The sequence below is a fragment of the Zeugodacus cucurbitae genome, chromosome 3 (assembly GCF_028554725.1).
Source record: "Zeugodacus cucurbitae isolate PBARC_wt_2022May chromosome 3, idZeuCucr1.2, whole genome shotgun sequence".
Classification (NCBI taxonomy): Eukaryota; Metazoa; Arthropoda; class Insecta; order Diptera; family Tephritidae; genus Zeugodacus; species Zeugodacus cucurbitae.
In genome coordinates this window covers 57607048-57853522 of record NC_071668.1, presented here as the reverse complement: position 1 = coordinate 57853522, position 246475 = coordinate 57607048, and the positions used below count along the sequence as shown (strand labels likewise).

The window sequence follows — 246475 nt, the reverse complement described above, 5'->3', positions numbered from 1 at the left end:
GAGGGCTTGCTCCTTAAGAGATGCCAAAACTCGAATGCATATTTGCAAGGAAACTTTATTTGGCCATTCTCAATTTTTAAACCTTTTCAGTGTCATTTAAAAGGATCTAGAGATTTCAACAATCAAAAGTTTCTCTATCTGAAATGTAAAAGTCTACTGATTTCATTTTGTACGGGAAGGCCTTAAGATAATCAAGCCATAAAATCAGTTTGAAAACTTTTCTTTGATATTTTTGAAACTACATATCTACTTAACTATAATATCTCTGCTGTAAATTAAAGGCATGGTGTTCGGTGCCAGCTTTTTAATACCATTCTTAATAGTTTCCCCACAATCTGCGCCAACTACCGTGGTATAAGTCTCCTCAATATCGCATATAAGGTTTTGTCGAGCGTATTGTGTGAAAGACTAAAGCCCACCATCAACGAACTGATTGGACCTTATCAGTGTGGCTTTAGATTTGGAAAATGTACAATGGACCAGATATTCACCATGCGCCAAATCTTGGAAAAGACCCGAGAGAGAAGAATCGATACTCACCATCTTTTTATCGATTTTAAAGCTGCCTTCGATAGCACGAAAAGGAGCTGCTTTTATGCCGCGATGTCTGAATTTGGTATCCCTGCAAAACTAATACGGCTATGTAAGCTTAAGTTGAGCAACACCAAAAACTCCGTCAGAATCGGGAAGGACCTCTCCGAGCCGTTCGATACCAAACGAGGCTTCAGACAGGGTGACTCACTATCGTGCGACTTCTTCAATCTATTGCTGGAAAAAATAATACGAGCTGCAGAGCTAAATAGAAAGGGTACAATCTTCTACAAGAGTGTACAGCTCTTGGCGTATGCCGATGATATTGATATCATCGGAAGCAACAACCGCGCAGTTTGTTCTGCGTTTTCCAGACTAGATAAAGAAGCGAAGCGTATGGGTCTGGTGGTGAATGAGGACAAGTCGAAATATCTCCTGTCATCAAACAAACAGTCAGCGCACTCGCGTCTTGGCTCCCACGTCACTGTTGACAGTCATAACTCTGAAGTTGTAGATAATTTCGTTTATCTGGGAACCAGCATTAACAACACCAACAATGTCAGCCTGGAAATCCAACGCAGAATCACTCTTGCCAACAGGTGCTACTATGGACTAAGTAGGCAATTGAAAAGTAAAGTCCTCTCTCGACGAACAAAAACCAAACTCTACAAGTCCCTCATCATTCCCGTCCTATTTTACGGTGCAGAAGCTTGGACGATGTCAACATCAGATGAGGCGACACTAGAAGTTTTCGAGAGGAAAATTTTGCGCAAGATTTATGGTCCTCAGAACATTGGCAACGGCGAATATTGCAGACGATGGAACGATGAGCTGTACGATTTATACGACGACATTGACATAGTTCAGCGAATAAAAAGACAGCGACTACGCTGGCTAGGTCATGTTGTACAGATGGAAGAAAACACTCCAGCTCTGAAAGTATTCGATGCAGTACCCGCCGGAGGAAGCCGCGGTTCGGTTGAAAGACCAAGTGCAAAGTGACCTGGCTTCACTTGGTGTTTCCAGTTGGCGCCAAAAAGCAAAAAGGAGGAACGAGTGGCGCGCTCTGGTGGATTCGGCTATAATCGCTTAAATACCATAATATTAAAGATGCAGCTAAACGGATCTACAATCATAAAAACAAAGTAGTAGATAATTTCTTTTGGTTCTATAATCTAAATTAGAGTATATAAATGATGTGGTGAAAGAAATTGTTTTTCCCTTGCAGCATTAAAAAGATGGGCGCTATGCGCTTTAAAATGACGTCATACTATACGTTAGAGTTCGATGTTGAAGTTAATATTTCAGCCTTGATTCCACTATGAATGCGCTTAGTATAGCAACGCCGACTTGGCTAATAATGCGTCAATGAAACTTTTTCAGATTTACATAGAAATTGCTGCGAATCATCATAAGCCTTTGAGTTGAAGAAACTGGTCTAAAAATATCTTTATGATTTATTTACGAGTAAGAAGCTTTAACACAATTTTACTTCGGTAAAAATAACCTAAATCTTTTCAAACCAGAATATTTAATAAATTTTAACTGCCATAATGGCGATTAAAATAGAAATGAAGTAGCAACAACCCCGTAAAGTATGCAAAAAATCGCAGGGCAAATCACATGTTATGCGGTCCACTAAATGAATTTAGGAGGAATGGGGTTGATACGATATATACTATATAAAAATTAATAGGTTTACGCGTGGGGACCATACACGAAGTGCTAAAACAGCGCCAACGAGCAATATAAAGGTGAACCTAAGCGCCGCCTCCTGCGAGATGCTACAAGACAAGTACAGCGAAGGTGTTGTTGTATGTGAATGTTTTGTTGGCAGCATGTGCGTAGGTGTGCAAAAGCAACAAGCAGCGCAGGAATAATAACAACATCAAAAATCCTGCATATCAACAAACACATTTCAAGCAACATAAACACACACACACATAAATATATATGTATATACCGGTGCTATCGACGAATGGGATTCAAGTGTTGTGGAGCCGAGTCAATGACGTCATTAACAAGACGAAGCGAAAGTGACCACCAAGCTGCAAAGACGGCACAACCTTGTGGGCGAACATCATAGAACGCTGTAACTAGAGGAATGTTAAGGAAAATTCATATATATTTCATGGTGAGTCCAAATATTGATGAACACGAAAATATTAAGGTCCATGTACATATGTAAATACTCGTTTGCAATGTGCATCGTCGTGCGACCGCAAAAGTTTTAGCAATTCGCGTTAAAATTATGCGTAGGCGTTTGTGGAACGAACTCCCTATACTACATCCCTAGTGCAGCGATTTTATGTGCTGTCGCACACAGGTGGCAGTTTGCCTACAACAATAACAATAACAATGTTGTTGGAATTTCACAGCAATGTTGAGGGAGTGGGTAACATGTAGCTGCTTTCGCCACCTGTACGAACGTACACGATGTAATAGCACGACCGAAGTGTTAATTCTGAATCGTGATATGTTTTATTAAAAAAAAAATCGCATGCGATAAAATTTATTATAAAAGCAAAATTTCGTCACAATCAGTCAGTCTAAGCGGTAAATTACATCTCTTCTCATTTATCTATTATTATCAAAGAAGAGCTGTACCAGATTTTTGTAAAAAATGGAAAATGGTCGCACACGTTTTTTAGTTCTGGCATCACACATTTAAAAATTGTTGAAATCGAAGTAGAGTGGAACTTCTCTAACTCGAATCACCATAATCCACAAAAAAACTTCGAGTTAGAGAGTTTGTCTCTTGACGTCTGTATCTCATGCCGTTATTACACGTTTTTTGAAATCTATAAGTGTAATATCATATTTTTTGTTCGCCTCTATACGAATATAGGTACTCCTTTAAATTTTTGCCTCGATAGTAAAATTTTAGTATTGTATTATGCCCTGGTCGAAAAGTTGGACTTATGGAAGGAAATTTGTATGAAATTTGACTTCTATTGCCAATTCAAAAGTTCGAGTTATGGAGATCTTCGACTTATAGAAGTTCGAGTTATGGAAGTTCCACTGTATATATTATTAAGGCCCCAGATGTCGAACATGAACAACTCAGTGCCAATAGATAATTTTCTTTTTACCGAAATACCGCAAATCTTTCAGATATTTTAAAGAAATTCAGAGGTAATAATTTTCTTCTTTTTTGTCTCTATGTCTCTGCTTCCCATAGCTCCCATAATAGCTAATATTAGGATTTTCATACATCTGGTTGACTTTTTACCGAAGATATGTTAATATGTGAGATATCTTAAAAAAATAAGATATTGTTTTGAGAATGTGTGAAATCGGGTTAGGAATTATCTCAGCCCTCATTTACTATATATGTATGTCAAATGATTTTCGTTATTCTAGTGGGCTTTATGCCGAATATGTGGGTCAAATTGTATGTTCTGATAATAAAATGACACAAATAAATTACGATACTATAAAATTGTTGATTTCACCCGAACTTAGCCTTTCTTTCTTGCTATATTCCTTTATAGCCCCATGACCGAAAATCGAGAGCAAACTTAGGTTAGTTAATTCTTAGTAAGTATCGCGAACAGATCTGATATCAATTTCCAGAAGATATTAGAAGACTTCGAAAATTACCCCTTTAGACTTTTACCTTAGACCTTAGTAAAATACGTCCTGGCATTAAATGGCCTCCCATACAGAGCTCAAAACTTTCTTGTGTGTATATATTTTATCAGATTTATTCGCTTTAGACTCTGATATACCTATACATAATGTGCTTACAAAGAGTCACTACATGACATCAAACATTTGTTTGCATGTCCAGTGAAACATTTAACAAGAAATCTTCCTCACATAACAACCTTTCATAAAGACTGTTGATGCAGCTTCTTACCTGGAGCTATTGTTAGATGACTGCGACCACAACTGACATAGGCTTTCCCTAAATAAATGGGTTTTCAATAAGAGCGCTACAAAAAAATATAATAAAAACAAGTAAGGAAGGGCTAAGTTCGGGTGTAACTGAACATTTTATACAATTTATTTATTTTACTTTATTTATATTAATAATATACAATTTGACCCACATATTTGTCATATATAGTGCATAAAGTCCATTGAAAGTTGGAAACCATAATATTAGGTTAGAAGCACCGAGGCCCTCGTGTTCGATATATGGGGCCTTAAAAACCTATGGTCCGATTTCGCCGATTTTTAGAATGGGGCTGCCATACTATAAACATAATATTTGTGCAAAGCTCTGCACCGATATCTTCACTAGTGCTTACTTTATATATTGTAAAGTAAACTATTCAGATCGCCTTCAAAGTTATGGTATATAGGAAGTGGGCGTGGTGGTGAAGCGATTTGGCCTATTTTCACAACAGATCATTGGGATGTAAGAAAACTATTACAAACCAAGTTTTATTGAAATCGATCTAGTAGTTCCTGAGATATGGTTTTTGACCCATGAGTGGGCGATGCCACGCCCATTTTCCAATTTGTAAAAAAATCTGAGTGTAGCTTCCATCTGCCATTTCTTATGTGAAATTTAGTGTTTCTGACGTTTTTCGTTAATGAGTTAACCCATTTTTAGTAATTTTCAACCTAACCTTTGTAGTGGAGGTGAGCGTGGCTATAATCCGATTTCTGTCATTTTTGGACTGTATAAGGAAATGGCTAAACAAAATGACTGCAGAAAGTTTGGTTTATATAGCTCTATTGGTTTGCGAGATATATACAAAAAAATTACATCCACAAAGGCCCCTTCCTAGTGCGATCCTTCATACCAAATTTTATTTCCATAGCTTAATTTATGGCTTAGTTATAGCTTTTTATGTGTTTTCGGTTTTGCCATTTTGTGGGCGTGGCAGTGGTCCGATTTTGCTCATTTTCGAAAGCAACCTTCCTATGGTGCCAAGAAATAAGTGTGCCAAGTTTCATCAAGATATCTTAATTTTTACTCAAGTTACAGCCTGCACAGACGGACGAACGGACGGATGGACAGACAGACATTCGGATTTGAACTCCACTCTTCACCCTGATCACTTTGGTATACATAACCCTATATCTAACTCGTTTAGTTTTGGGTGTTACAAACAACCGTTATGTGAACAAAACTATAATACTCTCTTTAGCAACTTTTGTTGCGAGAGTATAAAAACGGTTTGGATCTCAATGAAATTCTTTATTCCTGTGCAAGTACATTCGATGTCATTATATATGGAACTCGATTTCTTTTGCTTCGCCACCACGGGCATGTTTCCAGAAGTCCAGACGCAGAAGCCAATTTTCGACGGTTACCAAGCATAAATCGATATTCGTACGAAATGCATCAATCGTCGCTGGATTATACCATAGACTTGACGTAGCCCCACAAGAAATAGTTTAATGGCGCCAAATCGCACGACCGAGGCGGCCAATTGACTGGGCCATTTCGTGAGATACACAATAACGTGCCGGTCTTGATCATCACGGAAGAATGACTCCGTCGGCCCATAAACCGCACCAGATCGCAATTTTTTCGGGATGGAATGGTGACTCATGGAGTACGTGTGGATTGTTGCCTGGCCAATAACGCATAGTTTGCTTATTGACGAAGCCATTCTCCCAGAAATTAGCCTCATCGCTAAAGATGATATTTCGATGAAAATCTGGATCATTTTCAAGTTGTTGGAACATACGACGATTCTGGTGGTCAAGCGGCTTCAGTTCTTGCGTCAATCTGTATTTTCTCGGGTGTAGGCCAAGATATTTTCGCAAAATTTACCACAACGACGTCACAGAGATCTCTAACGCTTGAGAACGACGTAGCCACGTCGTTCTCATTTGGGTCAGCAATATTCTCGACACTACGGGCACTTCTTTGTCTCATAGGCACGGAAACATTTTGAACTGTGCATGTGGATTGAAATTTTCCACTAAATTTTAATAGTTTTGACTCGTTGTTGGTTCGTATATTTTTCCATGATAAAATGGCAACACTTACTGAAGAGAAATGTCAAAAAATATGGCGTCATTTGCTATCCCTATCGATCTACTTTTGTAGCGTCCCTTTTGAAAAACCTAAAGGTCGAAAGGGATGTTGCGCAAAATATTCAAGGGAGTTATAAATAATTTCTGGATCAACAAACGTGAGATTTCGTATGCTTTGGGTTACTTGGGGTCTACTTTTCTCAAGCAATTATTGAATAAAAGTTCACCTTCTGATAACAAGACTGGATTATTAGTGAAAACCGGCTAATCCATTTAGGAAGGTTTTGTCTTAAATTTTTGTTAGAAATGGTCTTTCGGACCATCGAGTTCTAGTTAAAGCAACTCTTCAATAAATGAATTTTTGGATTCTAAACCATTCCTCTTAGTATAAGTATAATAAAATGTCTAACCGCTTCAAAAATTTTAATTTTTTTGTTAATGGAAATGGTTATCGCTCGAGAAAGTTATATCAGCCTTCGACACATATTTAATAACTCGAGTATACTCTCTAGTAACGCAATTCGTCGTTAGATAAGTTTTCTGGATGCTTTGATTTTTGTTTGTAATCCAATTTGTTTGGAGAACTTTGCTCTCTATTCATGTTTGTAGTTCGATGTAATTTTTTTCAAATAGTAAAGTCACTATGCGGTCGATAGAAATGAAATGGCTTCAAATTCAAATTCTTCTTCTTGACTGGCGTAGACACCGCTTACGCGCTTATAGCCGAGTCCACAACAGCGCGTCACGTATCCCTCCTTCTGGCAGTTTGGCGCCAATTGGTTATACCAAGCGAAGCCAGGTCCCTCTCCACCTGGTCCTTACATCGGAGTGGAGGTCTCCCTCTTCCTCGGCTTCCACCAGCGGGTACTGCATCGAATACTTTCAGAGCTGGAGCACTTTCATCCATTCGAACAACATGACCTAGCCAGCGTAGCCCCAGTCTTTTTATTCGCTGGACTATGTCTATGTCGTCGAATAACATATATAGCTCATCGTTCCATCGTCTGCGGTATTCGCCGTTGCCAATGTTTAAGGGACCATAAATCTTCCGCAAAACCTTTCTCTCGAAAACTCCTAGTGCCGTCTCATCGGATGTTGACATCGTCCACGCTTCTGCACCGTAAAGTAGGACGGGAATGATGGGAGACTTGTAGAGTTTGGTTTTTGTTCGTCGAGAGAGGACTTTACTTTTCAATTGCCTACTTAGTCCATAGTAGCACCTGTTGGGAAGAGTGATTCTGCGCTGGATTTCAAGGCTGACATTGTTCGTGTTGTTTATGCTGGTTCCCAGGTAGACGAAATTATCTACAACTTCAAAGTTATGACTGTCAACACTGACGTGGGAGCCAAGTCGCGAATGCGCTGACTGTTTGTTTGATGACAGGAGATATTTCGTCTTGTCCTCGTTCACCACCAGACCCATACGCTTCGCTTCCTTATCCAGTCTGGAAAAAGCAGAACAACTACTGATCCAAAAAGTGGATAAAATATTCTTTGGAAGACAACTATGTATATAGAAGTAGTTATTGAGCAAAAGTAAAGAGATGCTCAACTAAGGTGGAGACTAAAAGGACAGTTCACAAATGGATGTTTTGCATTATAGCTAAGTATCATGAATATATTCGATATCACCTTTGCTGGACGAAGAAGCTACAGTTTAAGCCAATTTGTGGTTGTTTTGTGGTTGTTGGTGTGTTTTGATATTTTCTAACAAAGATTTGGTCAAAGGTCACTTCAGGTATTAGCCATTAATCATGACGGAAGCATTAAATTATCGAGGACAAAAATAAAAAAATGTTCAAAATAAAAACTAAAGACTCAAATCACGGCAATAATATCAAATATAATATTGCTTACAAAAATAAGCAATAAATAATATATGTATTTGATTTAATAACCTGACTTTAAAAAAATCTTACAATTAAGTTATAACTTCTCCATTTCTAACACAAACATATAAATCACATGCAATAAAAATGTTAATATCATGCAATAAAATTCTTGCATGCAATTTCTAGCCGTTCATACATTATTGAAGAACGGAAAGCTTTCCACCCACGACCACTAACATACGCATATCGTACGCTGTTAACTTCGTGGTGCACGAAGTACGTGCCTTCGTTGCGCTACGACTGCTGTTAACGACAACGTAACAATATAAATGCTCAAACGCCGCCAAGTCGGCACACATTCGTTTCTAACGCGTGCCGCTGAAAGCAACTCGCTAAACGACAGCCCGATAGTAGACTACAGCAGTTATATTCAAACTACCAAGTTTTGTTGTTAACAAAGTTGTTACCAAAAGTCTCATTTAGATCCAATAGCAGAATTTTTGTGAAATAACAGTAAATTTGAAAATTCGTTAAAATTTTTGAAAATTTTATTCGCAGCTTTTATGCATTGTCGTGTGCTTGTGCAGCGTAAAAAAGTAACTTCATTTTCGAGTGCATACAATTAGGCGCCAAACAATAAGCGTGTGAAATATTGCAATTAGTAATCGGTGTAAGCTGTGTAATTGACTGTGGTCGTGTGACATTTAATTTGAAAAAAACACTTCCAATTGCTCTCACTCGCTAATAGCTACTGCATTTGCATACATATACAGATATATATCTGTATAGCTTTGTGTATAGCCCACTAAAAACTAAAACATTCTAACGCTTTCACTAAGCTAACTCAGTTAGTTTTTTTGCACCAGCTGTCGCGTGTGGTATTAGTGTCTTTGTGCGCTGAAATATTTACTTTTCATCAAAAAACGCTGTGTTTGCTGCAAAAGGAGTGCGCGCGCTAATAAAGCTAAAAAACTGAACATAATAAAGAAAAGAAATTTTTAATTGGAAAAATTTGTATAAGTGCGAAAAAGCGGTGGCTGACAAAGTATTAACAGGTAAGTTTATGAAGACACTTATTTTTGAAATTTTTTTGTTAAAAATAAAAATGATTTTTAAAAATGTTTAAATGTTCAGTTAAGGAATTTCTGTGTGAGTCCTTATGATATGTGTTGGAATTTAGAATTATTGTTAGCTCTTAAAAATATAAAATATTTGTTATTTTCAGTTTATTAAAAATATTAAAATTTATAGATTTATTTAGTGAATCTTGCCTAGAGAGCAATGCCAGTAGTAGTTGTGACTAATTTAAATTTTACTGTTTTCGTATATAGTTTGGGCTCTTACAATAAATTTTGTGGAGTTCAGTGGAGTTCAAATCCGAATGTCTGTCTGTCCGTCCGTCCGTCCGTCTGTGCAAGCTGTAACTTGAGTAAAAATTAAGAGCAGAATCGGACCACTGCCACGCCCACAAAATGGCGAAAACAGAAAACACATAAATTGCCATAACTAAGCCATAAATAAAGCTATGGAAATAAAATTTGGTATGAAGGATCGCACTATGAAGGGGCATATTTGGATGTAATTTTTTGGGGAAATGGGCGTGGCCCCACCCCCTACTAAGTTTTTTGTACATATCTCGCAAACCAATAGAGCTATATAAACCAAACTTTTTGCAGTCGTTTTTTTTTAGCCACTTCCTAATACAGTCCAAAAATGAAAGAAATCGGATCATAACCACGCCCACCTCCCATACAAAGTTTAGGTTGAAAATTACTAAAAGTGGGTTAACTCAGTAACTAAAAACGCCAGAAACAGTAAAATAGATTAAATGGGCGTGGCGTCGCCCAGTTATGGGTCAAAAACCATATCTCAGGAACTACTCGACCGATTTCAATGAAACTTGGTTTGTAATAGTTTCCTTACATCCCAATGATATGTTGTGGCCAAAATAGGCCAAATCGCTTCACAACCACGCCTACTTCCTGTATACCAGAACTTCTAACCTAATATTATGGTTTCTAACTTTCAAAGGACTTTATACAATATATATGACGAATATGTGGGTCAACTTGTGTATTACATAATATAAATAAAGTTAAATAAATAAATTGCCAGAGTATAAAATGTTCGGTTACACCCGAACTTAGCCCTTCCTTACTTGTTTGTATACATGATTTTACGAAATATGTCTGCATACGATTTGTTAAGGTCAAAGGGGTTCTTTATTACCACCGCTAGTGTCAGTGACAGCTATTCCGTTTGCTACTCCTCTTGTAATCCAGAGAAATATAACTTTCGTTTTAAGAAAAAACCAGAATAACTGTTCTCAAAATTTTAAAGATATCATTTAAATAATAGTATTAAAATATTAGAAGTTGTAGAACATTTCATTCAAACATAAAAAATTTTATATTTTCAAATACCACGTGTTTATCAGAGTAAATGTTACCGTTTTCAACTGAGAGCTGTACGGTCTTCGATTTGTTAACTGAACCGATGACAGCTATTTCATTAGCTACTCCTTTCGTGATACAGAGAAATTATCCTAAAGTCTATAGGTTAGGTTAGGTTACTCTGGCAGGCTACAACGCCACACATAGACCAGTTTTGGTCCTTTGTGAAACCAGATGGAGTGTCGTCACTTGGTTAATGAGGAGTAGTCATCCTTTAGGATGCCAGCGCTTGTTGCGAATTTCAAAAGGCTTTGTGGCTTTACCAACGAAATCTCCTCCAGATTATCGTACTGTGCAGCCCCCAAATGTTGAAGCCGTTGTCTTGATAATGCAGGACATTCATAGGTGTAGAAAATTTCTATAACAACTTTTATTCAAAAATCATACATTTTATAGACTCGTATTTCTAACTTTGGAAACTATAAGTTTTGCTTAGATTTAGGAAATCAGTTCTCAACTCCTACTCAGTCTAAAATAACACTGTTTAAAATTCGCGATTCCACCTGAGTTTTTTTATTTAACGTATTGTGCTCAGGGTTTATACTGATTCAAAAATCGAGCGATAAGGATCCCGTGCGATATCTGTGATTGATATATTTGATTGAAGATATTTTGCCTTATCTTCTTTAGGTGTCTTATTGTACTCTCGCAAAATAGTTGCTAAAAATCGGACCATTGCCACGCCCACAAAACAGCGAAAACCAAAAACACATAAAGTGTCATAACTAAGCCATAAATAAAGTTATAACAGTAAAATATATATATTTTTTAATTTTAAATAAAGTATCGCACTAGGAAGGGGCATATTTGGATGTAATTTTTTTGGGGAAGTGGGCGTGGCCCCGCACCCAAATCGGTTATTTGTATATATCTCGCAAACCAATGAAGCTATATAAACCAAACTTTCTGCAGTCGATTCTCTTATGTACTCCACCACACACCATGAAAATAGTTGAAATCGGATAATAACCACGCCCACCTCTCATACAAAGGTTAGGTTGAAAATTACTAAAAGTGGGTTAACTTACTAACGAAAAATGTCAGAAACATTAAATTTTACAGAAGAAATAGCAGAAGGAAGCTGCACTCAGATTTTTTACGAAATGGAAAATGGGCGTGGCATCGCCTACTTATGGGTCAAAAACCATATCTCAGGAACTACTCGAAAGATTTCAATGAAATATTTTCTTGACACCCTGATAACACGGACAACAAATGGGCTTGGGTCGGTTCACAACCACGACTACTTTCCTTATAACTCAATTTTGAATTCCATCTTATTCCTTCACTTTGTATACATAAGGAACCAATGAAGATAGCGGAATAAAACTTTACACAAATAGTGTATATCATCTCTGGCTTCATTTGTGAAACAATTGTCGAAAACGGACTATAACTTTTCAAGGCCCCAGATATCGAACATGTTGAACTCAGCGCCTAGGGTTAAATTTAAACCGAATATATGGGTAAATCTCTCACCTAATTTAATGTAATTCAGAGGAAATTGCTTTCTTCCAATAGTGTGTCTCTGTTCCAAAAATTATTAAAATCGGGTCATAACATCTCCTAGCTCCCATATACCTAATTATAGGTTTTTCAAAAATACGGTGGGCCTTATTCTGCATATAAGTATTGGTTAATATGTGAGATACCTTAGCAAAATTAAGTGAGCGTATTAGTATTGGATATAGTGTCCCTTGCTGGTGAAATTGAATGAAATCGGTTCAGGAATTACCTCAGCCCTCATACACTATATAGGACGATTTTCGTTATTCTATTAAACTTTGTGCCGAATTTATGGGTTAATTTGTATGTTATCTTCATAAAACTTAGCCTTTCCTTACTTGTTTTTTTTTTTGGAAATTTTTCACAAATAACGACATAATTCAAAGTGGGTCACATTTATGCCCAAGAAAAAGCATTAGTACACTCTATTTGGTCCATTTATGCTCAATATATTACAGGCCACTAGAGTTGTCAATAAACTGATGAAAAATCCTGAAATAATCGAATTTTTGAGTTGTTTTTAATAATTGAATTCTCAAAATCCGTGAAATTTTAAATTTTACAATTCCCTTTAATTTTCGATTTTTTTAGCACATCACGTTTATCATGAAAGTGATCTACTTCCTTACTTCTATAAATATACAAATTTTATGATGTCGCTTTACAAATTAATCAGGTATCATTAGGGACTAAGATTTTTCATAATTTATGCTATTAACCCGGCAGTGATATCACTGGGTCATATCGATCCGAATGGTATAAGTCTATGCATTTGGTTGAGAGTGCTACCGAAAATCAATTGAATTTAAAATAATTTGAAATATAGTAAATCGGAACAGATCATAAAGATTTGGTATAATCGGTCGAGTTAAAGTATAAAAATAGTGCTGGTTTTTTCTTGAACCAATCTTCTTTATATTCTCAATTGAAGCAAAAACGAAATTTTACCATGCTCACTTTGTTTACAATTTTCTTTTGCCGTTCCTTAAGTATTTCTTAGAACAAAAAACTTCATGCCGTCAATTTTCAAAAATGTTTCAAATATATTTACGATCTATTGTGATATGATTTATGTATAATATATGTACATAATTTCAATTCTAAAAAGAATTAAAAATCCATGCTCCGTTCGTATATGGCACTGCCTTACTAACAGCATCCATTTTAGTCATCTTAGTGAGCTTCATAACGCTTTCAAAGTCCGGCATTGGTTCACTGCATGCAACATATCTGGCATGAATTTTAAAACCGTTAAGATTTATATAAAAATTTAAAAATAGTCAACATCTAGCGCTACGTGACCGGTGGCAGCGGATATTTATTTATGATTTTATAAAAATAACTTTATCATATTGATTTTCATTTCATAGTTGAGTGAATGAATGCCAGTTAATTGTATGTGTGTGGCGAGTGTGTGTGAGCGCTCGTGTAAATGAGTGAGTTAATGATGCGTTGAAGGGCAAATGGAAATATGCATATGTGTGTATGTATATACACATTTACATAGATCAGACAGTAGCTTATCGAAGTTGCGCTGCCGTCTGCTCGTGACGCGCTCTCGCTACTAAGGATATCATTAATAAATTGCATAAACAGCAAAAGTAAATGCAAAAAGCGAGGAGTATCCAAGCATATAAATTATTTATTTTAAACAATAAAATCACTTGCGTAACATTAATTAAATAACTGTCGGCATTTGTATTGAGCCTCATTGTTATACCTGTTGCAGGTGGTAGTATGAGCACAAAGCTATCATTAGCCGACACTCGCCAAAGTCCTTTGTGTCCAATTATTTTGCGCACCCTTCTTGTGTCTCGCATTATCTGTGTGCTTGAGTGATTTATTGTCACGTATAATTACTGTATGCACATCTGTACGCATTGTTTAAAGTGAAACACTTTGAAATTTTAATGTGTTAATAAAATGAAATTTCATTTATTACTTATTTAAGTGAGTTTGCAGAATGCGCATTGTTTGTTGTTTTTGTTTTTCATTTACACTTAATTAAGCAATTGGCTCGCTTATGACTAATTATGATATCCATATAGCAAATATAATGGGTGTTTTAATTGATTTTGTTGGTGGTGTTGTTAGTTGGAAAATTAATTGCGGTGAAAATTCTGAGAAATATATTATGTGAGAAAGTATAGTCATTCCAGTAAAAACTGTTTACATTTCCCGAATCATTAAGTAAATTAGAGCTAGAGTATTTAAGTATTACGAGATATTAAAACTAATGTTAATACCAGACTATATTTACTCCTATTCCTACTTCTTCCTCTATGGTACGAAAACCGTTTGGTCTGGGCCGAGAACACAAAACTTTGCTAGTTGGCCTTTGCAAAGACACGTCAGTTGTACATTCCAAGTACAGAGAGGTCCATATGCACTTGACCCTTTCATTGGAAGTGCGAGAGCCCTTCAGAGCGTTTCACTGTAGCATCGTCTTCCATACGTACGACATGGACCAACCAGCGCACCAGGTTTTTAGGCGTTTAACTATATCTATGTCGCCGTAGAGCTCCAAAGATCTTGCGGGCACATTTTTCTCGAATACTTTAAGAATCTTTTCATCTCCTTTTGATATCGTCCGCCATATTCGCCGACTATATTTACTTAGTACCATTAATATCCATAATTTTTTAATTAAATTAGTATAATCAAATATTCTTCGATTTTTTCAATAACTTATTGCCATTAGTCGTTTCTCAAAAGATTCTCTTGAGGCAAAGTTTTCACAAGCAGCGTCATTCGCCATAGACACGACCAGGTACGAGGGCTGCTATATATATTTCTGGCCTAATAATGAAAATAGGAATATTTATCAACGAAAATGGTTTTATTGATTTTCAAAATATTCTCCATCAAGATTTATACACTTTTGCATGCGCTCAAACCAATTTTCGAAGCACTTTTTTTGAGCGATTGTCAAATTGCGCGGGATCCAACGAGAACAAACCTTTTTTACGGCCAAGTGTTCATGCAATATCGAATGTATGCTGGTGGGAGAAATGCATAGGCATGCCTCTATCTGAAGGTATGTTACATGACGGTCTTGCATTATCAGTTCACGTACGGCATCGATGTTTTCTGGCACAACGGCTGTTTTTGGACGACCTTCACGGAATTCGGCTTTGAGCAAGCGTCGGCCACGATTAAATTCCTTGTACCAGTTTTTCACAGTGCTATAAGATGGTGCTTTATAGCCATACAAAGATTTTAGTTCATCGCTGCACTCTTGTCGCTATAATCCACGTCGAAAGTTGTGAAAAATGATCGCACGAAAATGTTCACGAGTTAATTCCATTTTTTGGCCGAGATGAATTTTTTAATTCCCTGGAAATAAAACAATTCACGATTAAATCACAAAACGTTCTGAGTGATGTTATGCTAAACAAGTAAGGAAAGGCTAAGTTCGGGTGCAACCGAACATTTTACACTCTCGCAATTTATTGATATATTTTTATTAAGATAACACACAATTTGACCCAATTTGAAAATCGTATAATTAGGTATATGAGAGGTAGGGGAAGTTACACTATTAGAAGAAAAATATTTACCCTAAATTAAATTAAGATACCTGAGAGATTTACCGAAATTTTCGATGAAAAATTACCATGGGACACTGAATTCTTCATATTCGGTATTCGGGGCTTTGAAAAGTTATAGTCCGATTTCGACAATTTTTTCACAAGTGATGCCACAGATCATATACAGTATTTGTGTAAAGATTAATTTCGCTATCTTCATTGGTTCCCAATGTATATATTATAAAGTGAAGGAATAAGATGGAGTTCAAAATTGAGTTACATGGGAAGTTGTCGTGGTTGTGAACCGATTTCATCCATTTTTCACACGTGTCATCAGGGTGCCAAGAAAATAATATATGCCGAATCATTCGAATCGGTCGAGTAGTTCCTGAGATATGGTTTTTGACCCATAAGTGGGCGATGCCACGCCCATTTTCCATTTTGTAAAAAAAAATATGAGTACAGTTCCCTTCTGCTATTTCTTCTGCAAAATTTAGTGTCTCTGACGTTTTTCGTTAGTGATTTAACCCACTTTTAGTAATTTTCCACCTAACCTTTGTATGGGAGGTGGGCGTGGTTATTATCCGATTTCAACTATTTTCATGGTGTGTGGTGGGGTACGTAAGAGAACCGACTGCAGAAAGTTTGGTTTATATAGCTTAATTGGTTTGCGAGTTAAATACAAATAACCGATTATTGGGCGGGTCCACGCCCACTTCCCCAAAAAAATTACATCCAATTATGCCTCCTCCTAGTGCGATCCTTTATTCCAAATTTTACTTTTATAACTTCATTTATGGCTTAGTTATGACACTTTATGTGTTTTGGTTTCCGTCATTTTGTGGGCGTGACAATGGTCCGATTCCGCCCATTTTCGAACTTAACCTTCTTATGGTGCCAAGAAATATTTGTGCCAAGTTTCGTCAAAATATCTTAATTTTTACTCAAGTTACAGCTTGCACAGACGGACAGACGGACAGACGGACGGACGGACAGACATCCGGATTTCAATTCTACTCGTCACCCTGATCACTTTGGTATATATGGCTCTATCACTAACTCTTTGAGTTTTAGGTGTTACAAACAACCGTTATGTGAACAAAACTATAATACTCTCGTAGCAACATTTGTTGCGAGAGTATAAAAATGTCAAACTTTCCAATGGAAATGTCAGATTGCACCTGGCAACACTTAGTGTTGCCTAGGCCAGAAATATATATAGCAGCCCTCGTAATAATCACCTTTCAATCAAACACCCGGAGCTTCTTACTATCCGAGTCACAATTGATGTGTGTGGCCTGTAGTTGTCCTGATGGAACACAACTATTCTCTTAATGGCCAATGCTGGTCGCTTCTGAGCGATTGACTCCCTCGAACAGTATAAGTCCAATTACATATCTAATTGTGGACATTACATGTCCAAATTAAAAATTTCGTCGTAAGAGGGAAGTTCATATTCAATTATTCCCTGCGGCTGCGCTGGCTATGTCATGTTGTACGAATGGATTAAAACACTCCAGATCTGAAAGTGTTCGATCCAGTACCCGCTCGAGGAAGCCGCGGAAGAGGACGACCTTCACTCCATAGGAAAGACCAAGTGGAAAGTGACCTGGCTTCACTTGGAGTTTCCAGTTGACGCCAAAAAGCAAAAGGGAGGAATGAGTGGCGCGCTCTGGTAGATTCGGCTATAATCGCTTAAAGCGGGTCCTACGCCAAATATATAATACATATATTTATAACCATCTGCTTCAGAAATCTTTCGCTTCTGATACGATTCAGTAGCATTTGAAGACTTGGAGCAGATGTTCCATTGCCCGACCGTGAAGAAATTCGAATAGCAATTACCCGTTTGAAGAACAATAAGGCGGCGGGGGCCGATGGATTACCGGCCGAGCTATTGAAATACGGCGGCGAAGAGCTGATAAGGTGCATGCATCAGCTTCTTTGCAGAATATGGTCGGAAGAAAGCATGCCTGACGGTTGGAATCTCAGTGTACTCTGCCCAATACACAAAAAGGGAGACCCCACAATTTGCGCCAATTACCGTGGGATAAGCCTCCTCAACATCGCGTTTAAGGTTCTGTCGAGCGTACTGTGTGAAAGACTAAAGCCCACCGTCAACAAACTGATTGGTCCTTATCAGTGTGGCTTTAGACCTGAAAAATCAACAACAGGCCAGATATTCACCATGCGCAAAATTTAGGAGAAGACTCGTGAAAATAGCTTTCGACAGCACAAAAAGGAGCTGCCTTTATGCAGCGATGTCTAAATTTGGTATCCCCGCAAAACTAATACGGCTGTGTAAGCTGACGTTGAGCAATACCAAAAGCTCCGTCAGGATCGGGAAGGAAGACGAGGTTTCAGACAAGGTGACTCACTCTCGTGTGATTTCTTTAACCTGATGCTGGAGAAAATAATACGAGCTGCAGAACTAAATAGAGAAGGTACAATCTTCTATAAGAGTGTACAGCTACTGGCGTACGCCGATGATATCAATATCATTGGAAACAACACCCGCGCTGTTAGTTTTGCTTTTTCCAGACTGGATAAGGAAGCGAAGCGTATGGGTGAACGAGGGCCAGACGAAATATCTCCTGTCAAACAAACAGTCAGCACATTCGCGTCTTGGCTCCCACGTCACTGTTGACAGTCATACCTTTGAAGTAGTAGATAATTTCGTCTAACTGGAAACCAGCATTAACAGCAATAACAATGTCAGCCTGGAAATCCAACGCAGAATCACTCTTGCCAACAGGTGCTACTATGGACTAAGTAGGCAATTGAAAAGTAAAGTCCTCTCTCGACGAACAAAAGCCAAACTCTACAAGTCTCTCATCATTCCCGTCCTACTTTACGGTGCAGAAGCGTGGACGATGTCAACATCCGATGAGACGGCACTAGGAGTTTTCGAGAGAAAGGTTTTGCGGAAGATTTATGGTCCCTTAAACATTGGCAACGGCGAATACCGCAGACGATGGAACGATGAGCTGTATGTGTTATTCGACGACAAAGACATAGTCCAGCGAATAAAAAGACAGCGGCTACGCTGGCTAGGACATGTTGTTCGAATGGATGAAAGTGCTCCAGCTCTGAAAGTATTCGATGCAGTACCCGCTGGTGGAAGCCGAGGAAGAGGAAGACCTCCACTCCGATGGAAGGACCAGGTGGAGAGGGACCTGGCTTCGCTTGGTATAACCAATTGGCGCCAAACTGCCAGAAGGAGGGATACGTGGCGCGCTGTTTTGGACTCGGCTATAATCGCGTAAGCGGTGTCTACGCCAGTCAAGAAGAAGAAGAAGTTCGGGAATTACGATAGATTGAAGTTATATTGTCTTTGCCTTTAATGTTTTCAATGAAGAGGTCTCATTCATTCTATATTAATACCACATTTTTGCGATGGAAATTCTTTATATATGAGTACATCTTTCGAAGTCCATAACAGAAAGTCCAAAGTAATTTTAAGGCTTCTGATTTAAAGATAGAAAAAGGTATTTTCAACTTCAAAGTTTTAGACACGTGAGAGCCAAGATTGTTCGTAGCATATTATATTCCATGGCCGGGCACATTTTGTTTTGTTCTCTTTCAGCATTACCACTATTATCTTTCTCATTTTTTTAATCGAAATCCTTATATTGAACGTTTTGAATAATCTTAGTATTAATATATGTACGTATTATTATTATACTGTCTGTGTTAAAGAGTAGTATTAAAGAGATAAATTGCAAGAGTATAAAATGTTCGGTTACATCCAAACTTAGCTCTTCCTTACTTGTTTCAGAAAAAAGCTTGTCTAATATTTTACAGAAAATGGAAATATAAAATTTAACACTATACAACCAATTAAGGATTCTTCCACCTATAAATGTCATATTCGCATTCTTACACTAGTTAATTGCCATCAGCGTAATATCAAAGAAATTCTTAATGTCAAACATTTTCAACTGCGCTGGCTCAAGCAAGTAATTTTAATTAATTTGCCATTGCAATGTTATCATGAGTAAAAGTTAAAGCGTGCGATGGAATATTTAATAATGAGGTGGCGAGCAAATATTAAGCGTAAAGAGAAATGTATGTAAAAGAGTAAGTTAACACGAAACATCTTAGCTGACAAAAATATTTTTTAATTGCAAAATGGGAGAATTAACGAGGGAGAGCAGAAATAATGTAAGATGTGTCAGGGTTTCAACGAAGATGACAAAAATAAAAGGAAAAAAATAGTGTAACAGGAAGCAATTTTTCGGGATTGTAAGCTAGCCAATGAAGCCATACATATAATCGTATGTTATAGAATATCTGATCATAAAAAAATATTAAAGTATTAAAAAAAAAAGAAGTAAGGCAAGCTAAGTTCGGGTGTAAGTAAACATTTTATGCTCTTGCAGATCATTATAATTTCACTTAATTTTCTCACAAATCTAATTTATATACCAGACTATATACTCATTTTGTTTTGTTCAGGTATGTATCTCACATATTAACAATAAGGAAAGTTTGAAAATCCTAATAATATGTATATGGGAGCTAACGGAAGTAATCACCCGATTTTATATATTTTTGGCACAGAAGCACATGAAGAATGAATTTCAATAGAATGTATGAGGTCGTCTTAGTTCATATCTGGGGTCTTGAATAGTTATAGTCCCATTTCGACAATTTTTAGACTAGTGATGCCCCATTTTTACGGCATATGACGAGGTGAACGGAAATAGTTCCAATCGGATAATACAGCCGTACTGATTTTTGAGATATGTACAAAAAATCTGTTTTGGAGACGGGACCACGCCCACTTTTCGAAAATTTTGGAACCACAGATACCTTTCCTTGTGAGGTATCTAAAATAACTAACATAAACCGCATCAAACCGTAATTGCAATGGTGACTCATGGAGTACGTGTGGATACCTGACCAATAACGCATATTTGGTTTATTGACGAAGCCATTCGACTCCTCGCTGAAGATGCTTCTTCCATGAAAATCCGCATCATTTTCAAGTTGTTGCTCAGCCCACTTCACGAACCTATGACGATCCTAGGAGTCAAGCGGCCTCAGTTCTTGCGTCAATTTGTTCTTATAAGGATCAACCCAAGATACTTTCGCAAAATTCGACACAACGATGTCACAGAGATTTCCAACGCTTGAGAGCGACATGTGAGAGACTGATTTGGGTATTCGTTAATTGATACGCTAACGGCAGCATATTCTCAACATTACGGGCACTCCTTTGTCTCATTGGCACGGTAACATTTTGTACTCTGCCTGTGGATTCAAATATTTCCACTAGACGATCAATTGTTGATCTGACAGGACGATTATGACGGCCATAAATTTTAATAATTACGACTCTTTATTGGATCGTATGTATTTCCATGATGAAATGGCAAATCTTATTGAAGATAAATGTAAAAAGAGCGGGAAAATATGTCGTCGTTTGGTGTCCCTGTCGGTCTACTTTTGTAGCGTCCCTGTGGATAAATCCTTTATTAAACTCTAGGGCCTGACATTGAGAATTTATTATAAGTAAGAATTTATAACCAATTTGACATTGCCATTTTGATAGAAAATCGCAGCTATTGGACTAATGTTTGAAATAAACTTTCCCAATAGGGCCTTTACGTTGTTCTAGAAACACACTATAAATAATATATATAATATTAATGATCAAAATAAGATTTTCTGATAAATTAAGGTGAGTTTTCAGTCCTTCAATTTTTTTTGGAAAACAGGCGCTAAAAGGTTTACGAGCTGTACATAATTGATCTGAACACTTCGTCACCACAGCATCATTTCTTCATTATTTTACTATCTCTTAATATAATAAGGTATCAAAAGAACCTTTAATCTTTCTTCTGCAGTATATTCGATTATATTTATTCCTTGGATTACTATTCATACTCACACACATGCAGACATTCATATGAGTATTATGACATATCATGACGTGTATACATTTACAATGTAAATGACAATAATATATTTGTGGTTCGCATGGCAGTTAATATGTGTGAAAGAAACATGTGGTTTGCCACAATTATGTTTGTTTATAAACGCAATTGATTACATACTCGATCATACCAGAGTACATACATACGAGTATGTACATATGTTTGAATACATTTTCCCTTGCATACTTAAAATTGCATTCATTGTTTTTGTGCTTGCTACTGTGGCGCCATAACAGTTCAACGAATCGTATGAATGATTTACATTTAAATAACACTCATTAATAATATTGTTTGGTTTAATATCGGTTTTTATAATATTTCTGTGCTTTTATGCGTGGCGGAAAGTGAATATTTAAAGCATTTACGATTCATTAATAATTAAGTTGTCACATAGGTCACGTGTTTGTTTGTGGTGAATGATGGTATTAACTGATATTTTTAATATAAATATATGTGTGCGTGTGTGAAGACAAAGGGTGTAGGAAAGGTATGATGTATGGAACTCTGATAACGACCTCAGCATTAAATGTTTCTATATTTTATTTATTTAAAATCAAATAGAACAATTCAGAACATCAGATAAAGATAAGCTTCTCATCACTTGGTGTTCCAGAAACCCAGAACGGCGGAGTGAGCCTCGCTTTCTGAAAAAAAACTTTCGAGAATCTAGAATCTTTGTCTGTCTGTCTTTGCTTTCTTGAAGATTGGTTCATATTGTGGAGCTTTAAAGATGAAGATCATTAGGGCTTCTAAGCTTAAAACATGTACTTATTTCTAAGATTTCATTAAACATAATTGTGGTACGTATCTTCAGTATTACACAGCTACTTACTAATATATTCCAATATTTCGTAGTAAAGAGCTTATAAAAAGATTACTCCCTTCAAAGATGACACCTTTCGTACTAATTCAACATGGTTTCATATAATTTGATACTAAAGTGATATCCTAAGGGGGCATCTCCTACATTTATGCTATGCTTGTGTATGAGACGTGTCGAGATAGCTGAAAGCAGTGGCCAAAGACTATCCATTATATTACCCTATTTTAGTTGGTCATGAACTTGGAACAGAGTCGTTTTGGTTAGGATAAATGATTTATCAAATTACACTACTCGACAAATTCGAAGGAAAAATTTGTGACTGATATGCTAATAGGTCTGTGGGGGCTTATTGAAGTATTACGAATTTGAGTTCAAAAAACAAGAATAGTTCATGGATTCTAAAAATGTTTACTTTCGTTCCTGATGCCAGCAATTTCTAGAGTTGTAGTCTTGAATCCAATAACTCAGCATGATCCTTGGACAATTGAAAGTCTCTTACGAGGTCGTTTAATTCGCCTTGCTCGGTTAAAAGTGGTCTTTTTTTCGTCGATTTCGGGAGAATAGGTCTCCTTCATCATCATATCCCAAATCTACTTCCCAATTTGCTGAGGGAGCTGGAGTTGGAACGCCTTCTCCGTGAGGAGCAGGTCGTGTTGCTGAAGAGATCTCTGGATCTTCATTATTATGCTTGTTTTTCCTTGAAAAACGTGCATGTTAGGAAATTTTTACTATAATTTATATATATTTATTAGGTTTTAGCAACCCAAAATTAGCAAGAAACAGCCTCTAACATTACAATTGCAAACTAGTATTATTGATCCCTTGATTAAACTGTGTAAAACTTTTTGGTCAACCTTATTTTCGATACATAAAATTTTATTTTTTCGAAGATCAAACTTTAACTCTTCATAGTCCTTTTTTAGAACTTCAAATCAAAATATTTCAAACGATTTTCCGTATAGCGTAATGATTGCGTTTATAGTAGGTATCAATCGATATTTAGAGCTCAAGCTATCCACAGGCTGCTGCTGTTGACTAAATGTATGGAACGGCATCCAGCTAAAAAATAATTCAAGGGCTGCAAGAATTTTATTATCTGATGTAAAAATCTTATGAAAACCTTAAAATTCGAATTCATTTGATGAGCGCGCCACCTATCGCATGTATTTTGAGGAAAATCTTTGGTCATACGATACGAGTGAATACCTAAAAATAGCTTAAGCTCCTCGTCTCTGTGTGAACAGTATTGATAGTACTCCAAACCACAATCTCTTTCATCTATCACAATATCGCTGACTTTGACCGTCGTTCGAAAGTAGCTGAAATCATAATAAACCGCATAAGGCAAAGTTAATTATTCGAAAGAGACGTGGTTGCTTAAGGGAGCTATTAACAATAGTTAACTGAAAGAGATTATGAAGTGATAGACATTGAGCTCATTGAGCTTCCCCAAAAAGTGACAATGACCTGTTGATATTAATCTACAGTCATTCTAAAAAACAATACTGCTTCCCATTGAAATGAAGAAGAAGTAATATGAAAGTGTAAAGAGAAGTTAAAAATATTTTCGAGTACATTTAATGAACGCAAGCACGCAACGCCATTCCGTCTTTGAAGTGGTTCTGCGTATGCTACCATACAAACGTACATTTCCACTGACTTCGCTGCATTCCAGCGCACACCGGCAGGTTTTCCTATCTACTTATGGCCTACTTTAACCATACTCAACGTAAAATTTAATTGTTATACCTTCAATGTGCTGTCCGTGGTAGGATGGCAGGATGAGCGGCATAAAGCGTAAGATTAAATTAAATTACAAGGAATTAATTTAAACTTATGCTCATTAAAATTACGACGGTTGCACAATGTGCGCGCATGCCAGCAAACCCTTTTACACACACTCACAAACACTCGCATTAATTCATTTTCGCTATTTTATTTGTTTTTCGGCTTTTATTACGTTTCACTTGCATTGCAAATCATTTATTTTAACTGTATAATAAACGTAATCCAACAGTTTGGTGGCAGCTCCTTATAGTATTGTCGCTGTAATTTATCAGTTGTATAAATTCTCCAATCGGATTTCAATGGATCTCATTTATTACGATTGCAAATCCGTTGCGCTTGAAATTCCTGCAATTGCAACAATTCATAAGTAATTACATATTTACATATATGCATATATAAATATTGTATTAAATCACTGCACTTGTTGATAATTAAAAAGTGCATTTGCATGTTGCATGCCACATGCGTTGGAAAATAATTACATACACTTAGGCACAACACTTTGAAGGACATTCAATTGTCAGCTTTTATAGTAGTTTGCGTTAAAAATTCAGTTAAAAATTCTGTAGAACTTTTAACAACATTGTTCCACGTGATTTTAATTAATGCTCATTTATTTAATAGTCAATGTAATAAATATCAATTAATGGAGAAGTGGAGGAAGTAGTTCGCACAAAGGTTGATTTCGTTAACAGCTTGTGGAACATAAAACGGAAATTCTGAGACAAAAATAAACAGAGCTCATTCATGGATTAAGATAGTTTACAACATGATCGAGACAGACAGTGTAATGGGAACAAGTACTAACACCACTATCCTGTTGTAATTTACTTCAAGATGGATGTTTCTCACCTGAACTGACCAAGAGCTGAGCATTCACTAGCACTCGTTCTGTCGTGAGATCCTTCCAGAGTAAATCAAAAGAAGTCTAGGGAACTCTTCTCCCTCAGTAAGGTTAACCTTTCCCTAGTCATACAGGTTCACCGGGAATCACGTGGTCAAACTAAAAATTTTATCTGATGTTAGCTACAGAGCTCTCTTTTTTCTCCAAGTGGCGGATGAGGTAGAATATTCCCAATATTTCCTTTTAGAATGCCTCGCCTTTGCGAGATCTAGCCAAAAGTTTCTTGGATATCACTTTTTTGTACATCCTCGCGAATTAGCGGGTATAGAAGTAAAAACTTCTGCAGATTTGTGGTAGGTTCTAGGCGCTTTGTCGATTCTTAAATTTAAGTGAGGGATACATTTTTGGCCATCACAAAGGACTGCCCTTATAGTCTAGGTGTGTCCTTCTGGTGGGGAATAGTCATTGAACCTAGCCTAGCACCTTGGATCCCTTTTTGATGTATCACGACAATTTAATATATTAGGGGGCTCTTCCATATAACCGAAAACTATTCGGAAATATTGACTCATTTATTCTCTGGGAATAAAGTAAAATGTAAATGAAACTGTGAGTGACAGTAATGTTGAGAATAAAATAGTGGTCTTCAATCTGGGGTCATATAATCAGAAAGTATATGACAGCATAAGAAACCTTCGGAGCTATATACAGTTTTATTTCAATTGTCTGTTATTCACTTATGTTCCAAAGTACTAGCAAGTCCAGTCCTTTATGCAAAGAACGATGTCTTTCTATTTTCTTCTGCAGAAGTACGCTTCCTGGGTGAGTATTCATATCGCAGAAGCCGCTCGGTCAATTTCAGTAAAATTTTTCGTATATGCTGTATCTGTTCCACCTTTATGGAGATATCACAACTTATGCGAATGGGATGGGACGGTCACACATCTAACAACATTGTCACTAGCATGTTTAAATCTAAGATTTGGGTGGTCCATAGAGTACCGCTGATTTCAGTAAAGGGTTTCTAGAAGCAAGAAATGATGGATATTAATAGAGTCCGACCGGTTAATCGTCAACAGAAAGGACATAATTTTTGGACGATTCTTAGCAGAATCTTTATACGTCTTACGAATGTCACTTAAATCACGTTTTTGGTTTTTACCTTTAAAATGGGAATTCTTTCGTTCATCTTGTTGATTGAACCAAGCATTTTTGGCGATAATAATATAATATCTAGTAAAAAGCACAGATATAATTAGGTCAATTATGCACCGTTTTGTTCTACAACTTGTTGATATTTTGACAGTACAAGTTCGAATTAAGTGGGGGAGAGTCATACTTCGAGCTTTATCATCAAAAATATCGATCGCATTTATACAAAACAAGTAAGGAAAGGCTAAGTTCGGGTGCAACCGAACATTTTATACTCTCGCAATTTATTTAGAGATTTACCTATATTTTAGGTGAAAAATTACCCTTTGGCACTGAGTTCTTCATGTTTGATATCAGGGGCCTTGAAAAGTCATGCTTCGATTTTGACAATTTTTCCACAAGTGACGTCACAGCTCAAATACAGTATTTGTGTAAAGTTTTATTTCGCTATCTTTATCGGTTCCTTATGTATACATTATAAGGTGAACGAATCAGAAGGATTCCTAATTGAGTTATATTGGAAGTAGGTGTAGTTTTGAACCGATTTCGCCCATGTTCCACCAGTGTCATCAGGGTGTTAAGAAAATATTATATACCGAATTTCATTGAAATCTGTCGAGTAGTTCTTGAGATATGGGTTTTGACCCATAAGTGGGCGACGCCACGCCCATTTTCTATTTTGTAAAAATATTAGTGCAGCTTCCTTCTGCCATTTCTTATGTAAAATTTGGTGTTTCTGACGTTTCTCGTTAGTGAGTTAACCAACTTTTTGTAATTTTCAACCTAACTTTCGTATGGGAGATGGGCGTGGTTATTATCCTATTTCATTTCATTTTTGGACTGTATAAGGAAATTTCTAAAAGAAAAGACTGCAGAAAGTTTGGTTTATATAGCTTTATTGGTTTGCGAGTTATATACAAAAAACCTATTTAAGGGCGGGGTCACGCCCACTTTTACAAAAAAATTACATTCAAATGTACCCCTCCCTAATGCGATCCTATGTTCCAATCGACCGTTAATGTTTTATACTAATTTTGTTTCAAAAGTGTGTGAACTCGGTCGAAAACCAAATATAGCAACGAATTTGTTCAATACTTTCCATTCAGATAAATATAAAATGACTTACTGGAAAAGAGGTCTCACTGAAGCAAATTCATATTCATTAATTACCGCTTTAATATTACTTAAAGAGTCTTGAACAAGCGTCCTTGAAATAAAAAAAAACCTTCATCGTACCATAATTAGGTCACCTAATTTCTATACTCCCCAACCTGACTCCACAAAACTATAATCACATTGCACAAGCAACAACTACAAATGTCTGCTGACTGAGAGTCTGCGAAAAAACAAGATAAATTACTTGTGTGTTGACAAACCAGTCCCAACATATCACATTCACTTCTAAACCCAGTCGCGCACATTCTTCTTTTAAGCGCCTCAACGAAATCACACGCCTGAGAAAAATAATTTGCAGACAACAAGCATTAATGGACACCGCTTCATAACAGACATTTTAAATTATGAGTTTCAGTTCAGTTGAGCTGATTTCTAGTTGATGCTGTGCGCTTATGTTGTCTGCGACTGCCTGTTATATAACCAATACGCTTGGCGCCTAATAATTATGTGTTGAAAAGAATGAAATACAAAGAGACAAACTGATATGCAATGTGTTTTAAAAAGAAAAATACCTATGTACTTGAAAAGACTACTTAACACACACTTATAATGACTTGTGCGTCAAGTTGTGAGAATTCGTATGAAGAAATGTGAGCGTGAAAAACCGTCTAATTTATGGCTATTGTCTGCGGTGAAAAAATAATTGAAAACACAAAAACAGAATGAGAAAAGTAGAGCAGAATTGAAAAATTATTGTTTTCGTAGAAATTTGAGTTAAAAATAATTTGTTCATAAGTATAGTAGGCAAAATATGAAAATGACAAATCTAAGACGGTCGGAATTATTATTCTGGCCTTCAAGGCTCGGTTTAAACAAAGATATCAATCGAAAATTCATCTCAGTTTTACATGTATTGAATGTTGAATCTTTGAAACATTATGGAGTACTGCCAAGGCCTTTTGACATATTAGAAAAAGGTCGGCTTCCAAATCTATTTAAAAATTATCCTCACGCATGATGATTGCTTAAAAAGTAAATCAAGATCGCATGTGACACTATTAAAAGAGTGAGATTTTAAGGAAAAAACAAATGTTTAAGGAGCAGTAGTAGCAAATATCTATCTATTTCATCTGTTCAGCTCATCTATAAGATGTACCAATAAGGGTGACGTGATTTTGACAGCTCGTAGCGGCCTGATTTATTTACGGATTTCTGTCAAATTTTGTTAGTGTGTACAAAAAAATCATATTGTCCGAAGAGGCCCACTTCTGGTCCTAATAGTTTCGTAAGCAAACAAAATTGTCGCTATTGGGGTGAATCAGATTATCATGCAGTTCAGGAAACGCAAATGCATACCGAAAACCCTTGGCCGATTGTTGTATGTATGCATCATCGAGCCTTATTTCTTTCGGTATGAGGCAGAAAATGTTACCATCAATAGCGAGTGTTATAAGACGGTGTCGACCGACTTTTTTCTCCGGAATTTGATGAAATCAACCCGAGCGATCTCTATCCCCGACAAGACGGTGCTCGGCCTCATGTTTCCGTCTAAACAGGGAAGACTTCGTGCAATGTTTGGCGACTCGTTAATTTCGAGAAATGGCTCTGTCAAATGGCAGCCAAGATCATGCGATTTAATGTCTCTAGATTATTTCTCCGGAAATATGTTAAATAAAAGGTTTACACCAATTAACCAGCAATGCGGGAGGAGCTCTAAACCAGCATTCTGCCCACTAACTAGCTTAAATTCCAGCCGAAATGCTGCATCGGATTCGTAGTGACCATTTGGTCGTTATTTTCTTCAAACCATAACCATAAAGGGCATAAAATGATATGTATAACAAAAAAAACAGACCAATTTTGACCAAATTTGACAGTTTTATTTCATTTTAACATCAAGTTATTCTTGTTGATGGACCCTGTATAATGGGCTGGAATAAATAATACTATCCATTACAACCTAAATTATTTTCCAGGTATCCTATAGAGAACTAATGCATTTTTCTGGGAGTTCATCCACAGATCTTCAGATCCACAGCCAACGAGATTTTCATGGATGAAGCCCATACACCATAGAAAAAATTCCTTATCCAATATCTCATAATCTAACTTCATCGAACATTTTAATAATCGTTAAACTAAACTAAGTAGGCCCTAACTTCGGAGTCGTAGATAATTTCGTATACCTGGAAACCAGCGTCAACAACACCAACAATGTCAGCCTCGAAATCCAGCGCAGTATCACTCTTACCAACAGGTGCTACTTTGGACTGAGTAGGCAGTTGAAAAGTAAAGTCCTCTCTCGACGGAAAAAAAACTAAACTCTTCAAGTCTCTCATCATTAATGTCCTACTTTATGGTGCAGAGAGGGAGTTGTCGAGAGGAAAATTTTGCGCAAGATTTATGGTCCTCAGAACGTTGGCAATGGCGAATACCGCAGACGATGGAACGATGAGCTGTACGAGTTATACGACGTCATTGACATAGTTCAGCGAATAAAAAGACAGCGGCTTCGCTGGCTAGGTCATGTTGTCCGAATGGACGAAAACACTCCAGCTCTGAAAGTGTTCGATGCAGTACCTGCCGGAGGAAGTCGAGGAAGCGGAAGGCCTCCACTCCGTTGGAGGGACCAGGTGGTGGTTGTCACTGTCGTACGAAGGAGGTTATATCGAGGCACATATGCATATAACAGTTTTTTTGTGCCACATATACTTAGTTGCAAAGTAATTAGCACAACAATTACAGTGTGAATAGAGAAGTGCTGCGAAAACAAGTTGAAAGAAATGCTTCAGAAAGCAAATTTTTTGAATAAGCGTTAGTGAAGGGGTGTGTAGGCTTTTGTTTCTGAGGCGAAAAAATATTTTTTGGGCGAATGTATATATGTGTCAAGTTATATGAAAGGCGGTAATATAAAGCCGTTGGATGCTGACAAAGCGTGTCATTTGGCAAATTTTCAGATTTTAATTAATTTGTCTGCGGTTCTAATGAGAACTGAAAAATATTTTTGGATAGAAAAAAAAAATATAATATAATAATATAATATGAAATGTATAATATAATATTAAATTACTAATTAAAAATGAATTTAAGGTTGAGATGGTAGCTATTCATGCATGAACACTAGGTACATATATATATTTTTAAAGCTAATGTGTATATATGTATTTGATTGAATGTAATATGCATTACAAAACCACATTTTCGTGCATCTAAAAACATCAACTTTCCCTCCATCTATTCAAAATAAATTTTTTTCTACTATGTAAATTTTCACACATTCATAACTCCCACTTAGAGTGTCACACATTCCCATTAATGAAGTCATAATTAACTCCTACCCGTTGCTTTGTTACATTTCTGCTTTATTGCGCACATTATCTACGCTAAACACATACAACAACAGCAACTGACATGGAAATTCAATTAGCAACAACAAAAGTCGTGGGAATTTTATGTAAAAAAAATTTGTATTTTAAAGCAAATTAATGTAAAGGCTTAGCATGCCATTAAGGTATTTGTAAGAAGGTATAAGCTAAGTAGCTACACTGCGTATACGCAACATTTCATAAATAAAAAACAATACAAATGTTGCGTATACGCCATGTATACTGCTTGGATTATAAGTGGGTGGCGGCATTCCTTAGCATATAAATACCGATATATTGCGTTATTTACTTGTGTAGGTGTAGCATCTTAATGCACTTTTTATAGCTTGCTAAGTGATTATGTGCGTATTAAGGATTAGTGTACGCACTGCATTATCGGATTTATTTGTATTGCGTGGTCGCACTAAAAATGCTACCAAGAATATGCATATTTTTTAATTATTTCAATTAAAATTATATTATTGTTCACCTCATTGAGCACTACGCCAGTACATTTCTAATTAAGACCGTCTTTAATTGGATACATTAAAGGATTTTGGTGATATTTATAATATTTTTGCTGAAAATAGATTTGCTTATTTTTTCTACATAGGAGTATATTTATAGCTATCATGTTTTAAAGTTATACGATTTTATTTATATTATTAGAATTTGAGTTTCGGTGACTTATTTATAACATTGCTATTTCTGCCTAATATATTTATGTACATAATATGTTACATAACCTTTTGAAACTGTCGTTGTTGTAGATCGAAATAAATTTGATGACATTATCAATTCCTTTTATATTTTTAATTTTTTTTTTTTATTTTGGTTAACTGTGATTTTCCGTTCATCTCATCGAGCATATAAATTTTTAAGTCTTAGTCCCTGAAGTTGGAAAAGTTAAAAACCTGCTGTTAGTCACATTGTAGGGGAACATTTTTCTTAAATAGACTGTTTTTTGTAGAACTCATGTTATATAAGATCAACGCCTTAACAAATACTGACCAAGTCCAGAAATACCGGCTGAAATCATGAACTAAGTCCATGTATCATGTTGTTTCAGGCATTCATTAACGATGAGAATATTAATTTATTCGAATATTAAAGATGAAAATAATATACGGAATTTCGTGTTTTGAATTTATCTAATTTTGGTATTAATTTTTCGACAATGCTTTCCAATTTGGCCACTTTTTCTCGAATAAATTTCGATTAGGTTAGGTTATAAGGCATTTCTGCATTTGCAGAAGATCCCACTTTGAGAGTTATGAACATTGCCCTTTGTTGTACCAAAAACAAACTCCTAATGGATCAGGAGAACCCTCATGATTCGACAAAGCATTTGGAAACCATTACATTTATCTTGAGTCAAGTAATGCCAATTCTAGCCAATTCGTTAGCTTCACCGAATGTGTGCCAAGGTGCTTCAACCTTAGTCTGCCAAATTTTGGCCATTGGAGGAGAAAATGCTAAGATTATTACACTTCGTCTTCCTCCAAAAGTGGACCGTGGACTGTCAACTCGGGTTAATGTGTCAGTTTCCAACGATTCCGCAGTGACCGGGTGCCAAACACAAGTAGCTAGAAGCTATTGATAAGGAAGTTAAACACTCCATAACAAGTCTGGAGCACACTCTCATCGATTTTAATGCTAGTATTGGTGCTCTGTTGTTGGAACGAATACATATCTCTCTGAAGTAAGGAAAACAAAACAACTTTTAATAAAAGATGACTAAGAAATTGAATAACAACCGTTTCGAACTCAAACTCCAACTCTATTAAAAGTTGCATCAAAGAGTGAGTGGGAGCTTGTTTCTGTATCCGTACATAATTGGTATTTCATTTGTACCGTGACCTTGCATATATTCTACTCTCACTTAATTTCAATGATTAAACACAAATGACAATTTATAATTGTGTTGGCGAAATATTTCGCTGCTTAAGAATATTAAATTATCTTGACCAATTATGCCATCAAAAGTTTGTTATCAATGTGAAAGAGTGTGAAAGGATTGTGTTGTGTTTTGGTGTAGTATAGTATAATATGAATATATATGAAAAAGAAAGTCGTTAATTAAGAAATCGATTTGACACTTTTTCTTATTGATTCTTGATTGAACGAAAATTTATTTCCCTATAATTCGGCTTATTACACGATTTTTATACTCTCGTAACAAAAGTTGCTAAGAGCGTATTATAGTTTTGTTCACATAACGGTTGTTTGTAAGTCATAAAACTAAACGAGTTAGATATAGGGTTATATATATCAAAATGATCAGGGAGACGAGCCAAAATTCGAATGTCTGTAAAAATTGAGATATCTTGATGAAACTTGAAACACATGTTCCTTCGGACCGTCAGAGGGCTAAATCGGACCACTGCCACGCCCACAAAATGGCGAAAACCGAAAACACATAAAGTGTCATAACTAAGCTATAAATAAATAAAGTTATAAAAGTAAAATTTGGAACAAAGGATCGCAATAGGAAGGGGCATATTTGGATGTAATTTTTTTGGAGAAGTGCGCGTGGCCCCGCCCCCGAATCGGTTATTTATATATATCTCGCAAACCAATGAATCTATATAAACCAAACTTTCTGCAGTCGGTTCTCTTACGTACCCCACCACACACCATGAAATTTGATGAAATCGGATAATAACCACGCCCACCTCCCATACAAAGGTTAGATTGAAAATTACTTGAAGTGGGTTATCTCACTAACGAAAAACGCTAGCAATACTAAATTTTACAGAAGAAATTGCAGAAGGATGCTGCATTCAGATTTTTTTACAAAATGGAAAATGGGCGTGGCATAGCCCACTTATGAGTAAAAACCATATCTCAGGAACTACGCGACCGATTGAAATTCGGTATATAATATTTTCTTGACACCCTGATGACATGTGTGGAAAATGGATGAAATCGGTTCACAACCACGACTACTTCCCATGTAACTACATTTTGAACTCCATCTTATTCCTTCACTTTATAATATATACATAAGGCACCAATGAAGATAGCGAGTTTACTTTCATATTCTTTTTGAAAAATACTTTTTCAATTGTTCTTAAAGTTCTGAGAAAGATATCATTACTGTCATGCTTTGTATTTCGATAAATATTTTGTTATCGGAATGATTTGATTAACACTTCAGGATTTTTTTGTATTCCATTTTAAAGAGTATAATAGGTTAGTGGGTAGATCTGTGCAAATGCAGAGTTTATTCAGTTTTGAGCGTTGAGTTCTAAAGAAAGTTTTTCCCACAACGATAATTTTAATCGATTTATAAATAATATTTCTATTTTAATCGATTAATTTTATTGATAAAATACTATTTTCGCCAATGTTTTCGAGACATTTTTCATTTTTGAAATTAATCCATTATTTGCGCTTGACATTAATTGACAGTTAACTGGAGCAGAATTTCATTTAATACTGTTAAGCTCGATATTCAAAAAATGGTCGATATAAGTGCAATACTTAAATATATACATACCATACATGCTTTTGCTTTTGCGGTTAATGCTTGATTAAGTTTAACACATCAGAGCATTCGGAAAAAGGCGCTGATATACATAAGTATCTACTGAAATATATTAATTGATATGTATTTGAGCAATGCATTGCGCAGCAAAAGAAAAATACATAGCTTTGTGGTTCTTATATTCCATGAAATAAACACCTCATGGAACGGGAAAGTGTGTGAGTTCAACTGAAATGTTATGTATACGAGTATAGGAGTTCAAATATCTATTTGTATAAGTACTTCAATACAAATACCTACTTATATGTATGTATATATATACTTTTATAATTGCATATTGTAGCAGTAAAGTAAATAAGTTAATTGTATAATCACCTGCGCACAGACATGCTTAGTAAAATATTGCCATTGAGCGCACCTGTTGCCACTTGTGGCTTTTCACACAACGCTCTGACTTTGGTACACTTTCACACATGCCTTTGTGTGCTTTCACACTGAATTCCATGTGTGATTTTATTGCGACTCCTTTTGAAACCACTTGTTTTACATATACATATGTATGTATATTATAAAGTTTCTTTTTCCTCTGTAGCTTTCCGTGCTGCCTTTCTTATATGTATTTTTTATTTATTTTTTTCCTTTTAATGTTCTTCATATACTTTGAAAATACAAACATCAGCTGTTTATTCAGCGGGGTTTGCAATTTCCTTGTGCTGTTTTCTTCATTTTCAATGTGTGTTTGTGTTATGTTAACCATCTCTTAATGTTCTTGTGGTTTGTGAAACAACGTTTTGAGTTTCTGTTTTACTTTTCTACATGTGAGGCAAAATTCTAAATTAGATAATTTTATTTTATTTATTTATGTATTATCAAAGAACGCCTTACTGTGTGCACATTTGGCGACATTAGTATTGTCCACTAGTGGCTGAAAAAATTTTTTAGATCCAGATATATACGTAAGATACTTGGAGAACAAACCCTGCTGTTTTTATGACCATCCTAAGAAATGTCTCTCAGAGTTATAACTGGTATGTAGCTCTCTTGATCTTAAGCTCGTTTTATTAGAATATTGGATAGAGCTAGTTTCTGGTTAATTTTGCATAATATAATTGATTTAACTATGTACATATATGTATATCCTTGATTTCTGGAAGCTTTAGACCGATAGATGAATTAGAATTCATTAAGAGAGGATAAGAGCATTTGTATTTTATTTCGACTGTCGGGAAGTTGTGATTTTTTCCTTTAATGAAGAAGCATACGAACCTAACTTGTAACACATCTATCGAATGGTATGGTTGTGGAGAGTTAAGGGGTTATATGTAGGGGTGTAAGAATAAAAAACACTTGCTTCAAAGTTTAACTATTTAAGAAGAGATGTTTTTTCAAAATTTACATTATTTACAGAGATACAGTCGCGGTATCCATACTGATTTGGCTTGACGCGAAACTTGAGAAGCATTTTTTTCCAATCTGTCTTTTTCTAAACGATCCCTTCGATTTCTCAAGTTTTATCGGACCGATTAACATGTAATTCGCAGATTTTTTTGTTTTATTATAAATTTTTTTCCGTTTTGCTAGGAGGGTTGGAATGGTAGGTATGGTCACTTGCCAATTTTTTTAGACTTCCCATTCGTCTGCTGCTAATTTTTGAAATTTTCTTGTAACCTTGTATTGATAATAAATTAGTGATTTCTTTTTACGAAGTACTTGAAATACAAGCCTCTACACCAGAACCCAAAACCTAACATCAGAACCAGATACATTAATTTACTTAATGATAATTCTTACTAAGTCAGGGTAATTTCGGAAACTACAATAATCGATCGAACTCCTTAATAAAGTACTCTAGTGTTCTAATGTTATAGTCAGTGAGGTCACGGTATTTCTTTGGGTCCAAACTATGAACTACTTCACATTTTCTACACTCTATATTTTGTCACTATACTGTGTTATGTGAATGAATTTGCAATTGAATACGAGTTTACGGTTTTACGACTTTGTTGAATTTAAAGAATTATTTGTTGTGATCTTATCCAAGGGCTGTTTCTAGACTAGATTATGATATAGACCTGAATTCAAATGAGTCAAGAGAGTTATAAATGAAACTTTGTGTTTGAATCTATACCTGAATTGAGTGCTTGGTCAGAGTCGGCTGCTAGGTAGCGAGCTCCAGCCGATTGTGTGTTCAATGATCTTTCATATATGTATATTCAAGGCCGATCGCTGTAACGGTGGTCATTGATTGCGATAGTCTTGGAACCTGACAGTAGGGTATACGTAACCGAAACGCACTTTTAACTGCCAACACGTCAGCATTCCTATAACTATTTATGGAATATTTCCTGCGGCTAAAATAATTTCAAAAAAAATATTTAGTAGAAAAAAATGTAACATAAAATTAAAAAAAAAAATGCTTTGTTTATTTATATTTACCTCCAGTAGTTTTACAAAACTCCTTGTCCCTAATCAGACATTTTAGTGCATTTTTATCTACTTATTTCACCTTAGATTACATAACATGAAAATACCTTATTAACTATAAATATTAAAAGTTGAATATTTTATACATAGAATTTTTAATCAGCTGTGAGAGAGCTTTAAAATGAATCGTAAGTGCAAAAGCCAAAGGCGCACGATACATTACCAAACACAAAAAAAAACACAGAAACAACTAAAAACAGGACAAAAATTAACCAGAGCGAATGTAAATAAGCCAAAAACAGGGCTAATAACCACACAGCGGCGCATAATTCGCATAAAAACTCGCCAAAACAACAAAAGCGCAAAACTATACAAGTACATACATATGTATCAGATACACACATACATATATAGCCAGCGCGCTTGTGTCGCCACGAAGTTTTTACGCCCACCAAATTGCTGACAATTCTCCCTTGCGTCCGTTTAACCGCAAATTTCTGACCAAATGACCGACTTTGCCAATGAGCAGGTCAGCAAAAACACCGAAACAAAAAAAAAAAAATACAGAAAATCAAGCGAACGCGGTTGGGATGTTAGCGCAGCTGGAATAGATGGCAGCGCCAAGCAAATGTACGAGTTGCAAGCGTGCGAGGGAGTCAAGGACATACTGTCGTGGATGTAAGTGACTTTTGCATGGCTTCCGGCCAATGTCAATGTCATAAAAATTCTCGAAAGGAATGAGCTACAAATGAATAGTTGGTAGCGAATTTTGTTGTTGCTGAGAGTAAACATTACAGGCGCAGGCAGGCTGTGTCACAGCGCGAGGCTTGGGCATACCGCAGTTGGATGATGCTCATATTGAGTGTGGTTAGAAGACAACTTAAAGATGAAACGAAGTTGAAAATAAGGAAGGTAACAACTCAACAAAAATAAGCATATAATTTATATGCGACTTTTGAGCTATAATGATACAACTAGTAAATTAGTTATTTAATTGGTTGCAGAGACAAAGGCTATGTTTTTAGTTCCTTTGTATTAAAGAATTTGTTAAAAGAAGCATAAAGAAGAAGAATTCACAAAATTGCTAATATTTCACTTCCCTAGTGTTATAATAAAAATGCAGAAATCCTGGTGAACTATCCATGTGGTAAGATTTAAAATATTTCCAAATACAATCTAAAGTCTTAGTACTTTCTTCTTGACCGTTTCTCTTTCGCAATGTTTTCCACGATACTTGTCATAGCGGATTCATCATATTTTTAAGCAATTTATGGGAATTCACAGGAGTTTTCGAGATTCTTACGAATCCGTAATTTCCAAAAGTATTCATATCAAAAGAGAGTTCTTTTAATCGAACGTAGAATAGAAAAGTATTATACTTTAATATACCTATACTTAAAATGGAGTTCTTCTTTCTTGAAATAAGCCGAATATAACTGTTTAATATTCGTAATTATCGTCAGCAGCCAGTTTGGGTGAGGTTTGGTTAATGTGCTGATCCAATGAATCTCACTTAAACAGATAAAATCGTCACTCCTTTGTGATGCCGTGAGCTCAATAATATGGATACCACAGATTTTGAATAGTCCACAAAGCGCTTTGTGCCTGTTACAAATTTGTTAAGGCGTTTCATATCTAAACAAGCCAGTTCGTCTGGTTCGCCGAAACAAGTTGTAACGAGATATGTCAACCCTGTGTCTGGCAAAAGTTGTAGTCTTATGAAGGAGTAAGCTGCTATATTACAAGCTCTTAATAAAAATCACCATAAAGCCATAGAAGGTATAAAATTTAATAATCCCTTTTTAATTAATAAACTTCGACTCCCCAACCGTTCATATGTAATGCAACATCGACAAATTGCATCCTGAAGTATGTTTAGCCTCACTGCATGTGAGCCCATTGAACAGTGTCCAGTAAAAACTCCTATCATTGCGGCGAGTTGCACTTTGTTAAGAGAAGGAGGAGGTTAGTGGGTCTCCTTTAATACATTCTGGGTCAAAAGGACTTCGTAGTCATTCAGGTCCTTAAACAACGGGTGCCGAGCTCGTACGAGGTCGACTAATCTAGTGCCAGAACGCAGGAAGACAATGAAAAATCAGCTCGTTCCCAATTTGATGAGATTTCGGCTGAAGTGACCTTATTTGCGAGTCCATCAGCTTTGTAAAGTAGCCTAATGATAGCAGCTACTTGTTTAACGGCCTAGTCGGTCGTAGTTAGTCTAATCAGATTACAAAATAATACTAATTGAGTAATTAAGAGTTTTTCAATAATTTAATCATTAATTTTTCTCAATTCATCATATATTGTATGATTGCAATTTACTAAATAGCAAAATACTATTTAATGAATAATAAATTAAGGTGAAACTCCTTTTGAAGTGTATACGAAAAGATATGATGTATGCTTAAATAGATATAGAACAGAATTATAGAATTTCATATTATTAACATCAAATTAATATTTTAATTATCTCAGATAGTGATGCAATGTGAACAATTTTTTTTATTTTATTTTATTTTATTTATTTTATTCAATTTTTTTTATTTTATTTTATTTTATTTAATTTATTTATTTTATTTTATTTTATTTTATTTTATTTTATTTTATTTTATTTTATTTTATTTATTTATTTTATTTTATTTTATTTTATTTTATTTAATTTAATTTAATTTAATTTAATTTAATTCAATTTAATTTAATTTAATTTAATTTTATTTAATTTATTTATTTTATTTTATTTTATTTTATTTTATTTATTTTATTTATTTTATTTATTTTATTTTATTTTATTTTTTTATTTTATTTTATTTAATTTAATTTATTTATTTTTTTTATTTTATTTAATTTAATTTATTTTTTTTTATTTTATTTTATTTAATTTTATTTAATTTAATTTAATTTAATTTAATTTAATTTTATTTTATTTATTTTTTTTTTTATTTTATTTTATTTTATTTTATTTTATTTATTTTATTTTTATTTTTTTATCGTCCGTCAAACAGGTCGGTGTAGCGTACGTGTAGCCGACGAGAGCCGACGACACCAACACACTTAAAGTGTTTGACGCAATTATTTGATCGTCTCCAAGGCACTTAAGGTGGATCAGGTTAAAGTTTTAGTCTGATGAAGTTCCATTTTCGACATCCTCACTGTATAATTTCTGGCTGGCAGTACAATTGGGGGTACTTTTAGAGCGTATTTAGATCATTCTTTGGTTGTCAATTTACCCTTATTACCCTTTATTACAGCTTGTAGCTTTTACTTAAGGCACTGCCATAAACTTTGTATTTCTCCAAATATTTATTTGACCAGCTATTGCTACCGATTTCTCTCTAAGCCAGAAAAAGCGAACTAATTCTGAGCTTTGCATTTCAATAGAAAAAAACTAGATCTAATTTAAATTGTTTGAACTTTTTTTTGAATATGGCACTTCAACGGCAGCAGGATAAAAGCGCCACCAACACAATTGTCAAAAACAAAAAAATACTTGTGTGGCGCACATGTGCGGACTAACGCTTGGTTAAACCAGAAAAGCGCGAAACCAAAATTATATGAGCGCCTATGCATAAACGAACAACGCATGTATGTATGTATGTATATGTATCCGAGTAGCTGTTAGTGTATAGTGCCTACAAAGCAACAGGCATTTGCGGCGAATTGGCAAGTATGACTGCCTGTCTGCTTGTCCATTGCCCGTCGATGCAATGCAATTACTCCAGCAAACGGCCTATTAAAGCGCACAGTGGCACACCAACATGAGAGCACATTTACAGCTACAAACATATACATATGAACACATGTATATATATATATGCACATGTGTTTGTAATGTGGCGAAAAACTGGTAATGTGTGTACGAGTATGTGTGCGCTGCCATGAACTGAGATTTTAATTAAACCGCAAATCGACTGTCAACACTATGGCAAATGGCATTGCCTTTTTCTCGCCTACTTGTCTGCTTTTCTCCTCTGCTCTACTCCTCTGCTCTCCGTCTTCTCCTTTATTGCTTTATTTTGAGCAAACATATGTCGAAAGAGTTGGCCAAATGTGGCTGTTCTTGGAATCTTGCTTTACACACATACTCATGCCACTATTACTGTCTGTCGTATTGTTATTGCACTTGTTGGTAAATATTTATATAATTTTTGGTTAGTATGTCGGAAATTGCACCATTTGGTTGTGCTAACCTTTAAATGGCAGTTAGCTAAAACTCATACTACATCAATGCTGTTAATTATCTAAGTCGGTAGGCCGTATGAAGCCCATAAGTTGCCACATAAAAGTTAATAGGTTTGCTAAATGTTACACATGTTGTGTTTTGCTACCTATAGGGTTGCCAATTAATGTGACGTCAGCTTAGTTAAACCTCAAGAATTCATTTCCTTTTTCCGTTGGTTAACTTATATCCTTTACTTAATTTGTTTTGTCTTCATTGACAGTTGTACAGTTACGCAAATGTTGTTGTGGTTTTTACCTTTGCTGTTCGTTTTATTAGTTGCGACAAATGTCGTTCTTCCCCCACTATGACAGTGCCATAGCAGTCAAGGTAACTATTGTGATTTATGACCTCAATTAGTTCTGATGGAAATTGTAAATATTTAATCCCCATTTGTGTTTGCCTTGAATCTCTACAGTAGCTAAAATATAGTAAATAGAAGCTTCAGTTATCTCACGTGATTGTTGATGTAGTAATAAAAAAAGAATGCCGATATAAAGTGAAATTGTTCTGCTCTTCAAACTTACAGGACAGCTCTGTCCTTCCTTGCGAACCCTAGTAGAGACCTCAAAATGTTTTTCATATAACGTTCCTTATTCAGTATAGTCGATGACATTCAATCTTTGAACTGAGCTTTTTTGAAACCTAAAACTCCTACTTAAACTACCTCATGGTTGATTGGCTGAGGAAAATTCGTCTTGATTGTGGCTAGTCTGACAGCGGGGACAGAGTTATACTTGAAGCTTCTTGTTATACAGATGACCTTCCCTAACTCGAATCTCCATAAGTCATGTAAAACTTCGAGGTAGAGAGACTTCCGAGTTACGGAAGGCAATTTGTATGAAATTTGATATCTATTGCCAATTCAAGAGTTCGAGTTATGGAAGTTCGAATAATGGAAGTTCAACTGTATCAATGATCTCCGCCAGAGAGGGAGACTTTGGGTCACTGAGCGGGCAAAGATTTTCAAGTGACATTCCTGGTTGATTGGCTGAAAACAGAAGGTTCGTCTTGATTGTGGATGATCTGTATTTTAGAGAGCTTAGGGAAGGCCTTGAAGATCTTGTTATATCAATGATCTCTGTCAGAGAGTTTGGGTCATTGAGCTTGAAGCTTCCGCGATTCTATGATCGGTATGAAACTATTGTATTCTCGTAATTTTACATGGAAAAATTTCCCCGGTATTTATGTAATATTTCCACTTCCTAAAATGGCGAGCATTTTTTAACTCTATTAATCAAACTTATTAAGACCTCAGTGAAAGATGATGAAGTTTGATGATACTGGAATAGTTTATTGATTTATTTGGATTTTGTTAAGACAAACCACTTGGTATTTTTATACTCTCGCAACCTGTTGCACAGAGTATTATAGTTTTGTCCACATAATGGTTGTGTGTAAGTCCTAAAACTAAACGAGTAAGATATAAGGTTATATATACCAAAGTGATCAGGATGACGAGTAAAGTACAAATCCGAATGTCTGTCTGTCCGTCCGTAAGTCTGTCCGTCCATGCAAGCTGTAACTTGAGTAAAAATTGAGACATCATAATGAAACTTGGAACATGTGTTCCTTGGCACCATAAGAAGTTTAAGTTCGAAGATGGGCGGAATCGGACCACTGCCACGCCCACAAAATGGCGATAACCAAAAACACATAAAGAGCTATAACTAAGCCATAAATAAAGTTATGGAAATAAAATTTGGAACATAGGATCGCAATAGGGAGGGGCACAATTGAATGTATTTTTTTGGGAAAGTGGGCGTGACCACGCCCCCAAATAGGTTTTTTGCATATATCTTGCAAACCAATAAAGCTATATAAACCAAACTTTCTGCAATCGTTTCTTTTAGCCGCTTCCTTATACAGTCCAAAAATGAAAGAAATGGGATAATAACCACGCCCACCTCCCATAGAAAGGTTAGGTTGAAAATGACTAAAAGTGCGTTAACTCACTAACGAGAAACGTCAGAAACACCAAATTTTACATAAGAAATGGCAGAAAGAAGCCGTACTGAGATTTTTTTACAAAATGGAAAATGGGCGTGGCGTCGCCCACTTTTGGGTCAAAAACCATATCTCAAGAACTACTCGACCGATTTCAATGAAATTCGGTATATAACACGTTCTTGACACCCTGATGACACTGGTGGAATATGGGCGAAATCGGTTCACAACTACGCCTACTTCCCATATAACTCAATTTAGAATTTCATCTTTTTCCTTCACTTCATAATGTATACATAAGGAACCAATGAAGATAGCGGAATAAAACTTTACACAAATACTGTATTTGAGCTGTGACATCAATGTGGAAAAATTGTCAAAATCGGACCATGACTTTTCAAGGCCCCTGATATCAAACATGAAGAACTCAATGCCTAAGGGTAATTTTTCACCGAAAATATAGGTAAATCTCTAAATAAATTGCGAGAGTATAAAATGTTCGGTTGCACCCGAACTTAGCCTTTCCTTACTTGTTTATATGGTGAGTCGTCACATTCAAAAGTCAAGGTTCGCTCACGTTTCATTTTTTGACATCTATTTTTTTGGTTCTTTTGTTCTATAATCTCAGGTTTCTTTAACTTTCATTAATTCTTCTTTGCCTTTAGCGGATTTGCGCATGACTAAAGGAGTATTAGTTTCGACATATAGGACTCAAATTTAATGACTTCAATTCATTTAAGTTTATATATAGTAAGTCATTTGTTATGCTCTCCCCACACCGGCTTAGTTAAGACGTCTTTTCTTATCTGATACGACAAAGACGTTTTTGACTAATCCGGTGTGGGTTGAGCCTTAAAGATTAATTGTAACTACGTGATTATGCTTTAGCTTTCAGTTTCATAAGAGTGTTCTCTGGTGTTTTATTTAAAACAATGTAACTTAATTTTATTTAACCTATATGCATCGTCCTAAAGAGTTTATCCTACTTTAAACTAGTAATATGTGTTTTAGTTGTTATTCTGATAAATTTTTTCTATATTTAGCCTAAAGTGAAAATAATAGCATTAAATGGCATTATGTCAAATAAATGAATATACAATTTTACACTCAAGTTGCTAATGAAAACTGGAATGAAACGAGTAGTTTGAGAATAAACTACAAAGTGAACAAAGACTCATGCCGAACAAAGTGCTCTATCCTTTAACTGTCACTAAAGTTAAGTTAAGTGAAATTCGCGCTCAATTAAATATATTCATACATACGGGAGGGTACTAGGGTGGTTTGCTAAGTTAGTAAGACTTATCACATAGAAAATGTAAATAAACAAAATTGCTCTTGTTTTTAATTTTCAATAGATAATCCTTAATATTTTTAACGATTGACAACCGAAGTATTTTCTTAACTTGATCTTTCGATTGGAGAGGAGAATGCGCCATTTCTGATATGTTCAACAGGGATTACATTAAATACTTTTAGAACTGGTGGATGCTCTCTCCTGTATCCGTGCCTATTTTGGAGCTACAATTTAATCTCTGAACTAAACCTCGAATATATGAATGGTGTATTTTATTGGAATAATTCTCTTTGGAAAATTTTATATGCCGTAAATAATTATAAGATATGTTATAAGAAAGAAAGGAATTCCGGACTGAACTGCCAGGTCACTTTCCACTTGGTTTTTCCAGCGGAGTGGAGCTTTTCCTCTTTCGTGACTTCCACCAGCGGGTACTGCATCGAACAATTGCAAAGCTGACTTTTTATTCGCTGAACTATGTATGTCTATGTCGTCCTATAACACGTACAGCTCATAGTTCTATCGTCTTCGGTATACGTCGTTTGTTTAGGGGACCATAAATCTTGCGCAAAACCTTTCGAAAACCCCTAGAGTCATCTCATCGGATGTTGTCATCGTTCACGCTTCTGCACTATACTTTAGGACGGGAATAATGACTTGTAGAGTTTGGTTTTGGTCCAAAGTAGCACCTGTTGGCAAGAGTGATTCTGCGTTCGTTTTTGAGGCTTACATTGTTGGTGTTGTTAATGCTGGTTCCCAAGAAGACGAAATTATCTACGACTTCAAAGTTATGACTGTCAACAGTGACGGTGGAGCCAAGACGCGAGTGCGCTGACTGTTTGTTTGATGACAGAAGATATTTCGTCTTGTCCTCATTCACCACCAGACCCATTCGCTTCGCTTCCTTAGCCAGTATGGAAAAAGCAGATCTAGCGGCGCGGTTGTTGCTTCCGATGATATCAATATCATAATTAAGATCAATGTCATAATTAGGTCCTCTAAAAATCATAAAATATATTGTAAATCCTCAATTTTGAGGATAAGGCTAAAGCGCACTTTTTAAAGAAAGGAAAGTGGGAAGTCTATAGCTTAAGTTCCTCAGAAATTCGAGTGCCGGTCTTATATTATAGGTAATGACTTTATACAGCCAATATCGTATTAATGTTCTACGAGAAACCTTCTACTCACAAATATCTTGACGCCTAAAGATTCCTAAGAGAGTATTCGAAAACCTATATACCCGTCCTATAACTAAACGCTTTTTTGTCTGTAAAAATTGTCAACGAACTGCCCTCGTAAACACACCTGTATAAAAGTGTTTTTATTTTGCTTTTTTCTATTTTCCACACCATTTACTCCTTGTGTTATTACAACTGTGTCAAGTCAAGCCAAAGTACGAAGTTCAAAAGGTTGCGTGCCGTGTCAATTGTTTTCGCACCTTGAAAGATATAAAAAAGGAAAAATAAAAATAAAAACAAAAAACAAAACAAAGACATTTCCAAACTTAAAGTCAACAATGGCGGTGATGCGTCAAATAAAACAATTACAATAGCAACAGCCTTGATGTCTGCACGTGGACACCTGATCGCTCATTCATTATTAGACAATATACATACATACATATATAGTAGAGCATGCTTGGCGCCCGCTGTTAAGCGTTATGACATACTTACTTTTCGCATTTTCCGTTAAACCCGCCCGACTGTTGTGAACCCCTGACAGCTGCTCAGCTACTACTACCACATTCATGACACTGACAGTTAGCAAGCGCCAAGTGGCTTACTTATGAGTGGCTGCGAGCACAAAGACATGACACCGAAATTTTTGAAATTATGAAAGCTAATGCTTTTTTGTTGTTTCTGCTGTTGTTATTGTTTTATGATGTATTTGCTGGTAATTGCGTGCGCATATACTCTATTGCATTATGCAATGGTGTGCATAATTAAATAATAACTACAAATATAATTACAATTAGGTGTTTGAAACGGTGTAGATTTTAATTAATTATGTTGACTTATGAAACATGTCAACGAAATTGAACCAAGCAGCGAGAGGGTTTGAGTTTGTTGGTAGAATATATGTAATGGATATTTGAAAAATTAATTTGCTGCTGGGGAATTGTAACATTGAGTGTGTAGCATTTCCACGAAATCTGACAATAACACGTGGTGTTGTATCCATATTTCTAGCATTGCTAATGCCTGGAAGCTATTTGAATTATCTGTGAATATTCTTATTAATTGAAGACACTGATAATATATATTTCTAAGTACCTTATTCAAAGTATGACTTGAAAAAATATTTGTCGATATTTGGTATATGTAAGCTTGATATCTTCACTCGACATTTCTTAATCGGATTTGGTTATTTAATTAATTGTCTCAAAAATGTAAACAAATCGTTGGCGACCTCACACTATATTTATGATTTAAAATTCGAGTTAGTGCTACCTGAGCTTGTTAAAATCCATCGCACAGACTTTAGACTACTCTTCAACTTGCGTCACTAAACATCGAAATATTTTAAGAACCCTTTTAGTTTACTGGATGGGGTATATAACTCAAGCATTATATAAGTAGATTTTAAATATTTTGTTTCGTTTAGAGTAATCATCATTAAGGGGTTACATGGGTTTCGTGGAAACAAAATTTAGATTTTTTGATTTTTGGCTTATTAACTTCTACAACATCTCAAGGATATATTCCTAAGTTTTCAAGTCGATCCGAATAATAGTTTCGGAGATACAGCTTTTGGAAGGTGGGCGCTGCAAGCCAAGTACTATTGTTACTCAAAACTTTAAACGCGTTTTTCTCGGAACCGTGTTTTCAAAGTCGGTTGTCAAATGTTCTCGAAAACTACTCAACCGATCTTAATGAAATTTTGAACATGTGTTCGAGATACAATTTATTCGTGCTTAAAAGAAGGATTTTATTTTTTTTTTCAATTACAACTATTTAAAAAAAAAAACAAAATGTCAAGCAAATTTGACCGAAATTTTTAATTTTTTTGGAAAAATGTCTGCCAAAATTCCACTCTTCACTTTTTTTGTCTTTCCTTCGTTCAAGCAGTTCTTACCTAAAACCCATTTTTATTTTTTTTCATTTTGGTTGATCCTGTCAGGAGTTAGCTGACAACGCGGACGCACCTTTTTTCCGAGGGGTCACCGGAAATGACGTCGCAATTAGGGATGGCAACGATTAATCATTTGATTAAATTAATCGATTATTTTCATTCAATTTACGATTTAATTGCATCGAAACACCTTTTCTAATTACTCGACTATTACTCGAGTAATTGCAAAATAATCGCAAACAGCATTTTGAAATTTAATACATTTTATGTTCATCTAAGTTAGCGTACAAGGGTCGAAATTGGTCGCATCAGTCATTAATGACTGGAAACGGTGTAAACATAGTTAAATTCTAATATGTCAACGTAGTTTAATATCAACAAATGAATGTCTGGTAACACTGCATTTACAGTTAAGTCAAACGCATTTTACGTTCAGTTGTTTGAAGAGCAATGGCGCCAGTTAAAAGCGAAGTGTGGACATTTTTTTAATAAAATAGCAATAACTACGTTAAATGTCAACTTTGCTGCAAAAATTTAAAATTTTCTAATAACACATCAAATATGTTGCAGCATTTAAAATTAAAGCATGCAACAGTAGCCTGCAAATTGTGGTAAGTTAGAGCAATCGGTATTACATTTTAAATATCTTCTAGTTATATATATATAAATGTATGTGTACAAATTAGACTCTGAAATCTAGGAGTAACGACAATGTTCCCCTAAGTGATGATGACACTGACACCATGATTGAAATGCGGAGTTGCAGCAGCAAACCAATTAATGAAAGCCCTTCAGCTTCGAAACACTATTGATGCTTGGGAAGAAATGAAAACCGTACGGACTTTCAAAAAAGTATTGTCATCTACTTGGTACCTCAGTACCAGCTGAGCGGCTTTTCTCAAAATCGGGTGCAACTGCGACCGAAAAACGCAATCGTTTGACAACAAAACGTTTATCGAAATTGCTTTTTCTTCAAACTTGGTTGAAAAGACTTCTAAATTTTCTTGACTTCAATAAATATATTTTCCTTTATACTAAGACAAATGAATTTTTAATACGATATTTTAATTTTATTTTCGTTTTTGTTTTTGTGTATATACCAACATAATTTGAATGTCTGAAATAAGAATATAGTCTCCTATATTTTATTGGTTTATTTTTACGCAAAGTTGCAAAACATAGTCTTTCAAGTAAGAGGCAATTCTTTTACTTTAAGATTGCTGTACAAATTTTGAAAAATTTAATACCATTGTGCTACTTAACTTCAAATATAGACCATTTTCTCTTTTAGGATATGTCTCGGACTCTGTGATAGAGCATTATAAGACAAAATTCGGCCCTGAAACTTGGTGGTGGTCTTTAAGCAATTTAGTATTATTTGAAAACATTGGAATTAATCGATTACTCGATTTTTTTACATTAATTGCAATTAATTGCAATTATTTTTTTATATCTTGCAATTAATCATTTGATTATTTAATCGAATAAAAAAAAATTTTTGCCATCCCTAGTCGCAATGGAGGAGTTTTACTTTTTTTTCTGAAAATTTCAGAAATTATTCTTTAAATATGTATTTATAAGACAGAAAAAATTTTGAATTAAGTAAGTAATTTTTTACATGGAAATTTCTTTTTTTAAATAGCCTTTTTTACGCGACAAAACCCATGTAACCCCTTAAGCTCATAGTTGTAGTTCTCATGTGTTGCGAATTTTAAAGTTCCAAGTTTTGGGTTGTAAGAAGTTGGATTTCTTCTTCCTTAATCATCTGACCCAATTGTTTTCTTCCCTTATTCAGATTCGCTGTACTTTAGAATACAAAATATTTAGCTGAAACTGAGACCCAAAGTAACAAAAATTATCTATAAAATGTTATAAATGTAGTTAGTACTTAAGTGTTATGAAGAACTGATAGGCCAGTTTTTTGAAGGCCGAAGTTTTTGAAGCTAACATATGTATACTGAGTTTTCTAAAAACCCTAACGATCGTAAATGCTTAAGTTATTACAACTTACTAACAGTCTTATTGATGATGGATTACTTTAAACCATTACTGGCGGTGAACGGAGAGTGTAAGATAATTTTATACCAACCATCTTAAGAAGAGTTTGTATGGTTTCCAATAATTTTGAACTATTATTATATTGGTAAATGTTTATTATTATGCTACCTAGAATATAAAGTGCCGTCGAGAACGCTAACAAAATATAAGTTACAGTAATATTTTTTGTCCAGTTTTACTCAAGATCTCTTAAATATATATATATATATATATATGTAAATTACGTTCAGATAAAAGAACAGTCGTCGTGACAAAAATAACTAATCCTGTGGTAAGTTTCGTAATATTCATAAAATTTCATGAAAGGGCTCAAGGTGTTCTTAATAAATTAAAACGTGTATTATTTAGAGACAAATTATATTATTAAGTTTGAAAAAGGTTTCATTTACTAATGCTGAATATTTTTCTTTCATTTCAGGTGAGTCAATGGAAATAATATTAAAAATCAATTGCCGTTTTTGAGGTGGTAAATATATAACTAATTAAAAACTAAGAAAAATATTAAAGTTTACGTTAATAAGACTTGCAGTAACGGGTTCAAACAAATTGCCCTTTCATAATTGAGATATTAAAGGGAAGGTTGTGGTTTGAAAGTTAGTATATCCAATTTATTACATATATAGAGAGGCGTAACTCATTTCTACAAAATGTATCTCAACTCCCTATCGATTATAACTCGAGATGGTTGAAGTTTTAATTGATATCCTAATTAGTTATATTGGAATTGTTAATCTTACGTCACGTATAATCTCGATATTTGCCGTTAGATGAAAAATATATAAGAAATTGTATTTCATAGATGGTGTTGTGATCAACCACAGTCAAACTCACATTTCATACATTATATTCCTATTTCGTTTTTATATTACATGATTACTTGAGTTACATGTAAATATGGTTCGATAAATCATTTATTGCTTGAGGACTATTTATCCAAATATAATTTAATCCATAGATGGCGCTGATGTCGAAATAGTTCTGAGATATGTATTTATACGCATATAGTAATTCGTGGGTCTAATCAGATAATTTTTTTGGTCTAATGAGAAAGATAAATTGGTGATGCACAGAATAGATAACCTTCAAAAAGAAGATTAATAAAGCCTACTTAAGTATGTTCTATATTCTGATAAAAATAATTATTTTTTTGTATCAAGATAATGTATCCAAAGCTTTCGAGGATATTACCGATATTAGGGACTTTGAACTGGCCAAGGCTCTCAGGTTAAGGCGCCGCACTTCGAACCCAAAAAAGAAAAATGAATAATGCAATCTTTTCACGAATAAATTATATATATTGATATATAAAAACTGCAAAACTAATACGGCTATGTAAGCTGACGTTGAGCAACACCAAAAGCTCCGTCAGGATCGGGAAGGACCTCTCCGAGCCGTTCGATACCAAACGAGGCTTCAGACAGGGTGACTCACTATCGTGCGACTTCTTCAATCTATTGCTGGAAAAAATAATACGAGCTGCAGAACTAAATAGAGAGGATACAATCTTCTACAAGAGTGTACAGCTCCTGGCGTATGCCGATGATATTGATATCATCGGAAGCAACAACCGCGCCGTTTGTTCTGCGTTTTCCAGACTAGATAAAGAAGCGAAGCGTATGGGTCTGGTGGTGAATGAGGACAAGACGAAATATCTCCTGTCATCAAACAAACAGTCGGCGCACTCGCGTCTTGGCTCCCACGTCACTGTTGACAGTCATAACTTTGAAGTTGTAGATAATTTCGTTTATCTGGGAACCAGCATTAACAACACCAACAATGTCAGCCTTGAAATCCAACGCAGAATCACTCTTGCCAACAGGTGCTACTTTGGACTGAGTAGGCAATTGAAAAGTAAAGTCCTCTCTCGACGAACCAAAATCAAACTCTATAAGTCGCTCATTATTCCCGTCCTGATGTATGGCGCTGAAGCGTGGACGATGACAACATCCGATGAGACAACTCTTGGGGTTTTCGAGAGAAAGGTTTTGCGCAAGATTTTTGGTCCTCTAAACATTGGCAACGGCGAATACCGCAGGCGATGGAACGATGAGCTGTACGATTTATACGACGACATTGACATAGTTCAGCGAATAAAAAGACAGCGGCTACGCTGGCTAGGTCATGTTGTACGGATGGAAGAAAACACTCCAGCTCTGAAAGTATTCGATGCAGTACCCGCTGGAGGAAGCCGCGGAAGAGGACGACCTCCACTCCGGTGGAAAGACCAAGTGCAAAGTGACCTGGCTTCACTTGGTGTTTCCAGTTGGCGCCAAAAAGCAAAAAGGAGGAATGAGTGGCGCGCTCTGGTGGATTCGGCTATAATCGCTTAAAGCGGTTCCTACGCCAAATATATATATATTGATATATAATAAACTATGAAAATATCAGACAAGTAATACTCATTGAGCTTAAAAACGCGCGTAACTCTGCAAAAATCATGCCGGCTTGTTTTATGAAGACTTAAAACAAATTTGTTGTACTTTTCATGCATGTTGACAAAAAAATACCCGGTGGATAATGAAATAACAGATAAATACCCAGTAGTCATATGATGTACTATATGGATAGGAACATTTATTCAATTACGTATATGCACAGATATATGTAAATAAATATAAAGAAATAATATTTAAGGTTGTATTTGTGTGTGAGTATATTCCATAGCTTGACAACAACCAGTCCAGTGGAGAAAAATAAAAAAAAGTATTCTTGCTGCACCACACATTTGTAGGCTCACACACGTGCTGGTAAAAACAAAAAAAGTATTGCATATGCCCAGGCGTAAACATTGTTACGGCTCACAAATATTTCTTTTCAATTTATTGCAAATGAACTCGACTGGTAATTGAAAACGTGCACTGTATGCAATTTTATCTTATGAAAATAAAGATCTGCAACTGAGTTTTTTTTATTTTCGTTATATATATTTTTGTCTGGCAATCAAACAGTTTAAATACGATTTCCTTTTTGTGCCAAGCATTATTGTATCAGCGCCTTCAACTGTTGTGTGCTTAGCGTGATTCTCTGGCTGTTCCTCTGAGCCACTGTTTATTTAGCGTATGTAAAAAGGGTTCAAGTATGCAAACATACATATAGGTATGTGTGTTTACCTTCGCAGGTCAGCTATTTGTATATATTGACATTTTTCATAGCGACACAGTGACCCTCAAACAATGCTTGTTGATCTTTGTTAATTTTTCGTTGGATGAAGTAATATCTACATACAATATTTGTGAAGAAATAATTGCTTTTATTTTCTACAAGACAATTTATATATGGTGTTGTAAATAATTTTTCGTAGCTTATCTTTAAATATGTACATACAGTTGAACTTCCATAACTCGAACTTCTATAATTCGAAGTTCTCTATAACTCGAACTCTTTAATTGGCAATAGAACTCAATTTCATACAAATTACCTTCCTTAACTCAGAAGTCTCTCTAACTTGAAGTTTTTTGATGGAGTATGGTGATTCGAGTTAAAGAATTTCAACTGTATATCTAAAGGAAAGTCCCGCCAAAGTTTACGCCGCCTTTGAATATCTTGTGGATTTTTACAGTAGTTCATAGACTCTTTGTTGTCATGACAAAGGTTCATCTTATAATAAAATATTATATATTTTTAGTTTTTTCTCGGCTGAACTTCGAGATGAAGGTCTCCGTCAAATGGTCACACTGATGTGACCACATTACAGGGACCGCTCAGATGGATTTTTTATCGCTTTTTTCAACTAGATCTCTTACCTCATACTATAAATTCATAATATAATAGCATTAAATTCTTATTCAATATGCTTCATTAGATTTAGTGACGTCTAAGAATCAAGAATTCTTATACGAGTTTTTATTCAAAAAGTCGGTTTTTAAATTTTATGTTTTTCTATTTTTGATCGCAAGCACAATTAATTTGAAGGGGTTCCGTGACAAATACTAATTTGATTTTCATTATCTGTTCGGCTGGCATTACCTGATGCATTTTGTAAAGAAGTATTGAAGTCTAATGCTTACCAAGGAAAATAAAATAAACCCATCAGTGGACGCAAGCCGACCCAAAATAAGTTAAGCCACCACTCTAAAGAACGCCATTAGAATATGAAGAGTTTATGAGTACAGTCCTAAAAACAGACAAGTTCTTATAGCTGCTCGAAGAGATACCATTAGTTTTCATGACTTTTAAGCATAGCTGGTTTATATCCTTAAAGTTAAAAATTTTTTAACTTTATGTATTTATTTTTATTAAGATTCACAATTCATTCCGTATATTCGACATAGAGTCCATTAAAATAACGGAAATTATCATATATAGTATATGGAAGCTGGGGTAATTCGTGAACCGATTATAACTATTTTTGCTACAAAGCTACATTATATTACTCCGACAGCAGAGCGGCAATACTAGCATTGGAATCGATGACAATACGCTCTAGGCCAGTAAAGGAGTATCTTATATCATTATCGATAGCTTCTAGCTATTTTGTGGGTACGCGGTCACCGCGGAATCGTTGGTAATTGTAAAGCGGACAAGCTTGCAAGAGAGGGTACCCTAGTAACATTGACATCGGAATGGGAGCGGGTTGGTAGTCCATGGGCCACCTGCGCAAGGGCGCGGGACATGCATACTACGAATGAGCTCGCCAAACGCTGGTCAACAACCAGCACCTGTGCCGTGGCGAGGTCCTTTTGGTCCTCTGTGGAGGTCTGAACTACATTCTCTGGGCAAGGTACACATCAGCGCAATCATTGGTGTGCTTACTGGACATTGTCTAATGGGTTCCCATGTGTTGAGATTTAGGATCGTGGTACATGCAAGTTGCCAAAGCTGTTTGGAGGAAGGCGAGGTGGAATCATCTAAGCATTTCCTTCTCCACTGTCCAGCTTTTGTCAGACTGAGGTTGAAACATATAGGAAGGACTTTTTCGGCGATCATAGCGAATTGGCTAGAATCGACATTCGCCGACTAAAGAAATTCGTAACAGATTCCAAGCGTTTTGCTGAATTAAGGGTCTTTGATCCACCGGGAGTTTACTGGTATCACAATGGACAGTGCCCTATGTTGACTAAGTGAGATCTTCTATTTACAGAGATCTGCCTACAAATCTGACCTAACATACATTATATCGAAAGCTTTACGTTAATTTTGCCAATAAATCTCTCATTTTAACCTATATATACGGTATGAAGTCCACCGGACGTTTGAAAACTCATATATGAAGGTACATGGTGGCTTAAGGAAATATTGGCCAGATAATAAGGAACACATCTCTTTTTAATTTTTTTAGAATATCTGAGAGATTTTTTTCAATATATTCCATAAAAATTAGGCACATGTTCTAAGGTCCCCATGTTCGATATTTGGGGCCTTGATAAGTTATAGTCCGATTTTGACGATTTTTATTCGGCCAATGCCAACTAGGAATACAGTATTTGTGGAATTTGGTCCGATATCTTATTTAGTGCCTAATTTGTAAATTGTAAAATGAATCCATCAGATCGACCTTAAAATTGTGGTATAAGGAAAGTAGGTATGGCTGTGAACCGACTACGCCCATTTTCAAACTATGCCAAATAAATGTTATGAACTGCATTTCGTTGAAAGTGGTCGAGTAGTTTCTGGGAACCACTGCTGGACGTCTCGCCCTTTTCAAATTTTGACCATCTTTACCTTGATATTTTTGGTTACTGGTGTAGAAGTTAAGGATTAGAACCAGCCAGTTTTACAACATCATTGTAGTATTTCTTATATCCTGCTTAGGAACTGGGACTGGTATTAAAAACATTTGTTTTTTGTAATTTTAGACTTCACCATAACTTGTTTATATATTCCACATTCTTTTGCTTATGAAATACATATTTTTATTTATTAAAAATGAAAAATATTGAACATTGGCCTAATGTGGCAGGATACGCTATCATATAGCCTTCGATATCCAACTATTTGTCCTTCAATTTCCGTTCTTAATCTTGCCACTCTGAGTTACAGCCAATTTCATGTCTCTCTTTTCCGTAGCGCAAAAGGACATTAAATTATAGTTCGTAATATTTGCAATAGAAGCTTTAAAAAATATGAAAGAATCCGCTTGGAAAAAACCGAATTTTTCATCGAAGCAACAACATCGTATGCTCAACTGCCATACAACCCACCTAATCCTAAGCAATTCACACAGCTGAACGTTCGTGCGATTGCATCTGTCCAGCATTTACTAGTTTACATTGAAGGATATGCGGAAAGGATGCGATGAAATGTTGCAGCGATAATTTAATGCTCCAATAAAATCAATGAAGCGGCAAAATGTGAGTGAGCAAAAAACAAAAACAAACAGAAGGAGAAAGTAAAAAATATGGAAATGGCAACTAAAGTGAGCAGAAAGCTGTGGATAGAGAGTAGAATAAGGAAAACTTGGCGTAGCGCTGCTGTAGCAGTATGCAAAAACTAAAATAGAGTTATCACATAAACGAGCTGCCGAACGACGCGCAAAAAGAAGGGCAAACCAATACGTAAATAAAGCAAGCGTGTGGTCGATTGAGTGCAGTAGGGATTTGTTGTGGTGAAGAAATATGAAGATGTGCTATTTTGAGGCAAATCCATCGTTGATACGAGTGCAGCGGGAGCTTTCAAGTGTGGGCTAAAAGGTTTTGCTCTAAATTTGTATTGAGTGGCAAGGGATTATTCGATAGGGAATATAGTATGTTTGAGTCATTACACTTAATGATGAGTAAATGTGGGTTTATATGAAGGATCATGAAAACAAGAAATGAGGCGGAAGTATGTTTACACATTTGTTTTGATGAGACTTCATAATATAGTGGTTTCTATGAAAATATTTTAAGGTCAAGTTGAAACTTAAGCGATCTCCTGGACCCTAGTACGGCTCTAAAGTTTGAAAATGTAGAATGCGGTCTACATTGTGGTTTATATTTAAATAATAGAAATTATAAAGTAATTTAACTTTTAAATGCTTGAAGCTCTTTAATTAAGCTTGAAGCTTAAAAAATCGTAAGAGTCAAAATTAGACATGACTCTTTCTTAAATATTTCCTCTCTATCGGATATTAAATAAGTTATTAAGGTTCGAACCTACTTCTTGATGTTCCTTCTCTGTTCACATTTCTACGAGAAATTTGTGGGCGGGGCGAAGCCAGCTTAGGCTACCGGATCACTGACGTCTTTCATGGGTAGCTATCATTAGCAGACATAGATATACTGCTCTGAAGTGATGCCTCCTTCAAGGAGTTATACATCCATTTTGATAGCACAGCGGATATACTGGCCTTGAGCTCGCTGACTGTGCGCTTAAAGCTACCTAATTGATGACTGACCTCGTTATCACAATCATCAGACTACTTTAATATAAGACTTGTTTGAGAGCCGGGACAGCTGGGAAGCGGAGCTGATGAGATCGCACTTAAGGGGGCTTTGACAGAAATCCTCGTTTGTTTTGGCACTGGATCTGTGGAGCTCGTCATTCTGTCGTTAATAACTAGCACCTGTGTGTCTGCGAGATCCTTTTGACATAGTGTGGAGCAGCCTCTAACTTAACTTGGAGGGGAAGGCGGATGGATCTCTTAAAAGATGGTTCTGGAATTTAGGTGAAATCTATATTAATATACTATTATCTATATACGAATTGATGCTTCGAATGAAAGATGTTTCAATTAAAGGTTTCGACCTTAAAGTTAGAATTATTAAATTTAGATGTTATAAATGAAACCCCAAATCAAAAGCTGATTTAAAAGTTCGGTGATAAAATCCACAAAAATTATAAAGACAAGAACTTAATCATTCCAGAAACGAAGAGACATTAACCTAGCTAATTTAGGACTATCGAATGACTCATAGAAATGATTGTGAGACCACTCGAATAACTCAAATCTAGGTTAGTCAATCGAATTTTAACCCTTTTTTACCGTTTAATTTCCGGAAATCCTTGTTTCACATTTTCTGGTACTTCGGGGATCCTGTGCTGTAAGTATAGACGTAAAGTTAAATCCTCCAGAAAGAATTTAAACCTAAAGAGACGTTTCGAAAGTTTTTCGTCTATGATTCAATTATTAGAATCCGTCTGCTTCACGTCCCAATAGTTCTTTTATGGTTTGTTCAAATGTAAAACAAAGTACTACTTTTTCAGACTCATTTGAGGAAGTTCCAGTTTTGCTAGGCTAAAATATCTACTCTCAGATATTTTGTTTTGTATTTCGGTGAAATATGAAACGAAAACTTCGATGAAATAAATAAAAATCAAAAGCTACTAACAAAATATCAACCAACCACTCACATATCAATCACAGCTTCGCAAAAAAATAAAAAATATAGAAACAGTGTACAACAAAAAAGTGTATCATAAAAAGCTGAAATCAATTGACAGTCAAATGGCAAATAGTGAAATCCGTCTGATTTATCAAGTGTTTGCCGATTGCTGTCAGACACTCAATCATCGCTGACGCTCAATACTGATATTGACCGCTTTTTTCTGCCATAAGAATATTGTGGTCTTCGCAAAAATGTACAACTATATATGTACATAAATGAATATGTATGCGTAATAAAGTGTGAAAATGAAGCTGCTATGCAAATAGCAATCGTCTGTAGTGTTTGCATGGAATTAATGATTGAAGTGTGGTGCGCAAAAAAGTGTAATGGCAAAAAAACGGCGACAAAAATCAGCAAATAAATAAATATTTGTAAATGTGATTTAAAGTTTTTTGTGTGTAAATAATGAAATTTATGGATTTTGTATGAAATAATAATTTTATTATGGTTCAATTGGTAAAAAAGACCTCAAAAAAAGAAGTGGGAGGATATATTGCGATGAGTTCTCGATTTGTTGCTACTTTAATGTGTTTATTCTCACGTAGCAGGCTTTAGTGATACTGTAGGAAACAGTGCTTTTGGTTTTCAGAACACTTTGACATTATTAGGTCCTTAGTGAATGGGGGATAATTGTATAGCTTCGAAGCTTTCTTTACGGTCACAGAAATATCTATGAAGAGTGAAAATACAGTACGGATCGTTCATGTTGAGGAATATGCTCTTCTTGGTCCGATATGCCTTTTTAAGTGTTAACAGTTTGTTTGGCCACAGGATATTTATAAACAATCATTTTATTAATTGGCATAGGAATCGCTTACGCGGTTATAGTTTATAGCCGAGTTTACAGCGCGCCATTCGCTCCTCCTTTTGCCAGTTTGGCGACAATTGAAAGTCCCAAGTGCTGCCAAGTCTTTCTCTACCTGGTTTTTCCGACGGAGTGGAGGTCTTCCTCTTCCTCGGCTACCACCAGCGGATACTGCATCGAACACTTTGCAAGCTGGAGTGCTTTCTTTCGGCTGGAGTCATTTGTAGAAGTTCACGTAAGTGAGGAAAGTTCCGGAATGCCATTCACATGGGAATGGCCAGGAAGGATTATTGTGCATGTTTCTCAAGCAGCTCACGATTTCCGGTCTCAGACCAAGTATCCTCTCGGCAGCCAAGAGATGCATGGAGGCGAGCTAAAGTGAGAAAGCCACTTATGCGACTGTGTGTAGGGTTTGGGACCCACCACAAAGAAAAAACCTCCCCAATGAAAAAGAAACAACAGTCTCGGATGAGAGACCCCAGTTATATGAGATCTAGGAACTTTAATTTCAGATGTTATTAAGAAGTTTGTCTCTATTAAAGAAGTTTAGACAATGAGTTGCAAAATGTGTGAAGCCAATCTCGATAAAAACTATAGACTCAATCTAACTAACGTCCAAATAGCTGTTGAACAAAAAAATCATCTTTCCAACGCAGTGGGGGTCTTCCTCTTTCTGTCTTTCCATGAGAGGATACTGCATCGAACACTTTCAAATCTGGTGTACTGTCGTCCATTCGGACAACATGAAGTAACCAGAGTAGCCGCTATTTTGTTATTCGCTGAGCTATGTCAATGTGTCGTATAACTTGTAATTGTGATAAAAGTGTCAGCCTTTCTGCTGTCTTTCTATTGAACTGCTATAGAGGAAAAGTCTTGTCAAAATCATTTTCTTATTCTACAATTCTTATTTTTCGCTTGATTTCTAACTATTCAAAGACTTGATGATTTTGTTAATGCCACTGACCTCAAATGCAAATGAAAAATATTGACCCATGTGTCAATTAAAACATGTGACCAATTCGTAATTATTCACCTTAATTGGCACTTTTGAAAAGTCCATATAGTGACTACACGGCGTATGCGGATTTCTCACGTTAAAGTGACCTAGTAAAGAGTGGAGGAAAAATAGAATTTCAATTTCAAACATACATATACATACATATATACATGATATACATGTATGTTCAAGAGTATACAGTTTAACGCTCACAACTTACTAAGTGTGAGTAGTGTTTCAATTTAACCCCGTCTGTAATTTGTCGTAAGAAAATTTATTGACTTGTATGCCACCAACTGGCTAAGCGCGTCAGTAAGAATAAAATCAATATGTCAATTTGCAATCATATATCTAGATATCTGCTGCAATATATGTACGTAAGTGAGCCAACCAATGAACTGCATATGGCGGTGCACTGTACTTACTTTGATGCATACATATATGTGTGTATGTGTGTGTGCTGATTGCATAGATAACGTCATGCCTCTTCTTACATACTGTCACACTACTAGTTGAATATACTTAAGTTCAAAACGTCACTAGTACTGCGTTCGTTCTAAGGTTGAGTTCAGCGACAGTGGCTGAGTCACCAAGTTACCAAGTCCTACGTAGTAAGTGTTGTAGGTTATGCCATCAAAGGACACTGACACAAATATCAAGTGCAAAATAAATGAAGTCTGTTTGTGTATATGTGTGTTGGTGGAAAATTAAATTATACTTGTATGCGTCACCACAGCCATTTTGGCTTCGTGTGCATCGCTGTGTTGTTTATGTCCGTGGTATTCCCAATTGTCTTTATCGACTTTTGCATTTATTCACAATTTTGCTGGCTGTGGCATGTGTTGTTGCATAATTTATTGCATTTAAATTGAGTAAACCCTTTTCCATTGATTAAAGTAGCGCAAAGGCAGCACTAACAATGCAAATTACTGAGGTACTTATATGTTACAAAGTTGAGTTCTGTATAAAATTGTTTAAGTCGAATTCTGTTCATTATAATATAACGGGTGATTTTTTTGAGGTTAGGATTTTCATGCATTAGTATTTGACAGATCACGTGGGATTTCAGACATGGTGTCAAAGAGAAAGATGCTCAGTATGCTTTGACATTTCATCATGAATAGACTTACTAACGAGCAACGCTTGCAAATCATTGAATTTTATTACCAAAATCAGTGTTCGGTTCGAAATGTGTTTCGCGCTTTACGTCCGATTTATGGTCTACATAATCGACCAAGTGAGCAAACAATTAATGCGATTGTGACCAAGTTTCGCACTCAGTTTACTTTATTGGACATTAAACCAACCACACGAATGCGTACAGTGCGTACAGAAGAGAATATTGCGTCTGTTTCTGAGAGTGTGGCTGAAGACCGTGAAATGTCGATTCGTCGCCGTTCGCAGCAATTGGGTTTGTGTTATTCGACCACATGGAAGATTTTACGCAAAGATCTTGGTGTAAAACCGTATAAAATACAGCTCGTGCAAGAACTGAAGCCGAACGATCTGCCACAACGTCGAATTTTCAGTGAATGGGCCCTAGAAAAGTTGGCAGAAAATCCGCTTTTTTATCGACAAATTTTGTTCAGCGATGAGGCTCATTTCTGGTTGAATGGCTACGTAAATAAGCAAAATTGCCGCATTTGGGGTGAAGAGCAACCAGAAGCCGTTCAAGAACTGCCCATGCATCCCGAAAAATGCACTGTTTGGTGTGGTTTGTACGCTGGTGGAATCATTGGACCGTATTTTTTCAAAGATGCTGTTGGACGCAACGTTACGGTGAATGGCGATCGCTATCGTTCGATGCTAACAAACTTTTTGTTGCCAAAAATGGAAGAACTGAACTTGGTTGACATGTGGTTTCAACAAGATGGCGCTACATGCCACACAGCTCGCGATTCTATGGCCATTTTGAGGGAAAACTTCGGAGAACAATTCATCTCAAGAAATGGACCCGTAAGTTGGCCACCAAGATCATGCGATTTAACGCCTTTAGACTATTTTTTGTGGGGCTACGTCAAGTCTAAAGTCTACAGAAATAAGCCAGCAACTATTCCAGCTTTGGAAGACAACATTTCCGAAGAAATTCGGGCTATTCCGGCCGAAATGCTCGAAAAAGTTGCCCAAAATTGGACTTTCCGAATGGACCACCTAAGACGCAGCCGCGGTCAACATTTAAATGAAATTATCTTCAAAAAGTAAATGTCATGAACCAATCTAACGTTTCAAATAAAGAACCGATGAAATTTTATGCGTTTTTTTTTTTAAAAAAGTTATCAAGCTCTTAAAAAATCACCCTTTACTTGCATATTTTTTTTATTTATATGTACGAGGTGTGTTCAAAAAATTACAGGAATTTTCATATTTTGAAATTTATTTATTTTTATACTCTTGCAACAAAGTTGCTAAAGAGAGTATTACAGTTTTGTTCACATAACGGTTGTTTGTGTCACCAATAAATAAAAGAGTTAGATATATTTTTAGATATATATATATAAATCATCCGGATAAAAAGGCTCAAAATTAGCTCACATCTACGACTACTTCCCATATAACTCAATTTTGAATTCCATCTCATTTCTTTATAATATATATATAACGAACCAATGAAGATAGTGTAATAAAACTTTGCACAACTACTATATGTGATCTGTGGTACTACTTGTGAAAAAATTGCCGAAATCGGGCTATAACTTTTCAAGGCCCCGGATATTGAATATATGTCGTTGTTCCAAAAATTATTCAAATCGGGTTATAGCTTCCCCTAGTTCCCATATACCTAATTATAGGTTTTTCTAAAATACTGTGGGCCTTACTCCGCATATATCGGTTAATATATGAAATATCTGAGCCATATTATGTGAGTATAATGTATGTTGGTGGAGAAAAAGAGTGAAATTGGTTCTGGAATTACCTCAGCCCTCATTAACCTTGTATGATGATTTTATTAATTTTTTGTACTTTATGCCGAATATATGGGCCAAATTGTGTAATATCTTAATGAAACTATAGCAATAAATTGCGAGAGCATAAAATGTTCGGTTGCACCCGAACTTAGCCTTTCCTTACTTGTTATTTATTTATTTATTCTTAACTAAAAAAAGTTTAAAATTGACACGGACGTGACCTGATGGAACTTCCACTATAATATAAACATATTGTACTATTTAATAAGGCATTTAAAAAACATTTTTTTTTTTAATTTTCAACCCACTTAACCTCTTAATTTAATTACATACTGAATCATACAATAACAAATAATAAGTGCCTACTCTATTCAAAAAATATTGAATAATTAAATTGAAGCTCTCTCAACTAATTTTCTTCGAGCATTTTAGAGTCTTAATTTTTGGAGATCATTTGTAATATTTGGTTCAGGTTTAATTATATGAAACAGTGGAAACTCTATTCAACAAGAAGGGAAAGTTTAAGTTCGGGTGCAACCGAACATTTTATACTCTCGCAATTTATTCGTATTTTTGAAAATCCTATAATTAGCTATATGAGAGCTAGGGGAAGTTATGACCCGATTTTAACCATTTCTGGGCTTAGCTTAGCTTGTTTGGTTGAATAATTTGAATACTAGACGTACATAGTACATATTAAAAAAATAATTAAATTTAAGAATATAATTCACTCAAAACTTATTTCATTTATTAATTAACGCATCATAAATGAAAACCAAACATTTCATTGCACTTAAATATTTTGATTTTTTTAAATCATAAATTTCAACACTCTATTAAAACAAGCATATATGCTTGTGGTTAGAGTGTCGCGAAAGGCTCGTTCGTTTTGAACATGTCTCCTAGCGGTCAATACAAATATTCATACTGAAAAGTTTGATCAAACAAAATAAGACTGGACATTCGAGTGTGCACGAAAATGATATACCCGTTGCAGCTCTCTGGTACAGAGACACACTATTAGAAGAAAATGGTTTCCTCTGAATTAAATTGAGATATCTGAGACATTTGAAAAATGCGGTGAAAAATTACCATAAGACATTGAGTTTTTCAGATTCGATATCCGGGGCACTGAAAAGTTATAGTCCGATATGGACAACTTTTCACAAATGAAGCCAGAGACACTATACACTATTTGTGTAAAGCAGCTTCTTTCCGCTATTTCTTCTGTAAAATTTAGTGTTTCTGACGTTTTTGTTAGTGAGTTAACGCACTTTTAGTAATTTTCAACCTAACCTTTGTGTGGGACGTGGGCGTGGTTATTATCCGATTTATTTCATTTTTGGACTGTATTAAGAAGTGGCTAAAAGAAACGACTGCAGTTTGGTTTATATAGCTTTATTGGTTTGCGAGATATAATACAAAAAGCCTATTTGGGGGCGGGGCCACGCCCACTTCCCCAGGGAAATTACCTCCAAATATAGCCCTTACTTAGACGATCCTTTGTACCGAATTTTACTTTTATAATTTATTTATGGCTTAGTAATGACACTTTGACTGTTTTCGGTTTCAGCCATTTTGTGTGTCCGATTTAGCCCATTTTTACTCAAGTTATCCGTTGCACGGACGGACGGACGGACGGACATACAGACATTCGGATTTTGACTCGCCTCGTAGCCCTGATCATTTTGATATATATAACACTATATCTGACTCGTTTAGTTTTATGACTTACAAACAACTGTTATGTGAACAAAACTATAATACTGTCTTAGCAACTTTTGCTGCGAGAGTATAAAAATTTACCAAAGGGCTTTATTAAACGCTTTGTGTTGAATAAATCCAAATTATGTAAAGTGATTTTCGTATTTATTTTTTTAAATTAAAAAATTTATTTTAAAATTTAATTTAATAAATTAAATATCTAAATATATAATTACCAACTCCATAGAAACAAAACACCACAAATTATAATTTCATTAAATGCACAGTATAATTACAATAACATTCCAAATGCTAACAAACTTTTGTAAACTTCATTAAAATTTCAATTTGCACTACCCATTTGTGGTCTTTAAGGTCGCTGTCGTAAACTTTGCGCCAATTAAATCATAGATTTTGACTCAATCGAAAAGGCAATTATGACCCGATGGCACGACAGTGACACATAGCCACAGACTGTATGGAACTGTGAGTAGTGAGAAAGAGAGGCAGTATTAGAGAGTGAGAGCAGTATAAAAACACTTGTCTGCCCACAGAATTAAGTCGCACTTACAGCGACTTAAGTATAAATCACGCACACTTAAAACATATTGGCACAAAACGACATTGCCGCATTGGCGCGTTGGTGGCGATAACTGTTTGGGCGGGCGCATAAGCATTTTTAGCATCAGTAGAAGAAGACTTGAAACTTGACGCTGTTGGTGGAGCAATGGAATCAAACCACTTAGTAAAAGCTTAATGGCCAATAAAGAGATTTACCAGACGCAAAGCACGCAGAAATGCAAATAGTAAGCAAGAGGATTAGAAGGGAAGCACATGAAGAGCTGTTGCTAACTTGGCAAACAAGTGATGTAGAGGGGATTGCAGTGGAGTGGGAAATGTGTGGTTATCAATATGGACGTTATATATTCAAGCTTATAGCCTTAAGGCTGTGAGTTAACATTCAGTGTATGTGTTGTTGTGCGTTGGCTTGCTGTGTGTTGAAAATTAATGTCAAGTATACGCCATGGCGTATGCTTAGCGAAAAGTGCGAGCATATTTTTTGGCGCGCAGGTTTTATAAATATGTATATATACATATGTGTGTGTGTGTATGTAAGTATGTAAGCCACACTATTTAGCCAATATTAATCATGAAGGTTATGCGCTTATAAAACAGTTATGTGTGTGGGGTGTTTGCAAGTTCACAGACGGAAAAGATTATGACAGACATTAATTGAGCTTAATTTATGATAAGAAGACAGCAAAGCAAGTCAGTCGGAACTGCCAACATATTGTTGTTAGTGTATTGGTGCGTTATACATAAATTAATTTTATTGAAAGTTTTGTGAAGTTTTTGATTTAGAGCAAAACTTTGCGGCAGCAAAAGTGTAGAAGTTGACGTCTTTCGCTTATATTGTTGCTTAAAGCTTTCCATAACAGCACGCTTCTGGTAGCAAATCGATTAATTAAATCACTTCTTATATAATTACTTTGTTAATTGACCGTTAAATTTACCATAACTAGCTTCTAATGATATTTAGTGTCTTAATTTATTGCATTACTTTAACTTATTGAATCAGTAATATTCAATTAACTCGATGCATGCAGAATGATTAATGACATTAATAAAGCTGTGAGCCTCGAAGTATATTAAAAACATATGCACATACCTACAAAAAGGTTGGTTGAAGATTTATTATTTGTGGCTGATTGCGTATTAAATCTATTTTTAGTTGTTTATCTGTGAAATTTTGTGAGTTTCCAATATTGTTTTCTTATTAAAATTATCATCGTTTATTAACTTTTTTCGTTTTTTTACCATAATGAGGATAATAATTTTGCGCTTAAATATACGCTATCATTCGGCACATTGCTAAGAAAATCTCAACAAATGGAAAGTCGTAAGAATGTATATATATATATATATATATATATATATATATATACATTTATAGGAAACGATTTAAAGCCAGGTTTTTATAGAGTGGCTTTAGCACTTAGCAGTTACAGCTAGAAGTTTGAGAATGGAAATCGATTATGCCCTGCTTTGAACACCGATGTATACATCTGTACTAGCGGTTTATCAACAAAATAAAGAATCCTTTCGAAGCTTTTTGAACATATTAAAATATAAAAAAAATTACAATTTTATTCTACAAAGTTACATAAATTAAAATTAAAATAAATAATGATGCACAGAATCGGGCGCAATTAATATAAAACTAATTTATTACTAAAGGTCAAGAAATTGTGTATATATATTATTTATAATTTTATGTAATGAATTATGTTCGGTACCAGCTTTTCAGAAATATTAATGAATTGAATTATGATTTTCATTCTTGAATGAGATTATAAACTTTCTCCAACATGAGTTTTGTGTGGAGGAGAAACAAATTTGACAATCATCTTTTATTCTGAAATCGTTTCGATTAGGCTAGGTTGTATGGCTGTTTCTCACAAGAGGAACATACGAGGGTCATTTCAGGCAACTTCTGCCGCTATTGTGATACAATTTTTAATGAGACAATGATGCTTACAACTAAGAAACTAATATTGACGGCCAAGAGTTATCTAGACATGTTACGATTTTCTTGGGGTCAGAAGCATCTGGCGTCTGAGCAACGCTTGCCCAGCTCAGCTGAAGTCTAACTGTCCAGTACAAAATCACAAGAGGATAGATAGTGCTTCTATTTGTTCCCATTCTATTGTCGGTAAGACGGATCTGTCTAGTCTTGCCAGCTCATCAGCTTTACAATTTCCCAGTATTCCGCTGTGGCCACGCATCCTAATAAGATATAACTGGTATTGACTGAAAGTGAGGGTAGAAATTTGTTTACCAGTCTCGAGCGCGTAAGCAAACAGCGAGCACATTGCTAGTATCGCCGCTTTGCTACTAGAGTAGATTGTCACATCTCTGAAGGATGCTGCGCTTCGAAGCAATAGATGCGCTGCTATCTTTATAGCAGCCACTTATGCTTTAAAAACGCTACCATAGACTTGAAGACTTTTGAAGCGCCCTCCAATACATAGGATCCCATCGAATATTAATTTAATTTTGGTTTGATATAGCCAAAGAACAACTTGATATACATAGACCTTTGTTCACATTAAAAAAGTTGTGGAAATTGTTGTGATTATTATCAATCGCACTACAATAACGACATTGTTGCCTATACGAGCATAAAAGATTAGAAACAGAGTTTTTGAGATATTTACGATTTTTAAGCTATTCTTTTCTGAAATCGTGCTGTCTGCTCTGTTACATAATCGATTTTAGATATATATTTAAACAAATCTTATCTCAAGCGTACATCCATTTGCAAAAGTAATAATTTAAGAAAAACAAACAGTTTATATAAACACAAAAGCAATAAAGCCGAAACCAACAAAATTCAAATATGTGCTAAAAATCAAGCGTGTGTGAGTGAACAACAACAAAAAAAAAACACAAACACGAAAAGAAAGCAACATTAATAACAATAGCAATAATAATATAAACATGTAACCAGCACAGCTACATGCGTATATGAGCTCTCAACAAGTGTCTAGCGCCCTTAAATATACTGCATTTTATTGCTTTTTTGCCTCGATGCGGTACAATCGAAGTGCGAGCGCGTGCCAAAACAAACTCTCAGCATATGGCTTCACTGCCGAAAGTTCAATAAATGTGTTCAATATGTTTTCTTATCATGTATGTGAATATTTATTCATATGCACATACAAACATTTAAAGCGGCGTGTGGCTTATCTGCCTGTGTAGGTGTTTATTTACATGCTCTTGCATGTTCTTATGAAGGTACAATCAGCTAACTGCTACATGCATACATACATATATATATATATATATATATATATATATTTATAAGAGTTCGTAGATTAACAGTTGCTTTCACATTTGCTTTTATTTTATTTTACTTGCTTATGGAAATTTTGTGGCGTTAACATATACATTTACTTTCATTTTATTGTTATTATTTGTAGGTTTTAGGTGTTAAAGAATTTAAACCCTTTTAGTCGATCAATGTTCCATTTTAACCGTAAAGGAATATGGCAATTGAATCATATTCTGTTTATAAAATGCTCGTGAAATTTTGAAAACCCTAATATTAGGTACATATATGGGAGCTAGGTGAAGTTATGGCCCGATTTCACTTATTTTTGGCACGTAGACATATTATTGGAAAAAAATATGTCATCTGAATTTTTTCAAAATATCTGAGAGACTTACCTATATATTCGATCAAATAAAGAGATGCGAACCACTCAGGTCCTCATGTTTGATATATGCCCTTGAAAACTTATGGTCCGATTTCGGCAATTTTTAGAAGGTCGATGCCACACTATAAATGCAGTAGTTCTGTTCCGATATATTCACTAGTGCTTTCTTTATATATTGTAAAGTAAACGATTCAGATGGACTTCAAAGTTCTGGTATATAGGAAGTAGGCGTGGTTGTAAACCGAATTGGCATATTTTCACAACATGCAAGTCCCTTCTTGGTGCGATCATTTGTACAACATTTTACTTTCATAGCTTTATAGTTATAGTTTTCGACATTTTATGGGCGTGGCAGTGGTCCGATTTCGCCCATCTGCCCATGGTGCCAAGAAACAAGTTACAGCTTGTACAGACGGACGGACAGACAGACATACGGATTTGAACTCCACTCTTCCCCTGATCACTTTGGTAAATATAACCCTATATCTATCTCGTTTAGTTTTGGGTGTTACAAACAACCGTTATGTGAACAAAACTACAGAGGTATGTATGTGATTGGCGTTGCAACCGTTTAGCCGGTTATAGCCGAATCGACGATAGTGCGCCACCTGTCTCTCTCCTTCGCAGTTCGGCGCCAGTTGGAGATCCCAAGTGTAACCAGGTCGCTCTCCACCTGGTCCCTCCAACGGAGTGGAGGCCTTCCCCTTCCTCGGCTTCCTCCGGTGGGTACTGCATCGAACACTTTCAGGGCTGGAGTGTTTTCGTCCATTCGGACAACATGACCTAGCCAGCGTAGCCGCTGTCTTTTTATTCGCTGAACTATGTCAATGTCGTCGTATAACTCGTACAGCTCATCGTTCCATCGTCTGCGGTATTCGCCGTTGCCAATGTTCTGAGGACCATAAATCTTGCGCAAAATTTTCCTCTCGAAAACTCCTAGTGTCGTCTCATCTGATGTTGACATCGTCCAAGCTTCTGCACCGTAAAGCAGGACGGGAATGATAAGTGTTTCGTAGATTTTTCATTGGGGGGTGTTTTTATGTGGTGGGTCCCAAACCCTACGCACAACCGCATAAGCGGGCTTCGCCTTCTCACTTTAGCTCGCCTTCAAACGGATGTCTGTTGGCTACCCAGAGGATACTTGGTCTAAAAACTACAGAGGTAGTCAAAATTATTTACACATCGGACGTTTTTTTACATGTTTCACAGAAAAAGCTTTCGCTTGTTGTTGTTGTTGTCGCAGGGTAACAAAATGCTATGTTGTTGTAAACCTTGATCTATTCCCGAGCGAATGAAGTCGGTTTGGCAAGAATAGTTAGAAATATGGCGGATAAAAAAGCAAATGAACTGAAAACTCGCAGTAGTCAAAAGTATTTACACACGGCGATTTAGCCTTTATCCTTGGATTTGGTTTGAGCAAAAGTAGTAATTTGATTATATTGCATTCTAAACAACCTAACTCAGCCTTAAAATATAAAAATTAGTAAATAAAATGTCGAAAACAAAGGAATTATCGATTATAACTAGATTGGAGACTGTTACTAAGTTTAAGACTCGGGTTTAGGCTTCGGAGTTAGTTAAAATTTATAGAATTTGATGGAATACTGTTTATAATGTTATTAAAAAGAAGGAAACGAAGTATTGCAAGGACAATTTAAAGATAATTGGGCGGAAACCTGTGATAATTCAAACAGAATGCAGAAGATTAGTAGGAACTGTCATACAAAATCGCACAATTAGTCCTCTTAATATTGCAGCATCATCGAATCAGCGTATTGCATGAACAGCCAATGATGCTACACTGATAAGGAGATTAAAAATAGTAACATAAGTACATACGTTGTGTATAAAGTTGACCACTTCCGAAACCAAAAAAGCGATATGCCTCTCATTTGCCTTAAAATGCATCCTACAGCCTCTCGTGGACAGATAAGGCTGATTTTTTGTTCCAGGGCTTTTTTAGTAAACGCTTTATGCATTTACCACGTGAGAAGAAGAATAATGCAGCTTAGACGCTAAATAGAGTCTTCTGTTTTGGAAATTTGGTACTAATTTAGCGACCCTAAATCATCCGGATATATCAGAATTCACATGACCATGCCATTGTAGTGGTCCGTCGGCCTTTTCCAACTATTGACTACATTTTACAACAGGATAATGCTCCTTTTCATGAAGGATCTTTACCTTCAAAAGTTTTAAATGAAGCAAATCAAGTTGACCTCCGCACAGCTCTGACCAAAACATTAGTCAAAATGTTTGGTCTTTCGTTAAATATCAGAGGACAATTGATATAATAACCGAAAACGCCGAAATTACCGACATTTGGTCTAAATTAACTGTTAACTTAGTGCACAATTGTGTTGAATCAATTCGGACCATAAAGCAGGCTGGTATTGACGCCAATGGTAATGTAACCCATTATGAATTTATCGCCTTAGAATAGGAATTTATACTGAACATTAAAATGTTATAGTTATCATTAAATAAGAACAGGATAATAGAGTTCATGTTGTGTGTAAATACTTTTGACTACTCCGAGTCTTCAGTTCATTTGCTTATTTCTCCGCCATATTTCTAGCTATTCTAGCCAAACCGACTTCATTCTCTCGGGAATAGATCAAGGTTTACAACAGCATAGCATTTTGTTACCCTGCGACAACAACAACAACAATCGAAAGCTTTTTCTGTGAAACATGTAAAAAAACGTCCGATGTGTAAATAATTTTGACTACCTCTGTATAATACTCTCTTAGCAACTTTGAAAAATGTTTCATTACTAGTAAAATAAAAGATAGCGAGTAGAGAAGTGACCAATCGAATGCGGCTGGCGAGATATTTAGTACGTAGAATCACAGTAAGGGAATCCCTGGAACCCACATTTGCGTAAAGTAAGCGTTGCGTCACCCCCAAATGTTTTTTGTACATATCTTGCAAATCAGTAAGGCTGGCTAAATTTTGCTGGAACTATTTCCGTTCGCTCCAATAGTGATATAAAGGATGTGGCACCGCCCATTCATAGATCAAAACCCATATCTCAAGAATCATTCGACCAATTACAACCGAATTTAGATGGAAAATGGGTTCACTGCCTCACCTATTTGTCATATTAGACAATTTTGGATTCCACCTGACTCGTTCACTTCAATCAAGCACCAGTGTAGAAATTTGAATAAATCTTTACACAAACACAGCATTGGAGGAATGGTATCGCTCATCTAACATTTGTATATAAGTTTTCAAAGTCTCAGATACCGAACTAGAGGTGCTCAATGAAATACTGTTAAATCTCTAAGATATTCTATAGAAATACACAGGGAACCTTTTCCTTCTAATAATGCACCTATTAGTCTAAAATTGGTAAAATCTTATACCTAATATTAAGATGTTCAAACTTCCGATGGGCTTTATATCATATACTCGTATATCAGTTAATATGGAGGATAATGTAGCTTGGTAGCGACATAAGTGAAATCAGTGGACTTTATAATAAATATATGGGTCAAATTGTGTGTCATTTTAATAAAATTAAATAAATAAATAGCGATTATATAAAATTAGCGATTATAACCGAACTTAGCCCCTCCTTACGTGCTACATTTAATGCTATAAATTTTGCAAATCGCGCTCAAATGTATGCTATATTTAAGGAACGTTTTGTAATTAAACATATTTTGCGATGAAATTAGTCAAAGTGTGGGTGTATATATGTGTTTAAACACTGAGTTACCATTTTATATACATAGCAAGCACATGTGTGCATGTGGGTGTAGGTATTTGTTGAATAGCTTTCAACAAGTTAAATATGTGTACTTAACAAATAAGCAAGTGTCTCTGAGGACTCTTCAATGCAATCAAACCTACTTAACAGACTGCCAGCTGGTATAAGCTATAATTTAAGACATTTTCCTTGAATTTTACTGTCACATATGCATTGTAAAATATTTGCCAACCGCGCCGCCTATATACATTTCCTTATGTTAGTTATTCCCACATGTACTTGCTTGAATATGTACTAATTTTCCACTTAGTCTGCGCTCTAGTTGCCGCATATACATTTAGTCATTATTTATTTTGCCGCCCAACGAACAGCCTACTAATCAAACACACAATAAAATTAGCTAATAGAGACATACATATATACATAGTGGAGGCACATATACTGTTCGGTTGTGTCTTTATGACATTGTCCCGCTGCGTTTACATACATATATATTTGTAGGTGCGTGAGTTCAAAAGCCTTAAAGTAGGCTATGCAACAAGTGTATTTAATTATAATAACAGCAATACTACAGCAGTGGTGGCTGAAAGGAGTGTGGTATATACACAAACAAGTAATTAAATTTTGTAACTTGTGATTTATGTTTTTGTGTTTGGCAAATAATTTCGCATTCTACAATTTAAGACTTAATGAGGAAGCTGTAAATGTAGACTCTTATGTTATTTTTGGATATAATTATTTTGAATTAAAAAATCTCTCTAATTTTCAACTTCTCAGTTGAGACCAGTTTCTCTTGATAAGGCATAGACTACGAACTTAACATACTCCGTCAAAAGTTAGTCCGACGCAGTCAAAACACATAACCTATAAGATCACTGACAGGTCGATTTATAACATGTTCATTCGAATTCCGAAATGAATTGTAATTTCAATCATCGAACTGAAATTACGTTTGTCTTATTCTACAAGTTATATTTGAAAGATTACAAGCAATATAAGAGCAATATACTTTCTTTAAACAAGTAAGGAAAGGCTAAGTTCGGATGTAACGGAACATTTTGTACTCTAGCAATTTATTTATGTAATTTTAATAAGATAACACACAATTTGACTCACATGTATATTCACCATAAACTCCACTAGAAAACGGAAATCATTGTATATAGTATATGGAGGCTGCGGTAATTCCCATAACAATTTCAACTATATACTTATACATCCCCTTAATTTTGCTAAGCTATTTCACATATTAACCGGTATATACGGTGAAAAGTCCACCGGTCGAAATCCAGCGCAGAATAACTCTTGCCAACAGGTGCTACTTTGGACTGAGTAGGCAATTGAACAGTAAAGTCCTCTCTCGACGAACCAAAATCAAGCTCTACAAGTCGCTTATCATTCCCGTCCTGTTTTACGGTGCAGAAGCTTGGACGATGTCAACATCTGATGAGACGACGCTAGGAGTTTTCGAGAGGAAAATTTTGCGCAAGATTTATGGTCCTCAGAACATTGGCAACGGCGAATACCGCAGACGATGGAACGATGAGCTGTACGAGTTATACGACGACATTGACATAGTTCAGCAAATAAAAAGACAGCGGCTACGCTGGCTAGGTCATGTTGTCCGAATGGACGAAAACACTCCAGCCCTGAAAGTGTTCGATACAGTACCCGCCGGAGGAAGTCGAGGAAGGGGAAGGCCTCCACTCCGTTGGAGGGACCAGGTGGAGAGCGACCTGGTTACACTTAGGATCTCCAACTGGCGCCGAACTGCGAAGGAGAGAGAGAGGTGGCGCACTATCGTCGATTTGGCTATAACCGGCTAAACGGTTGCAACGCCAATCACATACATTATAAGAAAAAAAAACTCCTCTGAATTTCTTTGGTATATCTGAAAGATTTACCGATATTTCTTGAAAAAAAAAATATCCTTAGGCACTGAGTTCTTCTTGTTCGATATCTGGGGCCTTGAAAAAATATTTTTGGATTTCAAAATTATCAAAATTTTTCAAAAAGGGATACCATAGCTCTAATGCAGTGTTTGGACAAACTTTTATTCCGATATCTTCATTGGTTCTTGTGAAAACTATTCATACATACACTAGGCATCAAATGAAAGTATATTTATATTACTTGCTGGCAAACTCAACGAATTTTATTTACTTCCATTTTCGCTTATAGTTAGTTAATATAGCTGTCGTGAAGATGCACCGTTATGTAAATAAGCAGTTGGAATAAAATGCGTACTTAGTTTTTATATCGAAAAATATCCGAAAAATATTCTATTTCGATCGGAGGGGCAAGAAAATTTTTTGAAAACTTTAAGAAGAGGAACACATGCAAAACTCAATACGGTGGCGGTCCAAAATCCAAAATTTCCATACACGTTGAACGACTAATACGAAGAAAAGTTGCCGAAACCCCTGAAATTTCATCGAGAGAGTTGATCGAAAGTTTTGATTTAGATGTTTCAGTTAGTACAATGTAAGGAAAACTGCGAACATTGGGCTTGAAAAATTATGTCGCAAAAAAACGACTTATTATTTCCATAGCGAATAGGAAAAAAAAGACTGGCATTTGCAAAACAGTATATAAATATGCCAACCACTTTCTGGGATAAAATAATTTGGTCCGATGAATCGAAATTCGAGCTAAGGAGTTCAAAAAAACGTAAACGAGTGTGGTGTAAGCCTTCTGATCGCTTAAAACCACAGTGCATACAATCAACTATAAAGCATGGAGGCGGTTTTCTCATGGTTTGGGGTATTTCTCTAAATTTGGAGTAGGCAGTTTAGTAAAAATCGATGGGCGAATGGCCGGTGCTACATATGTTGACATTCTCAGCGAAAATTTGACAATAAGTGCGGAAAAAATGAATTTGGGGTTGTTTATCTTCCAACAAGATAACGACCCCAAACACACATCTCGCCTGGCTACTCGATTTTTTGAAGAAAACTTTATTGAACAAGTAAGGAAGGGCTAAGTTCGGGTGTAATCGAACATTTTATACTCTCGCAATTTATTTATTTAATTATATAATATACAATTTGACGTCATATATATGGCATAAAGCCCATTGAAGCAACAATAATATTAGGTTAGAAGCACCGAGGTCTCCATGTTCGATATATGGGGCCTTGAAAACACATGGTCCGATTTTGGCGATTTTTAGAATGGGGCTGCCACACTATAAACGTAGTATTTGTGCAAAGTTCTGCACCGATATCTACCCTAGTGCTTACTTTATATATTGTAAAGTAAACGATTCAGATTGTCTTCAAAGTTCTGGTATATTGGAAGTAGGCGTAGTTGTGAAGCGATTTGGCCTATTTTCACAACATATCATTGGGATGTAAGGAAACTATTACAAACCAAGTTTCATAGAAATCGGTCGAGTAGTTCCTGAGATATGGTTTTTGACCCATAAGTAGGCGACGCCACGCCCATTTTCCATTTTGTTTGAGTGCAGCTTTCATCTGCCATTTATTATGTGAAATTTAGTATTTCTGACGTTTTTCGTTAGTGAGTTAACCCACTTTTAGTAATTTTCAACCTAACTTTTGTATGGGTGGTGGGCGTGGTTATGACCCGATTTCTTTCATTTTTGGACTGTATTAGGAAGTGGCTAAAAAACGACTGCAGAAAGTTTGGCTTATATAGCTCTATTGGTTTGCGAGATATGTACAAAAAACTTAGTAGGGGGTGGGGCCACGCCCACTTCCCCAAAAAAATTACATCCAAAGATGTCCCTTCATAGTGCGATCCTTCATACCAAATTTTATTTCCATAGCTTTATTTATGGCTTAGTTATGGCACTTTATGTGTTTTAGGTTTTCGCCATTTTGTGGGCGTGGCAGTGGTCCGATTTTGCTCATTTTCGAAAGCAACCTTCCAATGGTGCCAAGAAATAAGTGTGCCAAGTTTCATCAAGATATCTTAATTTTTACTCAAGTTATAGCTTGCACAGACGGACGGACAGACAGATATTCGGATTTGAACTCCACTCTTCACCCTGATCACTTTGGTATATATAACCCTATATCTAACTCGTTTAGTTTTGGGTGTTACAAACAACCGTTATGTGAACAAAACTATAATACTCTCTTTAGCAACATTTGTTGCGAGATTCTAAAAATCGCCGAAATCGGACCATAGGTTTTTAAGGCCCCATATATCGAAAACGAGGACCTCGGTGCTTCTAACCTAATATTAAGGTTTCCAACTTTCAGTGGATTTTATACGAATATGTGGGTCAAATTGTGTATTATATAATATAAATAAAGTTAAATATATAAATTGCGAGAGTATAAAATGTTCGGTTGCACCCGAACTTAGCCCTTCCTTACTTGTTTATTTTAATAAATCTGCACTGAAATTACTTCTGTGAAATTTATACTTTCATTTGATGCCTAGTGTATGTAATTCACATTTTTTTTGGAAAATTACATGTAAAGTAGGCGTGATTGTGAACCGATTTCGCCTATTTCTTATATGTAACATTAGGACGTCAAAAATTATTATGTACCCAATTTTGTTCGAAAAGTTTTCGATCCATAAGTGGGCAGAACCACGCCCATTTTATATTTTTCTTAGTACTGCTTGTTTGTAGCATTTTACTACTTACTTTAGGTTTCTGTTGTTTATCCTTACAAAATGTAATCACTTATAGTAGTTTCAGCATAACCTTTGTATGGAAAGTGGAAGTGTACTGTACAAAATGGTCGAAAATATGTGTTAATTTAAACAGCTGGTTTGACAACAGTCTCCTTAAGAAATTATTGACATCTTCTTAGCCAGTTAACCCTCTAGGAAACTCTATACTGTTACATACATACACACTCCCGAGAGTTATCTTTACTTCATTAAATTAAGGATAAGGACATACACAGTTTTGAGTTGTAACTAACATCAAAAAAATCCTTCGCAGATTTTTAAGCTCAAACAACTGTATTAAGATATTCAATCAGAACATTTATAACTCTCAATCTGCGTTTATGCGCCTGTAAGCATGCTAAAGCTTTAAACATTACAACCAAAGCGATAATTTCCGACATAAATTTATGACTTCATCAACCTACACACTTCTACCTACAACAACAAGTACAAGTGCATAAAAATTTGCTCCACAGCGTTGCAAGCGTTTCAAAACTTCGTCAATGTGAAACTTTGGTGTGGTAGAAGAATGAGGAAATTTCGTGCTGTAAAACCACTGTCAGGTTAACCACGCCTGGTAGATTGCATGCCGTTATGGCTTACAATTGACATGGTATGCCATTTCATGGTTGTTATGCCATCAAATGTGGCAACATAAAATTAAGTGTTAAGTATTCATTAAAATTGGCAACATCGCGCAATTTATTACACAAACATACACTCTTATATATGAATATGGGTGTATATATATGTATTTACGGCGTAAAATGCAAATGTTATGAGGGAGGGTAGAAAGTTTGAGTATATGTAACTGTGTATGATTGCTTATATGTTGTTGCAATGATGATTTTTTATATCACATGCATATTTTTTCATATCCTTTAGGAGGATTAGTGTAATAAATTTGTGTGCATAGGTATTTGTAGCGTATGTAACATTGTAATGCACATCATATGTCGTTAGCCATTAATTCTCAATTCCCCTGTTTTTAAGTGTTCAGCCATTTGGCATTTTATTTAAATGTATTTTTCCTATATTTTAAGCTGCTATATTCTCAAATACATACATATATGTTCATAAAATACCAACCACAATTTTTTATGCAACCTATACAGATCACAAACAGAAATTTCGCGTGAAAATATAGCCAATGTAGGTATATGCATACTTCAATTGAAAAAAATTGTAAATATTACATTTGTAATTTATATAAAAATTTTATTGAACATATTTCATGGTGTTAACACATTTCTTTATGAAATTCCTACTAATATTTTAGCAAATAGAAAAACGTGTGAAAGTACTAAAAAAATTCAGCTGTTGTATTGCCACGGGTGTCATAAAGTGGAAATACATATGTACAGTCAAACGAAAAAAAAAAATTTAAGCCAATTTAAGTAATTTAAACACAATCGCATTAAATTTTTATAGTACAGATTCCAGATTAAAGCTAATTTACTTTGTTGCTTTAATCTTTTTTGCAACAAAAAGCTCTTATTAGTTATGCATTAAATTGTTTAATGGCAATTTAAGCAAAAAAAACATTTAAACTGTCTAACATAATGTATAAAGTCATTAACAGATACTTTGTAATATTCCAATATGTCACTTGTCTTTATTTTATTTTTTTTTTGTGATTATTTATTTAATTCCTTTAATTATTTATTGGCATACGATTATTTACCATATACAGTGGAACTTCCATAACTCGAACTTCTATAACTCGAAGATCTTCATAACTGGAACTCTTGAAGTGGCAATATACAAATTTCCATCCATAAATCGAACTTTTCGACAAGGGCATAATAGACAATTTAAAATTTTACTATCATGGCAGAAAAAAATATAATATTTCACTTATGTATTGCATAAAGCATCTAACAAAAGGCATGAGATACAGACGTCAAGAGCCAAACAATAGCAAAATACAACCAACAAAATTATAGAAAACATTTTTTATCGTATGTCCGTAAACATTTTTGTGAAGTAACTAAATAAAACAGTGCATAAATCTATATTTTACAGCTTTTTGAAAATTTATATGCTTTAATGAAAATTCTATAACTCGAAGACTCTCTAATTCGAAGTTTTTTTGTGGATTATGGTGATTCGAGTTAGAGTTCTAAGTTCCACTGTATTTATATATAAAGATTTTCATTACAAATTTGTATACTCTTGTAGCATGTTGCACACAGTATAATAGTTTTCAGAAGCTTGTTTTTGTAACACTTAAAACTAATCGAGATAGATATACATTTATATATATATATATATAAATGATCAGGATGATGAAACGAGTTGAATTTCGTGCCAGCAAAAAATTGAGTAAAATTTGCCACTTAGACCTAACCCACACCGGATTAGTCAAGACGTCTTTTCTTGTCTGATATGACAACAGCCCATAGCACACTTGCACACTAGACCTGTCTATACCTATAACTGGACTATAACCTTTCAATACCTCTGTGTTTGTGGCTTATTTTTTATTTAAAAAATTAGGTAAATTCCTCAGATATTTTAAAGAAATTTAATGCATATGTGCTCCCTCTATGCCAAAAATGGGTAAATTCAGGTAGATACTTTCTCTAGCCCCCATATACCATTTTTTCACGGATGTGAGATATGTTAGCAAAATTAAGTGAAGATAATCTAGGATATTATGTAACTTGGTGGCAACAATAGTTAAAATCGGTGCAGGAATTATCTCAGCCCCCATATACAATATACAGTAAAACTTGTCTAAACTGGACTCCTGAGGTTCAGCACTTTCTGTCAAAGTTACGCGAGTATAAATGTTATAAAGAAAATATTTTTTTCTCAATTTTTTGCCTTTATTTTAAAAACTGGGTATAAAACGTACATTGAATTCAAATAAAAAAAATCATAAAAATTAACACAAATCAAATACGCGTATTTGTGTCATAGTTAATCCATGAAATTTGATAAATACAAAATTTCGCAAAAATATCGGTATTGCAACATTTGAAAAATTCCTTTCATGCCGAAATACAAATACATTTATGTGTAATATAAGTAGTAAATAGCATACACATTAAATGTATTGTCCAAGATAGAAAGGGATTTTAATGCTTGCTGTTTAAAAATTTAGACAAATTTTGTCCAAACTACTACTAGACAGGGTCCAAATTAAGCAGTGAATATATTGATATTTTGTACTATATTCTGTTGATACAGAACATTTTGTCCAAATTGGGCGAGTGTCCATATTATAAGGGTGTCCAACTTTACAGGTTTTACTGTAATTTGACAATTAGAGACATGAAACAATCATAAATAAATTAATACCCAGAGTATATAGTGTTACAATTTTTGGTTACACCCGAACTTAGCACTTCCTTACTTGTTATAATCTGCATTTATATAAAATTGTTTTAAAGTTAACCATTCTTTTGAAGCTTAAAATTAAGCGTGGCAACTCTTTGTGTAATTACTTCTTAATTTCTGTAGTTTACTTTCTTTAACCCAATAAAACTGTTTGGTGACTATTTCCAGAAATGTATTTTTCTCGAATTGCCATAGTTTTAAATACAAATTTTACTGATAGATTTATTGATAATAGATTGGGAACTCAGAATATACTGGTAAAGATTAACAAATGAGCTACAATTCAGGTTAGGTTAGGTTCATTATTATAGGACAGCTATCTTGTGTATGTATGTATGTGATTAGCGTTCAACCGTTGAGCCGGTAATAGCCGAATCGATGAGAGCGCGCCACTCCTCTCTTTCCTTCGCAGTTCGGCGCCAGTTGGAGATTCCAAGTGTAACCAGGTCGCTCTCCACCTGGTCCATCCAGCGGAGTGGAGGCCTTCCCCTTCCTCGGCTTCCTCCGGCGGGTACTGTATCAAACACTTTCAGAGCTGGAGTGTTTTCGTCCATTCGGACAACATGACCTAGCCAGCGTAGCCGCTGTCTTTTTATTCGCTGAACTATGTCAATGTCGTCGTATAACTCGTACAGCTCATCGTTCCATCGTCTGCGGTATTCGCCGTTGCCAATGTTCTGAGGTCCATAAATCTTGCGCAAAATTTTCCTCTCGAAAACTCCTAGTGTCGTCTCATCTGATGTTGACATCGTCCAAGCTTCTGCACCATAAAGCAGGACGGGAATGATAAGCGACTTGTAGAGTTTGATTTTGGTTCGTCGAGAGAGGACAGCTATCTTAATAACTTGAAATTCACGAGCTAAATATATTCGAAACGTGGATATCAGATTCCTTTATAAATATACATATATTTAAATTAAGTTTGTGTTTGATTTGATGCACTCAAATATATAAAATGTTAGGGAAGAACTTATAATTTTGACTTAAGCTGTTTTAGATGACCAATTTTAAATGTTATGTTTTATTAATTATTTCCTAATAGTCTCATACTATTTGTTAGTGGTTAGTATTACTTTGTATATGCAAATTTTATGAAATAGCAAAACCATTAAATATGCTCATAGAGAATTCGTAAATTAATGTGCAAAATACAAAGTAATTATTTTATTTTATTTTGTTTTCCACTTCAATATTTGTGAATTATGCAGTTATAATTTAATTGAATCTGTTCAGTTTTACTTGTTTATTCTAATTATTGTCAATATCGACTAAGCCGTTATAAATAATTAGGTAGCTTCATTGCTACAAAGTGCATAAAGTAATGAAGTTGTAATGCAATGTTAATCTCATTCAGTGAGCTTTAACCAAATGCGATTAATATGCAAATGCAATACTCGTATATAGTAAAAGAAATGTATTGGTTTCACATAAATTAAAAAATAAAAATAAATTTTAATAAAGTATATATATATTTAATTTCTAATGTGTGCTAATCCTTAAATAAAAAGTCGAATTCGGATTACTATATCTTTTTCAAGATATATATATCGAATGTGAACTCTTTAGCGCCTATGGCCGGTGGCTGTGGGCAGCAGGATCCTTATGCCGGTATTCTGCGAGCAGTCTCAATTCTCTAATAGAGACTAATCTGTGGTGAAATCTATTTAGTGACTCTTTGGAATACTAGTGAGTTTATCTCATCTCAAATTGAGCAATATCAGTCTCTAATTTGTGACTAGCTTTAAACCAGGTTTGATCGTGTTATTGCACTTGTCACTAATCAGTGAATATTTTTGAGACTGTATCTGCCAGAATACCAAAATGATACATCTTGACTAACAGAGTAACTAATTGATAATTGTGACAATTATACACATGAGGCAATCGTGACAAGCCGAATACCGGCATTAGTTGACTACCAAAAGTGTATAAAATCGAACACGACCTGGCTGCTGCTCATCAATATCTTATTTAAGGATTTTCGCTTATATTCAATATAAAGATTTGTGGCCTTCTATTTATTTGTAAGAACCTCTTAATTACTTCCAACACTGATTGCTGAATTATAATACTCAGACTACTGCGCACTGCCAATGTGATTTATTATTCCTGCAAATACTTTAGACCAACTACTTTATTGATTTCAATAATCCTATAAATGCATGACGTACGCTAGTAAATCTGGTTTTAATGCACAAATCTAATACAAATCCAAGCAAAGCTAGTTAATCTCGTATTTATGTACGTATATATAATAAATAAAACGCTCAAATCTGGATATAAAAGAACAATGATTGACAGCAGAAGCAAAGCGATTAGTTGTGACGTACGACTTACGACTTTCTAGTTGTTGATTAGCAGTGCAAACAACAAATTTATATATAAACTTATTGGACAAACATACAAACACAACTAACCACCACAGCTCAGCGATAAGCAGCAACAGGCCATATCATATCGCTCATACGTCATGGCAAACCACATTGAGTGTAGAAAAAATTGTGAAATTGATGACACTGCTGTTGAGCACTTATCGATAAACAATAATTATTAGATTATAACCTATGAACAATGCGATAAAGTGTCGATAGAAGCAAAGACACAAAAAAAAAGTAAAAACAGAAAAACTACTCTACACATATGGCGGAGCAAAACTTAATTATTTGCTTAACACAACTCCCGAAAATAGGTGCAACTAGTTGTAATTTCCTTAAATTACTATTTGTTGAAATATATATTGCTATGGCTGTGCATATATTTTCCCGCGTCAAATCTAATCAGCATTAAACCTAAATATTCACCAAAATTATAGTTCATGCCTGTCTGCGTTATTTACTGCCTGCCTTCACAGTTTTTGATTTTTATTACCCTTGTTTCGGGGTGAGAGTTGTAAATGTGTATTTACTAGCAGACACGGCAGCACTTAGCTTAGCCAAACCTAATTAGCTACCAAAACACGAGGTGAAAAATTATTGCGTTTATTTTTGGTTGACAGCAAAATTAAAGCAATATGATAATACTTTTGGAATGTAAACTGTTTAAAGGAGAATATTCCAAAATATTTCGTCGAGAAGTATTTCTACTGAAAAGCCTTCCGTTTGCAGGTTGTAATGACAACCCCAACCCAAATGGCCTCTTCCCTTTGTTTATGTTTGAGTTAAACCCAAAACACTTCATTTTAAACTCACTAAATTTGGCTCACACAGTGTAAGATTTGTGAGTGTCACTGTTTATCAGTTTCACTGGTAACTCTGTTTCAAAACATATTTTTATTAATGCAGTCCTTTATACATTCACCTATATAATTGACGTCATTTTACTCTGTTTTATCTGATAAATGTTATCCCTATTTCATTACAGGCTTTCTGAAAATTTTGGATAGGACTCACTTCAACGCCTTATTTCAATACGAAACTTTCTTATTACATTTTTTTTCTCAATTTTTGCTTCTTCAGAATGGTGGCAACTATTTTTCAAAATCTGTCGGAATTGATTCACAATTTCATAGCCAAGGCTACAAATTTTTAAAATTATTAATTCCATTAAACTGTCTTTTTTAATATTTAATTTAATATTTTAATAATCTATTATTCTATATAAATTTTTTTATCTTTTCAGGTAAGCATTTACACAATTACACAAATCAATAATCTAATCTAGTTTGCTTGGTGAGTAGTAAATTAATTTTCATTATCTGATAAAGTGTTCTATTCCAAAGAAGAATAGCTCAAGTCGAGTTAAGCGGTTACATACTACAGGATAAAATATCTAATATATAGTTCGTCTGAAAACTTTATTTTTTCTCCATTGGATTCTAATATTTTTAAATATCATCAAATCTAAAATAAAATCTTTATTTTTTCCTAGTGAATCCTATATATATTATAACACAATAGAGGCGTCATCTGTGTTTCAAAAATGTGATAAGTGAGCGTACCATAAATAGATTAATATATGAAAAACTAACCAAAATTTCTGCATACATTATAAAGAGTTAAATCGGATAATAATCAGTCTATATAAAGTTCGGTAAAGGTATAACGAAAAAACTAAGAATTATTAAATATTTTTGTAAAGATAATAAGCAGGTTTTTATTAGAAACGGTTTAATGATTTGACAATGGGCATGGCACCATCGAAACTAGGCGACCAAAATAAAACAAATCTAGTACATAACATTTTCCTGACACCTTCGTATTATAGTTTAAAAATCGGATGAAAAATAAGCCTACTTCCAATTTGAAATCATTTAGAATTTCTTTAGATTTATTTACTTTATATATTTATTTTTACAATGGAGAAATAAAACGTGAAAAGAAATATCGGATTAAACTTTAGCTCAAATTATGCATTATGTGTGTTGACACTCACTTCAAAATTGTCGAAATAGGACTAACAAGCTTTCATGTACCAAAATTATGGATTTCAAAAATCAATGTATGGAGACGTTATACCGAAATTAACGTTCTATCTGTAAGATATCTTAATCAAATTAAATCTTTTTTCTGACAAAAATGGTCTAGTGCTAAACATAGTTCGAATTCTCCTAGATATGTATATGTGCTTAATATAATGAATTTCGAACTTCCATATGACTTTATTCAGTATTCTATATGAGCAAATATGCACATATCTTCATGAAATCAAGTGATTCTATTAAAAGATGTTTTTTAAGAGATGTGGTTTTCCAGAAGAAATGAAATGCCAGTAATTTAATGTTAAGTCCAATAATTTAGCCTTTTTATAAAGATAAGGCTTTGCCATCATGTTTTAAAAAAGATTTCAGGAAAGTGACAGCCTCATTCGGTTGGCTCGAATAAAATCCAGCCCAGAAGCTCAATTTTCTACAATTTTTTCCAGAAATGGGGGCCATACTTTAGCAATAAAAATTTTTCCGGAGTAAGTCTGTTCATTACACTATACAACAAAGTATACTTTTTTTCTTGGTATTGGACCAAACTATTTCTTCCGGGTGATTGAGTAATTAGTAAAAAATGTGTATTCACCGATTTTCGAATTTAGCCTCAAATATAGAAATTTCTGGTTTCGAAGTTCAAAAAGGCGGTCAAACTTATATGACAAAATTATAAAAAAGAGTCCAGTATTTTTCGATATATAACTTTTTTCGAAGGTCAAACTTTGACCCTTCATATCATCTGTTATATAAACTTGATCCAAAAATTTTATACACTATTAAATTAAGATAAGATCCGTATTCTGGTTGCTTAGTAACTATATCTTGTAGTTAATGGGCCTAATCATTGAATCCGTTTCGATCGAAAAATGGTTCGATTCGATCGAAAAATTTTACATGGGAATCATTGAATCCGTATCGATAGTCACATTTTCGATCGAATTGAACTTAGTTACCGACGCGATAAAATGCTTTCCGCGACACATAGATGTCACTAATTTCGGAATCATTGATACCGCAATATCGAAAATTTGCATCGAAATCAATCCGTTGGTGAGTGTGTTGCGGAAATTTTAAAGAAATGGAAAATTTGTAAGTATTTATATAAAAAATTGTTAATGACGCATTTAATTATGTTTTACATTGAAATTTTAGAGATAAGAGACAAAAACACACTAATAAAACACAATTTGAAGTGTTAGTAAATTAAATGAAGTTACACCCCGACATAGCGAAAGGATTTTCGCAGAGAGCACCAGGCGATTTGAATAGTTTTTGGGAAGAAATATCAAATAAACTGAACGCTTTAGGTCCTCCAATCAAGGACAGAACTGGATGGAAGAAGGTATGAAAAATCATAATTTGTAAATTATCGGCTATTAAACTTCTTTCTTAACCTATAACTAGGTTTGGACAGATTTTAAGTTTGCAACAAAGAAAAAAATGCAAAACACATTTCTGGAACAGGTGGTGGGCCCTTCAGTCAAGTTTCTTTAAGTTCACTTGAAGAGGAGGTGAGTGTTATACTGTCACTCAATACATCAGTGAAGGGCTTAAAAGGCATTAACAGTTTTGGATGCTTACCACTCACTTCAATAGAAAATATCCCTGATGAGATTCCTACAACAAGTAGTGCTAGCAAGAGACCAGTTGAGTCAATTTTTTCCCAGCCTGACATTGAATTGGTTGAACCTACATCACATATGACTCTTGGTCAGGCAATAGAATCTAATGTGGATGCCGATATTTTCTGTACTTCACATAAAAAGAACAAAACAAACAAGATGGATGAAGACAAATATTTCAAAACTGCAGGACACGCTTGTGAAACATCAAAAAGAATATATTAAAGAACAGTCCGACACAAATAGGTGGCTTAGAAAACTTAATGAAACTGAAAAGGATAAATTAAAGGAAATGAAGCGACATAATTCCGTCATGGAAAAAATAGCAATAGATAAATTAGAAACCAAAAAGAAAATTTTAGAACTAGAACTTGAACATTTAAATAAGCCATAAGTTTTTTTGAACTAACAAAACATTTCGTTTTAATGAATTTTTATGTTTTTTCACTTAGTCTAATAAAAATGAATTCAACATGTATATTAAAAAATATCTAAAAAACTATCTCTTATTCTACTTGCTTCGTCGGTGGGCATATCATCTAAATCATTGTCATCATCGATGGAATATTCATTTTCAGTTGTATCCAGGTATGGCTCATTAAAAGTTTCGTTAGAATTAAAATTCAAACGAATATTATGCAATGCACAGCAGCGGCCTTTAGCATGATGCGTATTAAATCTTCTTTTTCTAAGGCATGTGATTGGTTCTCTAAATGGAGTTATAAGCCACGGTTGAAGAGGGTATCCTTTGTCACCTTTAATGAGTATATTTTTATTAGTTGATGGTATTTTTATCAATGGATTCTCACCTAATATTAAATTTGCATTTCCTCTCCGATAATTGGTAGCGCTGATAGATTTCATGTCACTCAAATCCCATATATGAGAATCGTGACTACTGCCTGGATATTTAGCACATACGTAACGTATTTGCATTTTGTGGTCGCACACCTACATATATATGTACATTCAAAAAAGCGAATATAAACACTTAGTTAAAAGATAATTATAAAAGCCTCACAATCATAACGTTCAGACTTGAGAATCCTTTGCGGTTATAATAGAGATGTTTATCTCTTTTTGGAGCCATTATCTTTATGTGAGTTCCATCAACTGCCATTGTCACGCCTGGAATTTTTGATTTGACAAAAAAAAAAAGGTTTTTGATTCCAATTCTTCGCTGTGAGTCATGTAAATAGAAATCCACCTCGAACATAGCCTGTACTCAAGACAGTTAAGAACTTCTTCCAATATTCCACAGAATGTCGATTGGGCCACATTTAAATTGAAGTCCTTTCCAATGCAATGTTGATAGTTGCCTGTGGCAAAGAAACGTAGACATGCAGCAAGCTTTAATTTCGGGGAAAGAGAACCTTGTCTCTTATCATTTCCACATACATTTTCGTATTCCCTTAAAATATATGTAAATGCTCTTTTGTTGACGCGAAAATTTTTGATGAAACTGTAAATACGTATACATATAAATGAAGTTATGTATTCCTTTTTTAGCTTAAATCCTTACTTAAAATCATCCATTTCCAATGTGTCTTTTGAACTATTTCTTAAATTTCTGCGCTCACGACGAATTTTTACACAATTTTCATTTTCACTATCACTATCACTTAAATTTAACGCGATTGTATCCATTTCAAATATTTATATAAACGAAATAAAAATTCCAGACAATTTAATTTTTCAAACCTGTCAAACTTACAGTCGACAATGAAGTTTGACATTTTTATTTTGTGGTAAAGCAGTTTATCGACGAAATGAATGATTGCATCAAAATTTTCGATCGAAAATACTTATCGAATCGAAATCGAATTCGCTGCGGATTCAATGATTAGGCCCAATAATAATTATTAAAAAAAAGGATTTTTTCGGGCTTCGAAAACATATATTGCGATTTTTGAGGCTAACTTCGAAAATCGGAGAATATAAATTATCAGCCGAGTGTTGCGCAGTGTTATGACTATTCCGAAACCACACCTCTGGAAAAAACCCGGTTACCTTAGACATAGTGTAGTCTGATACCGAAAGGAGCTCATACCGACAGGAGCTAAAATGCATACAAAAATCTTTTTTTGTCATCTGCTGAATCCCCATTGTATATATATACATGATTATTATATTTGATATTGTCTAACGAAATGTTTAATATTAAACTACAACATTTGTGTGGGAGCCTTTACATAACCGTTATTTTGTTATTAGACTATGTCACAAAAAATTAGATATGATTAAGAAAGGATTTTCCCGCTAAAAAGCCAACAAACTAAATAAGCTCAATAAAATTGTGCACCTAGCTAGTCAGCTTGCGCATTAAAGCAGATTTTACTAAGACACGACATACTTATATATGCTTACATGTAAATATGTATGTACATAGATGCATAGTGTGTGCGAACATTTAACGGTCCAGCCGCGCCGGAAAAACCTTGTGTGAAGGCTCGACGTATAGATAGATAAATGCAAGTGTATATGTATAACTATATTTATATACATATTTACATTTTAATACTACTTGTTGTACACACCATCATACAAACTCATAATTGTGTCATTTCGCTTTTGTATCTTGTATAAATGTTTAACATGTGACTCTAGTACGAGTACATGCTCTAAACATGAGTAATTAAATTGTACTTAGAGTGTACTGACGTGTAAAGGCACGCACACACAGCTATTCACAACGGCCAGTATTTAAATAAATGTTCACACATAGGCAACATTTCGCGGCATTCGTTTCATGTCTAATTATAGTCGCACACATTGGAGTATAATAATCGCATAACCACCTGCACATACACACATATATATATACATATACATATATCTATATATGTATGTATTTATCTATGTATGTGTAACGGCGCACCATATAAACTACGCATTTATCAGCCAGCTTTGTTCAGTATAAAAAGTGTTGCTCAAAGGGTTATATGCCTCGCTCAGGTTGCTCAGTATTTATAATTACGTAAAAGTGAAAGTGTCCTTCCAGTATTCTTTTTTTCATAGGCGAGTAGTTTCGAAACGTGCAAGTGAAAGTCTATAATGCTATCTTGTGTAGTGCGCTTTAATGCTTGAAATTGTGTATAAGTGAATATGAATCAAATCAATAACATTTAATTTTATAAAATCTGAAAAATTATTTTAAGTTAATAAATACTCGTAAGTGTTGAAATATTTTTGATGAATTCTTTAATAAATTAAAATTTTGCTGTTTAATTAGAAATTTACACTTTTTTGTGACAAACCGACAACTTTAGAACATAACCTCAAATAAGGTTTCTAGTCTTGATATCGAAGATGTGTTCACAGAATGATTATTATATTATTTGGAATGCTAGTAATATCACGATTTGTTTGAAAGAAGGCGATAAAAAATAATTTCAACATCTCTTACCTCCGCAGGGACTCCTTTGCGAGATCTAGTCTGTAAAGTCTTGGATCTCACAGCTTCAAACATCCAAGTGAATTAGTGGGAATAGTTCCATATACATATAAAGTATAGATTTGTGAGAGTTTTAAAGCGGTTGGTCGATACCTAACCTTCAACTATTGGAATTTCTTTTCTCATCAGGCATAGATATTAAACGAATCTAACAAGCAATATGAAGTTTAAAATTTATGTGAGTGCCTCTATAAATAAGCATGGCTGAAAGATTTCACTTGGATAGTTATGAATACTGTCCTTTGTGGTACCAAAAAAGTCCTAATGGTAGTCTTATTACAATTATTACAATTTATTGAGTTGGCTAATCTCAATTATAGCCAATTCGTTAGATTCGCCGAATGTGTACCTACCAAGATGTTTCAACTTCAGCCTCCAAACAGTTTTGGCAACTTGTATCTGCCAAGGTCCCTAGTCTGACCGTATGTCCTACCTATTGGAAAGTGTCTAGTAAGAACACCTATGATAGAGTCGACATGAATCTTTCTGACAGAAAGAAATTCGAAGGACCTTTTACACTCCACAGCGGGCCAAAAGTTGCTGGTTATTGTTCAGTGCTTGACGAGTTCATTCTATGTATGTTCAGCGGTTGTTGGACTGTCAACTCACTCCCATTCCGGTGTTAATGTTGCTAGGGTAATCTCTTGCAACTGTATCCGCTTTGAAGTTTCCAATGATTCCGCAGTGACAGCGTGCCCACGCAAGTCGGATAGCAAAGTAGCTAGAAGCTATTGATAAGTAAGTTAGACACTACTTAACTATCTTAGAGCGCACTGTCATCAACTTCAATGCTAGTATTGCAGCACTGCTGTCGGAGAGAATACATACCTCTCTGAATGAGGTCACACTACGGAGCATTATATCTACTGTTACCTTGATTGCAGTCACTTATGTCTGGAAGACACTGCAGTGGTCTCCTAGTTTAAAGCAGTTGTTGATTGAGTGCTTCGAACAGAAGACTGCTCCTCCCACCTTCGCACTGAGCTTTGATCAAGCAGCGACTTTTGCCGCAATGTACCCTCCGGCATTTAGTGACTGCCCTACCTGACGCTCCATTATATCATATAGACATTATTGCTCCATTATATCAGACTGGAAATGGTCAGATTAACAATGGATCCTTCAGCCAAGCCTCGTGTGCTTTTGTTGAACACTTAGCTGAAGATAGTTCTTGCATGGTCTCAAGCCCCTTATGGTTCACAAGAGCTCTAGTGCGTTTATTGGTTTCAGAAATGTTAATTTTTTACTACATATTTTAAGTCTTTCTGCCAGACCAGCCAAGCGTTAAGGCTTCCTACTACTCATATGTGGCTATCATTCGAATGCTTTGGGTGATGAGATCATGTCACTTCTAAACTCTGGTTTCATTTGAATAATATAATATCTCTCGATCTCTTATTGTGGATAATATCACTACGATGTCTAATGTATGTATGTGATTGGCGTTGCAACCGTTTAGCCGGTTATAGCCGAATCGACGATAGTGCGCCACCTCTCTCTCTCCTTCGCAGTTCGGCGCCAGTTGGAGATCCCAAGTGTAACCAGGTCGCTCTCCACCTGGTCCCTCCAACGGAGTGGAGGCCTTCCCCTTCCTCGGCTTCCTCCGGCGGGTACTGCATCGAACACTTTCAGGGCTAGAGTCTAGAGCTTGATTTTGGTTCGTCGAGAGAGGACTTTACTGTTCAATTGCCTACTCAGTCCAAAGTAGCACCTGTTGGCAAGAGTTATTCTGCGCCGGATTTCGAGGCTGACATTGTTCGTGTTGTTGATGCTGGTTCCCAGGTATACGAAATTATCTACGACCTCGAAGTTATGACTGTCAACAGTGACGTGGGAGCCAAGACGCGAATGCGCCGACTGTTTGTTTGATGACAGGAGATATTTCGTCTTGTCCTCATTCACCTCCAGACCCATTCGCTTCGCCTCCTTATCCATGCGGGAAAAAGCAGAACAAACGGCGCGGTTGTTGCTTCCGATGATATCAATATCATCGGCGTACGCCAGGAGCTGTACACTCTTGTAGAAGATTGTACCTTCTCGGTTTAGTTCTGCAGCTCTTATAATTTTATCCAGCATCAGGTTAAAGAAGTCGCACGATAGTGAGTCACCTTGTCTGAAACCTCGTTTGGTATCGAACGGCTCGGAGAGGTCCTTCCCAATCATGACGGAGCTTTTGGTGTTGCTCAGCGTCAACTTACACAGCCGTATTAGCTTTGCGGGGATACCAAATTCAGACATCGCGGCATAAAGGCAGCTCCTTTTCGTGCTGTCGAAAGCAGCTTTAAAATCGACAAAAAGGTGGTGTGTGTCGATCCTCTTTTCACGGGTCTTCTCCAAGATTTGGCGCATGGTGAATATCTGGTCAGTTGTCGATTTTCCAGGTCTAAAGCCACACTGATAAGGTCCAATCAGTTTGTTGACGATGGGCTTTAGTCTTTCACACAGTACGCTCGATAGAACCTTGTATGCGATATTTAGAAGGCTGATCCCACGGTAATTGGCGCAGATTGTGGGATCTCCCTTTTTATGGATTGGGCAGAGCACACTGAGATTCCAATCGTCAGGCATGCTTTCTTCCGACCATATTCTGCAAAGAAGCTGATGCATGCACCTTATCAGTTCTTCGCCGCCGTATTTGAATAGTTCTGCCGGTAATCTATCGGCCCCCGCTGCTTTGTTGTTCTTCAAGCGGGTAATTGCTATTCGAATTTCTTCATGGTCGGGTAATGGAACATCTGTTCCATCGTCATCGATTTGGGGATCGGGTTCGCCATCTCCTGGTGTTGTACTCTCACTGCCATTCAGTGTACCAGCTTGTTTTTTGTCGTTGCCGAAAACCAATTGTTTCGGCTGCAGCGGTACGCAGTGAGTTTGAGATGCCGTTCCACAGTTCCCTTATACCGAGATGCTGATGAGTGCTCTCAGAGAGCAGGAGTGCAAGTCGAGTAGAGTATTTCGTGGCTGTCTGTTGCGATTGCAGCTTTTCGACGTCGAACCTTCCTTGTGTTTGTAGACGGGCGTTCTTTGCTGCACAGAGGCGGGTGCGTATCTTCGCTGCGACCAGATAATGGTCCGAGTCTATATTTGGTCCTCGGAGCGTACGCACGTCTAAAATACAGGAGACATGTCTTCCGTCTATCACAACGTGATCGATTTGGTTCCGCGTGTTTCGATCAGGAGACAGCCAAGTAGCTTGATGTATTTTCTTATGCTGGAATCTGGTACTACAGATTCTAATTCAGTATATTTTAATTATGACATAACAAATGGAACTCCATTTGAGATGTTCACGAAAACGAATCTATGGTGACATATGTTTCCTTTTTGTATTGTGCGGATATATAATATTCATATCTGAAATGAAATTACCTGTTTAAAATTTATAAGTAGAAAATGTTTCACAAGGGTCTGAAACTCAATCAACTTCGTAATATCAAGGTCATTAATCAAAGTTAAATTAAAGACTTCTAAAAAGAAAAATACTTTTCTTTTGAAATTTTGCGTATTTCCTGCAACTAGTAGACTATAAGGACTTCTGCTGAGGTCGAGGCCGGTACAATCAGTTTAGTGTTTTGTAGCTACCACTTCCTCACAAATGACAGTTACTCGAAGCCATCATCAATATAATATAGTCAATCTAAATTATCTAAACTGCCCTGCCAGCCAGGCCTAACCACTTTCCCCTCATGTTTCTTCAATTACTAACACCAACGCACACGTTTGGGTTGTTTTGTTTTTGTATTCGTACGTGTGAGGGGAATAGTGGTTAAAAAACTCACAAGCAGCTATGCTGGCCTATGGCAAACTCACCACTTTTTTTTACCACTTTTGTGGGTTTAAAAAACTTCGGTTTAACCAGCTTTTTCACCACCTTTGGCTGGCAGGGTGAGTATTCTTATTTGCTCATGCAAAGTACAGGAAGTCTTCTTATAGACAAGTATCCTGTCAACTTCCGCTTTAACTTACATTATAACCCATTAATTTGAAATGTAAACGCGCTCTGTTGGTTTGTGTTTATAACGTCAAATATTTACGCAAAGTTATTTATCTTAATTACTATTCGGCAGTACACTTGTTACACGCCACCGCAACACGTTTAATCTACAAAATTTTCGCATGGAAATTATTTGTAGTGCTTAACTTGAGTTTGTAAAGCAACAATGACGCACTCAACAAGTTAAACTATTCAAGTCGTTAGACATTGCAAGTGTTAGTGGGTATGTATGTGTGAGATATTTAGGCAATACAATGTGGAAGTTAAGAAAAGTTGGTCTTTGCTAGGGAAATTAAAAGCAAATGTTTGTTATGAAAGGAATACAGTGGCAGTAAAGGGGAATTTAAAGAAATTTGTATGAATATATAAATCATCGATGGAATTTATATGTGTTCAGGTTTAAAAAAAAAAATAAATTAAAATCCTTTAAAATTCAAATTCAAATTCATTCAACACATTAAAGCAGCCACAGCTGAATTCATTTCTACTCATATAATTCATATATAATCCACCATATGACCGTATCTCTAAAAAGTTGCATAAAATTCACTTCATATCTCTTCATTACTCGCTTTCAAATAAAATAATTTTCCACCGCAAATATTTATCTGCGCAAATAAACTCATTAAAAAGCGCACACAAATAATGACAAAGTGAAAGTTATTTAGAAATTTCCGCGCTTTTATACTAATCTGTAGGCATTAAATACGGCTTAACAAACAAATAAATTGAATATATGAGGGTAATTAACCTAGCACACAACCTTTTGCTATTTGATTTGGGCAAAGAGTTGTAAGCAGAGTTATGTTGTAACAATTAAGCAGGGGTTAAAATCGCGTGGAAACAAAATAATATAATGACATGAATTATGGGAATATAAAGAGTCTTAAAAATTATTGAGTTGCTGCTGAAAATGTATGGAATAATTTAATGTTTTAATTTTGGTACTCCCATTAATATTGATGTGAAGTTGTGTGAACTTTTTAACTAATAAGTTGTCGTTGAAATTATTTTCATAAATGAAATTCAATTTTATAAAAATAAAGTAAATATAATACTATCAAAATACATTCACGTATGTATATATTACGCTGTACAACATTCGGCTGTGTATTGCACTAAACTACTTTTTTTCGAGAGATCAAGCAATAAGTAAAAAAAGTACATTCTCCGTTTTCGAAGTTATCCCCTAAACATTTGTTTCCAAACTTCGAAAATAAGCACATTGAAAAACATTGTTGTTAATTATAGACAAGAGAAATCAAAAGATATAATCTACAAAAATCAATGTTGAATCTTCGAAAATATTATGAATATATTTCTTAATATTTTTTTCAAAGAGCCAACTTTGAAAATTATATCATCTGTCATATAAGCTTGATCGAAAAATTTTATGTACTATTGAAATAAGAAGAAAAGCTTGGTAACTTGCATAGTGCAATTTATAATGGCATTTCCATTCAGATCAATTTCGAAATTCGAAGACGAATACTACAATATTTTAATATTTTTTACTTGTAATTAATGTCATCATACCTCCTCTCAAAAGAGCGGAATTAATTTATTTTTGGTTCTTCATAATCGTCCCCAAGTTTTTTTATTGGGATTAAATCGGGATTGTTCTCATGCCATGCCAACGGCTTTGTTTCTATTTCAGTCACAAAATCGCAAACTTTGTCAAATAAAATAAGGAAGAAAAATAAGGAAAAGTCGTCTGACTTTCTCCATACATATCGGATACCATCTGATCCAAAGATATTTATTCTAGAAAATTAGGGTCTGCCACTGATCAACCGATCAATATCTAAACTATTTCGCCCATACAATTTCTACGTTCGTTCGCTCGAAAACGTACTTTTCGGAGGACGTCGGCCTTTAAATCCTGCCTCTCTGAGTCTCCGGAGAATCGTTGATGCATCCACTACCACTCCTATCGCATCATTAAGATCCTTTTAAATATTTGACGATGATTTAAAGTGATTCAGTAGGCAAGACCGTCGGATGAGCTTGTATTGGCCCACTGTCGTCTTTCCAGACTCTTCCAGACCTTTTCTACCGGGAGAAAGAACCGTTTTCCGAAATTGTTTATGTAATTTGCTACAGTATTCTTTCTGAATCCCACAAAGCCAGAAATTTGCCAGGAGCATTGATTCTGCTAATATTTGTCCTTTAGTGACATAAGTAATTTGTCGTCGTTTTGACATCTTTTTTTATATAACTGCATTTTCACAAACTTTTTACAAACACAATTGATATTTTACTGATGCAAATCAACTCTTTATAGCAATCTACACAAAAAGATTGCCAATACAATTTGGAATAGCGAACTTTCTCAAACTTAAAGTTACTTGTACATACATTATTAAACGGTAGATCTTCCAATGACTGCTGAAGTTTTGTCTTCGTACCATTGATTGATTTTTCAGATGATCACATATTCTTTTTTGAGTATTTGCTAACTATTTATTATATCCTCCCCTACATCCTGAACCTCCCCCGTTCACAGACTAAAGCGATTTTTTCAATATGTCAAATTTACTGACGCTAAACTGACATTTTTCTATATTTAACGGAGGAAAAGTATTCAAATGACTGAAGAAATGAATGATTGTTTTCATAAAATTATTTATTTAAGAATGAATAATTATATAAAAAATAAAACAAATGAAAATTTATTATTTTCAGTATTTGAAAAAAATCGATATTTGACAAACAGTTTAAATCGAAGTTTTAATTTGGGAAAGCAGTGTCGATGCAAAATTTAAAAATCATAAAACAATTGCTATTAAATAAAAAGAAATAAATTTGAAAAAAGTGTTAAAGCTGAACACTGTGTGATTTTCAAACTTGCCTTCTACAACAAAAATTGGTTAAAAAGTCACCTAAAATATTCCTAACCAACCAGTGTAATAAATTAAATGGCAAATCAGAGCTTTACAAGATTAAAAATACACAAAAACGCAAATAAACAAATAAACAAAAGCCATAATTATTTAAATAAACCGTGGAAGTCTGCAAATAATTATGCTTATATGCAAATTACAATTAAGTCAAACACTCACACGTGCGGCAAAGTTTACACAAAGCTTAGTTGAGCGCAAAAATGCGTTGGTGTTTGTGGGCAAAAGCGTAATTAAAAGAAAGCCGCACAGTTGCAAATCGCAAGTATAAAAGCGAAGAGCAAAAAACAAAAATGCGAAGTAAATAATAAATCCGAATAAGCTGTCAAAGTTCGCGCTTATCAGCCCACAACTTTGCATAACGCGTACGCTTTCAATTCGCCTTAAAGTAGGCTTCAGCTGTTCATAATTGATGCAAATGCAAAACAATGAGTAAAGCTGAGAGATTGGTATGCTTCTAAAAATAAAACTGTTTCTCTTAGTCTGCGTGGAGCCGCGAAAATTCATTGTAAGCAGCAAAAGATTTATGTAAAAATTTACAAGCTACTTAACAGTACTTTAAGCATATTAATGAAAGTTATTTCTTGAAGATTTATATGCAAAAGGCTGCTGAAAAAATTACTAGACAAGTATATAAAAAGAAATAATAAAAAAGAAAAGAAGAGAGAACAGCAAGGGCATTTGGGGGCAATGTTGGGCACCGAAGCCAAAGTTAGAGATAATAAAACGGATTACACAATTGCGTAGGCAACTTAATTAAATAAGCGCTCAGCTGAGAAGTCACGTTTTTCACACAGTTTTCATCGCTTAATTTTCTTAAGCGAGTCTAAGCCAATATTAAGTTGAAGTGTTGATCTCTGGCTATGCAGTTACTTACATTATTTATTAGAGTAAAAAATTTACATTAAATTATTGCGTTATACTATTAGCTGCCAATTAATTATGCGAGTTAAAAGAAAGTTTTTGGTATCTTTTTTTGCTTGTCACTAAGTAATTGTATTAGAAAGCTAGAATAAATAGTAGAGCTGATTGTGATATAAATATATATTTAACAAAAAGCTGTTGAACTTTATTATTGAATATCTTTTAAAGACTTTAAAGCTGACTTCATCACAATTTTGTATTACTCACCCCTCAATTTATCCATCAATTTCGGTCTGTTTAAAAAAATGACTTTAGATCATTCATTTAGTACAACGCTAACTAAAATACCATATTTAACAACTGAACAGCAGATTTAAGTAATCATCATAAAGCTATCAGTTTTCGGATCCATAGTTCTCGCTTAAGAGTTTGGATAATGACAATGAGAGTTCATTTGATGTTTGTGATTTTCACTTTTCTTTCCCCCAGAAGGAGTCAAATAGCACTGACCCATTTTCATTGGCCTCAAGATCTGGTAAAAATGAATTTATTTATGACTATATAAATGACATATAAAGCTGCCAACCACTGCCTCAAAAACCATAATTTTGTCGTTGAAGTTTTCAAAGAAAATCAGATTCTTATAAAAAAAATTAAACCTTCAGTTTGCTGAAGATGGCACTTTTAGTTTTAAAAGCATTTAATCGTCAACTTCCACTTACTACTTTTGGTCTCTCTCTTTCAATTATCTTTAAAAAATAATATAAGTAGTCGGATATCATGGACTCGTGGACTTTACACGCAATAACATAGACCAAAGACTAACGAAATTTTAATCACTCAGTTAACATTCTCGTAGTTCAAAAAATAATATGGTATGAACATGAATTGAAACGCTAAGCACCAGCTGTTCTCTATTAAACAGTTAGGTTGGTTTGAAAATTAAATAAAAATCGATTTTTTGTTTTTTGTCTTAATAGTACAATAGGTTTAAATTATTATCCCAAAATTGCAAATCGCTTCTTGTAAAATTGTAGTACTCTTTTCGCACAGGAAGTAATTAATTAATTAACCGGTATTTGCTCAATTAAAGCGCTAATTTAGATCGTTTTACTATAAAAAAGAAAGATCGTATTTTACAATTAATTTTTAATCGAATACAAATCGAGTAGAAACTGGAACACAACTCTGTGGGTTGTGGGACACGCTGTAAATTATGTTGAGGTTTTTGATAAAATAGCAATAAACTGATGAAACATAACAACTTCTTATGAAAAGCAAAAATAACAGCTCATCGTTAATCGAGTACCCGGTTGTGCGAAAGGCAAAAACTAGTTTCTCAATTATAATCTTAATTTATTAAATTAATTGGTCTGTGCGAAAAAGGCTGTACGCCTTTAAAACAAATTTTTTTAAGACGGTGGACACGATTTCTCGAAAAGTTATGAAACGATTTTGTTCAAATTTTGCATATAACTTTGAAATAACATTATCTAGTAATTGATCGAAGGATTTTTTATCATAACTAATTTTTTTCAAGCCAATACATTTTTTTGCTCAATGTCTGTTAAATTCGAATTTTTTTACTCTCGCAACATGTTGCACAGAGTAATATAGTTTTGTTCACATAACGGTTGTTTGTGTCACCCAGAAATAAAAGAGTTAGATATGGGGTTATATATATATAAATGATGAGTATAACGAGTGGAATTGAAATTCGGATGTCTGTCCGTCCGTCTGTTCGTGCAAGCGATAACTTGAGTAGAAATTGAGATATCTTAATGAAACTTGGAACACATGTACCTTGGGACCGTGAGAGAGTTGCTTTCGAAAATGGGCAAAATCGGACCAAAATGGCTAAAACACATAAAGTGTCATAACTAAGCCATAAATAAAGTTGTAACAGTAAAATTTGGAATAAAGGATCGCACTAAGAAGGGGCATATTTGGATGTAATTTTTTTGGGGAAATGAACGTGGTCCCGCCCCCAAATCGGTATGTCAGTATGTATCTCGCAAACCAATAAAGCTATATAAACCAAACTTTCTGCAGTCGATTCTTTTACGTTCCCCACCACACACCATGAAATTTGATGAAATCGGATAATAACCACGCCCACCTCCCATACAAAGATTAGATTGAAAATTACTTGAAGTGGGTTAACTCACTAACGAAAAACCACAGAAACACTAAATTTCACAGAAATAATAGTAGAAGGAAGCTGCAGTCAGATTTTTTTACAAAATGGAAAAAGGGCGTGGCATCGCCCACTTATGGGTCAAAAACTATATCTCAGGAACTACTCGACAGATTTCAATGAAATTCGGTACCTAATATTTTTGACACCCTGATAACACGGACAAAATGGGCGAAATCGGTTCACAACCACGACAACTTTCCTTATAACTCAATTTTAAATTCCATCTTATTCCTTCATTTTATAATATATACCAATGAAGATAGCGGAATAAAACTTTACACAAATAGTGTATAGTGTCTCTGGCTTCATTTGTGAAAAAATTGTTGAAAACGGACTATAACTTTCCAAGGCCCCAGATATCGAACATGTTGAACTCGGCGCCTAAGGGTAAATTTTAACCGCAAATATGGGTAAATCTCTTAGATAATTTAATGTAATTCAGAGGAAATTGTTTTCTTCTAATAGTGTTCTGTTCCAAAAATTATTAAAATCGGGTCATAACATCTCCTAGCTCCCATATACCTAATTATAGGTTTTTCAAAAATACGGTGGGCTTTATTCCGCATATATGTATTGGTTAATATGTGAGATATCTTAGCAAAATTAAGTGAGCGTATCGTCTTGGATATAGTGTACCTTGCTGATGAAAATTAATGAAATCGGTTCAGGAATTACCGCAGCCCTCATATACTATATATGACGATTTTCGTTATTCTATTAAACTTTATGCCGAATTTATGGGTTAATTTGTATGTTATCTTAATAAAATTTCTTCAATAAATTGCGAGAGTATAAAACGTTCGGTTGCACCCGAACTAAGCCTTTCCTTACTTGTTTTAATTAGATTTTTATGTAATTTTATAAATCTGATTGTTTAATAAAAACAGTTTACTGCTGACTTTACATTATCAGAGGACTCTCCGGCCCTTTACCTTTGAGCTAATATAATAAAACTCTCTGATTAAATACCTTTAGGTTAGTTAGTCGCATTTCAATGTGAATATATACTATATAAATAGATAATTAAATATATACGCATACAGGCATTCGTGTATAATTGATTTCTATTTAGTTACACTGTGCCTGTGGCTTCATTTCCCACGAACTGTCAACCTAATTCTCATTTAATTACACTCAATCCGGTCTACCACGATAATTATATTTTATCAATTACAATTAAATAAACATTTGTTTACTAAACACATAGATTATGTAAATAAAGCGGCTAAAAAGCTATGGGCCAATGCAAATAAACTGTTAATGATAAACATTTAATTGCTATATAGGTAGACGATAGTAATTGATTGAATAAACTCAAATATTTAATTAGTAAATATTAAGATAAATAAGCCAAAATGGATTTTATTAAACCTTTCTAAGTAAGCAACTTATCAAATTAAAATTTGTATGAATTTAATGATTAATGACAGAAGCGTAAATGGTTGCAATTTAAAGTAATTTCCGGCGCAAATGCCATAAGTAATTTATGAAAACACTTTAATATACAGCATACTTCAAGGCGCGCTTTACAGTTAAAACCACTTTGTATAGTTGTAGTTGTAGTTATCATGTAACGGCACATTACGTTATCGCATGTAACTGTAACTGCCGCTGACATTTGTCAAGCGAATGCAAGAAACAAAGAGAAAATCGTGCTGTAGCTGACTAAATGGTGGAAACGCAAACAATATGCATTCTATGCAGAACATGAAAGCCGTTTATCTGCGCACGAAAGTATGCAACACATTAGAAGCTGAAGCTGTTTTTTGTGTATTTTCCCGTTTTTTGTTTCTATTTCTTTTTGTTTGTTTTTTCGCCTTTCTCGATGCATATGAGTAATGAAAAACTTGAAATCGCAACGCAAAAAGGCATAACTGTGAAGGTTATACTAGTATGTATGTGTGACGCGGTCGCGCATGTCGGCGTGGCATTAGCAGTGTTTATGTTTGTTTGGTAGAAAGTGAAAAGCAGCTTGCAGCTTATTGTGCTGACTTTCACAAAATGCATGCACATTTTCCATAGAATATTTTTTGCACCTTTTTTCCTTGTTTGCGTTGTAGCACAGTTTTCTGCGCAATTTAACGGTAAAAAACGAGATGCCGGCATATTAACACCCGCTCATACTCGTATATGCATCCATTATGTTTGTGAATGCAACTCTGACATGCGCTTGCATGTAGGCAGACAGTGAAAGGTGAATAACTGCAGTGTGAATAAATGAAGGCGGATGTTAGGGTGGACGACGCTGTTTGAGGAATTTGTAGTATTTCCAGAAGACAAAATTGAATAATATACTCTTGAAACCATGCATTGTTGTCCGATTTATTTCATTTCCTTCTCCAGAAATGGTGTAATAATATGCATAAATGTGGTCGAAATTGTTCGAGTAGTTTATGTTCTATAAAATTTCGAAAGTAGGCTTGGTCCAATTTGTAGTCCCCAACGCATGTATCCTTTAAATATGAATGCTCTTCATTAAATTGGACCACCCTAATAACATGTCATGTGAGCCAACATTTTTTAGTTCATATATTTTGCATAACCATTCATATTTCCATACATACATGTGTGAGTGCATGTTGTAATTAATAAACCATTGGCTCACTTTTAGGCGCCCACGCAATTCATAATAAAAGTGAATTCCTGAAAGGCATATTTTCACACACAAGAAAAAATGAAACAACATATAGTCTGTCCAACTAGCCGGCAGTTAAGGTAACGAGTTCAACAGTTCATGCTCTTGTCCGTGACCGGTTGAGTGCATTTCTGCACACAAATACTCACACTTTTAATATTGGAGTCTGTAGGATTTCTATTAGAGGAGCATTTCAAACTCTTGCGGTATTTTTATAAAATATTTGAGTATATATAATTATACCTACATTTTTTGAGAGTGAAACTTTAGTATTGGAGGGGGTACCATGTTGATGAAAATTTTATTAAACCAACTTGATTTGAATTTTCTTATAAATGTTTTTGGTAAAAGAAAATAATTTAAACTAAATTTTACATCAATATTGAGATGAAGAAATACAACAAATCTAAACTTAAAAAAGTACAGTTAAAAGTAGTGCTTAACAAACAAGAGAAGGCTAAGTTAGGTGTAACTGAATTTTTTATACTCTCAAAATTTATTTTTGTATTTTTATATGTAGGGAACTAGGGGAAATAATGGCCCGATTTTACACATTTTTGGCTCAGAAGCACATTATTAGAAAAGGATTTCCTCTAAATTTCAAACGAATGATGCCACACACAATGCATAAGATATCTTTAGTAGCTTGTGAGATATGTCGAAAACCATATAAGAGAATAGGGCCCCGTCCACTTTTCGAAAAAATTACATCCAAATAAGATCTCTGTATAAAATTCCAGTTTTATATTCATTTTAGTTATAGCACTAGATAGCTTTTCGTCATTTTGTGGTAGTTTCATGAAGTGTTGTCATCTCTTTAAATTTTTATATTCAAATCAATTAAATTAATAAATAATAATTAAAGTTTAATGTCAATATAAGAATAAATTTTTATAGAAAGACCCACAGACCCGGGTTGTTGGCCACGTTGTAAATTTGGCTACAAAATTAAAAAAAAATAGCAAGCAGCTGATGAAACTTACCAATTTCTTATAAACAGCAAAAATAACAATGAATGTATAACAACTGATCGTTAATCGAGTAGGCGGCTGTGTGAAAGGCAAACATTGGATTTTCAATTATAACCTTAATGTACTAAATTTATTTGGCTGTGCGAAAAGGTTTACAGTTAAAAATACAATTGATTATCCACAAAAGAACTTCGAGTTATAGAATTTCCATTAAAACATAAATTTTTTCAAAGACTGTAAAATGTTGATTTATACTTTACTTCGCATAATGTTTTATAAACATTCGTTAAAACATTCGTATTCTGTGATTTTATTTGTTGAACTTTTCTATTGTTGGGCTCTTGACATCTGTATCCCTTGCCTTTGTTACATGATTTATGAAATTCATAAGTGTAATACCATATTTTTTGTTTGCCTCTATATGATATTGAGGGACTCTTTTAAAATTCTCCTCGATAGTAAAATTTAAAATTTCGTTGCCCTGGTCGAAAAGTTCGATGTATGGAAGGTAATTTGTATGAAATTTGATTTCTATTGCCAATTCAAGAGTTCGAGTTATTATATTGTTATCAAAAGAATTTTAAAACTTGGTTTTCACTAAAATTGCTGTTGTTTTAGAAACTATTTAAGTAATAAGTGAAGCCAACAACCACGATTAACCATATATATTTAAAAAGTAAAAGCTTGTTGGAATATACAATAATTATTCTTTATTCGTTTTTCATTTCAGCTAACAAAAAAACTACTTTTGAATAAAGAAAAAGTTATACAGTGGTAAGTGAAAATCATAAATCTTTTAAGCTACTTGAAACAAATCGTTAAATGATACATCAATTTATATTATAAAATTTTAAGATATTTATAAGTGTACTAATATTTATACAAACAAAGAATAATCGAATATTGAACTCGATAAAAAATAACAAAACTTTGGCATACATCTATTCTATGCACTTGAAAAATTAACAATATGTTGATAATTTATCAAGATATTTTCAATTTAAATTTTTTTGGTATTTTATGACAATAAACTAACTAGTAAACTAAATACCTTCAGAGATATTTTAAAATAGTTTAGTGTTTTTAATAGAAGATGTTTTAATCTTGAATAGTCTCCTGCCAACAAATTTGGCTAATACTTTCTACTTTCGATTAAGGTATTGTATTTTGAATCAAATTATAGAGTATCAAAATTGACTTAAACAATTATCTATTCGAAGATATGTATGTATATCTCAGAGAGAACTTACTTTTGAATAAGCTTGTTAATTGACTATGCCTGAGTCTTCACGAAACTTCTTTGAAACTACTTTGACATTGAATTGAAACGTAAATTCTTATAGTACATATCATAAAACGCATAACTCTTGCAAATAACGCTGCCATTTTAAAGAAAAAGTTGTCAATCAATTGTCTAATGGCCGACACTATGCTGTCCCATCACTTAATTATCTTGAAGTACAAACTTTTTGACAGCCTATTCATCAAATTGATTTTCGATGGTCACCAGTGCTCTACGCATATTAGTTTGCTCAAGGCTCTCAAGTAAAGTTTCGAATGACAATGAATTTCAGCCTTCAAAGTCAAAAGTTACAAACACAAATACAAATAATTTACAGAGAGTACCCAGTATGCAACAAGTGTGGTAAAATAATAGTGTTTACAATGAATAAAGAGTTATAACCAATTATTATTTTTGATATATTAGATTCTAACAAAATATAGTTTTAAAATACATTTATTAATATGAAAAATTCTTCACGATGAAATTTTGTTTTATTAAATAAGAAAATTAATATTAGGAGTATTTGGATGCCACAAAGGACAGTTTGAGCTGTATAAGTGAGATTCTCTGCATTTGTGGGGATTTGATCTACTCCTTCACCTAACCTAACCTAAGAAAATATTGATAATAGTGGTGCCACCTAGGACGAAAATAAAGCTATTAAAATTTATATATTTTTCACAAAATATTCTGAGATAGCCTTAAATCTAACATTCTTACTCATTATATTTCTACCCTTCTTATGAATCTACATTTCATAAATGGATCGATGTTCGACCTAACCTAGATTCGATTGTCGAAAAGTTCTGTTTTTTTGGTTTACGTGGTAAGCACAAAACTGCGCTTGTTGCGCGCCAAAAGTTTCACGTGATAAGCACCTGTTCGTAACTTTGACAAGCGAAAGTGTGCAAATATTTATTGAAATTTAATCAAGTGTGAATTGTGTGATAGAAAAGGCGCTTAGTAACAGGTGCCACGAGAGTATAAGTTTTTGGCTTATTCAAATTTAACAATTTATGTGGATTCAATTAGAGTGTGCTTGACAACAGTTGCACCAAATTTGGTGGGCTCTTAAGGGAATTGGTACCACAAATGAGTTTATTGTCTGGGGGATATTCGATTTTACATATTTTTGAGCACATAAAAATTATTGAGGGCAATAATCAAATATTATGTTATAAGCTAAAGTGTTCGTTTTAGGTAATCCCGAAAATATTGTTAATAAAGCACTCTTTCAAAAGTTCGTAGTCCTTTCCAGCAGCAGAAATTGGGAAAACAATATTTTTGATTATGAGAATCGACTTTTCATTTTTCTTGCTTTGATGGCTTCTAAGTTGGGGCAGGTAGTGGAGACAGAACTTTTTATTCTCCCAACTTACTCTATTGAATTGGTTGTGAGAAATCTCATAAAGCGTAAAAAAATTAAAGAATTTCGCATCAAGATACAGTGTCATCTTGATTAATGTGAGGTATTTGTTGAATATATAGAAACTCACCTAGCTCCTTGTATTATCCCAGTAGTCCCGAAAGGGTTAAACTTTTAGTCCAGCTGCCTCAGTTGCGAAGTTAGAGTAATGAAAAAGAGAGAAAGAAGTCTTTCTCTTAATAACTTATCACTAATAAATCGTTTCATTTGATACCGAGGTAAGATCGTTATCTTGAAATAACCTCAAAGCATCAAACATACATACATACTATTATAAATATGTTTCCTCGTTTCCCTTCTACTTTCACTACATTCCAAATACTCTCGCTGTTTTGTCAGCACTTGATATATAAACACTTTAGTAAAGAATCTGTACAAGCACAGCAAACCTAAAGGTAACTAGTTCTAAGATTTCCCAGCACTTTGTTGTAACGCTGTGGCATGTTGACAAGTGATAGACATGACAGTAAACTAAAGAAGACAGGAAAACCAGTAGGGAGCGTCAAAAACTTTGAAAGGAAGTATCCAAAGGCGAAACACTTCATAAACGGCACATTTTTTGTATATTTTTTTTTTTTGTTATTAAAGTCTTTAGTATATTTTGCTCAACACTTTATTTACTCTTTGCGTTTACAGTTAGGCTGCTTTTGTCACTAAATAACTGTTAAACAAAACTTCGTATTTTCGGTAATTCTACTTGTATTTGTTTACCACTTCTGGCCGCTAGAATGTTGTACCCTTTGCTGATGCTTTGTGTTGCAACAACAAGTTTTTAAGTTTGCGGTTGTTGGTTTGACTGTTTTTCCGCGAATCTGTATTAAGCTGTGAGATAGTAAAATGTACACAATGCATGCAACATGAGAATAAAACAAATAAAATTAAATGTATAAAACAACAATGGCGTAAAACAATAATTGCATTTGTGTAATACTCTACAAGTCTCAGCGCTATACAAATCAAGTGCAGATAACCAGAAGTGCAATGTATGGGATACACATACATATATCAGCAAAGAAATGGAAGAACCCACTAGCATATTGGACTAACGTCGTTCTAGTAGGCAATGGGCTATTACTAGTTCGTACTAAAATAAAACAATGAAAACAATAATAGCCGCATTCGTAGTTCGTATTTGTTCCTGATCCGAAAGCCGGTAGAAATGTAGCGGGATTCAATCTGAAATATTCGTGTAATATATAGGAACATTAAAGACTGTTAGCTGGAAAAAGGATCTAAAAATTCGTTGTCATACTACTTCCAGCACAATTATTCTATAAGACTCATGATTCATGGATCTCAAATTTTTTCTTGTTTTTAGTATTAATGGATTTCAGCTTTAATTAGAGAAGGATTTGATATGGACTTTGATTAAGATAATTAGTTATGAATTAAGAGACAAATCTTAATTTTGTAAAGCTAATATTGGCAAAGAAAATAAAAGAAAAGAAGGTTCTCCATTCGGCTTTATATTTCCAACTGAATCTAGTGAAGTCATAAGTCCTGCAACATTCGCCACTGACAATTTCCACCATTCGACCTCATACATGATCGGATTTAGTTCAAATATGCGCCGATTCGTTCGATAATCTGTTTCCATATCGACGGATATTTCATAATACCCCCCTCGTTGCGAAGAATTCGGTCAGCCACTTTTCACAAGCCTCTTTTAAGTTCAACTTTACACCACAAAGGGAGTTCGCCATGGACAGCGCCAGGTGGTAATCACTTGGCGCTTTGTCCGGCTATATGGTGGATGCGATGAAACCTCCCATCCGAGCTCCCGTAGCTTCTTACGAGTCATCAACGAAGTGTGAATTCGGGCGTTGTCCTGGTGGAACACTACATGCTTCCTGTTGGACGCTTCAAGCGGACCAGTTATTCGCAGTAGATGGTATAATTAAGCGTCTGACCATATGGCAGAAGCTCATAGTGGATGATTGATGATTCCCTTCCAATCCAAAAAAAAACACACAGCAAACCCTTCCTGGACGTCAATACCGGCTTGTCTTGTGTTTGGGACCACGACGAAATATCCAAACTAATCATGCATAGCGTCGTTTTGTAGGTTATGTCAAGACCTTACGAGCTCTGTAGCGCTTACATAGCCGCGAAGTTCAAAAGACAAAAAGGCGGAGGGGAGCTATTTGCCGACCTAATATTAGAATTTGTTGATAATGGATGATTCTGCTTTGGACTTAAGCCTGACATTGGTTTTTGGTTAGTATAGACTTGGCAGCCTGAATTTTTTTAAAATATGACTGTCAAAATTGACGTATGAGTAGATATTTGAAGACACTGAGGGTTAATTGAAGAGAGAGAGAAGATAGGAATTCTTCTAAACTCCTCTCAATCCGTAAGATTCCCAACAAATAAAACCAAATTCGCAATTTGGCAAATGCAACTCATCTCCACTGTTAATCAATTGTTTAGAAACGAACTCATTTCAACCAACTGATTTCATTCATAAATAGTGATTTAAATTTAGTCCACTGCACTAAATCGTAATACCACCAACTCTTGGTAGTAATTGTAATTAAATACAGAAAAAAAAACAATAATTTACTATACTCGTATGTTCTCGTTAACGTGACCTTATAATTATGCCCACTGCCGCAACTGTCATATGCAAAACTCGCGGGAGCTTCGTTGTTCTATAGAAAAGTTTATTCGTTTGTGCAAAAACTGCACTTCCACACATTTACAGTTACGCGCGTCATGTGCAACCACGATTTATATGCACCCAGTCTGTCGCCGCTTTTATATTGCCAACCAACTGCACCAGCCAACAGCTACTCCGACTGCGTAATCAAACTCTATTGTGGCATGCCACACAATTTCTCTGGTCGCATTAACTCATCCACTCACCCACTTTGTGTGGCATTATTATGTTAACATTTGCACCGGATGTTGTGTGTAGTTCCTTATATAAATATTGGTTAGTTACATATTGGCACTGTGGCGAAATTGTTCAGTGGTGTTGTTAGACTGGTTAACTGGATACAAAGCAATCGGTGTATTTCTTTACTAGCTAATCTAGTTTAGTCACTTTGGAAATACTTGAAAGAAGGAAGTCTCTTTATATTTTATATTAGCAACACAAGCCTCTTACTTCCTCAATACATATTGTTTTCTGTATTTTACACCCGGTTCAGAAATAGTTTTTGTTAACCTGTGATATATTTCTATATTTACAATTCTATCATTATATAAGTGATGCGAAGCACACAAAGTTCATAACCTAGAAATTATAACGAGGTTTCGAACTGTCTTTGTTTATGTGGATAATAGCCATGACATTTGAAGAACAGAATACGTGAACCTTATGAAATTATGTATGATATTACTTCTTGCTCATATTTTCTTTCTTCTGGTTATTTATAATACCGAATATTCGATCAAAGACTTTTTTCTTATTATCAATGGGATCAATACACTACATGATCGGAACCATCGTATTATTGGATGTCAGCATAATGGAGAGAGAGATTTTCTCATAACTGTGGGTAGATCTTAGGTTAGGTTTATTGGTTGTCTGTCGACGCACGCTGGCCTTTTGGGAGGCCCATTGTGAAACCACCGAAACTGGAATTCCCTCACACTATTACGTCCTCTCTGAATCACAATTTGATCTTGATAAAAGGAAATAATGCCCAGAGTTTGATATGTGCAACATACGCCATATAGTCGAGGAAACTGCGATCCGCATATAAGATGTGTTATAGTCTCTTCTACTTCTACTTCTTGGTAGCTTCTACAGTAAACATTGTAAGATATTCTCAGCCAGCTGTCGTTTCTCCCAATCTGATGGTGACCTGACACCCCTACAATGTTCTTATGTAATTTCTTTTAAAATTTCAATAGTCGACATGTACGGCTCCTATTCAACTCAAGCTACGTTTATCTTATCAAGTTCATCTGCTTCGCAGTTTCCAGGAATATCACTATGTCCTGAAACCCACCGCTGGTTTATCGCGATATATGATATTAATGTCCCTAGCTATTGCTCCAGGCGTTCTTTCACTGTTTTCGATGGGATCCTAAAATACTTTAGTGATTTTAAAGCCGCTAGGCTATCTAGGAATATATATATATACTTATATATATATCTTGCTGTTAACACTATTTTTACAGAACGAGAAAGCTTCCTTTTTTTCAGTAATCTCCGCTTGGAAAACACTGCAAGGATCCGGTAGCCGGAAAGCGATACTTTTTTTGAAAAGTCTCCAACTCGTTTGTGGGGGTATATCTTAGACGGCTGGAAGTTCAAGTACCATCTAATCATATAAATGGTTTTCAGGAAGAGGTAAGATCATAGGAGTGTTGTGGGCATTATATTACCAAATTTGATGTATGACTATATAGTATGTATATCCACTCAAAGCTTATCTTCTCATCAAGATAAATATAGGTCTTCTTATATGTATTTCCATGTCTATTTCATTACTTCCCAATTAAAAGGGATTCTCACTTAGTCTTCATCACTCTTTTAGAAAATATTGTGTTGTTTTTCTTGTATTTGAGCTGCACCGGATAGCTCTTCGTGGATCTTTCAAATCTTCCCTAATTATAACCACTTGTTGTGTTTTTATTATAAATAATTTATAAAGAAAATCATTCTTGCCAGAGCACGTGATAGATGCGCTTGTATTATTCTTCCACATGATGCTTATTATCCTGTTACCATACACTCGTATGTTGGCACAATAATTTTACGAGCTAATGAGACAGACGCTGCAATGTGGTGGCACAGATTTATTTCCACTTGTTGCAATAGTCCACATGAATTGCTTGTATATACTTAAATTTGTCTGTGTGTGTTTGGTGTGCGATTACATGAATTTGTCGTCGCATTCATATAACCACAGATATTTTATGAGCACCATATACATATATGTGACACGCTATATGAGTTTTTTAAAGAGAAGTCAAAAAATGAAGGCAATACTTTTTGCTGAAGTGAGATTGCGTCATTAAAAACTGAGCTGAGTTACACTATATTTTTCCTCCATTACCATCACGCTGCGCATTTCAATATAATTGTATTCATTATTGCAGTTCACAAAAGTCTTTGGCATTAAAGCGAATACCTTTACAAATGTTAAGTGACTGTGAAGAGAAATAAAGCATTCATTGCCAATGCTAAGACCCAAGTAATAATAAGGTAAATGCGATCAATGAAACTATTTGTTGCACAATTCTATTGCAACGCTGTCATTTTGTTAATTTTCCTCTCTCTTTGGTATGGAATTGCTTTGCTGGCTGCTTTCAGCGGTTACCCTCACGAACTGTCAGGATGGACACATTTGCATACACTGCTTTCAGCTACTTTAATGATTTGCATAGAAAAATAGTACCTACATGCAACCAAATTTCAATGGCACTGCTGATTTTCAAAGAAATAACTGTAGATAACAGTAAAAGTGAGTTGAAGAAGTTCGTTACAAAAGTATACGTGCATTTAGGTATTTTTAAATGGTATGCAATTGTAATATAATATCAAAGTAATTGAAAAAGGATACAGCAATTTTAATATCAACATTATATGAGTTTGTTGGCTTTTAGACTACGCGGGTTGACCGGTAGTTGTCAGAAACTAAAGCAGTCACAGACTCTGTAACACATTTCTCATAGCAGTACTGGTCACTGTCAAAATTTTTATAATTACGGCCTTAGTCACCTCGCTTTCTTTCGTTCAGGACATTCAGTGGAAATTCAAAAATTTCTGATTTCATAATCTTTTCTTTCTCGATCGAGCACACACTCGAGTTAATATTATTAAGCATATATTTTTAAGTGGACCAAAAGCTGTAGACTAGTTGGAAAATATAATAGCGATTGAATGAAATGAGCTAAATATATAGAATATACTATAGGAATAGTCTTGAGAAGTAGAATATAAAGTTACCTAATGTATTGTATATAAACCAGATCGATTTGGGTTTTTACTTTATACTGCTCCATTATATGAAATTCTCGATCTACGGTTTTGAGTAAGATACTAGCTGAAAACAACATAAACAAGTTGGGGGCAATGAGCACTGAGCTGAAATTGAGGCAGAAGTTCTCGCTATCACAATATTGCCTTCCCCACTAGAGTGAAGTGGTATAAGAGCGAGGTAGACGACAAAACAGATATAAAAATCTATACGGACGGATCAAAACTAGATAAACGAATGGGTGGTGATGTCTCTTCAGAATAATTAGATACCACATTCGCCTTCCGCTTACCTGATCACTGCAGTGTTTTTCAAGCAGAGATTACTGCAATTAAATAAATTCGGGTGTTATATATTTACATACAGCCAGGTGACTTTAAAATCACTTATGTTCCTAAGAATTCCCTTTGTAATAGTAGAAGAATGCCTTGAGGTCTTAGTGGTACCTTGAGCTCCTATTTCACCCAAAACCTGCAATGGTTTCCTGGACACAGTGATTTTCCAGGTAACTGCAAAGCAGATGAACTAGCCAGATTAGGCACAACCTTAGATTGGGTTCCAATAAAGAGAGTATATACATACCGTTGTCCACTTGTAGACACTTAATTGATTAACATATCATAATATATTAACTGAGTCCTTGTAGAAGCAATCCATGACTTGCTCAACAAGCATACAAATGTGGCCTCAATGGTATAAAGGCCGCACATGCCGGATATTGAAATTTGAATGGAAAGACATAAGATCTCTAGTAGGAGTGCTAACAGGTCACAATCTAATTGAAAGACCCGCCTATAGATTGGGGATACCATTCCATGACTACTGTAGAAACTGCCAAGAAGTAGCAAAAAAAGACACTGTTGTACATTTTCCACGCGAATACAAAGCATTATAAAATAATCGGACACGGTTTTCTCGACGATATCTCGAAGCTTGCATACATCAAAATTTTTGAATTGTTCAATTTCATAAAGGCCACAGAGTGGTTCAGAGGGGATATATCCACTTTACCTACCCTACTCTACCGCAACCATAGAAATTGTAAATTGTTTAGTAAGCATCCTCGAGCATCTAGGAAATTATTAAGATATCTTCAACTGTGATGTTTTGAGTTATTCGAAAACCATTATAGCCTCATTCTATCTGAACCTCTTTCTCTCATTCTCCATCATTCTGTCTCTATCTATATCTCTTTCTTCAGTTCTCTCTCTCTACGTCATCCGTTTACTTCAGAAGTGTTTTCGACTCAAAGTAAAAATATTTTTATCGGCGACTCCTTAATTGTATACCCATCTCTCCTTTCTTATTAAGCGATATTTTAGATCACCCTTTATGTGAATATATCTATTAGGTGCTATTCCAAAATTAAATTTCTGATGACCACAACCTGAAACATTTTTTCGAGGCTCTACTTTTCCATTTTTGTTTTTCAACTGTGAAAGTATTCTACCTTAGGTTTATTCAGAACATTTCATTGATAAAATTATATAGAAATTTTGAGTCCTTACCAATTTGGTCCTTACAATCACCGCTTTGATAACTTAAAGATTTATCGGTACCCTTATTTTATTTAATTTTATGAAATAATATTTTTCCAACAATAATCTAGTTACCTATCAAATATTCCTCGTAAGAGTCCTTAACTTTTCCTCTCTCTAACAGCTCTTCCCCACACTGTCCCACATTTGTCACGTCAAAACATTGCGTTTCAGTTGACTACGCAAAGGGTGCACGTGCAACAACTATTTCTATGTGCATATCTGATATGGAATTGCTATTTCTCAGTTTCTACGCGCTTTCAATGAGCACACACTTTTACTAGCTACTACTTTTAAACGCATACAACGATTGTCCATTTGTTTATATTTACCTGCACGAGTGCGTCTTAGGTGCATAAAAACACACGGGCGCATACCTCTAGAATATATGTTGTTCCAAGTTGTTGTATGTGCAAGCAGCGTTAAATGGAATCGTTAGTGCGACGCGTCGAAACTACTTAAGTGCCTCATTAGAGGTGTAACAAATGGACAGTAATGCTAGTTGCAACAACAAACAAAGAACTTGTTGAATAGTTGCAAGTATAATGCGCACAAGAAAGAAATTTTGCATTTTTTTTTTCAATTCTATTTTTCATTCATTTTATTATGCTTTTCTAGCACTGCATGTCAGTTGAAAATTGGCTTTGTGTTCTTGTGAACATGCGTCCCCTAAGGACACGCTTCTTTACTTTTTCTACGCATTTTACTTCGCACACACATTTATCTGTATTTTGTTTACGATCTACGTGAAAGCAGCAGCAGTTATCAATTTCCCATCAGATAATAAATAAATGAATTTAAGTAAATTGCTTGTAATCTGTTGCCATTTTAATTGCCTGGTTGCCACGTGCCTTCACTCACTTGTTTTGTACAACTTGCATTACTCAAATTTCATTTTAAAATAGCAAAGTAAATTTTCATCACACTCCACCTCCTCCTCGTCCACTGTCAACTGTTGTACCGTTATGTGCGTTAGTTAGTGTGTGTATTAAATTTCAGTTGCAAAAATCATTTATCATATTTTGTTACGCCTAAACGCAACACTGCTTCCGGCTAGTTTGTAATGCCTATTTACACCTTAAAGCCTTTTGGTTGCTGTTGAAATATTGTTTTTGGCATTAAGCCTGTGCTGCTTTAAGGGATTTGCATTTAAATTGATAGTAATGATCATATCTCTTGGATGAGACATATAAACTTGCGGGCGAAATAATTTATTTTGTAGAAATAATTATTATTAGATCTGGATTTGGAATTTCAAAACAGTTAATTAATCATGTTGATATTATAGTATAATATTAAAACATTTTGAATATGCTTTTATTTTGCCACCACCACCAAGTAATATGTTACCTACATTAAAGACTGATGCCCGATATTTCGTATGAATGACATGACGTTCACCAAAACCCCTCAGTGATGTTAGCAAAACTCTTTACATCCCACATTCCTTCAATTTAACCTTATCCTACATTCTTCACTTATAGCATTGGGGATTCTACAACACTCTTAATTTTACTATTCAAGAAACCTCTTAAAGATTTTTATCTGAATGCCACAAGCGGAATATTTTCTCATAAACTTGACAAACGTTTAAAAAGTTCTTTGGGTTAACAGGAAGAAGGTTTTGATATTAATTTTTTTGGTTTTGATGAGCTAGTTACAAACCTCATCTGAGGTGTTGTGAGCGAAGTTGCCTGATGTTGTTTATATTTATGAGATTCCTCCATTTATGCCGATCTGGAGCTAGCCTCTTGATTTGTCTCCAACTTTCGATATTTCGATGTCCAAATTTTTTCTCCAGGTTAGAGCTAATCGGCATTACCTTCGGTTGCCTTGTGGATTCTAGCCGTTAGCGAGCCTCCTAGTGATTGTATCATTTATATTGATTATTTCGGCAACCAGGAGTATTTGTGCGTGGCCATAAGTCCGTGTTAAAGACAATGAGTGACCAGAAAATGCGATTTTTGAGTTGACCGAAGTATCGGTTTGTGAAAACTTGCAGTTTTTGGATGTTGTAGTCTGCGAGATTCCATATTTCGCAACCGTATAAAAGGGTCTGGTTACCATTGGAATTGAATATTTACTATATATTTTGGTACGTCGCGTAAAGATGGAGGAGCTCTAGACCAAATAGAGGTCGCCGAAAACTTGCTTTTTTATATGGTTTATATGGTACAATACAAATTGATTCTCTTGACAAAATAATTGGTCGCCTTAAGACTTTAGTCTGATATTACGAAGATGAATTCCCTAAGTATTGGAATTACTCATAACCATTGGGGCAAGATGTATTCCAGTTTTTTACAATGCAATTATTGGAAAATCCTTTTAAAGATCGTTAAAGATTAAGTGTTTAGCGGTATAGTTAAGCTCCAAGGTGTTTTTAAGGATGAATTAATAAAATACCCAACAATCCATTATCTCTCCTTGAAGGTTTTAAAAATACTAATGCATACTACATCGATTACCGAGACACCGAAAAATGATCGACTCCAGCGTGACTACCTTTGACTGCCTTGAAGCAGACTCACAAACAACAATTTCCGACGAGTCATACTTTAAAAGCTCCCTGAGATTTCCTCAATTATTAAACATCTTAAAAGTAGAAAATCGCCAGGTCTAGATCCACCAGTACAGTTCGGTTTTCGACGTGAACATAATACTATGCACCCATTGCTTAGAATTAAAAGAATCGTATAAACAAAATTTTACCAATTCAAAGTCCACAGGTATGATTCTTTTAGATATCAAAGCTGCATTCGACTCTGTTTGTCACAACGGACTCCTTTATAAAATGAAGCTCCTGAATTTTCCCCTTGTTCTTATTAAAATTATACAGAGTTTTCTTACGAACCGATCATTTATAGTCCACCTAGGTAAGACACAGTCTCACAAAATTGACATACATATATTCCTGTTCCTGTTCCTGTCTCCACTATTGTATAACATTTTTACTTCCGATTTCCCGTCGCTAAAAAATTGCCCAGGTTCCATTTTCGCGGATGACACTGCAATTCTCTGCTCGGGTTATCTTGCTGCTGATATCACTATTTCACTTCAAGAGGACTTTAGCACCCTCGCTTCTTATTTCAACAAATGGAAAATTCTTGTTAATACTGAGAAAACTCAAGCCATTTTCTTTACAAGGAAGCGCAAAAGCATTTTTCTCCCAGCAAGCCACAAGTTTTGTGAATTAACATTGGGTAGATGTTGGATTGTTAACTGACCCAGAGCTTTTCTGCAAACCTTATGTTTTTACTTCAACATTTTATTGAGTTCAATGATGCCAGTAAGTCGTTGAGATCCTCTTTTATATTGAGTTTCTTAATCTTCCCCAATAAAAATATGTAAAACAAGTAACGAAGGGCTAAGTTCGGGTGTAACCGAACATTTTATACTCTCGCAATTTATTTATTTAACTTTATTTATATTATATTATACACAATTTGACCCACATATTCGTCATATATAATGTATAAAGTCCATTGAAAGTTGGAAACCATAATATTAGGTTAGAAGCACCGAGGTCCTCATGTGCGATATATGGGGCCTTGAAAACCTATGGTCCGATTTCGGCGATTTTTAGAAATGGGCTGCCACACTATAAATACAGTATTTGTGCAAAGTTTTGCACCGATATCTTCACTAGTGCTTACTATATATATTGTAAAGTAAACGATTCAGATCATCTTCTAAGTTCTGGTATATAGGAAGTAGGCGTGATTGTGAAGCGATTTGCCCAATTTTCACAACATATTATTGGGAGGTAAGGAAACTATTACAAACCAAGTTTCATTGAAATCGGTAGAGTAGTTCCTGAGATATGGTTTTTGACCCATAAGTGGGCGACGCCATGCCCATGACGTTTTTCGTTAGTGATTTAACCCACTTTTAGTAATTTTCAACCTAACTTTTGTATGGGAGGTGGGAGTGGTTATGATCCGATTTCTTTCATTTTTGGACTGTATTAGGAAGTGGCTAAAAAAACGACTGCAGAAAGTTTGGTTTATATAGCTCTATTGTTTTGCGAGATATGTACAAAAAACCCACTTCCCTAAAAAAATACATCCAAATATGCCCCTTCGTAGTGCGATCCTTCATACCAAATTTTATTTCCATAGCTTTATTTATGGCTTAGTTATGGCACTTTATGTGTTTTCGGTTTTCGCCATTTTGTGGGCGTGGCAGTGGTCCGATTTTGCTCATTTTCGAAAGCAACCTTCCTATGGTGCCAAGAAATAAGTGTGCCAAGTTTCATCAAGATATCTTCATTTTTACTCAAGTTACAGCTTGCACAGACGAACGGACGGACGGACGGACGGACAGACAGACATTCGGATTTGAACTCCACTCTTCACCCTGATCACTTTGGTATATATAACCCTATATCTAACTCGTTTAGTTTTGGGTGAACAGAACTATAATACTCTCTTCAGCAACATTTGTTGCGAGAGTATAAATATGGAAGTGTTGACCACTTTATGAAGATGTCTTGTCCTAATTTAATCGATCTAAATTGGATAATAACTTACAACTACCGTACATGTTTCGTTAATTTTATTTATGGCAGCCATTATTATATGCTATTATTAGTTAAATTTCTCAGTGTTTTTACAATTAAATATTTGTTTAGTAATTATGAAATAATTAACATATAATTACTTGTAAACCTACATACAACAAATTTCAATACATACAAACAAGCTAATTCGAATATTCACAAGCGTACCATTATTTTAGGCATTCGACATATGCAGATATACTATAGTTTATCCAATTAATTGAAATTATTTCTTACTAAACCTTACATATTACACTAATACTTATGCAGTATATGTGGGCTTGCTCGTCATTTGTGTAGTGCGCCTATAAGTATGCCATTATGTACAACTCTAAATGAAGCATAACTGGCCAACAGTTTGCCTAATTACACAATCATTTCCGCATTGCTAAGGCATACTAGTCATTATTCTTACATGTTGCCAACCTTCAATAACCAAGAAATGCCAATATATTACAGTAATTTAGTATTACATAGTATTCCATTGTATAGTTGTAGGCGTAAAGTAGTTTAAGATGAGTTATAACGTAGTGAAAATGGTTGAGGTATTTAAAAAAATATGAAGTAATTATGGAATGTCCTCAAAATTACGATTTCTTCAATATTTATTGTACACTTTTAGGATTTTAGTTGAAAGGTCCGATATTTAATTTCGAATATTTTTATCATTGTCTACATTGAGGCGCTCTTAAATTTATACCACCGGTTCATACACAAATCTATGTAAGTTGTCTGCACCGATAGGTATTTTAACCTACTTGTAAATTAAAATCGCTACCTCATGTGTTACGTGGTTGCTGCTTAATTGCATGGTTTTAGGCGTTTTAACCCCTTCACCAAACGCCCACAAGCGTTTATAGGTGATTACAGCACAACAGGTGACAAGAAATTACTTTGCTTGTGTTTGGAAATAATTTTCCACGTACGATAGCTTTTTCGAGTTCAAAATCGAACACAATATTGACGATAACATGTAGGAGCCTAAAAGTATGCTTGCATATTTTTAACTCTGCAAGCATAGCTAGAACTTTTTAATGGATATTTTTGGCACAATTTTAATTTGATGATATGAGTCATACTCTTATCTGTAAGCGCTTAAACCCTGCTAAAGTTACGTTAAGGCAACGGTTTATGTGTATTAAATAAAATGAAAATTGTCAGTAACTGGGTTGCCAAGTTTTTTTATTTGAATGTAATCGTTAAAGGTAGTTAATGGGACAGTTAGTAAATGTACTGAGACTCGTCTTCTCGGTCGAATACCATGAAAATAAATTAAGAAGATGATTGATGATAAAGTAGGATTCAAGGAAAGGAAGGATTTTGATAGCCTTTCAGATATATGTATACAGTTATACAAAATCCGTTGTTGACAGCCGTTCTGTAGTCCGAGGTTTCCCATAAGTTGCTTAAATTCACCTGTTATTACAGAAAGTAGTTCTTTTACGAGAGAAGGCTTGAGATTCGTTAGGTTAAACTCACTTAAGTACCAACTATAAGTTCTGAGGTGAAGAAAATGGAAACTAATAAAGGAGATGATTGATGATTAAGTAGGGACTCGAATCCAACTAAAGATGATCGGTTATGTCGATAGCCTTGCAATTCGTAGTTGGTATCCGAGTAATTGTGTTGTAAAATATTCAATTTAGATTGCCGTCGAGGTTCCATAAACTGCAAACTATTGGTTTTCTCAATATCAGAGATACACCTCTATACTAAACGAAATAGTGATAGAAGCATTTAATTCAAAGAATTTCGCAGCTTACTGACTGCCATTTTCAAGAAGACAGATCATTCAGTTAAAATTTATTATTATTATTCAATTAAAAAAGGTTCGAGCTTCGTTAAATAAAACCTGCTTCTTCACTGCAACTGCACATTCTTAGTCGAAGGAAATTATAATTTGTTCGAACTAAAAACAGGCGACAAAAAGCTTTTGGATCTTGAATTGCTTGAAGACTCACAAGGTTCTTGAGACATTGCATTTGGCTGATAATATCGAGGGTCTGTAGCACAATTGACACGAAAACCTTTGTCATAGCTTTTGGAAAGCTTAAAGCTCCTATTGTACGTGTAATATATAAACGAGTAGTCATTCCAAGTTTGATCTTCTGCGATATTCGCCGGCTAGGTCATGTTGTTCGAATGGACGAAAGTGCTCCAGCTCTGAAAGTGTTCGATGCAGTACCCGTTGGTGGAAGCCGAGGAAGAGCGGGGCCTCCACTCCGCTGGAGCCAGGTGGAGAAGGACCTGTCCTTACTTGGTATTAGCAATTGGCGCCAAACTGCCAAAACGAGAGATGTGTGGCGCGCTGTTGTGGACTCGGCTATAACCGCGTAAGCGCTTTCTATGCCAGTCAAGAAGAAGAAGAGTCATGCCAAGTTACTTGAAACGTATAGTTATTCCAAATGGATCAAATTCAATTCAATCAAATCCCAGAGCCCAGTTCAACATCATATCCAAACCTTAAACCATTTTATATGGTCGTGAGGTCAGCTTATCATTAAACTATATTATTCTGGTCAGCCAAGCGCGACACAATTTCCCCAATTTTTTAACTCAATTAATTCGGGTCCAACTCTTTTTAGTATGTGTCAAAAAATTGCTTTTACACCGTTCAAGGTTACCCTGGCAATGGGCGCACCTCATCCATAGATGACTCTCGCGATCATAACGACTTTGCACCTACGACGCATAAATGCCTTTGGTTACGTGTGTATAATGCAATTATTGAGCAAACGTACAAATTTTCACATAACCACACTCATTTATGCGTAACGATGGGCGCTCCAGAGGCATATGCGTACGCGCCACTGCAGCAACGAGATACATGGCAACCATATGGGAAAATCACATTTTTATTTTTATTACACTTTTTAAATAACTAACCGACACACCTCCAGACAAACCTATATGTTGGTTGGTGGGTGGCAGCAATGCAGCAGACACACATACACCCATATAATATGATATTTCCTTTTTTTTGCGTATTTTACCGGTGGCTGCTTAAGGGCTCACCTTGCCCGCTCGAAGTCATTAAAATATATTGGCTTTACACCATGGCTTAACGAGGAAGATATACTTACATACGCAGTTAAATAAATATATATGCAAATGTGTGTTTGTTGTAGCTCTACATGTGTGAACGTGGAGCATTACCGTCGAGAGTTTTTACTGTGTTGAGTTAACTTACTGACTGAGCTGACTGTTCTACGAAAAAATACATATAAGCACATATGTATATGTCTCTATATATACAGCTAGACGTCACTGACTATCACTTGCCGTTATTGCTTCTCCTTTCATGCCAGAAAAAAAATCTCACTCGTCTTCCACTTAATTGCGTTATCGATTCATTAAACCCTTGAAGCGCAGCTATTTGCAAATACAAACACATACATGCATATTACAAGCGCACATATGTGTGTAAGGCATACATGTCAGCTGTGACAGCAACACTTTCCATCAGCAAACAACAGTAGCCATCAGCTTATGTGACATACATGTCCTGTATATCCTGCAGATCCTATTAAATATACAAGCAATGCCATTTAAGCGTGTAAAAGTGTGTAAATATTTACAGGCACAATACCCAGAAGGTATTTGTGTTATGTTCTGCACCTTAATTGTGAAAACATACATACACACTAACAAACAAGTGTCTCCATATATAAACGAACACACTACTCAGCCGAACACAAAACCAGCAAGCTTCACAGCTTGTCATTAATTAGTTGATTACTCCCATAGCTCAATTGGTATTGGTGTTAAGGTCTTATAGTTTTGGGATTTCGTATGCGTTTAAAGTTCATTAAATATGGCAACAAGTTTGCCCTCATTTTACATACGTACATACATATATGTACATGCATAACATTTGTCTATCCATGTATGTGTGCTCGTTACTTATGCTATTCCGATAAGCTCTGCGGCTTAAATGCGGGTATTTAGATTTTTAATCACTTAAGACGCAAAGTCTACAAACTATTTGCGTGTAATTGTGTGCTGTGAAGAAATGCATGTCAGCTTTTAATCGATTACATTTAAAACTAATGTGATATCTAGAAGATGGCAACGGATTATCATACTAATATATGAGTAGCTATGTGTGGTATTAGTATAATCGTTTTATATTTTACAATTTAAAATAATACTAATATAACATTTTAAGTGGTGTAGATATGGTTTGGAAGTAAGTCAATAATACAGAAATGCGAGAGCGGTTCCGATATAAGTATATGAAGCCTCAATATTATGTAAATTTTGGTAGACAGCTACTCTAGGTAAGCTGAATCGGTCTTTTAGTTTTGCTATGACAGTGTGTGGATGAGGGCATAGTCGTGAATTTTGTAAAATGGAGAAAGTAATATCGGACGGTGATTAAATTATCTTCCGATTAAAGATGCTAAGGCAGTAGGCATCTGATCGCATGGGTTATATCTCGCATGAAATATTGAGATACCTGTGAACTGGTGCGAACTAGAAACCTCTTTCCTTAGATGATAAGTGCACACATTTTTATGTATTTAGAGTTGAAGATTATATTCATATTAGAGGTCATTAGTATAGTGTGTTCGGGAATGTAAAATTTAATTTTTCAAGGGTTTGGAGAATCCAATTGTAATTATACTCTCGCAACCTGTTGCACAGAGTATAATAGTTTTGTTCACATAACGGTTGTTTGTGTCACCAAGAAATATAAGAGTTAGATATGGGGTTATATATACATAAATGATCAGGATGACGAGTAAATTTGAAATCCGGATGTCTGTCCGTCCGTCTGTCCGTCTGTCCGTCTGTCCGTCTGTCCGTGCAAGCGATAACTTGAGTAAAAATTAAGATATCTTAATGAAACTTGGAACACATGTTCCTTGGTACCCTGAGGAGGTTGCTTTCGAAAATGGGCAAAATCGGTCCACTGCCACGCCCACAAAATGGCGGAAACCGAAAACCTATACAGTGTCATAACTAAGCCATATATAAAGTTATGAAATGAAATTTGGAACAAAGGATCCCATTAGGGAGGGGCACATTTGGATTTAATTTTTTTGGGGAGGTGGGCGTGGTACCGCCCTCAAATTGGTTTCATATCTCGGAAACCAATAGAACTATATAAACCAAACTTTCTGCAGTCGTTTTCTTTAGCCACTTCTTAGTACAGTCTAAAAATTAAAGAAATCGGATAATAACCACGCCCACCTCCCATACAAAGGTTATGTTGGAAATTACTAAAAGTGGGTTAACTGACTAACGAAAAACGGCAGAAACACTAAATTTCACATAAGAAATGGCAGATGGAAGCTGCACTCAGATTTTTTTACAAACTGGAAAATGGGCGTGGCGTCGCCCACTTATGGGTCAAAAACCATATTTCAGGAACTACTCGACCGATTTCAATGAAACTTGGTTTGTAATAGTTTCCTTACATTCCAATGATATGTTGTCAAAATAGGCCAAATCGCTTCACAACCACGCCTACTTCCTATATACCAGAACTTTAAAGACGATCTGAAACGTTTACTTTACAATATATAAAGTAAGCACTAGTGAAGACATCGGTGCAGAACTTTGCACAAATACTATGTTTATAGTGTGGCAGCCCCATTCTAAAAATCGTCGAAATCGGTCCATAGGTTTTCAAAGTCCCATATATCGGACACGAAGACCTCGGTGCTTCTAACCTAATATTATGGTTTCCAACTTTCAATGGACTTTATACAATATATATGACGAATATGTGGGTCAAACTATGTATTATATAATATAAATAAAGTTAAATAAATAAATTGCGGGAGTATAAAATGTTCGGTTACACCCGAACTTAGCCATTCCTTACTTGTTTTTTTTTTTTAATTTTGTCCATATACATTTTGTCCATATCGACTTGCCCCCGAAGCACGATCAAATCTTCAGCTGTGTTCATTGCTTGCTTCGTCTGTAGCAGCCGATAATGTTAGACGTGTGATGAGCTTGGCGATTTTAGTTTGTTAAAAGCTCATATTTCGTTGCTTGTTCGTCTTTGTATGGTAATCTCACCCAAAGGCAATACTGTAACGATGCCTCAGGCTCCATGTTCGCCAGATACGACTCCATGTGACTTTTCCCTATTTTCAAAAATAATCTGAATATTAAAGGGCCATCGTTTTACAAGCATACGAGAAATAGCTAAAAGGGACAAATTTAGGACAATTAGAAGAAGGGCTGACATATGTGCATAATATCGAATGAAGATTATTTTAAAGGCAACAATTTTAATGTCGACGAATGATTCAAATTTTTTTTTTTTTTCAAAATCAAAAGTTATCTTTATTTTTTTAACACTCTTTAATGCTAAGTCTCATAAGACTCCTAATTCCTTTGCAATTTTGAAATATCTGTTTAAAACCCCATTTTGCATCATGGGGTCAACATCAAAAAAGGCGGTTATAAATTAAAAAAACCACTCATAGTTCGACTTCTGACTTCTCTCAAAGATAAATAAATAATTCTGTTTCAAAACTTCAATAAAGAGTTTTTAATGCAGTGATTAGACTTCTTCCTCGTAAATAAATATTCCCTGAGTTAAAGTTGATGGTTTTCATTTTTACTAGTACTCGAAATTAGTGAACGTTGCTTATAATATACTTATACATCCTTTATTTAATCGCTTCAAATTCAAATTCCTGTCTTGCCTGATTTCGCTTGCCTAATCAATTAAGCTCATTAGAAATACATTAGTATGCCTACACTAATTTGTCATTACGTAATTACAACTGAGGTTAAATTAATCACTTCATGCATCCATGCACTAAACTGTAAATTAAAATGCATTCAATATGATGCCGATGAAGCAGCAGTGGAGATATGCATAAATGCACTGCCGCGTATTGTAGAAACGCTTGTTATTACTAGGTTATAACTAGAGACTGTGTGTAAGCAATTATCTGAGAACAAATCGTAGGAAGCTGAATACTGATTATTTTATACAATTGCAGGGCCAAAAACGAGCTTCTGAACTAGTCAAATTTCCAATTTAAAAAGATAAGTGAAATCCATTTAAAGAAAGAGTTGAAAACGAGAATTTATGGTATTAAGTTTTCCAAATTAACTTCCACAACTTATATCCAAGTATTGTTAAAATTTGATATCTCTCAAAAGTATGCTTCATATTATTTTATTGTATTCAGATAGAGTTTTACAAATCTCAGAGATAACGGGTGATTTTTTTGAGGTTAGGATTTTCATGCATTAGTATTTGACAGATCACGTGGGATTTCAGACATGGTGTCAAAGAGAAAGATGCTCAGTATGCTTTGACATTTCATCATGAATAGACTTACTAACGAGCAACGCTTGCAAATCATTGAATTTTATTACCAAAATCAGTGTTCGGTTCGAAATGTGAAATCCGCTTTTTTATCGACAAATTTTGTTCAGCGATGAGGCTCATTTCTGGTTGAATGGCTACGTAAATAAGCAAAATTGCCGCATTTGGGGTGAAGAGCAACCAGAAGCCGTTCAAGAACTGCCCATGCATCCCGAAAAATGCACTGTTTGGTGTGGTTTGTACGCTGGTGGAATCATTGGACCGTATTTTTTCAAAGATGCTGTTGGACGCAACGTTACGGTGAATGGCGATCGCTATCGTTCGATGCTAACAAACTTTTTGTTGCCAAAAATGGAAGAACTGAACTTGGTTGACATGTGGTTTCAACAAGATGGCGCTACATGCCACACAGCTCGCGATTCTATGGCCATTTTGAGGGAAAACTTCGGAGAACAATTCATCTCAAGAAATGGACCCGTAAGTTGGCCACCAAGATCATGCGATTTAACGCCTTTAGACTATTTTTTGTGGGGCTACGTCAAGTCTAAAGTCTACAGAAATAAGCCAGCAACTATTCCAGCTTTGGAAGACAACATTTCCGAAGAAATTCGGGCTATTCCGGCCGAAATGCTCGAAAAAGTTGCCCAAAATTGGACTTTCCGAATGGACCACCTAAGACGCAGCCGCGGTCAACATTTAAATGAAATTATCTTCAAAAAGTAAATGTCATGAACCAATCTAACGTTTCAAATAAAGAACCGATGAGATTTTGCAAATTTTATGCGTTTTTTTTTTTTAAAAAAGTTATCAAGCTCTTAAAAAATCACCCTTTATAAGAGACATGGAGCTAATTATTTTCTTTGTCTTTAGTAACAACTAGCAGACCCGGCCACACGTTTTTGTGGCTAAGGTATACATTAAATTAGTAAATCTTTCAATCCAGAGAAAAAATGCTTACGCATAAAGACGAAAACGTTATAGCCGATAAATTTTAAAATGATTGATAGACATTATTGTACATCTGTGTTAAGCGTAAATTATCAGATATTGTAAAACTTTGATTTTTTTAATCGTATATTGGAGAAAGTAAGAAATGACCAAATTTCATAGTTGGCTTTATCTTGACTTTGGTAACGATATTGATTACTTTCTTCACAGCCAATCTTGTTCTTTTGCAAAGTTTGATGTTAATTTATGTTACGTAGCATGATGACAACTCACACTACTTTTAATTGCAAGTGAGTGGGGATAGTCCAGCAATTTAAAATTGTCTGTGGAATAATTGAATACGTCATCCTGGTTTGTAGCTGTGTCAACTCTCCTTTAACGAAATTCTAAATTGTCGCATTAAGATCAAAGAGATCCTTGTTTTTTTTTTACCACCAATATAGGTCATTCAATCAGCCATTTATGTTTATTATATTATGGTTTCATGTCAGGAAAAACACGATGAATAAGCTCCTCTTTCGAGGCCATGAAGTGACAGAAACCCGTTAAAAATGTTATTGATCCATCGAGGTGACAACTGCGTCTCTACCATTTTCAACTATTTCTCAAAACACTCGTATGTTATTTGTTATTTGGCGATTATTTATGTGTCGCCACAAATTATATGATTTTAGGAATGTGATTAGGTCGTCAGCAACAGTTGATCCAGGAATAGTCTGGTGAAAATCACCTGCCAACAGAATAATGGCTTCACCAAAAATATTTTCGTTGTCGCGTAAATCTTTTAAAGTCCTGTGAAGTACCTCCAGCGACTTGAATATCTGGAAAATCTTCTTTATAGCTCTTTTTTTTTTGGCGATTTTGCAGACTGGTGTTTCGTTGATTTGTAATTTAGGAATAATTTTAAGGCCGAATTGCCGTTTGTCTGCCTACTAACAGGTGCCAAGTTGCCCCTATGCCCATTATTACTGGGCGTTAAAAATGAGTGAAATCGGTTTAGGAATTACCTCAACCCTCATGTACTATATATGCTGATTTTAGTTGTACTATTGGACTTTATTTCAAATTGTGTTTAATAAAATTACATCAATAAATTGCGAGAGTATAAAATGTTCGGTTGCCTTTACCTACTTGTTACAAATTGTTTTGGGCTATCGACACAGCCTTATACAAATGAACAATGATAAAAATATTTTAACAAAGCAACAATGACAACTTTAAAAATATTAATATTTTTTGTTTTGATTTTTTTTTATAATTTTGTTGTCAATTCAAATAAAATCATCTTCTTGTTATCTTCCTCACTATTTTTCGATATATGTATGTATACTTGCTTTCTAATTCTTCCCTGACCTTCCATTAATATTTCAAAACTAAAATTAGCCAGATCGGTTTGGCCCTTCTCGACTTTTTTCGAGACTAACGACACAAATTGTTTTTAGTGATAGGGGTGATTAGAAAATTGTGGATTTAAGATTTTTCCAGGCAATTTTTCTAATTTTTCTCTCCGTAAGAACCATCCCGGTACCTCTAAAAACATTCTAAACAAAGAATTTGCGTAATCGTTCCAGCGGTTCTCGAGTTATGCGCTTAGCAACACATTTTGCGATTCATTTTTATATTATAGAGATATAAATGATTAAATTTTATTTCAAAGTAAACACTGCTTAGGCTACTTAGGTATACTTCTATTAAATTAATTCACCGCTACAATCAACTTAATGCAAATCTTTTACTCAGCTTGTATTATATTCATCTTTTATCCATTTCCATTATGCCATTGGTTCAAATTTATACCATGCAAGTTTAAATTTAATATCATAATAATTTATTGCAAACAGTGTCTACTGCTGCGGAGTAAATATTTATTTGTTTATATCAACGCCAAAAGTCAACAATAAATCACCTTCAATATTTATATGAAAAACAGCGTTACAAAGAAGATGCGAAAAATGTGGAAAAGGCATATTATAAAGAGCAAAAAAAAAATGCTTATAATGAGAGTGCTTGAGTAGCCTTGTCCGCTGTCACTGACCAGCGCTTGTTATCTACATCATTTTTTACCTCTTTTGTACTCGCTTTCGCTTTACATATTCATTTTCAATTCTCTCGTTAGCCACTACAGTCGCACACAACTCGTCTGCTGTCCTACTGTGCCAAAAATATGCCTTATTCACTGAATGAACATTACAAGAACACGCCTTTACTTATGCTTCGCCGGCAATACGCTGCTTACTTACATCTGTATTTATATAAATTATATGTATGTATATGTGTAGGTGGAGAGCAACAAACTGGCCGACAAATTAAGAGCAAACGTTATCAACACGCTGACATTGACAGCTGAACAGCGAAATTCGGTTGCCAGAACAAGTGAACAATGCAAAAGAAAAAAAATTGCAACAACAAACAACAACAAAAATGTACGAGCCTTGACCGGAAGCCAGGCAAAAGTGTAATTTATACTTTAATTGAATTTATTCGGTGTCTCAATGAGCGCATGCATGCAGGCGAAATGTTCACATGGCAATGGCACCTAAAAGTAGGCAACAGTAAGCATCTGTTTTTTGTTGTTTTTCCTCTTCGATTTCTCCTTAAGCTGCCCACTTACGTTATTGTGCGCTGGTCAATTTAGGTTTGAGGATTTGCCATTAAGCTAGCCAAAGACAATGGCTTTAATTTACACACACGCACACATTCATATGTGTAACTGTGTAAGGAGGTCAATTTCCAGTTATACAAACAATCAATAAGAATGCGTAGTATGTTTACAAGTATTGATGTAAGGATTTTCCTGGATAAATCTCAGCCGCATATCCTACATAAACACTCAGCTCCATCAAATGCTTTGCGGCCGTAGTTAGTTCAGTACTTTCTCTCAAATTCTTGTTGAAATAAATCTCAAATCCTTGCTATTACTGCTTGAGCAGCATAATACTGGTTTTGCTTTGCAGAAATCTAAAGCATTTCACCTAACCTCATACATGTGTGGCTCTTACTACATAGAATATGTCAAGAATGTAGTTAAGGTGTTTGTGGTTAAGCTGAACTGTTGTTCTTTCGTGCAATTAATAAGGATTCACTATAGGTTTGCCGTATTTTAACAGGAAAAAGTCTTCGATTGTGTGCAGTGTGAGTAAAAATTAAATAAATAAAAGAAAAAATGGCAGAAGAAAGCTACACTCAGTTTAAAAATGAATGGAAAATGAGCGTCGCCCACTTATGGGTCCAAAACTATATCTCAAATATTAATCGACCGATCACGAAGAAATTTGGTAGCATGGCATGGATGGAATATGGTTCACAATCGGTTCACAACCACGCCTACTTCCCATGCAACTCAATTTTGAATTCCAACTGATTACTTCACTGTATAATACATTAGGAGCCAATGAAGATAGCGGAATAAAACTCTACACAAATACTGTATTTGAGCTGTGACATCACTTGTGGAAAAATTGTCGAAATCTGACTTTTCAATGCCGAAATCGAAGATGAAGAATTTAGCGATTTTAGTCTTCACCGAAAATATCGGTAAATCTTTCAGATATTTTAATTTAATTTAAAGGGAATCTTTTCAGCCCTCATATAATGCCAAGAAGACGTGTCTCCTCAATAAACTTCTTCTTTTTGACTGGCGTAGACACCGCTTACGCGGTTATAGCCGAGTCCAAGACAGCGCGCCACGTATTCCTCCTTCTGGCAGTTTGGCGCCAATTGGTTATACCAAGCGAAGCCAGGTCCCTCTCCACATGGTCCTTCCATCGGAGTGGAGGTCTCCCTCTTCCTCGGCTTCCACCAGCGGGTACTGCATCGAATACTTTCAGAGCTGGAGCACTTTCATCCATTCGAACAACATGGCGTAGCCAGCGTAGTCGCTGTTTTTTTATTCGCTGGACTATGTCTATATCGTCGAATAACACATACAGCTCATCGTTCCATCGTCTGCGGTATTCGCCGTTGCCAATGTTTAAGGGGCCATAAATCTTCCGCAAAACCTTTCTCTCGAAAACTCCTAGTGCCTAGTCATCAGATGTTGACATCGTCCACGCTTCTGCACCGTAAAGTAGGACGGGAATGATAAGAGACTTGTAGAGTTTGGTTTTTGTTCGTCGAGAGAGGACTTTACTTTTCAATTGCCTACTTAGTCCATAGTAGCACCTGTTGGCAAGAGTGATTCTGCGTTGGATTTCCAGGCTGACATTGTTATTGCTGTTAATGATGGTTCCCAGGTAGATGAAATTATCTACAACTTCAAAGTTATGACTGTCAACAGTGACGTGAGAGCCAAGACGCGAATACGCTGACTGTTTGTTTGACGACAGGAGATATTTCGTCTTGTCCTCGTTCACTACCAGACCCATACGCTTCGCTTCCTTATCCAGTCGGAACTCTTACGAGGACATCAACCAGCTGGGCAGAGGCACCTTCCCAATTAAGGGTCCGGACATTCCAGGTGCATGCCCTTAATTCGTAGTCCTTTAAAGGTTTGCAGTGGTCGTCATCAAAATTGGGGTCTCTCATCCGAGGCTGTTTTCTTCTTTTCATTGGGGGGTGTTTTTATGTAGTGGGTCCCAAACCCTACGCACAACCGCATAAGCGGGTTTCGCCTTCTCACTTTAGCTCGCCCCCAAACGGATGTCTGTTGGCTACCCAGAGGATACTTGGTCTAAGACCGGAAGTCATGAGCTGCTTGAGCCACATGTAAAAGAATCGTTCCTGGCCACTCCCAAGTGAATGACAGTCAGAAACTTTCCTCACTTACGTGAACTTCTACATATGACTCCATCCTCCTCAATAATATGCTGAAAATTAGCATAGGTATTGTTGAGTCATTCTTCCTTACCTAGCTTATGTACACATCAGTTTTTTTCAATTATTTAGTTTTATCAAGACCACAGGGTGATTCAGAGAGAGATTCCAATCCCGATGGTATCTCAATGGGCCTCCCAAAAAAAGAGAGGTGTCGAAAGACAACCTCTAACCTTACCTATTCTAAAATATCACCTGTATGTATGGTCTGTAGATCGTGGTTATATCGCTTTTTGTAACTTATATTCTTCAGCTTTGCCCAACGTCTATCCCTTCCCCATAGTAATTTTGTATTGCACCCTGTATTATTGATATTCCAAGATCTAAAATATTACTCCGATAACAACTGCCTTAAACCACATTTGAAGTATCTGAACCATCTGGGAAGGTTTACCGTCACTAAGTTCAATTGTAGGAGGTTAATGTGATTGATTTTTCGTCTCATTTATACTTAAGTGTCCAAGAACCAGATTGATTTTCATTGAGCTCCTTCAGTCGAAGTCTATTTTCATATTTTTAGCAATGAGACATCAAGCAATAGATCGGCTAATTTACAGCTAAGCTACCTTCTATGTTGGTTTCTAATTCTCATATAGAGATGGTCATTGAAGAATACTGATCTCATAACTTCTTCACTTTTGGATCATTCGGTAAATATCTTGATTTCATAGTTATGGCTATCGATGTTCGTATCTTCGGTACATTATTCCTTCCTATGGAGATGATATGATGATTCAGAATGTTCCAAGCTCTTATAATATCTATCATAACTTCTTCACTTTTGGATCATTCGGTAAATATCTTGATTTCATAGTTATGACTATCGATGTTCGTATCTTCGGTACATTATTCCTTCCTATGGAGATGATATAATGATTCAGAAGCTCTTATAATATCTATCATAAAAACTAACCCATTAAAAATTGTGTCATAAATTTTTTTAAGATATCGAATCTGTAACGCTTGCCTAATATTTCAAGAGGAAGTTACTTTTTTAGAAATTCATATAAGTTTTGATGATATGGTTCTGCTGAAGTTTTCTGTCAAATATTGTGTTGGCGATAATAAAAATATTGGTAATACTATACATTTATGTGACACATTTTTGTTTTGATGCCCTTCAATCAGCGAATAAAATATATCTAAAAGGAATCGATAAATCAAACATCACTATACTTTAAGTCTCATACATTTGAACCCAACCAAAAGGGAAGTGTTCAGCCGCCTACATTTATAAACATTTGGCCCATATGCCTAAGTACATAGCATTAAATAAAAAGAAAAACGAAAAACACGCGACCAAAAACCACTCAAATTTAGAGGTTACATACAGAAATAAAAAAAAACGGACAATCAGTGGGGATGCTCCAAACTCACCACGGAGAGCGAAAGAAGAGGCAGCAACCGCAAAAAGCGCTAAAAAGTATAAGTGCTGTAGTAGAGTATTAAATAGCCAGATAGACAAGCAATAAAAGGTAGTCAGAAGCGAAAAGGCTGTAAAAGAGAAACCGCAAAAAAAGCTTGTGGCAGATTTAAATTGTTTCCGCAAATTGTGGCAACATACGTCTTAAGTGTTTATTAGAAAATCGAAAAAAGTGTGTTTGTCTTTTTTTTGGTGGTCGAAATGGCAAACATCATTTAGCATATAAACCGGAAACACTAAATGGGTGGGAGATTTGCTGAGAAGCGGAAAGGACGTCCTCCCTAAATACATATGTGCATAGAATTTGCATAAGCTATTTATGTGACTTATTTTATTAGCAGCTGTCTGTATGTGCGTGTGCGTTTCTATGTTAATTTTTTAGTAACTCTTAGAAAATCGAAAGTGTATATTTTAGGCAAAAAATTTCATATGCACAAAATTGATAAGATACTTTCACACAAATGTTTGGAATTTGATAAATTGGTGAGCACTTTTTTAGTATAATCATATATTCTATATAGTATTGTATATAAACTAGTAAGGATACGCACAACAAAAGCAAATGTGTTTCCGTATTTTTTCGTGTGACATTTAAAGTACTTTTATTGAAGGCGAGGTTTGAGGTATTAACTACATAAATATATACAAATATGTCTCTACAAGTCTACTTTGAACTGAGTAGGCAATTGAACAGTAAAGTCCTCTCTCGACGAACCAAAATCAAGCTCTACAAGTCGCTTATCATTCCCGTCCTTCTTTACGGTGCAAAAGCTTGGACGATGTCAACATCAGATGAGACGACACTAGGAGTTTTCGAAAGGAAAATTTTGCGAAAGATTTATGGTCCTCAGTACATTGACAACGGCGAATACCGCAGACGATGGAACGATGAGCTGTACGAGTTATACGACGACATTGACATAGTTCAACGAATAAAAAGACAGCAGCTACGCTGGCTAGGTCATGTTGTCCGAATGGACGAAAACACTCCAGCCCTGAAAGTGTTCGATACAGTACCCGCCGGAGGAAGCCGAGGAAGGGGAAGGCCTCCACTCCGTTGGAGGGACCAGGTGGAGAGCGACCTGGTTACACTTGGGATCTCTAACTGGCGCCGAACTGCGAAGGAGAGAGAGAGGCGGCGCATTATCGTCGATTCGGCTATAACCGGCTAAACGGTTGCAACGCCAATCACATACATACATGTGTCTACAAGTAACGTAAGAGTTCGATATCGATTGACGAAGCTCACTTTGTCTGTCCTCAAATGGTCTAAAAGGATCTTTATGTTTACTACTTCCAAGTAGTGGAGGAAGAGATGACATTACAGACCAGCCCGATCTCTCGACTTCTTTTTTGGAGTTTTTCGAAAAGCAAAGTATATCGCCATAATCCTTGGTTTTCAAATTTATTTAAAAAATAAAGCTCCGATTGAGAAATAAAATAGCGAAGTGTCGATGTTGTGAAATTTCAAAATTAGATTCCAGAACTTTTCAAACGGATAGTTTGGTAAAAGTATATAACACAAAAGAAGTATATATATATATTATGGACCGAATGTCTCAGGTATGAGTTTAAAGAGAAGTTGGACTAGGTTGTCATTATAATTGAATACCTTATCTTTAGTGGTATTAATTATGATTTCTTTAAAATGGAAACAAGGAAATATTATATATAAGTATAAATTATAAAAATAATTAATTTTAAAAAAGTTGATTAGATATGGTAACACATATTACTTACAGAGTTGACTTTTTGAACCATGCTCTTTGACTTATCTGAAAAATTCTATTTTGTTCGACTACTTTGAAGGAAAAACGCCTAAAAGAGCGTTAAGTACAACAAACTTTCATAAATTCTTCTCACTAAGCAAAAAATTAACTTTAGTAAATCTTGTATGCACTTACGACAACTCAACACAATCTTGCAACCTGAGGTCAAACTTAAACCAATTGATTGTACAGCTTGCTTACTTAGGATTAAACAACTTAATTTTAAGACAACACTCGCCGCCGCCGCCACGCAATTTGAATAATAAATCAGTAGCTTCAAAAATTCAAAAAGTACACAAATATTATATATTTCCGTTCAAATTCGAAACACGACTCCGTCCATTCATCTCAACCTAACTACAATAAGCCATGAAATTAACAAATTCGAAGCCTATGTCACTGTCGTAACATACCTAAAAGCGCATTTAAAATTCAAATTGCCCATTAAATCCAACCGACAACCAGTTGCTTAAATTCCCTTAATTTACTACGCTGTTCTTACATCCGCATTGTAACCGCATCGCTCAGCGTTGCGTGTAATTATTTCATCAATGCTTGAAATTGTTGTAAATAAATTTACTGCACATTGTAGCATAGTTTCAGGCGGCCGCCCGTCTGGGCATGCACTAGCCGTACATAATTACCGGAAATGAGGTTAGTTTTGTGAGTTACGACTGTGCGCGTGCTACAATGCTAACGGTGGTTTGCTGTCGTAACAACAATTTACAAATATAATGAGATTTTTACGGTAATTTAAAGTCAAGTAATGTCATATATTGTATTTTAATTTTATTTAAGTAGATTTGTTCAATTTAAATAACTCTTATGGGTACAAAGTGTAATAATGATTTATCTATGAGCAGCCAACATATCTAAGGAATAATTAATTTTAGACGGAATTAAAAGTATATTTTCCTCGAACTGTAATTCCAATTTCAACAAATATTTTGTCCCTTCCATTCTGTCTAATATTTAGAGCCCTTTATGTTCCTAGTAAAAGTTGAATAGTAGCTTTAATAAAAGATGCCTACATTTCGGAGCAAAGAAAGTAAAAATTTTACCGCTACAGTTGAAGGGCTGACAATTATATTTCAATAAGTTTGTCATGCTATAATAATAATTATTATTAATATTTTATTTTCTTTGTTTAAAGATTTTATTTTAATTCATTTTATGAAAATTATTAATAATATTTTATTTTATTTATTTAAATATTTTTATTTAAATTCTTCATCATCACCTTTTAATGTTCACAGTTTAAGTGTCAAAACCCACTCAATACAAGCAATTCATTTGAGAACTATGTTTAGAAATATTGCCAAAATTTTCAACGCCAATAAATGTCATGCATACTTTTAAGCGTCGATTATTTGCGATGAAAAATTGAAGCACAAAAATTGTACTCTTATTTATTTGACAGTTGACTATTTGGCGATTGAAATATTTGTGCGCAAAAAAATTGTTTCGGGTCATAATGCCCAACTTTAAATGGTATGTTACACAACGAATAAATGTCAAAAGTTGATTGCGCCAAAATGTATAGGCAACTCAGGCGAAATTGATGGAGCTCCAATAAATTTATTTGACGCTTGTTTCTAAAAAGGCAAATAAAGACCTAAAGTTTTGTGCTTTTAAAGACAGAGAAATAATAAAATGTAATGGTGAAAAGCAGTTTAAAATATTTAGTTTCGTAGTTTTTGATTAATGCGCCTAGAAGCTTTAACAAACTAAAATTAAAATCTAGGCAATTTAATAGTTACAGTCGAGTTAATTTGCGCTTGTCTCTTATTTAGTATAGGTTTTGTACCGACATAAATTACTTTTCTCCCTAAAAGTATGCAAGAAGTAATTTAGAGATTAGAGAAGATAATTCATTCTGAAGTAAGGAAGGTATACGTTTCAAGTACTTTGACGGCAGTTGGGTTAATACTAGATTTGCAGATAGCATTAACCAGTAATCTAGATATAATAAGAGAAGTATGTATATAATTTTTAACATACATTTTATATACATATGTATGTAGTGCCAGTGGAGAATAAGCTACACTACATTCCCTACTATAAAATATAAATTAATTCTTGTTAAATTTAGTCAACCAACTGTCACAAAAAAATCTGAAATTTTCAATTTGCCCTCAAGCATAAAATCAGCTTTTACTTTCAAAGTTTTAAAACAAAATCAAAGTAAACCCTTAAGTAACCCTGAAAAGCGCTTAATAAACCTACATTGTTAGTTTCCAAAATTAAATTGTTTTTCATGATTTTTTCTTTTACTTTATTAAAGTTCTTCAGTTCTCAATAGACTGCTTTTACTGCTCAGTGTCCATTTTTTTGGCTACTAAACTTTCACGCATCTGCTGCTTGTAAACGCATTTGAAAACTTTGTAAAACTATTTTACACTTTCTTTACACTTCTTAATCAGTTTTCGTTTTGACTTTCATTGCGGCGTTTATTGAGTGTATTATGTTGGTTATTTGTGTGGTGTGGTATGGGAATGAAGTATAAAATTAGGTGCGTGGTTGATGTAACCAACTCAATATAAGTTGGTGTTCATTTTCAATTTATTTAAGGTGATACAATATAAGGGTGGCAATAAGGATGTTAGTTGGAAAAACTCATTTCATTAAAATCGACAGTCACATAATTTCGAACTTTGTGGTTGCTTGAATATTAAAATTTAATTAAAGTGAGGAAGTGGTAAATATTAAACTTTCTTCGTATTATTTTCTTTCTATAACACCCTGGCACTCTGCCTTGTTGTGACTTCAATTCACTTCGTAGTTAATTACTTAACTGTTCTTGAATTTGCAAGAACTCGTCATTAAACTTTCCTTCGTTATCTTGAATGTCAAATGGAAATCCAACCGAATATAATAGATGGAACTTTGATTTTCTGCATTTTACTTTTATAACTGGGTGGACAAAATGTTGCAACTCTTATGAAAATATTTTATAAATTTAAATATATTTCTCAAATTCCTTCCACAATACGAAAATATTGTATTTTCCATATTTAAGAATATGGCTACTCTGAGTAAAATAATTTAAATATATGTGACATTCTAAACTGAATTTTCAGACAGATGATTCCACATATAACAGCCCTATTCTCATGCCCTCACAAAAATCACCACACTCACTATTGTGAGGTTTTTGGATTTTGTGATGATTACCTTATGCTGGAGAAAATTCAAAAGCTCAAATGCTCACAATTTTCTCAAATATCTGTGACGTGTGAAAGCAGCCATCACAATACAAAAATATTTGTGTTTGTTTTGGTTTTTAGCAATATTTGTAAACAAATGTGTAAATATTTGCGTGGTATAACGAGCATGGAGGAATTGTTCTTTGAAAAAATGGCCTCTATAAAAGTTCAGTTATCGAATAATTGTGTTTAACCGAATCTGGAGCAATTTGGACGTACCTTGCATTTTCATTTGTTAGCGATTTGCTGCCTAAGTCCTAAAACTCTAGAGTCCTAAAACTCTACGATCCGATAAGGATGCATTATTTTTGTAAAGCAAAGGACACTGACACACAGCCTCTATAGACGAAGATTTACACCCAGGTTATTTTTATACTCTCGCGACAAAGTTGCTACGAGAGTATTATAGTTTTGTCTACATAACGGTTGGTTGCAAGTCCAAAACTAAACGAGTTAGATATAGGGTTATATATATCAAAATAATAAGGTGACGAAAAAAGTTCAAATCCGGACGTCTGTCCGTCCGTCTGTCCGTCCGTCCGTGCAAGCTGTAACTTGAGTAAAAATTGAGATATCTTAATGAAAATGAAATCGGAAGACGTATTTCTTGGCACCATAAGAAGGTTAAGTTCGAAAATGTGCGTAATCGGACCATTGCCACTCCCACAAAATGGCGATAACCGAAAATTTGGTACAAAGGATTGTTCTAGGAAAGGGCATATTTGGATGTAATTTTTTTGGGGAATTGGGCGTGGCCCCGCCCACTACTATGTTTTTTGTACATATCTCGCAAACTAATTAAGCTATATCAAGGAAACTTTCTAGAGTCGTTTCTTTTAGGTACTACCTTATACCGTCCAAAAATGAAGGAAATCGGGTCATACGGCCCACCTCCCATACAAAGGTTATATTGAAAATTACTAAAAATGCAGTAAGTTCACTAAGGAAAACAACCAGAAACCTTAAATTTCATTGTAAAGATGGTACAGAAGAGCTGCTCTCAAAATGGTATACAAAATTTTAAATGGGCGTGGTTCCACCCACTTATGGGTCAAAAACCATATCTTCCTTACTTGTTTTATAATTCTTTTGTTTTTTAACTTTCGACTGTAAATACGCAATTTCATTTGTTTCATTTGTTTACAAATTTTACATCAATTTGTATTTATTTTGAATTTATTTCTTTTGAAACAACTGTTTGACAGCAAAATGCTTTTCACCTCAATTGGTGACTTTTTTAAACTTTTTTCTTATGAGGTTCGAGCCAGAATAGACTCACAAAATATACGTCACAAGAAACCTCACAAATTTTTCCTCACAACTCAGTTATGAGGTTTTTTCAGAACAGGGCTGTAAATGTAATAAATATATAGAACGTAGTAGATAACATATTGTGTCACAAAACTCATATACGCCAAAATTTAATATCTTAAAAACTAGTGTATGGATTTGAAGCCAGATATCTACTCATTATATTTTTATGCGATTGTGACTTTTCAATAGATATCTCAAGTAGCCCTTAAACCCTTGAAAACGTCCCCTAATCTCTTTAATTTTACCTACCATGCTTTAGAGACTTTTAGGTGTATTTTGGTCTGACTTTTTGGGTTTTCCCACGATGTTCAAATGTTCTACAATCGGACATTTTCTGCTGGCACCGCCTTATAAATTATTTTCATTTAGACGTCTGCGCACTGGTATAATATACATGTTTAAGCCCAATTCTTTGTTCAGTTCGATCATAATTGCCCGTGAGGGTTTAAAGGGATCAGCTTTACATTTGATTACTATTTCTAACAATTATTTAATCCTCCTGCGAGATTGTTTTGTGATGTGTCGCTTTACGAATTTTGTACCCCATTTTTCCGGAACATTTCCCTATATTAAAATTTTTTACTTAGTTTCTTTAAAAGCGCGGTCATAAATTCGTTGAGATATCGCTATGAAATTTTCACCAAAAACCTAGAAAAATATTAAATATTGTATAGTAAAAAAAATTTACCACATCTGCTAGGTCCAATAGCTCACATAGAATAGTAATTGCACTTATATAGCAATGATGCGCAAACATACTTCTCTTGGTCATGGTCGGAGCTTTTCAGTAAGGCTTTGTAAAAACATTTAAGAAAACGATAAACAAGCTGAACATGATTTGTCGTTATAGTTTCCCCCATCCAACCCACACAGTCAACCAATTTAATAAAGTTCATTTTTAAACTTCTATTCAACAGCAAACTTATAATGTCTCCTGTAATAAACCATACACAGATTGAAATAACGACGATTTGTCCTTCTTTCCAAGCTTTTTTAGCCCAATTATGATGAGTTTGAACTTAAAAATAGTTAATTCAAAGGCCATTATTATTTTGACGATTGCAAATACATCCGCAACTTTCAGCACCTAACCTTAACACTTTTATTACCTTAAGACTCTGCTAAATACTATATAAAATATAATTAAAGGGGGATCGCGGGGGAACACAATTAAGACTTTATGTAAAGACATTGAAGGCGCAGAAAAAAGATACAAAAAAATAGGTGAAATAAAATACTAATTTCACAAATACAAATACAAATCACGTTAGTCTTAATTACAAATAAATACCTTTAGCTTCAAAATCCATTAAAAATAATCTTGATTCGTTAACCTGAACAATTACCAGAACAAATGGAAGTTCGTTGTTGCTGCGGAATAAAAAAAAAAAAATCTGATGTGCTTTAAAAAAATCAATTGTTCATGCATTTAACTCTATTTTCAGAAAGTACCGTTAGATTTTTAGGAAAAGCCGGTTTACAAAAGGAAGTATAGACAATTTAGAGGCCATCGGTATACATTTTGTCAAATTTTTTTTTTATTTTTGGCCTATGGGGAACCACTGTGCATTGTTTCATGTCGTCTCTAGCCTCCACGTACTTTTTATGAGGATCTGCGTTCCCTAATATTTTTACCCATATTGTACGAGCCATCACTAACCTTAAATGTAAGAACAATTTTCAACAAAAATATTTCAAAACTAACTTTGTTTTAGGTAATCCCAACAACTTTTCTACGCATATCCTTATCACTTACAAAATTATTCCATTACCAAAAGTAACTAAATTACATAGTAGTTACACTTTAACAACAACTACCACTAATAACCGAAGAACACTAAAGTGCTGTAAGCGATAATAATAACGAAATTTTATATGCATGCGACAAACACTTTCATTTTACATTTCCACCAAATAAATTGTGTAGAAAACAGATATGCAAAAAAAACAATAAAATTCTATTTATTGTTGTTGTTTTGTTTTTAAAGAGGTTCGCTCCTATATATATATATATATATATATTTCTAGTATCTATGTAAATATATATGTCTTCTTCACATGCCACCAAGAACTGATTGAACAACGGTGTACCATTTGCCGGCACTTTTGCGCTTACCCACACACATACATAAATGTATATAGAAACACATGTACAGCCATTGTACAAAAGCAGTAGTTTAATCCTATATATATATATATATATATATTTCTAGTATCTATGTAAATATATAAGTCTTCTTCACATGCCGTCAAGAACTGATTGAACAACGGTGTACCACTTGCCGGCACTTTTGCGCTTACCCACACACATACATATACATATATGTAGAAACACATGTACAATCATTGTACAGTAGCAATAGTTTAATCGTGCACAACAACAACTATTCTATAGAATATTATTATTAGTTGTATTATTATTATTGTTTCACTTCGCTTTGGCGACATTATTGCCTTCACTTGCCTCTTCAATTGTTGCATTGTGTAATACAAATTTGTGCATGTACATGTATGTGGTTAGATATGTTGTGCAACCCGCAATGGACCATGTTTACGCGTCTCGTCTCCCCAGGGCAAAGCAATTATTTGGTATTTGTATATAAATTGAGTTACTTTTGTGCTTGTTTTCGCTGTTGGCCTGACGGTTCGCATTGAAATTACCGCTACTGTTTATATGCGGTTTTTGTTGTTGCTGTGGTTGCTTATGCTGCCCGCTGGGTAAATTACACGTGACACGCAATTGCTGATGTGCAACATGCGGCATGCGGCAAATAAGTTCTTCACAAATACGCGTATCCTTTCATCGCACACACAGTCGCTAGACAATTGTGATGTGTGTTTGTATGTAGGTGTCTATGCTGTCCTTGTCCTGGGTTTGTTTTTTTTTTCTTTTCTTCAGTATCAACTTTTTTTTTGTGAAACTTTTTCGCATCGCCACTGGCTTGATTGGAGTTTGATTTCTCCATTTCTTCAATATAAATAAATATTTGAAAGTTTTTTATCGAGTTAATAATAATTTGATGTTTTCTGCTTGGTGTGTGATTGTTTGGCAAATATGTTGTGATTTCTTTTCACACGCTGCCAGTTTTGTGAATTTTTTTAGCGAAGAGCTTCTTAAACTTTCATGAACCATAAACTTTGGAACGCATTGTGAATATTGAAAGAGTTTAAAACACATATATAAACTTAATAAAAGTAGAAAATTATTCAGCTGGTGAAATGTAAGTTAGAACAATGCTTATACAGTTTATAATGTTGAAATATTAAATATTATTTACTATGTTGGCCATCTAAGAAATAACTCGAACATAAAACAAACTGAACTCAATTTTTTATTAAATATGGTGTTTAGAAATTTTATAACCCAAAAATATGTATTTATAATCTATGCCGGCGAGTTATACTCTATCTCTCTCTCGTCCACCATTATCACAAAATTTGAGGTTATGTACTAAGATAATTACCCTTAATAGAATACTCCCTATTCTACTGATATTGTTCTATAAGCTTTACCACAGATTTCAGATCACACTAGTAAGTGTGTAGTAATGACTATTTTATCATAGTCCTTCAATGGAGGTGTGGTGAGAAATTTTTTCTACAAAATCGAGTCAAGGGTTAACTGGTCTGTAAATTTATTTAGTTTTACTCTGTTAATGCCAGATCCAATGCTCTAATTATTAATTTCTCTTTAGTTTAAAATGAAACTTATAGATTAAACTCACTTTCTAGAAAAGTGATAGACTCTCACCGTGCCGGATATGCATTACACCTAAGCGCTTTTTTATGCTATGAATATTTTAGTCAATAATTGGTGTATAATACTTACATCTAATTATTATACGACTATATGTTAAGCACGCATATACTTATACTATCTGTCGTGTCAAGTGCATATCAATTACATGTTGATCTCAACGCAATTAAGTATATAGTTATTGCTTCCCATTATTGTTATTTGAAGTACGAACCCCATTGAATTCACTTAAAAACTCATACTCGTATACATTTAAACATTGAAATATTCATTTCATAGCAAAAAATTTCTTTACTTGTTAATATATATCAGTAAATGTTAATGCCTTCAGAGCAGAAATTGAATATCCTTGGTGAAATTCAAGAAAATACAGTGGAACTTCCATAACTCGAACTTCTATAACTCGAAGATCTCCAAAACTTAAACTTTTGAATTGGCAATAACGTTTAGAAATCAAATGCCATAGAAATTTCCTTCCATAACTCAAACTTCCTTAACTCGAAGTTCTCCATAACTCAAACTCTTGAATTGGAAATAGAAATAAAATTTCATACATATTCCCTTTCATAAATCGAACTTTTCGACCAGGGCATAATACAAAATATGAAATTTTGCTATCGATTAATTATATGCAGAAGCGAACATAAATAAATTTTACACTTATAGATTGCATAAATCATGTAAGCCATGAGATACAAATGTCAAGAGCCAAACAATAGCAAACTGCAACAAAAAAAATCACAGAATACATGTATTAACGAAAGTTTATAAAACTTTATGCGAAGTAAATAATTAAAACTGTGTATAAATCTATATTTTACAGCTTTTTGAAAAAATTTATGTTTCAATGGAAATTCTATAACTCGAAGTCTCTCTAACTCGAAGTTTTTTTGTGAATTATGGTAATTCGATTCAGAGAATTTCCACTGCAGTTTATTCAATTCTCCAAAAAAAAAAAACATTATATTATTTCGAGAGTTCTTTGATAAATGGTTCATCAATTAAGGAAATATAATATATTTTATGTATAGAATACAGACTGTGCTCATGGATTAAAATGTGCCCCAAGATGTTGAGTTAGTTCCCATCCAATCCTATACGCTCACTTAATTCTGAAAAATCTCATATATGCGGTATGTGGGAGCTAGGGGAAGTTATGACCCGATCACCAATTTTTGGAATAGAATTACATTATTAGAAGAAAACAATTCCTTCTATAATTATATAAAATATTTGAGAGATTTCGATAAAAATTACTCATTGGCACTGAGGCCCTCATGTTCGATATCTGGGGCCTTGAAAATGTGTAGTCCGATTCCGAAAATTTTTAGAAGAGCGAAGTTACTCTTTTAAGCAACTGTTAAAAAAAACTGGAATACTCTGTGCAAAATGTTGTGAGAGTATAAAAAGCAAAAGCGAACGCTAATAAAAAGGTTTAATAAATGAGAAGATAATTTCGAAGAAATTTTAAATTTTTTATATTTTTCGCCGATTTTAATTGTCTTTTTAACTGAAAATAAAAGTTATTAACTTCTAAGATGACAATAAAAGTATGTAAACCTGCAGTGTTTCACCTATTCTCAAACAGAACATCAAAAAATAGTTTTGATTAAGAAAGGTAGTAGATCATAAAGCCTCTAATAAATTAGAAGTCAAATATAAAGTCAGATTTCGAAATAGGACAATGGAACATACCACTAACTAACTAAGAAATTATTTTTCTCCTCAATTATATGTATTTTTTTCATATTTTTCCAAAGTGAAAAACACGAAATTGCAGTTTTGTGCTTAAAAGATATTTCTTCTATTTTCCCTTTCTAAAAATTACCCAAAGGTGGTCTACGATGTATGGCAGATTAAAGAGTCAATTACATTGTCAAGTTAGCTTACCTGTTATACACATAAGCGAGTACGGCACTCATCTGCCACCTATGATCTACTTAAGACCACATCAACCGATACGCTAGTGATGTGCTGGGCTATTGGCTTTTCACACGCAATTAAACGCAAGTTGTTGCCAACAATCATTACAATAACACAACAGAAAATAAATTTTGAACTCATTAAATAATTTCCATCATTTAACACACACTTACGACTCTGAAGAACAGTAATGTGAGAGCAAAATAAAATCAAGCCGTAACAGTAAAGCTGTGTATTCGAGCGCATCTTAAGTACAGCTGCAACCACCTGACCGACTACACGAGTACGAGTATATAAAAAGTAATGTGTGTTCTTTGCGTCTATATATAGTTACCGATAGCTGCAACATATTATTGCATAGGTGTTTGTGTATCGTGGCTGGCTGGCTGACAGTTCGAGGAACACATATAAGCCATAACTACTTTAAACCCATACGCTACCGGTACTTAAAACATAAGCCCAACGAAGTGGTAAAATCCGAAGGTGGTGAGTGTAAATAAAAGTGCAGTGCAGCAAGCAGCCGTTGTCGTGCCTAGTAGCTTGCTACTGTTGCGCTTAAGCACTCAACCAACACGCCAACGGCACATTCACCTTTTAATCACCCGCAAAGACTGGTAGGCAGCAAAAGGTCAGGTGGAATGGCTACATTGACTGTCAGCTGTAAAATAAGCAGTTAGCAAAAGTCTATAATGACAATCAACATCGTTACTCGCTTTTTCATTTTCATTTTAATCTTCTTCTTCTTCTCGATTTTAATTGTACTTTCGCTTATTTAACGCATTCACTCGCTAAAGCACTGCAGTCGAGTATTGCATTTCATATATACATATACATATATATATACATTGTTATATACTTTGATTTTTGAACGTATGCAGCGCACTCAGATTACACTGGCACGCCGAGGCGTATGAGCAACATACTTGTGTGGTTTACTTTCTTTGTTTCATCTATACTGAATTTTCATGATAGCTACGAATTGTTGCTGTCAGTTGTTACTTAAACCGCATTTAATGTTTCTGGTTTGTAGTTTTAGTGTTATTGTTCTTGTTATTCGAAATAAAAGATTGATTAGCTTGTAAAATTTATATGGTGTAGGTTTAAAAGATTTTGAATAAAATTGTTAGAGAGGAACTTGAAGCTTTCTTTATTTACATGAAGTGCCCTTATATATATACATATATATATATATACTCTACTAATTCAAAGGTATGACTGTCAACAGTGACGTGGGAGCCAAGACGCGAGTGCGCTGACTGTTTGTTTGATGACAGGAGATATTTCGTCTTGTCCTCATTCACCACCAGACCCATACGCTTCGCTTCTTTATCTAGTCTGGAAAAAGCAGAACAAACGGCACGGTTGTTACTACCGATGATATCAATGTCGATTTTCGAGGTACCACACTGATAAGGTCCAGTTCGTTGACGGTGGGCTTTAGTCTTTCACACAATACGCTCGACAAAACCTTATATGCGTTATTGAGGAGACTTATACCGCGGTAATTGGCGCAGATTGTGGGGTCTCCCTTTTTATGGATTGGGCAGAGCACACTGAGATTCCAATCGTCGGGCATGCTTTCTTCCGACCATATTCTACAAAGAAGCTGATGCATGCACCTTATCAGTTCTTCGCCGCCGTATTTGAATAGCTCGGCCGGTAGTCCATCGGCCCCCGCCGCTTTGTTGTTCTTCAAGCGGGTGCGTATCTTTGCTGCTACTAGATAATGGTCCGAGTCAATATTTGGTCCTCGGAGCGTACGCACGTCTAAAACACTGGAGACATGTCTTCCGTCTATCACAACGTGATCGATTTTATTGCGCGTGTTTCGATCAGGGGACAGCCATGTTGCTTGATGGATTTTCTTGTGCCCTTAAATCACAATAAATTGTAGAATTTTTTAATATTAAACAGTTTAACTGTACATATTTTTCATTTAATTGGATTATAAAAATAAAATAAATAAATAAATACTGTAGAGAATAGTAAAAAAACAAGGTGTGAAAGGCAATATTCGGGTGCGAGCGAACATTTTATACTCTCGCAATTTATTGATATTGTTTAATTAAGATAACACACAATTTGACCCATATATTCGACATAAAGTCAAGTCGAGTAAAAACGAAAATCATCATATATAATATAAGAGGGCTGAGGTAAATCCTGAATCGATTTCACTAATTGTCACCACCAAGGTACACTATATCCAAGACTATAATTTTGCTAAGATATCTCACATATTAACCTATATATGCGGTATAAAGCCCATCGTATTTTTGAAAAACCTATAATTAAGTAAATGGGAGCTAGGGGAAGTTATGACCTGATTTTAATAAATTTTGGAACAGAAAACTATTAGAAAAAAACAATTTCCTCTGAATTACATTAAATTATCTAAGAGATTTACCCATATTTTCGGTTTAAATTTACCCTTAGGCGCTGAGTTCGACATGTTCGATATCTGGGCCCTGAAACCACAGATGATATACAGTATTTGTGTAAAGTTTTATTCCGCTATCTTCATTGTTTCTGAGATATGGTTTTTACCCCATAAGTGTGCGACGCCACGCACATTTTCCATTAAAAAGTCTGAATGTCATCCTATATCTAACTCGTTTAGTTTTACGACTTACAAACAGTTGTTTAAGTAAATATAAACAACTATTGTTGCCAGATTATAAATATTACAGAAAAATCAAGATTTTAAAGAAAATACCCAACTTACTAGGTAGTTAGAATACAAATGAATTGTAAGTCATTAGAATCAAATTTTTTTAGTTTTTTTTTTTTAATATTGAAAAAAAACGATATTTAGAATAAAAAAATGAATTTTGTATAATAAAATATTTATTTTATTTTATTTACAGATTTGCACGATTTTTGAAGTAATTGTACTGGTAAGTGTGAAAAATATTGTTTATTTCTAAATTATTCATATTTAAAAATTACCAAAGCTATTGTATGGTATACCAAGCTAAGTATAAGCATTGAAAATTTGTCATTTGTGGTAGATATAAGTATGTTCTCGCAACTATACGCTGATTTATTCATTATTCTAAGTTGTCTAAAACTCTTATACGAATGGGGTATTTTTTATGTACTACGGAAATATTTCTCCTCTTTATATCAAAAACTAACTCAGAGATTCCTAATCTGGCACTCAAAATGTTATATTGAACATTACAATTCCAATCGTGGATTGTAGCAGCATATTTACACTAGGTGAAATACATTGTTTGATCTTATCACGTTATGAGCCCCCGCCTCTTTAAACGAATTTTATTGATTGGTATGAAGCAAGGATGGACAGTTTTCACCAAACAATACAATCATCTACATTTAGCATAACAAATACAGCGAAACCTTTATTGGACGGACACTCACGGTCGAATGATTTTTGCCCGCCCAAGAGTTGTGTGCGCTTGAGTGGGTAGTTTATTTTAGAACTCTGAAATTTTGAATAATTCTTTGATCCAAAGGCTGACAAACTTAAATCGTATTACATGGTAGAAAATTTATATTCACACTTTTTATAGTTATCTCGTGAGTCTGAGATGTTAGGTTGTCTAGAAAAAATTATACTTTTCTATTTACGATTCGAATTCTCTTAGCACTTTATCATTGAGTCACATGACATACATGCCTTAATGTTTGACTGTCTGGGATGGACTGGACTAAGTGGAAGTTTTCTAATATCGCAAGACGCAAAAGCTCTCGGTAGTGCAGTTTTTCCAATAACAAGAAGTTTTTCTTTTTTGCCATATTTGCACAAAATAGTAAAGTCAACCTTTCTCTTCTTTCAATCTTGTTTTTAGAGCTAAAGTTTTGTTTGGAAAAGTTCGGAAGAAAAGACCTGTCTCGTCAGCATTATGTGATTTTATTCGGGGAACCCCATATTTCATTTCACAAATTCATATTTACGTTATCACTAAGACACTTATTAAACTTCAGTAAGTAATTTTATGAACATTTCGGTAACTTTTTTTCGCTTGTTCGACTATGAGGCCCAACAGAGGTCCGCCTTCGCTCAAGAGAGAGTCCGCCTAAGAGAGGATCATCTATTCTAAATATTGAACTCACAGGTGCTTGACAATATGTCCGCTCAAAGGGAGGTGTTCGTTGGTTGAAAGTTTACCTGTAATTGGTTTAATTTAACAAGTTTTAATTGTCTGATCATTCTCCATGTTTCCAAGCACAATACCATTTATATTGAATTTATTTTAAAAAAACAAGAATATATTTACTACGGATTTAATACTTCAAAACAGTTCTAAGCACAAGAAGCTAAAATTTCTTATTCATTTTATGAATATTTTTCAATGTCAATAGGTATATATGTACATAGGTGTCAACATTCATATGCATATGTATACTGCCTACAAAATCAATGGCCTCCATTTACTGACCGTACAAGCTGAGAAACCATTCATTAGATAGGCCACAAAATGCCCAATAAATGCAAAACGGGACGCGCTCTGCCTTTTTGGCATTTATTATCATCAACCGCGTATTGTTTGGCCATTTGATGACCAACGTAAACAGCAAAATAAAGTTTGGCTACAAAAAAAACAAAAACCAGACATTAGATATCAATTTACAAAAGGATCACTCATACGCCATGGCAGGCGCAACAGATTGTTGCTTCGTCAACGGCAAAGCATAACGATAAGAGAGCATGATTTGCGAGTATAAGCCTGTGTTGTGCGGCTATTGCGTCACTGGTCAATACACATGCATACGTGTAAGCAAATAAACGCACACGACATACATACATACACACATACTCGTATATTAACACGCACTCATACTATGTTATGCTTAGAGTGTAACGGAAGCATATTTGAACGACGTTTGTCCAAAATAAAAGTGATTTATCATCGGATTTTCAGTCGCCTAAAATTCATTTTTCAATGAATGAATGAATGATGACATTGACGTTTGTATTGTTCGCGCTAACCACGTTTGTTTCGGCTCACACACACACGTGCATACAAATGTAGGCGGAAACAAAGCCATAGTGCGTATCTTTAGGTGCATATACATAAACACATATCTATATTATAAGAGTATATTTCGAGCGTTCACATGTTGTATGGCGTCATTGCAATGTTGTTGTTTTTGCAATTTCCAATCGAAATGTGTTACTCTTCTTCTCTTTTGCATAAACGCCCATTGCGAGTGACTAACAAAGTTGTAAATTTTCCAATGGAAGGATATCATTGAATTTTTGAATCAGTGATACTTATAGCACACGCCTATTCATGTCTTATTGTGCATGTATTTATAAAATGTATATTACTTATGTATTGCTGACTTTGTGAAAGTGCTTTGATTCCCTCAAGCTTTCTTAAAAATTGTGCAAAATATATCTATCTGCCCTTAACTAAGCTTTTTAACCTATCTCTTAAACAAGGTATTTTTCCGTCAATGTGGAAAAACTCATTTATATTACCTTTGCATAAAAGTGGAGTTAGATCATCTGTTGAGAACTATAGGGGGATAGCTAAAATGTCAGCTATACCCAAACTTTTTGAAGCTATTGTCACTGACCAAATAACTTTCTTAATCTCTCCTTTAAATTCATTTTCTCAGCATGGATTTTGTAAAGGGGAATCTACAGTAACAAACTTGCTTGAATTTGTAAACCATGTGTCAATGGGTTTTAGGGATAATAAGAATGTTATATATACAGACTTTAGTAAAGCATTCGATAGAGTAAACCACTCAATTCTTTTGCAAATACTGGATCTTCTTGGTTTTCAACCAAGACTTCTTGAATGGGTATCCTCATATCTTACTAACAGAAAACAACAAGTTTTATTTAATAATACATTATCCGATTCAATTAGTGTCACTTCAGGGGTTCCACAGGGTAGTTATCTCGGCCCGATTCTGTTCTTGTTGTTCATCAATGATATACCTTCTGTAATTAAGTTTTCAGAAATCTTATTATATGCGGATGATGTAAAACTTTTTAAATCATATACTTCTCATAACGAAAGGACTGAGTTGCAATCGGATTTAAATAATTTAGTTACTTGGTGTCACAAAAATGATATGCCACTGAATCTTAAAAAATGTAAAACGATGTGCTTTTCCCGTAGAACTGTTGATCTTTCTCCCTATGTAATAAATAACTTCGGTTTAGAGCAAGTTTTTAGCTTTGTTGATTTAGGAGTTACTATGGACCCTAAAATAAATTTTAATTCTCATGTAAATTCAATTGTCTTAAAAGCTAAAGGTACTCTTAGCTTTGTTAAACGTTGGTCTAAAGAATTTAGTGATCCGTATATTACTAAAATTCTTTTTACAACATTGGTAAGGCCTATATTGGAGTATGGTTCTGTGGTATGGAATCCTAGCTATCAATCCCATTCTGATAGACCCATTCTTGAGTCCGTTCAAAAACAATTTTTACTTTTTGCTTTAGGCCACTTACATTGGGATTCAAAATTGAATCTTCCCCCGTATACTAGTCGTTTAAAACTTATAAATCTTCCCACACTCACTAGTCGCAGAGAAATGCTAGGTATAATATTCCTAGTAAAACTTCTGAATGGTTTAGTTTGTAGTTCATTCCTTTTGTCTGATATTAAGTTTAATGTCCCATTGCGTTCATCCAGGCAGTTTAGACCATTATTTCTAAAATCTTCTAGAGCTAATTTTGAGTTAAATGAACCATTCCACCGAATATGTCATGATTTTAATTCACAATCCAGCACATTTGATCCATCTGACTCAATATTTAGCATCAAAAAAACTATTTTGTCTTCTCTTAATAAATAATATTCAGAAATTTTTAACTTTTTGTTTTTATAAATTTTTAAATCTCAGCTGTTGAAATGTTGCTTTCTGTAGCTGAGCAGTTTGAGAACCGGACGCTTAAAAATCTCTTGCCTTTCTAGACTCGGCAAATTCCGCTTGTCTGCGGACTGTGCCCCACGCGTCGGTTGGGCGGGAGGAGGGTAATCGTTTGGGTTAATAATAATAAAAATTTGACTCATATATCCGGCATAAAGAAAATCATCATATATAGTATATGAGTGTTGAGGTAATTCTTGAACCGATTTCACTCAGTTTCATCACCAAGGTACACGATTTTTAACATTTTTGGTACATAGACACACTATTATTATTAGCTCAAATACAGTATTTGTGTAAAGTTTTATTAAGCCATCTTTATTGGCTCCTAATATATATATTATAAAGTGAACGAATCAGATGTAATTGAAGTTTAGTTATATATTCGAAGTAGGCGTGGTTGTGAACCGATTTCGCCCATATTCCGTTCGTGTCATCAGATTGTTAAGAAAATATTATATACCGAATTTCATAAAATCAATACAGGAGTTTCTGAGATATGGTTTTCGACCCATAAGGGAGCGACACCACTTCCATTTTTTTTTAAATCCGAATACAGCTTCTTTCTGCCATTTCTTCTGGCTTCAAAGTGACATTTCGTCTTTGTGTTCAAATCATTAGTTATAGTAATATTATCATTATCATAACTTTCGATCTCATACCCTTAAGGTGAAACTCTGTATTTGATGGCAATTACATTTCATTTCCTTCTATTACGATTTGAACTATTTGATTCTTTATGACACATCCATGACATTTTCAAATATCTATAGCGATGAGCTGAGAATGTCATGTGATCGCTTTCAGAAGCATTTTTTATCGAAAATATAACTTAAAGCAATATCTTCTTCTTCTTCATGACTGGCGTAGATACCGCTTAAGCGGTTATAGCCGAGTCCACAACAGCGCGCCACGCATCTCTCCTTTTGGCAGTTTGGCGCCAATTGGTAATACCATGTGAATACAGGTCCTTCTCCACCTGGTCCTTCCATCGGAGTGGAGGCCTCGGCTTCCACCAGCGGGTACTGCATCGAAAACTTTCAGAGCTGGGACTCTTTCGTCCATTCGAACAACATGACTTGGCCAGCGTAGCCGCTGCCTTTATATTCGCTGGACTATGTCTATGTCGTCGAATAACACATACAGCAATGTTTAGAGGACCATAAATCTTCCGCAAAACCTTTCTCATGAAAACTCCTAGTGCCGTCTCATCGGATGTTGACACCGTCTACGCTTCTGCACCATAAAGTAGGACGGGAATGATGAGGGACTTGTAGAGTTTAATTTTTGTTCGTCGAGAGAGGACATTTTAAAGCAATATCAGTGCTAGAAAATCATGAATCTTGTTAAATATATATAGTGAATTTTGGTACACTTTTGACATTATGCAGTAGATAAAACACCTGCACACCTAACACCATGTTACCCTACCCAAAATAACGAATTTGTGTTATAAATAACTAAATTCTCCACAAAATAATAAATACTTGTCAGTTTTGTTTTGGTACTATTGATTTACAATTGCAAGAAAGCTTGTCTGCAACATTTCTATGAACAAATTAGCGCAGTTTCTACGATCAGCTAAATGTCCATTTTTCCCTTTAGAAAATCCCACAAATTTTCTAAGCTTAAGCTGAAGTTGTTACATGCAATGTTGAATGTATGCATTTTTAAAACCCTTCCACACTTTGAGTGCCATCAGGGTATTCGTTTGAGGGGCGAAATTTACTTCTACGAAATGCCAGCAGTTCTTCACACTCGCTCGAAATTTAAAAGAAATGCATTGCTATTAAACTTTCACCACCTCTTAAATATTTACACACATATTTATACACATATTTGTGTATAATTATGCTCAGCTCGCATGCACTCAGAAAAGTGAAAGTTACTTGGATAGAAGGCGTTCTCGCTCGTGGCTGTGCCCCACATACTCCTCTATGCTGCTAAGTGGCATACATATTTTTGTTGTGAGTAGCGTAGATATTGTTGATATTCTTGTTCTTCTTCTGCATATTTTAGCTGCATTCCCCAACTCGTATGGTTTCCCTTTTGCATTGTCGATGGTTTTGGAGATGCATTAAATGACTTTAAGTGATGCCACAAAACTTTGCCAGGGAGTTGCTTTAGGGAATAGGTTTGTCTGAAATTTTCTTGGAGTTGTTGATGTTATTGGTAATATATCTTTTTCTTATACTTGGATTTTCGGAGAGAGTAATTATATATTGTACGAATAATTTAAGGAATACCTAATAACCCGAATAAATTAAGGAATACCTTCATAGAATTACTAAATTTTAGTAGATTTTTTCTAATGTGATAAAGTAATTTGATCATTTATTAATTTTGAAATTTTTTTTTTGACACAATAAAGTATGAAAACATGTTATTTTTTCCAAATGGCTGTTCTGCTGAATATTTCTTTAAACGTCTGTTAAGGGATATCAAAAACTGCAGCATCTAAAAATAATCTATATATTAAAAAAAAATTCAAAAAAATAATAAAAAAGTAAAAAAATTAAAATTTATATCGGCTGTTTAATAAAAAAAAATATTTTTTCTTTATATGTACACATTTCAACAGTTCTGACCTCAAAAATATTTTTTAATTCGATATCTTTAAACAATAATTAGACATCTCTAAAAATTTCAGGTTAATCGGTCAATAACTTTTTAGGTTACAGCATGAGCAGTTTTTGAAAATACAGTTTAGAGATAATCGCGTTCAAAGTTTCGATACGATATCTAACACTATACGACAAAATCGACATTTTCTGGGTATTGGTGCAATAATTTTTAAGAAATTAAGTCACAAGTAAAAATATAGTTTATCCATTTTTGAAGTTAGCCTCCAAAATCGAAATATATCTCTTTAATTTTCGAAATTTATCTCCTCCTTAAACTTATCTGAATAGGTACCTAAGAAACTCAATTGTGTACAATCGAATATTGTGATTTCCCTCTTGTTATCTTTTTAATTAATGTTTTTATAAGTCGAATAGCCGAATCCGAAGTCCGTTATGCTCCATCACGTCAGGATTTTTTCCTAACCTCAAAATACAAAATGGCGGATCCAATATGGCTGTCGGATGTATACAAATTTTTTTAATGTTTTTTAATTTTGTATTTTGACAATTTACCTTTATTTTCGAAATCAGTGACCTCGAAAATCCCTTGATACAAAATTTTATAAAAAGTGAAGAATTTTTTGAAAATTTTGACGGCCATATTCGATCCGCCATTTTAAATTTTGAAAATTTGTCTTTATTTTCGTAATCAGGGACCCCTCAAAACCCCTATATCCTAAAATTAAGCTAAATCCGTTAATATTTTTAATTTTTTTTTTCTGTCAAGTAAAATCCGACATGTATTTTGAGGTTAGGAAAAAATTACGTGATGGAGCAAAACGGACTTAAGATTCGGTTTCAGCGGCCCAAAATACATATAATACACCATGTTTGGTCAAAGGAACCTTTCATCGATTTTTTTTTTGTGGACCTGTGTTATCTATGTAAATCTTACAATGTTTTAAAAAAATATATGACACATAAATTTGACAGTTATTTTAAGTTTAGAAAAAATCCTGTTCATATGGGGTCAAATTGACCTCCGATTCTGCTGTATCTGAATCGGAGGTCAATAACTCTCGAGTAACGAGTTTCAAGCGAATCAGATGAATTTTTCAAAAAAGCGTTCGCCATATTGGATCCGAATTTCGAATTTTGATCCCCTAAGTAACGAGTTTCAAGCGAATCCGATAAAGTTTTACAAAAGTTGTCCGCTATTTTGGTTTATTGGGGTTATGTCAAAACCCTAATCTGATGGGGTTAAATGGGCCTCGGATTCAGCAACTGTTCCGAAATAAATTTACAGACTATCTACTTCGGTATCACTGCAAAGCGACAAAAATATGTGTTTTTCACATTTTATTCAATAGACATGACTGCAGGACTACAACTCGTGTGATTGAAGTACACACCTATCTTTTCTTTAGAATCTGAGTATTCATCAGCGAAAAAGTATCCACATTTTTTCCACAAATATAACAAAAGACCTGATCACTCTGCGTTTCGACTTGAAGAAAAATCAATACTGTGGGCGTGCCATTGTTCACATCACCAATCATCACTAGTAATATTTGGTGCTTAAAAATTTTATCCAATTTAGCTGTGAAAAAATGCACTTCATAAATCACTTAAATTTTAACGACTCCAATAACATTATCGAATTTCATCTGTCTGCCATATGACATAAAAATGTTTTGTATACAAAAATGTGGAAAATATTTAATCAACAACTTTTTAGACTGTTACAAATATTTTAATATCTACTCTAAAAGTTTTTTTTTTGTGAAATACATAGACTGTGAACAGTTTTGTCATACAATACAGTTTTTGTATAGTTAGTCAGGAAGCGTCAAACTACACGCACACGAAACTCAAAAACATATACACTTACGTACAATGACACATACACACATAGTTATTTCATCAATTTAGTTAACAAGCCATAGGCGGTACAACGAATTTTGCTATATATGTATGTAGTTCGTAGGCATTTCATCGCTCATCGTTCAACGAGAAGAGGACGAGCAAGCAAAAATTTAAACACGAAAAAATTGTCGGAAAATTTGTGAAAATTTTGCTGAGTCAGAAAGTGGAACGAATAGCATTTTGATCGAGTTGCGTTGGGGAGAATGTAAAAATAGCATACGTCAATTTACATAGCAAATTGAGCAGAACAACTAACACAGACGTTACACATGCTTGCATAGGCAAATACGCACACGCACGGGAGTAACTGCTCTGGCCGGCCTGCAAGGGAAATTGAATAGTTTGCTTTAATATCGTAAATTATTTGCATATACATATGTACGTATGTTACATATATGCTAGTATTATATGTGCTAGTAATTTTTAAAGAGAGTACCCTAGGATTATCCTTTGTAGGGTACAATTGTAGATGAATTAGTGTAATTAATCCCAAGCGAAAATCGTTAGGGTATAATTAAAGCATCTTAGTTGCGAAGTGTTAGAAAATATTTTTTTTATTATCAATTATTATTGGTACATAATTATTTTCATCTAAACTGACAATAGCTTGTTAATCCTCTTTAAAGAGGCCTATGCATACATCAAAGAATTTGCAAAATAAAAAAACTATTAAAAAATTTGGCAGCGATATTAATTATTAGAAATGAAAAATAATTATAAATTTTGGGTAGAACAAAAGTTTTGAGAATTTTTCGGTGTACAAGCTTGCCATATCACTTTAAAAACAGTTACAATATTTCCAAATTTATTAACTAAAATATTTTTATTGATTTAAAAAAAATTAAAATTTATTTTTTAATAAATCCAAAAAAATAATATAAAACAAGTAAGGAAGGGCTAAGTTCGGATGTAACCGAACATTTTATACTCTCGCAATTTATTTATTTAACTTTATTTATATTATATATAATATAACAGATTTCCTAATAGTGAAGTTTTTTTGTATACTAGTTTTAAAATCTTCAATCTTGGTGATATTTTTATTTAAAAAACTTAGTTTTAAAGCGAAATCTGAACATCTGGCAACTCTACCCAGAAACTATAATAATAACAGCTGAAGTTGAATTTTGTGTGAAGTCTGCATTTAAGTTTTCCAAGCCAAATTTTTCGAAGCTGAGTCAAGTCAAGCATCGGTAACTGGAGCTTTAGCTTTTGATAGCTAGTTGAGCGGTGAATATCTCGATGAAACCCAATAGGAAGTTTGGTGGGAAAACTTGGAACAAGTCTGATTTCTGTGCATTACATAGGAAATGTCGATCTTTAATGTGGCCTTTGTTCTACTTCTACGAATTCCAACTTTTTATGTGAAGTTCTAATAGTACCTACCACATACTCCAAACTAATTGAACTGTTTAGCGTCACTGGAGTTTACAAGGCTTTTCTATAAAAGAAAACATGTGGAAAGGAACTTCTATGTCCTTTTGGCGTCTCTCCTTGTTTAACTGTAGTTAAACTATACTAGTGGTGATCTTTATAAAAAACTTCGCTAAATAAGATGTATCTCTCTTTAGTAATAGGTAGACTGTTCACTGTCCATTTGGATGTTAGGTGGTATACTAAAATTTTTACCTGATTTATGCAGTCGCAGTTATCAGGCAGATGATGACGTGAAATGATCATAGCACTTTCGGTAACTTTACTGCTTATTCGAGACCCATTCACGTATTGGCCGATATTTCGTCAATTCCTGCCCAAAAATCGAGTACGAGAAGTGTTTCGACCATTGGAAGAAGTGCTGGCATAAGTACATAATATCGAATGGACATTATTTTGAAGGCGACAAATTAATATGGGCCAATGAATAAATGTTTTTTCAAAAAACGAAAATTCCAGTATTTTTAGAACACTTCGAATTTAGATTTTTTAATAACTTGAAAATAAGAAATCTGTTTACATTATTAACGATCTATTATGAACAAAAATGTTTCTCAGTGCTACATTAAAAAAAAAAAATATTGCCTTATTTTTTCCTGCAGGGAGTGTAGAATACATGTTAAACTACCAACTTGTGTTGATATAACACAAATATTAATGTTTTAATATTTTCTCTGAGTAGGTATGTATAGAGGTTTCGTTATATATAATACAGAATAGCTTTAGTCTCATGCTGTTTTTATCACAAAAATAAGTAAACTTTTTAATTTTTTTGTAGTTTCACGGTTGTTTTGGGTATATATATGTATGCGAATAATTGTATGTACATCAGTATGTAAGTTAGTAAAGCTTTTGTTTCTGTTAAAGAAGAATTGTCACCCAAATAGGCACTCTAACAATTTTGTTATAAAGTAAAAAATTCACTATTGAATATGTTAGATTGATCAGAAAATATTGAAATAATAGCAACTTGTTCAACATTTTCTTAACATGCGGTGCCAAAGGTGGTCAAATGTCACGTCTGTGTGCTCGAAACAAAAAACCTTGCGCTCACCTACTAATCCGGCAAATTGTAGAAATAGACAATAAAATAAACAAAGCGTGAATATGTGCAAGCAGACAGGCCTAAAAAGAAAGTTGAGTGGAAGGTCGAACAAGCATTTAGAGAAAAAGTTGGGGTACCCCCCCTAGAATGGCTAGAGAATCATAGGCTTACCGCAATAAAAGCGCACAAGCGAGCAAAAAGTTTAAGCATGTGTACATGTGTGCTTTTTTTGTTGTTTTCACCCACTCGATTTTGCCACAACCTATTTTACTTCTGGTTTTTGCACAGCAACATCTGGTTTATCGCACTAAACTGACCGTTTTTGCTATTTGCACGTTATATACTAGTCGATGTGTGTGCATATCTCTCCCTTGGAATATGCTATCAGGCGTTAAATGTTTGGGTTAGCTTTAAATGGTCATAAAATTTGCCGTAAGCGTAAATATATTTGAGGTTAAATTCGAAAGGTGTTAGGAAAACACTACAAGGTATTTAAAAGGGACTACTGGATTTGAGAGAAGAGTTTTCTATTTCTAGTTTTGTGTACGTAGGGTGGCTGAGACAAAAGAAATTTTAATTCAGAGTATTTAATATTAAATATGTCGTCTAAGAAAGGTTTAAATAAATAATTTTGTTGTGATGTAATAAATTTCATAAAGTCCATCGAAATTTAAAAAACCTCATATGGCGGCCGAAGGAAGTATTGACTCGATTTAGCCCATTTTCGGAAGCACGCTATTATAAGAAGCATATCTCATTTTAATTTCTTTAGAATATCTGAGAGATTTCCATAATATTTTCGGTAAAAATATTGGTCACAAGTAATCAAGTCCTCGTGTTCGATAAATGGGGCCTTGAAAATTTATAGTCCGATTTCGGCGAATTTTTGGCGGGTGTTACCAAACTATAATATTAATGCAGTAATGTACAAAGTTCTCATAGCATTCGGATGCCAAGAGAGTGTTATGAATCAAATTTTGTTGAAGTTGGTCGAGTCACGAGCTCAGGAAATATAATTTTGACCCATAAGTGGGTGACTTTTAGTAGTTTTCAACATAACCTTGGTACTTGGTCTAGTAGCTTATGAGATATATTCAAAAAACTTAATAGAGTGCGGCGCCACGCCCACTTTCACCAAAAAATCCATCCAAATATAATCCTCCCTCTGTACCAAGTTTTGCTTTCATTACATAGTTATAACTCCTTATAGGTTTTGCTTAGTTATAGCACTAACGTTTGAAGGCAAAGTAGAATATTACATAAATTTTGGGTCATTAAATTTTTCTCGAAAAAACCTTATGGTAATTTTTTTTTGCGTAAAAATTTGATTATAAATTTGCTACGGAATTAATTAGCCAACGAAATATGTATAATACTAGCATAAGTCGATGCTGTAAAGTTTACAAATGAAAAAATAAAATAACTATTTCATTTCCACAGTAATTATTCCATTTCCTTAATTTTGCGCCATAAAACCTTTCACTTACCAGTATTACACTTTAATGTGGTAGGTGTAACCAACAAACATACATTACTTCCTCCCTCCGATTACTTTTTTTTCGTTTAAACTTCATGCAAAAGTTATTTTTCACACCGGAAATTAACATCGGAACAGCTGCTGCCGATTAACCGAAAAATAATGTCTTTTTCCCATAGAACCGGCGTGTTAATGTGTTTTTGATAGCGAAATGTTTGAAACGTGACAAAAAACCAAAAGGTCATCAACGGAGGAAAAGTTAGTGCGTATCATATTTATGTGGGAGAGCGAAAGGAACATATTTTCAGCATCCAGCCTTATGTACATACACACATACGAATATATACGAGGGGGAAATAATTACTCGAGTGATGCAGCCAGTAGTCGATTGAAAAAGCCTGTAGATGATGCTTATCTTCCTCTTTTTTGTTCAATCAACTTTTAATTTTTTGCAAAAAGTTTTCATTTGGCGTGTAATTAAAATATGCTGAGCTATTGCAACAGCTTCACTTTCAGTCGGACACTTCTGCGGCCTATTTGCTTGTTGAGGGTCTGAGATTACATACATACTTACATATTACATGTATGCAGCATGTAATTAACATAAATAAAATCTAATGACTCGCACAAAAAGTATCCAATCCGCAAATGAGCTTGCAACTTATTTTATTTGTCTGATTTTACTAAGCTTTTATAGGCAATTAAGGTTTTTTGCGAAAATATGAAAGTTAGCAACTGATATTTAGGTCAACGCATATTTGTTAATTTTAAAATTGAAATTTATGTTTTGTAAAAAATATAGAGAAATTTAAAAGTTTCAATGATATATTTTCGGGCGAAATTCAAAATGAAAAAAAATGTAATAAAGATTGAGAGATCTTCTTGTGTGAGTTTTCGATTTAAAGTCAAAAAGGCTCTCAGAGCGAAAGCTTAAAGCTTTGAGAGATAGTCTTAGTAGACGAGTATTAATTATATACATGAAAATACATATTCTAAATAGTATTTTAAAATATTGGATCGTTCATTAAGTAATTCAATTTTTTAGTGCAATTTAAGCCCAATTTATTATTGCTTAACAAATTTTATGAAATTGCATAGATATTCTCCACTTTGATCCATTCTCTCGAGTTGTTAATCGACAATTTGCTTCGACCTATGGCTTTATTTTATCCACATCGGTTTCAAGAGACCTCTAATAACGTGGTGCACTCTGAAGATCGAAATTATCGGAACGATAATCACATAATTTTTGCCTGGCTTAAACTGCATTTTTACCTTTTGATATTCAACAATAAAATACTTATTCCATCTTCGATATGGCACCAAACAAAAATTATTCCACAAAAATTCACAATTTTTTTACAAAAAAACCTTAAGTTTGATGTGAAAATGTCACCCATTGTCATTCAACGATATTACTTATTGAACGACCCAATACTCTAACCCTCAGCTTGTTTATAGTGGTTTATAGTTGTTCTGCCAATGGAAGCAGAAGATATAATATAATCAGCAGAACGCTTACTTGCTAGGAAGATATAATACGCTGATTCCAATCTAAAATGCTTAGAACAATCACGGGTTCAACATGGTACATGCGTAATGAAAATTACCAGAAAGATCTTGATATCCTTATAGTAAAGAGGGAGATAGAGGATAGCAGAAAGAAAAGAAATCTAAACTGCGTAAACATTCAAACCTATTGACTAGGTACATTACTACAATCAAACTCAAAATATGAGATCTACCAGCCTACTACCGAGCAAGAGTTTGGCAAACTATGGAAATTTTGGGCAGTGATAACTTTGTTCCAATGTTAATGGAGGCCAAACTAATATTAATCAAAATGTATGCTCCAAATATTTTTTCTGCACCCTTCGAAGCGGTAATCGTATTTTTCTAGTGTTTGACGTTCACAGTTTTCTTATAGAAAAAATATAGACATAAAGACGGCATTTGAAAACCCATATAAATTGTACCAAAAGTGTGAGTGCGAGTCGTTATAGATCATTAAAAGTAGATTCTAAATCACAGTTTCAACTTTTTCAGCAAACATTAATACCCTAAACTTCAACTTTCAATTGAAATTTAAGCAAGCCATAAATAAAGACAGCCATCCACAGTCGAGCAATAATTACATTGGACCACTAACGAGTACGAAAATTTCTTGGGAACATTATTTGTAGAACCAAGTAAATATGTTTTCACTCACATTGGCATCCAATCTCGAATATTAATAAGATAGAATAATTTCTATTTGCTCGAACAAAACGTCAAAGACGAAATTTGAATACGAACACTGCCACTAATGAAAAATTTTTTTTAAAAATGAACAAATTCGACTTTAGTTGAGCTGTTTTAGCAACTTTGTACAATTTTATATTATTATTAACATCAATATGATCATACTTCATTTTGTTTATAATAGTAATTAGAACTCCATCAGGAATTTCTTACTTTTCTAAACTGTTGAAAACTCCTTAAAACTTCTCCCCATATTTAATTTTCGCTTAGAATATAAAGATTAAGTTAAGTTAGTGTTATAGACCCTATGCGTACCAGATGGAGTGCCTTCACATAGTCCATTAGAAGTAGTAATCCTTTAGAATACCAACGCTTGTGGCGAATTTTAAGAGATAATGCGGCCTCACTAAAGTTCATAATTTTCATTAATTTCTGATTAGTATTTAAGAGTTTTCATTTCGGTAAATACACATTCGAATAAATTTCATTTTCACAATTTCACTGTTTCCTTCTGTGACTTTTCGCTTTGTTGTCTCAAGCAGTTATATTGAATGACATGCAAAAACCATATAATAGCCTTATTTAATTTATATATGCAACACCGTTATGAAGTATAAATTCCGAATTGCACATCCTTGACAATATAACGCTGTGGAATCTTAAATTGAATACCCACTAAAATAAACATTTTCCTACAAACTTCAGTCAGAAAATTTTCTAACCGATCCTAACTTAATTGGGAGAGGTTAGGTTCTAGGTTTAACAAGATCATGGATGCTAGGTGATGAATTCAAATTGTATCGACTACTGATCCATCGTACTACCAGCACCAGATCCGTTATATCAAACGGAACTTTGTAAATTATACATATTGTTGTTCTAGACAGCAGCTAGCGATCTATTGATCTATAGATTCGTCGAACGGTCTAAGTATTTTCACTGCAGCACAATAAAATTCAATCGACCGCCGAAGGCCGGACTGCAACCTTAGTTTTTGTATATACTTCCTTCGAACCGGTTTACTAAACATTAAATTATAGATGAATAAATCTACAACAAATAGGTTTTAAAAGTAATATAGCGACCTCAATATACTCAAAATGCAAATATTCGCCATTGATTTCCTAGAGCACCCCTAGTAAAATGAATATTTCCACAAATATAAAGATGGCCTGTACATAAGGAAGTAGGTAACTGCTGCATGAACAAGAGTCGTTTGCTGTGGATAAAAAACGAAACAATCGAAGGCGGAAAAGCAGAACAATGAAAATGTACTCGTATGTGCTTTATCAGAACGAACTTATGCGCATACTTATCGTTACAATGCATTCAATGGAATGTGAGAAGTACGCGCTTGTCTACTTAACATGCCTTAAATGCCTCATTCACTTCCATACAAACACACACACATTCACACAGAAATAGCGATATGCTCACATATTCTGTATATAATTTAACTACAATTCTTGACTAACTTCATTTCACTTCATTTATGCCGCCAGCAGCAAAGCATCATGCATACACCCAAGTCACTCTGTCGCTTCTTCATACAGCTCTTGGTCATGCTTACAGCGTTGCAACTTTCATTCAAGTTGTGTCTTTGGCTGCAGCGCAGTGCATATTCAAGTAGCATTTCAGTATTCTCTGGAGTAGCTTGTGTATAAGTGTTGTAGCCGCTGGTAAAACACGTCGCAACTGTTGGCCGTACATGCCAACCATCGCTTGCAGCGAGCGTTTACGGTGCGAGTTTACATATATACATACATATGTATGCCTTGTGTTATTTCGAGTGCATAAGCGTTTTTCTGAGGAAGTGCAAAAATTAAGAAGTTTTAAGGAAGCTTGTAAAAACCAAAGAGAATAAAGTCAAGTAAGAAAGGATGCACGTAACTTGATTGTGGAGACGTGTCATGCCGTTTAGGTGTGCATGTCGCATTGGATTTAGTGGAATGGTTAGATGAGTTTGCAGTTAGTACACTGTGGGAAAGGTAGATGAAAAAAAATTCTGTAAACCTAATTTTTTTATTGCGTTGAGTACGTAACACTCGCCCGGAATCGGCCAAGGCATACATAGTCTACAATTTTAGAGAAAATGTGGATGATACTTAATGCTTAGTAAACGGGTTCAGAGAGATCAATACACTTCAAAGATAGATGATCTGTTCTGAAATATATTTTGATATCCCCATATGATAATCTCATCGCAGTCAATACTTTGAGCTATTTTCGTTGTGGTTCCTATTTCCCAGTTTATAGTTTATAATGAAATGGAAGTTATTTCCCCGCGACAGAGTTCATGAATTACCGATATTTTGTAAGGTGTATGACTCTTGGGTATTGATCCAGATGTCCTCATGTATCAAGAAGCCCATTGGGTCCATCTGGAATGTATAATAAACTATCTCAAAACAGCTCTATGTCTTAATCAATATTTAACCATTGATTAAAACCTTAAATCTTCATTTGTTTAAGACTTTTATATGACTTAGTTCCATTTTCTCGTTTCCGAATATTTCCACAACAATTACCTAGCCCAACTAAAAAATGTTTGAACTGGGGGTCTTGCTATCCTATGTTTTTGAAATCGCTGACTCCGAATCTTAGGTCATTTGACCCCATCAGATTAGGGCTTTAACATAACCTCAAAAAACCAACATGGCGAACAGGGTTTCGTGAAACTTGGTCAAGAGTTTTCGGGGTTACAGATTACGAATCAGCCGTCGATTTTTCAAAATTCAAATTGGCTGATACATTATGGCGGAATCAGTTTTGAAAAAACATCGGATCCACTTGAAACTCGTTACTCGGAGGCTTTCGGGGTAGCTGATTAAGAATTTGGCTTCACTTTTAAAAAATTCAACATATTTATACTCTCGCAACAAATGTTGCTAAAGAGAGTATTATAGTTTTGTTCACATAACGGTTGTTTGTAACACCCAAAACTAAACGAGTTAGATGTAGGGTTATATATACCAAAGTGATCAGGGTGAAGAGTGGAGTTCAAATCCGAATGTCTGTCTGTCTGTCCGTCCGTCTGTGCAAGCTGTAACTTGAGTAAAAATTAAGATATCTGTGAAACTTGGCACACTTATTTCTTGGCACCATAGGAAGGCTGCTTTCGAAAATGAGCAAAATCGGACCACTGCCACGCCCACAAAATGTCGCCCACTTATGGGTCAAAAACCATATCTCAGGAACTACTCGACCGATTTCAATGAAACTTGGCTTGTAATAGTTTCCTTACATCCCAATGATATGTTGTGAAAATAGGCCAAATCGCTTCACAACCGCGCCTACTTTCTATATACCAGATCTTTGAAGACGATCTGAATCGTTAACTTTACAATATATAAAGTAAGTACTAGTGAAGATATCGGTGCAGAGCTTTGCACAAATACTATGTTTATATTGTGGCAGCCCCATTCTAAAAATCGCCGAAATCGGACCATAGGTTTTAAAGGCCCCATATATCGAACACGAGGGCCTCGGTGCTTCTAACCTAATATTATGGTTTCCAACTTTCAATGGACTTTATACAATATATATGACGAATATGTGGGTCAAATTGTGTATTATATAATAAAATAAAGTTAAATAAATAAATTGCGAGAGTATAAAATGTTCGGTTACACCCGAACTTAGCCCTTCCTTACTTGTTTTAAATTGTGTTCGTCAAATTGGTTCGCCTTTTGGAATTTTTGAAAAGTTTGAGAGATAATGTGTCCAACAACATTTCTGGAAAATCTCAGTTTAATATTCTTAGAGCCGCTAGATTTATTTTCTTCTTCTCAGAATAAACACAGAATGATAATTTTCGACTTCATCTCAAATACTAATACTTAACAGAGGCTTCGAAGAAGAGCTTGAGATTATCCAATGTTTAATAATTGAAAGAGTATCCTTATGCATCGTCGAAGCTCTTTGAGCCAATCACAAATCGTATGAGCCGGCTAATGTCCATTCCAGCAATTTCGCTTGGTTCGCCAGAGGTATGTATAGCTACCGAGATGCTTCAACCTCAGCTTTGCGAACGCTTGAACAGAAAATAATAAGAAAGCGGATAACCGCTGAGGAGCTCTTAGAGAACGAATTATAATTTTTAGTGATTCCTTTAAAGTCAGCATTCGTCCAAAACATTTTCTCGTTGTGTAATGCAACGCATTTGTCTTTCATTCATTTCAGAAGCAAAATAGCATTTACACGCATTCAAATCAGATATGACAATGTACACAACCCACCTACGCACACAGTCATCTTGCATTCTACACGCTTTTCAATCATTTTGAAGACATTCACGTTTTCTTACACCTTGTCTTAAATACACTTAGTCACAATTGATTTTGTGACAAAATGAGCTAAGAAGACAGTTATGATAATATCTGAAGTGAATTGCAATGAGGTACTCTAGCGTTTTTAGGGTGGATGGAAATTCGTAGAATTGATTTTGATTGTCTTCGCATGCATTTGCATTTATGCAGCAAGTACGTGCAACTCGTCTGTCAATTCATTGGGGTTGAGTTGACTTGTGCAAATTGTGCTTAATGTCGGAACAAGAATAAGTAAGCATGAAATGCAAATGAAAATCCAAATACTTAAGTGATGTAACTGGTATGTGACTGCTTGACGTTTGTAGAATTTGCGAGAGTATGTAAAGTTGCGGTCTTGCATATATATAGTAGTTTTTTGCAAATCAAGTAAATGAAATTTATAAAAATTAAAAAAAAAACTTAATAAAACAAAAAGATGCAAAATTTTCAAAATTCAACGTTTTATCGAACAACCTTCTTATTCCATAATCCACAAACTTGGTCAACGTTAACTTCAACACCTTCACGCTCTTCAGTGTTATTTACTTTGGTGCTTTTTTTACTTTTTCTTCTCTTTGTTTTCTAACTTTACACCCAACATCCGCTAGTCATCTCACCTCTTTGTTATGAATTCATTTAATTTGGCTTGAAGCATATCAACACATTTATTATTTATTTAAAAAGTTAAAAAGTATTCAGCTTCAGCTATGTCATTCTTTCCTCTCATGAATAGTTGAACTCCATACGTATCACTTTCCTATATTTGTACGGGACTGCCACACAAACAAATGTTGATGTTAATAATTCCATGTGAATTTCTTATTCAGTGAGTTGCAGAGAAAAAGTAATTCGAAATTTTTTGTTTTCAAACTTCATGCAATTTTCAAAGAATGAAATACTTATTTAGGAAGGCAGTTGATGATTTCCCAAAGCTATGAAGAACTTCGCTATACTTTTTTAATATACATTATTTAATATAAATTATTGTATTAAACTATAAAGGACTCGATCTTCGTGTTTTTTCGTATTTAAGAGTTTGGCTTAACCTCTAGTAAACTTACACATGCAGGAACCGGACTTAAGGCGAAGCTCATAAATAGCCGCAATTCCCTCGAAACCAAGAGTAATTGAAATTGTTTTCTTTTACTCATCAAGCGAAGGCGTACTAAAACTTCGAGTACCGCATCTCATTATCCACTATACATACATATATTTATCATACTGACTTAGTAATCAGTTGGAAGTGAAATCTTCTTTCAGCAAACTAAACCAACTTTTATTTATGATTTAACTCCTTTGAACTGCTTATTCCGAAGTTAGACCCCAATAAAACTAATTCCTCCTCATCACCCACAGCTGCAAGTTTTATTGGCAAGGAAGTATTCTTCTTACGCTTGCCCATGGAGGTATTGATATTGTAAGAAAGACTTCTCGATAGATAGGCTCTTTTTTTACTATTATCTCATAAGAAGAGATCTTAATATTCATAGAGTTACGGTCGTGGCTCTAATTTATTGTGAAGAAGTTCGAATTCATTCTAAATAGTTTGAGTTCTTAATATAACCTATTATATAATTTGTATTACAGTATGCTGGCACGTTAGCTAAATTTGAGGTAGTCTTGTTTTCATTTGATTCTAATTTTTAATCTGTATTCAAAATACTTTTTACTTAATTGAAGGAGTTAATCTGGGACTCACTTAGTATGACAACAGTGATTAGACTTTGACAGTATATTCTCAGAGAATGGAAAAAATAATCGAATTTCTCTTTCAATCTTTATTACTTACCTTTTTCCAAGGATTATTATTTTTCCGACATATTCGGTAAAAAATTATCTATTGACACTTAGGTTCTCATGTTCGATATCTGGGGCCTTAAAATTTATAAAAGTAATAGTTCGATTTCGACAATTTCACCAACCGATTCCAAAACACCAATGAAGTATTTATACTAAGTTTTGTTCCGTTATATGCATGGGTTCTTAATTTATATATTGTAAAGTGAACAAATCGGTTTGAAAAGAAAATAACATTAGGGTCTCAGGAAAATATTATGTACCAAACTTCGTAACATTTGGTCGAGTAGTTCCTGAGATATGGTGTTTGGCCCAAAATAGGTCACTTTTAATAGATGCAGGGTCTTAAGTAAAAAAAAAACTCATCGCTATTTGAAATAAATCTTTTGATATTGTTCGGCAACTAAATACAATTATAAATAAACAACATTACATCTGAATACAACTTCAGCTTTATAAAGTAACCGCTCTACTCGGGAAAACTTTTATCGCAACACTTGAATGAGTTTTTACATAGTTACACAAACACCAATAGCATGTCTTGCCGTTTTAAATATTGCAAAATTTGCTTCATTGCAGTTAAATATTTAAGCGGATATGAGTATGTGAGCATGAATATGTAGCATACATTTTGGCGTTAGAGCGTAAATGGTGTCAACACTTCACGAAACCAAAAGTGAACATAAAATTTGCATGCAATTTGGATTGTGTAAACATTGAAATAAACAGCGTAGCGGAAGTGCTGCAAAGCAACTGGTATAATGTGAAACAAACACGCACACACACACATACACATGAATTAATACATATATAATGTAGAAAACTTTCACATATTACAATATGTATATATATATATATATATATGTGTGTGGTTAAGTTTATGTTTATCTGAGTGCCTCTTAAACACAGCCTTGTATGCGAGTATATCGCGTATTTTATAGCGTTAATGTCGCATGTGTCGAGTCGGCCAAATGTCAAATGGTTGTCGACGCGCCGAATTTTTTTTTTTGATTTTTAATTTTTATATTTATAAATATATATATACACTTTTTATGCGCATTTCATTTGTTTGCTGACACGACTCGAAAATATGCATTTGTGTTAAGTAGTTGTGTTTTTGCATAATTATGCTAAAGAGGAGGAGGATAAAAAAGCTTATGCAAGCATGAAGTGTTACAAAATGTTGATTTTAATGGAGAAAGTTAAAATGGAATGAAAAAAGAAGGTTTTTATTGTATAAAAATAATATCAATAATAACAATATCAATAATGATACTGATAATGAATAATAATAAATGAATATTACAATAATGATACATTTAAAATGGATGAAAATATAATACAACGTAAGATGAACAATAAAAAATCACAATGGAAAATGCTCTTCCTGTGATATTGAGATCATACAGCTTAAAAAAACAATAATTATTATTACAATATTGTCAATTATTTGTCCAAACTTCCATTTTTATTAAAAAAAAATTTTTGTTTTATCCGAGTCATTTTTTTATAGTTGTAATAAAAATAAAAAAACCTTCGTTCATTACTTTTGGATAATATTTTGAACCTGTTTCACTATTTAATAAGACAAAAAATATTTCAATCAATTCTTTCCCCTTATATCAATGTTTACTTTTTTTGATTTCTTTAAACTTAAATTTATATATTTAAATTTATAATTTATCTTATGTTCACCTTATAAAACACAGTTTGATTCACATTTGACTGAACATATATTTTCTCGCGATAATAATATCAAGTATAGTATAAAGAAATTTATTATTTTTACTTCAAATTTAATACAACATTCATGGTCTGATTTAGTTTTATTCGACAACTTCTTGATATTTAGAAGATAATTTCATAATAGTACTACTATCAAGAAAACTCTCGTTGCTATTGGTAAACAGCTGTAAAGCCGATTTTTAAAGGTTTCTCTTGAGGTGAATTTTTTACAAGCAACATCATTCGCTGTAAACAGAAACTGGGTGCCACACCTGAACTAAAAGGAGGTTGCAAAAGAACATAAGTCACTATAGATACCTGGACCTAGAAAACAATTACTCTTCCGTTGGTCAATTGCTTCCTTCATACAGTCCCATTTTCAATTATGTTCGCCCTAGCGAGGAAGCTCAAAGTTAATTATTCTTTGACAAACCCACTTTGTTTGCTCACTTTTTGCGCCGTCTCACCAGTCGACTACGATCGTTTTCGCTTGACGTTTTTGTTACTAAACCATTCGTCACGGAACAGCAACCATCTGATTTTGAAATGTATTGATTTTGTTGGGATTGAGCAAGCATTGGTAGATGGAAATTTGGTACATGATGTAAACTCCTCACCAAAAATGCCGATCGCATATCGATCGTTGGTAAAAGCTCACGCTTCGTTGCTTGTTCGTAAATTTTTGGCAGTAACGAAGCCCCAGCCTTCATATACGCCAAACATGTCTCCGTATGACTTTTTCCTATTTCCAAAAGTATAGATAACCTTAAAGCACCGTAAAAGTATAGGGCTACTTTAAGAGTGTAAGATTGATAGAGAGATCTCAGCACCAAAAGCTAGGTAGTGGAGGAGCGGTCGAGTAAAATTAAAAAAACAGCTTTAATTAAATAAAAACATATTATTTTCCACAATGCTCTAGTTTCACTATCAAAGCTGACTAAATTTTGTCGATTAGCTATTAAAAAATTAATGAAAATAAAACGATAATTGAGATCTTAATAAATGATCATCAAATTAGTTCTGAAGTTCTAATTAATATTTTTATACTCTCGCAACATGTTGCACAGAGTATTATAGTTTTGTTCACATAACGGTTGTTTGTGTCACCCAGAAATAAAAGAGTTAGATATGGGGTTATATATATATAAATGATCAGTATGACGAGTGGATTTGAAATCCGGATGTCCGTTCGTCCCTCTGTCCGTCTGTCCGTGCAAGCGATAACTTGAGTAAAAATTAAGATATCTTAATGAAACTTGGAACACATATTCCTTGGCACCCTGAGGAGGTTGCTTTAGAAAATGGGCAAAATCGGTCCACTGCCACGCCCACAAAATGGCGGAAACCGAAAACCTATACAGTGCCATAACTAAGCCATAAATAAAGATATGAAAACGAAAATTTAGAACATAGGATCGCATTAAGGAGGGGCACATTTGGAAGTAATTATTTTTGAAATGTGGACGTGACCCCTCCCCAAATAGGTTTATGTCTATACCTTGCAAACCATAAAAACTATATAAACCAAACTTTCTGCAGTCGTTTCTTTTAGCCATTTCCTTATACAGTCCAAAAACGAAAGAAATCGGATAATAACCACGTCAACTTCCCATACAAATGCTAGGTTGAAAATTACTAGAAGTGGTTTAACTCAATAACGAAAAACGTCAGAAACACTAAATTTCACATAAGGGAGTGGCGTCGCCCACTTATGGGTCAAAAATCATATCTCAAGAACTACTCGTTCGATTTCAATGAAATTCTGTATATAACACTTTCTTGACACCCTGATGACACAGGTGGAATATGGGCTAAGTCGGTTCACAACCACGCCTACTTCCTATATAACTCAATTTTGAATTCTTCGGATTCGTTCACTTTATAATATATACATTAAGAAGCAATGAAGATATCGGAATAAAAATTTACACAAATACTGTGAGATGTGACATCACTTGTGGAAAAATTGTCAAAATCGGACCATGACTTTTCAAGGCCCCTGATATCGAACATGAAGAACTCGGTGCCTAAGAATAATTTTTCACCGAAAATATAGTTAAATCTCTCTGATATAATTATAATCAGATATTATATATAATTAATGTAATTCATTCCCTCTGAATTTTTTTCTTATCACATTTTGTCTATGTATCAAAAGTGGTTAAAATCGGGTCATAACTTCCCCCAGATCCCATATACCTAATTATAGATAATATAAAATTAAGTGGGCGTATAGTCTTCGATATATTATATCTTGGTGGTGAAAACGGTTCAGGAATTACCTCAGTCCACATATACTATTTATGATGATTTTCGTTATTCTATTGAACTTTAATCAGAATATATGGGTCGAATTGTGTTATCTCTATAAAATTACATCAATAAATTGCGAGAGTATAAAATGTTCGGTTGCACCCGAACTTAACTTTTCCTTACTTGTTTAGTTTAGGGATGATCCACGCGATGGATATGATGGAGATCTGAAGGAAACTGTTTTTCATTGAAGCATTGCCACAAATATAATATATTTTCATCTCAATATTTATTGAACTAGATTCAATGAGACTTACGTATATATCTGTGGTTAGTTGTAGACTTTCTTTGGTATACATAATAATAATCAATGATGATGAAATCATAAAGCCGATTTTTTTTAGTTTTCGTTTTTTGTATATATAAAATATCTCTTTAAGAAATTTCCTTTAAAACCAGCTGTCAAAATGATTCTTTACATTTATATTATCGTCTAAAATAACCTTTCTTTATTTGGTGGATTTAAAAATCACCACTTACTACACTGCATTAATTAATATACGCAATATTTATGACTTTCGTCTGCCAACCACATGTATTTAAATACATATTAGGCACTGTAAACTTTTCACTTAAACTTTGTGATTTGAGAAAACTTAAAATATACGAATATTTGTGCGCTTAAGCAGCTATTGATTTGCCTTCTACTTTTCCTCTACTTACAGCTAATCTAAACAGCATTTGAACTGAAGGGGAAAAGTTTCAGGAAAAACAAAACAAAGCAACAACTGCAACAAAAAACCAAAACAGCATTCAAAATGTTCAAGTCAAACCACTTAGTGAGCTCATTTCTCTTTGTCTGCATTAGCGTTATGCTGTGGCAACAAAGTGCCGCTGATGTGCCGGACAACAGTGCGTATACGCAATTACTGCCTTACACTATATCACACACATACTTATATAACATATATTCACTTCATTTTCCAGCCGCGCTTGCCAACTTATACAATAGCTTGCTGCAACGCGAATATGCCGGTCCAATCGTTTTCCCCAATCATCAGGTTGAACGCAAAGCTCAACGGTCACCTTCTTTGCGACTACGTTTCGGTCGTCGCAGCGATCCGGATATGTATTTGCCCGCCGAGAAACGTTGGTTTGGTGATGTAAATCAGAAGCCAATACGTTCACCATCATTGCGTTTACGTTTCGGTCGTCGCAGCGATCCCAGCATGCCACTGCATAGCGAATTTGATGCTGTCATGAACGATTTGGCCGGTGCAAGCAACAATGGTGGCATAACTGATGCCGAAGAAGCGGCTGCCTATTATGGTGATGAGTACCCAGAAGATATGTATGATGCTGGTTTCGAACGTATGGTACGTAAGCCACAGCGCTTGCGTTTTGGTCGCAGTCTGCCAAGAGTACAGAATAATATCGATGATGAATTGGAGGTAAGTGGCATGGGAGTGAGTGAAATATCATTTGTAATAGGGTCAGTCGTTCTGAAATATTTTCGTCAAAGTTGGTTTACCTATACAGTATTACATATAAAGAAGCCTATAAGCTTAAAGCTCGAATCAAATTTTAATTTAATTGAATTTTAATATCGCTAATTATCTGAAAGTATTATTATTTTATTGCCTATATCTTCACAGAATTTTGTATAGTTTCTTCCATTATACTGCGGTATCATACCTATATATTCAAAAGCAGAGACTAAATTTTTTTAGTTACATTATTTCCATTTATATTCTCAAAACAATTTTAACCGTTTTATTTATAAATATTTTGCTCGTAGCATTTATAGCACAACCACCTTATATTCCATACATTTCTTCTTCTCACCTCAGCATGAACAACTGCAACAAACCGATGACTTCTTCAACTCACTGTTAACTTCGGAAAAATTACACAACATGTTGCTCTCACTCCGTCAATATGATGCTGAACCTTTGTCCAGTGATTTCATGTCTCTAAACCACAACAATGATGACTTTCAACGTGAGGTACGCAAACCATCGCCACTCCGTTTGAGATTTGGCCGTAGCGCTGCTGGTGATACCAACGAACAGAAGGTAAGTACATATGGTTACTTGAGAGAAAATATTAGATGTGAAATATTGGACGTTCGGTGAGGGAGTTGAGCTTCTGTACAGTACCATATGTTAATGAACAAATGAACTTGGTTATATTCTCTATATTTTGATTTTGTTTGAAATTGATTCCAAGATATCGAATATATGAATGATTCACAAGTCCACTCGTCAAGGCATTAAGGGGTTAGGGGTAGTCAGAGACACGAAAAAATGAGAATTTTTAGAATTTTTTTTTTGCTATTAAATCATGTTATTTTACAAAAGTAATAATAAGGCATTATTACACAATGTTTCGACTTGAAGTCACGAAAATTTGAAAAAATAACATAATTTCCTAAGTTATAGCTGTTTGTGTTGACCCAGTTTCAAAAAAGGTTCTTGCGGTGTCAATCATAAGTTCTTGGAGATTCATCTAATATCAATTGGATAAGAAAAAATGTTTGTATAAATACATAATCCTGCGCCTGATCGTAGCTTTTTTGTTTTTTTTTTTTTCAAAATTAACAAAATGGCGGCCTCAGGAAATTTTTTCCAAATTTTCGGTCGTAAAAACCTAAATTTTTCAAAAAAAAATCCTTTGTTCAGGCCTGAGCGGTTTTCGCGTTTCAGCTGCCACTAGTTCAAAAAACATAGTTTTGAGAAAAACGCATTTAAAGTTTTACACTAAGCCCGAGAAATCGATTTATTGCAGCTGTCGCTAGCCCCAACGCTCTTTGTTATTTGTCGAATAACTCAAAAAATAATTATCGGATCAACTTTTTCAGAGAATATTTTTAAGATATAACACATAACACTTAACCATAACCCCTTAATAAAACAAAACTTTGTATATTCGTTTGTTGTCAGAAAATTTAAAAGAAAAAAAAAACAAAAAGGTTATCTCTTTCTGTTGAATTAAATACAAGAGAATGTATAGATCGCTCATTAAACATATCAACCGCTTGTTATCTTCTTCATTGAACCATTCACTAAGCATTTTATTCGCAGCCAACTTCAGACTTAACCACTTTACCGTTATTTATTTGAAACCCTGAGACCTTTTTGGAAAAAATCTTGTTAAACATTTTGTTTGATGCACTATCGAAGATGGAAGAACGGCATATTTAATATTTTACTAAAAAAATTAAAAAAGGATAAAAATGCAGTTTAAGAAAGGCGAAAATTTTTGATGTGATGTGTACACGGAAGATTTGTCACCCGAACGCTAATGCCAAAATTGATTAGCAAAATTTCATTTCGGCAATTTCGATCTTGAGGATACAAAACGTCCGGGAAGGACTCTTGAATCTTATGTGGATTAAATAAAGGCGTTGGTCGATGAACAACTCGAAAGATTGCTGAAAATTTAATTTATCTAAAGCGATCGTTCACAAGCACATGTAAAGTCTAGGATTAATTTCGAAGCTTGACATATGGGTTCCTCATATTCCTACAGAACGAAATTACTTCGTCGCATTAACGACTGTGATTCCCTTATCAAATGTCAAATAAGTGATTAATTTTTGAACCGCATTGTTACTGCCAACGAAAAGTGGTTTCTTTGATCTAAAACGGATGAACCAGGTCAAACTATTTTCAATGCCGATAGGCATCAAAACAAGGCTATGTTGTCTGTATATTTGTATATGTATATTTATACCTATTGCCTGTTCGATTCATCCAAGAATTGACGAATTGTAATCAGTTTCAGTCTGAATTCTAAAAATTAAAGCAATATTTCAGTAGTCTAGTAATCTAGATCGGATAAATAATACTTGAACAGCTTAAATATGACATGCAATTATAGTCCACGGATTCATACGCATATCTCTACTACTATTATAAAGAGGAAAGATTTGTAGGTATGTTTGTAACGAATAAACTCAAAACTACTGTGCCGATTTCAAAAATTCTTTCACAATTGGAAAGCTAAATTCACCCCGAGCAGCATAGGCTATATTTTTTGCAAGAGTCTCAACTCTCTGGAAATAGTTCCCAGGTGAGGGTATCAAAAAGACTGAAAATCGTCTTGAAAGTCATTCTCTTCGAATCGCAATCGCGTGCCAGAGATTCGAGTAAAGAGCGCTCGCAGCTGCTTGCTGAACAAAATTTCAAAACCTACCAAGTACGCGCTTGAGCGTCGAGTACGGAGCGTGTGCAGCGGTTTGAACAACAAAATATTAGAAATATAAAAGCTCGCACTAGGTCGTCGACCTCTGAGCGTTGCCAATGCCGTCATAAACAGAGAGAAAGGTCTCAAAAACTTTACAGTTGCCCTTCCAGTAATCTGGCATGAAAATATATAAATCACACCTTAATAATATTATTTAAATTTAATAAAAAAAGTTCCTAAATTTCGCCAATATTTAGTTGAGACATTACAAATTCCTTATCTCAAACTATTATTAAATTAAAATCAACAAGTTTATTTAAACCTCGCACTTTCCTCTTTACAGAAGGTCATTGCACAAAATGCCATTAATGTTGAAAAACCGGCGCCAGTTGCCACACAACAACAACAACCACAGCAAGCACAAGCCAAGAATTAAATGCTGAAAACTAAAAACCAAAAACAACAACAAATAAACTATGTAATTGGCAAAGGCAGGAAAACTCACTGGCGCTGAAGATGAATTTCGATGGAAGCAAATTTTAACCCATTAAAAATATATATTAATTTAATATTAATACATACTAACGTACCCACAGAAAAAAAAATGTGCGCAATATTGTTATAACCTAACCTTGTAAACATGCAAACATACTATGTGTCCATACAATTTAATGTTAAACAAAAAATATTTATGAAAATATTTAATAAATTAAATAATACTTAAATTTGCTTATACATGTTTTTATTTGACGAAAAGCTGTTGTGCAATGCGGCATTGTGTAAAAAAAATGTTGGTTTTCTTTCACAAAATCTTACTAAAAAATTATATGTGAAACCACTTTTATTTATTATTTTGAAAACGAAACTTAAAAAAAAATCATTAAAAATTTTATTTTAAATTAAAGAACTTTTCTTTAAATTATATAGTATTATATCTTAAAAATATTATACAAATTATTTTACTAAGTTTAATTAGAAAATAATAAATTATTTTACTTCTATTAAACTAAAAAATTTAATTTAAAATGTTAAAACAATAAAATAAAATTTAAAATGTTAAAACAATAAAATATAATTTAAAATGTTAAAACAATAAAATATAATTTAAAATGTTAAAAAATAAATTTTGCTAATTTTTTTAAATTATTTGAACTTCAGTGTTAATAACATTTTTTTAATAATGCATTATTATTTGATTTTTAAAAAACATTTTTATATTTAATTTTTTTTATGTATATATCTTTTTAGTGAAAACTATTTGTTTAAAAAATTTCAAATATTTCAAACAAAATTAAAAGGTTTAAAGTATTAAACAAATATACAATTTAAATATTAAAAAAAAACATTTTTTTTAATTTTTTTATTAATAATTTAAACTTCATTCTAATTTATAAATTTAATTTAATAATGCAATATTATATAATATTTTTAACTAATATTTTGATGTTTAAATTTTTATTAAAAAATTTTCGAATACTTCAAGCATTAACAAATATTGTGATGTTTACATTTTTTTTCAAATATAAAATAATTTTTATAAATCTGTTTTCTTTTTGTTTGTTCAAGAGCTCTTTTAACTTTTTTTAAATTAAAAATATTTTTTGTAAAAGAATTTTTTTTGTGCTGAAGAGCTCTTTTAAATTTTTTTCAAATAAAAAATAATTAATAAAATTTAATATATATAATAAAATTAATATAATTTTTTTTGTGTAAGAGTTCTTTTAACTTTTTTTTTTTTTCAAATAAAAAATATTTTTGTTTAACTTATTAGTATAAATCTATATTTTTTTTGCTTAAGAGCTCTTATTAATTTTTTTTTTTCAAATAAAAACTAAACTTTTGTTTTCTAAAAATTGTATTTGAATGAAGAACTGTTGTGCAATTTGGCCTCCCTAAGCCAACGTTTTTTTCTTAATTTCTAAAAGTGTTATTCAAAAATATAATATTTACTGAATATAACTAAGCTGTATATTTATAGGAAAAAATATATTTATGTGTTTCTTTAGTGTGTCTGTAAAATTAAAATGAGAAACAACCAAACAAATATACATACATATTTATATAATCGAAAATATACACTATTAAAAATTATATTATCACTAAAAATAAAATAAAAAAATAAAAATTAAAAACTTGAAATTTTCAAAAATGAAAAAAAATAAAAAAAACTTTAAATTTTCAGAAATGAAAATAAAAATAAAAAATTGGCCCCCTGAAGAAATTTAAATTGAAAACTAAATTTGCAACATGCAAAAATAAATAATTTTCTTTTTTAGACTTTGTTTTTGCATGCTAAACTGCAAAAAATTAAATTTTTATTTAACAAAATATTAAAATAATTAATTGAAATTAATTAGCGTATTCTATTTAAAGCTAAATTAGTAAAAAATTTGTGTTAAAATAAAAAAAATATATATAAATAAATATATAAACATAAAATTCAAATTATATATATGCGTGCGATTGATGTTGCCACAAAGTGCAAGTTGTTTGATGCTGTTAAACCATTATTTTTTTCCATTTACACCATCAATGAAAATGTATAAAACTTGCTCAGCAGACACTGAAGTTATTATTTTTTTATTATTTGAAGCCAATAAGAAACAGAATTTACTAAACATCTTTATATATAAAAAAATCACTTTAAAGGAAAATATGCATAAATTACTACAAATCCTTAACGAATACAATTATATATACAAAATACCTATATGAATGTGCAATTATTATTAGAGAAAAAATGTTTTAAAATAAGCATGAAAATACTGCTAAACTTATATATATATATATACACACACTAACAAATTACTTAGCGCAAATCATTAACATTGACATTAAACTATTAACAAATTATTTAAAAAAAATTATATAAAATATAAAAACCTAACTAGTCAATGCATAAGCAAGTTAAAACAAACTACATACATAGCACATATATATATCTAAACTATAAATTTAAAAAAAAATGCAAACAACAAGTATTTATAAATGTAAATACATATACATATATATATACATTACATATATATATATATATATCTAAAAAAGTGTATACAAAACCAACAACTTGATTTTATTTGCGAAGAAAAAACAAAAAAAAAATAGTTATTCTTAACAGCATTTCGCATTGGTAGTTTAAGTATGGCAAATGTGGCTAAACAAACCAACAAACAATGAAGCAAAAGTAAAATGCAAAAAAGCAAAAAGAAATAGCAACAAAAGCAGTTAATAACTGCCGCTAACACTTTTACATTCTCACGTCGTTTATGAAGTGGAGCGGAGGAGGTGAACTTTGAGGAAATGAAGCAACTTAGCGCAGCTACTTACACACATAAAAAACAACAAACAAAGAAACCAAAACAACCTACAAAAAAAAAACAAAAAATTGTCAACAACATTTTAACTGGTTACAAATACATATACAAAAAGGAATGCTATAAGTATAACAAGTTGAAACTGAATAAAATAAAGAAATAAAAATGATAAGAAAGAAGCCAAAAAGCGTGTTTCATTTGAAGAGGAAAACTTGTTTTGTTGTTGTTGTTGTAGCAGTAGAAGACATTACACAACTAATTTTGAACAATGCTTTCGAGTTGACAACATCCTTGGCTGGATGAAAATCCGTGAGCCAACTGGAAACCCGGAAATTTATATATTGTAGTAGTGGTAGTTGTTGTTGTTGTAGCGATTATCTAGAACCTGCTTGAAGTGGTAAGTATGAATCAGTAGTCAACGAAGACATATAAACAGAGGCATGGGAAATGCTTTTTCAACGGGGTCGGTCAAAAGGAAAAGTGGTGTTAGAGGAGTGGGTTAGTGTCAAAAAATGGTTGCCGTCATGCAGGGACTTTTTGGATGCAGGATATATGTATGTATCTTGAGAATGTCGGAATCTGGTATGGAGAAGTGGGAGTTTAATCTGCTAAAATATCAATAACGAAGTTACGCGGGGGTAACTCACCAAGCAACTTGACGCCGATTTCTGCAATGGATGATGATTTGATTCCAGTGAAGTTGTTAAGAGCTCCTCTGTAAATGACGTTCAGTGCATGTCAGAAGTCAATCGCGTTCGAAGTCTGGTCTATATAATGTTGTATACCTGGTAAGTTGCCAACAACGTTTTTTTTGTCCTTTCCCCATGTACTACCGGCAAACGACTTGATAATCTTGTTGTGGTCGTATGCGAAGTACTGGTTGTCTAATGTAACACCGAAAATTTTGGTGTTGTTCACCGTCGAAATTTTAATGTCATCGACTGAAATGTTTAGAACTATACTATTCTTCGTTCAATTGGTGAATATGGTCGCTGTAAATTGAGTAGTGGCGATTTTCGTGGTTAAAAACAATAATGTACCGATCCAAATCCCCATATTCGCCAGACATGAGTCCGTGTGTTTTCCTACCTCCAAAAATAAAGATAACTTTAAAGGGAGGTCGTTTTACAAGCATACGTGATATCGCTGAAAGAGCCCAAGGCTATCAAAAAACGGAGTTTGGAAAGTATTACGACGATCAGAAGAAGAACTGACATAAGTGCATAATATTAAATGACGACTTATATTAAAGCGACAACAATAATGTAGACGAATGTGAACAGATTATGTATTAAAATATATACGCCTAATGGGTATGTGGAGCGATAGGAGTTGTTATGACCTGCTTTACACATTTTTGGCATAGAAGCACATTATTAGCAGATTAGATTAGATTCAGATTTACTCAGAATTTCTTTAAAATATATGAGAGATGTACCGAAATAGTCGCAGGCACTGAGTTTTCATATTTGATATTTGCGGATTCGAAAAGTTATAGTCCGTTTTTGAAACGAATCAGATTGAAGTTAAAATTTTATATTTACATTGAAAGTAGATGTGGTTGTAAACCGAATCCCACCATTTTCAAGCCGTAACATCAGGGTATTATAAAAATATGATATACCAAATTCGGTTAAAATTGGTCCAGTTAGTTTTGGTTGATAATTTTGTCATTTCATATACTTATATATGGCTTAGTTAAAGCACTTTATAATTTTTATACTCTCGCAACAAATGTTGCTAAAGAGAGTATTATAGTTTTGTTCACATAACGGTTGTTTGTAACACCCAAAACTAAACGAGTTAGATATAGGGTTATATATACCAAAGTGATCAGGGCGAAGAGTGGAGTTCAAATCCGAATGTCTGTCTGTCCGTCCGTCCGTCTGTGCAAGCTGTAACTTGAGTAAAAATTAAGATATCTTGATGAAACTTGGCACACTTATTTCTTGGCACCATAGGAAGGTTGCTTTCGAAAATGAGCAAAATCGGACCACTGCCACGCCCACAAAATGGCGAAAACCGAAAACACATAAAGTGCCATAACTAAGCCATAAACAAAGCTATGGAAATAAAATTTGGCATGAAAGATCGCACTAGGAAGGGGCATATGTGGATGTACTTTTTTTGGATAGGTGGGCGTGGTCCCGCCCCCAAATAGGTTTTTTGTACATATCTCGGAAACCACTTCTTAATACAGTCCAAAAATGAAAGAAATCGGACAATAACCACACCCACCTCCCATACAAAGGTTAGGTTGAAAATTACTAAAAGTGGGTTAACTCGCTAAGGAAAAACGTCAGAAACAGAAATTTTACATAAGCAATGGCAGATGGAATCTGCACTCAGATTTTTTTACAAAATGGAAAATGGGCGTGCCATCGCTCACTTATGGGTCAAAAACCATATCTCAAGAACTACTCGACCGATTTCAATGAAACTTGGTTTGTAATAGTTTCCTTATATCCCAATGATATGTTGTGAAAATAGGCCAAATCGCTTCACAACCACGCCTACTTCCTATATACCACAACTTCGAAGACAATCTGAATCATTTACTTTACAATATATAAAGTAAGCACTAGTGAAGATATCGGTGCAGAACTTTGCACAAATATTATGTTAATAGTGTGGCAGCCCCATTCTAAAAATCGCCGAAATCGGACCATAGGTTTTTAAGACCCCATATATCGAACACTAGGACCTCGGTGCTTCTAACCTAATATTATGGTTTCCAACTTTCAATGGACTTTATACAATATATATGACGAATATGTGGATCAAATTGTGTATTATATAATATAAATAAAGTTAAATAAATAAATTGCGAGAGTATAAAATGTTCGGTTACACCCGAACTTAGCCCTTCCTTACTTGTTGTTATTAAGATCACACATAATTTGACCCATAAATTCGGCATAAAGTCCAACAGAAAAACGAAAATCATCATATATATAGTATATAGGCTGATGTAATTCCTGAACCGATTTCACTCATTTGCATCACCAACATACCTATTATTATTATTACCTGATTTATAAGCTATTAATATTAAATACGATGGGCTATTTTTGAAAATCCTATAATTAGCTATATGAGAGCTGGGGGAAGTTTTGACCCGATTTTAACCATTTCTGGTATAGAGACACACTATTAAAAGAAAACGATTTCCTCTGAATTAAAGTGATATACCTGAGAGATTTACCGATATTTTCGGTGAAAAATTACCCTTAGGCACTAAGTTCTTCATATTCGATATCCGGGACATTGAAAAGTTATAGTCCGCTTTCGACAATTTTTTCGCAAGTGATGCCACGGATCATATACAGTATTTGTGTAAAGATTTATTTCGCTATCTTCATTGGTTCCCAATGTATATATTATAAAGTGAAGGAATAAGATGGAGTTCAAAATTGAGTTACATGGGAAGTTGTCGTGGTTGTGAACCGATTTCATCCATTTTCCACATAGCCATGTATCATCAGGATGTCAAGAAAATATTATATACCGAATTTCATTGAAATCTGTCGAGTAGTTCCTGAGATATGGTTTTTGACCCATAAGTGGGCGATGCCACTCCCATTTTCCATTTTGTAAAAAGATCTGAGTGCAGATGTTTTCTGCTATTTCTTCTGTGAAATTTAGTGATTCTGACGATTTTCGTTAGTGAGTTAACGCATTTTTAGTAATTTTCAACCTAACCTTTGTATTGGAGGTGGGCGTGGTTATTATCTTTCATTTTTGGACTGTATTAAGAAGTGGCTAAAAGAAACGACTGCAGAAAGTTTGGTTTATATAGCTTTATTGGTTTGCGAAATATATACAAATAACCGATTTGGGGCGGAGACACGCCCACTTACCCAAAAAAATACATCCAAATATGACCCCTTACTAGTGCGATCCCTTATTCCAATTTTTACTTTTATAACTTTATTTATGGCTTAGTTATGACACTTTATGTGTTTTCGGTTTTCGCCATTTTGTGGGCGTGGAAGTGGTTCGATTTTGCAAAGCAACCCTCTCACGGTCCCAAGGAATATGTGTGCCAAGTTTCTTCAAGATATCTCAATTTTTACTCAAGTTATCTGTTGCCCGGACGGACAGACAGCAGGATTTTCGGATTTTGACTCGTCTCTTCGCCCTGATCATTTTGATATATATAATCCTATAGAGTTAGATATAGGTTAAGTTTTATGACTTACAAACAAACCGTTATGTGAACAAAACTATAATACTCTCTTAGCAACTTTTGTTGCAAGAGTATAACAACCCATGCATTTAGATGAAAAAATAAAAACAAGAAAAGTAAGTATGTTCTGGAAAATTCAATGCACTGGTGGCGTATACGTAACATATGAGCATGTGTGAGTTCAAGTAATTTCTTACAGATTATTTGCATCTACTTAGAATACAAAGAACATTTTGTCTTATAAATCCACTTGGCGCCTTATCTCCTTCACCTCTGTGTAAAGATTCGCTTTTTTGTTTTATTTATATTATTTTTCAGTACAAACTTTGCTGTTGTTGTGTTATTTTGCATATGTAAACAAATACGGTAAATGGTCAGAAAGCCACCGTCACTTTTGTTCAACTTACCTCGTGTTTGCATTCGTTTGTTATTTATGTACGTGTGTGTTGCGTTTTGCTTTGTTGCCATAATTGATCTTGTTACATATTGTTATTGTTGTTAGTGGTTTTGTGCATTAGCGAAACTTTGTTACATTTTGTTTTGCTTAGTTATTTGTGTTTTATGCAAATTTTTAGAGTGTTTTTGTTTTGTTTTGCTTTTGTACTTTTATTCACACTTAGTCGCCTCAAGCGTCGTAGCATGCGTGCGCCACAGTTTGCAGTTGGTTATATTACATTTACAGTTATGACACTCTGCATGATTTTATCGAAATACGCTGTTCTATATTCCTCCTTTCATATACATAAGTGACCGTGCATACCAGCCCTGTAGGAAAAAATCGATCATACCAATTATTTATTTTATTATTTTTATTCTCGCAATTTATTGATGAAATTTTATTAAGATAACATACAATTCGACCCATATATTCGGCATTAAGTCCATTAGAATTACGCAAATTGTCATATATAGTATATGTTATATCCAAGACTATACCCTCATTTAATTTTACTAAGATATATAACATATTTACCGAGATATACGGTATATAGTCCACTGGAAGTTTCAAAATCCGTATATGAGGTATATGAGCGCTAGAAGAAGTCTTGACCTGGCACACTATTATAAAAAACTCATCTCGTTGTAAATTCTCTAGAATTGCGAAAAAAAATTAGTTATAAGATTTGAGGGCGTGATAGTGGTTCTTATGGTGCCACGTGTACCAATTTGATCAATATCTCTATATTGACATAAGTTTTCACTTTCACGGACGGACAAACAAACTTGCGGAATTCTACTCGTCTCGTCATCCTGATCATTTATATATACATGCATATATAAGTCTATATATATCTGTTATCCTTAACAGTTTTAATTGATGGTCTACTACTACTACCGACTCTAAGAACAGAGCTTAAATTTAAAGAGCAAAGAGGTGACAGTTTCACACGGCTATAAAACCAAACGTCAAATATCTGTCTGGTTCATATTTATTTGAACTTAAAACTGGCTAATTCTGATATATCAAGATATTATATTTCCCGAAAACTTTGATAAACAGTTCTTCTTCTTCTTGACTGGCGTAGACATCGCTTACGCGGTTATAGCCGAGTCCAAAACAGCGCGCCACGTATCCCTCCTTCTGGCAGTTTGGCGCCAATTGGTTATACCAAGCGAAGCCAAGTCCCTCTCCACCTGGTCCTTCCATCGGAGTGGAGGTCTTCCTCTTCCTCGGCTTCCACCAGCGGGTACTGCATCGAATACTTTCAGAGCTGGAGCACTTTCATCCATTCCAACAACATGACCTAGCCAGCGTAGCCGCTGTTTTTTTATTCGCTGGACTATGTCTATGTCGTCGAATAACACATACAGCTCATCGTTCCATCGTCTGCGGTATTCGCCGTTGCCAATGTTTAAGGGACCATAAATCTTCAGCAAAACCTTTCTCTCGAAAACCCCTAGTGCCGTCTCATCGGATGTTGACATCGTCCACGCTTCTGCACCGTAAAGTAGGAAGGGAATGATGAGGGACTTGTAGAGTCTTCAAAATCTAGAACCTTAATTGTTCGTATGTATATATATTAAACATTCCTGCTGGGCATATCGCAACCATTCGTCTAAACAATGATTCCTTAATTCTAATCTAAAGAAAAACCCTAAAAAAAGAAGAACTTCTGTTGAATGATTTTTAAAACAAAGATCTAAAGTTAAAGCTACACAGATATGGCAAATGCTCCAAATAGAAATTAAGTCATTAATGATCGACGTAGGAACGAAAGATCACTTCAGCAAGTGAGAGAGATTTATTTTTTTTCATTAGTCTAGGGCCAGACTCGTTTGGATACCGGGTCACAGCAGAATCGCTGAAAATTTGAGAGCGGATGAGATCGCAAGAAGGGCACCCGTCGTCCTATTTCACCGAGCTTGGTAAATACTGATTAAGAACTGAAACCTACTCGGTTGCGAGATGCTTTTGGCCGAGAGTGGAACGCAGGCAGCCGGCGGAGCTACGAGCACTTGAAAAGGTTCACCTTGCCGCAATATTGGGAGTAGTCACCGGACAATGTGGAATTGGCATACATGCGATGAGGCTAGGAATCAGAACCATACGAACTTGTCGGAATAGTTATTAGCCACCCCATAAAATTTGTGATAGTCTCTAAGCATTGTGGCGATATAAGAGTCTTCTTTGTAAATAGCACATTTAGCTGCCTAAGTATGATCCACCGCGAGATCAAGGAATCGCGTCGCGGATGTCAGCCTTTGAACCTAACCTACCCTAACCAGGGCATGCTGGCGGTAAATAGATCAGTCACTTTTGTATTAAATATTTGCAACTAGCGTAAATACAATGAGAACAGAGCTGTATTTATAAATTACGCACAACTTTTTTCGGCAGGGTGCGATCTACGGAAAATGCATTCTCTTTATGTAAAAGCATAGATTCGCATGTAACTGGCATAACAAGTCAACAAGTAAACAAAATGCACATTTTACACTTTCCTCTGTAAATATTATGTATTTAATGTATGCAATTCCTCTTGACAACTTTGTATGAGAATAATAAAAAGGTGCTCAGCTGATGTTAACAGTGGCAATGCAATACGCTGAATTTATTTACATATATACATCCATAAAAACATTTACACATACATTTATTTATAAATGGGATAGCATGATAATGCTTAGAACGTCTTTATAATAACAAACACAAAGCATATGCGCTTCTTGTGTCTTTAACTATGTACATATGTGTGCCATAATGTCTGCATTTTGCATCTGCATCTGCACAGAGAGTACGACTAGTGAGTTTACTTTACGTGAGGACCTGCCGACGACGGCCTAACCTCACGGTGCTCAAAAAACATATCGGATCAATACAATGCGTTGATCAGCGCCCTGAGTTTGCTATGCACCTTCAGTACCAATTGGCTTGTGGTATGGACACACTTATGCCACCAAGGTAGGGCCGAGGCCCATCCAAAACCTCTGCCGTGCTTTGGGTTCGACACCCGGTTGCCATGCAACTCCGCACCGAGTAAACAAAGGCCCTCTGCTTGCATTTAGGTTTTGAAACCACAGCCACCACGAAACTCCCCGAGGTGCCAACCCATTGAGCAGGTTAGAAGCAAACCTCCCTTGTCTCCTGCTCCTGGCACCATTTTATAGCCTTTGGTGAGACTTTGTAGCCGAAGCTACTACCAGTTGTGCACTTCCATACTTCTCTGCACTGGTGGAACATTGTGGCTTGAACACAATTGCCCTTCTTGATAGGAATAGCCAGTTCCTTAGAATTGCCATATCAAATTCAGTTCAAGCCATGAAATATATTATCTAGCACGCATAGACGATAAACTTTGTACCAGCTATTACAAAGTCCTTGTGCATATTAGAATTTTAGTCGCCTCTTATGACAGGCATACCTTACCACGGGGCTATTCTGCACCACCCACCACCCCAGGGTGACACATAGAGTACAATAGTTTTGTCACCTAAAACTAAACGAGTCAGATTTAAGTGATAGGGGTAAAGAGTAGTTTTGAAAGATGTCTGTCTGTCCGCAATTCCATACAAGTGATACTTGGTCTAAGACCGGAAGTCGTGAGCTGCTTGAGCCGCATGCAAAAGAATCGTTCCTGGCCACTCCCAAGTGAATGACAGTCAGGAACTTTCTTCACCTACGTGCACTTCTACACATGACCCCATACCCCTTACCTTACCGATGGAAAATGGCTAAGTATGTTAAAAATTACACCTATGTATATAACACAATGTTAATAACCATCGTTTACTTTACTTTAAGCATATAAATCAAGAACTAATGAATATACCGGAATCAAACTTAAGGTGTTAGGTGGGTTTCAGAGTTTAAAAAGAAGGGTATATTTACATTTTTATACTCTCGCAACAAAAGTTGCTAAAGAGAGTATTATAGTTTTGTCCACATAACGGTTGTTTGTAAGTCCTAAAACTAAACGAGTAAGGTATAGGGTTATATATACCAAAGTGATTAGGGTGACGAGTAAAGTTCAAATCCGGATGTCTGTCCGTCCGTGCAAGCTGTAACTTGAGTAAAAATTGAGATATCTTAATGAAACTTGGAACACGTATTCCTTGGCATCATAAGAAGGTTAAGTTCGAAGATGGGCGGAATCGGACCACTGCCACGCCCACAAAATGGCGATAACCAAAAACACATAAAGAGCTATAACGGAGCCATAAATAAAGTTATGAAAATAAAATTTGGAACATAGAATCGCATTAGGGAGGGGCACATTTGAATGTAATTTTTTTGGAAAAGTGGGCGTGACCCCGCCCCCAAATATGTTTTTTGTATATATCTTGCAAACCAATGAAGCTATATAAACCAAACTTTCTGCAATCGTTTCTTTCCTTATACAGTCCAAAAATGAAAGAAATCGGATAATAACCACGCCCACCTCCCATACAAAGGTTAGGTTGAAAATGACTAAAAGTGCGTTAACTCACTAACGAAAAATGTCAGAAACACAAAATTTTACATAAATGATAGCAGAAGGAAGTTGTACTCAGATTTTTTTACAAAATGGAATATGGGCGTGGCATCGCCCACTTATGGGTCAAAAACCATATCTCAGGAACTACTCGACAGATTTCAATGAAATTCGGTATATAATATTTTATTGACACCCTGATGACATGTGTGGAAAATGGTTGAAATCGGTTCACAACCACGACTACTTTCTTTATAACTCAATTTTGAATTCCATCTGAATCCCTCACTTTATAATATATACATTAGGAACCAATGATGATAGCGAAATAAAATTTTACACAAATAATGTATATGATCTGTGGCATCACTTGTGAAAAAATTGTCGAAAACGGACTATAACTTTTCAAGGCCCCAGATATCGAACATGTTGAACTCAGCGCCTAGGGTTAAATTTAAACCGAATATATGGGTAAATCTCTCACCTAATTTAATGTAATTCAGAGGAAATTGTTTTCTTCCAATAGTGTGTCTCTGTTCCAATAATTATTAAAATCGGGTCACAACATCTCCTAGCTCCCATATACATAATTATAGGTTTTTCAAAAATATCATCCCCTAGCTCCCATATACCTAATTATAGGTTTTTGAAAAAATCTTTGGGCTTTATTACGCATATATGTATTGGTTAATATGTGATATATCTTAGCGAAATTAAGTGAGTGTATAGTCTTGGATATAGTGTACCTTGCTGGTGAAATTGAATGAAATCGGTTCAGGAATTACCTCAGCCCTCATACACTATATAGACGACGATTTTCGTTATTCTATTAAACTTTATGCCGAATTTATGGGTAAACTTGTGCGTTATCTTAATAAAACTATAGCAATAAATTGCGAGAGTATGAAATGTTCGGTTACACCCGAACTTAGCCTTTCCTTACTTGTTTTTAAATAAATACAATCATATATTTCACTTAAACAATTTAGCAAACAATTTAGTATATCGAAGATATATATTTAAACAGTATTTTGTGAAATTTTTATTTATTTTTATTTAAAAAAACGCAGCCGTTGGCACCTATATTCCATGACGTGTCCAAAAAAAAATCTTGCCGTGGATATCATAACTCATTTTAGTTTCATCCAAAATCCAAAAGCCAAAAATATTTCGATAGTAAATGGATAAATCTAGTTAATGACAAACACAAGCACTGCCTTTGCTATACCATCGATCAAAATGATCGAAATCGGACTATAGATTTCAAAGGCCCCAGATATCGAATATGAAGAACTCAGTGCCAAAGGATAATGTTTTGCCTAAATTAATATATCAGATATTTTCAAGAAATTCAGAGGGAACCCTTTTATGCTAATAATGTGTCCTTGTGCCAAATATGGGTTAGATGAATGTAACGATGTCCCAACCTCCATATTCTCCAGGCTCCGTGTGACTTTTTCCTATTTCCAAAAATAAAAGGAAAATGGCCGACCTTTTAGTTACCAAAGACTATCCCAAAAATCCAATTCGACTATTGGAAAAGTGGTAGAATAAGTTCGTAGCATCGAATGGGGACTATATTAAAGGCAACAACTAATGTTATCTATTGAATAAATATTTTTTTTAAAAACGAAAATTACCGTTATTTTTTGAACACACCTCGGCTTAACATCCGCAATTGGTTTCAGTACATAACACAAAGAAATTAGTAACATACAATGCTCTTACAGTTTATTAAATATATATATTTGCAAAATCAGTGATAATTATATATGTATAAAAGTATGTAAATATGAATGCACATATATAAATGTAATATAACTATAATATGCATGTAAGTATGTACATATGTATGTATTTACATATGTTACTTTGTATGCAACTATGCACATTAATTGTTATGCCAAAAGAGTGCATTATCAAACTAACCTCAATGTGCTCGGCAGCGATAAAATTCTAAATTCTTCTTAATGGTGAGTCAATCGTATGCTAGTTCTTTTGTTCTTGTTTTTGTAATTTTTATATGCAAAATATATGTATGTATGTATGTATTTATGTGTATATGTACGAATGAGAATGTTTTTTTTTTATTGTTAAGAAGAACATTCGATAGAAACTGAGAAAGGTTAACAGATACACTGCAATGGTATATTCTCGATATAATGAATTACAGGCGTAGGTACTGAAACCGATATTATTTCGCTCAAAAGTTTGTACTGTCACCGAACTCATATTTAAGGAAATTCGATTCAAAATCGAAACGATTATCTTCGTTCATAACGCAGATTAAATTTAATAGAAAATATATATGTACAATCGTAATTTTTTTTTACTTTAAATAAAAAGAAAATTAGTATGAAATTAGTAATCCAATTAAGATTAAGGTAAGATTAAGGAGAGTTGCAATTAATATTGAAAATAACTATAAGTTGGTGTTATTTATTAAAAAAAAAAAATTATAAAAAAATATACAATTTTTTTTTAATAAAAATAAAGTTAAAAATTATAAAACTAAAATCTAAGTTTTAAAATGAAAGCATTATTTCATATTTCTAACACAAAAATAATCGGAACACGAATTTTGTCAAAATAATTTGTTTCGCATATAATTTATTTTCTAACAGCGTTGCAAAATATATACATGTTTAATTATATTTTCTTTTAATTTGAGTAATAAGAGTTGTGCATTTTTAATAGAAAATAATTTGAAACGAAAAAACGCAACTCGTTATTTTACATTTTAATTTTAATTAAGAGGTTTGGTGGGTTTCAAAATTATAAAATTAAAAAAAAAAATGCTTATTAAATAGTCCCATATGTCTTAAATATTATTAAAAAATATTAATTTAATTCTAGTAATATTCTAAGAGATATACACTTTGAAAGTTCCGCCCATAAGGCCACATCAGTATGAATGTAAAACTTTCAACGCATTTATTCCAAAACTCAATTTTGTAAGTCGGTGGACACGATATCTCAAAAAGTTATGAACCGATTTTGTTCACATTTTGCACACATCTTTGGAATAACATTTTCTAGTTAATGAACGAAGTATTTTTTGATATTCTATATAATAGTATAATATATTATTATTATAACTATTTTTTTCGATTTTACTAAAAAGTGTGTTTTTTGGTTAAAATTCTGTTGAAAAATACAAATTTAAATATTTTCTTTTTTTCTTCGTTCATTAAATATTCTATTTACTATCGAAATATTTTTGTTTCATTGTTTTTAGTTGAACCAATCATGAGTTATGATGTCCACGTCAACAGACGTCATGGGAGATTAGGTGCCGAATTTTTAAATACAAATATCAAAAAAAACAGTTAAAATATGTATCTTTGATATGCTGAATTGTTAAAATAAAATATATGATTAGTATATTTTAAAAAAAAGTTAAAAATACCCTTAACCCACCTAACCCCATAAAGAAGCACAACTCAAAATTTCTACTTTCGAAAATATAAAGAAAATGTAATACATATTTTTTGTTTAACTGCGAAAAACAAATTATTCATAATATTGCAAGACCCCCCCTCTTCTATTATTATTTAATTTAATTTTATTTTTATTATTTTATTTTATTTTTATTATTTTAATTTATTTTTATTATTTTATTTTATTTTTAAACTGTGACCATTTTTTTATAATTAATGTGCGAAAATTTAGTAGTTGTAATTTTGTTCTGTTTTCGGAGAAAAATGTAAATATTGTGACTGATAATAAGTCATAAATATTTCATATGGTGATTCCTGTATTTTGTTTACATAAAATATATATTTGCATTTCTATGAAATATATATTGATATTTTAAATATGTTTTTTAATTTCTATAAAATTCATATTCATATATTGTACATACCATTACTTCACTTCTTTTTTAAGTATCTTATATAAATGTTAGTTTTATTTTCATGAACTTTTTCAAACTGAGGCACTTGCAGAACTGCACTTTTACATGTAAAATAAAACTTGCACTCAGCAAAAGAATGCCATAAATCCTAATCCAGTGCAAATACTCGTATGTGCCTAAAAAAAGTGTCGATCTCAATTTATATAGACAGTTGAACTTCCCTAACTCGAATCCCCATAATCCACAAAAAACATCGAGTTAGAGAGACTTCCGGGTTACGGAAGATAATTTCAGAGTTTGAGTTATTGAATTACGTGTGGGAAGTTCAACTGTATATATATTTCTAAAAAATAAATGAAATAAAATAGTTTCATTTCACTTAAATAAGTGTAAATACTTGCTTTTTAATGTACGTATTTGAATACAAATTTTAACAATGTTGGGATTTAGACAGAAGAAATTTTGATAAATTTGCAACGAAATTATAATGAGCTTAGTTTGTTTGGCATGTTTTGTTTTTTTGGTCATAAAGTGAAATTAAATACATTCAAATTTATATATATAGAACGAAGTCCGTATTTTTAGAAAATTTATAAAAAATCAAAATTCCATAGAAAGTGTACTTAACAAAATGAACTAAGTAAATGATGAGATAGAGTGGCTTAAATACTAAAATCGTTATTTTATTGTTGTTGATGTCGTAATTTGCTTATATCTCATGATTACACGGCGATTTATGAAAATTTTTATTAGAAATGTAAAAATATGAAATTTGGGTTTTTATTCGTTTTTTTTTTTTTTGTTTTTATAAAGTTGGGCGGTGAAATTGCTTTAATACGCACACTGGTCACGGCACTAGCACACTAACAATTTATCGTCATCGTCATTAAACCAAAAATCCATATGAACATCAACAACAACAACAATATTAAGCATAAACAGTTATCAATCCATTAATTGTCGTATTTTGAAATCTTCCAAATCTTGTTGTGGTATCAGACGTAAATTGTAATCATTCGCTAAATGCAACACTGAATAGAAAGCAATTGAGGGCGAAAGCGATTCTACCATATTTTGTGACAAAATCTCAGGCAGGTGTTCGTAGACATCTTTGAAACTGGCCATGCCGTCTACAAAGTGTTCCTCACGTATAATTGGGTGTTGCGGTATGTCCGCCGACGGCGTTGCTTCTTTAATTTGCTTATTAATTAATTGTGTACAGCAACGTTTTAGATTTTTCATATCGATCACTTTGGCACGCTTCGCGAAGGGCACAATGATTTTGGTAACCTGAGGAATGTAGAATGTAAATAAAGTGAATGAAATATATAAACTCAGAGAATTTAGATCGCACTACATGTAAGTAATTTAGTGACACTCACCTGACTCGGCGCACCATCAAAACTGGTTGCAATCTCCAGCACCGTATTGTTTGCGACATTATCATCACCACCGCCATCGGACGGTAGCGGCTCTTCCTGATCGCCAAAAACATTTTGCGAAGCGTTAACTGGATTGTCACCAACCATACTAGCATTTCCCCCCATGCTATTTAAACCAGCCGCATCACCACCACCCATATCGCCACAAAGCCCATCATCGTGATCACCAAAATGATCATCCCCAGCACCGCCGTCATTACCATGTATGCCGTCGCCACCAGCCAACGCCAAGTCATCATCATCAACCACTGGTTGCACTACTGCGCTTGGCGCACACTTAAATTTATTAAACATTTCCGAATCCAATTGTAAATCCGTGGGTAACTTTAGCTTGCGCTGATCCCATTTCTTATGAAAATTCGCTTTACGCGCTTTGTACTTGTCTACTTTAACGAAAATATCGTCGAATTCCTGCTCGAATTGCAATTGTTTGGAACGCTTCTTGCTAAGCGCATGACCGCGGCGTGTTGGCGCCCTTTGATTGTTGACACCTTGTAACGTTGCCTGCGTGGATGGACGCGGACGCGCACGTTTGAATTTCCAATGTGACGGACCAGCCCAAAATTGTGATATTTTATCGAGTGGACGATATGAATATTCGAGCTTTGATGTGGCGTCAACGGGACGCAGATCTTCCAGTAGCACTGGCGCTTTGCGTAGACCACGACAGTTGTTGATAGCAGTGCGCTCCTCTGTACAAAAATTAAATAATTAATTAAAGTTTGAGGTTAAAAATAATAAATTACGAGTAATTTTTTTTTAATCAATTAATTAAAAATTATTGCGGTTTGGAATACATAATCGCTTTTAATTTACCCGTAGTCAACTCCTCGAAATCATTGTAGTCCACATCCAGCATGGGCGGTTGATCGTTTAATGCTGGCAAGGGTTCACATTCCGCGTTAATATCGAACGCCATCGAGATATGCTCACCACCACCATCACCACAATTGCCACCATCAAATGGCGCATCTTCAAAGGGTGCATCCAAACTGCTGCGCAGACTTTCCGCGTTATCCGCATTGTCTGGTATAGCCTCAGGTGTATCGGAGATCACATACCCTGTATGCAGCGGTCGCAGTTGCAATTCATCAATTTGTTTTATTTGCACTAAGCGATCGCAGGCTGCCCAATCCATTGAGTCCGCTGGTATGTCCTCTGCCGTATTCGGGAGTGGCGTTGGTTCAGTATAATCGCAACCCGCTGTTACCGGTTGTGCATCCCAAAACCGAAATGTTGTACGTAAACGCAACTCCGATTCAGTGGTAAATAATATATTATTCATTAACCGATTGGACGAATTTATTGAACCAACGATTGTATTGAGTTTACCAAATACTGGATCTTGCAACGGTACCGTATCTAAACGCGCATTTAACGTGTCCTTATTTTTTGTTATTGTTGACACAACACGACGCGTACGTCTCGGTTTGGCTTTGGGTTTTTCAGCAATTTTCTCGCCATTCTCATTTACTACAGCAGCGGAGGCATTCGGATCTGCGTTACCTTCACCACCGGTTGCCACGTCGTCGTCGTCATCATCACTGCGCGCCTGACGATTGGCAAATTTTTGAGCATTTAAACCTGCAGACATACGCAGCACGTCTGTGTGCACAGAGTCAACACGAAGTCCATAAACTTTTGACGAAGCTTCTAATGAAGAGCCCGCTACCTATATTTACAGAGTACGAAAAAAAACACATTCATGACCTCCTGTAAGTTGTTAAACAAACAATGCACACACCTTAAAATTATTTAACGACTTGTGATGACGATCCAGTAGCGTAGATAGCGTATCAATTAACGACATTGACCACGCATTATCCTTACTAAGTTTGTTTCCGTTATATATCTCCAAACATTTCTTCAATGTCTCATTATCCTCGAACATGGACTCTCGCCCGCTGCTACTTTGTAACATAGTGCGCCGACGCGCCTGACGACGTTCCTCTTCATCATCGTTTAAAGGTGTACCCAGATTTGTGTTTACATCGCGTACTCCATCACGGTATATGCCCACTTCGGATCGCCGCAATGGCGTATCTGTGTTGGTGGGCGTCATGTGTACCGTAGCAATGTTTGTATGATTGAGATTTGCTGCGCCAACAAAGCCACTGGTACTGGCTTCCTGCGCCCTTACTTGATGCGGCTGTACCACGGTTGCTGCTCGCACTGTTAACGGCTGTACCAAGCTATTATTGGCCAACTGTTGTTGCTGCTGCACCTGCTGCTGCTGCTGTTGTTTCCAATGTCCGCCAGTTGTGGCCAAAGACGTGCGCCCAGGCGTCGTCGTCACTTTTGCGTACTGTGAATTCATACAGATAGTAGGCACTGTCATTGAACGTTCACAAATTAAAGGAAGAAATTAACTAAATAATAAAATGCATAGCTCTAAATTGTTGGATGTGCTAAAAACGACTCATTTCTATCATCCAGTAATTCTGTTCATTTTTTCGTTGTCTTTATGCATTGTTATCCATCGCGTTCATCTTTTGAAATATTTTATGCGCGCTCATCTTTTGCTTTCGCATTCGCTGAGCGTGGAACTACTGCGTTTACAAGAATACTCACTCACTGCAAATACAACAACAGTACTCACTTTTTTTATGCCCAACTAGCAATTTTTGTATACGCAATTTCACAATTATACTCAAAGCTTTAAAATCGGTTTATCTCAAAAATTAATAGCAAATATAAAATATTATCAGGACAATTTCATAAATTTCACGTTTCAACTATATTTATCCTAACTATATGCGTAATTTGTTCGCTGCTATTTGCTCCCAATTCGCATCGTTTGATGTACCAAATTTCAGTTGTTTTCAAATATAGTAAATCTGACGCCACGAAAGAGCGTCGCTGTTGACGTTTAACATCTGTCAATATGAAATGCTAAAGAGTGCGTTCACGCAAAACATAGATTTTGTGAGAGTTTTTTTTTCGCCCAAATTGAAGTTAAATTGTTGTTGTGATTACTTAGAAAAGAATTATGAATTTTTTTAAATATGTTTAGCTAAACTTAGCAACACAAATTGTGTTTCTTTGCGCAGCATTACCAAATACTTTTTAACAGCGCCATCTTGTGGTCGACATTTCCAATTGCTGTGATTTGCGCATTAATAATCAACTTCATCGGTAACATTTTCAGCACTAAACGTAATTAGTGCATAAAGGAGAAAGTCATAATTGTAGTTGGCTTTTCTGGCGATTAATAAAATAAATAATATTTTGAATTTGTACATATTGTTATATATATTCTTATTGAGTCTGATTTATACCTACCACCCTGGCAAAATGTAAACAAAATGTTCAAGAAAAGGAGAATGACAGTCCGTAAAGAAAATGTCAACAAAACAAATTGAAATTTTTGTTTACAAACAAGAACAAGTTCAAAACGTAAAATGATTTTAATCGTACACGTTTTCCGTCTTTAAGGGGTTAGAGGAAGTCAGAGTCACGTAAAAATGAGAATTTTTGGTAATTTTTTTTTTGCTTTTAAATCAAGTTATTTTACAAAAGTATTAATATATTAAATAAATTAATGAATTATTAAAATAATAAATAATAATAAATTAATATTAAAATATAGTTTGAATTAGAATATATTAGATTTGAAGACACGAAAATCTAAAAAAAAAAATATAATTTCCAAAGTTATAGCTGTCTGTGTTGACCCAGTTCCAAAAAATAGTCCTTGCGGTGACAATCATAAGTCCTTGGAGATTCATCTAAAATCAATCGTATGAGATAAATTAGTTTTATAAATAGATAATTCTGGACCTGATCGAGGTTTTGTTTTTTATTTTTAGTTGACAAAATGGCGGTTTTTTCGTGATTTTCGGGAAAAAATCAAATGGTCTGGAAAAATCGAAATTTAAAAAAAAATATCAGTTCGATCAGGCCCAAGATTTATTATGTATTCCAGAAGCTGTATAAATTTCATTAAAATCTACTACTACCATTTCAAAAAACATAGTTTTGAGGAAAACGCATTTAAAGTTGCATACTGGCGTTTTGAAGTTCCCTCGAATAACTCGAAAAGTAATTATCGTATCAACTTCAAATTTTTTTAAGAGAATATTTTTAAGATAATACACTTAACGAAAATGATATATATATTTTTTTTAATCCTGACTACTTGTGCTGGTTTTTGTTTAAACAAATTAATATAAAAATATTTTGAAGCACGAATGAAATTCCCATAGCAGTTAGCGTACTCGAGAGGTGCACGATGGAATGCTTTTAAGAAAAAAGTGATTACGAGGGACTTAAATCTCTCGCAGTAAGAAGAAACAAGTGCAGATATGTAAAAAAAGCAAATTATAAAAATAAAATGCCTTTAGTCTCGATTGCGCTCGATGTTGCTGTAATTGTCTATAATATTCTGCGACAGTTTGGAATATTAGAGTTTGTAAATAAATCTCTTAAATAACCAATATATTAATTTTATTTTAAATAAGCTTTAAGGTAAAATTAACGCCATAGTCATAAACAGCATTTGTAGTTTTTGTTTTAAATTCGAAAGTGACAAAAAAAAATGAAATAAATAAATTCAAAAAATCAACAAACAAATTTTTATGGTTAAACCTGAAAACCTCAATTAAATTGATAGTTATGGTTACGTTTATGGCCTTGTTGTTAAAGTAACGCGCCCGTAAATTTAGTTCAATCAACTCTTTTATATGGATATGGTACATAAAAAATATGGAAATTGAAATATCAAAATTTGAACTTGCTTTTTTTATATATAACTTCTAACATAAATTTTAAATAAACATTTTGGTACTTTTATTTTTAAAATATTTTTTTAAACATAAACCTCTCAAACACTTTTTACTTACTTAGAATATCAACCCTGTATACCGGCTTTTCTGTCGGCTGCTCATACGGCATTTTCGAACGTCATCAATTTTGCTGTCAGCTGTGTGGGTGTATAAGTTTCTAATTTACTTTGGTTATTATAATTTTTAAGCCATTATGTTCTAAAAGTTTAATATTAAAGTTAACTATTCAAAATCAAAATACCGTACATTTATGTGATACGCATGCTTTGCTTTGTATAAATTACATATACGCCGAAAAATGTATTCAAGGAAGTGGCATAAACTAGCCATCAATGTAAGCGAATTTGTATGAAAAATATCTTTTCGTTATTAATGTGGCTTAATTTTAGTTATTCATATTGCTGGCGTTGCTAAGTAAGGAAAGTGGCGCTAAGACTAACTCCAAAAATGCTGTAATAGATGATATATCGGATTTTAAAGATTTCAAAAAACTAATACGTACAAAAACCAATGTATTAGTGTTGTTTGTCGCGGGTGTGAAGGAAGCACCTGTTGAGTTGAAGGTATTTCGTGAAGCAGCAAATGTAATACGCGGTACGGGTACTATGTTATTAATTGATTGTGCGCAAGGCGAACGCAAGAAACTATGTAAAAAGTTAAAGGTCACACCGCACCCCTCTTTATTTAAACATTATAAAGATGGTGATTTCAATAAAGATTATGATCGTCAAGTTAGTGTGCCGTCAATGGTGAATTTCATGCGAAATCCCACGGGTGATTTACCCTGGGAAGAGGATCCAATTGGTACAGACGTTTTACACTTTGCCGACTACAAATCATTTCAACGTCACTTGCAAAAAGACACGCGTCCAATGTTGGTAATGTTCTATGTACCCTGGTGCGGTTATTGTAAGCGGCTGAAACCGGACTACTCTAAAGCGGCAACCGAGTTAAAAGGCAAAGACTATGTTATTGCGGCAATGGATGTAGAGCGTACAGAGAATGCACCAGCAAGACGAATCTATAATATTACAGGTGGGATCTGCTGTTTATAGGAAAAAAACGAAATTTATAAATTATTATTTTCTTGGCAATAGGTTTTCCCACAATATTGTATTTTGAACGCGGCCAAATGAAACACACTTACGAGGGTGACAATAATAAGGAAGGAATTGTGGCATTTATGAAAGATCCAAATGCAGCACCGGTACAAAAAGAAAAAGAATCCGATTGGTCAGCTGATCCAAACTCTGAAATTGTGCATTTAACGAATCAAGGTTTCGAGCCAGCGCTCAAGGATGAAAAATCCGTTTTGGTAATGTTCTATGCACCTTGGTGTGGTCACTGTAAACGCATGAAGCCAGAATACGAAAAGGCGGCGCTCACAATGAAGGAACAGAAAATTCCTGGTATACTAGCTGCCTTAGATGCAACTAAGGAGAAGCCAATTGCTGAGCAATTCAGCGTACGCGGTTATCCAACGCTTAAATATTTTGTAAATGGTGCTTTTAAATTCGATGTGAATGTACGTGAAGCAACGAAAATAATCGAATTTATGCGTGATCCGAAAGAGCCACCACCACCACCACCGCCGGAGAAGGCTTGGGAGGAAGAGGAAGATAGTGAGGTGCTCTTTCTGAATGAAGAGAATTTCAACACAGTATTGAAACGTAAAAAACACGCGCTTGTGATGTTTTATGCGCCGTGTAAGTAAAAAAAATATATTTTTTTAAATTTATTACTAATTACAATATTTTTCAGGGTGCGGTCACTGTAAAAAAACGAAACCAGAATTTAGCGCAGCTGCTGAAGCATTGAAAGACGATCCACGAATTGTATTGGCCGCGGTGGATTGCACCAAACAGCAAAGTCTTTGCAAATCGCATGGCGTTAATGGCTATCCGACTATAATTTACTTTTCGTACCTAAAAACGAAAGCCGATTACAGTGGTGGTCGCAGTAGCAAGGACTTTATCGCCTACATGACTAATCCTAATCTTTCGGCCAGTGAACCCGTGCATGTCAAGCACAAAACCGATGAGCTGTGATGCCAGTATTACCGTGTGTGTGGCCACAATGTAGGTGGAGGTGGAGAAAAATATTTCAGTTTAACTGCTACCCAACGAAAGTAAACTACAAATGAATCTTCAATTTTTTTTTATACCTATCTGTTAAGTTCAAATAAGCTACTGTAAGCATGCTCTTTAAAGTTATTATTCTGTATATACTCAAGTGTGATTGTTCTAGCAGAGTTCTCGAATTTTGATAAAAATCTATCTTGTTTAGTATTCAATTTATATTGAAATAAAATCTGTCTTAGACTTCAGTTATGAGGTTGTTGTTATTATGTCGCAAATATTTTTGAAGAATGCTGCAAATTTAAGCGCTTGGTTGGATAACAATTTGTATCCAATTGGACTATGTAGAAATAAATGTCGTTGAAATTGTAGGCATTGTAGCCATACTTCTTTGAACAACTCATATTTGTAGGAAAAAAAAGATTACTACCGGCTTTTTTTACAATACTAAAACAAATCCTATTAGCTTTTGAAGATTTTTCACTTCACTTCAGTCGCCATACGGCATTTACTTATCACTTATTTATGAAAATCTATGAAATAATTCACTCCACTTTTGTTTTCGCGCACAAATTTGCATTCGCACGATAATTTTTTGTATTTTCACTTTTATTTTTCATGTTAGAAAATCAACTCCTTATACACTTGCGGTATATTTAATTATCTTATATTTCATATTCCAATTGCATGGCAAATGAAACATTGCAGCTGGGAACAGTTTACCGCTTGCCTCCAACGCGTGGCGCAGCCTTTTGTGTCACTTTAGCAGCCTTCTGTTTGGGTGCTGCCTTAGACTTGGCCTGGGCGGGCTGTGTGGTCTTCTTAGCGGCCTTAGCGGCACGCTTTTGTTCCTTGGCAGCCTTAATAGCCTGATCGCGTTGAGCTTTACGCACTTCAGGTTTCATGTTACGCTTAGCCAAAATTTCAGCAAGCGAAGCACCGACGATGGCACGCTGGAACTTTTGTGTACGGCGAGTACGTTTCTTGGTCGTCTCTTCCTCGATACCCTTACGGTGCTTGCGACGGTACAAGACAGTCCAGGTGACCTTACGTGGATTGCGCTTCATCAAGTAGGAGCGTTCGCACTTCTTGTCGAGGAAAGTGAAGGACTGCAGAAAAGAAAAAAAGTTAAGTTAACACCATTTTTTAATTAATAATATACTGGTTACACACCTTGCCATCAACCTTGACCATGGTCTTGCCATGACCGGGGTAGATTTTGTACCCACTGAATGAACACAATCCGATTCTGCAAAGACGAATAAAACACTATTAATTTCCACAAAATTTCATTTTACACAGTTATTTGCTGTTACTAATGTAACGAAAATGCAAAAGAAATTCACTTTTGGTATATGATGTGGATAAAATAAATAAATTAAAAATTTCAATTGGTGGATAAACGTACTTCATCTTGCTATTGTTGTCAGTAGAAAGAAACGGAAATGGGCGAGATATTGACAGCTGTCAGTGAATTGTCAAAGTTTGACATTGCGAGCAAACTGTATTGTGCAGCACCTAGCGGTGGTTAGTAAACAAGTAATGCTAGGGAAATGTTTCTGTCGACAACTGCTGAAACGGGTGTTCAATATGAAAAGAAAAAAATATAATGTAAAAGCAAAATAATTAAGGCAATAAGGATATGGTTGTTTTATATCGTTAAAAACTTTTTGCTGGTTGTAAATATAAATAGCTATACATCGCTAATTTATTTTAATTTTACACTCCAATACAGTGTCAAAAATATCCTTACAGATTAGCGCATGCGCCTGCAAAAGTTATGTTGTTGTTAAGGATAAAAATAATGACAAAAAAAAGAAACTCTTTGACGTCAAAGGATTGCGTTACAAGTTGATACAGCACCAAAATAAACGTATTTTAGTTAAAAAGTTATTATTTAAAAGTTGTTAAATATGAAGTTAACTTTACGACGTTACTCTTTGCTGTTGTGTCTGCAATTTACCTTTTTATTAGCCGATTTGTTCTTCAACACCTTTGCGCATATTTTCCTCAATGAAAAACTACAATATTCTATTGTGTTGTATGTGTAAGTATGACTGTAATACATTATAAAATTTGTGTTAACAGTAATACAATAAAATGCAATTTCTTTCTAGAATACAAGACGTCTTCATTATTTGTGAATATGTATTTTTCACATTTGCTGTGCATTCCACCTGCGTTTATGAAGTGAGCAAAACAAACTCAACATTTTGAAAATTTCTACACTTATTTTTTTCATTTGTTTGCTTACAGGTCGGCGGTGCTTCTGTCATTTTCCGAAATTGCAAGTTTTTCCTCATCACAATCCTTACATATTTCCTACTCTCGGCCACGCAACACTTATGGATTGTGTACAATGTCATGTGGGCGCCAGCTGCAGATTGGTCAAGCACTTTAACAGCATTGGCTTTCGTGCAACGCCTGGGTATATATATAGCATAGAAATATATTTACAAAACAATATTGAAATTGTATTTTTTACTTGCAGTGTCCTTTGTTTATTACTACACATGTAAACATACGGCTTTAGTTGTATCTGATCCGCGTTATTATGAGGAAAATATTGATTGGATTGCCGAACAACTGAGTGATAAGTAAAATGGATATAAATGTTAATATTAAACAGCCAAGCTAAATGAAGCAACATACAATAACTTAATTAAGTAAAAAATTACGTTTTAAAAATTGATTCTCTCTAATAAAACTCTCTATCGCAAAATGTATATAAGGGTTATAAATGTTTTCACTTTAACTTAATGGCGCTGGAACGTTGTTTCAAATAACATGACCGAGGCGCTCTTAAATGTATTTGAAATTAATACTATTGAATTATTAAATTCTTAAAATTAATGAAGAGTTTTAAACTAATATAGTTGGAGTAATAATGTTATAAGATTAATGCTATTATATATGTATATATAACTAATCTTTATATCTAATATAATGAGCAGCATAAATTTATATAATTTTTGTTTTAATTACAAAATTATATATAAATTATTTAACATTAAAATTCACTAATAAAATACCTTTCCAAACATTTACTAATTTGTTTACAAAAATGCAACACTGCACCCAAACGAAACATCTGCAGACATGTCATTCCATCTGTCAAAAAATACAGTTTTGTTTGCGCTGTCACCGGTTGCCAAATAAATAAATAATTTACTTCACGTCGTTACATTAATTGTAAAATAAATTACTTAATTTAAAGGCATTATGGCTGACTCCTTGCATAAGAATTTTGAAATACTCCGCAACATATTCGAAGAAGTGTTGAAAATGAAAAATAGCTCGGGAGAACGTGACCGCGCAGATGAATTGACCGAGAAACGCAAATACGCGTCATTGCTCTTCGTGCTAATTAAGAAAGTAAATCGTATGGTTAAATATAGTTTACGTTCCGGCCGTGAGGACTTGCATCGTGAGAAGGTAAGTGTGGACAGCAATCGTCTGCACTTACAAAACTTGCTGTACGAGGTTAATCATTTGAAGCGTGAGATACGTTACTGCCATAAGTTTAAAAGTCAAGATGAAGATATTGAATTGGTGCCAGAAGACGTTGATGTGAAGTCGGAAGATGATAAGTCATTGATGCCTACAGACGTGTCACCACTGACAGGACATGCCAAACATTTGGCACGTCTGGAGCGTGAATTGAATTTGCGCAAACAGTTGTCAGCGCAATGCAAGGAGCTGCTTAATACCAAACAACAGGTGTTCAGAGATATTATTTTGAAAACGGAGAAATTAACATCATTCGCACCATCATTGCGCACTTTATTGAAAGCAACACGACCACTACAAGATGCGCTCCAGGTGCCAATGGATCGTGAGTGGAAGCTGCAGCAGTTGGTGCAGTTATTGCCACAACCACTCTATTTAGCATATATGAATTTACATGCCCTAGAGTTGGCTAAAGAATGCGATGTTTGCGTTATTGTTGTGGGTAATGAAGAGGATGTGCGTCAATTGGAAATTGCAGCACAGGCGGAGGTGATTAAGAGTGGTGCCAGTTCGGACACGGATGAGTTAGATGTAGGTAGCGTTGCAAAGAAGCGTAAAACACATGGTGGAAATACCGATTTGCTTGTGGATCTAATGCAAGAACAACGCAAACGAGTTTTACAACCACATCCGCTTGAGTTGCGTTTTACCATTGGTAACGGCGCGAAGAACACTGAAGAATCGATTGCAGTCAAATTGCGTTATTTTAAGCGTTTAGGTCTTGTCACTGCCGCTACGGTGGTGAGTTTGGGTGATGCCGAACAGAATTTAGCAGATGCAACACTCACACAGGATGTGCTCAAGTATTTGCATGATGAGGATGTTGGTGACACAATACCCGTGCCAGGTGCAGAGTACGAGTTGAAGCATATTAATATGACACCGAAAGATTGTCTAGATTATCTAAAAGCTAAAGAATTTGGACGTCCATACCGTTGGTTACAGACAATGTGTTGCATTGAAGTGTTCCACGAAGTTGGTGATACAAATACCGCTAAAACGCCAACAGAACAGCCGAAATTGCAGAAGTTGATACCAGATTTAATAAAATCTATACAACAACTCTGGACTTCCCGTTTGAACTTGATTAAACAGATACGTGCTTTAGTGCAAAAACATATTGATATGTATCTGAAAGAGGAACGCTTACCTACAACACGTCCCGCTTGTAGTCTCGTACAATGGACAGCACTCACTTACGAAGAGTATGTCGCGTCATCGCCACATGTCGACAAAGAACTGATCAACGGCAATCAGCTATTCTATCGTGCCGTAGTCGTACGTGGTTCAGCAAAAATGGAATGTCTTGTCAGCATAAGCAGCAAATTTCCAACGGAAAGTCCGCATTGGTTCATTTGCATTTATTGGAATGGTGAGCACAATGCTTTGAACAGCGCGGCAGTGAAATCGATGGAGTTTTGGACGAATTCATTGACACAGTCACAATTGCAACATCCATTGGCATTATTGGCTACACAACTTGTACGCACTATGTACAGTTTTGACATATTCTTGGAGACGGAGGGACCATTGTACAATCCAGTTGAGTATCACCGTGAGAAACACTACATCAAGGCATTCGCAAAACGTATACGCGCAAGACCATATCGTTATATCGAAGGTGGCACTGTTAATACATTTAAACAATAGAATGTAAGATTTTTTTGTTTAACAGTTTGTATACACACCTAGAATAGTAATAAAAGATAAATAAACATGAAGAAAATCTATATATATATATAAAAGAAAGTCGTGCTAGATACACTATTTATAACTCAAGAACGGCTGAACCGAATTGGCTTAAATTTGGCTTGGAGGTAGCTTTGGACCGGGTCAAGACATTAGATAAATTTTACTCCTTTCCCGTGACGAGAACGAAAATATATCATGGGTATTGGATCAAATTATTTTTCCATAAGTTGAGTCATAATTAAAATATTTATATTCTCCGATTAACTTAGTTAGCATCCAAAATTGAAATATTTGGATTCGAAGTTTGAAAAAATAACTTTTTAAAAAAAATATTATTAATTACAGGATTTAGGTTTCTAAAAAATACAAAATATAGATCAAATTTAATTTTCTTGAATTCAATGGTATATAAAACCTTCTCGAGATGCATTACTAAACGATATAGCTGTTGATATATTCAACTGAGCAATTGCTGACTATGCATTGGTAATGGTCGAATACCTGTCGACGAATCGAACGGATTGATTTAATTTCCTCCTAATTTCTGTAACTTTGTATAATCAAAAAACGAAACCAACAATAAAGTATTCCCAAGTGCAGTTACTAACCACAACAAGTAAAGAAGGGCTCGGGTGCAACCGAGCATTGTATACTCTAGCTATTTATTGATATAGCTTTATTAAGATAACACACAACTTGACCCGGTATAAAGTCCAATAGAATAATGAAATATAGTATATGAGGGCTGAGGTAATTCTTGAACCGATTCCACTCATTTTCACCACCAAATTATACTATATCCAAGACTATACGCTCATTTAATTGTGCTAAGATATGTCACATATTTCTTCTTCTTGACTGGCGTAGACAACGCTTACGCGGTTATAGCCGAGTCCAAAACAGCGCGCCACGTATCCCCCCTTCTGGCAGTTTGGCGCCAATTGGTTATTCCAAGCGAAGCCAGGTCCCTCTCCACCTGATCCTTCCATCGGAGTGGAGGTCTCCCTCTTCCTCGGCTTCCACCAGCGGGCACTGCATCGAAAACTTTCAGAGCTGGAGTGTTTTCTTCCATCCGTACAACATGACCTAGCCAGCGTAGCCGCTGTCTTTTTATTCGCTGAACTATGCCAATGTCGTCGTATAAATCGTACAGCTCATCGTTCCATCGTCTGCGGTATTCGCCGTTGCCAATGTTTAAGGGACCATAAATCTTCCGCAAAACCTTTCTCTCGAAAACTCCTAGTGCCGTCTCATCTGTGTTGAATGCGCTGACTGTTTGTTTGATGATAGGAGATATTTCGTCTTGCGCTCGTTCACCACCAGACCCATACGCTTCCTTATCCAGTCTGGAAAAAGCAGAACTAACGGCGCGGGTGTTATTTCCAATGATTTATTTCCATTAAAGAAATCACACTAGAGTGAGTCACCTTGTCTGAAACCTCGTCTGGTATCGAACGGCTCGGAGAGGTCCTTCCCGATCCTGACGGAGCTTTTGATGTTGCTCAACGTCAGCTTACACAGCCGTATTAGTTTTGCGGGGATACCAAATTCAGGCATAAAGGCAGCTCCTTTTCGTGCTGTCGAAAGCAGCTTTAAAGTCGACAAAAAGGTGGTGTGTGTCGATCCTATTTTCACGGGTCTTCTCCAAAATTTGGCGCATGGTGAATATCTGGTCTGTTGTTGATTTTCCAGGTCTAAAGCCACACTGATAAGATCCAATCAGTTTGTTGACGGTGGGCTTTAGTCTTTCACACAATACGCTCGACAGAACCTTATACGCGATGTTGAGGAGGCTTATCCCACGGTAATTCGCAAATTGTGGGGTCTCCCTTTTTGTGTATTATATAGCTTTTAGAATACATAATAATACTGGGCCATAATACAAAAAACCTATTTGGGGGACCACGCCCACTCCAAAAATTTATCCACATTTGCCCCTCCCTACTCTGATCCTCTGTACCATTTACGAGCTGTAAAATTTTCGCTTTTTTGGGCATCAATAGTAAGTAAACCGCTGACGGTCCCAAAGAACATCTGTACCAAGTTTCGTCAAGATAATTTAATTTTTACCCAAGATATCCGTTGCACAGTTCGACAGACATCCGAATATTAGCTCGTATCGTCATCGTGATCTTTATACCCTGAACAGGGTTTGTCACGAAGTTTGTAACACCCGGAGGAAGCGTCGAATATATATATAATGATCAGTATGTTGAACTGAGTCGATTTAGCCATGTCCGTCTGTCAGTATATATACGAACTAGTCCTTCAGTTTTTAAGATATCATTTTGAATTTGCCATACAAACTGAACGATCGGAATCAAGGGCTTGTATAAAAAACTTCCACATTTCACTACATATCTTCACGAAATTTAGTGTGATTTATTGTTCATAGAAATAATTTAATCTCCGAAAAAATTGTTCAGATCGGTTCACTATAACTTATAGCCGCCATACAAACCGAACGAGCGGAATCAATGGCTTGTATGGAAAATTTTCGCATTTGACGTGGTATCTTCACGAAATTTGACATGGATTACTCCGTAAGGTAATAATATAATCTCCGAAGAAATTGTTCAAATCGGTTAACTATATAACCTTAATGTTTCTAGCAAACAATCCGGCTAAAAAGAATTAGTAAAATGTTTTCTTTTTTTATACTCTCGCAACAAAAGTTGCTAAAAGAGTATTATAGTTTTGTTCACATAACGGTTGTTTGTAAGTCATAAAACTAAACGAGTTGGATATAGGGTTATATATATCAAAATGATCAGGGTGACGAGACGAGTCAAAATCCGAATGTCTGTCTGTCTGTCCGTCCGTCCGTGCAACGGATAACTTGAGTAAAAATTGAGATATCTTGATGAAACTTGGAACACACGTTCCTTGGGACTGTGAGAGGGTTGCTTTCGAAAATGGGCAAAAGCGGACCACTGCCACGCCAACAAAATGGCGAAAACCGAAAACGCAAAAAGTGTCATAACTAAGCCATAAATATAGTTATAAAAGTAAAATTTGGAACAGAGGATCGCACTAGGAAGGGGCATATTTGGATGTAATTCTTTTGGGAAAGTGGGCGTGGCCCCGCCCCCAAATCGGCGGGCCATATAAACCAAACTTTCTGCAGTCAGTTCTCTTACGTTCCCCACCACACACCATGAAATTAGTTGAAATCGGATAATAACCACGCCCACCTCCCATACAAAGGTTAGGTTGAAAATTACTAAAAGTGAGTTAACTCAGTAACGAAAAACACCAGAAACACTAAATTTCACACAAGAAATGGCAGACAGAAGCTGCACTCAGATTTTTTTTACAAAATGGAAAATGGGCGTGGCGTCGCCCACTTATGGGTCAAAAACCATATCTCAGGAACTACTCGACCGATTTCAATGAAACTTGGTTTGTAATAGTTTCCTTACATCCCAATGATATGTTGTGGCCAAAATAGGCCAAATCTCTTCACAACCACGCCTACTTCCTGTATACCAGAACTTCTAACCTAATATTATGGTTTCCAACTTTCAATGGACTTTATACAATATATATGACGAATAAGTGGGTTAAATTGTATATTATATAATATAAATAAAGTTAAATAAATAAATTGCGAGAGTATAAAATGTTCGGTTACACCCGAACTTAGCCCTTCCTTACTAGTTTTTACTTACTTTTCCTTACGTCTTTAGATTTGTTTATACACATGGTTACTAAAAGAAATGCACCTGTGAAGGGTATATTAGCTTCGGTACAGCCGAAGTTAACGTTTTTCTTGTTTTGATATATATAATGATGACTTACAAACAACTGTTATATGAACAAAACTATGATAATCTCTTAGCAATTTTTGTTGCGAGAGTATAAAAATAGCTGACCAACGGCTGTCATTATTTGACAAAACTTTTATAATTTAATCATGTATACAAATCACCATCTTTTTCCGAACCTTTTAAAAGAAGTCAATTTGTTCGGTAATAGAAACAATTAATATTACCTTTCAAAGTTTCAAAAATTGTTGACGACAATTTTAGCTCCTCCGTTAAGGCTTGTTCATAAATGCAATAAATTATTTAAAAATAAACATTTGACATTTACTTGACAGTTGGCAGTTAAAAGCAGTTAATTTGTTTTGTTTTAAAAATAAATTTTAATTTGCAGTAAATGGAATTGAACAAAAGTGAAATAATGATAAAATAAACATAAATTTTTATAAACTTCACGCTCACTGAACATATTATATACGCGTGTGTGTAGTAGTTAGTTAAAAGGTTAACATGTATATATGTACGTACGAAGAACTAACGCTATATAATTAAATAGTTGTATATAAAATGATTTGCATTGTATATAATATAAATGTCTACATATTTGTTAAACATAATTTTCACATTTCTTCTGTTTTCGATTTAACTACTTTACATATGGCTACAACTATATCAATTCGATTTAGTTGTTATAAGACCCTTGTCAACATTTTTAGCTTTCGCTGCACCAAAACAAACATTAATCCGAATACATATATACATATAGTTACATACATACATATGCTTTAAAATTGCATTAGAAAACTTCGGTTGTTTTACGTCTACGTATTTAAGAGCGACACCCCAAAAAGTTTCTCCCATGATTGTGCAATGGCATTTAAACAACTATTGGCATTCTCTTTTGTCTCAAAAGTGCACTGCCACGTCTCACTCTGATCCTGAGTTTCGTCTAGGTAATTTATTAGAAAGCTATTAGCATCGATCAGCTCTACTTCTACAAGATTTGACATCAATTGTTTCATGCAAATCTCCAGTTCGGCGTCTGCTTCTGTCGTGGAAATCCAATCAAATTTACTCGAGCTGACGCACAGATGTGTGTCTGTAGTTAAGAGCGTACAAGTGCTCAAGTTACGCTTTGCTTGGCCACAGGTGACAGTGCATGCATTAAGTAATGCGCACATTTTCAGCTGTTCATCAGTAACAGCGTTGTTGATACGTTTCACTAACTCGTTGGTTGGTTGATATTTCAGTTCGCACTGTGACGGTAGCGAATTATCTAAGAATATATTTATAAAATTATTTAAAAATGTTTACAATATAAAATATATTATTTAATAATACTTACTCGCAAAGTACAGCAACAAACTGTCGGTGCGCAATATGTCCTGCAGCAATAGTTCAAAATTTCCCCAATCACGCAATGTAAAAGCCAAACCTAGTTTCCACGGCAACAACTGTATGCTTTCGAGCCGATCTGCTGTGACGCTCACCAGCAAGCGCAACCACTTGGCAACATCTTCATTTTCGGACGCAAATGCCTCCATTAAATAGCACTTGCATGTTGACATCACCACTATGCCGGCGCAGAGCGTTTTTGTATTGTCATTATATAGGCGGCCACGCGCCACCCATTTGAACTGTTCGTTCTCATCGAATTTCGTTTGATAGAAGTATAATTTTAGGCGATGATCTATATCGTTGAAATCCGTGTAATTAAATTTGTAGGGTTCGCACTTCTGATCGACTTGCGAATTTGATTTCCTTGAGCTGGACATGAGATTGTTGGTGGTTTGAACGAGAGCTGTGTAAGAAACAAAGAAATTAGATTTTCTCTATAATGAATTACGCTAAGTTTCTGTGCAATAAACGAGTTCTGTTAGCTATAGTTATTTAAGTGGTAAATATTGTTCCGACAGTCAGTTTTACATAACTCGAATGGACCTGGACCGTAGGAGGGTTGGGCGACCATTGCCACACCAACAAAATGACGAAAACAGAAAAACTTATAAAGTGTCACAACTAAGCCATAAATAAGGTTATAAAGGATCGCACTAGGGAGAGGGATATCTGGACGTATTTTTTTTTTTTTAAGGTGGGCGTGGACCCGCCCCTAAATAAGTTTTTGGTGAATATCTCGCAAACCAATAAAGCTATGTAAGCCAAACTTTCTGCAGCCACTTCCACCTTACGTGTTTAAAGATGTGGCGTCGCCCACATATGGGTCAAAAACCATATCTCAGGAACTACTCGACTAATTTCAATGAAATTTGGTATATATATGTTTCTTGACACCCTGATCACACGGATGGAATATAGCGAAATCGGTTCACAACCACGCCTACTTCCCATACAACTGAATTTTGAATTCCATCTGATTCCTTCAGTTTAAAATATATAAATTAGGAACCAATGAAGATGGGGAATAAAACTTTACACAAATACTGTATTTGAGCTGTGACGTCACTTGTGGAAAAATTGTGGAGATCCGACTATAACTTTTCAAGGTCACTGATATCGAACAGTGCCTCATTTTCTTCTAATAGTGTGTCTCTGTACCAAAAATGGTAAACATCACGGTGGGCTTTATACCTTATATATCAGTTAATAAGTGAAATATCTTAGCAAAATTAAGTGAGCATATATTCCTGAATATAGTGTACCTTGGAGGTGAAAATGAGTGAAATAGGTTCAGAAATTACCTCAGCTCTTATATACTATATTCGTTATTCTATTCGACTTTATGCCGAATATATGTGTTGCACAGTTACTTTTTTGAAGACGCAGACGGACATGCAGATATTACTAAATTAGTTGTTTCAGTCTGATACTTTTGGAGTGTGCATGCATTCACAGACATTAACCGATAACATTGCGAGCAAGCGAGTTCCGCGAGAGTACCCCCATTTATAGTATATCAGGTGTATTTAAGGAACAGCATTTGCACTCACCACCAAACATGGATGATACTTTGCTGCTTTCTTCCTTTTTTATTGCCTGTGTACTACTTTGTGCATTTGTTGAACCATTTGCTGGTTTCGTTTGTGTTATTATTGGCTCTGGTGAGTGTGATGCAAAACTTTCAGCTGCCAGCAGGTTTCTAAGGATTGCCTGCTCTGCACTTTTTGATAACAGCTCATCGGATGAGGATGTCTTTTGCAAAAGTTCCTGTTGTTGTTGTTGTTCATAAGCGGTACACACACTATCGGTAACCGAACCGGATGAGCTGCTTTCGATAAGTTGAACTTGAGCTGTATTAGCAAGAGTGGAAGCAAACGTTTGTGGAGTAGCAGTGTTGCTGCTTGTCGTTACTGGTGTTGCTTTCGCTGTCGTAGCTGTTGTGATTTTTCCATGATCCAATTGATTTTCAAGCATTGCTGCTCTAGCAGCATTACCAAATTCACGTTCAATAAAGCTTTGCGTATAACTGAGGTCATAATTCTCCGCCAGCGGTGACATCTGTTGCGTTAGGCGTCGTTCCTCAGATGCCTTACGACTGGTGTGTTGATCCAAAACCTCAATACTGGATTGACTTGGATTGGAAATGATATCGACATCGCTGCTTTCGCCGGTGAACTCCTGTTGACGTTCCGTATTGGTGCTGCCCACAACCGATTGATTAGAATCGAAGGAGTTTTGTGAGTTGGTAATTTTCGAGCAGGACGAGGATTCGTTAAGTGAATTAGCAGAGCCTTTATGGTTGTTGGTTGGTTTAATCGAGTTGTTGCAGGTTGGGTTGTGAAAATAGAAAGGTACATTTGTAGTTGCTAATTTTTTTAGCGAAAAATTTATAAAATTAAAATGCAACAATTGAATTGCGTATGTGTACCCTGCACCCAAGCTGTTATGAGGATTTTTGTTATTGTGGTTAATTTTGTGGCGTTAAATGATTTCTTGTTTGCACTGAGTCCCAAATGTATACTAATTTTTAATTTTTGATTTACACAATTTAATTTATATTTTACACTACGAGATATTTGTTATAGTTAAATATGTATGTACATATATGTAAAATGCTTTCTTTTCTAACTGGCTGTTGCGACTAGTCAAAAATAATATATCTTTGCTTCTATTTATTTGTGAAATCATGAAGAATTTTGCCTACAGTTTGTCTGCAGTTTGGGCACAGGGTGTCAGAATGTATAACAATTTTTGTGAAAATACTTTCAAGTAGCATTGATTGGGATTGATCGAATATTATTTTTAGCATTGAAAATATTTGTTCAAACTAAAATTTGCAGAAAATTTTGCGTAATCAATGCTGCTTTTGCTAATATTTGTTTTTTTTTTTTAATTTCAATTAAAAATGATATTAACTTTTTAGCCCTTGTAGTGGATTCCTATGCTTTGTTGGGTTAATTGCAGTAAGCCTGGTTGATCCTTTAACTTTAGCAATGCAGTTTTTTTATATGTTGTAGTTTAATAATTTGATAAAATTGTGTTACAAAAACAGTACACAAGATAATTAGATGTTAGTTGAGTGGATATTTTTTTTTTGGTTTGTTTGCATCGTAGTAGAGCATGCAAATGAAGAAAAGAAATAAAATTATTATAGCATTGTATATGTATACTGAATAATAATTATATTATAATTAAAACTAAAAACTAAACATTTACAAATGATAACAAACATATACAAACATACATACATATGCACATTTGGAAAACACAATGCACCAAATAGTTATTTTTTTAGTTTTTGGTTTCGGAAAGAACAATTTTGTGGCAAATTAAAAAATAGCTAGCACCAAAATAAATAATATGACAACATTCTCGTATTAATACGTGTGAGAAACTAATGCACGCTCTGTGCACTTACCAATACTATTTGTGTCTATTGCAACATCAATACTCGCCGTGACACCTGTAGTTGCTTTCGGCGGTGTGTTTGTGTAGAGCGGTGTTTCCTCGACGATAGCTGCGGGCGATAGTTTTTCGGTAGCTGGTTCAATTGTCGGTTTGGGGATGTCATGTATTTCAGCAACAAAGCTGCTCTTGCAGTCGGGACAATGAATCGCTACATTGAGGCGAAAACATTTGTATTTAAATGTATGTCTGTGTGTGTATAAAATAAACAACTCACCCTGATTCTGCGGCTTATATTTAGTTTCCACTGCGAATTGACAAGTGCAATTTACACAACGGTAGACGGTTTGATTCATTTCGGTGAGATCACGCTGGGAGAGTATGTCGCGCAATTTGCGTTCCAGTTCCTAGAGAGGTTAAAGAGTTCAAATTATAATAGTATGCTGGATTTACTATAAATGTATTTCTATTTTAAGCTTTCGAAAAATGTACTAACTCGATTCTTATCAAATATTATTTATAGCACAGAAAAATAGCGACAATTTATTTACGATTTATTATCACACTAAGTTTTTTTAGTGATTTTGTATTATAGAAGCAAGCTGAGTACAATAACAGTGATATGTTTTAGAATATTCTTATTAGACCTAATACAAACAAATCTTATAAGTTCAAGTATTTGACTATAGTTATAAAATATTTAATTTTACCTGACATAAGCCGTCCTCAACGGTGTAGATACGTTCCTTTTTATCCGCTTTGATTGTATCAAAATTTATACGTATCGTATTTGATTTTATGCGATCACAGGATTCTAATATTTTCAAGCTCCACTTGGTTATGGTTCTGAAATGCGAACACAATATTTTTAATATACACAAATATTAATAAAAAAAATGTTAGTAACTTACTTTTGCGTTAAGGTATCACGTACACGCAAATAATTCTCTGATATGGTTAAGAATACGGCCTCATTGCGTGGCATAGTGTAAACTATGTAGGTTACTTCATCGTCCTCGGGCTCAGAGACTGAAAAGAAAAATTTTATATTTTTTTGGAATGTAGAAAATTTTGAAAATTTATAAAAAAAAGAAAGAATAATATTAAAATATAAATTTTGAGATAAAAATGTTTTTCAATTAACCTCAAACCCTATAAAAGCTTTTACCAAAAAAAAATAAAAATAAAAAAATCGTAAATTATTGCACTATACATACCATCGGATTCTTCAATTGTTGCATTTGCATAGACATTTTTCAAATGTGGCGGCTCATCATCAATTTCGACCTCAGTCTCAGCATCATCACTCATATTTGCTTGCTCCAAAGCAGAACTCAAAGAGTCAGCTGCCGTTTGCATTAATGTGTTATCCGAATCATTTACAGTTCTATAAAAAGTCTGATTTTCGTTTGTGTACGAGTTGGTGCTGTTCATACTTTGGTACATTGTTGCATCATTGTTGTCATTAGCGCCATTTGCTTTGATTGGTGAGGCGTGTAACTCCAATTTGGACACTTCACCACTTAAACGACTCTCATAAAGCGGTGTTGATGAACGCAATGTGCTGTCGTACGTTGCATTGTTATCGTATTGCGTTTGCGACGTGGGGCGTGAAGACGCAAGCGCTGACTCCGAAAGTTCACCCAAGAAATCATCGAGCTGTTGCCGGGAAGTATTTGTTGCTGCTGTGTTACTTTTAGTTTCCATACCTGTAAATGAAGAATATTCTTATTTCAACATTTTTTATGTAATTTTCATAGTTGTTGATATATGTATGTACCTAAAGCACTTTGTATCATTTCCGCATTGCCGGATTGCAACCAATTGACACCATATTTCTCGCGCAGGTTCTCAATTTGCTTCTTCGCCTCCAAATGTTGTGTGTCTTGCTCTGATATGTCTACTTTTTCCAGCGCAACTTTAACCGGTTTTAATTTTTCGGCCAACATGGCCTCATCGCGTTCGTCCGTTGTCTGCGGCAACGCGCCTTCATCTTCAATGATATCGACTGTGCGTGTTTTAGACGATGACTTTCGCATACCATTAGCTGCTTTAACACTGTTCGTAGAACTAACATTAAATTTGAAGGAACTCAATGAACCCACACTGGATGAGGGTGTGTGTGTTGAAGATGGCACACGACTGCTGTTAATGGAAGTAGAAGATGATCTCTGCGCATAGCGATTGAGCGCACCGACATGACGCAGTTGTTGGCTGCCCGTCACAGACTTTTCGCTCTTCGAAAGCGGTTCCAAGTCTAATAAGAATTTCACAGTGGCGGTGTTTTTGTGCAGAAACTGTGCGGTGGCCAGCCGGTGCTTGGGATGACAACACAATGCATTGCCATACAGATTTAGATAGTTTAATGTGATCAGCGCGCTGAGTGGCAACAAACACGAATGATCAAGCAAACAATTGTCAGATAGATCTAAATCGGTGAGTGCTTCCAATTTCGCAATACCCATGAGATCCTCAACAAAATTATTGCTCATATTCAATGATTGCAGTCGCTTGTAGGCCTCTAAATGAAATTGTGGCACACATTGCAAGCAATTGTAACTTAAATCCAAAGTTTTTAAATGCGGCAACCATTTGACGGCCTCTACGCTACGCAATTTATTATGCCGCAAGTTAAGATGTTGTAAGAATTGTGCGAATTCTAATGCGGCATCAACGCGTTGCAAATTATTGTAACTAAAATCGGCGATTTTCAACTCATTCCACACAAAGCCATTAGAGTTGTCGCCACCGCAACGCGTTATAATGTCTTCAACACTCGTCAGGCTCTTCACACAGATAAGCTGTTGCAATTGCGCACGTAATCGTTGTATGCCGACCACTTGTCGTACACTTGTCTTCTGCACTTCGAGCCGCCGTAACGCACGGAATTTGCTGATATCAATTGTGCCGTCAAAGTATTCATCTGTAGCATAGTGTACAATGCAAAGTAATGGGGTTTTCTGTACAAAATCATAAATAAGCTGTAAATCCGTGAAAACAGGCGATCTCGAATTGACCGTCTTGGCAACTTGGAAGGTCTGCGGTGAAGTACCGATTTCGGCTGCGCCATCTGTGATTAGTGTAAATGAGTCATTTAATGCGCGTAGCAGTGAACCTGTAAGAAATAGCACACATATGTAATTGTAAATTCTTAGAAAATCATTAAGGCATTGCATGATAGGTTACAGAAGCTATAGTAACTGATAACGCACGCGTTAATGTGCTGCTTTTGAGCTTGCACTACTTTAGTGCCTAGTATAATAGCGCAGAAGACAATAGTAAAAACAAAACAAAATAACAACTAATCATAATCAGCGCACATTTAATGTATATACAAATATACTTGTAAAATTGTAATTTTGCTGTTCTAAATACAAATTGCGACACAAAAGCACAATTAAATCAAAGTGTATTCAACAAAGTGAACTAAGTATATGACATTTAATTTTTTTTACCCAAATTTGACATGTTTGTTGCCATTGATTTAACTCTTACATTTATTCAAAAATTCAAATTTTGAAATTCAAAAGTAAACAAATTTCAAACCAAAAAAAAATATTTTTTAAATGAATAAAAGAAAGTGCCGAATACTTTCTGATTATGCAAAACAACTCATGGAAGCAATTTACTAATGTTTTGTGCTCCAACTGACAAATTGCAAACAATTTTATCAATATATATTATATTGTTCAAGATAAAAAAGACGGGTTAATGTAAATAAATACATGAATTGTTTACTATTTTATTGTCAAAAACGGGTGTGTCAAATACTTAGTTCACTTTGTTGAATACACTTTGAATTAAATGAATGTAAATATTTGTTAATGGAAATGTAGCTATGTAAATAGTTTAATCGAATTCAATAGGCCAAACCCGAAAATATTTTGCTAGCTGCTAAATTGTTTATTTTTATTTAAAATACATTCACAGCTTTCTTTTGTTATTGTTTTTTTTTTTTTTAATTACACTTGGAAATACACTAACATATGTTTGCCTAAAAATAAACTGTCAAATTGTGTTGCTAAAAATAAATCAAAACAATGCAACAGATGGAACAATTAATTAAGAAAATAAATTAAAAAGCAAAACATTGGAAAATTAACATTTGTTGCAATGGCAAATAATGACGGCTAAGTAAAATGAATCATATCCGTAATAAAGATATAAATTGTTTGCATTAAATCACTTGAAATTTAGTCTAATACCTGATAGTGTCAGCGAGAACTCTGAACTTAAAATTTTATCACCATTTTTTCGTAACAAATTTGCCAGTTCAGTTATTTTTTGTGGATCCATTTTTTCTTATTTGCAGCATAAGTAACGTCACTAAATATATAACATTAGTTACAAATCCCGCTGGCGTCGTGGTTCTTTGTTCGTCTGAAATTTTAAGAATATTACACGTTATATTACACGGAATTACATATGTATACGTATGTATGTATTATTTACCTATTTTCGAATTGTTATTACACTTCTACTGCCGCAACTGCACCACTGCGCTAATGTTAATTAAAGCGACATAGAATAACACAGTCACATATATTTATTATGGGAAAGATAAAACGTAGATGGCTATATTAATGACCATGGAAGAATTACGTATACAACAACAACGGGAAAACGTTGGCAATGACCACAAAAACATTACAATTAATTTGCTATTTCGCAGCACTGTTAAATTTTTGCACTTTTTGTCGTTTTTATGCACTCAAGTGATAGCATATTTCTTAATTACTTATAAATTTATTATTGTTTCCGTTGTAAAATGATATTAATAAAGCTTAGTGCCTTTGCTGGTTTAACATTTTTACGTCTATGTAGTATTAATAAAAAGTTGTTTTTATTTTATGCTTTCGTTTTGTTTGCTGTCTTATGTGTTGCTTCGTTGACAGCTGTCAAGTCTTGGAAACAGCTGTTCGATTGTAGGGTTGCATTTAAGAATTTAATGGGTTGCATGTGAGCAGTAGACGAGTATTTAAGAATAATAACATAAAAAAGTATTCGTACAAAATATGTTTATTTCTCATTTTGGTTCTCTGCTGTAATTAATTTATTTTTGAATGGTTTATAGCATTTGCAATAAAATAATATAATAAAAAAGGATTCCACGTCATCTTACGACAGACAATACCTTTCAACAAGATCTCTATCATTCTATTCAATTCTATAAATATGTGTATATGTTAGTATGGGAGATATGCAACTTCAGGGAATATTGAAGGTGTTGCGACCAGAAAGTATACTAATTACAACAACTTCACCATATTAATATTATTATTTGAGTTACTCACCATACCGAACGTTGTTTTAGCGCCTTGCAACTGTTGCCAACAACAACTTTGTATAATCAATATTCTCACTTATACTTCAATATTTCGTATTCGTATTTGAATAGAAATTCAAAGTGTAGTTTTTATTATGTCAAAGGCGGAAAATATTTTAAATATTTTAATATAAAAAAGAGAATATAAAATTAAAGCAAAAACGTAAATATTATAACAAAAGAAACTCTTATAAACGAGATAATCAAACTTAAGCGTTTCGAAAATATACATAACCAAACCGGAACTACATAAAAAAAGTTATGGAACGCTATTATGTCGGCGGTGATAGAAGTGACAGAGGTTCCCAATTATACAACAACAACAACAACAACAGCAATAATAATAGAACCGAGATCACTGGTTTGACACGCATTACTAAGAAACGCCTAAAAGAGCTCTGCAAAAAGGATAAACTCTATCAAACGCCGGCGCTAAATGATGTACTCTATCTGCACTATCAAGGTGAGCTTTATCAAGATTATGGCGACTTGAGGAATATGTATGTGTATTTATGAGTTTTTGTCCCACAGGCATCGATTGCATTGAGTGCTTGGAGGATTACACCGGCCTCAAATGTCTTTGGTTGGAATGTAATGCCATATCTGAGATACAGGGACTGGACAACCAGAAACAACTGAAGTGCCTATTCTTACAAAGTAATTTGATCAAACGTATTGAGAATTTGGAAAACTGTCCAGAATTAGATACGTTAAATTTGGCTTCAAATCATATACGAAAAATCGAGAATTGTGGTTTTGAAGTGTTGCCAGTTTTGAGTACTTTAAATTTGTCTTCGAATTATTTAAAAGACTTTGATGGCCTTAAAGATTTGGAAAATTGTAAAACGCTTTCAGTGTTGGACTTGTCGAATAATCGCATCGATGATATCTTGGTGGTGAAGGTGAGCAAATACCGACAAAGATTTCGTAGAATTTCTAATATTTTCTCAAATAACCGTAGATTTTCGCAAAAATGCCGCAATTACGCGTGTTGGTGCTGCAAGGCAATCCAGTGGTATCTAAACTGCCGCAGTACCGTAAGACCCTAATATTGGAATGCGTAAGAAGCCGCCTATATCCAAGTTGTACTCAAATTTCATCACATTTAATTTTCGCATTTGTTTTTTTTAGAAAGAACTGACTTATCTCGATAGTCGTCCTGTATTTCCGAAAGATCGCGCTTGTGCCGAAGCTTGGTTGGTTTCTACAATTGCGTCTAAAATATTTTCAAATAAATTATTTTGTTCTCAATCTTTGTAGGAAAAGTGGTGGCTACGAAGGTGAACGCAAAGAAAATGAACGTTGGAATCGTATGGAACGTAAGAAGATACGTGACAGCGTTAATGGTATGTTTAAATTCAAGAACGAAATATGGCCTAATTTGTTTTATGAAAGTATGGAGTCCTCATGTTTAGGGACCATTTTTCAAAGCGACTCGAAATTGGGTATTCCTAACATACATAGGTCATTTCGAAACTTAAGTCTTTGCAGATCAAGGTTTAACCTAAGATAGGCTTAACCCTAGATGGAATTCGAAAATTAAAAATAAAAGTTTCTTCTATTAGAAAGTCATATACATAGTTCCAGTTTCATATCAAAGTCAAGAAGAATTGAAGAGGACTTGAGCGGAATATTGTAGGTATTCATAACTCTAAAATTATGTTAAGTTTTTGGAAAAGTATTTATAGAAGAGTCCACTACGATCGCAGTAGATTTTAAGGAAAGCGAGAGTGCAATTTTTCAAACATCCTTTTAGAATTTTCAAGAATAAACCAGAGACCAAATCGTATCTCCTTTCTAAATTGGGCATATCAGAGATGAAGAGCTCTAGAATACTGTAACATTGTAGTAGTTGTAGAGAAAAATATTGAACAAATATCAGTATATAATTCTAAAATTGCTTCAAATCCCCGATGGTAATTTCTCAAATAATAATTACAATTTACTTATAGCCACAATTCGCATGCGCAATAGACATAAGCCACCAGATCAACAAGATGCACTATTTAATTCATCTGATTCCGATGAAGAATCAATGGAAGTGAAGCGCCATCGACAGGCTGAAGTCGATGCTGGTATCAATATGGAATTGGGTATATGGGAAGAGGTTGTGAATGAAGATAGCAAATCGGAGACAGCTTCATCCGACTTAAATGTTAGCTCATCAACATCGGTACTAAGCACTACAGACTCAAACGCTAATATTTCAGCGGACTCCAAGTCGCTGGAGTTGCATGCAAATCTAGATAAAGAAGAAACGAAAATTATGAACGATGCTCCCATTACAAAATCGCAAGCTTTGGAAATAACAAATGATGGTAATATGGGAAATGTATTGAAAATTTGTAATACAGATGCGTTGAACGAGAAAGATGAGGCAATAGCGGACGATAGCAAGGAAGCAGGTGTTGGACAGAAGCGTGTATTTATTGAAGAAATAGCGGTTAATGTGGATGACACTGCCGAAATTACAAGTGGTGTAATAGAACGGCTGCTAGACAATGAGATATTACCGTCGGTTGTGCAGAAAACCGGAACTTCATATAGGCGTATGCCAATACAAAATCTCTCCGACTCCGATGACGCTTGTAAAGATGAGTACAATGCTACTGTGGATGCTATTTCTAAGATAACAATGAATGATCTCTCAACCCATTCACCGAAAAAACGTATCAAATTACAAATAGCGGTGGATGAGACTTTGGAAATGATGGATATTGAAGAAGAGCCACAAATTGCAATTCAAAAGAGTTTAGAGTTGGAGTTAGAAGACGAGGAGCAGCAAGGTTGTGAAGCCGTTGAGAAAATTGTGGGCGAAATATGTCCAACCACAGAGAATAATGAGAAAACAGCTGAACAATTAAAGTACGAACAGGAATGTGAAGAAGTCAACCAAAAAGTAGTTGAGGACTTTGAAGAGCTTTCAACTCATATGGATAACTTTTTCGTGGAAATGAAGAGAGATAAAGTGGTGGTTGAGAAGACCGTGCTCTGTAGAGAATCCTCACCTGAAAAATTGTTTGCCTCTGTGGTCGAACATGTGGCGCAAGTGGAAGTACTTTCAGAAAGCCAAACAACGGCTGAGGAAAGAGAGCCAGAGGAAGGTAGCAGCAGCAGTAACGATGTGCCGCCCGAAGCCAGCCGAGCCGATAAAGTTGATATCTTGAGTGCTAAAGCGCTGAAAGCGGAAGCATGGGACAGTGATGTACCAGGGGATCACGTAGATACCTCAGTATTAGAAACCGATACGCTTAACACTAAGAATGAGGAAACGGAGGCAAAACACGAACCTCAAAATAATGATGTTGCTACGGCACCGAACTTTGATAGGCAGCAAGGAAAAGCTTTATCGACTTTCGAACGCGAAGAAAGGGAACTACGAGAATTACTACAAAAACTTGAAGATGAAAATGAACAGTTGTATAAAATTAACAACGCATACCGACAAGCGCTTGAAAAAGACATACGTGAAGAGATAAAATATAAAGACAGTGAAAGCAGTGAAAATACTAACAAAATATGCGCTGAAATAATACAAGATCTACTCGATGAGTTGGCCTTATTGAAGCAGGGCACCGTAGAGCACCCAACAAGGCCGAAGAGCTATGAATTTGGTGAAATTGAATCGGACGAAGAATACAGTTACTCAGATCCACCAAAACCGTCTGAGCCACCAGTGCGCAGCATACGCGAGGTGTTGGATTCCTTCAACCAACTGTTACAGGAGATAGCGCGCAAGAATAAGGATGAGCAAGAATGCGCAGAGCGTGAAAGCCGCGAAGCAGTACAAAACAAATTTGCGACCACCGAAGCACAAAAAGCTGCCAGTTTACAGAGTCTTTTGAAGTCGCCCAATTTACGTGATTTCAATGGCGATACCAGTGAGTTGTTGGATCAACAAATAGCTGCTGAGAAGAAACGCGAGAAAGCGCGTGTGCGCAAATTAGTGGATCGTGTTTATGCACAAAAAGATAAGTACAACGACACGCTTGAAGTTGTGGACGGTAAATTGGTGGTGGTGAAGAAAGATACTGGCGAGATCGAAGCTTTGCCGGAAAGCAAAATGAATTACAGTGATACTGACGATTCGGACTACTACGAATCGGCGAATTCAGATAATGAGGGTGGCACTGTGTCAACGCGACTTTGGGATGCAAAGGTGCGCAGAGAAGAGAGCGGCGTTGGTAGTTTCAAATTACCATATCGACCTACCGAACGCATACCTGCCATACAATTGATACAGAAAGCAAATGCATTGAAGGAAAAGCAGGATGCAGAACGTGACGCTGCTGAAGAAGAGGAAAATGAGCAATTCTGCTCGTTGGAATCGACGAAACCTGCATGTTTCCATGATATCGATGACGAATTCATTGACAAAATGGACTTTGACAAGGCGGCACTTGAAAAGCCAAGTGAAGATGTTGTGGTGGAATGTTCACGCAGCTATACCGAGCTCAAGCAGATCATTAAGCAAGATAAGGAAGCACTGAATTTGACAGACGATGAAAATGATATTTTGCACAGAATAGTGGTACGTGTGGAGCAAAATAAGGACAAGCAAACAACTGATACACTTACTGAGGAAGAAAATGAGCTACTGCATAAGATGGTGCAACGTACAAAGGAGAGAGAAAAAGAAAAACAGGAGACACGACGTTTAGAAGAAGAGGCACGCGAAAGCAAAGTTAAGCCGACGCTTTCAAAACAGACTATGAAAATTATGGAACTAAGTGGCGACACACGTGAAGCTGACCAGCATAATGAAGGCAATGGCGGTAATGCTATGAATATCAAGCAATTGGACGCCGAATTTCCAATACCGCGTGTCTTCAGAGATATGCTAGATGAAACAGATATGAGTAAGATGGCGCACAAATTTAATGAGGATGCTGAGCCTAAGCCTGAATTGACGGTCCTATATAGCAAACCAACCAAAGAGCCTGCCACGGCGCAACCCAAAGCGCAAAAATGTGGACTTTTCAAGAATCCACTTGAACTTACACGTGGCGGTATAGCATTGACGCAGCAATGTGACGAAGAAGAATTTCACGAATTAGATACAAGTTACGAGGATGTATTACCAGCAACAGATGAACAAGATGTGGATGTGTCGGATGCGTTAGATGTGTGTGAAGAATTAGTACCAGAGCCAGAACCGGTAGCAATATACCAAGACATGTATGAAGAAACTTCAAAAACACAAGTGGAGCACATTAAAGTTACACCAGAGTTGCACGAGAAGTGTGAAAGCCTCAGAGATGTAGCGGTTAGCGTGCTGAAATTCGATGGTAGTAATTATGAGGAATACGGCATTGATCAAGAGACAGCACGTGGAGTTGTGGCATATGAGAAAATGTTGAATTTCGGTGTGGTTGAGACCGAAGAAGAATTTCTAGATGCGCCAATGGGAGAGGAGGAAATGGTGAAAAGCGTAACCGAAGCGCTGCAAAAGAATGAGTTGAAAGAGGTCAAAGAAGCACAAGTCGAGGAGAACAAGCTTACTAAAGCAAACGTGGAGAATGTGAAGATAGATATGGAAGCGGGAGATGCAATAAACGAGCTCAAAGCACCAAATGAACAAGAGCAGACCAATATGTATGAGACAAGAGAAGCGACTGTTATTGCTGAGGAGCAGACCAGCGTACTTAAGTTAGAGAATTCGAAAGAAAATACCAATGCTAGCGTTGGAGATGAGTCTAAAAATGTTGATCTCTTCGATTTGGAGGAAATGACTAAAGAGAATATGAGAAAATTAGATAATCTTGAAAATGAAATCACAAATTATTTATATCAATTCGCGGATCATATACAGCGTCAAGTGGGTGACAATCAATTAACAGTTGACACAGAGTTGTCAGATGTCTCCGATGAATATAAAGACTTTCCTGTAGGCGATAGTAAAATAGGGGGAGAAATTGATTATGACAACACAGTACTCGAGAACACACAAACCAGTGAAACTACTACTACCGGCCAACAACAAATAGACACAACGTATAAAACTGAAGAACCTAACAACAAACCCACCGCTAATGACACCGAGAAATCGCGCAGTCTTGCGAATCTACTCAAATCACCAATCCTAAAACAATTCAACGATGATACCAACGAAAGCTTGGACGCTCAGATACAGGCCGCTCAGCGCAATGATTTCGAGTTGATTGAATGCAGTCTCGAAGTTATTGGCGATGACGATGAAGTGGTCAAAGAAATCTCAGTTAATGCTGAGATTACATACGATTCTTAAACAGATATAGAAATCACACCAAATTTATGTATATTTTTTATAAAACACACGTTTTTTCAAGTCCTAATTATTCACTTGTATATGTATGTAGAAGTATATGTGATCCATGTAAGTGCTGCATGTAACGGGATTTCACCAAATATACGAGTATATATGTACATAAATTAAAGAATGATTTTGCAATTTCATTTCATTGCCATGTGCAATTGATGATGTTTTGACTAACGTCAAAAGGGGAACTCGTGTACACTCGGAAATCAAAACAAAATAAAACAAAGCTACCTTATCAGTTGGCTAATTTGGTCTATTGAACTTTTGTTCTATAAACTTTATGTCTATAAAAAATATGAAAACCGGTTTGAAAAATATATGTGTACCGGCGAAAACTGGTTCTGATACAATCGACTACTAAGTATACCGGATTATTGTCATTATAAATAACATCAAATAGAAGAAAAAACAAGCAAACAGGCGATGTAATCGTGCTTAGTTAATAAGTTTCAGTATTTCTTATCAGAAAATAAACAATTTTTTTGTCGCATTTAATGTGTGCTAAAAACGCCGCGCAAACCGGTTTGAACTGGTTGACTTGAAACACTTGAGTGGTTCGCCGTTTGTGCGCTAACAAAGGGTCTTGAGGTTATCCGCACTTCAAAAGACATAGATGTAATACACAAACTGTACTTGAAGCACAAGAGCTGTTTAATAAATATACATAAATGCTCTATTGGTAGGAAGTTGTCAGCTGACAATAAGTTGCGGTATTGAAATTTAATTCCCCCTAAACGGTATCAGTGTTTGTATGCGTTCTGTCTGTTGTCAAGTGGGTACGTCAAAGTAGAAAGCTCAAAACAAAATAGGTACATAAATAATAATGAAAATAAATCTAAAAATAATAAAAATTGAAAAATAAAAACATGTACATATATGTGCCTTAAATCACGGCTTAAAATTCATTCAACGAAGATTCAAGCCGGTGCTTGTATATATTTTTAAATGTATAGTTCATCTCTTACGTGTGACCTATACCAACAATTTATGCGGGCACAGCTGGACTAAAAATACTCGCACTCACTTGTTTGTGATGAATTTCACCATCAGTGACGTTTACTCATAAATATATAAGAATATACGTATACATATGTACTTACATTATTATATATATTATATATTTGTTCAATTTTTGTTGATAAGCAATTTTTGAGTATTTGAAATGAAAATAATACGAATAATAATATTATTTTATTCCGGCGTTTTTTATTTTTTTATTATTAATAATAATTTTTAAATGTTTTGGTGTTCGCGAACTTTCTTGCATTAATTATGTTGAGCTTATTTTTTATATAATTAATCCATAGCATGCATACACCGAATACTTATCTCGCGATATCATTTCTTTAAGCATTTCAATACACGTTTTCGATAGCGCAAGACAAGCAATCGTACATGGTGGTGGCAAAACACTCAAACAGTGGATTGCAGAACGATTTGTAATTGGTGAAGATCTAGACAACAAAGACGTATTCGGCCATGGCAGAGCGCAAGAAGAGTATTGATAAGTAATGAAAGTAGATAAAGTAATACTAAAGCACTTTTGACTAAAATCATAACAAGTTAAACAAATTGTTATCAAGTGGGCGTGGCACCAACTTCCATTAATTTTTATGTATATACGTACATATATACATAATTCTGAAGTTACTGTTGCATAACATAATGTTGTCTTATCATAATTAGAATGGAAATGATCGTATATATTTGATTCGATTTTGCATTAAATTACTCTCTTTAAATTATTATCATTTAAATCATTAACGGTTTAGGTGAATTTTTCAGAGTACATTTTTTTTGTGTTATTATATAGTGCAATATGTTTAAAATATTATCCAAAAATATCAAAACAATCCGAGTAATATTCTATACCCTTTGGAAGGTAAACTCAATTTTTTAAGACGGTGGACACGATTTCTCGAAAAGTTATGAAGCGAATTTGTTGAAATGTTGCACACGTTTTTCAAATATCATTATCTAGTTAATGAATGAAGGATTTTTTTTATTTTTATTACAACTTTTTTTTGAGCCAACATATGGCGAAAATTAAAAAAAAAGTGAGTTTTATGGTTAAAATTCTCTCAAAAATTCAAAATTCAATATTTCCTTTTTGGCTCATTGTTTTTAGATAAACCAATCATGAGTTATGATGTTCACCGCAAGGCCTTTTTTTGGACACATTAGGGGTGATGAGATACCAACGGCTGAGTTTGCGGAATTTGTAAATTAAAATTTCACCAATTTGACGTATACATTGATATGCTGATTTTTTAAATGAAATGTATGATTTTATATATTAAAAAAAATTTAAAAATTGAGGTGTCGTAACCTTGTTTCAAAAATGAGTGAAATCAATTCATATTTTCTATTAGTCACCATATGATTTCCGTTGTATCTGATGCCCTTAATTTAATTTATTTATTACAATTTCCACAACAACTGGTTCAATGTTACCGGAATTTATTTGCATTTATTTGTGGACTGTGTCAAGGGCTGTTACCGACAATCTAAACTTATTTGGATCGGTAAATTTAAAATTTAGTTGTTCATCACTGAAGCAACTTTTTGCAGCTTCATATCCTTTCACTTCGAGCTGGCATTGAGTCCAACTCAAGGCCTGAGGAAATTATCTGCTGTGTACGCGCTAAGAAGCTTCATTCAAATTCCACTTCGGTTAGGTGTAATTAATGCAATGGATGGAGCCATCTGAAGACCTGTTGAGGTCTTAAAAACCACAGGGAGTGGACTTCACGTTACTTTCATCCTTGTTGTCAACGCACAACTGCGACTACAGCCTTGACGCCAATGCAATTTGAACCAATTATAAGCAATGCGCCGCTAGATCACTCCTATTGTACGTCGGTGACATTGAACAATACGCTTTGAACGCAGAAATGTCTTAAACGCCATTTACAGTGGAGTTATTAACACCTTCCTCGACTTCCTCCCAGTGAGCGATGTCCTTGGAGTAACACCACCGGCTATTGCAGACGATGAGCCTCATGTCCTGCATGCAATGAGTCCTTGCTTCACAGTAACCATCTCTATCTATGGTCCGACCATGTCTAATCAGCTCGCTTCCTGGATCCCCCATTACATGACCTCGATCAAAACTTTGATTTATGTTTTCCGTTTCAAGGAGGGCCTGAATAATCGTTATAATAATAACAACAACAACCTTATTTTTTTGCGTGTTTTGGAAAATACCAGCATGTAATTTATGTGGGGATTTTTCGAGCATACATAGATGGTATAACATTTCCAAGGGGGTTTTCATTTGTTATTCCCATAATATGATAATGTTTACTATTTTTTAATATTTGTGGATTAGTATTTAAATTTGTTTTGGGGGACTTTTAAAGTTTGACGTCTAATAAACGACCTTTATCTATTCGAAAGACCCATTGAGAGATGTCTGCATTCAATTTAGAGACGATTTGAAATTCCTAAGTCTGGACATCACTGGATGTTACTCGAAATCTCATGTGAAATATACAGCGAAACATGGATCCGCACCGGTGTTGTGGAGCTGATGATAATGGATAACAAAAATGCACTCATCTCATTCGTCCGCTGTTCAATAGACCTTAACATTTCCTTTAGCCTCAACCCGCACCGGTTTAGTCAAAAACCTCTTTGACTAATAATACACAAAAACATATTTTGCTCTAGCCCACACTAATCTAACATGCGTTTTTGACTCGTCTTCTTTGGTGTGGGTTGTCATATATGAAACTATGGGCAGTTGTCGTATCAGGCAAGAAAATACGTCTTTTCTAAGCCGGTGTGGGTTGAGCCTTATTCGATTTTTATCTCAATGGAAGAATTTAGCTGGGATAAAACTGATTGAGTTGACTAAGAAACTTCAAAGTTTTCGAACACCGAGAAATTAAAAGTGCTGGACAATGTTTGCTCATATTTTTTAAGAAATGCTGGTGTATTGCCTAAGTATCCCATTAAACAGGAAATAAACTACAACAGGCTTTCTTCGCCACACTTAAATTGATGAGTTTTTAAAACTGCATTTTGCAATTTTCTACTGAATTGAATTTCCGCAACACACATAGATGCATATGAAAGGACTAAATGTTAATTTACGCTGGTATAAGTGTTCGTATATCCACGTACTATATACGGATTTTCACACGCCATTACCCTGAAGAATTAAGCTAAGTGCTGTACATCAATAAGAGTGGACACTATCGGATAAAATGTCGTGAGCGATAACGTAATGTGTGGCTTATTGTAAATGTATCGCAAAATGCGAAAAACAACAACTACACAACATAGAGGGATATGCATGCAAATAGGTGGGTAAACGGAAACCTTGAATCATTTTGATAGTCATGCACACAAGGGACGTGCTAGCTAGTCTAGTATATGCCAACGGCAACATGTTGCATGAGTGGCAGCCGATATTGAAGTGTTTGGCCATTGTTGGACTGGTGCCATTTGCCAACAACTGCCAACGTCAACTCCAGCAATGGCAACGCATCTACACATTCATCTTGCTAGCGGCGAATTGGATTCTAACTGCCTATGGGATCTTCGAACAGCCCATGTATGATGAAGTGCTGGTATCGAATTTTGTCAGCGTTATGGTTTTTCTCAGCCAAAGTTTGGCGTTCACGGTATGCCTGCTGGAGGGGATGTGCACGTTTCGTTTACATTTCGCCTTCATGCAGCAATCACAGCGCATTGTGTGGGTCATTCAGCAGCGCCTGCACACCGGTTTGTGTCGTTGGAGTTTGCGGCGACGTCAGCGTTTCAAATATATATGGTACTCATGTATCGCCTATGGCAGTCTATCTATATCGATGGTGGTCATTTCGATCAAATTCTATTACGGTTACTTTTGGTATGCTCTGGGTTGTATTTTGGTGTTGCGTACACGCTGCCTAATGGCCATTATCTATCTGGACTATATCGATTTCTATATGTCGCATTTGAATATGAAGCTGCGTTCGGTGGTGAATTCTCGTTTGCGCAAACAGCGTTTGTGCTTGGATGTTAATTACAAAATGTTGGAATCATTCGATTATTTGCTGCAGTTGAAATTGGTGTATGGTGAGATAAATAAATTGACAGCAATGTTCGACGATTTGTTCGGTTGGTCGCTTTGTGCTTTATTAACGGTTATTTTTCTGGATATTACCGTTAATTCATATTGGACGTTTCTAACATTATCCAGAGTTTTCGAATTTTATTTCCTTTACTTAACCCTATCAACGGTATTTCCGCTGGCCACTATCATCAGCGTTTTGTGCTATGCTGCAGAGAACTGTAAACAGCAGGTGAGTGAAGTATTCAAATCATTCGAATAGTGAAGGTGCACGAAAAGTTGTTTGGTATTGTAAAATCAAAACCGATTCCATTCATATCTCATTAAATTAATTCAATTATTTACGAACATAGAACGCTTAGAAAACTGAATCAAAAACAAGTAAGGTAAGGCTAAGTTCGGATGCAACCGAACATTTTATACTCTCGTAATTTACTGATATAGTTTTATTAAGATAAGACACAATTTGACCCATATATTCGGCATAACATCACATATAGTATATGAGGGCTGAGGTAATTCCTAGACAGTTTTTACCTTAATTTTCACCACCCATCTACATCATATCCAAGATTTTACAATCACTTAATTTTACTAATATATCTTACATATTAACCGATATATACGTTATAAAGTCCACCGTAAGTTTCCGTATATATAAGTATATGGGGGCTACAGGAAGTATTGACCCGATTTTGCCCAATTTTGACTGAGAGGCACCCTATTATTTATAAGAAAAACATATTCTCTGAATTTCTTTCGATAAAAAACTTGCCTCGAGCCCTGAGGTCCACATGTTCCGTATCTGGGGCCTTAAAAGGTTATAGCCCGATTTCGGTGATTTTAAGATAGGCGATTTAACACTAGAATAGACATGGTTTTTGACCCATAAGTGGAGCAACGCCCATTTCAAATTTGGTATACAGGTATACAAACCATGAAAATTAAGGTTTCTGGTGTTTTTCGTTACTGAGTTAACGCTCGGAGGTGGGAGTGGTTATAAGCCGATTTCCTCCATTTTCAGATTTTTTTTATAGCTTAATTTATGGCACTTTATCTGTTTTCGGTTTTCGCCATTTCGTAGGCGTGGCAGAGTATAAAAAAATAATACAAAAATGAGATTCAACTAAAAAAGAAATTACATTATTTAATTTCCTAACCATACTAAACTTATAAACTCTTTTCAAATGTCATTTATTATATATTTCAGGGCATTACTACCGGAATTTTGATACAGCGCTTATTAAATAGTAAATGCAAATATAGAAATAAGAAAACGTACAACGATCTGTTATTCGAATTTGCAATGCAAATAAAACAAGATCCAATGGTAATAGTGATTAAAGAGTTTGTGATTGTGGATTTGCGATTACTAATGAAGGTATGGTATGGGTATATGAAATATATATACGCTTATTGTGTAAACTAATAGTATAGATTTATATATATTTCAATATTTAAAACAAGTAAGGAGAGGCTCAGTTCGGGTGCAACCGAACATTTTATACTCTCGCAATTTATTAATGTAATTTTATAAAGATAAAGTTTTATGGGCATAAAGTTCAATAGAATAACGAAAATCATCATAAATAGTATATGGGGACTGAGGTAATTCCTGAACCGATTTCACTCATTTTCACCACCAAGATACAATATATTGAAGACAATACGCTCACTTAATTTTATATTACCTATAATTAGGTATAAGGGATCTTGGGGAAGTTATGACCCGATTTTAACAATTTTTGGTACAGAGACAGAATGTTATAAGAAAAAAATTCCCTCTGAATTACATTAAAATATCTGAAAGATTTGCTGATATTTTGGGTGAAAAATTACCCCTAGGCACTGAGTTCTTCATGTTCGATATCAGGGGCCTTGAAAAGTCATGGTCCGCTTTTGACAATTTTTCCACAAGTGATGTCACAGCCCAAATACAGTATTTGTGTAAAGTTCTATTCCGCTATCTTCATTGGTTCCTAATGTATATGTATATTATAAAGTGAACGAATCAGATGGAATTTAAAATTGAGTTATATGGGAAGTATGCGTGGTTGTGAACCGATTTCGCCCATATTCCACCCGTGCCATCAGGGTGTCAAGAAAGTGTTATATACCGAATTTCATTGAAATCGGTCGAGTAGTTCTTGAGATGTGGTTTTTGACCATAAGTGGGCGACGACATTATTTTCCATTTTGTAAAAAAATCTCAGTGAAGCTTCTTTCTGATATTTCTTCTGTAAAATTTAGTGTTTATGACGTTTTTCGTTAGTGAGTTAACAGACATTTCAACATGACTTTGTATGGGAGGTGGGCGTGGTTATTATCCGATTTCTTTCATTTTTGGACTGTATAAGGAAAGAAACGATTGCAGAAAGTTTGGTTTTTACAGTTATTTTGGTTTGCAAGATATATACAAAAAACCTATTTGCGGGCGGGGTCACTCCACTTTTAAAAAAATTACATCCAAAAGTGCCCCTCCCTAATGCGATCCTATGTTCCAAATTTTATTTTCATAACTTTATTTATGGCTTAGTTATGACACTGTATAGGTTTTCGGTTTTCGCCATTTTGTGGGTGTGGCAGTGGACTGATTTTGCCCATCTTCGGAAGCAACCTCTTCAGGGTGCCAAGGAATATGTGTTCCAAGTTTCATTAAGATATCTTAATTTTTACTCAAGTTATCGCTTGCACGGACAGACATCCGGATTTCAACTCCACTCGTCATCCTGATCATTTATGTATATATAACCCCAAATCTAACTCTTATATTTCTTGGTGACACAAACAACCGTTATGTGAACAAAACTATAATAATCTGTGCAACATGTTGCGAGAGTATAACAAAATTTATATAGCTAAATAAATTATCTCGAATATATATAAATATCAAAGAAAAAATATGAATCAGAAGAAATGTTTATTCGATTCAGTTCAAAGTTCAAATCTTACTTACATTTCATCATTCTGCACAATCATATGATTAATGAGAAGTAAATCTAATAGTTTGAATTAAAACAAGTCTGGTGTAGCCGAATCTCTCGAAATTTATTTATTTAATTTTATTAAGAAAACACTGAATTCGACCCGTGTTTTCGGCATAAAGAACCACTCGAATAACGAAAATCATTATATATGTATATAGCCAAGCGTAATAAAGCCCACAGGTTTTTTGAAAATACGTATATGAAGTTTATGGGGGCTATAGAAAGTATTGATTTGATTTCGCCCATTTTTGGTACACAGCCACACTATAAGGAGAACATTTCCTCCGCATTTCTTCGGAATATCTAAGAGATCGACCAATGTTTTCGAGGAAAAAATATACACAAGCAATGTGGTCCTCACATTCGATGTGCGGGGCCTGGAAAAGTTATAGTTCAATTTTGTATATTTTTAGACGGCGTTTTCGCATTATAAATGCAGTATTTGTGGAAAGTTTTGTAACGATATCCTCACTGGTGCTTAATTTTTATATTGTAAAGTAAAGGAATTAGACGGAATTACGGTATATAGGAAGAAGGTTCCGCACCGAATTTCTTTGAAAGTGGTCAAGTAGTTCCAGAGATATGTTTTGAGGCCCATATGTAAGTGGGTGGAGCCACACCCAATTTTAAAAGTTTATACCAATCTGAAAGCAGCCCTTCTACACTAAATTTCACTTGCACAATATTATTTATGGCTTAGTTATAGAACTTTATAAGTCTTCGGTAAAAAATATCAAGTTTCTCTACTCCCTCACACTCTGCTCACCTTGGAATATATAATTCGTTTAGTTTTAGCACTTACAAACAACCATTAGGTGAACAAAACTTTTATACTCTGCGCAACATGATGCGAGAGTATAGAAATTAATTTGGTTTCTTCAGACATTAAATGTTTTTTTTTAAATACAAGTTATACACAAATTTAGTATATTTCTAATTATTATTCATCATTTTCTCTAATTTTCAGATTTTTACCGCAATGGTCACATATTTGGTCATACTTCTACAATTTCGATGGACATATCCAGAGGATTACGGGGATGTGAACTGAGACATATTTGAAGCATCAATATGTATTTCTTTATAAATATTTCAGAACTATTATATGATGTGCATATATATACGATATACACATTTACACATGTTGTGAATAAGAGCTTTCGAAACCAATTCAATAATATTATCTACATAATAAATGTTCATTTAAAGGAAATACACTGCATTTGCGTGTGTGCCTACGGAAATTGTAAATAATTCATTAAAATTTCAGTGAGCAATATTTAAAGAATTCCCGCATACATATGTACATTTCTGCATACTTAAAGAAATAATTAAATATATGTATGTATATATAAATATATGTAGCTGGTTGCAGGCAAATAAACGAGCGTTTTTATGAATGAATGATTCAGTTATTAAAGCTTAAAGGGGCTCGTCGTAGCGCATAAAAAACGAGCGTGAAACAGGTTTGCTTGTAAAATTTTTATTGTATATTTTTCTGAGCTATAATAGCAGATATGGTAATTAAAGTGGAAATTAGAAGAGAGGCTTACCACAAGGTAAATTTTGAAATGAAGCGAAATGATGTTTGCTGATTAATTGGAAATTCTTTAATGCATTATTAAATGCGCACATAAAAGAGATGTGCTCTAATACTGAACAAATCGTTACAAATTTATTTAAAATTAGTAATTTATTGCGTTAAAATACAAGTAAAACAATTATTATTTATTAGCATTAGTTCTCACCGATTAATCACTGCTCTGCTCGTTATTTTTGAGCTCTGTACTTGAGAGTATACGGATATCTCTTTAAGATGATATAATCGTTGGTTATTCCACTCTTATTTGAATGCGGTAGCCTTTGTTTGATTCGACGGAGAAAAGTTTACATAATTCGGAACAGAAAAATACATTGGATTTGACAACTAGTATCGGAACTTCGGAATATTGCAACCGGTTGCTATCTCTAAATAAAGAAGTTTAAGTAGGTGGGATTAAGGGGTTATATACAGTTAGACGGCCGAAAAAAAGTGAATTTTGCAGAATATTTTTTGAAAAATTACTTTTTAATTTATTGATCCAAAAATTTATACACATATTATGGTATCTTTTAACTGTATTTTAAGACTTAGTACTAGTAAAAATATTTATTTGAAAAAGAGCTACAGCTGATCTCTAGGAGCTGCTCTCAAAAAAGACGTTTTGCGGTGACCACTATATCTCGGAACTGGATCATCCGAAATTAAAAAACCAAACAGATTTCGTTAAAATAATGTTAAATCTAGTAATTAATCGAAGGAATAAGCAAAATAAAATTTTTTGACAAAATGGCGGTTTCTCAAAAAAAAAAAAAAAATCGATTCTTCACCGAAATTTCGACCTTAAATTGTTTATAAAAAAACAAATATTTATCGGAGAGAAAAAATCTTCGATTAATTACTAAAAAATATATTTAAGAAGGTCGTGTTAAAATTTGAGACTAATCGGTCTAGCCGTTTTCGAGTAATGTTGGTCACCGACTTTGAAAACACCATTTTGAGAAAAACGCTTTTAAAGTTTGGACCTTGTACTGAAAAGCACTCTGAAACGCCTTTTCAAATTTTTCATTTGCTTGTAACTTTGAAAATATTCACCGGAATGATATGAAATTTTCTGTGTGTATTCTTAAATATATGTACATTAAGAAAATGAAATAAAAAAAATCGATTTTTTGAAAATTCTAACTGTATATAACCCCTTAAAGCAACTTCGACTTTCGTTAAATATATTGTACCGAACACAATTAGGTTCTAGAAATTTATATTAAGCAAAAAAAAAACGGGATATTTAGAAAGTAAGGTCCTGTTTATGAAGTGAATATTTTCAATCGTAAAAGTAAGGTCCTGTTTATGAAGTGAATATTTTCAAATTTTGTACAGATTTTTGAAAAAAACATTATCGAGTTATTGAACGAAGTATGTCTTTATTTTTGACAAAAAAGAGATTTTTTGTTAAAATTCTGTCAAAAGATCAATTTTTTATATTTTTCTCTTTCCTTCGTTCATTAAAGAGATTTATCAATGTACGATAGACATATTTTTAGTTTATTGATTTTAGATGAAACAATAATGAGTTATGATATCCACGGCAGGTGATTTTTTTATTGACACATCATGGGAGATGAGATACCAAAGGCTGAGTTTTGGAGTTTTTAAATAAAATTTCATAAAATAGTGTTTAAATATGTATCCCCAACCCCTAGTGTGACATTTTCAAAAAATCTATTTTTTTATTTTTTTTTGCTTATTCGATAGTTTATACTTTCAAAAATATCTTGTGAAAGCTATAAGGTCGTAGCATGCATAGTTTTTGAATGACAGCGTTCTAAAGAGCAACTGCTCGCAGGTATAAACCTCTATAGTTAAAACTTTAACGCGTTTTTTCTCGAAACGACATTGCTGACATCATAACTCAACGAGAAATTGACCGATCGACTCAAATTTAAACTGAGTATTCTTGAATTAATTTACTATACAATTGTTGAAAACTATCAATTTGGCTTTAAAAAACGACATTTTTTCCAGAACTACGCCATTTTGTTAATTTTGGATAATTTTCAAAAATCGTAGGTCATTGTATAGGAAATACCTTCAACTTTAATACCCTTTTGAATTTTTATGTTTCAGCTACTCATTCGGCCGGAATCATGTAAGCAGTTGGGGATGTTTTTTTGGCATCTCCGAAGACAGCTATAACTCCGTTATTTTTCAATATTTTTGTAAATTAAAAACTTAAATATAGCTGAAAATATACCTTATTATGTGCAATGTGCTTCGAAACAATCGATCGAGTACATTCTTTTATAAAAATTCATGAAAATCGCCTAAATTTAAGGCCTTAATCCCAAAAAAGAATAAATTAAACAAACCGCTGTCGTTTCTGGTCTAAGGTCTAACTAAATGAGACCAAATTCTTAACTGTTTCTTATGACCACTCTGATAAATAGTGGATTGAAAAGTATTTAAAAGTCTTAAAGTCCACTGGTCGATTTTAGGTAATAGCTTCAATTGGGTAGGATTACGTTATTTAATTTGCAGTGTCGATGAAGATATTTTCGAGTATAAACTGTATTTGGGAAACTTTCTCCGCTTTTTTGTCAGTTTCGTTGGGGAGGCTCCATTTAAATTTGACTTCTCCTTTTTTTATTCTATTAATATTCTTATTCTTATTCTTTGTGATAGAGTCAAACGGATTACCCAACTTTATACTCATTAAGTGATGTGGAATCTATAAGTTTAAACAATTTCGGAACGCTAAGTTTATTTTTGTAAGAAAACAATTATGAGATTATCACTTAAGGATCGACCACTATTAATCAAAAAACTGCCTGTTACTAGTTCGTCGCTGGCATCGAACTCGTAACCTCTTACCTAGTGGTAGTGCGTACTGTTAACCACTAGAAACTGCGAGGCGAACGTCATGAAATGGCCTTAATAAGATTTAAAAAAAGACTATCGAAATATTATACAATCTCTTGTTGATATCAGCAAAAATGTCAAAAAAGGTGACACTTGAGAATTTTCAAACCGCATTTTTCCAGTTTTGCACTTATGTACGTTTGCAATTCCTTAAGTTATCGCATACAAACTTACACATAATGCGACATGTTAGAAATTGGGCGTGTGCACAGCAACCAACCGCTAGAGAAATGAAAATAAACAAACAAAACAAAAATGAAATATTTATTTGCAAAACAAACATGAAAATAAACTAATTCAGTTTAACTGATAACAAGTGCACCTAAAGCTTCGGCAAATCGCTGATAAGCGCTTCTACGTGCGCAACAACAACAATGGCGAAGAAAGTGCTTCTAATCACTATCATTTAAGAACTCAAAATGTATACGATGAGTACACATATACGCACATATATTTACATACATGCTAACGGTTTTTATACGCCACACCAATACACAGACGATTTTATATTTATTTGTATGTTTGTATATATTTATGACACTTATGTATCAAGCTAAACACTAACAATATGTAAAATTTTTGTTTTTAACATTTTGTTTATAATCACTGTATTAGATATGTATATTTTTTTGTTTTGATTTTAAATTTGATTTTATTCCCTTGCTTTGTCCATTTCATGTATGTACAAGTGTGTATGACTTTGCCGGTCGCAACTTGAGTGTATATAAATATCAGTTGTCCGGCTGTTGATCACTCAAAAGTGTTTAGTTTTTCATGGCGGCAAGTCGTCGTTGATTGTATACACAAGTCAGCAAATTTTACCAAGAAATTGCATAAGTCATACTTGCATACCGCGCTATACTTGCCTACATAGTGACTACAATATCTTGCTGGTGCAGTGAAGTGTAGCTAATAGTAATTTGCGATCAGCAGTTTTTCGCTTTAGCTGAAATTTATATTGTAATTTCGCGTTGTTAATTGCCGGCGAGTGAAAGGAAAGCATTTTCCAAGAAATAAAATAACAGAAAAAAAAACTGCAAAAAGTGCAAGTGCAAGTGCAAAGCAGTGCAACGAAAGTCATGGCTGTTAGTATTGCAATTTGTTGGCATTTTTGAAATTTCTTATTTTAGTTATTAGTATTTTATTGTGTATTTTTGGTTAAAAATATGAAGAAAACGAGAGAGTAGTGGTATAAAATTGTTTTTTTTTTTTTAATTTTATGCAGTAGTGAAAAAAAGCATAGAAAAATGAAAAGGAATTAAAAAAGAAAATTAATTATTAAATTTTATATTTTTTTTTAGTTTTGAAGAATTATTTATTCTATTTTAAATAAAAAATTATGTTGATTACTGTTATTAATTTTGAAAATATTTGCTAAATTATTATTATTTATAAAAAATAAACATATTTAAAATTAAAAAAATATTTTGTGAGATTTTTTTTTGTTTTAATTTAAATAAAAAATTATATTAATTAACTGGTATTAATATTGAAAATATTTGCTAATTTTTTTTTTAAATGAAATAAGCATAGAAAAATTAATTGTGTTTATATATTTTTTTAGATTAGGAGATATAGTTTACATAAAAAAATAAAATATATTAATTAAAGCAATTAATTCTGAAAATATTTGCTTAATAACTTTTTTTAAATAAAATAATCATAGACAAAATTTTTTAATAAAATTGTGTTTATAATTTTTTTTATAGTTTTGAACATTTTTTTGTTCTAATTCAAATAAAAATTTACATTAATTACCGCTATTATTAATGGAATTTTAAATAAAATAGTTATATATAAAATATTTTTTGGTTTTGAAGAATTTTCTGTTTGTTTTAAATAAAAATTATATTTAGTACAACTATTATTTGCTTATAAAATATAATAATATAAGAACTTATTTTAAAATCGGTTAAATTTTTTAAATCTTTTGCGCTTAAAAATACTTCATGGAAGGAAATAAACAATTTTTGAACTCTTACTGTACTTTTTCACAGAAACATATTTATTGTTTGTATTAAAGCGATTTCTTTAAAAAATATTAAATTTTTATACCGAAAATGGCTTTTCGAATAGTTTCTCAAATCATATTATAAAAGAATTAACCGATTTTTAAAAAATCGTATTAAAAAGCTTTCAATATAGCATTGTTGTTCAAATATAAATATATTTTTAATGCCAAAAATGCCTGTAGAAATTTCTATTATATATAAATTAAACAAATGAAAGTTATAAAATAAAATAAAAGAAATATAATATATAAAAAAAATAATTTTTTTTGAAAGTAATTTTTAATACATTTGAATTTTTTAATATAAATTATTATTTTCTTAATTTATTTTATATTTTAATTTTATTTAATTGTTATTATTAATTTTTAATTTTTATTAATTTTTTTCAATTTATTTTTAATTTTTATTAATTTTTTTCAATTTATTGATTTGATAAACTAAATATCGAGAGTTCTTATTAATTTTTAATTTTTATTAATTTTTTTCAATTTATTGATTTGATAAACTAAATATCGAGAGTTCTTACAAATAAATATACAAATTTTAAATTTTTTATCAATGAATATTCCTTTCAAAAACATATTTTTGGCGTGAAATATTTCTTTCAGGAAGATATTAACCATTTCATATCCATAAATCAAAATAATTACTTATTGTGGATATTCAAATTTACATAGTAAACTAATTAATCAAATTATAGTTTATAAAAAAAATCTTGCTACATCACTGACGTCAACTGTTTGATAAACATATTAAAATTAGATAAAGAATTGGGTCAGATAAGTATTAGCAATATTCGCAATGAACTTGATAAAAATTGTTTATTAATTTAGTATCAAATTTAACTTTTCAAGTTTGTTTACACATCAAACAAATACTGATTTGATTAGTAAATGTCTACAGAAGGTAACTTCTAGAACAACTAACAAATCAGCTGTTTAAAATGGCGCCGTTATGTCTATGGAAATAATAGAGAGAGAATAGCAATAATATAAATATAACGAATATAGTAATTGCCTTTCTAAAAGCTTAAACTTATTTAATAGCCTTTTCGCACAGGAGTTAATTAATCAATTAACTGTCTATATGATTTTTATAAAATATTTTAAGTAAATAATATAATAAGTTTATGATCTTAAAAAAATACTTAAAACCATCCTAGTTGAATTCTAGCATTGGAGAATTTATTTTTCCATCAACATACATTTGAATCAATATTGTTTATTATGCAATCCATTACTCAATCCATGCGCTTAGTTTTGCAGACAATAAAAAGTATACACTTTACACATAAAGATCTAATAAATTGAGACAGATAACAGTAAATTGCAACTAACTATTTCAACAATGCTAAGCACTTAAGTGTTTTATAAGGGTATTTACAAGTATGATAATACTTGCTTACTATGGGTACTTAAAAGTACTAATTTTGTAAAGGGTGCTTTCTAAGAAATCTTGTAATTTTAATTTATATAATTTATAGATACCTTTGAATTATAGATTATTGTAAAAATGCTTAATAAAGTTGCTTAATATAGATTCTTTTGAAATCTAGATTTATAAAATAAATTCAATAGATAGGTAGTGCTTGTTAGAACACTTTCAGTAACTGCAGAATACATAAAGTTCATATCTCTCCCAAAAAAGTGATGTCAATATTATTTTCTTTACTCACTAGAGTAGCAAATATCGCTAAATCTCTGTATAAATCTTCAATTATGTAAGAAGAATTGTTCATATTCAATATGAACGTAATGAATATGTTTAGACTATAATTAGTTTCCGTCACTAATATATTAATCTACAACTATATATATAATGTTGTATTAGTAAACGCTTGCTAAAGCATTTGTATTATGTAGTACAACAACCTCCACCTATCGGTTACTTTGTACGAGTATAGTACATTTAATCAGCACGATGATATTAATTTCATCACGTGTTGCATATTTTGTTTGTTTCGTAGAATAGACCTCTAGAACTGGTGTGTGTTGATAATGTCAAGTCTTTAAAACCGCCTCAAACTGGTTATGTTTATTTTGGAAAAATATATATATTTTTTTTGATTACAAAATGCTGTTCGTGATAATATTTTATAAACATAAGAAAAGAAAACAAATATTAAATGTTTTTGTTAGAGATGCATATATAAACGAATCTTACCGTGTATGTACTAATTAGACAGTACTTAACTTGTTAAAAGAAATTTAGATACAGTTTAGAATTATATCTCGTAATAATGTCTGGCTGTAACTAAGTGATATGGGTGGATTAGTGCGAAACGAAGGGTTCAACTGAGGTAGTATAATGACTAACATATTATTTATAGTATTATTTCTCTCGCTGGATAACTCCCGCCAAGATCGATTTATTTCTGATAAACTTTTCATATTTATCCAAACCAAAACTGGAACCGAATATAAATACTCTAAAATATTATTGGTGGAGGTCTAAATATTATTGGAATAGCTTTTCTAGCTTTAACTTTTACTCTCAAGTCCCTAACATAAAATTAAATCTTTACCCTTTGTCTTTTCAGCAACCACTACGTATTGCCATTATTGGCCAAAGTAACTTTGCTGCCGATGTTTTGGAATTGATTTTAGAGAAGAAATACAATGTTGTCGGTGTTTTCACCATACCCGATAAGGGTAGTCGCGAGGATATCTTAGCCACAACAGCAGCACGTCATAACATTCCCGTCTTCAAATTCGCTTCATGGCGTAAGAAGGGTGTTGCTTTACCGGAGGTGTTGGAACAATACAAATCGGTTAAGGCTACACTCAATGTGCTGCCTTTCTGCTCACAATTTATACCAATGGAAGTGATTGATGGTGCCGATTTGGGTAGCATTTGTTATCATCCCTCCATATTGCCACGTCATCGTGGCGCGAGCGCTATACAATGGACGCTGATCGAAGGTGATGAAGATGCTGGCTTCACTATCTTCTGGGCTGATGATGGTTTGGACACTGGCCCGATTTTGTTGCAAAAGCAAGCACCAGTAGAACCCACAGATACGCTGGATACTATCTATAAGCGCTTCCTTTACCCGGAGGGCGTAAAGTCGATGGGTGTTGCTGTTGATTTGGTCGCCGCTGGTACGGCACCGAAAATCACACAAACTGAGATTGGCGCCACTTACGATCCAGCAATGTTCAAAGAGGAGAATCAATTTGTTGATTTGCATCAGCCAGCACGTAATATCTTTAACTTCGTGCGCGGTTTGGACTCACAGCCAGGCGCTCTAGCGGTTGTTTTGAATTCGAATGGTAGTGAGGAGAAGGTACGTTTGTTCGGTGCGCACATCTACTCGGCTGGACCGGTGAAACAGTTGGGCTCATTGCAACTGAAAGGTTTAAAGACACCTGCATACATACATCAGGATGGCTTACTCATACAGGGCACGGATGGTAACTTCGTGAATGTACGTCGTATCAAGAAGGGTTCCAAGATGATCAACGCTGCCGATTGGTTCAAACAAAGCGATCAACCACAGATCACAGAATTCAGTGAGGATGAGTTGTTGAAGAAGGAGATTTTGCGCGGTGTATGGAATTCCATACTGAAGGCGCCAATTGAGGCAGAGACTGACTTCTTTGCAGCCGGCGCTGGTTCCATGGATGTGGTGCGTTTAGTTGAGGAATGCAAGGATGCCTTCGATGTGCCTTTGGAGAATGAGCATGTCTTTATGGCGCCTGTTTTTGAGGAATTCTTTGTTGAGATCGTAAAGAATTTGCGTCAAGGAAGCTCTGCATCAGGTGTCGAGGTGCCTTTCGAAGGTTTCGTTATGCGCGCCAACAAACGTGAGATTCCCGTGCCAACACAACTTTTCATTAATGGTGAATTTATCGATGCTGAAGGCAAAAAAACTTTGGATATCATAAATCCCACAAATGAGGAGTTGATCTGCAAGGTCGCATGCGCTTCACGCAATGATGTCGATAAGGCTGTGCAAGCTGCGCATAATGCATTCTATGGCTCATGGAAGCAAGTGTCCGCACGTCAGCGTGGTCAACTTATGTTGAAACTCGCTGACCTGATGGAGCAGTACAAAGAAGACTTGGCCACAATTGAGTCTGTGGACTCGGGCGCAGTGTATACGTTGGCTTTGAAGACACATATCGGCATGTCGATCGATGCTTGGCGCTACTTCGCTGGCTGGTGTGACAAGATACAAGGTAGCACCATACCTGTGAACCCAGCCAGACCAAATAATGTGTTGACATACACAAAGCGCGAGCCAATTGGGTAAGTTCTTAGTGCTTAGTCTTCAGTTAGAAAGTTGCTAATTAATTTTATTATTATTCATTGCAGTGTGACCGGTTTGGTAACTCCTTGGAATTATCCACTCATGATGTTGTCATGGAAAATGGCCGCCTGTATTGCCGCTGGCAATACTTGTTTGATTAAGCCAGCACAGACATGTCCATTGACGGCGCTTAAATTTGCTGAACTTACCGTGAAAGCTGGTTTCCCACCAGGCGTTATTAATGTGGTGCCCGGTCAGGGTTCGGGTGCAGGTCAAGCCGTTGCCGATCATCCTTTGATACGCAAATTAGGTTTCACCGGCTCTACTCCCATCGGCAAAGTGATCATGAAGTCTTGCGCTGATTCTAACCTCAAGAAGTGTTCATTGGAATTGGGTGGAAAGAGTCCATTGGTTATATTCGCCGATTGCGACTTAGACAAAGCCGTTAAGCATGTAAGTTGACTTTTCTACAAATTCTTTCCACAAGTCCAAGCAAATATTGAATATATCATTTGCTTTACAGGGTATGTCCTCAGTCTTCTTCAATAAGGGTGAAAACTGTATTGCTGCTGGTCGTCTGTTCGTTGAAGATCGCATACATGACGAATTCGTACGTCGCGTGGTTAAAGATATCCGCACGATGACTATTGGTGATCCCTTAAATCGTTCCACAGCACATGGTCCACAAAACCACAAGGCGCATTTCGATAAACTGATTGAGTTCAGTCAACGTGGTGTTAAGGAAGGCGCCACCTTGGTCTATGGTGGCAAAGCCGTACCCAATACCAAGGGTTACTTCTTCGAACCAACCGTTTTCACCAACGTCGAGGATGACATGTTTATTGCAAAGGAAGAATCTTTTGGTCCCATTATGATTATTTCCAAATTCAATGGCAGCGATGTGGATTCGGTGATGAAGCGCGCCAATCGTAGCGAATACGGTTTGGCCAGCGGTGTGTTCACGAAGGACATCAGCAAAGCTTTATCCTTTGCCGAACGTATTGAGGCGGGTACGGTGTTTGTGAATGTTTACAATAAGACTGATGTGGCAGCGCCATTTGGTGGCTTCAAGCAGAGTGGCTTCGGCAAGGATTTGGGACAGGAGGCGCTTAATGAGTACTTGAAGACAAAATGTGTGACAATTGAATTTTAAGGCGTATGCGTAATGGAAGAAATGAAAAAACAATGGAAGAATGTAAAGTAGTCGGCAGGATACATATGTAAATGTAAGGCAGCTTTTAAAGACTTTTATGAATTTTCGTAAATAATGCTAAGCAGAAAAATTGTAGCATTAATATTAGTGGAAATAAGGGTTTTTTATTTTGTACATAATATTGTGTAGAATAGTTGTAAATATTTGTAGTTTTAGTTTTAAAATTGTTGTGATTAGAAATTGTATATAATATCCTCTAAATAAATATATTTTAAAATAATAATTAAAGTCTGCAAATCTTGAATTTAATTCCGATAACACGGCTCTGTGCTATTACATTGACTATATAGGGTGAAATCTGAAATCGAAATATGAACTTATTATAAACTAAACTCCGGAAATTATGTTTTCGCGACGTACATATAAGTTCAGCAGCGAATCGAGGCTGATTGATTGCGTTTACCGTGGAGGCACAGTTATGTACCCAGTGTAAAACCGTGAAACTTTACTGATGCTTAAAAATTT

At 34.7% G+C, this 246475-nt stretch overlaps 11 protein-coding genes across 16 annotated transcripts; 7 read left to right on the top strand and 4 right to left on the bottom strand.

Moving 5' to 3' along the window:
- The first annotated feature begins 8652 nt into the window (after positions 1–8652).
- LOC105217309 (short neuropeptide F) lies at positions 8653–176911 on the top strand. 2 transcript variants are annotated; one of them, XM_054226488.1, is made up of 7 exons: positions 8653–9361; positions 103768–103811; positions 147106–147135; positions 172594–172780; positions 172856–173319; positions 173719–173943; positions 176400–176911. In XM_054226488.1, the coding sequence occupies exons 4-7, from the start codon at positions 172687–172689 to the stop codon at positions 176490–176492; spliced, it is 876 nt and encodes a 291-aa protein (XP_054082463.1). In that variant the 5' UTR covers positions 8653–9361; positions 103768–103811; positions 147106–147135; positions 172594–172686; the 3' UTR covers positions 176493–176911. The 2 variants fall into 2 exon arrangements, with proteins under 2 accessions (XP_054082463.1, XP_054082464.1); XM_054226489.1 differs by lacking the exon at positions 8653–9361 and adding an exon at positions 88959–89190.
- LOC128920336 (putative nuclease HARBI1) lies at positions 86500–87337 on the bottom strand. Its single transcript, XM_054227425.1, has 3 exons — positions 87041–87337; positions 86829–86970; positions 86500–86774 (listed from the first exon to the last, which is right to left on the bottom strand). Exons 1-3 carry the CDS (start codon positions 87233–87235, stop codon positions 86500–86502), a joined length of 612 nt encoding a protein of 203 aa, XP_054083400.1. The 5' UTR covers positions 87236–87337.
- Positions 176912–193070: 16159 nt separating the features above from the next.
- Positions 193071–196724, bottom strand: LOC105217310 (condensin complex subunit 2). Of its 2 annotated transcripts, XM_029043510.2 has the most exons (5): positions 196370–196724; positions 195515–196075; positions 194587–195442; positions 193711–194462; positions 193071–193618 (listed from the first exon to the last, which is right to left on the bottom strand). In XM_029043510.2, the coding sequence occupies exons 2-5, from the start codon at positions 195830–195832 to the stop codon at positions 193274–193276; spliced, it is 2271 nt and encodes a 756-aa protein (XP_028899343.1). In that variant the 5' UTR covers positions 195833–196075; positions 196370–196724; the 3' UTR covers positions 193071–193273. The 2 variants fall into 2 exon arrangements, with proteins under 2 accessions (XP_028899343.1, XP_011190547.1); XM_011192245.3 differs by lacking the exon at positions 196370–196724 and having other exon boundaries at positions 195515–196308.
- A 1953-nt stretch (positions 196725–198677) lies between these two features.
- LOC105217311 (protein disulfide-isomerase A5) lies at positions 198678–200880 on the top strand. Its single transcript, XM_011192246.3, has 4 exons — positions 198678–198888; positions 198944–199589; positions 199652–200260; positions 200316–200880. Exons 1-4 carry the CDS (start codon positions 198853–198855, stop codon positions 200600–200602), a joined length of 1578 nt encoding a protein of 525 aa, XP_011190548.1. The 5' UTR covers positions 198678–198852; the 3' UTR covers positions 200603–200880.
- A 306-nt stretch (positions 200881–201186) lies between these two features.
- On the bottom strand, positions 201187–202124 carry LOC105217312 (60S ribosomal protein L24). The gene is made up of 3 exons (XM_011192248.3): positions 202041–202124; positions 201806–201881; positions 201187–201741 (listed from the first exon to the last, which is right to left on the bottom strand). The coding sequence occupies exons 1-3, from the start codon at positions 202043–202045 to the stop codon at positions 201352–201354; spliced, it is 471 nt and encodes a 156-aa protein (XP_011190550.1). The 5' UTR covers positions 202046–202124; the 3' UTR covers positions 201187–201351.
- A 313-nt stretch (positions 202125–202437) lies between these two features.
- LOC105217313 (transmembrane protein 138) lies at positions 202438–203363 on the top strand. Its single transcript, XM_011192249.3, has 4 exons — positions 202438–202679; positions 202750–202822; positions 202889–203060; positions 203124–203363. The coding sequence occupies exons 1-4, from the start codon at positions 202546–202548 to the stop codon at positions 203231–203233; spliced, it is 489 nt and encodes a 162-aa protein (XP_011190551.1). The 5' UTR covers positions 202438–202545; the 3' UTR covers positions 203234–203363.
- Positions 203364–203738: 375 nt separating this feature from the next.
- LOC105217314 (THO complex subunit 5) lies at positions 203739–205868 on the top strand. The gene has a single exon (XM_011192250.3). The coding sequence runs from the start codon at positions 203855–203857 to the stop codon at positions 205790–205792; it is 1938 nt and encodes a 645-aa protein (XP_011190552.1). The 5' UTR covers positions 203739–203854; the 3' UTR covers positions 205793–205868.
- A 4089-nt stretch (positions 205869–209957) lies between these two features.
- On the bottom strand, positions 209958–219266 carry Stk11ip_0 (Serine/threonine-protein kinase 11-interacting protein). Of its 4 annotated transcripts, none has more exons than XM_054226617.1 (12): positions 218854–219265; positions 218607–218781; positions 216182–217516; positions 215619–216128; positions 215313–215430; positions 215112–215247; positions 214679–214808; positions 214415–214612; positions 213913–213981; positions 212547–213287; positions 210944–211399; positions 209958–210874 (listed from the first exon to the last, which is right to left on the bottom strand). In XM_054226617.1, the coding sequence occupies exons 2-12, from the start codon at positions 218695–218697 to the stop codon at positions 210420–210422; spliced, it is 4239 nt and encodes a 1412-aa protein (XP_054082592.1). In that variant the 5' UTR covers positions 218698–218781; positions 218854–219265; the 3' UTR covers positions 209958–210419. The 4 variants fall into 4 exon arrangements, with proteins under 4 accessions (XP_054082592.1, XP_011190553.1, XP_054082594.1 ...); XM_011192251.3 differs by having other exon boundaries at positions 215619–216110; positions 218854–219264; XM_054226619.1 differs by lacking the exons at positions 212547–213287; positions 213913–213981 and having other exon boundaries at positions 218854–219266.
- Positions 219267–219786: 520 nt separating this feature from the next.
- On the top strand, positions 219787–226144 carry LOC105217316 (dynein axonemal assembly factor 1 homolog). Its single transcript, XM_011192253.3, has 6 exons — positions 219787–220190; positions 220259–220629; positions 220689–220787; positions 220859–220923; positions 220988–221073; positions 221680–226144. The coding sequence occupies exons 1-6, from the start codon at positions 219989–219991 to the stop codon at positions 225972–225974; spliced, it is 5118 nt and encodes a 1705-aa protein (XP_011190555.2). The 5' UTR covers positions 219787–219988; the 3' UTR covers positions 225975–226144.
- Positions 226145–229855: 3711 nt separating this feature from the next.
- On the top strand, positions 229856–235363 carry LOC105217329 (putative gustatory receptor 39b). Its single transcript, XM_029043512.2, has 3 exons — positions 229856–231319; positions 232298–232468; positions 235042–235363. Exons 1-3 carry the CDS (start codon positions 230372–230374, stop codon positions 235123–235125), a joined length of 1203 nt encoding a protein of 400 aa, XP_028899345.2. The 5' UTR covers positions 229856–230371; the 3' UTR covers positions 235126–235363.
- Positions 235364–239279: 3916 nt separating this feature from the next.
- LOC105217317 (cytosolic 10-formyltetrahydrofolate dehydrogenase) lies at positions 239280–246247 on the top strand. The gene is made up of 4 exons (XM_011192254.3): positions 239280–239618; positions 243085–244796; positions 244863–245250; positions 245321–246247. Exons 1-4 carry the CDS (start codon positions 239613–239615, stop codon positions 245948–245950), a joined length of 2736 nt encoding a protein of 911 aa, XP_011190556.2. The 5' UTR covers positions 239280–239612; the 3' UTR covers positions 245951–246247.
- Positions 246248–246475: the final 228 nt, after the last annotated feature.

Bases quoted from the DNA above. Each gene is read 5' to 3' on its own strand.
- LOC105217312 (XM_011192248.3), bottom strand. The intron at 201,742-201,805 runs GTGTGTAACCAG...TCTTTTCTGCAG, and splicing joins TGGTCAAGGTTGATGGCAAG to TCCTTCACTTTCCTCGACAA.
- LOC105217316 (XM_011192253.3), top strand. From the start codon at position 219,989: ATGGAACGCTATTATGTCGGCGGTGATAGAAGTGACAGAGGTTCCCAA. The intron at 220,191-220,258 runs GTGAGCTTTATC...TTTGTCCCACAG, and splicing joins ACTCTATCTGCACTATCAAG to GCATCGATTGCATTGAGTGC. The intron at 220,788-220,858 runs GTAAGAAGCCGC...TGTTTTTTTTAG, and splicing joins AGACCCTAATATTGGAATGC to AAAGAACTGACTTATCTCGA.
- LOC105217329 (XM_029043512.2), top strand. From the start codon at position 230,372: ATGCACACAAGGGACGTGCTAGCTAGTCTAGTATATGCCAACGGCAAC. The intron at 231,320-232,297 runs GTGAGTGAAGTA...TATATATTTCAG, and splicing joins CAGAGAACTGTAAACAGCAG to GGCATTACTACCGGAATTTT. The intron at 232,469-235,041 runs GTATGGTATGGG...TCTAATTTTCAG, and splicing joins ATTTGCGATTACTAATGAAG to ATTTTTACCGCAATGGTCAC.
- LOC105217313 (XM_011192249.3), top strand. From the start codon at position 202,546: ATGAAGTTAACTTTACGACGTTACTCTTTGCTGTTGTGTCTGCAATTT. The intron at 202,680-202,749 runs GTAAGTATGACT...ATTTCTTTCTAG, and splicing joins TATTCTATTGTGTTGTATGT to AATACAAGACGTCTTCATTA. The intron at 203,061-203,123 runs GTATATATATAG...TTTTACTTGCAG, and splicing joins GGCTTTCGTGCAACGCCTGG to TGTCCTTTGTTTATTACTAC.
- LOC105217309 (XM_054226488.1), top strand. From the start codon at position 172,687: ATGTTCAAGTCAAACCACTTAGTGAGCTCATTTCTCTTTGTCTGCATT. The intron at 172,781-172,855 runs GTGCGTATACGC...TTCATTTTCCAG, and splicing joins CGCTGATGTGCCGGACAACA to CCGCGCTTGCCAACTTATAC. The intron at 173,320-173,718 runs GTAAGTGGCATG...TTCTCACCTCAG, and splicing joins ATATCGATGATGAATTGGAG to CATGAACAACTGCAACAAAC.
- Stk11ip_0 (XM_054226617.1), bottom strand. From the start codon at position 218,697: ATGGATCCACAAAAAATAACTGAACTGGCAAATTTGTTACGAAAAAAT. The intron at 213,288-213,912 runs GTTAATATCATT...ACAACCATAAAG, and splicing joins TCCACTACAAGGGCTAAAAA to GCTCTGCTAATTCACTTAAC. The intron at 211,400-212,546 runs GTGAGTGCAAAT...TTTCTTACACAG, and splicing joins AGTATCATCCATGTTTGGTG to CTCTCGTTCAAACCACCAAC.
- LOC128920336 (XM_054227425.1), bottom strand. From the start codon at position 87,235: ATGTTCGAGGTGGATTTCTATTTACATGACTCACAGCGAAGAATTGGA. The intron at 86,971-87,040 runs GTGAGGCTTTTA...ATATATATGTAG, and splicing joins CAAGTCTGAACGTTATGATT to GTGTGCGACCACAAAATGCA. The intron at 86,775-86,828 runs GTGAGAATCCAT...TACTCATTAAAG, and splicing joins AAATGCAAATTTAATATTAG to GTGACAAAGGATACCCTCTT.
- LOC105217310 (XM_011192245.3), bottom strand. From the start codon at position 196,108: ATGACAGTGCCTACTATCTGTATGAATTCACAGTACGCAAAAGTGACG. The intron at 195,443-195,514 runs GTGTGTGCATTG...CTGTAAATATAG, and splicing joins AGTCGTTAAATAATTTTAAG to GTAGCGGGCTCTTCATTAGA. The intron at 193,619-193,710 runs GTGAGTGTCACT...TACATTCCTCAG, and splicing joins TTGATGGTGCGCCGAGTCAG to GTTACCAAAATCATTGTGCC.
- LOC105217317 (XM_011192254.3), top strand. The intron at 244,797-244,862 runs GTAAGTTCTTAG...TATTCATTGCAG, and splicing joins ACAAAGCGCGAGCCAATTGG to TGTGACCGGTTTGGTAACTC. The intron at 245,251-245,320 runs GTAAGTTGACTT...TTTGCTTTACAG, and splicing joins TAGACAAAGCCGTTAAGCAT to GGTATGTCCTCAGTCTTCTT.
- LOC105217311 (XM_011192246.3), top strand. From the start codon at position 198,853: ATGTATTCAAGGAAGTGGCATAAACTAGCCATCAAT. The intron at 198,889-198,943 runs GTAAGCGAATTT...GCTTAATTTTAG, and splicing joins GGCATAAACTAGCCATCAAT to TTATTCATATTGCTGGCGTT. The intron at 199,590-199,651 runs GTGGGATCTGCT...TCTTGGCAATAG, and splicing joins ACGAATCTATAATATTACAG to GTTTTCCCACAATATTGTAT.
- LOC105217314 (XM_011192250.3), top strand. From the start codon at position 203,855: ATGGCTGACTCCTTGCATAAGAATTTTGAAATACTCCGCAACATATTC.